Here is a 288,358-nt window from a genome sequence, read left to right as displayed (position 1 = left end):
GTGCCCCCAACAATAATACTGGGCATCCTGTACCAGTTAGACTATTCATTTTCATATTCCAGGCAACAAAAGGCCTCCATTTTTGTATTTAAATTAAGCAGCCAAGGAATTTCTAATGTAATCCACCAATACAGTGCTCCAGATGCCACGGGGCCTTGAGGCAGAGTTCCGGTCCATCTTACTGGCTGTACTGGACCAGCCTTGGATGTACATACTTTCCTTCCATCTCTTTGTGCTCACCGCTACTGAAATAACTGTTACTGCAAATATAGGGGTTTCTTTTCCTAACATTTCCGTAGGATCATGCCACAGGGGGGCCCACCTGCTGTTACGGGAGAGGGGATCCTTTGCAGCACATGATCCTCTCCAGTGCAGCTCCTCACAGCAGGGACTCCACGGCAGTTGGGGCAGGGCCCACGGGTTGGAGGGAGAGGCGCATGGGCTGGATGCACTCTGGGGCACAGTCCTTTTTTGCTTTAACTACCTGTTGATGCCCCCCCCCCCAACTGCTGCACAGCAAGGGTGGTCTGGCCACCTCCTCTGCAGTTCTTGGTGTGCCCTTCCTCCTGTAGAGCCCCAGGATCTGAGAGGTTGAGAGACCTTACGGCTGTGCACTCCAAACCCTCTGCTCCCTCCCACTACAGTGTAGTTTGTGGAAAGTTCACAGACTTCTCTTGTTCCTCTGGCCTCCTCCCGTGTGTTTCGCCACAGGCAGGGTGATCTGGACCTAAATGTTTTAGTCATCAACTGGGAGCAGCAAGCTTCAGTGGACTGAGAGTCAGGAGGCCTGGATTGAAATTCTGGCCTATTTGAAGTCAGTGGAAGTTTTGCCGTGGGGCCGAGGATTTCACCCATGGGTTTTCTTCCTGGCTCTGTGCTTCGTTCTCCCCAACTGTAAAGCAGCAACAATGTTCCTTAATCCTCCTTTGTAAAAGTACGTTAAGATCTATGGATGAAACGTACTCTAGGAGAATTAAGCATTAAATTCCTGCAGCGGTGAATCCTTTGACCTCAACATCGAACCTGTTTGAATTTTTTTCCAGCAGACTTTGTTCTGCAGAGATCTTTGGCACCACACATTAATGATTAATGGAGACCTCTCACATGTTTGAGAGAGGTTTGGAGCAAACTGATCTAGTGACCATTGGGAACTGCTGCAGAGCTGCCTTTGATTTCGAAGAACCCTGCTAAAGCAATAATACGTGGTGTGAGTAGCTGTTTTGCCCGGCTCCAGGATCTATTCTGCACTGATTATGGAGGGAGCTTTAGTCTAGAATCTCTGGATGTAATTTTATTTATATTTTTCACCCATGTTGGATTAGATGGCAAGTGTCAGGGGTTTTGTGTGGCTGGAGCTGCATATGTACTATACACTGAACCACACTAGCTAATGCTGCACTTGGAAGTAAATGAAGCTCTGGTGAGTGCTGTACCCCCAGCCACTGAAATGGCAAGTGGGCAACAAAGCCAAGTGAAGGACTTCCTTCTGCCTTTTACCTAGGGTGACCAGATGTCCATATTTTATAGGGACAGTCCTGATTTTTGGGTCTCTCTCTTATATAGGCTCCTATCCCCCTCCCGCAACCCAATTTTTCACACTTGCTGTCTGGTCACCCTACTTTCACCTGCTAGTGGCTTGCCAAACATGCGGTTTTGCTTTCAGATAATAGTAGTACCTAGCTCTTACACAGTGCTTTTCATTCTCAAGGGAGATATCACAACAATATAACACCAGAGTGAGAGGAGAATCAGGCCAGGAGGGGTAATATGACCTGCCCAAGGCAAATCAGCAATTCAGCTGTGAAGTTGGGATTAGAATGCAGGATTTGCTGACTCCCAACCATTAGCCCATCTTGCCTCTCACTACAAGGATTTCATTTTGGCTTTGCAGTAAGTAGTAAGAAGGTGGTTTTCATTTAATTTCTATTCCATTTCTTCCTATTCAGGGCTCACTTCACAACCCTCTGCCCACCAGGCAAGGAGTTGTGTGTCAGACAAGCAGGTTTCCCTAGAACACGCCCCTTTATTGGTCAGAGAACCATAGCAGAATGAAAAACAGGATCACTAAGTTGTTAGCATCACAAGTGGCCTTTTTATTTATTACCTGCCAGACTAAAACAACATGCGAGCACCCTGTACATCTGGAAGGAGAACAAACCATGTGACTAGATACCAGAGGCTGTCATCTTGTCTGCAGAGAAACAAAAGCTCCAGGAAGCCAGGGCTGTCAGGAGCTACGGTGAATGGGCAGCAGGAAGGGACAGCTGTTGCAGGGAGCAGTCTTGCAACTGTCATCCCCTTGTTCTCTTACCTCATTCCACCCCTTCTCTATCAGATCTCCCTCTACTTTTTCCCTCCTTGTCATTGACCAGCTGTAACGGGTTGTGCTCACAACAGTGGTGCGTCCTGCTTGTTGCTCCAGGAATTAGCTCTGTCCATCAGCAGGGCACCCTCCTCTTGTGGTGTCTCACTCTCCATCACTGCTTCTCCACCATCTCCACTGTCTGTAGGGACCCACGCCCGGACTGCAGCATCCACAGCCCTCCGACTGTGCCCCAACTCCATTGTCTCCCCCTTTCCAGGGGAACTGGCAGTCCTTCACCCGGCCTCTCACCGCAGAGGCCAACTGCAGCCCCTAGTCCAGCCCCTCGCTCGGGGCATACTGCAGTCCTTTGGCTGACCACTTCCCTTGGCGGCCAGTGGGGCAAAGGGGGGCACCCAGGCCCGCTCGCTACTCTGGGCCCCGACCCAAGGACCCTGTAGCTGGCAGCTGCTCACTGCCTCTCCTTCCTCTCTGCCACTACCTGCTTTCCCTGGGCCACTTCCAGTAGCCCCAGCACCTACCCAGCCCCTGTATCAAGGCCTCAGTCTGGAGCTCTGCTTGCTCCTCTACCCCCTGCTACTTCTCTCTATAGGCAGCTAGTGCTTCTCCCTCAAACTCCAGGGAGAGACTACCCTCCTCTCTGCCCTGCAGCCCTTCTTATAGGGCCCAGGCTGGCCCTGACTGGCTGCTACTAAGCCTTCCTCCAGTTGGCTGGATTCTGTGCAGCCGCTCCAAGGGCTGCTATTAACCCTTTGCCAGCCAGTGAGGGGCAGCTGCCCCATCACACCAGCCCTGAGGAATGTTCACGTGAATATCCTGTGTCATTTACTGTTCCTTTCAAATGAGTGGGAAGCACTGTCTTGAACTAGGATCAACTAGAAGCTTCACGCCATTAATTAGACATACTTCTGCTTTTTGTTTCATTTTTTCCTTCCCCAGAAAGCTGATTTGAAATAATCAGCCAATTTCCCACACCACTAGAGGTGTAATTATTTGTGACCATTTCACAGAGAGTAGAACATGTCAAAAAATGATTAAGTCAAACATCCGTCCTTGGCACCATTCAGTTGTTCTGCTGGTTGTTCTCCACTGAACTCTGGACAATAATCAGTTTAGAGATGAGGATATATCCCCTATAAAAACAGGCTGAGGCTGATTCCATAATTTTTTCCCTTAAGAAAAAACTCCTTGCTTCGAAATTCCCATCTCCCCCAGAAAGAACAGAAAAGAAATCTCTGTGTATAGCCACACCTATAATTAATGTGCATGCACACACACATATCTGAGAGACATAGGTGAAGGTGAGAGCTATATGGGAAATTGCAGAAACATGTGATTAATTAATTTTTCTGCACCTTTGACTATCACCTGCACGCTGCCCTAATCCATCTCTGCTAGGACTACACTTTGGGATGGCCTGCATAACTAGTTGTTTTGCCATTGCTGAGCAAGGTGTCCATCACACCTTCCTGTCCCACCATACTGTCATATGCTCGAGAACAGAGGTGGGCAAACTACAGCCCGTGGGACTGTCCTGCCTGCCCCTGAGCTCCCCCGGCTGGGGAGGCTAGCCCCCGGCCCCTCCCCCATTGCACCACTGCCGTGCCATGATGCCAGAGCTCTGGCCTGCTGCTCCTGCCAGGCAGTGTGGGCAGCGTGGCTGACTCCGTCGGGGCTGCGAGCTCCTGCTGCTCTGAGCAGCATGGTAAGGGGGTGGGCAGCAGGGGGGGTTGGATAAGGGGCAGGGGGTCCCAGGGGGGCAGTCAGGGGACAGGGAGCAGGGGGCGGTTGGATGGGGCAGAGGTTGGGGGGGCAGTCAGGGGATGGGGAACAGGGGGGGTTGGATAGGCTTGGGAGTCCCAGGAGGGCTGTCAGGGGGTGTGGACAGGGGTCAGGGCAGTCAGAGGACGGGGAACAGGGGGGTTTGGATAGGGGGTGGTGTCCTGGGGGGCCTATCAGGGGGCAGGGGTGTGAATAGGGGTCGGGGCAATCAGGGGACAGGGAGAAGGGGGGGTTGGATGGGGGGTTGGATAGGGGTTAGGGTCTCAGGGAGCATTTAGGGGTGGGGGTCCCAGGAGGGGGCGGTGAGGGGACAAGGAACAGGGGGGTTGGATGGGTTGGGGCTTCTGAGGGGAGCAGTCAGGGGGCAGGAAGTGGGAGGGGGCTGATTGGGGGTGGGGGCCAGGCTGTTTGTGGGGGCACAGCCTTCCCTACCCAGCCCTCCATACAGTTTCGCAACCCCGATGTGACCCTCGGGCCAAAAAGTTTGCCCACCCCTGCTCTAGAAGCATGAAGGTAGAGGGGGCAAGATTTAGAGAGCCAATAGGGGTCCATGCTCTCTGTTCAAAAGGCTTCCTCTTCCCCAGTGTGCAGGAAGGTTTGGACGGTGGGGAGGAGCCAGAGGCTCTGTGCATGGACCCATCACCCATGCCGACAATGCAGCCTTGAGGTTGCAGTAGGGCAGGGATAGTCTTTTATTTTTTGTCAAGGTCCAAATTTCTTGGTCAAGGTCCAGAGTCCAGAGAAAATAATAATAAAAAAATGATGATACTAAATACATAAATGAAAAGATTTTAGGGGTCCATTCAAAAGCATCTGGCGGTCCGGATTCGGCCCACAGTCCACCTATTGACTACCCCTGCAGCAGGGAATGCATTGTGGGGCTGCAGCTGCTCTGTTGCGTGGGCTGCATTTTTCCCCTCCTGCTGAGCCAATGGACCTCACCTGGTGCACAGCCCAGTCACTCAGGACGTCTGGATTTAAAATTGGCCCCCTATTTCTGTCAGCTGGGTAGAAGATCAGCCCCCTAAGTAAATCATATGTAACACCATTTAGACAGGCTGATGAGACATCTCAGAGATTCACATGGCAAGTGCACTGTGATGGCGTCTACAGGTCCCCCACTGAACCAGGGCAGCGGGTAGAGCAATTCTGGGCTAGGGAGGCCCCACTCCTTAACAAGGGCAGGGCATGTTCCCAGGAGAGGCACAGTCAGAAGGACAATGGTAGCCCAGGGAGAGGGAATAAGCCGCGTGTAGCACTGGGAAGCCAGGCTGATGCTGAGCAGGGAGAGGCAACCACGTAGTGAAGGCTGCTCTAGCAGCAGGGACTTAGGTCCTGCCCACCCTCCCTTTGGGAGCTGAAAGCCCTCAGAGAGATTGATTGACTGAACTAGACACTGAGTGACCAAGGAAACTGGTGACCATGCCCCAGACTCAGGAGCTCCAGATTGGCAGGAAGTGACCCGGGGATAACATAATTTGGGGTTGCTCAGTAACCGGGCTGGACACTTTGAGACACCTTTAGGGCCGTGGGTTGGGGTCTGGTGGAGTGGGTGGGCCTGGATCATCTTGCCTTCCCTCCCTTTCACCCCTAGCTTGTTTGCTGCCCCAGAGCTCATCAGTACAATCAGCGCATGGGAGTGGGATTGAGACTGCAGCTGGGGCTCCCTCCCTCTAGGAGGACTAGACTGGCAGAACCTGAAAGGCCATGAGCTGTTCACTAGTCCAGCTGGTCTCCAGACCTTCCCACTACATGCACACTGCTATAAACACTGTTTATTTGCTACTCTCTCCACTAACCAAATGTTGGTTTCACTGGCATGACACATGTGACCTACCGGTCAGCGTGTTATACATTGCATGCAGAGACGAACATACAGTATGTCCCTGAAACATTGTCCCTTGTGTACTATGGGGAAGAGAAGCCTTGCCTTGCTTTACAGCTCTATTCCAAACCAGGAGCTCTTGGAGCTCTTTTATTCTTTCCCCAAGGGCCTCATCTAACTCTTGTCAATAGAAATATTCATATGGATTTAAAAAGGAGTTGGATCAGGCACCAACGTTTCCTTTTTTCAGTCAGAGGCTGAAGAAGTAAAGAGCCCACTACCTGCAGCAGCAGCAATGAATCCTGAGATTATCTCAGGTCAAAGGGATGGGTTATGTCAGAACAAGGGGATGCGTTTTTACTTCTTTAAACATGGCCCTTCTTTGTACTGTAAGGAGCGATGTGTGTATGTCCTGCTTACTGCAGTTTTCAGGGGAGGGAGCCTGCTTTTAGTGTTTTTGCACTGTCAGCAACCCACATGGCTTCAAATTCCTTGAATGGACTCTTTGCAAAGAATAACTGCTCATGAGTTAGTGGGTCAAAGTTTTATTTTTATTGCTGATACAGTTCCTAGTTTGTTAAATATATAGTGCTCATGAATCATTAAAGCAGAAGTAGCAAGCATCATTGTGCAGGCATGTTAATAAAACACTTATAGAAAAAGTGGCAGATGCAATAAATAAGCCCATATTTCTTCCTCCTGAGGTTACCTATACTACAGCAGAAAAAAAGAGATGAAAAACACCCAAGCAGCAAACCTGGCTTTAACAATAAAAAAATGCACTGGGAAGTGCAAGGTGAGCACTCTTGTAACAGCTGAGTGGTGAATGCTTGAACTGTCCTGCCTGATTATGGATTATCTATTAAATGTTTATAATGTCGTCACAACCAGAGGTCCTAATCAAAGTCTCAGGACCCGACTGGAATCAGCACTGTACAAACACATGCAGAGATGTGGTCCCTGAAGAGTTTACAATCCAAGGCCCCAAACCTGCAAACACTTGCACAGGTCATTGATGTCAGCTTGGACCAACTCGCATGTACAAACACTGTCAGGATCAGAGCTAGAATGACCTACGGAGAGACTACACTCAAGACATAGACAATTTTCACACACATGTGTAACTTAAAAATTGCTAGAAACAGATGATATTTTAGCGATCCCCAGCAGCCATTGGCCTACTTCCAATGGGCATTGCACCACAGATGGGAAAGGGATGGTTTTGTGATGAAATCAGGATTGTTAAAGCAGCCTGGTGGACACATGCTTCAGAGTGCTCCTTACTGCTACCCCAAAAGAGATAAGTGTATGACTCCCCGGGTCCTGCTGCCAATCACAGCATATGCTCGGGGGAGCACCCAGCCTGTCTTCACCACCAAACCAGCTGACTACATGCCCTTGGGTCAGTTAGGACCAAACATGATGGCAAGGAGTTACAAAGGGATCTCACAAAACTGGGTGGGCCTCAAAACAGCAGGTGAAATTCAGTGTTGATAAGTGCAAAGTAATGCATTTTGGGAAAAATAGTCCCAACTATACATACTAAATAATTAGGTCTAAATTAGCTGTTACCACTCAAGAAAGAGATCTTGGAGGCAACGTGGATAGTTCTCCGCTCAATGTGCAGCAGTTGTCACAAAAGCTAACAATGTTAGGAACCATTAGGAAAGAGAGAGCTAATAAGACAAAAAAGGTCATAATACCACTATGTAAATCCATGGTATGCCCACACCTCGAATACGGCATGCAATTCTGGTCACCTATCTCAAAAAAGATATAGTCAAATTGGAAAAGGTACAGAGAAGGGCAATAAACATGATTAGGGAACAGATTCCATATAAGGAGATTAAAAAGACTAGGACTGTTCAGCTGGGAAAAGAGACGACTAAGGGGGGATACACTAGAGGTCTGTAAAATCATGACTGGCTTGGAGAAAGTGAATGAGGAAGTGTTATTTATCCCGTCACATAACACACAAACAAGGGGTCACCCAATGAAAGTAATAGGCAGCAGGTTTAAAGCAAACATAAGCAAGCACTTTGTCATACAACGCAGCCAACTCGTGGAACTCGTCACCAGGGGATGTTGTGAAGACCAAAAGTATAACTGGGTTCAAAAAAGAATTAGATAAGTGCATGGAAGATAGATCCATCCATGGCTATTAGCCAAGATGGTCAGGGGGCAACCCCATGTTCTGGGTGTACCTAAAAATCAGACTGTCAGACGCTGGGACTGGAGGACAGGATGGATCACTCGATAATTGCCCTGTTCTATTCCTTTCCCCTGAATCACCTGGCATTGGCCACTGTCAGAAGACAGGACACTGAGCTAGATGGACCATTGGTCTGACACAGTATGGCCATTCTTAGTTCTTAATATAGTGCTGGCGTGTGTTAGCTGGCCTCCCACCCAGTGCATTAAGGCTACATCTACACTCCAAAAATAAACCTGCAACAGTGAGTCTCTGAACCTGGGTCTACTGACTTGGACTCATGTTCCTGCTTGGGTTGAAGCTCAGGCTCCGAAACCCAACCCTCTCATTGGGTTTCAACGCCATAGGACGAGCCCCTCAAACTTTGTGGACTTGGGCTCTAGACTTGCTGATTTTTTGTTGCTGTTGTTTTTGTGTTACAATGCAAACATATCCTTAGAGAGCTAGGAGTATATCCTGGCCTGGTTAAGGATCAGGGCCCCGATTCAGCAGAGCTTATAAACACAATTGTCATCCCTCTTCGACAAAGCACCAAAGCATGTGCATAAAATTAAGCATGTGCTTAAGCACTTTACTGAACTGGAACGTATTACCAGCTCAGGGCCAAAGCACCCACCTACCCAACACAACAGGATTTTATCCACAATAATTTTTTTTAATTCAGTAGCTGCTTTGCCTTTGAATAAGAAGCAGAAACTTGTTCCCCTTGCATCTGCAAACTATTACAAACCACACTACGTCACTAGGAGCCTCTCCTCAGAGGACATTGAGTTGTATCCACTAAAACCCTAATGTGTTCAGCTCATCCATCTGCTGAAACACAATTTCTTAGTGGCAGAAACTTATCTCCTAACCTAACTAACTAACATTAGAAAGTCATTAAAGCTGTTACACTTCTGCACCATTTTAGCTTTCTTTAAGCAGCAGAATATGCATTTATTCATTAATTTATTATTATTATTTATGAATTTATTCATTCATTAATTCCACATCCCAGCCCTAGAGAATCAGCTTTTCAGTCTCTCATGAATGCTCCCTTTTATTTGTGTTAAGTGAAGAAGAGCCACTGCTCATAACCATAGGTTCTGATGAGCCTCTGTTCATGGGATGAGTTTTATTGTTCCACTGCCAGGCAGCTGAATGCTTTTCCAGGACAATTCTTTTATTTTAAAGCTATAAAATGAGAGATTCAATCTGAGATCACATTTTTATGAAAACGTCCCACAAACATGAATTCATAGATATTACGGTCAGAAAGGACCCTTACGATCATCTAGTCTGACCTCCTGCACAACGCAGGCCACAGAATCTCACCCACCCACTCCTGCGAAAAACCTCTCACCTATGTCTGAGCTATTGAAGTCCTCAAATCGTGGTTTAAAGACTTCAAGGGGCAGAGAATCCTCCAGCAAGTGACCCATGCCCCATGCTACAGAGGAAGGCGAAAAACCTCCAGGGCCTCTTCCAATCTGCCCTGGAGGAAAATTCCTTCCTGACCCCAAATATGGCTATCAGCTAAACCCTGAGCATATGGGCAAGATTCACCAGCCAGATACCCAGGGAAGAATTTTCTGTAGTAACTCAGATCCCACCCCATCTAACATCCCATCACAGGCCATTGGGCCTATTTACCAGGAATATTTAAAGATCAATTAATTGCCAAAATCATGTTATCCCATCATACCATCTCCTCCATAAACTTATCGAGTCTAATCTTAAAGCCAGATAGATCTTTTGCCCCCACTGCTTCTCTTGGAAGGCTGTTCCAAAACTGCACTCCTATGATGGTTAGAAACCTTCGTCTAATTTCAAGTCTAAACTTACGTATTACTAGATTGTTCCATGCCACAGATTTAATCAGCTCCTCTCTCCCGCCCTTGCAGTGCTTAATGTATTTAGGATTCCACTGGGGCATGGCCTGAGCAATAGATGATGTGCAGTTGTGCCGCCCCAGGTACAAAGCAAAGACCAGATTGTGATGCTCTGGTTCCCGGTTCCCACCTTGCTCTGGGGGGCAATGGGAAATACTGTGCTTCAGCCCCTATACCTGGCAGGTTGGTTCAGCTGCACAGGCTGGCATGTTGAGGGAGGTAGAGCCAAGGTAGCAGTCCCACAGAGGCTACTCTCCAACCCCTTGTGCTGTTACCCACAATACAGGTAGCCAAGGCAAGGAAGTTAGATAGTCCCTTATGCAGATGTGTAAGGCAGCTCATAACCAAACCCTTATTTGGATGGAGGGTGAGGGGAAAAGGCCATACAGGGATTCTCTATGTTTTGAATCGGATTACCCTTTAAGGTATTTACCATCCTGATTTTACAGAGGTGATTCTTTTACTTTTTCTTCAATTAAAATTCTTCTTTTAAGAACCTGATTGCTTTTTCATTGTTCTTAAGATCCAAGGGTTTGGGTCTGTGTTCACCTATGCAAATTGGTGAGGATTTTTATCAAGCCTTCCCCAGGAAAGGGGGTGGAGGGCTTGGGGGGATTTTGGGGGAGGAAGACGTTTCCAAGTGGGCTCTTTCCCTGTTATATTTGTTAGACGCTTGGTGGTGGCAGCAATAAGGTCCAGGAACAAAAGGTAAAATAGTTTGTACCTTGGGGAAGTTTTAACCAAAGCTGGTAAAAATAAGCTTAGGGGGTTTTTCATGCAGGTCCCCACATCTGTACCCTAGAGTTCAGAGTGCGGAAGGAAACTTGACAGTTGTGTAGGCTGAGACTTTTCAAAAATAGTTACTTAAAGTTTGGCTTCTAAATCCATTGCTAAGCACCTAATCAGGGGCCTAATTTTGCAGCAGTGCTGAGCGCCCAACATCAGCTCAGTGGCTGGACGTGGGAGAAGAGCTTGTCTACTGCTGCTGCATGAAGTAATTCCCTCAGGGTCGAGGCTGTGCTCTGACCTCTCCCCTCCTTGGCAGGACATTGCTGTCCAGGAATGTTGGGGAAGACACCAGGGAATGTGGGCAGGTCACCCAGCACCCACTGGAAACCTCCTTGTGACCTTGTGGGAACATCTACACTTGAATTTTTAATTGCAACTTAACATGTTAACTAACACGGTTGTAAATTCTAGCATAGACAGGACACAAATGTTTGTTGTTGGTCATGTTTATCTTCAGCTTAGGTTTAGACTCAACTGGGAATAAAAGTTTGTGGCCTGGAACAAACATTTGTCTAATATCTACCATAGAACTGACAATGGTGTTAGTTAATACTAAGATGTGATGTTCCATTAAAGGTATTGCTGCCATTTTCATGTGGATTTATTATGGTTTGCATTCTTAAATATTTGTGATCTTAGAGGTATAGTCTAGGTGAGCTCTATACATTGAAAAACAGAAATATCTCACACATGTATTGAATAGAATCATAGACTTTAAGGTCAGAAGGGACCATTATGATCATCTAGTCTGACCTTCTGCACAACGCAGGTCATGGAATCTCACCCACCAACTCCTGTAACAAACCCCTAACTTATGTCTGAGCTCCTGAAGTCCTCAAATCGTGGTTTAAAGACTTCAAGGGAGCATTTTGAACAGTAGTGGTAAGTCCCTGACACTTGATGCCTAAAAGTGACGTTTGTCCAGTTCATTGTTTCCTTTGCTTCATTTCTATTCCACTTGTTAAATCTGATAGAGAATGTTTTTGTTTTTTTAATTTGTAGCTGGTGCTTGGATTCATCTAGGACTGAAAGAACAGCATAGGCCTATTTATGATGGATCTCAGCCTTTTGGTTAAATATACATACAGGATGTATTCCTCAGCTATCAGATGTTAAATAGATACTAAAGATCTAGTAGGTATCTTCCACCTCTAACTTCTGTTCACTCTGCTTTCATATCACTTGTGAGTCTCCTACTCTCCAGTGTAGCTGTTCATTTTAGCGAGGTTTTAATGTTATGTCCATCACTGTGATATCTGAATGCCTGCCACAATGGAGGAGATTGTGACTGCCACTAACCGTGTTCTCAAGAACATACAACCTTCACCCTTGGACACGATTTGTGGGGAAATTTTTGTGCTCTGCCTTATAGCCTGTGCAGCAGGCAATGGGGTTGCACAGGTGTAAGCTGAGATAGAATTTGGTCCATGCTTTCTCTAATTTCAGAATATATTGTTCTGCCCCAGCCAGAGGCCTGTTTTAAGTCAGCCACAGTGCATCCTCTCCTATAAACAAATCATCTTAAATGGAGGTCTGCATGGCTTGTCAAGGGGAATGTTAGTAGTAATAGAACTGAATGAATAAAAAGTGGGAAAACTTGATTTGCCCTTTTGTAATGTTTTTTCTTTTTCTTCTTGAGGAAAATGGAGCATGGGGGTGACCAGCCACTTGTAGTCAAACGTGCACAACTCTGCTTTTTAGCCATAAATCACATTATTCTCCAGTGGAGAACATGCATTAAATCTACTTTTCTACTCATCTCAGTGCTTAGATGTTTAATGAAGCCCTGAGAAAGTTGGTGTTTCCCTGTACTGCGGCTTTATGGGGTACAAACAGAACCTCCAACTCTTCTTTCCCATTAATATTATGAGAGTTCTACATATGCCATGACAGAATAAATGCCAAACTACAGGAACCATTTACTCCCCAGGGGGAAGTGCAGCTACTTCCGGCAGTGTTAGAACAGGGCTAAAAGCAACCAGAAAGATGAGAAAGAGCTTCCAGCAATGCAGAGAAGAAACAATCTACAGAAGATTAGTAATGCCAGGCAAGCAAGGGGTTTTGGAGTCTAGCCACATGATAGTGCTTGGATTGGGGACTGGGTACCAAAGCAACCAAACATCACAAAGAGAGTACCAGTAGGCAGGCAGGGCCCAGGCGCTATTGCAGGGGACTATATGAATTGGCTGACTGCTCCAACAATTCCTAGAGATGGAAGGCAAAGGCATAGCCATGAAATCTTTGGAAATTCTCCATGCAGCAGCGAAGGTTGGTCAGACACAAACAGTAGGAACTGGCTGCAAAACCAACTCTTCTAGGACTAACAGACTAAGCCGAGGAGCTAGAGAAGACCGAGCCTCTGCTCAGTACGCTTTCATGAGGCTCTTATAACTGCTGAGCTCCTTCAGTAAAATCTGGTTTTAACCCATTTCCATGTACTCTCTTTTCACACAGAGTTCACATCCTGACAAAAATGTCAGTAAACGAAGAGCCTCCCCCTGTATGTTACAGCAAGTGCCAATGTGACAAGGAATGATACACTTCAAGAGAAATAGTCTTATTCTATTGCATTTATTACCTTATGATACAAACCCAGTGCTTTCCTTCAGTAACTTCCCTGTGGCAGGCTTTGACATGTCCCCTGTGCTTTAACACAAAATATGAACTTTTATATTTTAAAATTAAGCTGCTGGCTTGTTCACTTTCAAAAGCAACCCTCAGAGTGCAAATACATGGACACTTACCACAGCCTTGAAGAGAAAAGCAGCAGCAGCAGAGGAGGTACTGAATCTGCCTTTCCACTCATCTTAGCACTTAGATATTTAAGGAAGACCTGAAAGGGTGGGATTTCCCTGTACTGCTGCTTCCTGCCATAAGAACATAGCTGCCTACACTCCCCTGCGCACCCTCCCAAATTCCTGTTCTTTCATAAATGATCTGGAAAGGGGGGGCAAACAGTGAGGTGGCAAAATTGCAGACAGAAAACTACTCAAGATAGTTAAGTCCCAGGCAGACTGTGAAGAGCTACAAAAGGATCTCTCAAAAGTGGGTGACTGGACAACAAAACGGCAGATGACATTCAATGTTGATAAATGCAAAGTAATGCACATTGGAAAACATAATCCCAACTATACATATAAAATGATGGGGTCTAAATTAGCTGTTACCACTCAAGAAAGAGATCTTAGAGCCATTGTGGATAGTTCTCTGAAAACATTCACTCAATGTGCTGCGGCAGTCAAAAAAGCTAACAGAACGTTGGGAATTATTAAGAAAGGGATAGATAATAAGACATAAAATATCATATTGCCTCTATATAAATCCACAGTACACCCACATCTCAAATACTGTGTGAAGATGTGGTCGCCCTATCTCAAAAAAGATATATTGGAATTGGAAAAGGTTCAGAAAAGGGCAACAAAAAAGATTAGCGGTATGGAACGGCTTCTGTATGAGGAGAGATAAATAAGACTGGGACTTGTCAGCTTGGCAAAGAGAGAATTAAGGGGGGATATGATTGAGATCTATAAAATCATGACTGGTGTAGAGCAAGTAAATAAGGAAGTGTTATTTACTCCTTCTCATAACACAAGAACTAGGGGTCACCAAATGAAATTAATAGGCAGCAAGTTTAAAACAAACAAAAGGAAGTATTTCTTCACACAACGCACAGTCAACCTGTGGAACTCTTTGCCAGAGGATGTTGTGAAGGCCAAGACTATAACAGGGTTCAAAAAAACCCCAAAAAACCTAGTTAAATGCATGGAGGATAGGTCTGTCAGTGGCTATTAGCCAGGATGGGCAGGGATGGTGTCCCTAGCCTCTGTTTGCCAGAAGCTGGGAATGGGTGACAGGGGATGGATCACTTGATGATTACCTGTTCTGTTCATTCCCTCTGGGGCATCTGACATTGGAATGGGAAGACAGGATACTAGGCTAGATGGACCTTTGGTCTGACCCAGTATGGCCATTCTTATGTAAACCACGAAGAGGCTCACTCACATCCCCACATCCTGCTTTTTGCTGAAGGACCCTGACATGATCCTTGTGGGGCTTGAACAGTAACGTCAGATGAAGCTGGACCACTCAAGCTGCACCTTCCCCTCTGTTGAAATTAATGGGAAGACAAGCTGTAGAATCCATATCTTTCCCCACTCCTCCCAACTACTCACACACCCCTACATCCAAGGAAGGGAGAGCTGCTGCTCAGGATACAGCTTTCCATGTGAACACTAGTCTGGTCATCCATGGATCTCGACTGAGTCCTCCAGCCAAAGGAGAGAATTAAGCTTATGCTCAAATAAATTTGTTAGTCTCTAGTGCCACAAGTACTCCTCTTCTTTTTAAGGAACAGATATTCCTATAAGAGCAAAAAAGCTTGAAAGAAAAGTGAAATGCAAGGTGATGGGTTTGGGCTTTTTTCCATCATAAAAGAGTGTGATGGCAAAACCACCATCACCTTTAAAGTCTCATACTGCATTAGATTAGGAGAAGCAGTTGCTAATATGGGCCCTGATTCAGCAAAGCCTTGAGCATGTGCTAAAGCCTTATTGAAGTGAATGGGATTTAAGCATGTGAATCAGGGCTATAGCAAAAAGCTGCTTCTGCCTAATACTGTTTCAGCAAGTTAAGTTAGGGCAGCTCAGAACTGGAGAAACTTTGGTTTTATTTTTTTAAATGAGTAAAAGATATTTGCTCAACTGGTTTTTAAAAATGGATAACAGCCAGTTCTCCTGCCTTCCCCAGCTTCTTGGGTAAAGAGTCAGACATGTTTAGAGGGTGCATCTGCCAACAGGTCCAGGCTTACAATTTGATCATTAGAGAAGTGAAATAGAAAACTCAAGTGGTCATGTGCCGCTTTCAGGCTAGGATTTCCAAAGAGGGCTAAAGGAGTTAGGCACCAGCTCCCACAGACTTCCAAACTGGGCACCTAATTGCCCTGAGCACATTTGGGGGGGGGGGAAGCCTTACCCTTAATGCTGCCTTTTTTCTTCATTATTTTTCTGTGCCAGGCTCTCAGCCCATCCATCTCCAAAGCAGGATTTCCTTCTCACAACCTATGCTGTAATTAAGAGTTTTTCTGCCCCTTACCTGTTTGTACTTTTTCTTTTACCCTAATCTGACCCCCTTCCCCAGCACTGAGTGAGATGTGACACTGCAAAGAAATCTCACAAACCAGTACTGAATGCAAATGGAGAAGTTAATATCATCATTCAGAGTGAGTCACTCAAAATTTAGGTTATACTGACCTCTAGGGGACTACAATAAAAAGCCAAAAATATAAAGACCTGAATTTCCATTTACACTAAGGTCCCTTCACAACACTGTGTGACAATGTAAAGGGGCCTGAAAGTAAACGTAGTGTAATTATACTTGCTTTCAGACCCCTTTACACTGCCACAGCTCTGTAAAGGGACCTGAGGTCCAAATTGTTCCCATTCCCTGGTTTCTTTATAACTTTGATACCTTAAGAAAAGCACACACAACTATGCACCTGTGTGTTTAAAATAAAGATATACATTTGCAAGTTATGTAGTATTTGTCAATTGCTGGGGCCAAGTGACAAACGTACGAGCAAAATCTTTCTCTGATGCAGGAGGTGAAATATGAAGACTTACAGGACAAGAGCGTTTGTTGTTGTGGGCTTTTTAAAAGGGTGTATGGATCTGCTTAGATGGCATGCTTTTATGAGGTTTCCTTTTGCTGCAATTGTGGTTGATGATGGAGGTGGGGCGAGCAGGGGCGAGTTTTGCAATTTGTAGGCTACCGCTGGCACAAACTCTAAAGGAATTTTCCTCACCACAAAGCTAAATTTATCACGTCACTGGAATAGCCTTGGCTCTCTTTTACTGACATGGAAGAGGGAGTGTCCCAGACAGTTGTGCTGAAGCCCTGTGCCTCCTGAAGAGCTGTCTGAAACTCAGAGAGACAAGGTGGTTGAGGTAGTATCTTTTATTGGACCAACTTCTGTGGATGAGAGAGACAAGCCTTTGAGTTTACACTAAGCTCTTCTTCAGGTCTGGGATCCAATCTCCTGCCTGATCCACAAAGGGTGGACACCTTGCCCCCAATGGGAATGGTTCAGGATTCTCCACTGAGCATCCAATGACATTTCCCTCTTAAATGGTGTCCCCTGTTGAAGGGAACAATTCCAGCCACGGAACTTATCAAAACAATATGTAGAGTGTTAAAGTTAAATGCCTGTTCTTCCACAGACAGAAAGTTATTTCAACAGAGTGAATGACGGTGGATTCGCTAGACTGGCACAGTAGTCTTCCAAACAAATCTGGGTATAGTACGCCGATTTCACAGTTGCATTTAAAAGTGCAGTGTACAGGCATATCAATGGACAAGTATTGCCATTTTCATTTTAGACAGAATGGATAACTTCCTAATTTCCACAAGACAGAGGACTTGTTAGGTGCTCAACCAAAGCCTGCAGGGCAACAGCAACTCATATTAGGACAGCGAAACTACTGCCTCATGTTGTCAATGTTAAGATTTGCTATTGATCCGTTCAGCTGAAAACAGCTGGTAGTCCTGAATTCTGCCCTCCCAAGGCACAGCTTGATCTGTAGGGTTTAGAACTAAATCTCACACAGTGCCTTACATTTACAAACATTGTATCTGTTCCACCACACACCGATGCTGCACAGAAAATATTAAGCTCGAACCCAGCCCCTTCCCCCTCTCACAGCATGTTCTTTGAGTTGTATACTCTGTCCTGGAACCACTTTCTAGCATTATTTCACTCACAGAGAAAAGAATCCAGAAGTCATCAAAGTTTGGTAAGCTCTTTAATGGCAAGCTACATTGTTGGATTTGATGCCTAGGTGTCGGGGGAGAAAAAGTAGGAATGGAAGAATAGACAGGGTTCCATTAAAAGTTCACACCTTTTAAAGCATTTAACAAAAGGGCAACATCTTTTGGCAACCCATTTCACAGCTTTGTAGTCACAAACAGAGACAAATCTTCCAGCAAGAAAATGAGAAAAACCACATTAAAAACAGTTTTGCATGGCAAATGGCTCGTTACTTCTGCTTGATATGTTGCTGGCTGGATTGAGCCCAACATTGGTAGAGTAAAACTTGACAACAAAAATTGATTTAGACCGAACTCCAGCTCTGACATTTATTTCCCTACTCCCTAAAGACGAAAGTAGACATCCTTTACATGCAATGTTACCACACATCTTTGTCTACATAAATAACAGTATGTCAGTACAGAAAGGGAATTTCAAAAGCTCAAAGTATGTTACATGAAACCGCTGTAGCTTTTCTGTGGTCAGTACTGGCTAGCTCAAAGAATTTTTTCTACAGACAAATGAACACCACTTGTGATACTCTATACGTTCCTGCTTACAACTGAGCTCTGATTGGTGAAGCAATGTTACATGGCTTTATTTAAACTTGAGCTTGTAATAATGGAGCTGTGCCTTTATGCATAATACCCTTTAGAAATAATAAAACAGGTGATGTTAAAAAATCCCAACTTAATGCATTTGACCGACAATTTAGCACACTGAACTTGTCATTGTAGGTAGGGCTCTTAAACAAATCTCCTCCTACAGAGTGCAATGTGCATCTGCCATGGATATCAGATCCCAACAATGCAATTTAGTAAATTTCAGACAAAGTCTGATTAAAATCCTAAAAGGGGCAGTTTCAGGTTTCAGAGAGGACTCGATATTTAGGCATTGAGGAACTCTAGGGAGAATGATCTGTCTCATTGTGTGTTTTTATTGTAATAACCCCCTTTGGAAATTTAGGTCCCAATCTTACACCTTCACTCCCAATGACTTCAGGGAATCCACCCACACAGAGCCTGTTAGGATTTAACAACTTCACTTCTCTCAGTCACTCCTGCCTAGTAATCAGGGACCATGGTTTTCCAGCTGGGAACTCATATTGCAGAAGTGGGTTGGAAGAGAAGGGCTTTGCCAGATTTAAAAACCAAACAATAAAATGTCCCCCTTTGTTCAGCACAATTCAGAACAGAGTACACAGACACTGGATACAATGTGCCTGCTTCCTTAGCCACTCAATCTTCAGAGCTGGACCCCCAGGCTGAGCTGGATTTTCAAGTGACTAGTGATTTCAGATGCCTTTGTTTTTGGGTGCCCAAGATGACACATCTTGAAGGGACATGATTTTGAGAGGTTGGGTGTTTACCATTTCTTGGAAATCAAGCCTCATTAAGATGTCTCAGTCCGGACACCCAAAATCACTAGTCACTTATGATCAAACCTTGACCAGTGTGCTTCAGTCTTGGGTCCTGGTACAACATTACTAAAAGTACTCTTTATTGAGAGAAACTGGACAGCTATTCAATGTTTATGTGAAACAACAGCCATCTGCAAACTATTTTGACTGTAATGAACCCTTGGGATGGCTTTTCACAGCTTACTAAGAAGTAACCACAGCTGGGGCTGGAAATGCCACAAGCCACTTTGCTGCAGAACACCTTCCCCACTCCTGCTCCCCTGACTCAAGCAGCATGTCCTGCAACACAGGGTGAAATCGCAATAGTATGTGCGCAGGCCACTGATAAAGGAAATCTAGCTACAATTACTTTCAGCAAAAACTGCATTTTATGAGCTTACAAATTTCAAAGGCACAGAGCTACCCAAGGGGGGAGTGGGGTGGGGAGGGGACTGACTAGCTGAGAAATAATATGGGATAGGGCTCGCGATTTGGACAGGACGGTCCTGAGAGATTCAAGTTACTGATTATGACCATATGAGGTGGGGTTGTTAGTCCCCACATCTGTGTTCGTGAACACAGAACTGCAGAATTTAGTTTGTCTCTAAAATGAGTTGCCTGTATCCAGATCAAGCTCTTTGGGGTCTTTTTGCTCTGTGTTTGGACAGCTCCTAGCAAAATGGGGTCCTGGCCCATGGCTGGAGCTCCTATGCTACCACAATACAAATAATAAATAACAATGCCAGGAAAAAAGGTTTCTGAGGCCTGGTCTACACTTAAGATTTAGGTCAACATAGCTATAGCGCTCAGGGATGTGAAAACCCCACACCTCTGAGCCCAGGTCAGCATAGCTATGAACCCCCCATTAGAATGCTTCGGTCCACCTACCTACCGCCACTCGGGGAGGTGGACTTCCTACAGTGATGGAAAAAGCCTATCCACCAACATAGGAAGCACCTACACTATCATGCTATGGTGGCATAGCTACTATAGCACATCTGTGTCACTACCGTGCCTGCAGTGTTGACATGCCCAAAGTTAATCTTTTCTCCATCCTCCCCTTGTCACCCCCACATGTTTATCAATCATTATGCTAATTTTAACCTACACAGAACTACAACCCTGACTTTGAGACCTTATAGGAACATGTCGCAGTTTCTCTATGGACTACATGGGACCCGGAAGCAGACTGCTTGGAGCTAGGTCTAAGATTTCTCAGCAATCCTGGCATTTTCCTGAAAGACGCCATTTTACTCTCTTGCCTTGCACCACCCTCACCCCACCAAAACATAAGTTGTAATATTTATAAAACGTATTCATTTTTTCCTGATGTTCCACCTATTTCTGAATCTCCCCAAACAGCACTCTGCTCATTGCAAAAGTGCAACCTGGATTCCAAAGCGCCCGGTCTGAGAGTCTGATACATTAATATTTAGTTAGAAAATCAAATCTACACATGGAAAAAAGGACTGGTTTTGCCCATTCTTTTTTACTGTCTTTTCACCAACATTCTGCTTTGAGGCCGGGCAATAATAAAATACTTATCAGCTTTCATCCCTAGATCGGAAAAGCACTTGATATGGGTGAGTAAATGTGACTATCACCCTCACTTTACAGATTGGGAAACTGAAGTACAAGAGATTTTTCAAAGGAAAATATCGGAGTTAGGCACCCATTTCCCAACGAATTTCACCAGGATCTGGATGCATAACTCTCGCAGGCTCCCCTGAAAACCCCAGTGACTCACCTAAAGTCAAGAGTGAATCAGTGGCAAGCTGATAAGAAACACCAGATTCCCTGACTCAGGCTCCCTCCCTGCAAGCACTTACCCACTGGGATCTCAGAAGGGCTATCCACCAGGCCATGCCTCCTCCTTTAAATTACTGGGTAAGTGGCTAATAATTCCAACTCAGACAAGGGAAGTGAGAAGGAAAAAAATAATAATAAAAAGTTTGGAACCCTTGTGGTTCCACTAGATAATTCAGCATTTCTTGGATTGTTTGATAAATAAGAAACAATACCATAACACCACAGAAATGGATACGGTCAAAGTCTAAGAAACCAATATTTTTTGATAAAATACATTCTATATTAATGCTCATTTAACATTTAATACACATGTAAATTTATATTTTATCCTCTCTATATAAAATTCCAGTTTATTTTAAATGGTGCATGGTAGTAGCCTGACCTAGCAGTGCCTCAACATGCTCAGTTCCCAGCAAAATCAATGGGAGACAAGGGGGTTCAGCACTTTGCAGGACTAGGCCCTTTCAGGAGCCTGATCTTCAGTCCTTATTTGGGCAAAACTCTTGCTGGCTTCAATGGGAGTTTAATGGGAGTGAAAGCTACAGGCTAGGACCCTAGGCAAGTTGCAGAAATCACTCACATGGCATATGATGTTCAAAATAAAAACAAATCAATGAATACAGGAAATAATATATCTATCTTTATAATTTACAGCTTCATGTTTGCTTATAACCATATTAATGATCAACTGCTCATTTGCAGATCAGAGTCAATCAAAATGCAGGCAAAGGTGGCAAAGTGCAGAATACATCACAACTCCATTGTATGTAGTTCACAAGGGCTGGATCCTCCAGCCTTCACTCACTCAAGTAACTCTTACTCGCAGAAACAGTCCCATTGTAGTCAAACGGCCCGATTCTCATTTGCATTAAGGCTCCTGCAAATTACATCTATACCCATGTTAGAGCAGTGCGAAGGGGCCTTAGTGTAAGGGAGAACCAGAAGCTGTGTGCACAGTCATTTGCACCTGTGCAAAATCGGTCTAAATGGTTAGCAAATCAGAATGGCAGTATTTTATACCCACCTTGTATAGGTGCAAACAATGCATTGCTTTAGGTTTTACGCAGAGGAAAATCAGCCCCAAAAGGTCTATTTGTATGAGCTGGAATCAAAGGATCAGTGCCTAAGGAAGTAACCCCCAAAAGGCTCCTCTGAAGGATGCCCCTGTGTAAAGTTATGACAAGTCTCTTTTAGATGGAAAGGAAAGAAAAACTTGGGTACTTAAAGCAAGGATGGAAACCACCGGTATTACACTTTATTTTGGTAAGCAAAAAGCCTATTACTGCTGTACAGTGTTATACAATGAACTGGCACAGTTCTCACACCACTAGTCCATAGAAAATGTGTTGCGACTATCATATTTATGCCTGCATGCCAAGAGAATGTACAAAGTTTCATTAAGTTTGGTTTCTTGTCTATTTAGTGATATTCTTAAACTCAGACTTTTACAGTGTTGCAGACACTTCTGTGCATATTCAAATACCATTTTCCATCCTGGTTACAGAAAGTTTTGCCTCTGTTAGAAAATTAAGCTTTATGCATCCCCTAAGCCTTCACCAGACACACAAATCACCAAGAAAATTAACTCTTTAACTAGCCTTTAAAACAATTTCCTTTACAAACATATCCAGTAGGAGATACTGCTAATAACAGGGTTTTTAAAAGGGTGTCAGTTGTTTCTGAGAGTTGTCCAAGCATTTTCTCTTCACTAAGTGTTAATTTTTATAAAGCTAATGCTGCATTAAAGGGCTCTGAAGTTTGAGACCTACATTTTGTGTTTTTAAAAAAGTTGTCTAAAAACAGTCAATTAGAAATACTTTCTTCGATAGTGGAAAACTGCTGTACGAGAATGGAATCCCTTCTTTTCTTACATTTTCAGAATAAAAGGTGAGTAAATAAAGAGGCTGTGTGTCTTCACCATCTGATACTCACTTGGGAGTCATTTACACCTGGGAAAATGAGCTGTAAAATACTATGGGTCTTACTTTAATTTATACTAAAACCCCTTTCCACCACTCTGGTGGACAGGTCATCAGCTGATGGAAACTGTCATCATTCCATTGGCAATTGACACCAGCCGAGGACCCACCCTAGACAATGTAAAGGGACCTTAAAGTGGGCATAAATTACATCTGTGCTCCCTTCAAGACCTTTTTACACAGCGAGAACAATGTAAAGGGACCTCAGTGAGAATAAGAATCAGGCCCTACCATTCTGGTTTGGTAGCATTTTACACCCACTTTGACAAGTATGCTACACGAGGTACAAGACACTGAAGAACAAAGCCCAGTGTGAAGAAGGATTCCATTATAATTTAAAGAGCCAGGTGCTGGTTTACACCCTTAGGGCTTCAAAGTTAAGTTGCACTTTAATTCAGGATGCTGCAAGATTTGAATAAAGTTGTTGTTTTATTAAAGCCAGTGAAGCTAAAGGTTGATTTTCGTGCAGGAGGAGAATACGCAATGGAAATTTTTAAATTCATTTAATTTCTATTAAAACAGCATTTGGCTTTGGAACAGATGGCATCAAAGTACCAATGTGTATCACGACGTGCACTGATCACACAAACGTCCTAATTATGCCCAGTGATTAACCCAGCACCTGTACATTCAGGTGGTGTTAAGAAACACTAAAATGTGCTGCACAAGCATTTATCTGAATTTTGTCCCTCCTAAGTAATTATTTTTGTTCAATCTTTATCTGCACTTCTGCAATATTAACCACTATGAAACTAGTGCTTTACAGGCATAATCTCTCACAGTCTGATATTCTGGTTGGTAGTACAGCAAACAAATATATAATAAAAATAAAAAATAATTGTTGAATTAAAACTAAAAGTGCAGATTGCATTTATTCTCTGCATTCATTTTCCTCCATAGGGTCATATGTGAGTACTTCACACACTATCCAACAGTTCCTACATTCAAAGTACTCTACATTCATGTCAGTGAATGTTATTCTCAAACATGAGTCAAAGAGACAGTCAGCAACAAAACTAGTTCTAAATTAATGATGGCAGAATGCTACCAAGACAACTCCATAGAAACCCCACTGAAACAGGAGTGAAATTCAGGTCACTTCTTAGCAAAGCTCATCACAGAGATATTTATATTTTTATTATTTTTTTTAAACTTTGATTCTGGGAGCCACATTTCCCATGTGATGCGCTAATTCAAAAATGCTAATGCAGGAGCACATGACCCCACCTAGTACCAAGGGATTAAAATCTTTTAATTCCTCAGATAATTACTGCTGGCTGACACCCATTTGTTGGTGATCGGCTTCTGGTTCCTCCTCTTCCACGTCTGCGTTATACTCTTCAAATGCATCATCATCGACATCTGGAAGCCCCAGTAACTATTTTAAAGAAGAGAAAATGGGAAAGTGTAACAATCAATGGCAAAGATCCAACTGATGCCATGTTGCCAATTCTTGCAATTTTACCATGTGTCTTGCCCCGATATTTGGCTTTTTTCTGAAAGCCCCTGAGTCACAAGGTTATGAGAGAATCTCTGCTTTCTTTCTTTTTTTAAAGTAAATTTCCAGTCCTCATGGTTGCATAGAAAAGCTTCATGTGAACCAAGTGCACCCTAAAGGCTCAGAAACCAGCAGACAAATAAAAGTATCCACAAATATTGTGTTGGGGGGGGGGGTTAGGAGGAGAGACACCTTATGATCTTTATGCCAGTCATGATTTTTGAGGCCTGAAATGCATGATTTTTGAATGCTTACAGTTGGCAATACAACTGATGCTCTAAATTCAAAAGATCCCTGTGTAGTATACTTAAGCTCTAGTTAACTCAGTTTAAAATTCTCCATTTGCATTGCATTCAATAACCCTACAAGACGATCACACTTATTCCTTTTGCACCAAAAAGGAAACCATTCTATCCAACACACACAGGAATGACGAGAGTGCAGCTTGCTGAGTTAGATGGGGTAGCCATAGGTGCTAAAGCCCTAAAAAGACCAGAAGATCCCAGCATGCAATTGCTTCATCTTGAACTATTCACCCTCTCAATCAAGCTGGAGCATTTTATGCTGAATTCAGTAGTCTTACCAGGAGATAGCTGCATATTAAAATCAACGTTGGCCACAATCCTCTCAAATTTCTACAAATTAGATTTAGGCTCCTGACAAAGTACCAATTAGGACTGTCAAGCGATTAAAAAAAATCAATCATGATTAATACCGTTTAAATTTTTTGATGTTTTCTACATTTTCAAATATATTGGGACTGAGTGGACTTGTAGGATCTAAAGTTTTACATTGTTTTGTTTTTGAGTGCAGTTATATAACAAAAAACCTGCATTTGTAAGTTATACTTTCATGATCAAGAGACTGCACTACAGTACTTGCATGAGGTGAACTGAAAAATACTATTCTTTTATTTTTACAGTACAAATATTTGTAATAAAAAATAATATAAAGTGAGCACTGTACACTTTGTATTCTGTGTTGTAATTAAAATAGATATATTTGAAAATACAGAAAACATCAAAAATATTTAATACATTTCAATTGGTATTCTATTGTTTAACAGTACGATTAATTGCAATTCATTTTTTTAACCGCAATTAATTTTTTTGAGTTAATCGCGTGAGTTAACTGCAATTAATTGACAGCCCTAGTACCAATACATCTCTCATCTGGGCAAAGTTTAGATGCCTCAGCTCTATAATGTTTCAGATCACTGTAATAGCAACTGTTTGTTTTAGAAGGTGGAGAAACTATTTGAACTTTCCCCTCTTCCTTCAAAAAGAGATTGGCAAGCCAATGAAATTCAGGAATACATAAGCATATCCCACTCAAAACAGTACATCTGCTTTGAAAATCTCATACCAGACCCCTCACAAAACTTACATAAACAGCTACTAATATCTGCAAAGCAAAATCATATGCTAAGCCTTATTGGTAATACTCGGTATTTAGCCTGCTAGGACTGAAAGAGCAACCACAGACTCACGCTGCACCTTCCTTAGAGAGGGATTCAGCTGTTGTCTCACAGAAGGGACAAAAACAACTGTCTCCACCAGGAGAGGGAAATTTTTATACAGGGATATGAAAATTACAAGGCCAACTTTTAAAAATGTGCATTAGTTTATTATATTTTTGCATTAAAAACTATTCAATGGACAAAAGGACAATATCCAGCTGTGGCCTTTGGGCCCGGTGAAGCTCATGGTTTTTGGGCCCACCATCCCTTGATCTGCAGGAAAATTAATCACATAAATGAGAATCTTAACCTTCATTTTGGGGGTGAGAGGAGTTTCTAGCTCTTTGCCTGCAAAATCAGCATAAGAAGGGTAATGAGATATAAACATATCATGAGGGTCAAAAAGGACAAACAACAGGGAGAGAGTCTGGGGACCTACAGATCACACACACACGCTGTACTAGTTATGTAAAATTAATCAGTTAACTGAGGAGTCTACTCCAAAGAAGCATCTTGCTAGTCCTCTCTGAAATCCTTAGGGGATTAAATCCATGGACATTAGGTACCTAAATGCCTCTAAGGATCTGGGCCTAAGTGGTTTAGGAGCCTAATTGCCATTTTCAAATGTGACTTGGATAGTTAGGTGCCAAAGTCCCTTTACGTTCAATGGGAGCTACACGTCTACATCACATAGCGCCTTTGGAAAATTTTATCCTTTGTTATTATTTATACTGCAGTAGCAACCAAAGGGCCCAATCAGGATCTGGGCCCAAAGCACTAGGCAACATATAAGCATTTAGGAAGACCCAGTCCCTGCCTTAGAGTGTTTACAAAGAAACAGAAGGAGAGTGGGGCAAAGTGATCAGGCTCATGGCAGCCACAGCACATTAGCGTCGTGTCATTTTTCTTTTAAATACATCAGTTTAATATATCTGTCTTATTTATATTATAAAAATCTTGGTTTTAGTGTGTTGGGGGGGAATTGTGGGTTGAAGTGGGGGAAGAAGAGAAGGCTCGAACAAGAGAGGGGAATGGATAAAAGGAGAGAGAAAATGAGGAGGCGAGCAGCAGAACAGGATAGAAGAGAGAGGAGGAAAAATGGAGGAGGGACAGAAGCCTAATGGGCATGGAGAGCTAGGCCAGCCAGCTGAAGGAGTGCACCAGGAAGAGATGGGCTGGATGAAGGAAGACCAACAAGCAATCACAATACAGCAAATGATGAGAAAACAATCCAGAGTCTACTTATTCATTCAGTCCATGCTATTCATCTATCAGGGATTTTGGGGTGCAGTGGGTCGATCTCTGAGCCTTACATAAGATTGAAGGCCATGAGCATATTTTACATAGAAAATGTCCTACTTGTATTTAGTCTTTCATACTGAAATTACCACACATTGTTGGAGGACTCGAATTTGCAGAAAGATGTTGCTGGTACATCTACCCAAAGAAAAGTAACAGCCATTTGTATTTAGGGTATATGATTCAGTTGTAAATAAATGCTTTGGGTAGGGACTACGTTCCTGGGATTTTTTTTTTATCTTGTATATTTTAACTAGTGCAAAGTGTCTTGTACACTCATGGTGGTATCTAAATAATCCACTAGTTTGTAAACAGCAGACGTGGGGGAAGGTGATAATGTATTTAATCAAAATCTAACAAACAAATATTAAAATATGTCTATATATGGCTTAAGAAATACAAATGATTCTACTCTGAAAATAATGTGGATGCATTAATTCTTTCACATCAGGAATCAATGGTCAGACAAAAAGATAGGTGCTTAGAACTACCAGCATAGATACTTCAGGAACTAGTATTAGTATTCAGGAACTAAAACGGCATAGTAGAAACAGGTGTGTTTGAGGAGATGAGACAAGAATGCAGAACACCAAAAAAGCGACGAGTTTTGTGGGGATTTTATTATTTATTTGATTTTTTGCTAGGAAGAGTCTAAAGAAACTCAATTTAGTCTATCCAGGAGAAAGTTAACAGGTGACTTGATCACAGTCTATAAGTATATGGGGAAGAGATTTCTGGTAATTTGATCTAGCAAAAAAGGCATAATAAGATCCAATGGTTGGAAACTGAAATTAGACTAATTCAGACTAGGAATAAGGAGAAAGTTTTTCATCTCACACATGTATTGAATAGCTGAGAACATAAAATTGAAGGGAGCATTTTGAACAGTAGTGATCAGTCAGTAACTTATTTCCAGTGGCTAATTATCTAGGGATGTGGTCGATTTTCAGCCACATGAAGTCTTTAAATCAAGATTGGGTATCTTTTTTTAAAGATACACTGTAGCTAAACCAGAATTTATGGTCTTGATGCAGGAATTACTCTGTGAAATCCTACAGCTTGTGTTACATAGGAGGTCAGACTAGATTATCACAATGGTCTTTTCTGGCCTTAGAATCTATTACCTTTCATTTCTTCAGTTTAAGAGTGGCTTAATTTGGTTTATTTTAAACCAATTCCTAATAGACTTAAGCTAAACTTAAATAAACCTGATTTAAACAGAAACAAGAATGTCCAAACTGGGGTTTGCATAAACTGGGGTTTGCATCAGTTTAATTTGGTTTGAAACCACTCCTTTAGTTAAACCACTGGAACTTTCTTATGTAGACAAGGCCTTAAACTACATTGAGGGAAGGAAAATCTCTCTCAAGGGCTGGACATTGTTCTGGGAAGTGTATTTTTATATATTTACCATAATTAGAGTAGCTGCATAGATGGATCAAATTTCCAGTCCCTTCTAAGAAAAGTGTGCATCGGCTTTATTCACCTCCACTCTCTAGATGGATTTTTTTAAACTAAGTTATTTCATTTTTTAAACTAAGTTATTTCACAGTTGCCAGTGAAATTGGCAGTTGGCCTTTTAAGGCTGCAACACAGAGTAAATGAGGCCCAGTATTTCATAGGCACACTCCTGGCCACTTGCCTTTTGTATTAAACTCTTTGGATAAAGTTTAGTCCTCATGATCAGCTGGTCAAAATATCATCAAAAAAAGTTAGAAAAATTGTCTAAAAATTTTTCATCAAATGTTCAAAAACATAACCAACTTCGCTTACTGACATGATCTAAGCAGACATAGTGAAAGCACATGACTCTGCCAATAAACCCCTACTCCTCTTTACGACACTCCAGTTATTCCAGGCCTAGGTCACTCGAGAGAAGAGGCTGACAATATGCTGTATTATGTGGTGGTTTAGCAAGACAAATGTCTAGTCGGGACTATGCTGAGACCACCAAATTCTCCTCAGTTTTACAACAGCCACGTTTTAATATAGGTCTCTGGCAGCAGATGGCTAGTACAGTAACATGAGGCATCTTAACCCTATACATCTCGGCGCTATATAAGGACTGATGAGCAAAATATAACAAAACAAAAACAAACAAAAAAGTTAAACTATTACTATTCCACTCACTTGCTGAGATGCTATCCTGAGCTATCTCAAATATCAGGTGACCTCAAGGTTAAATATGAACTTAGTTTGAAACAAAAAACTGTATTTTCCTCCACCTCCCCAAACTGTATTTGCTTTATACAGATCCTTGAAAAACTCCCAAATTCCAGTGCCAGGAAATGATTCTGCCACCAAGTCCTACATAGCTTTGTAGCACATGGGACCCCAGTAACGAGCGAGTGCAGAAATAACAAGGAATCGGTCAACGCTACGCTCAGCTGATGCGGCAACTCATCGTGTCGGACACCATCAGGTGGTCAAGGGACATCTACATAGAACACACCACTGGACATCAGCAATACCAGGAGGGATGAGCTGGAGTGCTGATGAGAAGTGCAGTCAGGAAAGTAACAAATACTTTCCTCATGTATTGTATTTTCTAAATGGACATCCTACCCTAATTCTCAATTACTGAGGGACTATCTCCACTCATTGATATATTTTGCTTTCCACAACCAAATCTCTGTACAACTTTTCATGAGTGATGTACCCGAGTATTCGGATTCTAATATCTAAACTGTATTGTTAAATCTATTCACCTAAATGTGGGTTATTACTGATTATGTACTCTATGTATCATATGACTTTTAAAAACTAACTTTATATTGTGGATAATCTAAGCACTATACCCAAATGTACAGACATTTCCCCCAACCTATGTACTATATAATTTTTTTAACATTAGCTTTAATAAAATTTTTAATTCCATTCTTCATATTCAGTGCTGGACCATGTACAATTCATCATCAGGGTGGGGTGCCAGCTTGACTGGCTGAGACATCAATTTGCTTCCCACCACAGCAGGGAATCTCAATTTGTCAAATGAGAAGCTAGAAATAAAAAGGCATCTGATTTACAAGAACAAGTTCCCTATACTCACTGTTAGCTTGTTTGAGCTACTTGACTGGACAAATAAGTCATTGTGAAAAATCTGTCTTGTTCTCAATGACACATTTTATTAAAATCACAACTATAGTAAATATATAGAAGTAAAACATGCACTTACAGGCCTGAAAGATTTGAAGACTTTTTCCAGTATTTCATGGAGGGTCTTTTTACCACAGGAAGAGATGTAGTCCTGTGCCAACTGCAGGAAAGGTAAGCAGTCCTCACTTTCACTCCACACATGCTAAAAGACAATAGCAATGAAAGAAAGAACAGGAGTTAATAGGAATTCATATGGACTTTTTCTTATGATTTTATAAGGTGATATGGTTTAAAGATGTACTGGACTGCAATTTAAATTTGTACTAGGGATACGGATATTACATTACTTCAGGAACTGGGTATGGTCCCACATTTTTAAAGCAGCCTCCAGAGATACAACTTGGTTGCATTAGCACAATATACCAGGAGATAGAGAAAACGATGAAGGCTTGAAAATAAATTAGAAAATACACCGTTCATGATTGAACCAGGGTGGGGAATCAGAATGTCCCAAATACACATTGCCTTGTGTATATCATTTTACAAGTAAAGGTGCTTTTGTTTAATATCAGCCCTGCAAACTCAGCCTGGGATCTGAAAGTAAAGATGAGGTTTTTCCTTCTTATGCATCATCCGCAGTAATAATGCCCCCAGGTTGTTTGACCCTGTAAATGGAATTTGGTAAACAACTCTGCTGATGATGCACAAGAAGAAATGACCCACCTTGATTATCATACACATTGTAAGGAGAGTGATCACTTTAGATAAGCTATTACCAACAGGAGAGGGGGGTGGGGGGACAGAAAACCTTTTGTAGTGATAAACAACCATTTTTTCATGGTCTGTGTGTATAAAAACATCTTCTGTATTTTCCACAGTATGCATCCGATGAAGTGAGCTGTAGCTCACAAAAGCTTATGCTCAAATAAATTGGTTAGTCTCTAAGGTGCCACAAGTACTCCTTTTCTTTTTGCGAATACAGACTAACATGGCTGTTACTCTGAAACCAATCTTGAGTATGTCCATGGAGTACTCTGACCTGCCCCACAGCCTGGTTCTATGAAACTCCAGGCCTTCAACCTTTCCTGTAACCCCTGCATATTCTGCCAATACAATGTTGTTTGAAAAAGACTGCATGCAAGTGCTGATGAAAGCCTTAAAAAAGGGACATGACTTGCATTGAAGTGCTGGGTGAAAACACTGTTCACAGGATGCTTTCTGAATGCCTCTCTCACTGAGATTCCAATGACAGAAGCATAACGCTACAGGGAAAGCTAGATGCTACATCTTCCCTTACTTTCCCCCCAAAGTACTGGGCATCTAATGTATCTGTTAGTACATGAACAGTAGGCTACACTTAATAAGGGCACAGTAGAAACTCTGAAATTAAACTAATATTAAGGAAAGAGTAAGAATCAAAAAAATGTCTCAACACATAACATGCAAACTTATTTCCTAGTCAGCAGAAATTAGCCGACATGAATTAAGTTCTACATTTCTCCAATTAAGAGATTGCAAAGCATCAGCTAAGCTACCTCTTTAAAAAGAAAAATTGTAACTCCTTTGTACTAACCTCACTTGACCTACATTTTCTTTGATGCCTGTTACAGTTTACAAAAGTAGTGTGTGTTTCTGAAGTGAAATTTCTGCCAATATATTTCTGCCAATACATGCAAAAATGGCCCCTTCCTACTGAGCAGATTTGATTCTGGTATTTGTCCAGAGTCATACCTGCCCATTTTAGTGACAAAAATATGTTTTTACAGGGAAATGTAATCCCGTGTAACCTCACAACGCTATTTTTTTACAGTCAGAGTCCCACCACATTTTAAACTCCACTGTGAATTTATCAGCATTTGCTCAAAATAAACTGGTCTTGTGTACGAGAGATAACTCAAGCAAATTACTCATCAGAAAATCTTTTAGTCTTCAAAGAGGGATTTTTTTTACATAGTGTAAAGCAATAAGCAATTAAGGCTTCCAGCAATTTCCACATATGCGGGAGATTTAAAATTTTGGTTGTAGCAACAAATGTATTATGGAAGGTCGTAAGTGTCATCAGTAAGCATCTCATGTGGGAAAGGCTTGCTTTCCTCTACCAAAAGAAAACATGAAAGTATTATCATGATATCTTTAATAAAGCTGCACCTACAGTCTTTTCTGCAAGTTCAGTACTGATGCATGAAGCAACTTAAGGATTTGAATCTAAACAGTCTGATTCACATGTCTCCAAAAGACCCAGTAAAAGGAATTTTTGTCTTTCACAATAAGATAAATGAAAATTGATGATTCAGCTCTTGCTTTGGAAGTTATAGCAGGACTTAAAAACTGCACACACTGAGGATGCTTTTGTTGAGAAACCCACTAAATATCTGCAATCTCTTTGCAGTAGGGAAAACAGCCTGCTGGTAAGCTGGGGTAAGAGAGTTTAATTGTGGCAGAGCAATAAGGAAAAGGTAAACCTCATCCTCCAGATAAGTTGTTTTCAGGCTAGACCTATTTTGCTCCTGGTTGCTTTGTGTTAACACAAAAGCACACAGCTACTAATTTCAACCTCAGCTGACCCAGGATCAAGGTTGAAATATTTAATTCAGCATCTGTACATATCTTTGGAATCTTTGGAAAGCAAGGCTGAAGCAGTTCATTGTATAGCGCTTGAAGATTTTTCCATTCAGTCTTTAGCTGGTTCGGCAATATTAAACGATATTTATGGATCATTTTTTTCAAAATCTACCTGTTGAGCATGCTAGTAAAGTATTTTATCTTTACTGAGGTAATTTTGGTGATGAAGAGTATTCAGACTAGCTGATTCTATACTAACATATATTAGAGGAAATGCTGTAATAAGGTAACGCAAAATTGGTACTTGTAGTATCATTTAGTATGAACACTAGAAATGACAAAGTGACAACAGAGAATACATAATATAAAGAATAATTTATTCCACCCTCACCCATACTGGGTAAGGTTATATAGCAAATCCAGCGAAGTATTTGGGGGCCACTATAACCTACAAAAGCAGAGATTAAGGCCCAGATGTTAAAGGTACTTAAGCACCTAAAGTACAGATAGATGCCAAGTGGAGTTAGGCACCTCAAGTGCTTTTGAAGATCCCACGAGGTGCCTATCTGCATTGTAAGGCGCCTAAATACTTCTTAAAATCTAGCCGTAAGAGATCTTCTCATGTAATTAAAACTATGCAATACTGGAGTTCTCAAATATTTTCATAGTGTGAACGTAAGTGATCTCTTTCCTGCCATCCATCTCCACCCTCTAACAAACAGAGGCTAGACACACCATTCCTTACCCATCCTGGCTAATAGCCATTAATGGACTTAACCTCCATGAATTTATCTAGTTCTCTTTTAAACCCTGTTTTCGTCCTAGCCTTCACAGCCTCCTCAGGCAAGGAGTTCCACAGGTTGACTGTGCACTGTGTGAAGAACTTCCTTTTATTTGTTTTAAACCTGCTGCCCATTAATTTCATTTGGTGGCCCCTAGTTCTTATGTTATGGGAACAAGTAAATAACTTTTCCTTATTCACTTTCTCCACACCACTCATGATTTTATATACCTCTATCATATCCCCCCTTAGTCTCCTCTTTTCCAAGCTGAAAAGTCCCAGCCTCTTTAATCTCTCCTCATATGGGACCTATTCCAAACCCCTAATCATTTTAGTTGCCCTTTTCTGAACCTTTTCTAATGCCGGTGAACCACATCTTAACAGAGATCGCTTTATGGACCACATCCTTTGCATTCACAAATCACACAACATTCCCCTGGCAACTACAGCAATTGCTTAAGTGGAAAAGTAATATTAGGAAAGTATTTAATGTATTTTTACCTTCTTTTAATGTAATTCAGCAGTTGCAAACTAGGAGGAATCACCTATACCCATTGACTAGCCAGTTCTCTCTAGACTGCTAGCAAGTGCTTTGTGGGCCAAAGTTTGGGGAATTTCTGATTTAACACGATAAAAAAATTATTCTCCCTGTCTATTTCTCAACTACCCCCTGCTCTTACTTGTCTTCCTCTTCCTTCTGTCACACTCCTCTAATTAATCATTTCATCCTTCAAAGTTCATGATTTATCACATACATCTCTGGCACCCCCTATATCAGTGGCACCCAAACTTTCCACAGTCATGCCCCTCCCTTACCCCATCCTCATCCCCCCACCTTGGGAGCCGGACTCCCGGGGGGGAGGAGGGGGGAGAGAATACAGACAGGGCTAAGGAGGACAAGGCTGGGGTCACAGCTGGGACTGGGTTTGCGGCCAGGGCTGGAAATAGAGCCACGGCCAGGGGCTGAGGGCGGGAGCAGAACCACAGCTGTGTCCGCGGACAGGTGTGGCTCCGCTCCCTGCCCCAGGCTGGCAACGGAGCTTCGGCTGTAGGTGGGGCAGGAAGCAGGTCTGCAGCAGGGCCTGCAGCTGGGTGCGGAGCCTCGGCCAAAGCTGGGGACGGGTCCTGGAGCCCGGGTCGCGGCTGGAGCAGAGCTTGGGGAAGGGTGGTGCTCCCTCCTGACCCAAGTGGGGGCTGGCCCAGACCCCGCCCCCCCATACATTCCTCTGCACCCCCCAAGGGGGGCACGCCCGACAGTTTGGGGACCTCTATGTACTCTGTTGAAGTCTCTTCCTTATTCTGAAATGAACATGTAAAGAAAGGTGATGAAAACACTATGGGCCTGATTCTCATTTATACTCTGCAAGTGCAGATCTGATTTGTTACTCATGTTAGCTAAATTAAAGCTAGCATGGGTACGCCTACCTATGCTACAATCCCACCTTCACTTAAAGTGAAGGGGTCAGAGGGCATGTCTGCACAACACTCTGACAGTGTAAAGAGGCCTCAAAGCATGTAACCACACCATTCTGGCAGTGAAAATGGGCCTGAAAGTTGACGTAAATTAAAGTCAGACCCATTCATGTGGCCAAAGACATAGGAAGGGTCCGTAGTGCAAATGAGAATCAGGCCCCATGTTTTTATTGTTTTCTTAAAATGAACTTTAATACACAGTTCCACATATAATGAAAACTGTCTTTGGAACATTTAAAAAAAAAAAAAGAGTCTGCAAAAATGAGTCTGTCAGGCTAGTGTAATTAATATGGTGAACAGATCATTATTAGTTCTAAGCTGTTATACTAAAGAGACATCATCAACTGAGGAAAAATCATTCCTGTCTTTTCTGTAAGAGGACTAATGCTAAAAGTACCTCCTGAGGGGACGACAGCTGAAAGAGATTGGAGAGACATAGTTCTCAGTTTTTCTGATAGCTTTGGGTTTGGGGATGGAGCCTTTCAAACAGAAAAACTGGGAAGAAAAAAGAAAATGTGGTTGTAAAACCACAAAAATTGGCAGGATAGTGCAGGGGCAGGAGTAGGATCTGAAACTACTTACACTTTTGTAGTTTGTTTTTTAATTGACTAGATTTCAACTAATGTTGATTATATAACAATATAATACAACACACAAATAAAAAACACATGAGCTTTCTCTGTGATGTAGGATATCATTAGAATCCCTGGACAGAATTATAGTCTTAGCCCAGATCTTGCAATTGGATCTACATGATAGCCAAAAGTGCTACTGACTTCAGTAGGGGTTGGCATGGCCACAGGCACTCACCTGCAGGTGTCCAGTTGAAGGATGTGGCCATTTAGGGCTGGTCCTACAGGGAGCTGTACACGTGCATAGGTGTTTGCAGCATTGGAGTGTCAGGATCCAGTCCTGCAATGGGCAAAAGGGCCTCCACAAACTGGCAGAACCCTGACTTTTGTTATACAGTAGCTGGTGGATACATTAGTCCTTCAGTTAAACTCTACATTGTCTCCTGATTTATAATTCTGCAACACCAGCTGCATAATCTGATAAATAAGCATCTTCCGACTGGGTTTTGTGCTCTTTGGGGAAGTCACTTACCTGCACTCTGTCTCCATTTACCCAGCTGTAAAATAGGTACTTATTGCACCTATCTATCAGAGATTTTATGAGGGAAAACTTGCTAACATTTGCACAGCAGATTGAGGGATGTAAGGTGCTATGAATTAATATGCTATGGCATTTCTTCAATAAAGCTAGAAGCCATTTTAAAAATAAAACATTCTCTTAAGAGTACTGAACTAGAGCTGTACAATTTATAAACCCTGCAGTAAGGGTCAGGTTTTTCCATTCAACACTAAGATGTTGGAGTCTGTGGGGGGGGACACTCTTTCCATCCTGAAGCCATTTTTGTTACCATCATTGTAGGAACTTGCTGCTGAACTCCAGAGCAGGCCAGGATGCGCAGGCAACTGAGGCTGCTGGGGAAGGGGGAAAAGGAAAGGCCAACACCTGCCTCCCATCACACTATAAGCAAGATGGGAGTGGGGAAGGGTGTTTAGGGAACAGTTTCCTGGAGGATCAAGGGTGACTAAGAGTAAATTCACACACCCCTAACCCCAGAGAGGGGATGGGACGCAGGGGGAGGGAGCCCTGTCATTCTGACTCCATTTTATTCTCCACAGTCTCCATTTGCTGCAACAGCAAAGCAGCCCCCCAACCACAGCCTAGGGGGTCAGCGCACTTAGTGGTACGCAAGCCACAAGCAAACCACAGCGCCGGAGCAAGAGGGGGGCCTCAGGCTCCTCCCCATCCTTCGGGGCCCGCATCCTCACCCAACCCCCAACTCCTCCAGCTCCACAGGGTGGGGCTGGGGGGTGCTGCGAAGGGCCTCGCGGCTCCTTGCCCTACCCGGGGCGGGGGCCTCCTCCATAGGGTGGTGGCTGCTTCCCCACCCCCCGGCAGCTCAGCCCGCCAATGACCACCCACCACCAGACTCCATTTTGCAGCTTTTTGCTACGGGCTGGGAATTTTCTCCCCCCGACCCCAGCCAAGGACTCTGCCAGCCCCGCCGCCCTCCCCGGGCTTTGCCTGCAGCCCAGTCCCCGACCCGGCAGCTGCGGCCGGAGCCCCCCGCCTGCCCGCCCCGCAGGGAGGCCTGGAGCCCGCCCACTGCGCCCCAGCCGCAGGGCAACCGGGCTGCGCCCAGCCCCACACAGCGCGGGGAGGCGGCGCCGGCGGGGCGGGGCGGCGGGTCACTCCCTCTCAAGCAGGCCGGCTGCCCGGGGGAGGGGGGGACCCAGGCGCTCCCCGCGGGGTCCCACCCAAGCAGGCGGGCCGGGGGGAGACGGGGGATAAGGAGCGAGCAGCAGTACAGCCCCTCCCCACCCCCACTCCAGCTACTTACAAAATTGTCCCCGCAGCCGCTGTCCGGACACAGCACGTAGAAGGAGACGCCGGGGTCGGCGTAGAAATCCATCCTCCGCTCCGTCTCCTCGGTGGCGATGAGCTCGAAGGGGGTGTTGGAGCACCACTTCTCCGCCACGTCCGCCAGCTGCTGGAAAGCCATGCTCGCTCCCTGCAGCCGCCGCGCTCCCCACGCGCCCTCGGGGCCTGGCTCCGTCCCGCCCTCCCGCGAGCAAACGGGTGCGGGGAGAGGTCCGGGCTGAGGAGGTCCCGATCCACTTCAGCACCGCGGGCTGCGGTTCCCACTCAGCATTATTTGCTAACTTACATGTATTGTTTACATGCCGTGCGTACAAGGCGCCCTCCTCCTCCTCCTCTTCCTCCTGCTGCTGCTGCTCCCTGTGCAGCCTGACATTGGCTAAGCGCGGCTGCGTTGTGTGTCTTGTGTGCAGGTCATTTGCGGGTGTGGGTAAAAGCTGGATGTGGCCGGCTCCTCCTGGATTCGGCCACAGCCAGGCAATTTTTGGACCCAAGCGCCCCCCATGCCACTGACTGTGTAGAGAACGACAAAGACCAGTTTCTCCGAGGGCATCAAAAAATTCCAGACCCGGGAGCATCCTGGCTGCGACAAACCATATTTGCCTGCTGGATCCAGCCAGTTTTTGAACCAGACTCCCAAATTCCACTGCATAAATAGAGACTAGATGCTCTGATCCACCTAAAAACTCCAGACCCAGATGCATAGCAGTGCCGCATAAAGCTGGACTCAGCATCTGAATCTTGCTGGATCCAGCCAATTTTTGCTACCAACTCCCCAAATTCCACTGTCTAAACAGAGACCACATCTTACCGCTTTTGCTCCACAAAGAAAAATCTAGAAACCAAAATTTCTTTGTGTAATGATGCTGCAGGCACTGAGACTCATTGTGTGTTCTGTGTTGGCTCCTGCCAAGTTTAGGCCCCCAAACCACAAATTCCATTGTCTAAATAGACAACAATGTTACTACTCCTAATACTCTAGTAAAGCTTGAACCTTCATGCATCCTAGCTCCACAGTATTGCAAGCACTTGGATTCAACATACAGAGCATGACAGATTTTGAACCCAGGACCCCAAGTTATACTGTCAAAAGAATCAGCACGCATTGCCACACTAGTAAAAGCAAAACCGATGTATTCTGCCACAAAAACAGCTCTCTACCACTTGGACCAAGCTGTATTTTTGGCCACAACCTCCCAAATTCCAATGCCTAAGTAGAGAACATATGTGGATGTTCCTACTGCACCTAAAAATTCCAGACCCAGACATACCCTGTGTAAAACACATAACCCCATATCCAACACCTTGACCAGATTTTGGCCTTGAACTCATAAATTCTGAATAAGCTTAACTCAGAACCCTGTTGCTGCTCTGACTCTGCGAGACTAATCTGGGCTTTGATACATCCTTGTACAACATATAACCTGCACCTAAAACCTGCAAGATCCCACTAACATTTTACCTAAATCAACAGCTTCTACCATCTAAACAGAATAAGAGTAGGCACTTCTTTTCTACCCGAAAAATCTGAATCCTGCTATCTCTTAGTTGCAACAGCACTTCAAAAATATGTATTAGAATCCTTCCAGATCCTGCCAATTTTTGGCCCCACGCATCAAAAATTTACTTGCTAAAGAGACATAAATTCCACTAACTGGGGCCTGATACAACCTGAAAAATCCAAACATGAATCTGTATCCAGCAAGATCTAGCCCGTTTTTTCCATTAGATTTTCAGAGCTTCACCTTTTATATAGAAAACAAATGTAGGGATCGTTTTACACTAAAAAAATCTGTATCCATTCTACTCTATTTCAGTGAAGCCACAATAATCCAGATGTGTCATCTTTCTAAATACAGACATATTTCCACCAATAACACTGTAATTCTACTATCTGTATAGGCAATAAATGGGACTGATGTACCGGAATATGATGGGCTGTGTTAGGTTCAGATTATATGTGGTTTAGCTGACCAACTAGTAGCATAAAGAAGTGAAAAGCTTGCTTTTTGGTTACAGATCCCAGAAACTAAGCTTTCAAATACTGGCTTATATAATTTGGATCCCTATCATGAATATCCCATTTCTGCTTTTTGTTTGTTTCACTGTGGCTACTATCTGTTGCTTGGTACAGTCAAACGCAAAATCAGTTTCTAGACAATGTCAGCTAATTGGTATTTTTTGTGGATCAACATGTTAAGTTTATATAAAAGCTTTAGGTTCACACAAACCTGTTGGTGATCTGGAAAAGAGTCCTGTATGCACTGTTGAAATAATGTATTCAATACATTATAATCTTCAATCAAAAGTATTAATTGGCTGACACTTAATCATGCCTTTGCTGCCAACGTAATTGATGAAATACTGAGCAGAAAACGAAGGTGAAGGTTGAGGAGGTATGAGCAAGGAAGCAATTGTTGTGGAGCGAAGTAGAGGCATAAACTGGAAACATATTGTTACCGTGTTTGGAGCTTTCGCAATCTACACCACAGAGGAGAGGAAGAAAGGTGCAACATCTATCTACAATTAACTACTCTAGATGATATATTACCAAAACAAACAAACAAACAAACAAACAACTCCTCCATTAAAATATCAGGAAGGTTGCCAAGTCAAGCACTGGTATGTTAAGAAATGCCATAGTTTAGGTTGCCTGTGCCACCTTAATTTAGCGCAAATGTACGTATATATGATGATACAATTACATGATCACAGATTATTTTGTCCACAGGACCCCTGTCCCATTCACTGCATGGAATAGATGGTGCTGTGAAAATGAATCAGGGTTATGTAGTGACGGCGGTTGTTGTCTGTAGGACCCCTGCCTCATTTTTCTGCAGGAGTTGGAAGGTGTGTAGTGAATGAATCTGGGCATTGCAGGAAGAGAAAACTGATCTCATGGGTAGGACAGTTGAATGCTGCCCTTGATAAATTGATTCTGTTCCTGCCTCTGCCACAGAGTTCCTGTGTGATGCCAGGCAAGTCAACTACACCAAAGGTTTCACAATTTGCCATAATCTATGTATTCCTCATTTTCTGGGTGCATCAGGCGTAGTAGCTACAATGCTGCAAGTGATGCCGTCGCACTAGGGCCCATGAAGTTATGGGGGCCCAACCAGCAGAGGCCGCTCTACCTTAGGCACCACTGTAGTTACGCCACAGTCTATCTATTGGCAGACAGGGCTCTGAGGAGAAGGAATGGGGCTCCAGCCCCAGGGGGTTGAGGGGGCTGAGGGGAGAAGGTAGCAGGGAGGCTGAATGGGGAGCAAGTCCCCAGCCCCAGGGGATGCAGGAGGCCAGGGGAAGGATGGGGATCGGGTGGAGGTGGAAGAGATTGGGGAAGGGTTGCAGGGGCTGGATGGGGAGCGGCCCCTCGTGACAGAAATGCCTGGGAGGAAATTAATGATTTTGTATTCAGTGCAGGTGTGAGGCAAATAAGGCCTGGGTGACACACTGAATATGGAGAATAAAAAGAAATATTGAATAGCTACCCATTCATGGAATGAAGCAGGAGGCCTGTTGAAAAACAAACATATTAATAATACTCATATCTGGTCTTACAAAGCACTTTTCACCATTAGATCTCAAAGTGCTTCACCATCTTTAATGTATTTATCCCTACAACAGCCCTATGAGGCAGTGCCGTTATCCAGTGATGAGCTGCCAAAATCTTAACAACGGGTTCCCTCCTCATCCCACGAGGGGGTCGTTGCCCATCCCTGCCCCCAGGGACTCCTGCCACATCCAACCCCCTCGCGTTCCTTGATGCCCCCCCGGACCCCTGCCCCATCCACCCCCCTCCCCTGTCCCCTGGCTGCCCCCAGAACCATGCAGGAGGGTCTCAGCAGGTGCCCACCCCGCCCCGCCCCTAAGAGCCAGAGGCACCTGCCGGCGGGCAAGGTGGGGAGTCCCGGAGGTGCTTACCTGGGGTGGCTCCCAGGAAGCATCCGGCAGGTCCCTCTGGTTCCTAGGGGTGGGGGAACGTAGCTGGGGGGGAGCAGCTGATCACATCAAAAGTGGCACCTTAGGCGTTGACTCCCTGGGTGCCCACGGGGAAAATTTGGTGGGTGCAGAGCACCCACCGGCAGCTCCCCACCCCGCGCTCGGCCCCAGCTCACCTCACCTCACCTCCGCTCTGCCTCTGCCCTTGAACGCACCGCCCCGCTCTGCTTCTCCGCCCCGCCCCCGGCTTCCCGCGAATCAGCTGTTCGGCAGGAAGCCGGGGAGGGCTGAGAAGCAGGCGGCGACTTCCCGTTCAGGCTGAAGGTGGCAGAGGTGAGCTGAGGCGGGGAGCGGTTCCCCTGCACGCCTCCTACCCCGGGTTACCCACTGCGGCGTGGGCGGCCCTCCCTGCGCCCCCCCGTCCCAGCTCACTTCCGCCTCCCTGGGCCTGAGCGGGAAGCTGCTCTGCACCCACCAAATTTTCCCCTTGGGTGCTCCAGGGCTGGAGCACCCATGGAGTTGGCACCTAAGGTGCCACTTTTGGCAGGTTAAATTTAGAAGCCCTTTTAGAACCGATTGTCCCTCACGGAACAACCGGTTCTAAAAGGGCTTCTAAATTTAACAACCAGTTCTAGCGAACCGGCTCCAGCTCACCACTGCCGTTATCCCCATGTGATCGGGCATATAGGCCCCACATGGATGAGGAAGGGGTCAGAGAGGCCCCAGCGGCAGGGCTTGCTCCACCTCTCCATCCTGTCAATCATGCCTTGATAGGGAGGAGGGCTTTAAAAGGGAGGAAACTGCAGGAAGCAAGGCACCGGACTGTAGGAGTGACTCCTGATGCTCCAGAGTGAACTCCTAGGCAGGAGACCTTCACCCTAACCCTGAGGAGCCTATAGCAGACTCCCAGGGTAAGGCAGACAGGCTGAGCCTGTCACAGAGACCTAGCCACAGCTATTTCCCTAAACCCATTACCTTGGGACTAGATTGTTGGCAGCACTGTAGAGTCACCCCTCCTTTCTTCTGGGATCTCAGGGAGAGAGTATCTCGAAGGCATGGGTGGTCTGTGACTTCCATTTTGATCCCCCAACCGGAGAGATTTTTAAGGAGGCCAACAAAGGGCAGAACCCACCTACCCCTGCCACGAATATTAGGGAAGAGAGGCAGGTGCTGCGACCACCCCAGTGCAGATAACTGGGCACGGTCAGGTTCACCCACCCCTGAGGGAGGAACCACCAAGGACTATGTTACACCTCATTTGACAAATAGGGAATTGAGGTGCACAGAGAGGCTAAGTGACGTGCCCAACGTCTCGCAAGAAATGTGTGGCAGAACAGGGACTTGAAGCTGTCTCCCAAATCCTGGGCTAGAGCCTAACCACTGGACCATCCTTCCTTTGTGTAATTAAAGATTGTATCTTAACGAATACTAACAAGAGGGGCCAAATTAAGGTTGCACAGTCAGCTTTAATTCTGGCATTTTCTATTTTTGGAGGGCTTGATTTTGCAATCTGAACAGTCTTTTAATGTAGCTTTTCTATATAATTAGTACAAAAATAAGATATAAATAATACAGAAATTCCTCCGTCAGCCTGACATAGTCAGTTAGCAAGTTACACATTGGCAGCATGGCAGAGAAGGGTCTTCAGGGAGGACTGGAATGAGGGATGGGGAGGAGCTTTGCAGATGAACCTAGGATGGGCATTCCAAGCATAAGGGACAGCATCCAACCAAGCTATGTCCAAATCCTGCCATTTCTTCCTTCTCACCATGTCTAAGATCCAGCCTTTTCTCTGCCCCTACCAGAGAGGTAAACTTAGCAGCATTTAGTGAAGATGTGGCTGAGTGAGCAGCCATTCTGGTGCATGCAGCATTCTCGCGTGGCTGAGGTCACTCACAATGAAAGCTGCTGGGCTTGGCACGCCCTCTCCTGGATCACCAATAAGGGCTTGCTCTGTCTTGTGTGCATTGTTTGTTGTGCCTGCAGGTGGATTGCTAGGTGCTACTGACTGACTGGGCCCTGGTTCCTGGCAACACCGAGCAGCTAAGGCTGAGTCTCAGGCTGTGGCAGTTTAAAATAAATGAGAGTTCAAGCAAGCAGCTTAACACTTATGATTTCTGTATAATTTCAAAGCACTGTGAGAACCGCTAATGAATCCTTACAACCCCCTCTGAACCATGTATTGTTATCTCCATTTAATAGGTAGGGAATCTGAGACAGGTTTTGAATGAGATTTTTAAATGTCTCATTGCTGCACATGCAGCCAAAACCTTATCACATCCTGCATTAGTAGCCATTTAAATCAGACTGTAAATTTTCTGAGGAAGGAATCTTTGTCCTTTATATGCGCATATTTTCAAAACTAACAAGCAGCAATCCAAAATGAAGAAGTCCCTCACTCCAAATGAGCGAGACTTGGTTGGTCTCAGTTGCTCGCAGAGATTATTTTCATGAGTGTGTTTGTGGCACAGCCAGACTTCTCAGGATCAAAGGATTGCAACATTCTGAGATGGATAGGATGCCCACTGAAAATCTGGGCAGCAGCCTTTGGATTTTTGCCTTTGAGAAAACAAACAGAAAAGGACAGTTCTGAGGAAGAAACAATTAACGCTTGTTTGAGTAGACAAGTAGATGGTCAGTGGAGATGAACTCTGTCTAAGCCTTTTCAACATATTGTGTAAATCACTGATCATGATTTTGTTAATGGTACACTTTGAAAGCTCCAAACAGTGAAGGCTGAATCTGGGGAAGAGGGAGTGTCTCTGGGAAGTGGGTGAAGGAATGAAGAAAAAGCTGACCTTGTCTGCTACACCAAATGAGGGATACAAAGGGGAAGATACAATCTGGGTTCCTCATGGGGATACATTTATTTTTCAATCCACCAGTAGGACACAATAGCATAAATGCCTTTTATCATTCAGACTGTGACAGTTGCCTTTCCAATGTATTCAGGATAAATTTGCCAAATAATTTTAAAAGGACAGTGGTATCTACAGTGATCGACAATAAAAAGGTGACATTTACCCTTTGAGTATTTTATATAATCTTATGGTATGACCATAAGATTACATAAAAAGGTAACTATCAATATTGTCAAGGTGACCACTGATATTGTACAGGTTTTGCATCATCCCAGATATAAAGGGCCACACATGGGAGGAAATACCAGCCACGTACACCTTCTGGCAGATAATCCAATTTACTAGCATTTGCATGGCATTGATGAAAAAGTACTCAGCTACTGTGGTGATGAATGCAGTCTCAAAAGCTAGAAAGCTAGGTTGGGAACCAGTAGGGTGACCAGATGTCCCAATTTTATAGGGAGAGTCCTGATATTTTGGGCTTTGTCTTATGTAGGTGCCTATTAACGCCTCCACCCCCCGGTCCCAATTTTTTACACTTGCTATCTGGCTCACCCTAGGAACCAGAGACTGTTCTAGTCTTCTGCTGAGAGGAGGGAAAAACAGGACGATGAATGCTCCTGTGTAAATATATCCCACAATTCCTATGCTGTCCTGGAGATATTAGTTGACTCAATATGTATCATGCAAATGCTGTCTGCACTGCAATCCTGGAGCATGGTGGAATGACAAAAGGGTGCAGAACACCAGAGTGAGGTAGAATGTCTGAAAGATTTCTGGAATACTGTCAAATTGCTGGACAAGAACAGGAGACAGTTTGCCTGCTGTATTTGCGCTCTTTTGAATACTGAGCTAATGTTTTCTGCTATATTGTCCAGAGGACTTAATATCTGACAAATCCAGTCCAGGCACATGCCGCCTTCAGGGTTTTTATTTATTTATTTAAGAGCCCTCTTTGGTCTGTTTGATGAATTGCCAAGTAATTCACACTAATTTGCTTGATTGGCTGTCAGAACAAAATTGTCCTCCCATGGTCCCCATTATGCACACTTTCTTCAGGTCTAAATAGAGAAAGAACATTAGTATAAACTTCAGTACATTATTAGAGATATATCCCTGCTGTGCCTGATTGTTGTATCACATAGGACCAGATCCCCAGGTGCCTTTGGATGCCACGTGGATCGGGATTTGAAATCAATGGTCAGAGGAGCCTGAATACCTTTGAGGATCAGGGCCATAGTGCTTAGTGAACCATACGCTATCAGGGCAGTTTGGCCCATTAATGATGGAGTGGTAGCCTTGGCTCTCTGCATATGCCTATGAACCCTTTTCGATCTTAACAAAGATGCAGTAGAAGCCTGATTGTATTGAAGCCAATGCCAAAATGCTCATAACCCTTGTCTAGCACAGCCATTCTCAACCTGTGGGTCATCAAGTGATAGCCATAAGTCACACCCATCAGCTGAGAGCTGCAAAATCCCTGACTCACTGGCATACCTTCATCCAACATTTTGGACAAACCATCCTGTTTGGAAACATGACTGTCTAAGGTTTGAGTCTAGGTCATTAGTAAGTATCCTTTTAATTTCTTATCACTTGACTGGTTAGAATACTCAATTTCTCAGAATGCACAGAAAGTGAGTTGTAGTGGATCCTTTTTAATACTGAGTCTGTTATTTTTCTACCAGTTGTCAAGGCAGACGGAGAAGATGCAAGAGCAAGGAAGCTGCAAAATGATGCCAGCTGAGAGGAAGACATTGTTGGGGAGAGGAGGGAAGGGAACATGGCTTAGAAACATCTTTTTTCTCAGCTCTATTTTTAGATCTAGGCTTTTTTCATCTTTTTCCTAGATTAAAATCTAAACACAATAAACCTACTGCTGCTGCTCCTAGCTTTGAAGTCAATGGCAAAAAACCCACTGAGTTGCAGAATCTTACAAAATTTAAGGCTGGAAGGGACCTTGAGAGGTTCTCTCGTCCATCTCCCAAACTGAGGCAGGATTAAGTATACCTAGATGATCCCGAATAAGTGTTTGTCTGACCTGTTCTTAAAACTCTCCAATGAGGCAGATTGATTTTAGTGGTGAAGGATCATGCACATACTGAAGTGAAGATAACTTAATCAGGGTCTGACAAATCTTCTTCCCTGGTGAGAATTATTTTCTGCAGCATTTAAGCTTTCATTTTGATTGTGAAGATCACCTGCTAAATGTGACTGGAGTGTAACTCGATGCAGTGTTATCTTCCTGGCTCTGAAGACAGGCAGTTCCAGCGTCTCTGCGGCTGCTCACAACTTTGCTCAGCAGCAGCATCTTTCTTTACTTCCTGGCCTGGAGTATTAGGTCATGTTTCTGTGTACTGTTAAATAGCAGCACATGCCACTCCAAGCTGCGTTCAAATGGTGGATGTTTTGTATTTAAGTGCTGACAGTATGCTAGTGTTTGTGAGCAGGGTGTTGAAATACAATGGTGATGTTTGACTATGCAGCAAAGTTAGGAGGCACAACAGACTATATTCTTCTCTGGTGTAAACTGCAGTGGAGTGACACCAGGTATGAATATAACTCAGTCTGTTTTATATAATGAGGATCCCTTCATTCACCCACTCTCTTAACTTTTCTCTCAAAGCCCATCCCTGCAGTTTGCATCCTACCTCATGAAGATGAAAAACACAGTGCACTAGTGAATCATTTTAAAACAATGGAGTAGTCAATTTGATTTTTCTTGGACCATTCGGAAGTGGGGATGATGTAAAATTGTTTTGTATTTGGTATCCATTTGAAAATGGAACATTTCTGGTCCTACCTTCACCATGGCTATAAGCTGGACCTCCTGATCATAGAAATGACAAGTTGTGAACTTTACCTAGATTATTAGGAGCTGATGTAATTAGGGAGGTAGTTTTCCCTAGATTTGCATTAAGTCTTGGATTTAATCTAGGATCACAGTCATGAAGCACTGTGATCTCTGCAGATCACTAAATGGAATTTTCTGTATTTTTTCAATTTTCTATCATTTTATTATATTAAAATAAGAACATAGGCTCGCTGACTGTCTATCCCTATTTCTCAGATGAGTAGCTCCACTAGTATAAAAGATATTTTCATAATAATTCCAAATCAGATGATGGCTTCAAGTGCCAGAATTTTTAATGACTTACTATTTTCAAAATATGTAAATTGACTCATCACCCATCTTCCCTTTAGATATGTAAATTTATTGAAAAAGATGCCACTTCTCCTTCTTGAGATACAGACAAGCCTGATACTTAGTTTTATGTGCACAAAATCTGGTTTTCCAGTACTGGTGATTTTAAACGCATTGTTTTATTTTCCTTACTGTGGCTGAGAGAAGCACTGGACAAATGATTATGTGCATGGCAATACAGGAAGTTACACTGGTATAGTTAAATTGCTATAGTTATATGGCTGTAACTCTCCATGTGGGATCAGAGTGCCTTTTTCTGGTTTATCTTATGTTGGTTTGGAAGTGGTGTAAGCTAAACTGGAGAAAGCCACTCTTATTCCATAATCAGAGCATCCATGTATATCATTATAACTCTAGTGGTTTAATAATACCAGTATAGCTTCTTGTGTAGGTGACAAGCCCTACATTTATTGAGGATGGTGTGGGGCATTAAGGTCTATCACAGGACTACATCAGGAGATCTATTCCTGGCTCTGCTGGCTTCCTCTGTGACCTGGCCAAGTCACTTAACTTGCCTTTGCCTACTTCACAGGGATGCTCACTAAAATCTATAACATCTGTGAAATTCTCTCCTGGAAGATGTAGAAAGTGTCAACTATTTTCTTGTGTGTTATTGTTAAGCATAAATACTACAAAGAGACTGCAGCATCAAGGTTTAATATTATGTTTCTGGGATAGAGTAAATCACTTTTCTTAAATTTTTTTTATCCCAGAATATGGATATTATTTGTATGGTTATGGGGCCATTCCACATAACATACATACTTGTCATACTTTGAACTCTGGTTCTGGTTAACTGGGAAGCAGGTGTTAATTTAATGACTCAACTGTTCACCAAACATGGTATCTTGGCTGAGTGCTACATTATGGGACTGATCCTCCTCTTGTTTACACTGATGTTAGTTCTCTTTGTCAGTGTGTAACCTTTGGGTGAGCTAGAGATCACTTCATTGCCCTTCTCCAGTGCCTAAAAAACCCCGCAACTCCCACAGAAAAGTAGCTGGAGACCCAGAGTCGAGTCTCTAAAGATTTTCAGCAAGGATTGCACAAGGTCAGCCTCCCCACATTCAAGTCCCCAAAGGAACTAAAGAAATTAAACAACTTTATAAAATCTTATGAAAAACAAATAATCTAATTTTTACTGCATAACATGACTCGTTTATAATCTAAAGACATTATCTACACAGTTATACATAAAGAAAAATTAAAATCTGAACAGTTTAGTCCCCACAGAAGCACAGTGAGGAGAAACTGAGAATTCCCAAAAGCTTAGGCTGAGTTCCCCTAGGTCTCGGAGTCTTTGATTCCCAAATCTATACAGTCTACTGAGTCTAAAATAACATCTTGCCTCCACTTGCTTATAGGAATCTTCAGCTGGAATCCATGCAGTCTCTTCCTCTGCTGAAATCACCGTTAGCCAGTCAGCTAACTGATTAACCACTCACTCAGTTAAGTGTATAGATTTAAAAAAAAAACAACCCACCCAGTTACAAAAAATACAAAACTGAGAATAGTAAAATATAAATGACCCTTTCCCTATTACTACATTTAAAGAAAAGTTGGTGAATCGCACGAGTTGAGACAATTTAAAACAGTCTGGCCAAAATCAAAACAACATTCAAAGCATACAATTAAAATAGAAGAAATTATTTTCCCCTCCCAATTTCCCCTTGCTATAATTAACATTGTTAATCCTCTAACAGGGAAGCCTGGGCAATGTCACTAACCTGCTGCAAAATACATCACTGTTTGAGAAAACAGCCTGCTTTCTGCTCCTGGGCTCAGCTTCTCCCAACTCTAACTAGGCATGGCCCCCTGCAAAGCAGCTGCCCCTGCCCTGACTGCTTGCCCTCATGGAGTCTGACCCCAGCAACAGGGGAACCTATTGGACAATACCCAAAACTACCGCATCCAATTCCGGAAGCTTCTGGAAGATTCAGCCTAGCAACAATGACCCAGACACAACTCACTCCTACCTCCCCTGGATGGGTCTCTCTGGAGATACCTCCCTATTAGGCACATGGGTTACAAATAGATTTACTCTTACTATATATACTAGCATGGGAGAAGAATCATTAGCTGGTATAATGTACTTTCCTCGCTTGCAAAAGACTGCACAGACTTATTCTGTAACAAGATGGGGCAACTGCAAGGCTGGCTTTCAGTGTCGGACAGTTGTGAAGTCACAGAGAACCCTTCACTTGTAGGGCTCATAATCTGTCCGCATCCTTTTCCAAGCATGCTTTTCTGATCTGCCTCCCCATGCAATCCACCATTCCACTTCAAAAAAGGAACAAAGGGACATTCTAGCGTCACAGCAATCAGTGCCCTTCCATGTCCCGTTGCTCTCCCCCACCAGACAAGCCCCAGATCCCTTGCCCAGTTACTAAATTGTCCTGTCCCTACATGTACTGTCTACATAGTCTCCTGCCAACTGTTTTATTTCACCCAGGGCCTTACAAAACCTGGGGCTTGCTCTTGGTAGAACATAAACATCTAACACTTGTTTGGAGCATGGGAATAAAAATCATGTTGTTCAATGTAACAGATGCTCAGTTATTTTTGCTAGTGATTGTAACGTCTGGCAGCCAACAAGATGTTAGTTAGGACTTAAGGAAGTAGCAGACCTAAGGAGAAAGAGGCTTCCCTCCAGGTTACCAGAGTATAGTGGAAGAGCGTATAGGGTGGCTAGTGCTGTGAAGTTAAAAACCCGTTTGCATATTGGAGCTAAGACTTTGTATGGAGAATTTTATATATAGAACCAGGACCCTGTTTGTCTGTCCCATGGCTCTTTGCATTGGGGTCTAGAATATAGCTGAGCTGGCAATAATTTAAGCAAAAATTTTCATGCAAGTCTATGCAAAACTTTCAACCAATTTAGCATATTTCACACTGCCCTAAATTGTCTATTTTTGCAAAGGTTATGGGAGATTGACAATTATTCATAGCAAAACCTGTGAAAACTAAAAAAATCTACCTGTGTGAATTTTAGCAGAGGTACCCTCCAACAGACACAAAATTTTCAGGACCTACATGCCTTAGGAGCCTGTTTTATTTTCAAAAGTCACTCAGCGACCTCAGAGCCTAAATCTCACTGACAGTTAATGGGACTTAGGCTCCTAAATGGTTGAGTAACTTTTAAAATGGGACTTGGGTTCCTAAATCACATAGGTGCTTTGGAAAATTTTACCAATAGCAATGAGAGATGAAGCCTAAAGCTAGAAGACAGGGAGCCCTGAATTCTACTCCAACAACTGCTACTAACTGCCATTAAAACTTTGCAGTTACATGGCACTATTAAACAACAGGCTGTTAACAGGAAAATATTGTTATTCGTATTTTACAGATGGAGAAATTGAGAGTCAAAAGCTAGTCACTTGGTAACATTTTCAAAAACACCTCAGTGACTTAGGAGACTACACCTCATTTTTAGACTTTATTTAGGAAGTTACAGGCTTCACTGAAAGAAAATGAGACTTGGGCCTTGTGTACCTGGTAAAGTGTTTTCAACATTTTTTGTTGTTGCTATCACTATACAGATCAAATGAAACAAAAAGAGCATAGCTACATTGCTTTGCCTAAAGCAGCTTAAACTACTTCCCCTGTGAATCATAGCATCCAGGCAGCGCTGCTCTTTTTCAGAATAAGCACACAGCATTTTGGGCAGGGATCCCAAAGTGCAATGTTCTGCTAGGCTCAATGTGTTATAGGCTGTTTATCGCAGTGGATTGCGGGACACTTAGTGGAACTGAGTGGAATTCTGGGACTTGAGGTCAAACTCATGATTCTGTCCACAATATTCCACAATTGATTGGGGTTTTGCCGGCCAGTACATTTTCAAACTGTTTCAGGATCAAATTTTCAAACTGCTGTCAGGTAGCATGGAGGAAAAACTATTGCAAGCACTTTCACCTTCTGCCTTTATCCACTCAGCAAGTTGGTGACAGGACCAAACTAAAACCTACATCTCACCCCTCTACTCCAGGGCCGCGGACACCCTCTCATTCAAATCCCCAGAGCCACAAGATAGTGCCAGCAACGATGAATGCCTTGTCTAGCCCAGGATTTAAAGGTGTGACGTTAGCTCAAGCTATAAGAGTCGCTAGCTCAGTCAATTTAACACCTTCTGAAACTCTAGCCAAGAAAAAGGAGTTGTACTTTAGAATGTGATAAACTGGTCAAGTTAACTAGGGGAAATTTTGGCTGTAGTTCAAATCTAACATCACACTTTTAAATCCTAGGGCTCGTCTACGCTTAACACGCTACAGCAGTTCAGCTGCGCTGTAGCACTTCATTGTAGACATTACCTATGCCAACAGGAGGATTGTTCCCTACAGTATACACTCCAGTGCTTTGTCCAAGCTAAACTGAAAAGGCCCAAGCAATTGGGTTTCCAATGACTCCCTTAAGGCACTACTTCATAATCCAGCATTTCACTCAAAAAGATTTTGCCGATGTTCAGCCTCAAATATTCCCCTTGATAATCCATCCGTCACTGCACTACCCAAGTGCAATTTTAACAAGTCACGATTTCTCATTGAGAATTGAACCTGGGATTTCCATTGCCAATAGCCACTTGAGCTAAAGGAATGGCTGCATTATCTGGTAGATGTAGTAGACTAATTTCCTCTGTGGACCGGCTACTAGAGGGGGATACGTAACACAGTGAACAGGCTACATAATGAAGTATGAAGAGCTGCTGTAAATAAAAATATCCTTCACTCCAAATAACTCCAAGTGACACTTCCATTAGTTTCCCAGTTTAAAAGAATACACACACACACACATTTGGATTGCTAAACTTCATTTTTTATTTAAATAAACTGAATTTGAAAGAGAAAAAATGATATAGCTTTACACTGCAAATTATTTTTTTACATAACTGTAAACACGCACACGTTTAGCCTATAATAAATCAAACTATGCAAAATAAACTTGAGGCACAGTACTCTCCAAATAGTTATATGTAATTCAATTTTGTATTATTCCCGAGTACCCATTTCTCTGACCCTAGAGAAAAAGACACAAGTGAGAATGTTTTCCTATCAGCCTTTCCTCTTAAACCAATTGGTTAAGTCTGGTTTCTGAGAACATGGGATGTTCCAATTTGTTTTGCTGGAACATCAAGGAATACAGCATGGGTACACAAGAAGCCTTAAAACCTTTTGAGGGAGTGGGATACAAGTGTGGCCCATGCTGACCTTTCAGGTATGTATGTTTTAGGTCCTCCGGCTTGATGAGTGCTGACTCAGTACTGTTAGTGTACCCAGAATCCCAGACATGATCATAGGCAATGCCTGGTATATTCCTTTTTATGTTGTCTTATCCCCTTTTAAATTGCATATACTCGCTGAATAATCAAAACACTTCCTAATAATTTTAGAGGGCACAATGCAGCCACTGAATAACTTATAATGCATTGTTGAAGTAATTAGATACTTCACTGCTTATCTAACACGTAAGTTAAGGGAAATTCAGGATGATATTTTGGAAGCAACATTACTACTAATTAGGTTGCAAACACACATTCAGTTGAATAGCTGCTATGCCAATTGTTAAGACCAAAGCTTTTACAGCTTGCTAGAAGAGAGCACCTGTATTCCCTTTGCTCACAGAGAAAAATCAAATCATTTTGGTTATAAACCAACTGTATTTCTTAATTATGTGTTAAAATATGTATACATATTCTTTTAGAACCAAATATTTTTAAAAACATATGTATAAGAAAGATGCCTCTTTAAATATATATCGAATGCAGGAAAATAATCTGGGTTTTATCACCTTCCTTCAAAATCCCCCTAGCACCCTCCAATGCATTTTTTTAAAAAAGAAAAAAAAACCCACTAACAAACAGGGAAACAAACACACAAATGATGGTAGACTATCAGTGATAGACAAAAGCCAGGAAAGTAAACATTTAGCTTTGTATTTCCTGGTTTACATTAGAAGTATACTGCCATTTGTCTTACGCCATGTGGGTAACAGCTGAAATTGAACCCTGTGCAGAGTGGGCAGCACGAACCTCATGCACCACTTAAGTCCCATGTACGCACAAAATGAAACAAACAAAAAACGTACAGGGGTAAATGTTTCTTGCTCTGAAGAATGACAGGGCCAGTTGTCCCTCATGAGATCCACGCCAAGGAACAACCCGGGGAAAACTCCATGTAGGGAACCTTGGAGAAGGTGGGCTGCTTCCAGCTGCATCTGATAACTGTTATTGATCTATTTGATGTAATCACCTTGTAGCAATGGGCTGTAGCCCTGCAGTTGCAAATATCTTTTCTCCAGTTCCAAATGGAGTATTTTGGAGTGGATATTCTATATTTAAACCATTTTCGTTAGAGACTGAATACCAGAACTAAATGGGACTGTGTGATGTATTAGAGAAAGTTGTCCTGGTTCTTATTTACATAGGTAGGTACTTTTGTTACTTAAAACATCTAAGAACATTACTCTGAGAGAATACCTGTCTCCAGTGCCCATTATTACACATACGTAGTGTGTATACATGCATGACTGTGGTTTGTTTCTGAAGGTAATTTGAACAATTTCTAGTATTGTTTCCTTTAATAATGGAGGCAGCAACTGAAGTTTTATTTAAAATTTTTCTGTGAGGCATTTGTGCAACAGGGTAGTGATTGAAGAGGCAATTTTATAACTTCTTTTACAACTGTTTAAAACACTCCCACATCACGGTTAGCCATAAATAGCAATAAAAAGGCATTAGAAAAGCCCCAAACTGAAGAAGACAGTTTAGTGATGAAATTTAGTTTACACTCCAGCTCCCACACGGGTTTTTTAATGAACTGTTGGCTCACGTCTGTCCTAAACACACATTTTTCCTTAATGTACTACGGCACTGAACGTCTCCGATGAGCAAGAAACATCTAGAGAATATGCATTATGCTTTACAGATCAACAACAGTCAGGAACACAGACTGGCTTATCCACTGTACATATCTATTTAAAACTTTAAAAGACTAAGAATATACATAAAATATACGCTTAATACACAAAGTAAAATCCTCCTCAGCTTCTGTTTAGGATAACAATTGATATTCCATAGGGTTACACATTGCTTCTATTAAAATTCCACGCATGGAGATATTCCTGTGCCAATTTCCTCATCAGCACTGGGCTCACTGAAAAGTAAATTAGTTCTTCATATATATGCAGCAGAAAAAGAGAAACCTCAGCCCTAGTCATCACTGTCACTTCCAGACTCACTCAACTGCAAGTCATTTCCTATTGGGGAAAAAAAAAACAAGAACACCAGGCCAGACGTTAATTCATACTTTGATGATATTCAAATTTAAGAATTATTGTATTTAAACTGGAGATTTAAATAAGAATTACCCAGAAATGAACATGAACAGCATCTCAGCAGTTTGTCAGATATAATCATTCTCCATATTCAAGAACATTAAAATCTGCAGGAGTTTATTTAAGGCCCAAGCCAGGCAAAGTTGAGTCTCCTTGGCTCCACAACCACAAAGGCTACTACTCCTTGTTCACAAAGAAGCATTCCCCTTCTCAGCAGCTGTGGAATTAATTCCACACCCTCCACCCAGCCAAACTGCCATATATGACTTTTGGGCAGGACACTAGGGAAGTCCCTGGCTCCATCTACGCTATTAAAATAACCATTTTTTAAAGATAGTAGTGAAGATGAGGCTGTTCCATGGGGAAGTTCTATGGCCTGTGTCATACAGGAGGTCAGGCTACATGATCACAGTGGTCCCTTCTAGCCTGTGGATAAATCAGGAAAGAATATTCAAGTGCCAGCAGCTCAGGAGTATTGGGCTGAACTTATCTGATAGCTCTGCTTCAGAAGTCAGTGAGGAAGGGGAAACCAAGGGGCTCTGAGGCTCAAAGACAGGTCAGAAGCAGGGAGGCCCAGAGCCCTATCCTGTCCTCATAGTATATAGCAAAGGTCCCCAAACTGTGGGGTGCACTCTCCTAGGGGGGTGCAGAGGAATGTTCGGGGGGAGGGAAGGGAGGCACAGCAGTTACTGGACCAGCCCCCATGGAGGGTAGGGAAGGAGCGCCTCCCAGCTCTGCCCCCAGCCACAGCTCTGGCCCTGCCACCAGGCCCTTGCTGCAGCTCCAATCCTGACTGCAACCCCTGGCCTTGACCACAGCTCCAGGCCGTGGCTCCTGGCCCCCTGGCTGTGGCTCCCAACTACAGCTCCGGCCCCCCTCCCAGCCGTGGTTCCTGGGGGGCGCAGACAGGTTCCATTACAGGCAAAGGGGGCATGATGAAAAAAGTTTGGGGACCACTGCTATATAGCAATGTCTGCTGCCTCTCTTGCAGCATTCTGGTGAACATGAGAATGAGAATGGTCCTCTTCATTCTTGGGCAATGTACATACTTTCTTTTAAGCTGGCCTATAACACGTGCCCCATCTTCTTCCACATTCCTGCCCTCAAATGCAGGTCCATTGCAAGGGAGCCATTTAAAAAAAAAAAAAAAAAAAAAAAAAAAGACAGTGGCTGTTTCTTTTCCTTTTTAACATTTTTGGGGGGTTTCCATGCGATGGCAGGCCTTCCCCTGTAGAGGTGGTCTTCATGTTACAGAAATATCAATAGTTTATCCATGGACACATGTTGGATCAAATCTTTGAAATTCAAGCACATTCCAAGCATGGCAAATCTGACCTCCTAAATAAAGGCCTATCCAAAGCCCACTAAGTCAGTGAATAGACTCTACTGACTTTAGTGGGCTTTGGATCTGGCCTTGAGTGAAGGTCTAAATACTAATTAGCAAAACTCACATTTCTCTTTACATACTGGACTAATCAAGGAGGATTAGATAAACCAGATTTTCAATGGACATTCTACACTGCACTGACAATATTTGAGAGCCCATATATGTGAACATGTAAACCTCACAAAGGCACCCAATTCCCTATTTGCAGAGCACCAAGAGATGTACAGTAACTCCTCGCTTAACATTGTAGTTATGTTCCTGAAAAATACGACTTTAAGCGAAACAATGTTAAGCGAATCCAATTTCCCCATAAGAATTAATGTAAATGCAGGGGGTTAGGTTCCAGGGAAATTTTTCTCACCAGACAAAAAACTACATTATATATATATACACATACACACACAGCATAAGTTTTAAACAAACAATTTAATGCTGTACACAGCAATGATGATTGTGAAGCTTGGTTGAGGTGGTGAAGTCAAAGGGTGGGATATTTCCCAGGGGATGCCTTACTGCTAAATGATGAACTAGCATTCAGCTGAGCCCTCAAGGGTTAACACGTTGTTAATCTAGCCTCACTCTACAAGGCAGCACAAATGGAGGGAGGGGAGACAGCAAGGGAGAGAGAGAGAGAGATGCACATTGCCCCTTTAAGTACGCTGACACCATTCTAAGTACATTGCCTTTAAAAAGATCAGGAAGTTGAGATGGCAGCTGTGGCCAGCAAGCTCTCTCCGTCCTGAGCCCTGTTGTCCTGTCCCAACCCTGCTCTATATGGAGAAGGGACACGCAGGGAGCAGGAGTACGGGGGAGGGAGACACCCCGATATTAGCCCCTCTCTTCCCCCCTCCCCTACACAGCAAGCAGGAGGCTCCCAGGAGCAGCTCCAAGGCAGAGAGCAGGAGCAGCACATGGCAGTGGGGGGAGGGACAGCTGAACTGCCGGCAATGGATAGCCTGATGGGCGGCTGCTGCACAGGGATCTTAGGGGAGCAGGGAGCTGATAGGGGGGCTGCCGGTCCACTGTGGGTCCAAGCCCCCACCAGTTAGCTGCAACGGGCTGCTCTTCCTGCAAGCAGTGGACAAAGCAGGCGGCTGCCAAACAACGTTATAAGGGAGCATTGCACAACTTTAAACAAGCATGTTCCCTAATTGATCAGCAACGTAACAACGTTAACCAGGACGATTTTAAGTGAGGAGTTACTGTACTCACAAACACCTCAGGCAGAATTAAGAATGCCATGTGAAAACCAAGACCCACCTTACTGGAAATCTATTAAGATTTCCCCACCACAAGGATAAATCCCTTAAACAAATGTAACTGTCCACTATTCTTTATAGAATAGGCTGGGAGGAGCTAGGAAGTCAAACAACCCTCTGGCCTCTTCACCACCCCAAAATTTAACGTCCCCACTGCTCCTGTCCAAATAGGGACAGAAGGAGAAAATGAAGCACCTCCCCAGTAACTAGTTTCAACTACCTTTTAGTTACCAAAACCCATCAACCCCACCTCACACCTTTCTGGGTGCCCCAGCTGGATCTTGATAGTTTTTTTTTTCAGTACAATAACCTGTAGCTCATAGAAATATAGGCATAGCATAAAAAACTGAATTCAATATAAAATTAAATAATACAAGCAACCCTATGCTGATGGCATGGTTCATTTTCATATTTAATTCACCGAAACCCTCCATGTTTGAATTTACCTGAATTTGCTGCAGAAACCATGGACACTTAGCACACATCACACATTTTAGGTCCAATTTGTCATGGAGCATATGGAGGAACCACAGAGGGGACATAGCAATGTGACTAGCCATAATCTCCTCACCCTTGCCCATCTCCTATGGTAGACAGGAGCGGGTCTCTCTACGGTTCCTCCACATCCTCACATTCTTTATGCGTTTAAACTGGCAGTGAAAGATGGGTGGGATAGCTATGAGCATGGCTGGTACAGTAACACAGGAGGGGAAAACATTTGAGAGGGTGTGATGCATAATTTAGCTGCACCTCTGACCCTTTCTCTGACCTCTCTGAATGCACCCTCCTTAGATGCTGGCCTCGTACCTTCACCTCTCTCAGGGAAGAATCCCATGATTCTCCTACCCTTAGACTTGGAGTCAGAATATAGAGACCAGCCAGCAGGTAACAGCCTGCGTGTGGCAGGGGACATCCTGCCTGCCTGCCTCCCTCCACACCGATGGTCCCCAAGGACTCACAAGGGAACAGTGAGCTAGCGAGGGACACTGGTGTAAGATGTTTGTTGTTTTGTATGATCTGTATTCTCCTGTGTGGTGTATGATGAAGTAAAAGAGCACAACGCTCTGTGTAAGGTGTGGGTGTTACAGGCTTCGCAACTGCCGCATGCCCCTGAGAAAGTTAAACTGTAACCAGAAGCTTCACACCTCTTGGAGTTCTGGGAGAGGGGTATGTTGGAACAACCGGGTTATCTCGGGGGTCAGTGCTGGGCCTGGGAGCCTAGAACAGATGGGCATAGGAGCTCCATTTTGGAGAAGGGGCAGAAGACAGAGTCACTGCCCAGGAAATGTGCCAGAAAGGCCCAGGGAGGAAACAGTGCTGTAGCCTGCTGAGGTTCTAGAAGCTTAAACCATCCAGGGACACAGAAGGTTGCAGTCCCAGTGAGTGGTCACAAGAGGGTGCTCACTAGGTCCTGTGACACCTTCCTGCTTGTTTAACAGCCCTGTTCTTAAACTAAACCAACCTAGTAAGGATAGTCAGCATCCCAATAACCCAAAATAGCCATGCAGTAATTATTCCAATAACCAGGTCACATGCAATATTCATCTGTTATTACACGTTAGCTCCACATCCTTCATACGTCTATATCAACTTCTAAGTAACTCTCTCACAAACACAGCAACTTCCCTAAGGGGTTTACTATATATACACCCAATCCCACATTTTCAAAAGTTCAGATTTTTTTTTGTTAATTTAAAAAACAATTCTTCCCTTCCCCCAAGTGTATCCTACTCCTCCCTGATGGGGCTTTGCTGCCCAGTCACACTGAGGACCAGCTTCAAAACCCACTGAAGCTGATGGGAGTCTTTTGGGTTTTGGCTCAAGCCTTTGATGCCTAAGTTGCCTCTATATCTTCAAATAAATGAGAGGTTTTTGTTATAAGGTCTCCCTTTCACATATTTCAACCTGCACGCGTGCTACTGCTTGGGATAACTATTTGGTAAACTATATTCTACAGTGGTATCTAAATCTGCTTAGAAAATCTATGCCTTTTGGTGGCATCACACAGGTTCCCACAGCGACAACACACAAAACTTTACTTACTGAGAGTGTTCATTAGCTGATTGCTTCCTTGTGGCCTGCTGGTACCATTAGCAACAGCATTTCTGTTGTTGTACTGCTGGTGTGATGGCTGAGAGGGGGAAATGCGTGCAGCCTCTTCCCCGTCACTGCTAGAGCTTTCATCATCACTCCCAGAAGAGCTCTCAGAGTCCGATGAGCTGCTACCACTGCTGCTACTCATCTGTTCAATAATTTCAACCTCTGCTCTTAGCTCTGGAATAAGATGACATTTGTTGGGTCAAAACATTTACAGGCCTCTGTGAATTTCAGGAAGGGAATGTTAAAATGCAACAGTTTTGTCAAGTATAATTTACCAAGCACAATGAACAAGTCTAAATAATTCAAATCAAAAGGAGAGAGAGGAGAAGGGAAAACAAAAGATACACACAACTGTGCCTAAGTGCTGCAGCTGAGTCTAGAGAAGAGGTTATAATCACTGGTTCTCTAAACTTCATTTATTTCACTACCTCTTATATGTTTTCTATTTTTAAAACCATTCCTTACTGTATTATTCATTTACTGAGTGCTCATTGTGCCAGGCACTTACAGATAAAACAGGCATAGAATGCAAATGTTTTGGGGGGGAGGGTGTAACACTTGACACAATGGGTAAAAATTTCAAAAGTACCCAATGACTTAGGAGCCTAAGTTCCATTGAAAAACCTGTGGGATTTAGGCTCATTTGAAAATGGTATCAGATGCAACAAGTGATAGTTACAATTAGAAGAGAAGGGGACTACAACAATAAAGTTATGAAGTTCTTTAGATTTGCCATGCAGACTTCTTCGTGTTGCCAATGGTAATATGAAAGTTATATCAGCAAGAGTTTGGAATAGTCACATTACTTACCAGTGATTTAGATAAGTCATCCCAAATCACACCATTGTTGTGTATTTTGAATATTCCATGTTACTAAAAACCTATTTTGAAGGATTTTTTGAACATTTCATGGGGACTACAACTTGTATCCCTCCACCAATAACATTAAGCATCTAGTTACCATAAGTCCAAAGGTATAGGGATCAGAGGGAGAGAAATAATAAAGCTAGCATTATTTATATTATGAAAGCACTCAAAATCTTCAGAGTTCAAGCCTCATTGTGCTGGACATTGTACATACACAACCTAAGAAATGAGTTCCTGTCTTAAAGAACTTACAGTCTAATAGAAAGAGTGGGAAAAAGCAGGTACTATCACCATTTTACAGATGGGGACCTAAGGGACAGAAAAATTTAAATGACTTGCCCAAGGTTACATAGGAATACTGTAGCAGAAACAGAGTTTTTTGAACCCAAATTTCCTGAGTCCTACTCTAGTGTTTGAATCACAAGACCATCCTTTTTGTGTAAAGTATTTCCAAAATGACCTGGAACAGAACTTTTCTATACATAAAAATGCCATGATGTTAAAGTTCATGATCTCGAACATTTCAGGATTAAGGCTAAATACTGTATCTGATTGGAAAGGAGAGGGTTCCAGATGCCCGATGATACAACAGCCCTCCAGGGTCAGGAAATAAGACTAAAGAACCCTGCTAAGCTCTCAGCCTCCACTGTATTTTGGCAATGATGTTGGATCATATTAAAGAAGTTCTGTATTAAAATCACAAATGAGTTTGATTCCCCATAGTTTAAATTCCAGGGTATTACTAATTAAGAGGTCTCTTGGGTTTTGGTACTGTTTCTCTCCCTCTATGTGTGAAACTTGCAAGCTGCTAATTGTGTTAGTACATTCTAAGACAGAATCTGTTCTCAAAGCAATTCACAGAGACTCAAAGCAATACTCTAACAACAGACACAGCACCCAGAGACTCCCCGCCCTTTTGTTGTATTAACAACTGTGATTAAAATAGAGATAGAGGATGGATGTGGATGGATGCTTGGTGTGGATAAGAACTGAATGATCAGGGAGGTGCCAGCCTAAGAATCCAGTGTCCATCGGCTGAAGAAGGCGTCAAGTGGAAATAACCAGAGGACCCCGGAGGGCAGACTGGAATCCACCCAACAGCCTCAAGAATGGGAGAACCAAAGAACAAGATAACATCTAGCAGCACGGAGCCGTCAGGAATGTGCTATCTGCTGATTGATTCAGCAACAGCATGATGAAGCAATTCCCATAGACTGGCATAGGAAGAAATTCCTATAAAAATAGACTCTAAAAAAGTGAGAACTTTGGGGTCTGATTCTGCAAACCAACTTCCAGGAGCATCAGATGAGCATCTGACAAGGCCCTGCTCCCTCCTCATGTCCAGGCCACCTGGCCAGTGGCTTGGCATGAGCAACTCTAAGGCTGGTAACTATGATAACAACTTTGCAGAACCTGTGTGTGTGTGTGTGTGTATGAATGAATGACTGTGTGAATAAATATGAGATTGAATGGAATGTTATAGCTGTAACTAACTGCTTACTATGATTCTTTCTGTATTCACAATAAATGTGGTATTTTGCCTTTTTCCCTTTAATAAGATCCTGCTGGTTTTTAATTTATTGGTACAACAATGAAATCCATTGGGTAATTATGCACTGGCTTAAAGTTTCCTTTTATCAATTTTAAATTTGCTACCTTTCAATTTCTAAGTCAGCTACATTCAACTGGAATTAAGGAAAACAATATTATACCTATACAATGGACCAATAGACTGTCTAAATCAAATTGTATTTCTTGAGGAAGTAAGGTTGTTTTTGCAATTTGGCTGCTGAAGCAAAACATACTGGGTATGTTACCTACAGTTCATCTGTTTGCAAGTCAGCCGTTTCTGTTCAATCTTTTAGATTTAAAAAAAAAAAATCTATCTGCTTCTGTTGGATTTACATGACTGGGTCAATGGCAGGGAATAATGTATCTTTCAAAAATGATGTTTTTCTCTCTCTTATTCTCCTCCCCACTTAGTCTTGCAGCTTTTAGAATGTTATTTCATGCTGGAGTCTGAGCCCTGGTCTACACTACGAGTTTAGGTTGAATTTAGCAGTGTTAGGTAGATTTAACCCTGCTCCTGTCCACACGATGAAGCCATTTTTGTCAACTTAAAGGGCTCTTAAAATCGATTTCTGTACTCCTCCCTGGCGAGAAGATTAGCACTAAAATCGACCTCCCTGGGTCGAATTTGGGGTAGTGTGGAAGCAATTCGACAGTATTGGCCTCCGGGAGGTATCCCAGAGTGCTCCATTGTGACTACTCTGGACGGCACTTTCAACTCAGATGCACTAGTCAGGTAGACAGGAAAAGCCCCGGGAACTATTGAATTTCACATCCTGTTTGGCCAGCGTGGCGAGCTGATCAGCACAGGTGACCATGCAGTCCCAGAATCGCAAAAGAGCTCCAGCATGGACCGAACGGGAGATACTGAATCTGATCGCTGTATAGGGAGAAGAATCCATGCAGGCAGAACTCCATTCCAAAAGACGAAATACCAATGTATTTGCCAAAATCTCCAAGGGCATGATGGACAGAGGCTACAACAGGGACACACAGCAGTGCCGCGTGAAAACTAAGGCGCTCAGGCAAGCCTTCCAAAAAACCAAAGAGGCAAACGGTTGCTCCGGGTCAGAGCCCCATACATGCCACTTCTATGATGAGCTGCATGCAATTCTAGGGGGGGACCCTACCACTACCCACCATTGTCCGTGGACACCTGCAAAGGGGGAGTCTCACGCAACAGGGATTTGGATTTTGTGGATGAGGAAGATGAGGACGAGGAGGAGGAGGATAGCGCACAGTGGCAAGCAGAGAATCCCTTTTCTCTGGCAGCCAGGAACTGTTCATCACCCTGGAGCCAATACCCTCCCAAGGCGGGCTCCCGGACCATGAAGCCGGAGAAGGCATCTCTGGCGAGTGTACCTTTGTAAATATAATACAGAGTTTAAAAGCAAGCGTGTTTAATGATTAATTTGCCCTGAAGACTTTGGATGCATTCGCAGCCAGTACAGCTACTGGAAAAGTCTGTTAATGTGTCTGGGGATGGAGCGGAAATCCTCCAGGGACATCTCCATGAAGCTCTCCTGGAGGTACTCTAAAAGCCTTTGCAGAAGGTTTCTGGGGAGGGCTGCCTTATTCCGTCCTCCATGGTAGGACACTTTTACCACGCCAAGCCAATAGCAAGTAGTCTGGAATCATTGCAACACAGAGCATGGCAGCGAATGGGCCTGGGCTTTGGTGGCATTCAAGCAACATTCGGTCTTTATCTCTCTGTGTTAGCCTCAGGAGAGAGGTATCATTCATGTCTACCTGGTTGAAATACGGGAAATTTGTTTAAGGGGACATTCAGAGGTGCCCGTTCCTGCTGGGCTGTTTGCCTTTGGCTGAAAAGAAATCATCCCCGCTGTTAGCCACGCGGCTGGGGGAGGCCCATTCATGCTGAGCTGTTCGCGTCTGGCTGACAGGGATCTTTCCTGATACTAGCCACACGGTGGGGGGAGGGGTGAAGCAATCATCCCAGGGAATTGGGCGGCGGTGGTGGGGGGTTGTGCTGCACATTCACCCTAAAACTACAGCCCCTCCTTTTAAATGGCCAACCTAATGGGCTTTGCTTGGTGTGGGAAAGGAGGGCGCTGCTGTTTGAAACCATTCCCACATGTTATGAAGGTTGAAGAAGCCGAAACCCTTTGGCTTACCATGGCTGCCTGCAAGCCGAATTCTGTTGCCCAGCTGTGCATGTGTGATGTCTCACACCAAATCGGCAGGCACTCAATATAAGAGGCAAATTGCGACCTTATACCGACAGCACATGTGCTATGTATGTGAATCACTTGATTCACTGTGAAAGAGCCTCCCCTTTGTTCTCTAAAATGTATCTTTTTAAATACTACTCCCCCTTTTTTTCCTTCCGCAGCTGCAAATGTTTCTATGCTCCCCCTATCATCTCCATCCCAGAGGCTAACGCAGATTAGAAGGCGAAAAAAAACACACTCGTGATGACATGTTCTCAGAGCTCATGCAGTCCTCCCGCTATGATAGAGCTCAGCAGAATGCGTGGAGTACAGCGTTAAATGAACGGGATGAGAGGAGGCAGAAGAGGATGAGAGGAGGCAGGATGTAATGCTGAGGCTAATGGGGGAGCAAAGTGAAATGCTCAGGATTCTGGTGGATCTGATGGGGGAAAGGCAGCAAGAGCACAGACCGCCACTACAGCCCCTGTATAACCGCCTGCCGTCCTCCCCAAGTTCCATATCCTCCTCACCCAGACGCCCACGAATGCAGGTGTGGAGGCTCCTGGCACCCAACCACTCCATCCCACCCCAGAGGATTGCCCAAGCAACAGAAGGCTGGCATTCAATAAGTTTTGAACTGTAGTGTGGCCTTGTCCTTCCCTCCTCCTCCACCCCTCCCAGGCTACCTTGCAAGTTATCCCCCTATTTGTGTAACGAATTAATAAAGAATGCATGATTTTGAAACAATAGTGACTTTATTGCCTCTGCAAGCTGTGATCGAAGGGGGGAGGGTGGTTAGCTTACAGAGAAGTAGAGTCAACCAAGCGGGCGGGTTTTCATCAAGGAGAAACAAACAGAACTGTCACATCGTAGCCTGGCCAGTCATGAAACTGGTTTTCAAAGCTTCTCTGATGTGCAGCGCGCCCAGCTGTGCTCTTTTAATCGCCCTGGTGTCTGGTTGTGCGAAATCATCCGCCAGGCGATTTGCCTCAACCTCCCACCCTGCCATAAAAGTCTCCCCCTTACTCTCACAAATATTATTGAGCACACAGCAAGCAGCAATTACAATTGGAATATTGGTTTCGCTGAGGTCTAACCGAGTTAGTAAACTGCGTCAGCGAGCCTTTAAACATCCAAATGCACATTCTACCACCATTCTGCACTTGCTCAGCCTATAGTTGAACTGCTCCTTACTATTGTCCAGGGTGCCTGTGTACAGCTTCATGAGCCATGGCATTAAGGGGTAGGTTGGGTCCCCAAGGATAACTATAGGCATTTCAACATCCCCAATGGTAATTTTCTGGTCTGGGAAGTAAGTCCCTTCCTGCAGCTGTTCAAACAGACCAGAGTTCCTGAAGATGCGAGCGTTATGCACCTTTCCTGGCCATCCCACCTTGATGTTGGTGAAACATCCCTTGTGATCCACCAGTGCTTGCAGCACCATTGAAAAGTACCCATTGCGGTTTACGTACTGGCTGCCAAGGTGGTCCGGTCCCAAGATAGGGATACGCGTTCCGTCTATCAGCCCACGACAGTTAGGGAATCCCATTGCAGCAAAGCCATCCACTATGACCTGCACATTTCCCAGAGTCACTACCCTTGATAGCAGCAGCTCAGTGATTGTGTTGGATACTTGGATCACAAAAGCCCCCACAGTAGATTTGCCCACTCCAAATTGATTCCCGTCTGACTGGTAGCTGTCTGGGGTTGCAAGCTTCTGGAGGGCTATCACCACTCGCTTCTGAACTGTGAGGGCTGCTCTCATCTTGGTATTCCTACGCTTCAGGGCAGGGGAAAGCAAGTCACAAAGTTCCATGAAAGTGGCCTTACGCATGCGAAAATTTCGCAGCCACTGGGAATCATCCCATACCTGCAACACTATGCGGTCCTACCAGTCTGTGCTTGTTTCCCGGGCCCAGAATCCGTATTCCCCAGCATGAACCTGCCCCAATGATGTCCAAATTGCCAGGGCCCGTGCTTTGAGAGAAGTCTGTGTCCATGTCCTCATCACTCTCGTCATCGCGCTGCCGTCTCCTCCTCGCCTGGTTTTGCAGGTTCTGCACAAACCGCAGGATAACGTGCAAGGTGTTTACAATGCTCACAACTGCAGCAGTGATCTGAACGGGCTCCATGCTTGCAGTGCTATGGCATCTGTGCGGGCAATCCAGGAAAAAGGGCGCGAAATGATTGTCTGCCATTGCTTTCACGGAGGGAGGGAGAAAGGGACGGGTGACTGACGACATGTACACAAAACCACCCGTGACAATGTTTTTGCCCCATCAGGCACTGGGAGCTCAACCCAGAATTCCAATGGGCAGCGGAGACTGCGGGAACTGTGGGATAGCTACCCACAGTGCACCGCTCCGAATGTCAACGCTAGCCACGGTACTGTGGATGAACTCCGCTGACTTAATGCGCTTAGTGGGGACACACACAATTGACTATATAAAACCACTTCTGAAAAATCGACTTCTATAAAATCGACCTAATTTTGTAGTGTAGACATATCCTGAAAAACGGACAAGGAGCACTCCCATGTCTCGGTTCTCAATTTATTCCCGAACTGCGTGTTTCTAGAATCCCATAACAACTTTCAGGTTTAGAGGATCTCTCAAGGTCTAAACTTAAGCAACTTGGGGAAACTAAGTACAATGGAAAATGGAAATCCCACAGATGTGAATATCTTTTGCCCTAGCTTGATTCGGTAAATTTTCCACATGCCTCAAGTGATACTTTGGATCAAGGGAGCTGATAATTATAACTACTCACTGAGCACTAAAAATGTACATGGTGCAAATTCTGACAGTCCATGCCTCAAAGAGCTGAGAATCTGATGGACAGAAAAGATGCACTGAGAGATCTAGAGGAAGGGGGTTCCACCCATTTCCTTGTTTATAAGCCTTGTGGAAGACACAAGTCATATGTGGAGGATATGAATGAGAAGTTGGGATGACCTGGCACACTGAGACTGGGAGGGCCCTCCAACATAGGAGTGTGGTGCTCTTCTCAGGGCAGCACAGAACCATAAGCCACTGTTACCCTCTGCCTTAGCAAGAGAGAGCTTTGCTGAAGATTAGACTCCGTGTGAGCTCCCTGACACACCAGTTTGTCTGCTTCGCCAGCAAATTAATTGAGATTCTGCCAGTCTTAACCTTGTCTTGCAGGTAACAAATCAGTGAATCCCTGTTCCTGAGTTCTCCAGAGACGTCTCTCTGTAGCGTCCAGTCCCTCTGACTGGATACTCTCGGAAATTGTTAAGTTTGCTATCTCGAAAGAGACAGTATGCACAACAGCTTGTTAGGTTAGCTGAGGATTCACTCTATACTTCAATAGAACAGCACTGAGATGGTTTACAGTAAAACTAAGAATAAGTTTATGAACAAAGAACAGGCACTTAAGTGATACTAAGCAGAGATAATAGAAAATGGTTACAAACAAAATAAAACATACTTTCTAGTACCTAAAATTTAATTCTAGCTAGTTATGCCTTTGCCTAAACAGCTTTCTCACTCACAGCATCTCCAGTCCTTCCTGGCAGGAGCTCCAATGTTTACAGAATCAGAGCTTGTTGTCCCCTTTGTTCCCTAAGAGATGGATAAAAAAGGGGTTCTCTCCCCTTCTTTTTCTAGTCTAGTAAGCCTTTGAAATATATTCTTTGAAAATTAAACCCAGACACAGTTCCTGTCCTCTGCTGGTGTGTAGATGCCATGCTGTCTTCCTCATCCTCCAATCAATTTGTTTTTTTGATTGGCTTAATCAGTTTGTTTACCATTGATGTAAATGTACTCTGGCCTCACCTTGCTCAATTTACATCAGAGACCCAGGCAAACTGGCAAAATAACATTCCTTTGTCTACAAAAAACTTGTTTATCTGCTCTACTCAGATTGCTTAGTCTGAACATATTTCAGGAACATATTTCCAGCACAGACATAATTCTTTATACACTAACCATACATACATCATGCAATAATATTAATGACCACTGCGTCAAGAGTTTTTACATATATCTTACAAGATATCGTTGGCTAAATATTCTGACAACAGCATGGTGGGTGGCATAAAGGGGCTCTTAGGGACAGAAGGAGGCAGATTGGAAGATGGTGTGAAGATGACGAAGGGAGAAGAAGACAGTAATGAAAGAGGAGTAGAGTGCTAAAAAATAATGTTTTACATTGAAATTCAGCAAATTTGATTTACAAGTCCACAAGAGACAACAAAAATGCAATTATGTCATCTTTAGAGTTATTTTTCAAAGTACAACTGCACTTTAGAGCACATTTTAAGCACTAAATTTATAGTTTTCCAGCAACATTGGAAAACTTATACTTTTTCCAGATACTGTATACCTACATTATGTCAACATTACTAAAAATGCATCTGTTGTGATTAAGCATGCTATATAAATACGTCAACAATTTTTTCCTGCACCATACCACAATATGATCATTCATTCTCATTGCACAGTGACATGTGATAAGGTGCAAATAAGTATTCATAATGCATGAAATCCTCGCCTGCACTCTGACCCGTTGATGCTGTGTAAAAGGGCTGCAGGGGCATAAAGAGCGACAATCCTCTGCCATAACTAGTAGGTAAAGGATTCCCCTGCTGTTAGCACCACAAAGTCAGCTCTAAAGATGCCTCCCGAAGACCCTCACACATGTCACAGAGGGACAGGCATGTCAAGTGTGGGGCCACAGTATGCTGTGAAAATTCTGGGCAGCACAGCAGCCCACGGGGTAGCCTGTGGTGGTTGCTGGAACTTAGAGAGGACCCCAGAGCTGTGTTAGTAACACCAGAGGCATCCCAGCCCCTGGAGCATCTTAGGATCAGGAGGGTGCAAAGATGGCTTAAAGCCACTTTAGATCCAGCCCCCTATGACAATATGGTCTTAATATACAACATATGCCTAGAAAGTACCTGGCTTTTCAGTAAAATATAAATTTAAAAAAAAAAAAGTTCATCGCTTCAACTGCATTGTCCACAATACACCCATGGAGTGCAACATCCGATTTGGGCAGAGATTCTGTGCATCAATCCCCAATAGGCCTAACTTTTGGGCACAGATACAGAAACACTGAGATTAGGAGCCTGATGCTGCTGCTTAAGTAGGAGATTTATTTAATTTAGGCACTCAATCCTTCTTTCCCTCCCAAGATACCTGCATAATAAATATAGCAACTACATGGCAGTGTGGTCCATATTGTGCAAATTTGATCCCTGTCCAATTACTTGATGGATCTCAGACCTGAAGCCTTTCTGCTGGATGAGATAGCCAGCCAAATCCTGTTCCATCCAACTGTGATGATGTGTATCTTTTGAGTTAATGTTATTTTTATGGAGAAAGAGTCTGAGATTAAATTATCAGCAAAGAAGGGATGCTCACATGCAGAGAGATGGGGGCAGTTTAGATGACTACGTTGACAGAAGAAAATAGGTAATTCACTAAGAATCCTTAAAATGAGATACACAGACTATAAACCAGCAGTCATGTACCAGCTTTTAATGCTTTAAAGTTCTTATGTATCTTTGTAAATGAATAATTATATAACAGTAGATTAAAAAAAAATAACCCCTTCTTTACCTCTCTTAATGTCATCCAGCTGAGGTTCAGGTGAAGGGTTGTCTTTCAAAGGGGAGGTTTTGGGCCCAGCTGCTGGCTTGGATGGGGCTTTGAACTGTGAGGAAGGCTGGGAGGCTCGGGCAGCCTGCTGTTCTATCCGAGCCTGGATCTTACTGCTGCCCTCAGCCCTGAAACAAAATAAAAAAACAGTCAGTGGTGCCATAGAGCTGTGTTCCTTTGTTCCAGTAAGATCCGTATTAATATATATTTAATACATTTAGACTGAATACAAATTTACTTTGCATCCTGTAGAGCTATACGGTGAATTATGGATTTTAAATACAATACAGCTAACAACCTACACTGCTTTGGCAAATAAGCATCACCACTGACTTCCATGGGAAGCATGCCATAAAGTGACTGTAGAGTGAGGTCCTTACTAACTGTGCTCCAGATCCATGTGAGGCGTAGCAATATCTTGTTCTCTATTCAAATAGCAGTAAAGGTTTTTCATTTTGCAAAGAACGCCTTCTTAATACAATCAGCAACTATAGTAAAATACATTTACATAGCACCTTTCATCCTGAATGATCCCAAAGCTCTTCACAAACATTTAGACGTGAAATACAGAGGGATCACTTCATTCATCATTGAAATGCAGCTAACTATTAGAAGATGCACAGCAAGACTACCCAGCATTTTATAACAGGAAGTATCCTCTTTGATTACATACAGTACATCATCAGATGAAAGTTACTATGTAAGAGCAGAGAATTGTTACCAATATTGATTTATGCTCTTGAAACTACAGAAGGAATCTATGTAATTACTCCACTTTGAATTTTAGATTAAAACCACTTCTCTTGCAAAGAGTGCCAAGGGATCTTTAAAGACCAAAGTGATCATGACAACAGTTTTACATCTCATCTGAATGACATGACCTCTAATAGCACAGTGCCTTGGAACATCATGTTCACGCACTTGTAGGGCACTGACTCAGAGGAAAGTGTGGCAACTATTGAATCACTACCCTCACGTACAACAGCCTGGATTTGTTCTTTGGAGATCTCCGATCTAGCTGCCAGCCTGGTCCCAGCCTGCATCACTATAAAGTTTTAGTGAGCTCTCAGTCAAAGTTTTTACAGCCGCAGTAATGCAGGTTATTTTAAATGTGTCGTTTCTAAAAAATGTTTAATAATGGCATGCTCTATAGAACTCAGCTAATATGCATTCCCCACTGCTAAAAGAACTTGATTCCGAGCCTTCAGGTACTTACATATTAGCACTACTCTGAAAAATATTTTATCTGAACACTTTCTAGAGTGTAATTTGTGTACTGAGGTATGGCTATCAGATCAGACAGAAGTTCTGATCTCAGCCTTTTTTAGGCAATTACCCACAATAATATTTATGTCTCCAGCATTCATTTTTTCAGAATCTTTGCCCATGAAGAGTTTGGACTTTTGCTCTGTTTTATATATTATCTCCTTGATGCAGCCATGTTCCCCCACTCTAATTATTACATGTAATTAGACTTCCGCAGGAAGTTTCTAGGTCCACTACTTGCAACTTCACCAGTCCACTTGACAGGTTATCACTTCCATCTTCTTCAGAAAGAAATTATTGAAAGCCATCCAATCTTTTGACCAGCTTCTAAATTCTTATACCATCAACACTGTTCAATCATGAGTTACAATTATCACCCTTCAAATGACGGAGAATCTACTAATTCTTTACTCTCTGCTACATACACACAGTGGAGATTTCCATATTTAGGCATGATAATTGGCCTCATAAAGTCCAGGAAACTCAGTAATTAAACATTACTGCTAATTCACAAAACTCACAGCCATAGCTAACGGTGACACTATTAACATGAATCTCTAGCAAGAATTCATCTTATTAACTGTATGTATCCCAGTTTTACCTTGTTTTCTTGACTTGAATGCTACTACTAAGTTTTTCCAGCACATATTCCCCAGTGTCATGATTGATAATAAGTACACAGTCCTTCTGATATGATCTTTTATTTCCTTTGAACACAGTCATTGGAGGAGTTGAGCCCTGGTGTCAAAGAAAAAAGCACACATTCATTTGCTTATGCCCACACTATACAAGCCATTTATACACAATAAGTCTAATGAATATATGCATGCTTCTGACTTAATATCAAGAAATTATCATTTACTTTGGATTGAAAGTGTTTGTTCATTTAAAGAAGGGATGAATACATTTATATGCATTACATCAGACTCTTCCTCATTCATTATTATACTTGTAATCATTTTATGCGGCTTTGCAGTGACAAACACATCTACCCTTCAGTTACGATCATTTACAGTTCTACTTTCCATCATGCTAACAACTGAATGTTATTAAAGTAGTTTGCCCTGACAAATATCAGAAACCTCCCTGATATTTCTACCAGCTCTGAAAATCCCGGGTTTGGATACTGAATATAAATCTAATTACGCATTCAGTGGAACTGTGACCTGATTAAATGTATGTGTACCCAATACATCATTTAAACTGCCTTTATATTTAATCCATCAAATAAAAAGCAACACCTCTGTTCTGTGTTATGAAGCAAATATCACATGCTATACATTAGCAACAACTGTCTTTAAAAAAAAAAAATACAGCTTGTTTGCTTGGCAGACCTATTGCGTGAAGACCTACATTCTGGAGCAATCTGGCGGTTTCTCTATGATACTAATTAACATTGGCTGAATCAAAAAATTGATTCACTTAGTGTAAGGGGTGTATAAAAGTATACTCTCTACTGTGAAACCTAGTCAGATTTTATACATACAATAGCAGTATAGTTATAGAGAAAGGCGAATGGTACTTATTTACAACTGAAGAAGAGAGTCCTGCTTCAGAGAACAGAAATCAATCTTTACATATGTTTTTGGGAAGCATCCTGAATTGAGGACAGTGTGCAAAGCACAAGCTTCCACCCCCACCCTTCTTCTAAAGAAAATATAATGTCTTCACACTTAACTCAAACTAAAATTTTAAATTCTCTGCACCATCAAAAATAGGGTATACATATAGTACACACATTGGTTATGGAACAGTACAGACTGCCTACATCTGGATTCTTCAGAGATGTCACAGTAAGACAGATTCCAATTTGGATAAGATCATACTATCATATAGTCAGGCCTTTGCAGATATTTACAATATTACTACACTTAGAAATTGAAAAGTAAAAAAGGATTGAAGAGAATACAAAATAAGATGAAAGTTAAGTTCTGATCATCCTTGACAGATAAAGAGAAGTTAGACAAACATATAAAGCACAAATATAATGGAAATTGTGCTAAGCTTCTATCCCACCGTCCCCTATTCTGCGGAAAGCCTGTAACTTAAAGAAGAGCATAATCTTTGCTGAGAAATAAAGAGAAGAAACTAAAGATCCAATGAAGCGCATCAACAGTCTCTCTCACATGCTTAAAATTAAGCAGGTATGTAAGAGTTTTGAGTGCCCAAATACCAAGCAACAGAAACCAAAAGGCTACTTTACAGACTATTCTGTTACAAAGACCAGAAAAAAACCCACTCAGTGAAAGAGCTAAAGTTTAACCAGATTGTGATGAAACCCATAACTAAAACAAGAGACAAAAAGAATTCCTCAACAACTATTTGACCATCAAATATTAAACCACTACATCCACAAAGCACCTGTAATCCCTGAAACTGTCCACATGCTGAAAGAGACCCAAAAAAAATCTCCTCCAAACAGTGGTACCCTCAGGGATAGCAAAATTTCAAATGAGAAATTGGAACCTGAACCCCATCCAATTGTTAGGCAGCTAGTGCAATTGTTTGTTGGAATAGGAGAAATAAAGCAGGATCCAGGAAATCAGTGAACCCTCTTATATTGAACAGAAGTACTTGTGGCACCTTAGAGACTAACAAATTTATTTGAGCGTAAGCTTTTGTGGGCTACATCCCACTTCATCAGATGCATAGAATGAAACATATAGTAAGAAGATATATATACATACAGAGAACATGAAGGTGGAACATGAGCTCATCTTAATTAATTAGCCTCTTAGAGTTGGTATGGCAACTTCCACCTTCATGTTCTCTGTATGTATATATATCTTCTTACTATATGTTCCATTCTATGCATCTGATGAAGTGGGCTGTAGCCCACGAAAGCTTACGCTCAAATAAATTTGTTAGTCTCTAAGGTGCCACAAGTACTCCTGTTCTTTTTGCAGATACAGACTAACACGGCTGCTACTCTGAAACCTCTTATATTGTTTTATCAACATTTCAAGAAGGGGAAGCTTTGAGATCATATATCTCATCCCTTTTCAGAGAACTGTCCATTTAACCAGATTGAAAGCCGCCACCATGCATATGTTGCTCCAAATCAATATTGACTGTGTTCAGTTTGGTAAACTAGAAAACCCTCTAGAATATAGTAGAGACAGGTCAAGCTGAAAGATGTCCATTCTCATAAAATAGTACATTAAAAATAATCTTGTCAGAACAGGCATCTGGAAAGGGGATGCACTACAAACAATCTTATTCACCCACGTTCTTAGTCATTCACCTATGCTGGATTGGTAATTAGCATTAGCTTCAGCTAATATACAAAACCAGTTCCAGAACACAGGTGCAGTTTTTGTTTTGTTTCAACTCTTTATTATCAAAACAGAAATATATACAATCATTTGACCATATTCTTTACTGTCACTTGTCCATCATCCTTGCACAATAAATCTTTACTATATAAATTGTGGCGGGATTAGATTTAACCGCATTGCAACTGACTAGGAATCCTGTGCTAGCTTCTGCAAACATGGGGTGCAGGAGGTTGTTGATATAGCTTTCAGCAACAGAAAGACCTGTATCAAAGGCCTACTTTCAGTCTTCTGAAAATTGGATCTTGACCTGAGTCAAGGATAATCAGATATCTATGCATAAAATGAGGAACTAAAAACTGATGGAAATCAGGTGGGGCCCCAGTTAGGATTAAAAATCTTCTTGTACTTCAAAGAGTACTAAGAAGGATTAATTGTAAGCAAAGTAGATTGGACGTTTACAGAAATAACACTTTATAGAGATTCCATTTTACAGCCCTCTCCCAGAATGATATACTGAAATGCTAGTAGAAAGACAGTGCAAAAGCTGCTCAAACAGTGGACTCATTTGTTTTAGCTTTGTGATCAAAGGTGAAGAGGATAGATTTAAGTCCATTTACATTAGAATGTACCTGACTAGCTGACACTAAAACCACATGATGAGAATTTGCTACAAAGGCAAAAGGTAAATTTGCATCATAATGCAAAGTCAACTTACTGGAATATGTGGCAGTGTAATTGTTACTTCATCTCCTTTACCAACCTGGAGCTCCCCCTCACAAGATGTGTCTATAGATGCTGGCTTAAAATCATCTGAAGAGGAAAATAAGTGGTAGTAAATACATTTCACATCTAAATTGTTTCTAGAGTCTCCATGATTTCTCTTCTGAGCTAACTCATCTCCTGCTTTATTCCTGATTAGAAGGAATGTAAAACATGGGCTAATGCTACTATTTAAAGAAGAGCTGGACTAATGCATAGGCACAACACATCTAATTATGTGGATACCAGCTCCTTAAATCATGTGATTACCTCATATTTTAATCTTTCAATTTTTTTAAAAAGTAAGTTTCTAGCCATTCTGGTCAAGGAAAAGCTTCAACATATGACCCAGGTATAACCAATGCAGTGACATTTGAGTCTGAAGACAGTCTGAAACAAGCAGCCAACACAGCATGTGAGTGCGGGTCACTTGCCAGGATTATCCAGGTATATTCTCACATACTCATTTCCCTGCCTTTTGCGGGGGCCTTGGGCACTGGTGCATCTCGGTCCCTCCTCTTCTCTGCCTGTGGCACATAACAGTCTAGTCTCCTGTGTGGCACTACTACTTTTGTCTAATTTCAGTTGTTGGGTTTAGTCAGTGGGTGTTGGTTGCCTGTGATACACAGGAGTCAGACTAGATGACCTGGTGATCCCTTCTGGCCTTAAACTCTATGACTTTAAGTGGTGAACTGCTCCAAGTATCTCAACAGATTGTTAAATGTAAGACTGAGTGGTTTGTGGGGGGACCTGCCATCATGACCTCAGAACTCTCTGTCTGACAGAAGCAGAAGAATACAGTGGGCCCAGCTCAGCTACCCATGCAGATACACCCTTGCTGTGATAAGTTTTGGTCAGAGCCCCTAGGCTTCTACCTCTACTTCTCCAAGTGGGAGAAGGGAGCAGAGAAAAGGCCTACATGCTATTGCCCCTACCTGTATGGGAGAGGGGCCCCCTCTCCAAGCCATTCCAGATAGAGGGTGGGAGCATGACAGAGGAATGGAATTGTAGGGGCAGATCCACAGGAGCCCTTGTGTCAGTCAGAATATGCCTGAGGCAATTTAAACCCCTAAGATAGCTCATGAAAGTTTATGCTGAAATAAATTTGTTAGTCTCTAAGATGCCACAAGTACTCCTTTTCTTTTTGCGAATACAGACTAACACGGCTGCTACTCTGAAACCAATTACTAGCTATTGTTTCCCTAAATGTATCCGTGTGGACTTGCTGGGTTGAGTAACAGGCAGCTGCAGAAGGTTTCCCTAATCTAGTTTAGCAGCCAAAAGGGAGCAGGCCTCTTAGCCCCCCCTCATTTCTCATTAATTGCTATGTGTGCATGTATCATAAATAATTTTGTGTTTGTTTTGAGTCTGACATTTTACCAGAGCCTCCTCATTTACAAGTCTGGCATACCTCTCTCTTACATATACATACAGGAATGGTAGGAGCTGGGGTGACTGACAAAGGATTTCAATACTAGGCTTCTTTCCTAGGGTCAGTGGCAGACGAAGATACACCATGCAAAACATTCTGCCTCAAACCTGCAGCAGATACTATTTATTTTCAGGTGGACCTTCCTGCCCACATGGAAGGCTGGGGCCTTTAGCAACCACAGTATAAGAGGAAAAAATAGCAAAAGTGGCTTTCCCACCCCGTGCAGTGAAGCTTGAAGGGCTGTCAGAAAACTCATCTCCCAGAACTGCCAAATACCACTCATCCGGAGCCAGACTCCCACCTGGAGGGAATGGGGGAGGTCATGTCATGCTCTTTACAGTGTACTGAAGGATTTTGATGGACATTTCAATAAATCTTAAGAAACTGTGTGTGTATGATCGCCCTTATTCAGACTTTCTCAGGTGAAGCCAGAGCCCTGCATCTTTCACAGTATAAAGTTTAAACTATGTCATCTGATATGACACTCAGAAAGAGATTCACTTCCCTGTCCCCACCCGCCCATAATTTTTTACAATTACTTTCAAACTAGCCTCACTTTAATTTCCTTCCCCCATCTAAATTTGCAATTGAAAGTTGCTGCTCTCCACATAACCAGGTAAGAGCCTAGGAAGGAGGAACTGGGGAGGAATGGGCAGAGTAGATGGCGAGCTGGTAAGGGGCGTGTGCAGCAGTTGGGGTGGTAGGAGACATTGGACAGTTAGGGGCTAGGGCTCAGAGGCAGGAAGGGCAGGTGAGAGGAGGAAGATATGGGGGAAGGGAGTGGGGGATCCCAGCGCACGGAGTGTAATGAGGGTTCCCGGAAAAGGGGACAGGGTTGGACTCCTCCTCTCTCCCTCTGAGGCGGGTGCAGCACGGGGGGGAGGGGTCCCCGGGCTTGGGGGGAGAGGCAGGAAGTGCGGGGGCCAGGGTGTCCTTCGGTAGAGGAGTAAAGGGCTAGGCCAGGGGGTCCCCAAGCGGTGCAGGGGGAACAGGATCCCGGGCAGGGCAGGGGGTCCCAGGGGCAGGAGTATCCCCGGGAGCAGGGGGGACGGGGGCAGGGCGGGGGGTAGCCGCGGGGGCAGGTGCAGGGTGGGGGCAGGATCCCGGGCAGGGCGGGGGGTAGCCCCAGGGGCGGGGTGGGGGGCAGGATCCCGGGCAGGGCGGGGGTAGCCCCGGGAGCAGGGGCAGGGGCCCGGGGCGGCTGGCTCACAGCGGATGGTGTGGAAGGAGGCCTTGGGGCGCCGCTCAAAGCTCTCCCCCAGCTGCAGCCCGTGCTCCTCCTTGTCCAGCAGCGGGTTCGCCGAGCCGTTCATGCCCCTGCCCGCGCCGGACCCGGACTCAGCAGCACCCGGCAGCGGCGGATCCCCCGCCCCGCTCCCTTCCGGGGCAGCGTGTCACCGGGAAAGCCGCCCGGCTGCAGGGCGCGCCCCGCGCGGGTAGGCCCAAGGGGGGCGGGATGGGGGGTGTCTGGGGGGGTGTCTGGTACGGGGAGCAGACTGGGGATGTCTCGGGGGGAGGAGGTGTTGGAGAGCAGGACAGGGGTGTCTGACACGGGGAACAGAGGGATGTGTGGGAGGGGAGGGTGGGACAGAGGGAAGGGCTGTCTGGGGGGCGTGGGGGGCAGGCTGGGGGTCTCTGACACAGGGCAGCCCTGTGCGTGCAGGATCAAGTTCTCCCTGAGCGCTGAGGAGCTGTGTGGCCCATGAGGTCTCTTTAACACTGGTCACGTCCACACCGAGGAGAGGCATCATGTTTGTAAACATGTTAACTCATGGGACGATAAACTTAACTTCGTACCTAGCAGAGATGGGGACAAGTTTAAAAACAAAATAACTTTAAGACCAGCTAACGTGTCTTTACGTGTGATTGTCCATGTTCAGACTAAACTCAAAATCATGTATAACACCTTGTTGGTTAATATTTTTCTCGGGTAGATATCGCCAATGAAAATGATCAATTTGGGGGTGTTTTTGGTTTGTCTTGTTAAAAAATGTACTGTATCTGCTTCTGTTTATTGTCTGACAGAGCACATTGTAAAGCCTATTAGTTTACTCTGACTTTTTTGAATCGGTGGGCCGAGTTGTGAGGTTTTTGTTCTTGCAGGGTTTGGGACTCTTGTTACTCTAACTTTGTCATAGATTTTTAAGACCAGAGGGGATCATATAGTCTGACATCCTGTATAACTGACCAAATAATTTTGACCTTGTTTTAGCTTGATTCTGTATACATCTTTAAGCTTTGTATTTGTGAATGTGTAATGTCATGACTGCACTATATAAATAAAATATAACATTTTTGCTTTGGTGAGGCATTGTTGATTTTTACCTGAAAATGGGGATGCTGTCTTCACCCTTTGTCTTATGTTTTTGAATGTCAGAGGTCAGTAGCTCACTTTTTTTTTGTAAAATAACACAAAGGCTCCAGTCCAATCTGTGCTTACACCAGCATGGAATCCCACTGGAGTCATTGGGGACATGAATTGGTGCAGGGTTCCTTTCAAGTGGATCAGGTTGCAGGATCAGGCCCATAGTGTGGGGACAAGGTGATAGTCAGTTTTTGTGGCTTCTGTATGATGTATAAGAGGACCAGAAGTGTGTCTTATTGACTGTTTTTGTTTTTAACCTTAGAAATCTTCGGAAAGTCAAGTCTGATCTTGCCTGGTTTTGCTGGAGGACTTTCGTGGAGGTTTCAGAGAAGTAGGTTTGGTGCTTTCTAAGCCTGGCGCTTAGAGCGGGTTACAAAAAGTCCCTAAGAAGTGCAAGCTATAACCCTTTTCTCGTTATTTCTTATGTTTCTAGGGCCTTGATTGTCTTATCTGAAATCAGAGATGGAAATATACACCTGAGGAAAAACCACTTTAAATCTGCTTTGTCTGTATTCATATGGATGAATCCAGGATGTTCCAAGGAAACACATTTGATAATTACTTGAATTCAGTCGCCCCAATTTGTGAAGATGATGCTTTCCAAAAGAAAGGGCACAATGCAAGGACCCTTAGCCCTGAAGAAGCTGAGAAACTGGCAAGAGATCAAGTCTTGGTGTCTGACTTCAAAAAACTGAAACTGGAGAAAGAGGCACAGAAGAACTGGGATCTGTTTTACAAAAGAAACAGCACAAACTTCTTTAAAGACAGGCATTGGACAACTAGAGAGTTTGAAGATTTAAAAGCATGCCGGGAGGTGAGCCATTACATTAGTTCTACAAAGTAAAGGAGAAAATATTGCTAATTATTTTCAAATGATTTAATAGTTCTCCAAATAAGATATATCAGTGACAGATCACTGTTGTATGTCAAGTGTGCAGTGTTGTGTAGTTGATAGCTTCCATTACTTTTAAGATAAAATATTTGAAACTTTTTTTGATTGGACTTTTCATCCTATTCTCTCCTCACTATCTCTGTTAGTAGGCTCCATCGGGACCCATCTGAAAGTTTCAAAAGTTGAAATCTCTTATGAAGTCTTTGAATAATAGTGGATGATTGACCTATATTTTGCATTCAGACCCACTCTCTAGAACAGTGGTGCCCAAACTTTTCCTGTCGTGCCTCCCACTTACCAGTAATGGAATTTGTCCATGTCCCCCCCTCCATTACTGCACAATTGGCTCAGCAAAGGAGCTGGGGCCTGAACGGGAAAGGAAGAGGATCTGGGGCTAGAGGCAAAGCTGGCCTGGGGTTGGAGAGGGAATCAAACAGAGCTGGGCCAGGGGTGTGGCTATGTCTGGGGTGGGGCCATGGCTGCAGATGGAGCCAGAAGCAGAGCTGTGGCTGGGGCAGGGTCGGAGAGGAGCTGGGGGCTGAATGGCGCTCCCTCTCCAATCCGCATGGGGGCTGGCCTGGTCCTTTCTCTCTGCACCCCCTAGAGGGGCGCGCCCCACAGTTTGGGGACCACTGCTCTAGAATATTTGCTCTGTGTCCTAAATTATATCTGAGTTCCTCTCTTTCTTCCAATTTTCAGACACAAGTTGCAAAGCTTTTGAGCATCCTGTTATAAAGTCACCTATCTAGAATAGCCAATGCATTAAAATATACATTTTAAAAACACATTCAAATGTATTTGTTGTTCACGCTATTTAATAAAAGGGCCAAGGCAAAGAGGATAGCATAATTTGATCGTTGCTGAAATGAGTAGATCACAAATGAGATTTTAGTAGTTTTTAAAGAGAAACTTAATGTAATATAAATTAAAGTCTATACTTCACAATGTCAAATTGCCAGCGGAAGGATACTTCCGATTTTAAACTGATAATTGAAACTCTAATCCTAACTTTAAAATGTGAAAAGCAGTATCTTTGTACTATGAGGATCAAACACAAGTGATGTGCCTTATGCTTGGCCTCTTTCTCCCATATAGTTTGAAGATCAGAAACTGACCATTCTTGAAGCAGGCTGTGGGGTTGGAAATTGCTTGTTTCCACTTTTAGAAGAGGACTTGAATATCTTTGCTTATGCCTGTGATTTCTCTCCAAGAGCTGTTGAATATATAAAGGTTGGTGTGATATTTGTCTGTATTTTTAGTGCTTCTTTAGAAACTTGTGCTCTTCAGAGTCCAGATTATCTAGCTTTGTTTTCTTCTATAAGGATGGTAAACTGTCCTGTATGGAAGAGGAGAGAAACTGATATACAGTATTGAAGCTTAATTTACAAGAAATTGAATCATCACTGAGGACCTGATTTTCTAGTATTAAATCATATTACTGTAATAGTAAGTGTGAATGTTGTACTTAGATATTTCCTAAAAGTTAAGTTTGGTCAATGAGAATAATAGACTGATTCAGCAAAGAAAGTCCTTTCCCCTCCCCCCCCCCCCAATGTATTTATGTCCTGGCAAACAACACAATACAACACAAATTTGATTTGGGACATAAACTCAGCTGTGACATCCTTTGCAAGGAACGAGGAGGGACAACCAGAGTGATCTTGAAAACAAAAACAGAGAGGATCTTTTCAAGAAAATTTGAAGACCTATTATAAACAGATAGCATGTTTATACTCATTAATTTATTTTTATACAATACATTACACCCTCGCTAGAATGCCTAACAAACCTTTGGCTATAATGAACCCAGTCCCTGGATCCTACCTCCAGCCCCGGGACCGCTGGTGTAATTGTGTTATTTTGACAAAATATGCAGAATTTTAAAATAGTGTGCAGAATTTTTAATTTTTGGCATAGAATTTTTAATTTTTTGGAACAGAGTTCCCTCAGAAATAGTGACACAGCACTCCAGTGACACTGTAGTGCTTAGTGAAGACGCTACCTATGGCAACAGGAGAGCTTCTCCCATCAGCTTAGGTACTCCACCTTCCCGAGAGTTGGTCGATATGTTGATAGGAGAAGCCTTCCTGTCAACGTAGCACTGTCTACACTGGGGGTAGGTTAGTATAACTCCATCACTCAAGGGTGTGGATGTTCCACATCCCTGAGCCAACAAAGTTATACCAACATCATTTCCTAGTGTAGACCATAGTGTGACTATGGACTTGAGTAAACAGAAAGCTTGGAGTGAATGCACTTTTGTAGTTCTGTTTCCTTTTGTTGTGCTCCCAGTTTAAAAAAAATTAAAATCACAAAATACAATTTTGTCTTTTATAATTTTATAGCGAATGCTGTTACTTTTCAACTAAAGCAACATCTTTTCACTCCATAGAAGAACGCTTTATATAATATTGAGAGATGTAAAGTATTCCAATGTGATCTGACCAAAGATGACCTTCTGGAAAACATACCAGCAGATTCTGTGGATGTTGTCACATTAATATTTGTGCTTTCTGCCATTCACCCTGACAAGATGCACCTTGCCTTGCAAAATATTTATAAGGTAAATGTGTAAGTATAACTTAACAGTTTTGGGTGGGGGAGGAGGTTTGGTCTTTTTTGACTCAAGAATACGATTCCACTCTGAAAAGAAACTATGTGAAAATGACAGGTTTCAGAGTAACAGCGGCGTTAGTCTGTACTCACAAAAAGAAAAGGAGTACTTGTGGCACCTTAGAGACTAACCAATTTATTTGAGCATAAGCTTTCGTGAGCTACAGTAACTCACGAAAGCTTATGCTCAAATAAATTGGTTAGTCTCTAAGGTGCCACAAGTACTCCTTTTCTTTATGTGAAAATGGCACCTCTTTAGTTAGTACTTTACTCCCTAAATGAATTCAGTCACATTTGCTTACTATGGGGACTAAAATAAGTTTTGACTACATTTTTCTTCTGTTAGTTCTGAGTGAGTGACCTGGATTCTCCTGTGGCTTGTGCATCATCAACATATCTAAATTCATGTTACAAAATTTTTCATGTTGATAATATGACATCTAAATTGCTGTAGGACTGGCTGTTAGAAGAAAAATCTTTTTTGCAAGTAACCTAAGCAGATTTGCTATATGGTCCTTGAGACGCAGCACATGGAACCACATGATGCCATTTTTACAGCATGACTTTTTGCCTTTTTAAGAAATACCCATTAAGAAAATGCTATTATGACTTGTTTTTATAAAAAGGAAATCAGCTGATTGGCTGAAAGTCAGATCAGAGATAAACAATGCTTTCTCTAGGTTCCCAGCATTATTTTCTCTTGGTTTTTGTTACCATTTTTATCTATACCGAGCACCTTAACACACTAAAACAAAATGCAGCGTTGTCAGTTGTTTTTAATGAGAACTAAGTACCATTATTTTTCCTTTATCTGAATTTAAAGTTTCTATAGTAGTGTGTTATGTTGATAGTGACTAAGGCCCTGATCCTGATGATAACACTAACATATGTGCTTAACTTTACACACGGTGAGTAGTCCCATTGAAATCAGTGGGACTACATAGAGTATACAGAGTTAAGCATGTACATAAGTCTGTGTGGGACTGGGGTCTTAGGCTTCAAACAAGAAGTAGAGGAGGAGCATTAGCGTCTCCTCCTGTGAAGTGTTGAGATTTTTCAACTCTGATTGAGGGTTGAAACTCGGCATCCTGCAGGAGCAGGCACTAAAATGAAGAGCTGATAAATGCACAACTACTTTGAGATAACTGTTGTCCAAAAATAATTGGCTACTGATTGGGAAGAAAGGTTCAAACTTACATTATTTTTATTTGCAGTTCGTATTTGGATTTTTATATTATAGGATATTTACTGTATCACATCAGCTATACTCTGACTAATAAAGGTTAGGTTTTGATATACTTCAGAGTTTTCTAAAATAGAGATTTATTTCTTAGCTCAAATGGGACAGAGGCTAATTACTGTTTTCTTTGTGAAGATGGCTTAGCTTATTTAATCCATTTGTTCACTTCTGCAGAAATTTACAAGCCACAAATGTTCGCTCTCCTTTAAATAATTTTGTTATGTCCACTTTACTGATATATCTGAATTTTATCTGACAGATATTAAAACCAGGCAAATGTGTCTTATTTCGAGACTACGGGCTCCATGATCATGCAATGCTTAGGTTTAAATCTGGCAGCAAACTTGGAGAAAACTTTTATGTTAGACAAGATGGGACAAGATCATATTTCTTTACTGATGGTAAGATATTTAATAGAAACTTTTTTCTCTGCAAGTTTTTTGTTTAAACTTGCTTCAGTGAATCGCTGCTATGCCTTTAAGGGTTGCTTGTTACATATATGAACTATGAAACCTTGGTGTAATTTGTTTTCCAGCTGTATATGTTTGTTTTATAAAAGTGGCAGGACTGAAGGAGCAATTTGATCTGTTGATAGAACTACCTATATGTACCATCATGATGAGGCCACAGCATTATAGGTTTAGAACTTGTTAGCTGCAGTGGCCTCATTCAGATCAATACTCTGAAAGAAAGAGAAAAATGCTTCGGAAAAGATTTGGTCTCCTACATCGCTAAGCAACTAAGGGATGCAGTTATCCCATAATAGTTTTATTGCAATGTTCTTACATGTATGAAGCCTGATTTAAAACCCATTGAAGTCAGTGGGCTTTGAAGCAAAGGTATGACTGGAATGAAGGAAAGCTTCTACAAGCTTTCGTTGAGGTAACACTGTGCTAATAATTTGACTAGTTGTGACTGCTGTCTCTTCTGGTAGATTATTTCCAAGTTCAGCCAGCTCTACATTTTAGTAAAGATAACTTTTAAAAGCATTTCAGTATCATCATCTTATGACGTTAACAATACTTACAGTAGCACCTCAGAGTTATGAACACCTCAGGAGTGGAGGTCGTTCGTAACTCTGAACAGAACGTTATGGTTCTTTCAAAAGTTTACAACTGAACATTGACTTAATACAGCTCTGAAACTTTATTAACCAGAAGAAAAATACTGCTTTTTTTTTTTAGTGGTTTGTGTGTACCACAGTACTGTACTGTATTTGCTTCTTTTTTTGGTCTCTGCTGCTGCCTGATGGTATAGTTCTGGTTCCAAATGAGGTGTGTGGTTGGCTGGTCAGTTCGTAATTCTGGTGTTCGTAACTCCTGAGGTTCTACTGTATAAAGTCTTTCATTGAGGGATCTCAAAATGCTTTACAAAAGAAGGTAAATGTCCCAACTTTATGGATAGGAAAACTGAAGCACAGAGAAATTAAGCATTTTGCCCAAAGTCTTGCAAAACTGGGATTGTAACTCTGGTCTCTTGACTCCCAGTTTTGCTCACTGAACACTAGAGAACAAATACTTCCCTGTATTAATTATGGGGCTACGTGAAAGAAAAAAAGTCTTTGATTTTGCTTTAAAGAAGAAAAAAAAAAAACATTGAAAGTCTTTTGGAGCCCAATTTGGAGCCAAGTAAATAATTTTTATATTTTATGACGTAGTCGATTGCCTAGTTGCTGCTCATATTTAAAAATAAAAGCTAATTCCATTGATCATTTTTGAGATGCTTCTGTTCTTTAAAGGATATTAATTAAATTTAAGATAAATAATGCAAGCAGCTATGCAACTTAACCCAAGCATTCCTAGGGTCATTTTTGTTCATCAAATAGCTTGTTTAGTTCCACTTATACTGGTAATTGTAGCAAACTGAGCTCTGCTGTTGGAGGGAGGGACTGGGGGACCCAGCCTAGAAATGGAAATTTGAATTCAATCCCTTGTTAGGTATTTGGAGAATGAGATATCACAGTTGAGTGTTTTGGATGGGAATTCTTAGTGAGGTTTTTTTTCCTTGAATTTTGAAGATTCTGTTATTACCTGCTGTCTCATTTTCTTGTGGTGATATGAAAACAACCTGTATATTGTGCGATAGTAGCGAATGACTCTTAAAATATCATTCACCAGTGTCAGTTCTCTCCAAAATGGTCTGTTGAGTTTAACTGTGATCTAACAAATTTGTTTTTCCAGGAGTTTGATAGGCAAAACATATTGTCTAGTGCAGCAAAATGTGCTTTGTGACTACTTGGTGGTGGTTCATGGAGGAGCTTGCCAGTCAGGAGGTGCTAGCGTTCCTCCTTATTTTCAGCGGAGAGAAATTTAAACAGATGAAAGAGAGAGGCGAAAGGAGGAGCAAATGCAGATAGTGATTGTTCCTTTTTGAAAGGGTTAGATGTCTGGCTCAGACAGGATTATCAGTTTCTCACCTTCTCAGAGAACTAATTTTTTCACTCCCCCAAATTATTTTTAATTAGTAGAGGAGTGAGTGTGTAGATCTTACTCATAGCCTGATTTCATTACAGTGAAGTTGTCCTAGGGTGGCAGTATCCAGGGTGACCTTACAGCAAATGTGAAAAATTGGGACAGAGGGTTGGGGGTAATAGGAGCCTATATAAGAAAAAGACCCCAAAATTGGGACTATCCCTATAAAACTGGGACATCTGGTTACCCTAGCAGTATCTATTATTTATATTTCAGTAGCTTGTATTTCTTGCACTGTACAAACGACAATGAGCAACAATTTCTGCTATGGAGAGTTTACAATCTAATTAGGTAGAACAGATAAAGAAAGGTGTGAGGGTAAACACAGGAGAAATGGCTCACCCAAGATCACACAGCAGGTCAGCGGCAGAGCCAGGTCTTCTGACTTCCAGTCCAATGTCCTGTCTCCTAGGCCTCGCTCGCTCCTCCAGGGAAAGAAATACTTCACTAAGGTTTCTTCCTATGTGTATACGGAAAGTAAGTTTGAACTGTAGAGGCGTAGTATCAACATTTCCAGTGTGCCACCTTACTTTTTTTTTCTGTTTAACTACAATGTGGGAACTTGGCATATTTGCCCCTCTGTAGAGAGCAAGGCCAATCCACCACTGAAATCTTCTAAGTGGGGTTGAAGCGGGACTTAAGATGATGCATTGGCTTTGTGCTGGCCCGCTACACAATGTGAAAATAATTTCATAGTGATTCAGAAGAGGAATGGGAAAACTTTCAATTTAAAAGGATAAATGTACACAATTTGGGAAACAGATTGTGTTACCAGTTTAAAGCCCCAGTCCTGCAAGCTGCTCTGCATGAAAGCAGAGCCTCATAGGCTTCAGTGAAGCTCAGTGCAAGTGTCGGTGTCTGTCTGCACAGAGCAACTTGCAAGTTTGAACCCTTTGTGACTTTCATGAAAGTGGATGTAATTAAGTAGTTAAAAACAAATGCTTGTAAAAATGCTCACTAGTGCTTAAAAACAGTCTAAACTAATTTTTAGTAACACCACCTTTCATCTTTCTCCCTTGTAGAGTTCTTGTCTCATCTCTTTAAGGCTGTAGGATATGAGCAAGTGGTCAATGAGTATGTGCTGCGAGAAACTGTGAATAGGAAAGAAGGCCTGCGTGTTCCAAGGGTTTTTCTTCAGAGCAAATTTCGAAAGCCTCTAAGTGAAGCATGAGTATTTGCTAATGAACCACAGAAATGCTTGTTTAAATAGGGTGGTGAGGGGGGGAAATCTAGTGTGGTGTTTTTCCTTGGCTGTACAGTCCTGGAGTCTGCTAAACCAGAATGACAGAATCATGTTTCCCAAAACCTTCTGTTGTTTTTGATCCTTGGGTATAGAAGATGAGAGTGACTATTAGAATACAATTTTAAGATAGGATAAATGTACATGTATACAATCAACCTCTTTGAGTGCCTAAATCTCCCCTTTTTAAAGTAAATTCTGTGCACCATTGTGTGCTCTTGTGTGATTTTAATATAAAAATGTGTAAATAAGACAGTCTGTTTTTAAATAATTCTCCAAGCATTTTGCATAGGATTGTAATTTTCATTAAGGAAAGTATGTTGTTGAGCATAAACAGGCTAAATGTTAATTATAAGCCAATGTTTCCACTAGTTGCAAGAATGGATTAGTGTTGTGTCCCCTTCTCTTTCATATTAAAACTATTTTATATTTCTGCTAATGAACACTTTTTGTTTGATATTCATTTTTATAATAAGGCCTAAACAGACTTCAGTGAGAAACTGCAGAACTGGAATTAATTCGCAAACTTGACACCATCAGATTGGGCCTGAATAAAGACTGGGAGTGGCTGGGTCAGTACAGAAAATAATTTTCCCTCTGTTGATACTCACACCTTCTTCTCAACTGTTGTGAATGGGCCACATCTACTGTGATTGAATTGGCCTTGTTAGCAGTACAAAAAGTAATTTCCCCTCTGTTGAGAAATGGGCTACACCCCCTAATTGAATTGGCCTCGAGAGCACTGACCCTCCACTTGGTAAGGCAACTCCCATCTTTTCATGTGCTGTGTATTTATACTTGCCTACTGTATTTTTCACTCCATGCATCTGATGAAGTGGGTTATAGCCCACAAAAGCTTATGCCTAAATATATTGGTTAGTCTCTAAGGTGCCATAAGGACTCCTCGTTTGTTTGTTTTTTTTTAAGTTGTAGGGGTTTATTCTCCTTTCAGCGCATATAGGGCGTCTACACCTAATTTATATCCGGTGTTAAGAAGAGAAATGGACAGACTCCATGTGTGAGAAGTTAGCCAAAATACTGTTGTTATGAAAATAATCATCTGTAGCAATTTGAACTATTTCTTAAGACATCTATTAATCATTTATAAGCTATTTCTGAATGGAACCTTAGTTTAAAGCGTGATCACTATTTTTATATATGCTTCCTCTTTCTTCCAGCAAAGAGAGACTTCCTGGAACTTAAGGGGGAACACAAAACCATTGCCTCTGTAAAACATGTGACCTGACACAGACCATTGTCTTGTTTGTTTGTTTGTTTGTTTGTTTGGCTACATCTTACAATGACAAGTTAGAAATATCAGGAAGAAACACTACTTCTAATTTATGTCCATTTCTTTTACAGGTGTCTGTTTCTTTCCTGCTTCCACCCCAAAAATTAGTAAAGCTATAGACCTCTGACCCACTAACAAAGCAATTGAGCCTCAAGGCCCCATCAGTTGATGGCCTGGTGAGGCTGTTAGTTAGTGAGACCATCAGTGCTGCTTTGATATGAGTGCAGTGTGAGCGTTTATGTCCATTTCTCAAAAAGTTTCAAGGGTGACTGATATGACCCCCCCACCACCTTTTCCCTTTTCAGAGAGGCTGAGGCCAATGCTGTCCTGTTAAGAACAATGGATGCTTTTTGCAGACAAGCACTTGGCTATTACATAATGTTAGGGAATGGCTAAGAAGAATGAAGGGGGGGGAGACCTCTGGGCTTTTTCCCTTCACATACCCTGGCCTAATCTTTGTGAGTTAAAGAGCCAAGAATCACATGCCTCAGTTGCTTTAAAAGGCATTTTGAATGTCACAGGACTTCTGAGTCTTGAAAGGGAATCTGGAGTCTCTTCTCTGAGCAGTGTTGAAAGAGATATTGACCCTTCACCACCCCAGAATTCAATCGCTGCTGGCAGGGAAAGCCAGGAAGTTGATATCTTGCCCAGTGAGATGACTGGATGACTGGTGTAACCCAGAAGGTTACAAAGTCCTCTGAATGGTACCCTAGTCCCCAAGTGATGTCTAGGTCCCCTAGACAATCCATGTTGCAAAAGGATAATCTCCTTTCCCTGAGGTTTACACAAGACTGTAACCAATGCCTGATTCACACTGCTCTGAAATTTAATATTGTTTGAGGTATCCATTCAATGCTGTCCTTGGGTGAACCAGTGTGGCAGTTTTGTCATCATCCTGTTCTCCAAATGGTTGAAAGGAAGGAGAAGCTGATCTTAGCCCATAGCACATCCCAAAATCAGGGTGGGTTTGTTCTATGAATTCCATTAGCATTGTGGTTCTGTTCCTCCCAGAGGGAGGAGGTATTTACCTACTCTAGCCCTTGCTTGCTGTAGCATGGGTCATCTACCTTTCATGTAATTAGGGAGGAGAGGAGAAATGCCTGCCAGTTATTTCATGGTGACCAGGCTTGCAGTGGGGATTGGAGCACACAGGGAGGGTGGAGTAGTGTACAGTGGAAGAAGCCTAACCTTTCCCACCTACAGACAGCAGGGAGAAACCTTGAGGTCCCCCTGACCCCATCTGGTGATGAATGGGACAAAGAAAGAGGGGAAAAGTCCAACTCTGCAAAAAGGAGGAAAGTGGAAATGCCCCCTGCAGGTGCTGGAGGTGGGGATAAGCATGCTTTCCTCAGTTAAAGACAATGGGTGTGGGTAGTAAACCACTGCCTTCCTCTCCCCCGAGAAGAGATATGTAGGTAGAGAGCCCCTTTTGTTGGAGCTTATTTGAAATGGATGATCACAGGGCCTTGCTTATGGGCCTCCATACTTCTGGACCAGCATCTAGAATTCTGGATATTTCTTTGAACCCAAAACCATTAGAAGTCTTCATATTTAAATTATAATAATAATAATAACCTACCTTAACTGCAGCTCACACATTAGAATCCTGTCTTCTTTGAAGAATTGTCCCTGGGGAGGGGAGAAAGGAATGAGGGTAAGGTGTGTAACAGGATTTTAAAATCTATCTCCATAGTATCCTAGTCACCTATCATGCTGAGAAATTGCTATGCAGCACTTTTAATGAGCATGTGTTGTTCATCTTGCTACTCGAGTTCTTGTCAGTCAAGCAGGGCTGCTGTTTAGTTGACCTGATTATGTGGAGATGACTTCCTTCCTGTCCCCATTAAGCTCAACGGGCTGCTTGATCTAGTTTGCTTAAACTTGTCCAGTGAGGTGCTCCTGGCTAGATCTGTTTCAGGCAAAATTTAAAACAGAAAACAATTAGAAAAATAACCATTCGAAGGAGAAAACAGGCCCATAATAGCAGGCTTTGTGTTAACCTTGGGAACTAAAAGACTGTTGATAGGTTGGGTTCCCTTGTGCTGTCCTGTGATTCTGCAAACACAGTGGTACTTTCGTGTTCAGCAATTATCAGTGTGCTCAACCCCCTACTGAATGTGCACAGCTTGAATGGAAACAACATAAAAGCTATTGATATTGGCCTGAAAATGTAATTAACTCAGTGTTCTACATCTACAAATGTCAGTAAACCATATGCCAACGTGTGGGAAAAGATGCAGGCTTGGTTTCACCATGAAATCAGGGAAATGATTAGACCTGACAACCTTTTTCTGTTGTTTGGAATGTTAAGTTCATGCATTTGAACATATTGGAGATATGGGATACCACCAACAAAGTATTTTACTGCAAGAGTTATTCCTGATGTGTACCTGAAAGTTTGCAAGAAAATAAATAACGAGGAAAAAAAATTAATTTACCACAGATATTTGGACTTCTGTAAGAACCCAGTAAGAGATAGTATTTTTTGGACGCTGGATAACATGCAACTAAAATGAATTGTTCTTCTATGTAGTGAATCTTCTGAAGGAAGCCATGTAGGTTCCAAAACAAGACTGGCTTAAAAAATGCTGCAGACACGGATAATTATACCATTTTATGTGCAAATGATGGTCCGTGATACCGCTGCTAATATGTGCAAGACATTTTGGAAAGCAGAATTTTCCATTGTTGACTGGTTTTCCTTCGTTCAGTGCAGTTGCGCATACACGATGGGTTTTCCAGCAAATGAGTTGTCTGATTATGCTTGTTGTTAGGAAGAATAATTGTGAGCAATTTCAAGCACTTTAGTGCAATGACTTCACAGTTACATATTCTGCAAAAAGATCTGGGCCTCTCAGAGGTGCAGTTGATTCAAGGCGTAAGTACATGTTGGCTCTCTCCATTTCTACTGTTAGCACATTTATTAGAACAAAGGCAGGCAATGAGTCTGGGCTGTACAGAGGCACAGAGACTGTATTTTGCAAAGATAAAGTAACTAGCCTAGTCAGTGGCTTTTAGCAGAAAATGTTTTCTTGGTTGCATTTAAAACAGATTGGACGACAGCATAATAGTTTCAACTTACATAGACTTTCTGGTGTTATATTTGTATAAATTGTTAGTACCAAATAGGTTGGTATTTTTAGTAACATCAATGAAGTGGCAAATGTAATACTTTTATCTTTCATTTATGTATCTATCCATTATTTGGCTTCAGCCAAATAACCTTCCACTTATTTGGTATTCATTTGTGCACTAACTTTCAACTCTCAGTACACCCTGTATGGTAAATGGTCAGCCTGGTATGGTTCTCATGAAAGGACTGAGTAGGCCTATGCAACATGGGCTGGCAAGCCTGGAGCTAAAATAGCCCTGATTACAGGATGAGTCACACCTGGATTGAATCAGGTGCTTTCAGGCTAAGAAGAGCAGGAAGTTGCAGTAAAAGGGGGCAGCCTGGGGGTACTGCAACTGTGTCTGTAGATGCTGTAGGGAGCAAGAAGGCTTCTGTAGGGCCCTGATTCAGCAGGGCAAAAACAGAAGTAGCAGGAGAGTGGGAGAAAGCTCTCCAGGCAGGGAGGCCTGGGAGAGGCTGTAAAGGCCAGCTGGGATGAAGACTGTGTGAGTTTGTGCTTTGTGTTGTTTTGGGATTAATCTGGAGAGAGAGAGAGAGACACTGAATTAGAGTTGGGGGCCTAGAGGGACAGTTTGTAAAAGAGGACTAAAGAAACATGATTCTTTGTGGGGCTTGTTTGAATGACCTATGAACTCTTAAAGGGCCCTGAAGAGTGGGAGAAACAGAGCAGGGCACTCCAGAGTGACCTGTGGCCATGAGGAGGCACTCAGGAGGTGGCTGCGCAATATTAGTCTGTAATAGCTCACAAAAATAAACATCTCCATATATTTGGCCCTACCCTACCTATGATGTAGCTTTTCCAAATACTGTAGTAGAAAATACACTGCCTTTGTGAGAGACATGAGCTCTCTGCTTCTGCAGAAGTGTAGTGAGCAAGCACTCCAACACAGCCTTGGCAACAGAGATGATCAGTCTTAATTAAGAATTGGCCGCTGAGAGGAGCGATCTGGGAAGATGACCTGGATACCAGAAGGAGTCTGTTTGGTGAACAGCTAGTGAAGGAAGGGTCCTTGGGAGGCATACTTAGCTCTTTAAAAGAGGTGTAATTCACAATAACACAGGTGTTTGGGGTTGGCAGAAGGAGAGCTCGTTCACTTGCCCTCTGCAGCCTAATCTCTTAGGGATATTCATGGACTGGTCGAAGGATTAGAGGCGTTTAACTACAGTCTGCCGAGTGTCCCAAGTCTCAGTGCATGCAGAATTTTATTTTCTTGTAGTCAGCCTCTGGACTTCAATTTGTGTATGGTGTTTGGTTGCAAAGAAGAGCTGCTGGTGTTCTCGGCTGTATAAAAGAGCTGTGGTGCCGTGTGTGTGTGTGTGTGTGTGTGTGTGTATATATATATATATATATATATATATATACACATATGGGACTGTAGTGCAACTGAAGTAAAAAAAAAAAACAGTAACTTCTGAGGTTTTTATTGAAATCTTAACTTCAAGCTGGTGCTCTGGGAAAATAATTTAATCTGAAGATTTATGATGATGTCACACTTAGTGGGAGCTTGATTCTTTTTCATGTCACCAGACTTGTAGCAGCTACAAAAAACCTACACTGTTAAAAACTGTTTAGAAGAAAATAATGTAAAGCTTTTAAATAAAAACTTGGTTCCTCTCTGCACCAATACAACAAATAAACCTGTTAATGCCTCTAATAGTGAAATGATGCTGGTCAGAAAGGGGAAATGCTTTTGAGAATTAGCTGAGACATTGTCTAGAAATACAGTCCCCATTTGTCAGAGTGGTGCAAAGCCTTGAGGTCCTGTTTGACTGTTCACTAAGCTTGGATGACCGTGTAGGATCAGTATCAAAAAATTCCTGCTTTCATCCCCAGCTTTCTAGGATGATTCATCTTTTCCTCCTGGACAATGCCCTCTCTGCAGTGATCCAGGCATTTGTCATGTCAAGGCTGGATTACTGTACTTCACTGTATTTGAAGGTGAATGTGAAGACCTCCACAAAATACAGCCGCCCACCTCCTTCAACAGTCTAGGCCAAGGGGTTGGCAACCTTCGGCACGTGGCCCATCAGGGTAATCCGCTGGTGGGCCGCAAGACATTTTGTTTACGTTGACCATCCATAGGCACGGCCCCCTGCAGCTCCCGGTGGCCGCGGTTTGCTGTTTCCGGACAATGGAAACTGTGGGAAGCCACCTGGGACGTGCTGGCCACCGCTTCCCGCAGCTCCCATTGGCCGCTGGGAGCGGCAGGGGGCCATGCCTACAGACAGTCAACATAAACAAAATGTGTCACGGCCCGCCCTGCGGATTACCCTGATGGGCCGTGTGCCGAAGGTTGCCGACCCCTGGTCTAGGCCATTCTGAACATGGGCCTGATGTGTTCACATCCCTCCACTGGCTCCCACTGAGCTTCTAATACCAGTTTAAGGGTTTGGTCCTAAACTTCAAAGCAATTAATGGATCAAGCTGCCCCCCCCCCCCCCCAGCTACATTTAAAGACTGAATTTTTAACTATGAACCACTCAGACAGTTGCACTCCTCCGGGATAGTGAAGATCACTGGATGAAGTGGACCAGGATGAAGCATTCGAGAGCTGAGGACAAAGCACTCTTGATTCAGGGGATCCAATTTCTGGGAGAAACTTCCAGCAGAGATTAGGTGGATCCAGAATCCTGACTGTCTTTAGGAAATGCTGCAAAACCTTCCTCATAAAAAAGGCCTTTCCAGTCTAAGGGCACTCACAACATTGACACTCCTTGAGCCCCAGCCCCCCACCATCTAAAAGGGGGGGAAAAAATCAAAGCTCCTCTCCCAAATGGGTGGTTTTGTTTTTGTTTTTTTTTTGTTTTAAATCCTAAAAATGGAGAAGTGCCAAAGCCTCCATTAAGTCAATTAAGAACTTTGTTCTTGCTATTGGTTTTATGTGGAAGGTACTCATACTATGGTGATGGGCAGCGGAATAAAAATCTGAGAGACTGATACTACTGATGAAGTCTCTGGAACTGAGGTAAAAGGGGCTTAAACCCCACAACTATAAGGATGGCATCTTCCAAAGATCTTGAAAAATCCCCTTCCTTTACTTTAATGTTTATTATGGTGGTATGTAGAGACGCCAGCCAAGCGGGACTCCATTGTTTTATGTGCTATACAAACACACAGTGTAAGACAGTTCCTCCCATAAAGCTCTTACAGTTTAAATGCAAAAAACTGATAAAGGGTGGGAGAAAAGTAATATTATCCCCATTTTACAGATGGGGGAATTGAGACACAAATTAAATAACTTGTCCTAATTATCAAGTGGTTGGTAGCAGCAGTGGTACTCAAATCCTGATCTGAGTTCCTATCCAATGCCTTAATCACAAGGCACTTCCTCTTGTCACTGAGCATGTCCTCTGCTACAGTGAAAAGGAAGCACTGGTGAAGAGAAATATGGCTAATACATTTGTTACCAGTAAGATGCAAGAGACCTGGGTTCTAGCCCCACCTCTGCTACTGGCCTGCTGGATGACTTTTTGGTCAGGTCATTTAATCCCTCTGTGCCTCAGTTTTCTATCTATAAAATGGGGATAGTGATACTTGCTTCCTTTGTGAAGTGCATTGAGATCTATGGATGAAAACTGCTATGTGAGAGCTAGATGGTTATTTATGAAGTGATGTAATCTTTTTCCTGAAATTGCTACTGCCACAGCTGTAAATTTTTTTTTTTAAGTTTAGTGTGTTGAAAAAGCAAATGAAAAGCTAGATCAATAAGGAAATAGGCAATCTGAGTGTGTGACAAATTTTTTCTAGGTCCAGAAAGCAAAAAAACAAACCCAAAATGATTTTGAGGGACCTGATTCTGATCCTGCCTCTGTTGAAGTGAATGGTAACATTTCAATTGACTTAACTGAGAGCAAGGACAGCCCCCAGCTTGCAGCTTTTACGCAAAGCTCAGGCATCAGCTTTGGTTACCAGTATACAGTACATTGAAGTATGAATTGGCTCATAGCTATGACAGTTCTGACATATCCCTCCTTTGCTGATCCTCAGAGGTTGGGGATGAAGGGAAAGGAGGCACTGCTCATGTCATCAACCCCAATCATTCAAACTAGTGAATCAGACCTCTCCAAATCATGTGTTTTTTAAAAATAATACATTTTGGGGGTTTTATGTGCCTTCTGCATTTTGAGCCCTTGGAGTTTATAAGCTCTTCTCTATAACCATGAGCGCTAAAAATGTTTTTCTTTAAATGGAAACCAAGATTCTCATAATCACATGACTCCAGAAGCTGGGGCTTGAAGAAAAGTACCAAATATGATGATTGGCAACCCTGAACTGCTCCTAAGCCCAGTCCCACCCATCATTGCAGCTCAGTGACTCTGATCCTCACAGCATCAGTAGGGAAAAGTGGATAGGATTACAGGATAATGGCTTATCCTGTAATTGCTGCAGCCTGGCAGTTTGCTGGCTTCATAGCATAAACCTTTTGGCAATACTGTGTTTTTTAGTACAACCCTATTTTATACTATTGTTTAAAGTCCAGCCACAAAAGAGCTATTTATCTATACAATACGAATCCAGGATTGTCACTCTGTTGCCTAGAATGTCTGTATAGTCAGTACAAAGTGATGGAAACAGCTATATGCATGATTGAGAGCTCTTTTTGTTTAGAATATCACCAGGTTCAAACATTTCAGTTTTGAAGTTCTCTGCTTTTTTGATTTTATGAATTACACTTGTACGGGTACAGTAAGGCATGTGTCTATGCCATGCTAGGAGTCCTAGACCTTTGTGACATCAGAGGCAACTCAACCACTCGCCACCTTCATGCTACAGATAACTTGCATGCAACACTTTCATTGGTTGTATGAGAGAGACTGCACAAAGGGTGGATTACTTGGCCAGCTGCCATACCCATGCGACAGCACAGGCTTTCAGCTGTTAGTTTAAAAATAATAAACCTTTAAAAAATGTTTCTGTTCATTTTATTATGTCAGAAATATCTTCACTTAACACACAATATATTTTGTATTAGGATACCTTGCAGTGGAGAGAACAAAACACTAAATCACTGGCCCCCTAGGTGGCTATGTAAAATTATGCCCCAAGGCTGGCTTCAATACAAAGATGTGAAATCAAACTATTTGACAAGTCTCTAACTGGCCCACTGGGAAGGCAGCTCATTTTCACATTTTTTGTTCTCAATACCCAGAGATGCAGAGTCCATCAGCATGGTTGCTTACCTGTGCAAAAATAAAATTAGAGGAAAGGAAGAGTTACATTAAAAGGAAGTTGACTTGAAAGAGAAAGGAATAGGTGTTTGACATTTTGCTCACAAGGTGGCAGTAGATACTTATCAGTGCTACCTTCCTTTTAAAGCTTAACAGTAAACCTCCACGTAATTTTTTCCCCATGGTTAGCTTAATGATTTATACACGGGTGGGCCTATGGCCTTTCTCATGTGCCATTAAACCTTTGTTTCCTTTTTAAATAGCTCTTGGATCTTGAAGAAAGAAGGGAAAATTAGGAGTTACTTCAAGAAGGGGGCCAGCTGCTTGCATGCTAATTAGGGGGAACATCTTAGCATGATGCAAAGGCAGGATAAGGTGAAATTCCTATTACTGTGAATGGCAGCTGTGCTGCTAATTGTTTCCTGTAGCTGTGAGGCAGTAATATGTTGCACTGACAATTAGCAGTTTAATGTTCTCTCATTTGATTTTTATTAAATTGTTACCCTAGAAACTGCACTACCGTAAGATACTTTGTCTCTAAGCTTCACAACACATTGCTTAACACCTCCCTCCTCTCCAAAAACACAGGTACATTTTAAAAACGAATTGTTCCATTTTCTTCATACTCGTTGTGTTTTATAGATGAGGTGCTCTTCCATCAGTCGGTCACTCAGCCAGAGCTACAAAGGATGTGCACTATTGGATATGCTGTATCTTGTATGTTAATTACACTGAGCACAGCTGTAGTTCAGTTTGCGATTTTATGACTTCCTGTACTATACTAACGCCCATCTTGTCGCCTTTAACAAACCCTCCTCACTTCAGTGGAAGGAGGAGGAAGAGGAGGGTAAAATGGCTTTTACCTATAGGTAGCTTGCAGTATTATTAAATACTGTGGTGTTAGCATAAACCTTTCATAGCAGCTTTAATAGTGACATATGAAGTTGGCTCAGCAGCGTCTTAGGCAAGAATTCTTTCTAGTTTTTAATATTGTAAACTTTCCATTACTGCACTGGCAGGTGACTAGATTTGTAGTAGTGGTGCCTTCCAATCTTCTTTCTCACCATTTTCCCCCTTCTAGCATTTAGGGCTAGATTGTGTCCTGGCCTTTTGCGGCCACCTAGGCCGAGGGTGAGGATTCCCCCTCATCCCTTTTCCATCAGAGGGCTTGGGGGGAAAGGCTGTTTGGATTGAAATGCAGTGCCCAGGAGAGCATGGAAGCTGAGCTCCAGGTGCTTCCCTCAGCAGTGACTGAGTGACACATAGGTGGGGAGTAGACGGAGCCATTGCTCCTTTTCCCCCTCCCCCACCTATGCATGGGTGAATGGAGCTGACTGGCTGTGCAAGGGGCAGAATGCTGTACCCTATACAGCAGTGTCACAAAGCATTCCCTTCTCCGTCCTATGCAACCTCTCTGAAGCACAGTGCCTCTTGGTAGTCCCCTGGGGCAGTCTGTCTACATACTACTCCTTCCATCCGGCTGTGTGCTAGAAGCACTATCTAGCCATCAACTTATTCACCAAGGGTGGTATCTTACGAAGTGCAGAGTGCCATCAGCTCCCACTGAAGTTAGTGGCACCTTACAGGACTGGGCCTTTACACAGCACATTTCTGTAGTACCATTTGAAGAAGAGTATACTGGCTAGGGAGAAGTGTGAGTGCATTTACAGGGGTTTGTTTTAACATTCTGTTGTTAGCACTCTGGGGCATAGTGAAAATCTCCTTGCTCCCCAGACTACTGTGATTCAGTGTTGATTTCCTTTCTGTGGTTAAAGTAGTCAGGCAGCCACTTCCTCATGTATCCACCACAGCCATCTCACTAACTTGTTTATTCTGAAACAGCTGTGGTCAAAATTAAATACATCACTTAAAAACGCTCCCATCTGAATACAAGATGGGCTGAGGGAGGGAAAGCAGGAGCTCCTATGATAGCACCAGCCCTGAAATCAAGAGTCTGTTCCTAGCAGTGGGGCAAGGGGTGAGTGTGACAGACTATACCCTTATGTTCAGCACTTTTACAAAATTAAAATAAATTTTGTGTAAAGTATGCCTTGTGAGGTATCATTTGAAAACTCATAATTCACTGATCATTATTGTCCTGATACATACAACATTGCCAAGCATTTTAAGTTTATACGATTCTACTGTATGATGTTACTAAGATACATTCCACATCTGGGCAAGCAGCCCAAATCAGTTCCTCAGGGACAAAAGGCTAGTCAGCACCTCAGCCAAGTGTCAGCATAATCAAATGAACCTGGTTAAGCAGCCATTATTTGGCAGCAAGAAGGGTGTGCATGAGAAATTTACATCTCTGCAGACAGACTTGCTGTCACCTGAACCCCAGCTGGAGATGATTCTCAGAGAAAAGAAATGCTATAAGAAGGAAGAACAGAGGACACAAATCATCTCTCTCCTCTCATCTTTACTTACAGCATCAACAATGTTTGAAAGACAAAAGGGGCATTATTGAACTGGGGAAGTGGTCCTTGCTGAAAGATCCAGCCAGACTGCTGTAAATATGTGATGAGAGAAATCTTTGCTTTGCAGTCACTTAACTTTATCCTCATGCACAATTATTTCAAATTTGATGACCATCTATACCTCCAGACCAGTGGCACTGCTATAGGCACCCACATGGCCCCACAATGTGCCAACATTTTTATGGCTGACCTGGAACAACACTTCCTCAGCTCTCGTCCACTCACGCCCCTTCTCTACCTACACTACATTGATTACCTCTTCTTCATGTGGATCCATGGGAAGGAAACCCTGGAAGAATTTCACCACAATTTCAACAGTTTCCACCCCATCATCAACCTCAGCCTGGTCCAATCTACATGGGAGGTCCATTTCCTAGACACCATGGTGCAAATAAGTGATGGTCACGTTAACACCATCCTATACCAAAGACCCACTGATTGCTGTGCCTACCTTCATGCCTCCAGCTTCCATTCCGGACACACCACACGATCCATTGTCTACAGCCAAGCGCTGAGGTACAACCGCATTTGCTCCAACCCCTCAGACAGAGACCAACACCTACAAGATCTTCCCCAAGCATTCTCAAAACTACAATACCTGCACGAGGAAATAAGGAAACTGATCAACAGAGCCAGACATGTACCCAGAAGCCTCCTGCTGCAAGACAAACCCAAGAAAGAAACCAACAAAACCCCCCTGGCCATCACATATAGTCCTCAGCTAAAACCTCTCCAACACATCATCAGTGATCTACAACTCATCCTGGACAACGATCCCTCACTTTCACAGGCCTTGGAAGGCAGGTCAGTCCTCACCCACAGACAACCCGCCAACTTGAAGCATATTCTCACCAGCAACTACACACCGCACCATAGTAACTCTAACTCAGGAACCAATCCATGCAACAAACCTTGATGCCAACTCTGCCCACATATCTACACCAGTGACACCATCACAGGACCTAACCAGATCAGCCACACCACCACCGGTTCATTCACCTGCACGTCCACCAATGTAATATACACCATCGTGTGCCAGCAATGCCCCTCTGCTATGTACATCTGCCAAACTGGACAGTCCCTACAAAAAAGGATAAATGGACACAAATCAGATATTAGGAATGGCAATATACAAAAACCTGTAGGAGAATACTTCAATCTCCCTGGACACACAATAGCAAATTTAAAGGTAACCATCCTGCAGCAAAATAACTTCAGGACCAGACTTCAAAGAGAAACTGCCGAGCTTCAGTTCACTTGCAAATTTGACACCATCAGCTCAGGATTAAACAAAGACTGTGAATGGTAGCCAACTACAAAAGCAGTTTGTCCTCCCTTTGTGTTCACACCTCAGCTGCCAGAAGAGGGCCTCATCCTCCCTGATTGAACTAACCTCATTATCCCTAGCCTGATTCTTGCTTGCATATTTTTACCTGCCTCTGGAAATTTCCACTACATGCATCTGATGAAGTGGGTATTCACCCATGAAAGCTTATGCTCCTATACATCTGTTAGTCTATAAGGTGCCACAGGACTCTTTGCTGCTTTTACAGATCCAGAGTAACATGGCTACCATTCTGATACCTGATAAGTTAGGTATTAGTTTGCATTTTACCTTTTTATTTCTTTGTAACCAATTCTTTTAGGCCCGATTACTTGTAATCACTTATAATCTATCTTTCTGTGGTTTAATAAACTTGTTTTATCTAAACCAGTGTTTGTTTGCATTGAAGTGATGGGAGACCTCTATTTGAGATAACAGGGTTTGTGCATATCATTTTCTATTCATGAAATGACAGACTTTCTATGAGCTTGTACTGCACAGCAGGAAAGAGCTGGGCAGTACAAGACGCACATTTCTGGGGACAAACTAGACTGAGAAATTGCTGGTGTCACTCTGCAATATAATTCAGGAGAGACACGCTAGAGCACGCATCGTTCAGCTGGGAGTGATTTGCATGCTAGTGAACAGGCCAGACATAGCTGCTCACGCAGCAAAGCAGTGTAAAAAGCACCCTAGGTGGAGAATGGAAGGGACACAGCTGTTCTACAGTCCAGATTGTACCCTGGGGAATGTCCCAGTGGCACAGCGAGCAGGCTATATGTGCAGCTAGTTGTTTTGAATGAAGGTTATACTGTCAGCACTGGTATAGTGATTTTAAGTGAGTCTCAAGTGTGGTGGCTGGAAACAGTTTAAAAAAAGGGTTAGTTTGTTTTCTGTTTGCTTATTTCAGGTAAGGGAAATAGAAACAGCAAAGCAGTGTAAAAGGCACCCCAAGTTGGAGAATTAAGGGGACACAACTATTCAACAGTCCTGATTGTACCCTGAGGAATATCACAGTGAGCTCTAGCCTAGACTCCTGGTTCCTGTATCCATAGATGAGCTGGAGGGGACATCAAGTTTCAAATATGTCCACTTCTCTACCTGGAGCCTCCTGCATCCCTTCAGATCCCCTGGGTATCAACAGACTGTATGCTACAATTTGGACTAGATATTCTTTTGTCTGCCAATTGACTTTTTTGCTTCAACTTCCTCCTGTCACCCACTCCCCAAATCCTGCCTGATGCCAGCCTTGCTGTCCCTTCTCTGTGCTGCACTGTATCCTTTCATCCTCTTCCTCTTTCCTAGTACCAGTGGGAGAAAAAGCCTTCACGTAAAGGAGAGGAGGCCAGCCTTCAAGAGTGTTCACCAGCAGCGGCTTGTGTTGTGTCTACCCAGCACTGTCACCACCACCCCTTAGGCCCCATGAAATGAGGATAGTCTGCTCCGTAATAACACAAACAACATCAACTAGACTTTTCCCAGTCACCACCTTGCTCGCCATTCCCTTGTATGTTCTATTCCTTTCCCCATTCCTTACATTGTTTTGGTTTTTGTTTTGTTAGGCTGCAAACTGTTTGGGTCAGAGATCTTGTTTACCACTATGTTTACACAGCACTTAATCCAATGGAGCCCTGCTTTACACGGGGTTTGTTGGTGCTACTGCAGCTTGAATGATAAATAAGAGTGGAAGAAATTAAAGAGGATCAATTCTATGGACAAATGTTCTGGCAAAACGCTGCCTTCACTGTTCCAAGTTCCAACTGTGCTGAAGTCTCATTTGCAAAGAGGAGGTGGAGGAGGAAATGACTTCACCAAACAGTGTTAATTGCTGCTCATTATATCTTTCTTCAACATGTGTTTGATTTTAGTTCTTTATTTTTAGTTTAATTAAATTTAGTTTAATTTTAATCCTTTCTGTATTAAGCACAAACATTGCCAGTAGGAGTTTTCTTACATTAGCAGTAACAATGAGAACCCTGTGTGGATACAAAATTTGTATCTGCAGCCGATCCGCAAACATGACCTGTGGATAGCTGCATCTGCAGCTATCCACAGATTTGCAGGGCTCTAGCAGCAACTTCCACTGGCTCTCCATTAAGCTGGGTATCAACTTCAAGCAGTCTGTTCTTACATTCCAGACCCTATGTCACCTAGCCCCAACATACTGCTTTAATCTGGACTTCCGACCCACCACCCTCTCTTCAGGCATTTAAACCAGTCTCAATGTGCTCTTAGGCCCTGGTCTTCTAATGAACTCTGTTAATGAATCCCTGGGTCCATATGGACACCCACTGACTTTAATGGGGCTGCACATGGATAAAGAGGGCTGCCTACACAGTTCACTGTAGGATTGTGTCTTAGTTTCCTTCAACCATTGATGCCCTCATCCCTTCTTCGACGTTATTCCTTGTGCATGGAATATCCGCTGAAAACCTAATTCACTTCTCATAGGAGGCATGGCAGGAGTGAGGTTTTAGGAGGGATTTGAATTAGGAACAGAAAGTGGCTTGGTGACTAGTTAATTAAAACACATACATAGAACCATCAATATGCGTCTATTATGTGGCTATTGAATGACAACAGGATCTTATTGAAAGCTTTCTCCTGTCTCTCTCCTTCTGAACACATAGGAAGATACAGTCTCTGCCCTTATCCTTTTTTGGTTTTGACTGTTGGATCTTGTCTGTATTTACCATGTATACTCAGGAGGGAAGGGGGTGGTGTTTTCACTTGTTTCGAGGTGTGCCACCTTGCACACGTTTATGTGCTCAAAGCTATTAACAGTAAGAGAACGTCAGAGTGTACAGCAGAGTCAAGACAATATAAGTCACACCAATAACTATGGTTCAAGGAATTTTCAAGCACTCAGATATAACCAGTGTAAGTTCCACAAGCCAGATAGCTCCTGCTCATGTAACTTAGAAATGCTGCTGTGAACCATGGCACTGTTAAATTCTTTGATCAAAATATTGGGGGAATTATTAAATGGCAGCTCGTGAGTAGGGGTCTGCTTCGGAACAGGGCTGCTACGGGGGGGAACAGCAGGGACAGGCATGCAAGGCCTAAGGGCAGGTGTGAGCTGCCCTGCCGATACACTGAATGCAAGCAGCAGCAGGCAGACCTAGTCCCTCCCCAAACGCAGCACAAGGAGCCTGAATGAAGCCTACAGGTGCCCCTTGGACAACCTGACATTCTGAGGGGGAGGGGAGTAAAAAAAAAAAGGGGGGGGGGTGGAAAAAAACAAAGGGCTAGTGACAAAGGGGAGGTGGGGGAGGAGCAGAGATAAGTTAGAAACAATGAGCTATGGACTAACATGAGGTGGTTACTGTTAAGGTACGTCTATGCTGCATGCTTTTTTTGGCAGCATTTGGAGTATGTACTTGAGTAGTCCCCCTAGCATGGATATAAATAGCAGTGTAGACAGTGAGGCATGGCTTAGGTGAGAAAAGACATGCCTGAAGGGCATATGTACCCAGATATCTACACGCTTTCTACTCACCCAAGCAGCGTGTCCTCCTCTTAAACTGCTACTTCTATCAGTCTAGTGCCCTGCTGCAGGAAAAGAGTCTGAAAGGCTCCAATGGTGGGAGGCAGAAGGGAAAAGCTCCAGCAGAGGAAAGGCTCCGTCAGGTCCCTGCCTCCGGAAAAGGCAGTGGAACATGCTGGCAGGCTCTCCCCACCACTGAGCCTTTCCCTGCTGTGTTCCCTCCTGCCAGAGCCTTTCACCAACAGCTGTAGCTACACAGCACAATGGGGACACAATTTGCTTTTCACTCCTCTTTACACACACTCTACACACCACTGCAAGAGGGGTGCAGTGTAGATGTAGCCTTAGTCTTTGACAAATGCGGCTGTCACAGGCAGGCTTTTTCTCATCCCAGACCAAGTAAATGCTAGCTATGTCTTTGCTGTGGAATGAGGTGTAGCCCTGCTGCTCCTGCTTCTTTTTTAAATATATCTATGAACATTAATCTTTCTTCAAATCCTTTTTTAAACACAACTATACCAACAAAGTTAGACGAGGAAAGGTACAACAATGTGGGGTGGTTTTTTTGTTCTTTCTTTCAATCTCATGATTTTTAAACCCATCTCATGACTTTGTGACGCCTGACTCATGATTATTGAATGCTTGCAGTTGCTAGTACAGCACAGAGTCAGGGAAAAAAAAAACACATACAGTCCCTCTAGATCAGTGCTTTTCAACCTTTCTTTTTTTTTTTCCATTTGTGGACCCCTACAAAATTTCAAATGGAGATGTGGACCCCTTTGGAAATCTTAGACATAGTCTGCAGAACCCCAGGGGTTCACGGACCACAGGTTAAAAACCACTGTCCTATGGTAACAACAACCTTTTGCGGATCCCTTAGATGTAATCTGTGGACGCCCAGTGGTCCGCAGACCATCAGGTTGAAAACCACTGTTCTAGATGGACAAAGGGCAGGTATATAAGTCAAAATTATGGTTGGTTGTTTGTAGAAACTAACTTTGAATTTCCTGATTTACAAGCAATTTTTTGTTCATTTTTTAACTACAACATTCTAATGAGCTTCTTGTTTAAGGTATATTTATTTCTAACTTTAACTCTAGCAATGATTGTTTTGTTAAGGAATTATATACAATACATATAACTGGGGGGGGTCACACACTTTGTCCCTGGGTAGGCTGAGCTTACTCCACACTCCAGGAGCTCTTTCCAGTCCTCTGTTTTCTCCCACAAACTCTGCATGCTACCCTCCCATCCCTCTCCTTTTCAGACAGTCCCTGCAATTCCCCCTGGCAGGGGTTCTGTGTGTCCACCATTCCAGGGACATAATGAATATATTCTGGCTCTGACACTGCAAACACTTATACATATGCTTCATGCACGCAAGTGTTTGAAGGATTGGGCTCGGAGGTGATGGGCATGCTAGAAACACCTACAATAGATCTCTATCCTTCAGGGAAACAAATTGGGTCTGTAGTTTCTAAAGATAGAGGTGAGATATGTGATGGATGAAAGCAATTTAGAGACATTCTAAGTCTTTGTTGTAATTTGTGCCTAATTTGTTTTACACTGAGACAGACATTAGGCTCGGTAGTACGTTTTTAAAAAATGGGTGCTTTAAGGCTCAAATGTTAGTTCTTTCAGAGTGGTTTATTTTCCCCCTTGATGTGCACCTGCAACTTTCATTGCTGTTTAATGAGAGTTGAGAGTATACATGGAAAGGAAAATATATTGTAATCTGCCATTTTAATAATTAGGAAAATATTGAATGTATGGACCCTGTCTGAAAATTATGGTTTGGTACAAAAGTATTTCAGTGCTTTTAACAATTTATTCCACTTTAATGAGTTCTTAACACAGTAAATTATACTCCTAGAGTAAATCACATCTCTGGATGTGTGGATATGTAAACATTGTATTAGATATGTAAACATTTTAAGTTAAAAGAACTTCTGTTAGCTATACCTGAACATGACAAATGATAGACGATTTCTTAGTCCAAAAACTTAAGTCTGCCTTTCTTTTGACTAATAACTGTTCTTGGTCATGAAAACAGGCTGTAAATATATAACAAAGATTGCCTCTTGCATAACAAGATAATATACTCTGATCAGCAGTCCAAATTTCAAAAGCTTTTTAAAAGGGTATTTATCGTTAAACTTTATTTAGTCTATGCTATTGTACTTTTAATAAGGCTTAACTTTAAGTAGAAAGAAGTCTTCTGTACTTTACAGTTTTAACATTCATAATGAATATCTAATTAAAGTTCTGTTTAATTTTAAAAGCATGGATTTGCTTTTCACTCTCTAAAATTACCATAAAAATCAGAAAATAAATTAGTCACACATCCCTCTTCAGAGATCCCATCAAAGCATAATTATAGTAATTTTAAAAATTAAATCCTCAGAGTGAAGTCCAAAGTATCTGCTCGTACCAGCATAGATAGGAGAAGTTTATTTTTGAAGAGACACGATCCAACTGTGCACACTTGGGTACCAATTAGGGACAAATCTTCAGTACAAAAGTAACAAGGAAGAGTGGGTGGAGGGTCATTGGAACAGGATCTAAAATAATAATCTCTTTTCTAACCATGTTCGTATAGCAGCATGAATCACACAATAATGACATGACCTCTCACATACACATTTTTGGGATATGGAAGATTCATATAAAAACAAGCCACCATCAAAACCATGCCAGGCATTTTAACACCTCTGAGTGCTATAAGAGTGCACCCTCCTCTAGCAGAAATCTGAAGCCCAAACTACCCGGAGTTTTTATACTGATTTAAGTAATGGGTTAGGGGTGTAATTTTCTACTGAAATAGTTAAATCAATACAACCCCTAGTGTGGGCACAGTTTTACTGGCATAAAAATGCTTAAAATGGTATATCTTATTCCCCTTCCCTTACAAGAATAAGCTATGCTGGTTGAGCACCTTTATACGGTGTAACTTTGTCCACACTGGGGGTGTGGGGTGCTTACTGCAACTATACCTGTATCATTGACGTAATACGACTTTTGTATGCAGACAAGCCCCGTGTGGGCCCTATGCTGATAATGTAACATTATTCTTGGTTTAACTGGGCATGGCAACAAGGGTTGTGTGAGGTTAGCACCCTCCCTTTGCTCAGGTCACCCAAACTAGGTCAACATGGGAGGAGTTAACTCCATTCCAAAAGATGCGGCACTGACTGCTCGACCTCTGTTCCCCAAGGTATATGCCTGAGCAAGGCACGTGGGTTCAGATCCTCGGATAATGTGAACTAGCATAACTCCATTGACTTAACTGGAACTGTGCTAATTTACAGGAGCAAAGAATCTGGCTCATTGTGTCTAGGCATTCCAACTAAGGTGATGCATGTGCATCCAGACCCCACTAGTATGTAAAGAGCAACAATTTTGTCCTTTAACCTTCTGTGCATGTAATGCTCCAGTGGTGGGGAAAGCTGTAAAAGCGTCTTTCCTGATCTCAGCCATGCCGGCATTTACTCAGAGGTGTGACAGGCTGCCATTTTCTAGTTTGTGTGAAAGGTGATCCTTAAAACCTCAGCCTTGCCAGCTTATTTGCTGAGTTCAGGTGTATATTTATGCTGCTTTTCCTAGCAGGTGTCCTGGCAATTCAGTGCAGAATGTGCTTGGGGACACGATGATAATTGGACCATTCAAAAGTAAAATAAGATTAATGAGTTGCTATTATTGGTGTTGCTATAATTTAGAGTGCATACTTGGTGTTCTTGATTCACAGATTTAACTGAAATGTTAGTGTTTTGTATGAGAGAGAGTCAATGCCCAGAGCTTTCTTAAATGTTCCAAAAAGTAATGCACAAACACATCTAAACAATAAAAGGTTTTGCTTTGTGAAATAACTGTTGGGTTATTTTAATAGTTTAAAATAAAATGTGTAATAATAATCACCACAGTTAGATTCTGGACACCTAAGCAACGGAATGTAGAGGTTGGTAGATGATTTCTCAGATGATTTATTTAAGGTTGGATAAAACTTATTAACTTAATTGGTGCTAGTGTGACTTCAGGGTGGCATTTCCTATGTGTTACCTAAAAGTGTTTAGGAACTAATTTGATATTCACTGTGATCTTGAACTGACAATTCTTTGGTATCTAGATGCAAGGCAGAGTCTGCAAGTGATATACATGGAATCCTACATTAATTTAACATTTTAAGTTTCATTAATTAGAGTTGTTGCAATCTCCCGTTATTCTGAATTTAGTGGTAGTGTCAATCACCTAATTCCATTCATCCAGTTTATACTGAAAATCTTTCTGTTATGAAGAACTGGTTCTAGATTGTTTGGCTCTCATGCATGTGACCATAAACCTGGGGCACAACCTTCCCTTTCAGAAATGCAAGCTAATTATAGAGCTGCTGCAAAATAATAAGTAACTCAAGTGAAAAGAAAATGGTAATTACACAGTAATTCACATGCCTGCTGCTGTGTTATCTCTTGATAAGCGTAATTGCTCTGTGTCGACCCTGCATACAGTCTGTATAAGCATGTTTGATGAATATGTATGTATTCCTGTAAGGGCTCTCCACTGCATGCTATTTTCTGCCAACGTAAATGGTTGCTGACACAGCATCATGTCTCCAGTTGTTCCTTGATCCAGCCTTCACGAGGTTTGTGTTAATATCCCTTCCTTATTAAAGTTAATGTCACTGCGGATTGCCACCTTCAACAATTTCCACATCCTAGGCACAAAGGAGATTGTAATCCTCCAGAGGGAGGAAATAGACAGCATTAAAGCTGCTCTCTTTCTGAAGATTAGCATGTTCTCTGAAGGAATCATCCCTGTGAAGGGGGTGGTCATCTCTTACCTTCCAGACTGTAGCGTCCCTGGCTTGCTTCATGCCCCTCAGCTCTCTCCAAAATGACTGCTTCAGAAAATCATCTTCTCTCCCGCTGCTGTGCTTCTGGCATTCCTACCTGTGTGTTTCTTTTCCAACTCACTCAGCATCACTTGCACCGTGGGAGGACTAATTACAAGAGGGCTTGCCATCTCCAGTGATGCTATATCAGTGGAGACTGACATGGAGGCAGATGATATGGCTGCTAGACTTGCTCAGAGCAAGTGTAATCGACATGATGGTGTGATTGCCTATGCCCCTTTGACAGCAATTTTGTGTGTGGATGTATGATGTGCAACACGTATGGGGTCCACATGCGGTTTAGCATGAAAAATCTCTACTGTAGACATGGTCAGGTAGCAAGAGGGTAGTTCAGTGTTAAGACAGCCAGGAGGTTACCACATTGTCAAAATGTCTTGTGATGTGGATAGTTTCCTAAGCAGCAGCTGGACTGAGACCACCATACAGCCATCAGATTATAACAACCTTCAGCCACCACCAACCTGCCCTGGAAACCTACCTCTATCTCCAACCTTTATCACAATATCAGACTGTATGGATCAAGAAGCGAGGATCTATTGTAATTGTCCTGACAAGAAAGCACCTAAAAATTGTCACCAATCATCTCCCTTGGTAGACTCAACGTTTGAATAGTTCATTTACAAAGGTTTTAGAGTAGCAGCCGTGTTAGTCTGTATTCGCAAAAAGAAAAGTACTCCTTTTCTTTTTACAAACAAAGTTCTTAGAACTTCAAACGAACACAGCAACTGACCCTGCCAGAAAATCTTGAGACACAGAACGAATTTCACATTCATATACCCAGACTGCTTTAGGCACCCATTGTGCCTGCAGTCTTAGGAGCAAACATTACTAAAGGATTTATGCATTATGAGAAAGCTACGCTGTGCCCCTGAAGTGGCAGATCAGAAATCTCACCTATTAGGAAATAAAGTTTCCTGTAATCATCAGTCACTTCCAAGAAGCTGGAACAAACCTCTGAAAGAAATAAGAAATGGAGGTGGATTAGAAAGAGAAGCAGAGGAAGGGTAGAGGACAAAGATGGCTCTCAGGCAACATTTAGGTGGGGAAATGCACTTCTAACCCTAAAAAAAGAACAGGAGTACTCGTGGCACCTTAGAGACTTAGCTCACGAAACTTATGCTCAAATAAATTTGTTAGTCTCTAAGGTGCCACAAGTACTCCTGTTCTTTTTGTGGATACAGACTAACACGGCTGCTACTCTGACTCCTAACCCTGAAATTATCTGTGTACACATGCATATTAATTAAGGGTGCTCTGTAAAGCTCCCCTCAGTCCTCTCTAGCAGCCACAGAGCTGTTCAATGAAGTGCTGAAACAGTCCCTGATCTCCTGCTGCTGCTTGGGGTGGTTACTGACACCTCCCCGCCCTCAGAATATGCACTACACATTGTGAGGAAATTGCCTGCCTGTATAATTCAACTAGAAAATGGAAGCATTGTAGAGGTAGATTAATTGGCTGTGAATGGCACAAATAATTAGGGTGATGGGAAAGTTCTTTGGATAAAGAAATTAGGAAGGGGCTCCTTTATAGGTATGCAAGACAATGTCCCATTTGAGTCCTGTATCACATGCCCCTTCCCCCCTGCCGAGGTTTAAACCTGCTTTTGCTGAGATAACACAAGGAGCTGGGGTCACAAGGTCGGTGGCCCACATGGTAGGGTGAGGTGGCCTAAAACTGCCATGTTTTCCTCTATGCTGGAGAGTACAGTATGCCAAGGTGAGGGCCATGATCTGAGATGGAAAATCAGGAGGTCCACTGACTGAAAGCATCCCTCACGATCCCCTGATCTACCTTAGCTGGTGGGATTTCTATGGAGCAAATGGATTTTAAAGTTGCCCTCACTTTGGAGGAACTTCAAGGGAGAAGAGGTGGTAATACCACATTTTACCCTCCTTAAGGATAAATCATCCCCCTGGGACACGGGGCTAGGCTGGCCCAGTGAGTACAATGTACACCTCCCTGCACCAGCAAGAATTAATCTGGTCCATAGCATCTAAACCAGTCAAGAAATGACTCAAAAATGGGAATTAAAATACTACGGCTAGACTAGCTGACTCACGTACAGCCTTAATCAAACACTTTGTCGAACTATTGCTAATGGTACAGGGCATATAAACATGAAACTTTTCTCTTTTTACAGCAAGTTGTCACTGTAGTGTTGTTTTTATCTATAGAAATATTGTTATGGAAATCTTAGTGTGATTTTTAAAGGCTAAGAACTAGCACCATTGCTATTAACTAGGTACTACCAATAAAAAGTATTCAGCAAGAGATATTGCCTGGTGTAGACTTGAAGGACTGTTTGTTTGTTTTTTTTAAAGGTTTGTGATTGTGTAATACAAGGTTGGGCTGTTTGAGGACATTAATTCCCAAAATAAAGGACTTTTGGTGAGTGAGAAGAGTGGGGGATGAAAGGAGGATGCCCCATCCATCGGGGAGAGTGGTGTTAAGTGGCTAGACCAGAGTATAAGGCAGAGGTGGGCAAACTACGGCCCATGGGACCGTCCTGCCCAGCCCCTGAGCTCCCGGCCAGGGAGGCTAGCCCCCGGCCCCTCCCCTGCAGCCACGCTGGCAGCACGGCTTGCACCCGCTCACCTCCCAGGCTTTCCAATAAGCCTGTCCTGCCGCTCTGAGTGGCATGGTAAGGGGGCGGGGGGGGGGGTTGGATCAGGGGCAGGAGGTCCTGGGGGGCAGTCAGGGGACAGGGGGTGGTTGGATGGGGTGGAGGTTTGGGGGGAGGAGACAGGGAGCAGAGGGGGTTGGATAGGGGGTGGGGTCCTGGGGGGGGAAGTCGGGGGACAAGGAGTGGGGGTGTGTGCGTGTGGATATGGGTCAGGGGCCCCGGGGGCCCTGTCAGGGACGGGGGTGTGGATATGGGTCGGGGCAGTCAGGGGACAGGGAGCGGGGGGGTTGGATAGGGGATGGGGGGTCCTGGGAGGGGACGGTCAGGGGACAAGGAGCGGGGGGGGTGGGGTTGGATGGGTCGGGAGTTCTGAGGGGGGGAGGGGGAGGGGGCGGGGGCCAGGCTGTTTGCGGAGGCACAGCCTTCTCTACCCAGCCCTCCATACCGTTTCGCAACCCCGATGTGGCCCTCGGGCCAAAAAGTTTGCCCACCCCTGGTATAAGGAATGACTCCTGAGTTCTGTCCTCAGCTCTGCTACTGAGTTTCTGCAGTCATCTAATCTCTTTGTGCTTCAGCTGACCCATTTCCAAAATGGGGACAATAATATATCTTTGTTCTCTGTTCTAATCTAGCACAAGGCTTCTCAATGTCCCTTTAATGTTGCCACTGTTAGTATGTGAACTTTCTCCTCTGCAGCTCCTGCCATCTGGAACAGCCTTACTCCAGGGATGCATTAAAACGAACTAGTCCTTAGATCCAACAAAAATTTGCCTTTCCTCAAATTTTCAGTTGTATCCCCAAATTAGTACTTTCTTCACCCAGAACCTACTAACCTTTCTTTGTCTCCTATCCTTGAGTCCTTTGTCCCTCCCCTTTGGCTTCTCTACTGTCCTCTCCAGTCACCTGTCACTATGGGGAGCCATTAGGGGCCCTATCTCCCTATTCCTCACAGGATCCCAAACAGCTTCTCAGCAGTGTTCAGGGGTTATTTTTTCTATCCTTTTTATAAGCCTGCTCTTTGGGCTTCCTTCTGGTAGGCAATATTGAGCTGCGTGTTCCGTCTCTCCCTTTCTGACTGCTTCCTCACTCTTCGCTCAAGCCTCAGCCAGCAACCTTAGCTATCCCTCTGCAAAGCTGGGATTCTAGAGTGTAAAGGGAGGAGGAAGAGACAAAGGGCTGGATGAGTCGGGGGAGGTGCTGAGGGACTGGAAGGGCATTGCTGAAGTGTGGGGGATGAAGGTCAAAATGGAGTCTGGTGTGTACACTTTGGGTGCAGGGCTGAAAGGCTAGAGGTGCATCAGGCAGAAGAGCTGATGGGTTCTCTGTGGAGGATGGGTGGTGGAAGGGCTGCTGGGTGCTTTGTGTCGTGTGTGTGTGTGTGTGTGTGTGTGTGTAGATGAGCGGCACCTAGAAGAAATGTAGGCTCAAGAGGAGAAGACCCCATGGAGGAGAACTGAGAGAAACTCCTACTCGGCAGCAGGATGAAAGAGTGAGAGATCCCTGGGGAGTAGAGTGGGAAGGATGAGAGGTGGGAGACCCACAGGAAGGAGTATAAGGAAGAGAGACTGGAGTAGGAGAAAGAGACTGGGTAAAAGGCATCCCAGGCTGAGAAGGAGGAGGGTGGCTGAGACCTGGAAAATGAGGAGATGGTGGGACTCCAGTGGAGAGAGCTCTAAAGGGGCCTGGAAGAGAACTGGGTAGCAAGCAATGGAGATGAGGAAGGGATGGGGGGAGAGGGTAGAGTGGGAGAATAGAAGAGCTAATGGGGTGTGGGAGGCGACAGTACAAGGAAGTACAAAAACCAAGGCAGATAATGTTCTTCCTTATAGGGTTATGAAGGTTAGATGCCAAAACACTGCAAACCGCCCCCCCCCCCCATGTGTTTGATTTTATATAACAGGCAGCATTAGGGAATGTGATTCTGTTAAACTGAGGGTGGAATGGTGGCTCTCGTTACTAATGGGAGGTGACCATGGGAGTGTCCCTAAATACGGTAGGTTTTTTTTTTTCTGACTGCTGTTTCCAGATATATCTGATGGGAGATCTGCAATGACACTCAGAGGGGGCCCTTTGAGTTTGGTGGATGGTTGTCAATATCTAAGAGACCCTAACTTGCCGAACTGGCAAGCTGTGCTAATACAGAAATCTAGATAAATACCAGGCGAGTTTGGTTTTTGGCACAAGGGATACGGGCCCTATTCTGCCTGGCCCTGCACTGGAAGGAGGAGGACACAAGGAGCTCTCCCTATCTCTTGTCCTCCTGCCCAGGGACCAGCCAAATATGGTCAGGAAGCAGAAGCATTGTGCAAAAACCTTTATAATGCCTCTGCACCAAGGCTTGACTAGCTAAGAGACTGCCTCCACCTCCGGGCCTCCTTGCTGCTTCCTTGTTAACTGCCAGCCTGGCTGAGTGCTTTGGAGGCAGCTGTTCCTGTGTGTTTGCCATTCCACATTTTGTTTGTCCCTGGGCGTAGATATGTGGATCCACCCTTTTTCTTCATCTTTATGTTGTGCTCATCACAACAATGGTATCTGTCCCCTAATCTGTGCTTGCCTCTCTGTATCTTGCCTGTTTTGAAAGCTATTTTGAAAACATGTCTTTCTCAGTGTCTTTCTATGCTCTTTTATATTTTAACTATCTGACTTCATTGTTTAACCCTGTAAATCATTTAGGGGTCCTGAAGGTAGGAACAATGCTGTAAAACAAAGTACAAACCACACTGGGTTATTCTATGACTTAATGAATTAATGTTGGCAAGTCCTTTTTGATTCTCAGATGGAGAAGCTACAGAGATGTGACAGGGTGGTGTTGGCAGCTGTAGAGTCCCTTTTGGGGGGCCAGCACCCTGGTCACTTAGAGCAGGCAAAGCAGTGGGTGTAGATAGAGTAGGAGGCAGTCAGGTAGTCTGGGTTTGGGTTTGGTATCTCTTACACCAGAAAGGAGACGGATGAGCTAATTAGCTCACCAGCAGGCTAGCTAGGAGGAGAAAACAAGCAGTATAAAAGGCTGAGCCAGGGAACCAGAGGGGGCCCCTTCTATCTGCTGCTACATTGTGTTGTACCTGAAGCATAAGGCACTAATAATCAAGACACTTGGTGAAGGTACCCAGGTAGAGGACATATGCTGTTTAAGCACCAGAAGGGCTTACTGGGTAGATTTCGAGGGCTGGAGAAGGAGCCCACTTACAAGAAGCACAAATTATCACCTCATGTTATGATCTTAACCTAAGTGATTGGTGAATTTCCTGTCTAGTAGGGCGGCCACTGAGTAAAGAGTGCAATCTGTTTGTCAAACAATTATTAAGCCCTTAAATTTCAAGCACTTGATTGTGTAGGGCCTTGCTTTCCTGGACCAACTTCATAGCATTTCTGCTCGTCTATGTAAAGAGGTAAGTTTGGAACACTGCAGCCAATCACTTCCAAGATATCAGGGGATGTTCTAGGCCTCAGTGGGCAGAACTCTACTGATTTTGGTGAAAATCGGAAAAGCCTGATTCAGAGGAGAACGAGGGCCTAGATGGCCTGGTGCTCCCAGCAGCTGCCTACACATAGCCCAGGCAACAGTGTAACTTGCAGTGTGGGGAAATAGACTCCAGGTGACAGACAAACCGAAATCAGGAGCATTAGCGGGAGAGGTTTTTAGGGGGAAGTGGGCATCTGGGTGGGAGGGGAAAAGTGGACTGGAAGGGGGAAGAAAGCAACAGGGAGCAGGGGGATGGGGCAGTGGTGATGGGAGAAGGAGAAAAAATAGCGGATGAAGGGCAGGTTAACAAGTAACTGGAAGGCAAAGGACAAAGCAGCTCTGTGCAGAGACGAGGGGGTGTCAGGAACCACCTGTGACCCTCAGCTCTGGTCCCCCCCCTTCTGGTCTTCGTTGCCTCCCCTGCCACCAAATTGCTGCAGGCAGAGGAATTTCTCTGGTGCCCTTGCTGCTGCCTGTACATCACAGACAACAGCTTCATGTGTAGCTCTCTCATTGAGTGCACAGCTCAGCCTACAGGAAGAGCAAAGCGTGATCCTCTACTTTTTAAACACTTTTTTAAAAACAAATTTCAAAGATTAAAAGTGAAATAACTGTAACCTCAGGTGGATACTGTGAGGGGAACTCACTGCTTTTATAAGGGGGTCCTTTTATGAACTAGATACTTTGGTTCCAATCCTGCAAACACTAAAGCCCATGTCTAACTTCACCCACTTGTCTAGTCTTATGGATGTGACTGAGGTGAATGAAGTTTTGCAAAGTCCTTAAGGATTTGCAGAATTGAGGCCTCTGAATGTTTAAGGTTGTTTACAGATGTTAATGTTTGCAGCTGAAAAGTGCTCCTTTCTGGTAAATTGGAAGAACTATTCTGTCCCTGAATCCAAGTAATATTAACTGAGGAGGTTTCAATAAAAAGGGCCTTATTTTTAGGATTGTTGAACATCCACAGCTCCCATTGAAGTCAGCTAGCTTTGTGGGTGCTCATTACTTCTTGAACATCAGGCCTGCCTATGCTTTGCTTTCTGGAATTTGTTGTTTGTAATTAAATGTGTGCAATCCCTCCCTTGCCCCCATTTTCCTGTCTCGGTATTATGTTCTATTAAGTGTCAAAAGGAGTTTGGATCAGGTGACCCATGAGTAGTGAAGGGAGGGGAAAGGGAGTTTTCTGTATTGAACTGCCGTGGTGTTTCTCTTGCTACTGAAACATCACTGAATTCTCAGACTGGGGAGGAAAGAAGGGCTGTTAGGACTCAGCTGCTCACACAGCAACACTGCTTTTAAGAGACATTGTTGGGGGCACATTAATACCTTTCGGTTTGATCTTCTATTGAAATTGGTGGGAGATTTGCTGTTGATCTGACAAGCAGTGGGACTGGGTGCTTAAGAAGTAGCCTCAGGATTCTGGATACACTTATAATTCACAATGTTTTTACTGTTTTCCCCCTACTCATATAATTAATAACAGGGAGGGGAATGGCCTGATTTCCCTGTGGCTACTAGCCAAGGCTGTTAAACAGGAGATCTGAAGAGTCCCTAAGCCTAGTCTCTCATTTCATGGATCCAACAGAGGCAGTGCATTCTACCCTTTGGGGGAGGGACAGAGAGAGAGTGCTTCACAGTTAGTGATCCCTGTGACAGAACTAGGACTCTTGGGTTAATGGTTTCCAAAGGGAAATTCCATACAGTCCTCCATGCCTAAGGATGGGACTTCAGAGTTCTTATTGTGGTTACTGGAACAGATGGATGTAATGTCTACACTACTCACTGAATCGGCGGGCAGCGATTGATCGAGCGGGGGTTGATTTATCGCATCTAGTCTAGATGCGATAAATCAATCCCCGAGCGCTCTCCCGTCGACTCCTGTACTCCACCGCCACAAGAGGCGCGGGCAGAGTTGCTGGGGAAGCGGCAGCAGTCCACTCACCGTAGTGAAGACACCGCGGTGAGTAGATCTAAGTACGTCGACTTCAGCTACATTATTCATGTAGCTGAAGTTGCGTAACTTAGATCAACCCCTTCCCCCCAAGTGTAGGTGTGCTCGAAACTAAAGGCCCACCTAAGGGAACTAGAGAGTGAAGAAGGAAAGTCCCTCTGAAGACCAACAAACAGGAATCAGGGGAAGTCCATAAAACTGTTAATTCAACAGTGTGAATCACCATATGCTAAAAATAACAGGTTTCAGAATGAGATAGTTAGCTAATGAGTTTACTCAAATTGTTGTCATCAAGGGCTTCATATTCAAGCAATAGGATTTGCCAACATATGTGGTGTTCTGGGGGGATTGCAAGCAACACTTCTTGTACCTGGTAGGTTGAAAGGGTAGCTCAGAGTTTGTTTCTGGACACACAAGAAGTTGTGCTATTTCTCTCTGGGTGTAATGTGCCTGGAAATGTGTCTACGGGCTATTAGATAATGGCTCAATCTAATTAGAAATTGCAGGAAAAAAGGAAAAAAAAAAATTTTTATACAGGTTGAAAAATGTTCCCCTGAAAGAGTAAGATAAACAATGATCCAATGTATGTGATTTCTAGTTCAGTCTAAAAGATGCATAAAAATGTAAGACACAGTTAAAGTCAGCCCAGTAAACAATTTGGCTAGTAATGCTAATTGTTCTCTTTTTAAATGAAGAATATTAAAGTTCTTGAACTTTAGTGCTAGAAAATAGTATATCTCTTTAAATCAGCCTATTTACATTGTAGCTCTGTGAAGCCCAGGTGGTGTATGGTTTTTAATCACCCTTAAATGTTACTTGTTAAACAGAATTGGGTTTTTAATCACCCTTAAACGTTACTTGTTAAACAGAATTGAAACAAAGAGGCTTTTGGGGGAATATTTATTTTCTTATCTCACTCACTTTTTTTTTTTTTTTACTCTAATTAAAATGCAGTGGAGGTGGGGGAAATCCTGATATGATCTGTCTGTAGAATAAATGCTCATTCCCACCAATGAATGTGTATATGTTTTTTTCTGTGGACGGAGGGTGCTACTTATATGGGTGTGAGATTTCCTAGATTGGATTATAAATAAGAGTAATCTAGAGGACTCAAAGCTTCCTGAAGTGTAGCTCGCACAGTATAATTACATAAACCAGAAGTACTATAGGAATTTGACCACTTTAAAAAATGTGTTAATGTCATATATAAGCTTCCAAGGAACTTCACACGCTCCATCATTTTCATGCCTATGATTATGGGCAAGATCCTGCTTTGTGTTTAAAATATACTTCTATATATCATATAATATGCTTCCCTGGCTTCCAAAAGTATAACTGCTTTGAAAGTTAGTTAATAGAGCAACAACTCCACTGCAGTTTAAAAGAAAGGTATCATGTTTGTTTTACTAGGGCAATTCTGTGGTCCAAATTCAAATTTGGTGTAACTGCACAAAAATTCATTGAGTTACCCCACGGGGATGACTTTTGCTCCACAGGTTTATCTAGAGGATTTTATCCCCACATATCTGCGTATTTAAGAATGAATGGGTCCAAATTCTACTTTCTCAAATGTCTATTTTTCTTAAAAAATTGTACTGTTTGTCTTTCCAGTATTTGGTTCAATGGTAAGAGTTATTTTAAAACTGAATTGTACAGTAATGCTATTCGAATATTCTAAAACATTTAATATATATTGTTTGAAAATGCTTTGGGCTGATGTGAATAATCAGCAGGAGCCATAGCATTTTTCAAAACAAAGATATTATTTTCATGCAAATTTCCCTTCAGGAAGAGAAACAGGATTCTATAAGCAGAATTGTCTCTAAATCAGTTTTTCCAAGGTTTTCCATCAACTGCAAATGGGTCTTTAGTAACCAAATATTCATTAATCAGTCCAGAAAATGCCTGTATAATACTAGTGTCTATATACATTCAGGGGCTGTGATGCATCTTTGTTTTGTGTGCTAATTTCATTTCTCAAGTATTTGAGTTGAATTGAGCTCTCAGAAGAAGCATGAACAAAGATATCAATGTGCGCGTAGATTTTTTTTTTAAATATGTAATTTACCACCTGCAAAATCTGTACAAAATCCACTGCTATACATACAACACTACAACAATCACTCAATTTGAACGTAAAAAGCCAAAAATTAAGCACAAGTCATTATTGTGTTTCACTGAGATGTTTCAGGCAGGCTTGGATTAACCAGTGAGCACTGTTCGATGGGGAGAAAAAAACAAAAAGACTATGATTAGTGCTATGACTCCATGCACAGGTTGCAATGCCAGTCACTCAAAATTGGCTTGGCCATGTTCCGTCTATCCCCCTTTCTCCCCCCCCCCCCCACTCTGTATTGTGATGGAGGATTGTCAGGACAAACCTGGGGGGAAAGAACTGGAGCCAGGCTGGAAGGGCATCTGGCCTGTGAAGATGGTTATTAGAACCACATTTGAGAACTTGCACTAAGAAACTGGCTACATGTATTAAGCTTAGTTTGTGTGCTCTGTTTTATTTTCTTAGTAATCTGCCTTGTTCTGTCTGCTACTTAACTACTTAAAATACACCTGTTTATAGTTTAATAAATTTATTTCTGGTTTACAGTATAACCCACTTTATGTGAGTTCTAACTGGGGGGTGAGAGGCTGTGCATACCCTCCTCCACATTGAGGGAAGAGGTGAATTCCATATAATTTTGTGACTGTACTCCAAGGGGGGTGGACATCTGGATGCTGTGGCAAGCCCCTTAAGCTGAGCCTCCTCAGAGCAGATCTCTGTCTCTCTGTGCAGCTGGGTGTGGCCCTGCCTGTGTGCTTGGCTGGAAAAGGCTAGCCCAGCAAGACCAGGTAAAATAGTCTGCCTCAGTGGCATCCCAGCACATCAGGTGACATCCCAGGACGTCCAACCTGTCACAGGCATCACATACTTAAATCAATAACAAGCATAATTTAGTAATGAAGAGGCAACTTATCTTTCCCATTGTATTTTTTTTTCTTTGTATTCTGTTTAGGATTCTGTGCCGTGGGCAGATGACAGGAGCAGAGACCTCACTCAAATGGCCTAAAATCTGTCTGAGAGAGGAGAATGAAGACTAAGCAGTGACTTTCCTCCATCCTTAACCCTGTAGAAGCCTGCCCTTACATATGAAATCTAAGTGGTCGGAGCTATGTGAGTTGTGGGTGCGGGTGGCAAAGCTGAGGAAGATCCATGTTACATAGCAACAGTTTCCAGAAAACCCATGGGAAAATGGTAGTGGGAATTCTGGGCTTGTCAGCATTAACTCTCTGTTTCTGCTCTGGGCTTTGAGACAGTGGGCCAGCATGGCTTCACAGGGAGCCCGGTTGCCATGGGAATGAGAGGGCTCCATGACTGTCATGAAGGATATCTGACACAGATGTCCTGAAATCTGTGGGGTTTTTCTCTGTAGATTTCCTTAATTTGCTTCAGTAGGAGTTGTAGGTGCTCAGCACTTCTTAGGATCAGGCCACTGCTTTTCTTTAATGAAAGAGTTTTTAAAAAAATATTCTGCCACAGCCTTGTGTGGTGTAAAGCTGTCTTAGCAACCTCAAACAGTCCAACTATGATTTGTAGCTGTGTTCTCTTTCTGCTTTTATGTCCTCCTCATTGTTTTAGGCCGTTGGTGTCACTTCAAAGGTGTATGGTATTTTAAAATAAAAAATGTTTACACCTGGTCCCTCCTTTTTTTTGCTGCATTGTTGTATAAAAGAAGGCTTGAGCATTATTTGTAATTTATCTACTTTTTCACCTTATAAATCTCTGGAATATTATTTTTTATCTTTCCTTGATTTGGTGGAAGAGCAGAGAACAGGAGCGGGAGCTTCCTCAGCCCTCAGTTGTAGGAATGGTGAATCTCTGGCAAAGAAAGTGCTTTCACAAAGGGCCACCCGTTTTTGAAAAGACTCTTGCAGGTTGTAAGACAAATAGGAAATTAAATAATTATTTACCTTAAGTTTGGTTAAGGAAATATGTATGCGTGTGTAAAGAAAGGTCCTTATTAGCAAGCAGAAGGAAGGCCTTGAAAATAATAAGGGTCACATACAGCGCTATAGGGTCACAGCTGCACTACTGCAGTGCTTTAGTGAAGATGCTACTATGCTGGCCAGAGAGCTTTTGTTAGTTAATCCACCTCCCAGAGAGGCAGTAGCGATGTTGGTGGGAGAAGCTCTCCTGTCAACACAGTACTATGTATGGGGGGGCGGCTAGGTCACTATAGCTCCATCACTCAGGAGTGTGGATTTTTCACACCCCGAGCTATGTAGTTATACCAATATAGGTCTGTTGTGTAGACCTGGCCTAAGTTATAGGGCCAGAAGGAACAGTGTAGGGAGGATGTCTGGCTCAAAGAATAACTATTGAGATAAGGGGAAGTTTCTAAAAAGAAGATCTCTGATTGATAAGGATGACAGCAGATGGTTTTAAATTCATTCCTCCAGGGAAAAAAGGGGTTAACTCTGGAGCTAATACTTCTAGCCAGAGGGTGAGTGGTCCCCAGGGAGAACCTCCTTGCTCATCTAAAGGAGGACTGTTTTTTTTAAAATCTATCACAAAACAAGGGAAAAGGGCACAACAAACCTTTTCCTGTACCACATCACCTTAAATGATCAGAGATGGCGTTGTCAGGTGTCCAGTTTTCGAGCAGAACGCCTGGTTGAAAAGGGACCCGGGTGGCACAACGGCCTGGGCTGCTAAAAGTCCAGTTGGCCGTAGTGCCAGCGGAGCAGGGAGGCTCCGTGCCCGGCTCTGTGCGGCTCCCGGGAAGTGGCTATCATGTCCCTCCGGCTCCTAGGCTCTACGTGCTGTCCCTGCCTACAGGTGCTGCCCCAAGTGCTTGCTCCGCAGTTCCCATGGGCCATGGCTCCTGGCCTATGGGAGCTGCGGGGGCGGTGCCTGCAGCCATAGGCGCCAACTTCTCCTGGCACCGGTGGGTGCTCACGCCCCCCCATCCCTGCCCCGAGTCCACCCCCGCCCCGCCCCATCCCCATTCCAACCCCCTCCCCATCCCCGCCCCAACTCCGCCCCCTCCCTGCCCCTATTGGACTCCTTCCCCCCTCCCTCCCACAGCTTGTTATGCTGCAAAACAGCTGTTTTGTGGTGGCAAGCCCTGGGAGAAGAAGTGGGGGAAGGTGCACTCAGGGGAGGAGGTGGAGGCGAGCTGAGGTGAGAGGGTGGGGAGCTGCAATGGGTGCAGAACACCCACCAATTTTTCCCCCTGGGTGCTCCAGCCCTGGAGCACCCATGGAGTCAGCGCCTATGCCTGCAGCCTGGGGCAGTGTGTAGAACCCCCTGGCCCTCCCCTCCACTTAGGAGCCAGAGCGACATGTTCCCACTTCTCAGGAGCTACCTGAGGTCAGTGCTACCTAGAGCCCGCACCCCCTCCCGTGCCCCTGCCCCAGCTCAGAACCGCCTCCTGCACCCAAAACTCCCTCGAGGAGCTTGCACCCCTTCCTCAGCCTGCTCCCATACTCTGAACCCTCCGCTCTAGCCCAGAGCCTGCTCCTGCACCCCAAATCCTTCATTCCCATCCTGGTGAAGATGAGCAAGTGTGTGGGTGTGGGGGGGCTTTGGAGAAGGGGCAGGGCAAGGGTGTTCCCTTTTCTGCAATTAGAAAATTGGCAACCTTAAGCAGAGACCAAGAATCTCCCTTGTGTGGACAGAAGGCAAAATGGGCGTGGGAGCTTTGATTTTACTTCTCCTATCTTCAGTTTTTGAGGATAAGAGGAACAAGAGCCAGCATTCCTACTACAGCCTCCCATTACTGTTCCTGTTCTAAGGCGAGAGGGGTTAACTCTACTACCTTCTCACTGGGGTTGAGGTATCCTGTAATAAACCCAGGACTCACAGAGTACCAAATCAAATGTCAAACAGAGCTCTACACTATGTATGCTTTGCTTTTGCTACATTAGCCAGTAGCCTTTTTTTTTTTTAAACACACCACCCAGGGTTCTCGGACGACGTTCGTTTTTGCTGCTATAATGAAGACAAGCATTGGTTTGTTTTTTTTGGGCGGAGTTTATTTGTTTGCTGCATGCACTAGATCCAAAATTTGTTGGCTCAGCTGACGCATGCCAGAAACCTCGTTTGAACTGAATTTTCAAGGCTTCTGACAGTGCTTTGCAAAAACATTTCAAGCCGTGGAACCTCACCAGCAAACACCTGGGGGGGGGGGGGGGGGAGCCCTGTGACGAGCTAGCCCGGCCCTGCACCTGAAGCCCCTAAGCGTTGTTTGCGGTACCGCAGTTGTGGGGCGCTGATTGTGATGGCACAAAGGTCCATTTGCAAGCGAGGCCTGGCGAAACAATTAAGGTCCTGTTTTCCCAAGGGGTTTCCTCAATTAAAAACCAAAACCCCGAGGGCCAAACGAGGCAGGCACCACTGTTTCTCAGGAGCCTGGTTTTCAAAGTTTTCCACAAGGCAGCAGCTGCCCTTTAGGCCAGGGGCAGGAGTGGGTGAGAATAAGTCGCGGCTTCTTTTGGACTGGCTCCTGCGGGGGGGGGCTGCTCGTCCCCGCTCGCTCCCTCCCGGTGACACCTGCCAGGGGCTGGCTCTCTTATCGACGCTGGGCAGAGCCAGGCCCCCGTGGCGAGGACAGCGGCCCTCTGGCAGCCTTCCCTGCCGAGCCAGCAGCGCGGCGCTTTGCAGAACACCCCGGCCGTTTGCCCCCGTTCCCCACGTGAGAAGCAGCCGCACAAAGCAGAAGCGAGAACGCAGCAGGCAGCTGCCCGGGGCGGGCAAGAACACGCGGGGCCGGGATTTTCGGGGGGGCGGCGCTTGTCACCGTGGGGGTAGGCAGGCTGCTTTCGCCCGCTGATTTGGCGGCCGGGCCGGGGGGATGGGCCGAGGCCGGCGGGCGGGGGAGAGGCGGCGCCCGGCTGACAGCGAGCGAGGAGCGAGCTAGCGGCAGGCAGGGGGCGGATTTCCTCCGCGCGGCCGGCGACACCTCCCCGGGGCCCCTTTCCCCGCGCGGCCGCGGGCAGCTGCAGGCGGCGGAGGCAGGTCCGAGCCCGGCCCCATGGAGTCCGCGGGCCGGAGGAGCCGGCCCGAGGAGGCGGATTTCCCCGAGGAGGAGGAAGAGGTGGACCCCAGGATCCAGGTGAGGCAGGAGGGCGAGCCCCGGGGATGCTGCGGGGCGGCGGGAGCCGGTGCCGGGGGCTGGCTCAGCCCCGAGCCCGCACGCTTTGGGCGGCCGATGCCTAGCCCCTGCGCCCGGAGCCATGGGCCGCATCGTTGGGGTGGAACGGTCCTGCACGGAGCTGCGATCGGGGGAGGGGATTCTGGTTTTGGGGGGAGGAGGTCCCTGCTTTTGCTCCCCAGCCCTGCACAGGTGTCCCCTAGATCTCCTCCGTTTTACCCCCTTACTATTCCGCCCCCCCCCCCCGATGGGGCGTGCAGCCGCTCTGCATCTGCCCGCTGAGCTCATTAGGTTTCTGCTGGGGTATTTCTGCGGATGGGTGGAGAGGCTGCTGGAGCACCGGCTGCCTGCCTGCTCCCCTTCGAGAGAGGGGGTTTAAAAGATCCCCCTCGTCCCCCCCCCCTTTTGTGTGCGCTGGAAACAAGCCAGCCACCCCACCCCGGATAGGCAGCATTAGGGGTAGGGGTGTGTGTGTGGGTGGGTGGGGGTGTTTCTGAGCCTTCTGGGACTTAAAGCAACCTGCCCCCTTTGCAAACCCAAGGGGAAACCTCCTGTGATATTGAGCACAGGCTGCAAGAATACCTGAAGAGCGGTTTCTGCAGTGTGTGTGTGTGTGTGTGTGTGTGTCTGTCTGCACACAGACAAGACAATGCGACTGTGATTTCTTCAGTACCTTTCGTACAGGGCGTTTTTCAAAGCGCTGTGCAATAGTTAGAAGACCAGAGCTGAATCATTTGTAGCTTGGGTGTTCAGTAAGATTGGGCTTGGAGGTGGGAAAGAAACATGTTTGAAGCTGAGACCTGAAATAAGGTAGTTGGAGGGGGTCATGGTCTCTCTTAGCTTGGTGCCTGCAGCTGAGCAAGGGCATTTGTGAAGTTGAATTAGTATGATTTAAGCTGTTCATGCTAGTTGCTTAAGATTATTCTATTTTCCATTAAAATGTTCTCTGTCATGATTCTCTTCCCTTCTTTTAAATTAAAATTCTGACTTTTGCATTTTTTGTTGTGATTTAAAAAAAAAATCAATCCTTTCTTGTAAACCTAGAGTGAGGGTATAAAACTCTTAATAATAAAGGTGGGATTTTAATTAAAAAGGAAAACACAGGCTTGAAATACAAAATGTTACTTTCCTTTTACCTGTGTTTTTAAAATGCTCCTGGATCTTTTTTTTTTTTTGAACAAAGTTCCCCATCTTCCTCCCATCCCACCTCAAATTCATGCCCTGACCAACTGCTTGGTGGAAAGATCCGTGTGGCCATAATCCTGCAAAGACCTACACGCAGGCTTAATTTTATGCACTGAGTATTCCCTTGGGATTACTGGCTGTGTATAAAGTTAAGCACATGTAGAAATCTTTGCAGGATCGGGCCTCTACCTGTCATAACTCTTGTCTTCTGTATCTCTTTGCCAGAGCTGTACAGATTTGTGGCAACATTTTCAGATGTGGGTGCCTAAAGATAAGTCTGATCCTGCAAAATTTAAGCAATGTTTAAGTGGCCTGATTTTTCAGAGACTGAGGTGCACTAGCTCCCAATGACTAAAATTTTGTCCTTGGGTTCTTTTTTATTTGGAATATGGCTCTATTTAGCTAAACAATGCTGGGACTTCGATTGCATGCTGTTAATGAAATTGTGGTGGTGTTTTTTTTTTTTTTTGTGGTCATCTGGTTAAATAAATGTCTGTTGCTTTAACATTTGTGGGGCAAAACCTTCTTATCTAGATAACAAAACAGTAATTTGAAATATGTATGAAAACCAGCTATTAGAAAAAAAAATAAAAAATTGTCTTTAAAATCCTAAAAGTCTGAAATCAAATCTGACTTCTGTGGGTAACAAAGCTATATTGTTGGAACTAATATCTTTTCATTAAAAGAAAAGGAGTACTTGTGGCACCTCAGAGACTAACAAATTTATTTGAGCATAAGCTTTCGGTAGCTCACGAGCTGTAGCTCACGAAAGCTTATGCTCAAATAAATTTGTTAGTCTCTGAGGTGCCACAAGTCCTCCTTTTCTTTTTGTGAATACAGACTAACACGGCTGCTACTCTGAAACCTGTCATCTTTTCATTGTGACCAGATTAATTAATGTAATTTGGTGGACAGTCACTCAATAGTTGATCAAGTCATGATGGGGGTCTTTTTGTACAATTCAACATTGAGGGCCAAATTCTGATACTTCTGTTGCAGAAAGAGGGTATTGGTGTAACTGCTTCTAATGTATTGCAAGAGGAGTCCCTTTTTATACTTACTGTCTTTGCATGTGCCTGTTTTTGTTACAGTATTAACACTATCTTCTAATCCTTGTCTTTGTGCCTTTGTCTGTGTTTATACCTCCTTCCCTACCACCGTGAAGACAAATGGCCTTGTCTTAAAAACTGTCTTACTAGGAACTCGCTGACATTAGCCACGTTCTTTTAAGATACAGATTGTATGTCATATTTATTAATACTAAATAAGAATAACCCAAAGCAAGAACTGTACTTCATTAAAACTAGAATATGAGCAAAGTTTCTCCGCTTGTTTTTCTCTTTCCTGAGTAGCTGAATGCTGAGACTAGGTGGTAAACTCACAGACTTTTAAGGCCAAGAAGGGACCATTGTGATAATCTAGTCTGATGTCAGGCACATTGCAAACCACAGAATCTCACCCACCCACTCCTATAATAGACCCATAACCTCTGGCTGAGTTCCTCCAAATGTCTCAAATCTCTGTTTTCGTTTAACATTCCAGCCAGAGCCCTAATGTGCTTGCTTTGGGGGATGCCAGATGACACGTAATAGAACCTTTCCTTCTCCGTCATGTTGGTGTCTGATTTCTCAGTGCATGCCTGTGTTTTTGCTCTTTTCTAGGGGGAACTGGAAAAGTTAAATCAATCCACAGATGACATCAATCGAAGAGAAACTGAACTTGAGGTACAGAGCTACTTCTCATACTGTCCTTTTGTGTAAACAGGCTTCTGTGAGAAACATCTTTATTTTAATGGGTACGGGATTGTCCAATGCTCAGTGATAATTTGACACCAGGTACCTGATGAATGACTCTGAAACAGTAGATATCTGGGTTTGAGCTGAAATGGGTCAATTGTAAAGGGATGCTGTGAGATTAAAAAACACATTTAAAAAGAGAATTTTTTAGTTTAGATGATTGAAGTTGACCATGGTTTAAAAATAATTTCACTGTTTTCTGTATTTTACTTTTTGTTTTTCATTAATGTTAGTCAGTGAAAATACACTCATTAGTTAGCCCTTCATAGTGAAAGTCTCGCCATTTTTTTTCACTAGTCAATTTCACTTATGTCCTCACTTTCTGGCTCTCAAGTGGGAGAAAGTTTCTATGTTTGGGTTGCAAATATTGCAAAAAAAAAAAGGTTTTAAATCCAAATAAAACGTCTTAATGGATTTTTAAATCCCTAGTACTAGGTTCTGTACAACTTTTTAAAAACTAGAATTTAATTTTTGTACCTAAACTACCTGCCACTTTCTTTTATTAGCCACAGATGAAAACGAAAGCCTGCAACAGCATAAGATGGCTGTGCAGATGGAAGAAAATCAACATAAAATAAGTGATGCAAAAGGATCACTTAATTATATTTCACTATATTATGTAAATCTGTTTAATTCTGGATGTTACTTTTCACTTTAATTTTGTAAATGATTATTACATTTTAAAAATACAACTTCAAGTACCCTATCCTGTAAATTAAAAATCGTAACATTAAAAAAAAGGACTGCCCCAGAATATGTCTCTTTTCGCCGTCAAAGGTGTGGGCCGAGACAGATATATTTTGGGGGATATCTTTTGCTTTCTGTTGTGACTTCTTCTTAATTTATGGGATAGGTGTCCAGAGCACTCTATGGGTACCTCTAGTTGTACGTCATTTGAATTTTAAAATACAAGATTACAGTGAAATGTAACATTCAGTGTTGAGTCGACTTGCAAAGTTCTATAGTAAATAAGTGATCCTTTCACATCAAACACTTATGCTTTTGTCCTCTATCTGCACAACTATCTTACATTTTTCAGGCTTTCATTTCCTGTCTGTGGCTATTAAGTCTGTAAATCATGAAGAATGTATTGGTGAATACAATTATCAGTGGTACAGAGAGCTACTCATGTCATGCAGAATGATTAATTCTGCAGTTGAAATATACTTTTAAGTAGCTCTGCAGCTTGATTTTAAATTTCACAAGTAAGCTTTTAATCCAGTATATAAATAGTCAGTTCACCCGAACAGCCACCAGTTAAATGGTCTCGAGTAGTACTGGCTATTAGCAAATTTTTGCAGTCTCCTTATTTCATGCTGAGGCACTGAAATTGAATGACAGCATTACTGTGAATGGTGGTTTGATTTCATTAGATATGTGGTACCCTGTGCTGACACCATATTATACCACAGGTGGAATAGTAGTATTGAACCACAACCTGTAAACGCTTATACATGTGATAGTCCCACTGACTTCGGTGGGACTACTCACCTGGCTAAGTTATTCATGCGCATAAGTGTATTCACAACCTAGAAACTTGCTGCTACTGTGCTTAATCTGGTTGAGCTATGCTTGTAGCAGACTTGCTGAACTCTAAAGCTTAAATTCATCCCTGGTCTACTGACACTGTTGGAATTAAATAAGAGAGACATTTTAACATAAGGGTTAACACAATTTCTGCCCCTTCCCCTTATTTATTATAAGACATATTCAATTTCAAACATCATAGGAAACAGTTGTCATAGGCTTTCTGCCTTGAGTAGACACTCGCTCAGGGTTATGTCTGTAATGCTTATTGCAAGTAGTGTTTGATTGCATTCTTATTGACATCATGTCTCTGTGAAAGTTTCTCCTTCAACAAAAATCCTTCTTACATTGCGGCCAGTATATGTAATATTAGGCAATCAAGTAATCTTTGATCCCAGAATTCTCATTTTTCTTGAGCTGTTTAAACTTGACAGTTGACTGTCACAAGCAAGTAATCGCTGACATTTTATGTGCACGATGACAAAATTGGTCCATGTAAGATATATTTATATTATTTAGAACTCCTAAAAAATTATACTTAGAAAATCCTAATATCCGCACTAAACAACAGGAAAAAAAATCTACAGAGTTGCCTTGTAGGTATAAATCCGCGGTGAACTCTGGGGAAGAGAGATGATCCCAGTCCGAAATTTGAGAGTGTCATTCTATTTCAAGGACCCTTCAAGAGAGGGTGGAACTGCATTTGGAGCTTTTGTTTGTTACCAGAGGGGGAGAGAATACCCATTCAAAAGGTATCTGTTGCTGCTTCTTCCTAGCTTGGGATAGCAGTTTCTGCTGCTGTTGTAGAAATGACCTGGTTAAATATTTAGATGACAAGAGAAAGATGACAGAATGTTTCTGCTTAAACAGACAGTGGAATTATATTTATCCTAGTCCTCCTTTCATTTTTCAAAATTTGCCAGCTACTGCCCTAACAACTTCAGTGGAAGTGAACATAGACCCTTATCTCCCTTGAAAACAATGGGTCTCAGCACAGATGCAGGAGTCTGTGCAAGCAGATCTCACTGCAGGTTTGGAGCCTTAGTTTGTTCTCCTTACTAGCTGGAGTCTTGCATGTTTCCTTCAGTATTCAACCCTTGCAGCACTGACCTTTCCCAGACTATCAGCCAAAAGAAGGGGCATACTTAAATATACTTGCAGTTTCCAAGGGGCAACAGGTTTTTCCACAGTTACTGCTGTACTTGGGAATGCTCCCTCTTTCCTGAGCTGTTTTGGAGAGGGGAGGGAGATGGAGACCCAAAGAAACTTACTCTTGGCACTAACCCGCCATTATGAGGTTGAGTGTTGATTTATGAATATTGCTCCCGTCCCAGGTCACTGAAACATCTTTATGGTCCTGGTGCTCTTACTGATAAGATCTGCACCATTCTGTATCTTGTAAAATCAGCTATTATGGAAATAGTGGTTTTGACTGGTTTTGACTTAAAATGTGCAACAGTGTACGACTTCATATACGCAGAAAAGATTGAGCCCTAAGCATCTGAGGCAAACCTCAGGATGAAGGGAATTTCACGCTGAAATATTAACCGACTGGATGCCCACTTGACGTTCTTTCTGACCATTTTGTTTTATGTATTTACTTTCATATCAGTTTCCTTTGGTATATTTAAATCCTGATCCTGTAAGTGGGCCTATGTAGGTGGACCCATATGCCAATGCAGAGCTGCACTGATGTTGGTGGGACTCCACGGGTTTAAGGGATCGCCTTCAGAGAACAGGCTGCAAGACGAGTACCAAAGTGACTGTGTGGCAAGACTGGATCCTTATTTGAGGCATATCATTTTGGACTGTGTAGGTTAGTTCTTGTTAGTCCAGTCATTGCTGATGGGTTACTTAACTTACATCAAGGAAGTGAAGTGAGTCTTGTAAGTCGCATAATTCTCAGTGTTAAGTATTCCAGAAATAGTCAGGAGAAGCAATTTGCTAGAACATGCCTTTTTTTAAAGGCCTACAGAAAAATGTGGTGGTATGTGTTGTGTGGCTTGATTCGCTATTGATGTGCAGGAAGGATGGCTTTGTGGGTGAGTCAGTGGTTGGGATCTTATGAATTCTGGGTTCTATAACTGGTTCTGCCACAGACTTTCTGTGTGACCTTGAGCAAATAAGTTAAGCCCTGATTATCCCCCTCTCCCCCAATGTGTAGCGAACACATCCAGTTCTCATGGACTGTAAAGGAGGTTACGGATGCTGACTACCTCTGAAAATCAGGCATTAATCTTTGTGCCTCTGGTCCTTATCTGTAAAATGGCAATAATACTTCTCCTTTACCTCACAGGAGTGTTCTGGGGGTAAACTCACTGATGTTTGTAAGGTGCTGAGAAACGATGTTGATGGAAGGGATGGACCCACAAGTACTCAGCTGCTTGATGTGGAGACAGTGCTGTTCGTTCCAGAGAGCCAGTAAGAGGAACAGCCTGTCTATTATTTTAGCAGCTGAGCCCCACTTCAGTTCTTATCCAATAAAGTAATTGCATAACAAACAAAGCAAGCAAGGGATAGGATTTAGAAGGGTGTGGGTGTAAATGCTGTGAAGTCATTTTCAGTGGCTTTATCAGTTCTGTGAGATGGTGAATAAGTATACCGTTTGCCCTCTCAACCACCCCCATTTAAACCCTGGGGAAATACCTTGACCTGATCATGGCTCCTGATAAAGTGCATTCAGGATTTTTTTTTAGTCTTATAAAGGGCACCAGGCTGCTGATAGTTACATGCTGGATTAATTAATGTACCACCTATTAATGAATCTGTGATTAGGCTTGTTTTAAAATCTATACCTCTGCTCTCACACAGTGGAACGCTGAATGTTACTGATGCAGCAAAGGATTATGGGGATCCTGAAAGTGATTTAACACTTGGCTTCTCTAATATTTTTGTTAATATTTGAAACCTCCGTGAAGAGGCAGGGGAGCCTGCTGTAAATATCTGAAAGTGGTGATAGGAATATAAATCAGACAAAGACAAGTTAGAGCACTGCCTTATTACTTTGGCGGCTTTCTTCCTGGGTCTTAGAAACGCGGTGTCCTCCTGTCCCCAAAATCAGAATCATAAACTATTTTAATGAATGCGTGTATTCCATAGTATGGAACACATTCACTACGTAAAAGGATGCCCTTGATAAACTCTGAAAAGTACGATGCTGATATGAAAGACTCAGCTGACCCACAGGCGGCACTGCACCAGCACCATGACCTAAATACAACAGTCCGAACTGTGTCTTGCGTTTGTAGCATGATCTCTTCCACTGCCGTAGCTAAAGCCTTGCCAGCTTCTCTTAAATTCTGTGTAGGGGATTAATGCTTCATGAAAATATGGGATTAATAGTGCTGCATTCAGCCATGCACACTACAAGCAGGCACTGTGCAGGCTCTTCTACCCAAGATTGTCAATGTCCTCTAATCCTTCCTGGCCTGCAAGACCCCTTGCTATTTTTAGTCCTGGGCTTCTCTAGAGAGACTGCCAATCATCCTGAATTGTAGGTTGCCTTTGTGCTGGTCACAGTTAGAGAGCTAGGATGCACATCATCAAAATTGCTTTTCACTTGTGCATTTGAACTCCTCTGCAAAGATGAAAGGCTAATGCACTAAACTCTCTGTGCCTTGGAGGAAAAATCTTTGGTCAGTAATTTTATTATAAAATTCTTTTTCTCCTCATTTGTCAACTTGTTTTTGGGGTAAGGGTTTCGATTCTTCAGGTGGGAACTTGCTGTACAAGATTTTAGGCTAGGATCACTGCACCCCCTCCAAATTTTAGAAAAATTGCTTATCAGCTGTGGCTGGTTTGATTAATGTGCAGAGCATGTATGTGCCTGCTGTAAGAGCTCATATCTTCAGAGACAGTATCATTTTTATCAGTGCTTATATGCAGCATTTTCACAAGAACCTAGAAAATGGCTCAGTTGAGAGCGCAGTGTTTGTGACTTGTATCCCCTGTTTGCTAGCTCTTTGGTGAGCATGAGGTGTGGTGAGATAGCTGCAGAATAGAATTTGTGAAAAGTTCACCTGTTCAAAAATATGGAGTAGATGGAAATGGGGAGGGGTGTGCGTGCACCTTCTAACTTCAGCCCCCTCAAGCTCTTTCTGATATTCCATTTGTTAGCAGTGGAAATGGGCAGCAGGCATCTGCATATGGACTTCTCTTTGCCTTCCATTTCTGACTGTACAAGTAAAGAGTGATTTCTTTCTGACTACCCCTTCTGGAAAGAACCACGGCCCAAGAGAGCCAGATGGTTTTTCAGCCTGACCCACCCCCGCTAAAGCAGAAGTGGGCTGCTGGCATGGAGAGTTAATAAAAAAAGAGTGCTTAGAAAGACCACCCAATTTCTCCTTTTTTATAAAACTAAACTTCAGCTTGGCAGTGGGCCCTGCCTGCAATGCTTTGTGGGGCTGGAGGCTACAGGGGATGCCCCAAATACCTATTTTCTAGCTGGCAAAGGAATAGATCACTGGGTGAGTCAGGTGACATTTTCATCTCATTTAAAAAAATTAAGTATTAAGGGTTGATTGTTTTTCTTTTGAAAGGCTGGCAGTTGTATTCTCTCTACATGATCTAGTAAAATACAAACCAGACAGCGAGGACCTTGATAAACAATTTGCTGTTCTGAGTTTTCAAAGGCCAGATTTTCAGTGTTAGGAATACACAAATGTTTGTGCGTCTAATGCAGATGTGCAGATACCAGGTGGGCATGCAAATTGGGTACACCTGGAATTTGTGGGCATAAGTTAGGTAGATATTTGTATGTTCCTAACCTTGAAGGGATAATCTTAAATATCATAGCAGCATTAGATATCTGTAGTATGGGAAAACAGAATGAATATTTCCCCTGGCCCTTGGAAAGTTACTGACTGCAAGATACGTTCAGGGTTAGGGTTACTTTACAGCCGTGTAAGAAATTCCTTCCTACTGGATAATGGGTTGTCAAGAGGATACTAGTTTCTGCAGGAGTTGTGAAGAGGATATTGTAGCCTCAGCATCTGAAGTCCAGATGAAACTCTGAGCAATGAGTGAGTGAGCTGAGCCCCTTCCTCTCCCTCAACTGCAAAGCTGTAGCAAATTGCATTCCACAGAGCTTTGAATTTTAAACTGCTTTTAAACACTGCATTTAAAAATACACTCTACCTGAAGGGCAGGAACCGAAGTTTGTCTGTCTTCCGGAATCTAACTCCAAACCTCGCTTGTTGGCATTTGCATCAGAAAGGAACAAAAGCATATTTAATCCTCTTAACAGCTACTACGTAAGGGCAAAATAGTATTTTATTTTGGGGAGGGGTCAAGTGGGGAGCCTTCTGTATGAACAGTCTGTTGTCAGATATGGTCCTCTATTGTAGTTCAAAAACAACAAGGAGTCCTTGTGGCACCTTAGAGACTAACAAATGTATTTGGGCATAAGCTTTCGTGGGCTAAAACCCACTTCATCAGATGCATGGAGTGAAAAATACAGTAAGCAGTATAAATATTACAGCACATGAAAAGATGGAGTTGCCTTACCAAGTTGGCGGTCAGTGCTAATGAGGCCAATTCAATTAAGGTGGAAGTGGCCTATTCTCAACCGTTGACAAGAAGGGGTGAATATCAAGAGAGGGAAAAGTACTTTTGTAGTGCTGATGAGGCCAATGCAATCAAGGTGGACGTCGCTCATTTCCAACAGTTGACAAGAAGGTGTGAGTATCGGCGAGGGAAAATTACTTTTTGTAGTGACCCATCCATTCACCCATTGTAGTTCAGTAGCAGAACACTGCTCAAAAGAAACAGTTATTGGAACAGTCTGCTTTTCAAAAAGGTCTATTCCAACAGCAGCATGTGTTGGGTAGAAGACTGGCATGCTCCCCAAAGCTACACTTCTAGAATCTCTCTATTGGGCAAGAGGTAGAGGGGAGGGAGCTAAGGAATTCTTAGTGGGGAACTGCTAGGACAGTAAATATTCCCTTTGTGTTGAAAAGTAAACTCCAGTTGTCCTCATCTGATCCGTATTGGTGCGGCACTTGCCAGTTTTAGTTCCACGTGTTCTGTAATGCAGTGGCTCTCAACCTTTCCAGATTACTGTACCTGGCTTTCAGGAGTCGGATTTGTCTTGAGTACCCCCAAGTTTCACCTCACTTAAAAATTATTTGCTTACAAAATCAGACATAAAAATACAAAAGTGTCACAGCACACTGTTACTGAAGCATAGCTTACTTTCTCATCAAAAACAATGAGGAGTCCTTGTGGCACCTTAGAGACAATATTTATATTCCAAAGGTGCCACAAGGACTCTTCGTTGTTTTTGCTGATACAGACTAACACGGCTACCACTCTGAAACCTGTTACTTTCTCATGTTTACCATATAATTATAAAATAAATCAATTGGAATATAAATATTGTACTTACATTTCAGTGTATAGTATATAGAGCAGTATTAAACAAGTAATTATCTGAATGAAATTTTAGTTTATACTGACTTTACTAGTGCTTTTTATGTCGCCTATTGTAAAACTAGGCAACTATCTAGATGATGAACCACTGCTGTAATTCTAGCTATTAAGTGCTCCAAGTGTGAAGAGCTAGGTTTTGACCCTTTCCTTCTCCTCTTTCCACCATAATGCATACAGAAGCAAGACACCTTGATTTCTGTTGAAACTTCAGGAAAAACTTCTTACAGTCTCAATTGAAAAAAGGAGAGAGAGAATGAAATGTTACACAGTTACTTAAAAATCACACTCTTATCTGAAATATTGTTATCCTGCTATCCTTACAAGGAACGTTGAAGGATAGTAGGATAACATATGGCAGACTCTCTTGCCAAAAGAGACTGGAGGAAAAAGTCTGCTTTGCTCGGCTTGTTTACTTTGGCATTTGAGCAAACTCTGTACAGTTAGCTTTACTGTTCTCCATTCTGTGTAGTTTGCCCTGTTTTATGTGCCGGGCATAACATACCAATAGGAGAGGGGAAAAACATAGTTGTAAAACCACAAAAAATTGTCAGTGTGACTCATGAGCAGGGATAGTACCTGAAACGGCAGAGAAACTACTTTGAATACTACTTTTAACTGATCAGATTTCAAGTTGATGAAATATTTTAATTATTTTTACAAGGAACCGAAAGACCGAATATAGATGGGGAGAAAGAACTTAATCTCTGTGGGCTTGGTCTGAGCAGCCTTGCAGCACTCACAGCTCTGTGACTGCTTTGCCGTGTGCCCCGTGCTGAAGCATTACAGGTTTTTCACTTCCTTTCCCCAGCAAAAATAGGCTAGGGCATTAGATAGAAGCAGAAGAGATATCTTGCGGTTAAACAAGATAAATGCAAAACGTGTACACCTACAGGACAGTGATGGGAGCTGGTCATGGAGAGCAGAGCAATATATAATTTGGAGGTGCAGATGAAGAAGAGTCCTCCCAGTGCATGTGATAGGCCTGTCTGGTATATCTGTCTCAGGTATTTATATGGCCCCCTTGACCATAGTAACTGAGCACCTCAGAATCTTTACTGTATTTATCCTCACAACACCTGTGGGGTAGAGGGGGGGAGTGCTATGATCCCCACTGGAAAGAGAGGGAACTAAGGCAGAGAGGAACTAAGTGATTTACCCACGGGCACATGGGAAGTCTGTGGCAGAGCAGAGACTTGAGCCTGGGTGTCTCAGGTCCCAGGCTAATGCCTCAAGTGCTGGATCATCTTTCCTGTGCAATGGAGCGGAGGGCTTGGAATGCCCATCCGTTCACATAAGTTCTCCGGATGTTGAGCAAACACTCCAAGTGTCACAGCACTTCTGAGCAAGCCTGGTCAGTGCTTCTGCCCACTCCAGCTCAATTCAAACTGTGGCAGAGCTGGTGCCAGTGGGAAGTGCAGCTGTTGCAGCTGCACTAGTTCAATTGGTCCGTCAGCACAGTTGGATGGTACTCCTCTATGCCCTTCACAGGCAGTTCTGACAGAAGGGGATGGAGCCTGTGCTGTCATTGTATGTCCCTGCTCTGGGGAGCTGAGCCTGGAACTTTGGGCAGGTGATACAGCAGCTGTTGAGGGAGTGGAATCAGTTTAGGTTAACTGGCTAGTGTGGACGCACTGAACTGCCGGGACAAACAGTGCTACAGTTGCTTAGCTGAAACATTTAACATGGAAGTGCCTCTCGTGTTGACAGAGCTAATGAAAAGTGAAAGTAGAGTGTGGGAATGAAATGGAGGGGTGGTAACCTCTCTGGGAGCTACTGGTGCTTTGGGTTTTGCAACCACCACCATTTTGGTGCGATCTAACACAAAATGCCCAGCTTGAGAAATGATTAGAAACCTTTGCTAATGATCAAGGCACTTAAAAGATGAGAGTCTGCTGATTATTTTTATCATTCAGAAGAAAGTTGAACATGCAGAATTAGAATCTTCTGTTTCTGATTAACAGAAACTTGAGGACATATTCTGGTTAAAATGGGCTGTCTGATAAACCATGGGGTTTAAAAACCATTATCACTTGACATAGATACCACCAACTTTCTCTTATTGATCAAAATTTCATTTGGGGTCCTCATTGTGGGTGTCTTTGTAAAACAAGTTTCAGAGTAACAGCCGTGTTAGTCTGTATTCACAAAAAGAAAAGGAGTACTTGTGGCATCTTAGAGACTAACCAATTTATTTGAGCATAAGCTTTCGTGAGCTATAGCTCACTTCATCGGATGCATCCGATGAAGTGAGCTGTAGCTCATGAAAGCTTATGCTCAAATAAATTGGTTAGTCTCTGTACTCCTTTTCTTTTTAAAACAAGACCCCAATCCTCAGAATACTTGATCATGTGTGTATTTTACCTATTGACTTGAATGGGACTATTCACAGGGGTTAAGCTAAGCATGTGCTTAAGTGTTTGCAAGATCTATGCCTAAGGTGCCAATTAGAGAGGCTCTTGTTACAGCACAGTAATTAGGAGGTGCTTCGTTGGTTACAGATCTGTGGCTTCTCACCAGATTTGCTCTTGGTTTGACAGTTCCATGCTGTTTTTTATTCTATGTGGCGATAGTCGCATTCCCTTCCCTAAGGGATGAGAGAACATATAATTAGAACATGAATAAAACTGTGGAAGGTCTCAATGTACAAATTAGTCATTATAAGAAGTTGCTGTTGACAGTTTTCTTCCCTCCAAGAGTGTTTTTTATGGACCTAAGAATGAGGCTGTTTGAACTAGATGCTGTGAGGGTCTCTTCACATGCTTTAAGGACTTCTCACATTTTAACACACAGCTTTCCCCGCCCCCATCTGAAAATCTGGGGAAAGTGAAAATAAACCCAACTAACTGTCACTTAGAAATGAGTTTTTAATGGTAGGTTTCCCAGCAGGGCAAGAACATTCTCTTTCCCCACCCCCTCTAAATATGCTTTGCTATTTAAAAGTAATTTTTGTGCAATGAATTCATCATATCTGCTAAAGCAATTTAATTTCCCCCATTTGTGAAGCTCACATTTTGAGTAGTGAACCATATAAAATCCATTAGTCTAATTAGAAATGCTGTAATTTAACTCTTCTGATTCAGAAGCTTGCTTATTTCATACACATATTGTCTGACCATTATCTCATGATGCAGTTTGATACTAACACTTTTCCCCTAGAAAAGAGACTTAAGCTAGATCAGAGTTATAAAATAGAATGGAACTGTTAAAATACTAAATTAACTTTGGCTGCTGCCACATTAGCCATATAAATATTATTTTAAAGTAGATCAGAATACTTTAAGATGCCAAAACTGTTAACATGGGGACAAAAAATTATGCTATTGATCCTGTTAGGATTTTAGATAACACTGAAAATCAACCATAATTGGGTGTACTAAAGATGCATTTTAATAGTTTGTTTTGAATCTTTCCCTTCTGCCTCTATAAATGTCAAGTGTTAGCCTGCTATCTTTTTTTTTTTTAAATCTTGGCAATGAATATATAACTTTGTATTCTAGAAATCTTAGAAAAAAAGGAAACAGGATCTGAATTAGACAGAGCTCCAAGCCAGCTGCTCTCAGTTAATCAAAATGTCACTCCAGCAGTGTGCCTAAATCCTTCTTTCTAATTAGAATTGCAAGGTTTGTCATGAGCTCACATGGTCCTTGCTCTTGGTCCCTTTAAATATAGAGCCAGATTCCAATTTCAGTTACATCTGTCACTCTGGAATAACTCAGAGTTATGCTGGATGCTGAAATCAGAATCAGGTCCATTCTGTTTAAAAAATAAAAAAATAAGAGGTCATTAGAATCATTCTTCTGTTCAACTTATCTAATTATAAAGAGGGCTAAATCAGTTTGAGAATGACAGGAGAAGTTCTGGCTTTCTTAAATATAAAAGAATAACGGTCAAATAGGAAGCAACCATCTTCGCTAACTGATGCAATAGAACTGAAAAGGTTGGCTTTCATGGCAGAAAACTGAATTGAAAACTCTACAGAGATGTTTCCAGGAGGGTGTGTTTTAAATCAACTTTTTTTTGTCTGAAAATTAGCATATAGGCTCTTTAAATGTTTCTGGTGTTCTCTCCTGGAGAAAGCAGGTCCTTGGAATCCTAGTTTCCATTGTAAAATGGTGCCCCTGCTGTGAAATACCATGAAGGGCCTTCAGTTTCTGCTGCAGTTAATGACAGTTGAGAGATCTCAGCACAACCTGGGATTGGGCCATGAGATGGCAGAACCCACTGTGACCCAGTTCCAACTTACAGAGCAGAGATGCTCAAAGAAGGGACCAGAATTCAGAAAACTGCTTTGAAAGTCTCTTTAAATTCCTTAGTAAACATGTAGATGTCTAAGTTATCATAATTATTTCCAAGAGATGTCTGTATTCTTTCCAGAGGACACTTCAACAGGAAAAATCCAAATCTCTCTGATCTAGTGCAGTAATGTGAATTGCTCTCTAGTATTAGAACAGGGATTCTCAGACCTCAGTGGTTCAGGAGCCAAATTAGCGATCATCATTACCCAAAAGAGCCACAGTAGTGTGACTTCGTTTCATTTACTTACTTACATATGTGTATATATAATTAATCTCATAGCAAAATGACCGACCAAATATTATTATTTTAGCAACTACAATTGGTTAATAACATAGTAAAAGCATCCTGATTGGTTAATAATTAAATCACTCAGTATTTTAATATCTTGTGCTGCAGAGAGCCTCAGGAGACGCATTAAAGAGACACTTGCTGCTCGCGAGCCTCAGTCTGAGTATCATCGTATTAGAAAATCACCCAACAGGCCAGGTGTATCTTTGTCCTTTACCTCCCTCTGAGCTTGGTGCACTGCTGCTCTTCCTCTCCCCTCCTTGACATTTCTCAACCACTGGCCTATTAGGAAATCCTTTCTGGCTTATGCTGTCCTGACGTTTTTATATATGCTACTTTCTGAAGATATGTTCTGACATCCAGAATGGAAATATTAGCTTTTAGGAGCATTCTAGGGTACTGGATATTCTTATGACAGAACAGTTCTAGCTTAATACTAATGACAGCCACTATCCTAATGTTCTTGGCTGTTCTTTGACTCCTAATCAACATCTCCACACTAGGAACAACAGACCAAGAAAAGTAAAATTATACAAACGCTCTAATTTTTCTTCTGTCTTTTCTTCCCCTCTTGTAGGATGCACGTCAAAAATTCCGCTCTGTGCTGGTGGAAGCTACGGTGAAACTAGATGAACTAGTAAAGAAGATTGGAAAAGCTGTGGAAGACTCTAAACCTTACTGGGAGGCCCGGAGGGTAGCCAGACAGGTGAGAACTCTCTCTTTTAAGCTTATGCTCGTAATTGGATCATGGTGGGACACACGCTGGAAAGTACACACTGGATGCATCACATGTACTATTAATAGCACCCTAAGTGTAGGCATTTGGCTGATGCTTTGATAGATGTCTGGGGTTGCATGCTTGCCATATGAATTGATGGTGAAATCTGTTCTCACCCCCCATAATAACTGTGTATGCACTCTAGACCGAAAACAACCACATAGGCATACGCTATCAATAGTAAAAGGCTTGTGCTAGAGAATAGAACTAATAGTGGCCTTTCAGACAGTAAAAGACTTACTCAGCTTCCTTCCTCTCAGCAGTTATAATTGCTCTAAAACCAGTTATAGAGCTTGAATTTCTGTCTCTTGATTCTCTCTCTCAAAGCTTTAATGCTAAGTACTAAAATTGAAGGGTATTGGAATTTGTTCAACCCCACTCCTCCTCCCCCACAACCAAGAGAATTCTGCTCTGATTTTCCCTCGTAAGTATAAACACACAATATTACTCTGAAATGGGTGAATATTCAGGGATGTCTGAACTCTCCTGTCTGACATGAATTATGGCACTTGTGTGACAGCTGTGGGCAATATCATCCAAACTTGGGTGTTTAAAGTTACGCACCTGAATCTGTTAACTGATTGGAGAAGCCCAGTTGCCTGGGGCAGGTGAGTGGGCTGAGTTGGACTGGGGTGCAGGGTGGCTGGAGCTGCTGGCTGTAAAGGGGAGTGAGAGCTCCTGGAAGCACAGAGGTGACTTCTTTTTCTGAAGATAGGAAGTGCATGTGCAATATTTGTGCAATACATATATTTTTATATCAAGCATGTTTTTATAGTTCTACAAAAATGACTGCGTAAAACCAAGGGACTTAAGACTTTGTAAGTTACTCCCTTAGAAGTCGATGATAGATGTGGGTGCTTTGTACTACTGAAAATTGGACCACTTTGTTAGGTACGTAACTTCAGGCACTAGGTTACAAAAATGTCCACTGTGACCGGAACTTGGCAGCTACTGCTGAGTCCCTGCAAATGACATTTTATCTCTACGTCATTGGTTCCCAGGCTTTTTACTAAGGTGACCCACCCCCTGGATTTTGTCTCTTTTTGTGATCCGTCATTATATGCATGCGCTCTCTGCCCCAGCACTGCAACCCTAATCCTGGCCCAATGCAGAGAGGAGGCATGATGGTGGTGCAGGGGTTTGGAGAGTGAATTCACCCTGTGGCGGCTGCATCTGTCCTGTAGGGCTGGCCTGGCTGCCAGCTCCAGGCATTGCGATCCCATGTGCCAGGTTGCGGTGTCTGGAGTGGGGAGCTGGGCCCCATCCCACAGGACAGGGTGAGTGTAAGACATTCTCGCCCTCCAAACCACTCCCCCTGCCCCACCCTGGCCTCCTGTCTGCACCAGGCCAGAAGTATATGTTACTTACACCAGGTGATGTGTTGATCCGGCCCTGGAAATGGTGACTCATCTAGAACCTTCCCGCAACCTGTGGTGGGTTGAGACCCACCATTTAGGAAACACTGCTCTGCCTATTTGCTGTCGGTAAAAGCCCTTTAGATATGCTAGCTAGAGCATCTTATGAAAGGAGAGGCTTGCACTCTGTTAAAGATCTTATTTCCAAAACACACATGTAACCATTGCATTTTAAAAAATGTGGATAACACTGAATTTTTTATAGGTTTGCAATATTAATACGCCAGTAATGACAGATTCATTAGTAGAGATTACCATATTTATTCAGTTCATTCTGTTAGGCTTAAGTAAAATGCTATCCTCTTCAGACTTGCCTGCTCACTCAGACTAATACTGTTCTGTGTTATTTAGATTGTTTGATATGGTCTCCTTTTTGGAGGCTTATCTTCTAGCTATTTATAGCCTGCTTCCCAACAAAAAAACTTATGGTTATTTGCATGCTAAGGTCTTGTAACCTAACAGCTTTAGGGTCCAGGGGAATACTGTTCAAGAAATGTAATAAAACAGAGAGAGCCATAAGATTACAAAGCATGTTATCAGAAATCATTCTCTGCCCCAGGTAGTTTATGATCTGAATTTTATTAAGTTTGTGTAACAAAATATAATTTTAAAAAAGGCTATAGGGAAAATGATTCAGACTGGGGGAAGATATCATGAAACATTGGGTGACTTCCTTCGCACCGGGATATTGATCCATTTCAGTCATCCAGGGATCTTTTTAAACTTTGATTCCCAGAGGTGTAGAGGAGTGATGAGAACTAAAGTAACAAAACGATTCCTTTCCAGAGCACCTCCCCCTTACTTGTCTAATTACCTTTATACATTAATAACTATATAACATATGAATTATCTTCATTCATCCAAACACCATAGAATCATATAGTTCCCTCCCAACTTGAGCACAAGGCTGTCCACAGCTGAAATAGTTAAGCTGAAAATACTTGCTCCCTCTTCAGAGTGGGCGTGGAGAGAGGGAAGTGGTTTTTTAATTCTTGAAGGCAAGTAAAAATCGGATCTATAAATTTGTGTCTTCTGGGAACAAAGATCTGACTTTCTGTTGACATTCCGACTGGCTGAAATGCCCAATTGTCCCAAGTAATTTGGATTCAGAATGCTACATGATTGCCACCCCCTCATCTGAGTTGTCTGACGCAAGCTGTGTTGAGTCATGATGAGATGGTTGGCTTCGGTAGTGCACTGACATGATTCTCCTGTGAAAACATTGGTAGTGCCTTTATTAAGGCGAAGCCAATCACAATGGAGTAAGGCAAGGGTTCTGACATGAAGCATAAAAACACAAATGAAATCAGGCTTCCAATTAAGGATGAATTTACTGTTCCTCACGGCAGCCTGAGAACCCTGAGACCTCCTGTCCCTACCCCATCTTGTGCAATTCTGCACTGACAGGAAAATGTCAAGAACTGAAGACTAATGAATCTCCTAAGTAAGAATCCTGTAATGTTTTGTCTGTCTGGTATATTTCAGGAGAAAGTCAGCTTTGGCTGTCTGAGACAAAGCACTAGTACAGTGTAATGATGATCACTTGGGGCTAGGAGTTGGGTTTTCTGCACTTCCAATCCACTGAGTGGAACTGGGACACACATTATTGACACCCAAAGCATTAACGTTAAATTCGTGATGGGGCCAAAGTGATCCTGCAAACTGAGGACCTGAACACCTTGGGGGGAATTTGAAGGTCTGTGGCAGGGATGATTTGCTATTTTGTATATTGTCCTACAGGCACACTAACTACTACAATATATCTTAGTGAGGTGTCTTTGGAGAGGAAAATGTACTGGCTGGGAAGCTGAGCATATAAAAGGGATTAGCACTTTTCTTCTGGCTTCAGATGAGAGGTTGGCTAAAATAGCAGCCCAGCATTTGCCCTGCCTTAACCAGGAGCACCGAGATTAGATGATTTAGCTACATCATGGGCTAGCAAGTCAACGTTGTCCTTGCAACTCATCACACTTTTTTCCTACGAGTGCTTCTTGTTTGTGTGAAATCTGTTGTTCCTAGCCTGCTGCCATAGATAATTGGTCTGAGAATGAGACTTCTTCTAATTGCAAATGGAATGGAGAAATGGATGGAGGAGAAGAAATCACAAGAATACATTAATGGTGAAATCACTGGGACAGGGCCTGATGCTGTAGAGAGTTTAGGAAGAGTTGAAGCTGCTTAGCACCTCTCAAGATTGGGCCCAGAGTGGTCCACTGTACGAGGATTTTCTGCGAGTCTTGATTCATCAGCTGGCTGGGAATTTGGGAATGGTGTATTGCCACCATAGATGTTGCTGTCAGTCACTGGGGAACAACACGCTGTACAAAAGCAAGCATGGTCACCCTAGTACCTGTGAAGCACAGGCTGTGAATCAGAGAGAGGTTTGATTTCCAACTGTTATGTGGCCTTGAGCATATTAAAATGGTGATGCCAGCTTCAGTGGGTTGCTAAAGCTTAATTTATTAATGTATGTAGAAGTGCTTTGATGCCCTTGGCTGGAAGATGATATAGAAGAGTAAAGTATTCTTCATGAGATCCTCACTGATTGCCAAGCTAGGAACCAGTGACTCGAGAAGGCAATAATGGGCTGCTCCACTTCTGACTGGAAAAAAATGTTAAAAAAAAGCAAGCTGACTTAGTGAAACTAACCAGAATAATAGAGAATATAACCCCTGGTAGTGTCACCCCTGATGGTAATGGGAGCTACAGTACAGTACTTTTGATACCTCCTCATTCCCTGATTCTTCAGATTCAGGGTGGGGGAAGAGGTGAACGCTGTGGCAGCTCTAGCATTGAGCTTGGTCTGGAGAAGCATTATTCTTTGTGCCAGGTTGCAGTTTGTTCTCTGCGCAGCTTCCACAGAGGACCATCAGAAAACTTGTTGCTGGCAAAAAGAGGTGAAAGACATGTGCCAAGTCATATCTATGTATCTCTCTCACTACGGTACCTTTCAGAAATGTTGGGAGAAAGATTCATTGAAAGGAATGCATGTTTGTTTCCTCTTAGGTCTTGCACTTCTTCTCTGGCCCGGCTCTACAACCAATTCTCTTGTAATATTTTTGGCTTATGTTCTTATGTAACATCTCTTTGTTGCAAACTAGACCCTATGTGCATTAGAAACGATATATACAGGGATCACTTCACCACAAAATGCAACCGTATTTGGAATATAAAATCTTGTTGCTTTTGTCTGTTTAGAAGGCAAAGAGCTACGGACCATTCATATTGACTCGCAAACTTTTCTTGGTTAAAGGTGGAGGGAGAGGAATTTGAGAAGCAAAAATTACATGTCAGCAAAACTGTGACAAGCTTGTATTTATATTTGGCAGCCTGCCATGGAGTTAGTGAAAAGCAAAACTACTGGCACAGGTGCAGTAGACAAACTAACTGACCTCTTCTGGTTGAAAGAGTGTGTGTTTAACCATTTAGCGTCTGCAAAAGAAGGAAATTGGATACAGTGAATCTTTAAATGTCTTGAATTTTTGCAAATCCTTTCAATTTAAAAAAAAAAATGACCCACAGCTTTCTACAGCCAAAACCCATGATGCAGCAGTATCCTTGTAAGATATAGTGTGTTTGGATAATTACTGTAACTTCTTAAATGGGGGATAACTGCATTCATCTTAGATGCAATATTGCTGCTAGCAAACTGCAGTTCTGCTTATATTCACAACTGTTTAGCTCATGAATAAAATGGGTGCAAATAGCATGACAAGGCCTGTGAGAACTAACATTGGAACAGAATTAACAGCACCTCCTCTAACGAGGATGACTAAAGCCTAACGCTTGTGAAGTGATTGTGAACAGCTTGAGAGCACTTCCTTGGATATTCTTTGTAAATGTTCTGTTCAGTAAAAGCGACTCTGTGACCTTTTTTGTTTTTTGGCAAGCTATGAGAACAATCCACAACCTGTGTACTGGGTCGCTTGGTCTATAGTGTGGCTGTAATAAGGGTTTCATATAGGAGCGAACACTTGAAGGGAGACTGTAGAGTGGGAGCTGCTCTTGCAGACCTGTATTGAATGCTACAGACTTTCCTGCTAAGAAGTGGAAATAAATAGCTTAAGTCTGCTGTAGACGACTGCTATAGGAAGGCAGGCATAATGGTTTGAAAAGCTATTTCCTCATCACCTGTGCAGAGGAGCCACTTAGTGGCTAAGAAGTGGCTTAGATCTAAAGTGGATCTCAGAAGTGCATTGTGACAGGGGTAATAGTAGTATATGTTCCTTTTTAAAGAAGTCCTGCAAAGTGGAGAGTCCTTTCTAAAATGCTGGCTTCCTGTAACTGGGGAGCCCATATTGAGGGGGAGTGAGAAATCAGAATTAGGGGAAGGTTAAAAGAACCCCACCACACTTGGCAGCTGTGAAGGGCAGTCGGAGCAATTCTTGAGGCAGAACAGAACCATCCCAGAAAGTGGTGGCTGAAACAGCTCTGAAGGAAAAGGAGGCTTACCTCATAGCCTACTTCCAAGCCTCTCTGTCCTATCTGGGAATGAAGGGGAGTCTGGCAACCTAAGGGAGTTGCTAGTGAGGGGAAGAGTGCACGGAGAACCATTCAGCTGGATCTGCGTATAGTGTCAAGGTTTCTGGAGTTAGTGTGGGTTGTGACTGATTCTTAAATTGGGCCTTTATTTCAGCTCTTTCTCTCCCACACCCTCCCCGTATTTTATTCCCTGTGGACCTGCTCTGAAGGGCAATGTTTTTCTCTCGTGACTACTTCATGTTCATTATGAAGCGCGTCATTAAATCTTGATGCTCACCTCCTGCCACCCCCATGGGGAATCAAGGGCAGGGTGACGTCAGTCTTCCTGTGAAACACGGAGTTCCCTTGGCATGACCGTGAGGGAACCTTCAGCACAGATTTGTCTTCCTTCATGTTTGTGAGACTCAGTGCGGTGTGTACTCTGGCTGTATGACCAGGCACCAATTCAGCTCAAAGCCCAGGATGAATTATGGCAAGAAGGGGAGTTTGACATTATAGCACTGTTTAGGGAGGGAAGTCACTCCTTGCTTTTCCGCTAAGGAATAGAGTAACTAGAGAAGCAGTGTTTATTTCCAAAGCAGGATGCCCTCTGGGTTAGGGAAAGGAAATCTTTTGCCACACTCTAAATTTGATGGAGTGCCTTTTGTGCTGCCATAGAGCTATCAGATCAACATCAGTTAATCACTATATAGTTTACTCTGAATACAGGAACCAGTCAAGTTTGTGTGATAGTTCCCATCCTGCTTTCAAGCACATCAGGCAAGACACGTCACAGTCTTTGGTCTGATCATTCCTGGATAACGTTCTGTTTTGCTGCTGCTTCAGGGCACAGATATATGTGTGACCAGGGAAAAGGGAGGTCATGGAGACTTTATTTGGTCAGACAATTAGGCTTTGGGTGACTGACTTTATTTTTCTTTAGGCCTTGATTTAACATTTATTCATTGGGTTTGTCAGCTGGCTGAGTAGAGGAATATTAGATGTTTTGGACAACCTGTTCTAAACCAGCGGGAAGACAATGGATGCTTCCCAGTGAGACTTGAAAAGTCACCACTGGAGATCAGATTGGTGAATTAAAGATCCTGAATATATTCCTCTTCCCATTAGGCTGTTAATATTGAGTAGGAGGCTGCTCTGACAAGCGAGTGTGGGTTTTATTTATTCTTAACATAGAGGCCATGCAAAGAGTGGCCCAGGATAGAAAGAGGTGGCAGAGGCTAGTTTGTGCCCTATACGTTTGGTGGATCCGGAAGGGTTGAGATTTGGATATTGAGTAGTTTAGCTGCAGAAATAAAAGAACCACTATTTCAAGGAAGATAACTTGCCATAACATCATGGGAAAGAAGATAAATGTCACTGGCAGGACTGTGGAAGACCTGTCCGTACTTCTTCCCTCCCTCCCTATCTCATCTTTGCTTAAGTTTTGATTAGGTAAAGAGTGTTCTGGGCTGGTATGACACTCTGGGTTGCAGTCCAGACCAGTGACAGGCTGTGTCACCACCTGTCTGCAATCTTGGGTGTCTCACAATGCCTAGCTGATGTTACTCCCAGCCTGGGCCTCTCACAAACAACCAGAAAGCATGCAGGTCACGCTCTGAGTGTCTGTATCACTCCAGTCCTGGTCCGGCAACTCTGGCTCCAGCAGCCTGTCAGCTGCGTAGCAGCCACACACACAGCAGGGTGACCCCCACATGCTCCCAGGTCTGGATTTTCCCCCCAAACATGTGTTCTGCGCTGCCCAGCCCTCTCCTGGACAGTTTGGAATTTAAAGGTCCCTTGCCACTGTTAAGGGGGTTAGTATCCAACAGTTTGCTGTTTTTATTGGAGTTACCCAACAGTTCACTTTAGACACAATACTGGATTAGTTTTGATTAAAGAATAAAACAAGCTAATTTAACTACAAAGAGAGAGGTTTTAAATGGGTACAGGTACAAGGTATACTAGTCAGAAATGGTTAAAAGAGAAATAAAGATAAAACACTTTCTAGTAACTAAAACGTAACAAACTAGGCTTGGTTCAAGGTTGAAATCTTACCATAGGTTCCCAGCAACATGGCTGACCAAATTCTCCAGTCAGGATCGGTCCTCAAAGTTCAAAGGGCTGGTTCCTTTGTCATCTTAGGTAAAAAAGAGTGAGAGAGAGAGATAGGGAGAGAAAGAGAAAAGGTTTCTGGGGGTGTGTTTGCCCCTCACTTTTATAGTCCAGTCACCTGAGGGTGGATTAGTTACCCTTAAATAAAAGTCCTTCCCACTGAGAGGATGGAGGCCTGGAGACTCACGGTGAAAGAGGTTCCATATTGATGTTTGTTAAAATGCTAATTGATCTGCAAAGAATGGCTGCTCGACTGGTGATGGCCAGCCACCTTTGACACCTCACTAGAGGCATCAGGTTGTCTTTTGTCTTTGAGAAACAGGTGTGCCCTCCTCCCCAGACTTGTCTGGTAAGAACACTTCAGTCATAATTTCAGTTTATGTTCATAACTCTTAATATGCATTGTGTCCATACATTTTACCATATTATTGACCAGCCAGTTTTTAGTTTTCAAATGATACCTCAGAAGGCATATTTTGTACAAGGATCACTAAAATAGCGTGTAGGGTGGAATATAGGGGGGTAGTCAATCGCAGCAGCTACTTCTTCTTCTTCTTTTTTTTTTTTTTTTTTTTGAAGATTTGTTGCTGCAAACAATTTAAAATCCATCCTTACGTAAGCTTCTCGCAACTGCTGCTATCCAGGCTCTTTACTACTGGCAGGTCTGCTTGTATTCCTGACCACTTTTGGCCCCCTTAAGCATCTTTTATGGTCTGTAAGTACCAACCACCTTCTTTGTAGTGGAGTAGAATTGGCTGAGCTTTGCCTTCAGAGCACACCCTTGCTGCTCCTTACCCAACCAAAGGATTGGGTCACTGTTGGTTGGTGTGAGGCTTTCCAAGGACAGAGCACATGTCCTCAACAGCCCATTGTAGTTGAGACTGGAAACCCAAAGTCTTCATGTTTCATGCATTTTCTTTTTGCTTGTGTTAGTATCTCTGTAAGGAAGTGTTTACAGATCCTTAATGTCAACCCTCTGAGAACCTGCTGCTGCTTTGATGATTAAATAAGATGTGATTATAGTGTGCAGCCTGGTTCGCTGAACACTTATTATTTCAAGTAATTATAAAGAGAAATGTGCAATGGCAGTCCGCTTAAATCTTGCAGCATCTGTTTTTAGGACTTCAGTAGGGAAGGCTGCTGTCAGATGCAAAGAAACATGTTGGCAGGCTCCTGTGAACTTTACAACCAATTGCAAAATATAACTTTAGACTTACAGTATGTGCCATAGCGATTTTGTTGTGCAGGGTCTTATAATCTAGATGAAGAACTCCATATTTCATCCTGGCATTCTAGCTCTCTTCTTGACAACAAGGATTACTTATACAACTGGCCAAGTTACTGTAAACCCCCCTAACAGATGGTGCTGGCTGCACAAGAAGGCTGTCTGTACAGTATTAGTGAGTACAGCATGGCAGCCTTTGGTGCCATAGGCGTGCTAAATAAGGGGAGTAACTGCAGTCTGACTTGCAACCTGGGACAACCCCTCTAACAAGTGAGGATTGGATGTGTGATGCGTTTTCTGGGGTCTCCATATATGCCTTATTCAAATGCATCACAAAGAGCATAATTTATTAGACAATGGAGTGGGGAGAATGAAGCCTCAATTTTATCAAGCAATCTCTAATAGCTTTTGAATGGCTAAGAGCATGATGGAGGGGAATAGGCTTGATGGCTTATCACCCACCAGAGTAGGACTCGGGAACTTAAAGCCTTCATGGGAACATCTGAAATTAGAGAGCTTCCAATGATGTCTGTGCATAAATGCTGTCATAGGAGAAGGGGCCTCCAGTTTATAGAGTCCCCTTCTTGTCAGTCGTATTGCAGTGCCATATGATTGATGCAGGCCTCCTCTGTAACTTGACTGAATTCTTTAAATACTCTGTTTTTGTCCAGATTAAAATTTTTTTTCTTTAAGAGGCCATGGAAGATCGTATCTCTTGAATGCAGGAAAGCAACTGCATACGTAATGTGAGCAGAGGTGGTAGGCAGAATTAGATGCCACACTGGGTTAGTGTGTGAGCCTTGTTATTTCTGGAAATGTAGCTTCAGATTTGGGCTAGGTGATGAGCTGTAACAATTCAGCCTCCAGAAGAAGGAAAAAACCAAGATATTTAATCAAAAGCAGGAGTCCGATAACAAAGTAGGGACACCTGATCATTGTATTCCACAGGCATTTCCATTATTTATGGTGCAGGGAGGAAATAGTTTGTGCCCAAGATGTTGGATGTCTTACGGTTGGACTGAAATGACTTTTTTAAAAAGTACTTAAACCTGTCTTTGAAATGTCAAGTTTAACCTCTGTGCAGTGTAATAGCTCCTTATGTCAGCTTCAAAGATACTGAGATGTTTCAAACTCTTGATAGAAATAGTAGAGATGTTCTGACAGTAATGCAGAGAATAATTGTAGACTTTTATGTAGCTCAGTAGAGATTCTCGTAAATCTGCCATTAGGGGACAGGCTTTGAATTTTATAAGCGATTGATTTGCGTGTGTGTGGAGCTGGGTCGTTCTACGTTTGAGATGACTCATCCCAGTCCCTCTAATCTGACTCCTTTTTTCGTTTTTGTTTTTGTGTTTTTATTTTTGAGGGGGAGAGGATAATTGAGGAGAGAGGTTTTTTTAAAAATTTATTTATTTTTTTTTAAGCACGCATTGTTTTTTTCAAAGAGGTGAATGAGACTCATGAAAACGGTGTGGCTAAATCCTATGTAGGTCTTTGAAATCTAGGGAACAGTGTCCTTTTTAAAGCATTAACCCATTCATTTCTTGATTTTATTTTTCTGCTAAGCATTGAATTTAGGGGATGAAATTGGGCCCAGTTCTCCCACATTCTGTGCTCTCCCCAAACACTCAAGTGGATTCCTCTTTGCAGCCCTTTACTCTATAAAGGTATTGATCTTGCCCTCCAGGCATTCCATAATCCCCATAGTTCCCTGGACAGTTTCGCTTTTCTTCCATTTGAGCCTATCTTAGAGCCCTGTGGCAGAGACGACAAGTTTGAAGAGTCACATGTTTCTGGAGACTCTCAAATTTCTAGGTAGGGGTTCAGTATCTTCAGATCCCCTCTGCTCAGTAGACCATGGACCAGTAGACTTTCAACAGAGGGTAAAATAAATATCTCCCCTTCTCTCTAATTAACTATTATTTCTATTGTTTAATTTTCCCGGGGCTAAGGATGTCTTGGCATACTCATCAGATGCAACTTTCCTTTCTTGCTGTGCAAAGGTTTCTCCACGGCTTCCCAGCAAATTCAGTAACCCAAAAGATTCTGTAGATCTGGAGTTGTGCTTAGGCCCATTTTTAGATGGTTGGAAACTATGATGACTGGGACCATATAATCCTTTCTTTTCCTTTTAGTTGTTTCTTGTGCTCTCTGGAATGTTTGAGTGTATGAAGGATGCTGTAGAAAAGTAACATTACCATCTTATTTGAACAACATTTGACTTCAGTGTGAAGTATGACAACACATCCACGTGGAAACAGTCTTTAGACTGGAGAATGACTATCTAGTAAAATCGAACACTTCTTACATTCAGCTACAGTAAAGTCAAGAGTGGGGAAACCAGGTCCAAAATAACAGACATTGATTGGCTGCTATATTCAGTCAATAATTCTGGTAGCTAGAAAGAGCACTTGTTTGCTCAGGACTCATTGGCTGTCAAATAGGTAAACCCACCCCAGTAATGATTAAGAAGGGCTCATCATGGTGAAGATGTAGCGACTGCTTTCACTGGTCAATGAGTGTGCACAAGGGCTAAAAGCCTTGGATAGTGCTAAAAATAGTTCAAAAACAGTTTGGGAGTGATCTTGCTCCAAGTTGCAAATAATTAAATATGGCAACTCTGGTGATGATATAACAGAGTACCTAATGTTCTTTCTTGTACTTAGTATCTTAACCAAATGAGTAATTACTTACGTAAGAGGAGATAGCCTAAATGGAAGTATATGAAACTTCCTATTTGTCTCTCAAAAATCTAGCTGGGAGCCAGTTAATTATTTTTGAGTAGTAAGCAAGTACTGGCTAGTAGCAAGACAAATTTTAAACACTTGTTTAAAGATTAGCAGGCCTGAAATACATGGGTTTCACGTTAATAAACCAAATAGCTTAGAGCAGTGACCTTGGGCTATAACATGTGGTTTCCCAGTTCCTTACTTAAATAGTTACATTCTCTTTGTTTCAGTCAAGGGATTTTTATAAAAAGGAATTGTGTATGCCATTTACAGTGGAACCTCAGAGTTACAAACACCTCGGGAATGGAGGTTGTTCATAACTCTGAAATGCTCGTAACTCTGAACAAAACGTTATGGTTGTTCTTTCAAAAGTTTGCAGTTGAACATTGACTTAGTATAGCTCTGAAACTTTACTATGCAGAAGAAAAATTTTGCTTTCCCTTTATTTTTTTTAGTAGTGTACATTTTACATAGTAATGTGCTCTATTTGGTTTCTTTTGTCTCTACTGCTGCCTGATTATGTACTTCTGGTTCCAAATGAGGAGTGTGGTTGACTGGTCAGTTCGTAACTCTGGTGTTCAAAACTCTGAGGTTCTGCTGTAGTTGGGACACACTGTAAGGTCCAAAGTAAAATGACTGTTTGGCAGATAGTGCTATAAGGACCTACGCAGTGTACAGGTTGACTACACTGTACTTTTGTACTTTTCCTTAATTTTAATACACATATTAAGTTCTCTGCAGCATCTGAATTTGCAGATTGATTTTTCCTCACTGATACCCAAACTTGCATCCTCCCTACTGGAAGCTGCTTTAAAAGCATTTTAAAATAACTGCTCTGCATTGACCGTAATGGAACCCTTGCCTGTTGCTATATTAGGTCCTAGTCCTGCAAGCACTTATGCACACAAGTTACTTGAATGAGTCCCCTTACAGTTACAATATGTGTAAGTGTGCACAGGTTCAGGTCCTTGGTGAATAAAATGGGCCAAGGAGGAGAAATTCTGTTGCGATACAAGCAGATTTATCCCACTCGCAGCCCTTTCTGTGCCTGTTCTTGGCAACTCTTGAGTTCTGCCATTACCCACATATAGTTGGAGATCATAGCTGTTGCAGTGTATTCTTAGTTGTCAGTTAACCTTGAAGGAATGCTGAAGCTGGGCTGCATTATGGCTTTGTATAAACGAATTGGTTTGCTTGCTTGTGTAACTTGGTAGACCAAAAAAAAAAAAGTGTGTATGAAAAGAAAGAAAGAAGAATGAATATGCTGGCTTTGTTTTAATATTCTTAATCTCTGTTTTTTGTGTTGGTGGGAGTTGATGCAATATCAGCATCATTGTATGAATTAGATCAGCTGCCTTTTGTGACGCTAATGGGGCATTTGGCTCCAGTGGTACAGAAGCCACTTAGCAAGTGGGATGAACACGGTCCAATAACTGCATCCTCCAGTATAAATATTTTGGAGATGCCTTTAATTTGGAAGAGAATTGGCAAAGGGGGAGGGCACAACACACAGACCTTTAATACAGGAGAAGAAGTTTAAAAAAAAAAGTGGGATGGTAGTGGGGGAAGAATTTACTAACATACACAAAAGGACAAGACTACGAATAATGACCTCGACCTCCATCTTGAACATTCAAGGTATGGTGGTAGAGTGAAGAAAATTCTCCATTGAGGTTTGGCAGTGGCTTCCAGGCGAAGCTGTGAGGCATAAAAGCTAGATGGCTTCAAGAGAGGATTGTATTTCGTACTGAAAGAAATAGATAGAGCAACCTGTACTTTTGCTTGGGGAAGGACTAGATGATTTCATTGGCCCTAAAATGCACCTGTGATGAATGGAGGTCTCCACAGATAGAGCATTTTCTCAGTGCTGAGCCAATTTTATTTTAAACATATAATGAAAGGAGGTATGAATGATTGCAGGACCATTAAACGTTAAATGTGTTGCACAGGGCTTTAGGAGCTCAACTTCTATTAAAGTCAGTGGGAGAATTGGGCAGCTAAAACCCTTGATTCTGGGCTTCAGAAAGCTTATTCCATAACATTACTTTATTGGATTAGCCAGGTGAAATTCTTAGAGCCCTTTATCTCGCACATGGCCGCCTTGAAAGTGAAAACCTTTTTTCCCAGCACCCAGGGTCGGCTGTCAGCCAACTCTTTATGGAGAACTTCTGACCTTCAGTTGCAGTGACCTCTTTACCAGGACAGACCAAACTGATTGGAAGAACAAGTAGTTACGACTTCCCAGTAAGCCACAGAGGATATTTTTGGGACTGAGATTTATGCTCCTCTAATGTGTTTTATCAAAGGCTCAGACCAAACCTTGTTTAAAGATCATCTGAAGATTTTGCTATATCCACTAGATACCAAAGGCAGAGAGCTAGTTGCTTAATTTAAAATATTACATTCCCACAGGGGTTTAGGATTTGTAAAATGCATTTATTCACTCGGAGTGAGCAGCTGGAGTTTTTTAGCTGTTGCGAGCCTGCCTGTCAAACTGCCTTAACAGTGAACTGGCACTGGGCTGGCAAAAACATCGCTTATCCACTAATCTTGGCACAAAGCACAATGTGTTCATGATGTGCAGTTTTACCAGAAATTAAATGCTCTCTAATGTTTTAGGGCTCTGGCAGCTAAGAAGACCTGTTAAAGGACCGTAGGTTGTAAGCTGACTGAAAGCAGCAAGGGGGTTGGTTGGATAGATCTGTGTGCATAGCAGTGTGCCAAGTCTGCTCAGGGCTGGTAGTGGTGAGGGTAAAAACACATCCTTACTGTTATGGCTTCTGATTTTTCTAGGCTAATAGAGAAGCTCCAGCATGAATATATTTATCCACCATCAGTGTGCGGTAAAACACATTTCTGAAGTGTGATAGAACAGGGAAGAAGTCGAAAGAGCTTGCTAGCATTTCAGAAGCTTTTGAGGGGAACTGAATGTGGTTTTTGCCTTTTGAAACTTTTGTTTAAGTTAGGTGATACTTTTTTCCCCTCGGGAGGCCTTGTTTCTGTAACTACAAAAACAAGCGTGAAGTCTGATACATCTGGTGCTGAGAACAAGCTGCAAACAGCTCTTTCAAAAGATTGCTGTTCTGCTTATTTCATATTCTAAAGCAGAGATTAGCAGTCTTTTCCCAAGTGACCACCTTTTTCTGCCTGCAACACCAAAACCATCTATTTCCCCCCCACGTGACCGTATATTCCAGAATCCTTTGCACTGTTTCAGGTCCAAACCCCTTTCCAAATGTTAGAGAGACAAGGTGCAGGGCCATCCCTACCCATACGCAAAGTATGCAGCTGCGTAGGGCACCAGGAAATTTGGGGCACCACATTTCCTGGTGCCCTGCGCAGTTGTGTGCTGCTCCACTCCCTGCCCTGTCTCTTTCCCCATGGCCCCTGCTCTGCCCCAGCCCTGCCCCTGCTCCCCTGAGGACTGCAGCAGGGCTGGGCCTGCACTCAACGGTGGTGGGAAGTGTAGCGACCCGGCCCCAGCCGCACCACCAATGAGTGCTGGGGGGAGGTTCCCCCCTCAAGCCAGCCCCCCCCCCCCAAAAAGAGGCCTGGGCACCCCCCCTTGGGTGGGCTGCGTAGGGCCCCAGAATAGCTGGGGACGGCCCTGATACGGTGAGTGAGGTAATATATTTTATTGGACCAACTTCTGTTGGTGAGAGAGCAAGCTTTTGAGCTACACAGAGCTCTTCCTCAGGTCTGTGAAAATGTAAACTCGTCATTTTTAGGGTGTTGTCATATCTGGTGTGACAAAGTTCCTGCTCTGCCTTGGTGGGTCTTGCGCTTATTGGCGGATTTGCTCGCCTTGGAGCTTCACGGCAGCCCTCAGCTTGGCCGTTTTTCTGAATTCACAGTCCAGGTCGACTCCTCCTGTGTCTGACTGGGAGTTGAGAGGTTTGGGGGGAACCCGGGCCCGCCCTCTACTCCGGGTTCCAGCCCAGGGCCCTGTGGACTGCATCTGTCTAGAGTGCCTCCTGGAACAGCTGTGCGACAGTTACAACTCCCTGGGCTACTTCCCCATGGCCTCCTCCCAACACCTTCTTTATCCTCACCGTAGGACCTTCCTCCTGGTGTCTGATAATGCTTGTACACCTCAGTCCCCCAGCAGTCTGCATTCTCGCTCCTAGCGCCTCTTGCTCCCAGCTCCTCACACGCACACCACAAACTGAAGTGAGCTCCTTTTTAAACCCAGGTGCCCTGATTAGCCTGCCTTAATTGATTCTAGCAGCTTCTTGATTGGCTGCAGGTGTTCTAATCTGCCTGTCTTAATTGTCTCCAGAAGGTTCCTGATTGTTCTGGAACATCTGCCTTCTGTTACTCTCCTATAGCCATCTACCCCAACCCTGTCACACTGGTCAAAGCTGAGATTCAGTAGATTGGTTAATTTCATTTAAAAACTATTGAAGTGTAACTGAAAATTTCATCTTCCCCAGTGCTGTATGCTAAAGGAATCTAATGCATTTGCTTATAATTGAAAGGTTTTCTTCCCAGGCAAAAGAGCTGGAAACCTTTTTTTCATTTAAAGAACAAAACAAAAAAATTTAGAATATAAAAGGCTATGACCTTCAGTTAAACAACAAAACTCACACCCTAAAAGGAACTTCTAATGTGTTATACTAAATGGATGTTCATAGATAAGTGGTATGATATTGAAAGTAGTCCTAACACTTCAATTATGAGCTTCTGACAAACACCTCTAATCTTAAAAACAACCTAAAGATCAAAAAAATCCAGATAGCTGAGTTGATTCAGGGATAACCATAAAAAAATGAGGAGTATTCATTTTAAAAATATGGAAATTACCAGTAACTTGAAACTAGGTTTTTTAAAACGATTGTTTCCTATAATTTATCTTCTTAAAACCAACCATCTCTCTCCAACAAACATTTAACACAAGTCATTGGTGCCAAAATATAATAGTACAGGCTGATGAACATTAGACTTTATAATCCCTGTTGTCTGGTAACTGCAGTTCATAGGAATATGCAGCGATTGTGGCAGTATTTATATTTGATTGGCTGCCGTGCCACCCAATTTTTCTTCCTGGTCCAGCCGCACGGGCAAATGGTTGCTGATACCACATTGGCTGCGGGTTTTTGGAAGACTGATGTGTAGTGTGTTTCAGCCATGAAAACCAGATGGTTCAACACTGAGAACCTGGATTTGAACACTCCCCAGTCTAAAGACAATTTTGACTGGGAATACAATATGGTCACTTGAGCCCCGTTCTTTTAAAAAGATTAATTTGTAAAACCAGCAGCTTTTTGAAATTTCTAAGTAAATGTCCAACCCTCAAAAGTCAGATAAAGGTATCACAGGACAAATTTATTGTATTAACTTGTATTTTCATTAGTTGGAAGTATTGTAACTTAATATCTTGGTAGGATACTTGTATGGGTGGAGTGCTTAAATGAATCCTCTTGCTCATGGAGCTAGAATTTAGGTCATTATAAAACCAGTTATTTCATAGCTCTCATCCAGACTTTTAAATACTACTACTTCAAACACAGCTGTTGACAAGAGGATCCCTAGGTTTGAACGACTGACCCAGGACTGGAGACTGAACCAAATCAGCATATCCACTGAACATTGGTCTACACAGTATAAAGTACTGCACTTAACAACTGTTTGGCTACCTCCATTCTTCCCTCTCCCCTATGCGTCAGACCTGGGACCTGCAGTGCCTTCTCTACCCCTGTCAGAACAGAGTGGAAGAGAATATGTAGAACTGGGTTACAGCTCTCTTCCCTGGAAATCTGTGCATCGTGCTGTGTAATAACGTAACCGCTCAGAAATGCTCTTCTGCTTGGTTAATACTGCAGTGACTAAAAAAGTGGTATTGACTTAGATTCTGCGTTCACAAAATGTTGTTCCCCATTGCATTCTTGTGAAATTCAACGCCAAGTTGGCTATGAAGAGCAGAGATATTAGGAGTTTTTGTCTTGCTGCCTCCTGTTTCTTCCTGATGGATTAAAGCTGTTCCACACAGTATTTCTCCATCTGTCATCCAGATGCTTATTATGCAGAACTCTGATCTCCTGCATTTTGGATTTATTGGATGTGAACAGCATGGTAATGCTTTACAAAGGACATGTGTGGATATGAACTAGCAGTGACCCAGGCAAGGAAATATGTATTTGCTGCCAAACAAAAGGGTGGGAAATCAAAACACCCGAGTGTTTTTGTCCTTAAAATCCTGGTCTTAGCTATTTTTAAGTACTGTCACACTTAAGTGTTCGTTGATGCCTAATTGCAGTGTCTGTTTTCTAGGCACAACTGGAAGCTCAGAAAGCAACCCAGGATTTCCAGAGAGCTACTGAGGTGCTGCGTGCTGCCAAGGAGACCATTTCACTCGCTGAACAGAGGCTGCTGGAGGATGACAAGCGTCAGTTTGACTCTGCCTGGCAAGAGATGCTCAATCATGCCACCCAAAGGGTGAGATCAATAAGGAGCTGCTTGCTTCAAGTCCCTTGCTCAGTTTGAGTTAGCTTTGTTGCATGCCACAAGGCCTAAATTCTTTTTGATTTGCGTGAGGGATGATGCAGAAGGGCGGTAATTCCACCGGCAAATGAATAGAAATAGATTGTGAATCAGGTACTTGGGGCACTGTTAAAGATGAAATAGGACAGGGCTTCCTGTGAGATGGTGAAGAAGGCAGCTTGTCCATTTCCAGGGAGGGTTAAGGGGAGCCACTTTGGATAAGCTAAGAGCTGCTCTCTCCGTGATTGGAGGGCATGGAGAGGATGAACACAGTGGAGTCTGCATAGGTTATTCTTTTTACCATGCCTGTCACTATGGTACGTGAGCCCCTGGGCCAGCAGCTCCCTTACCCGATTGTATGGTGAGGAAGAGGAATAGGAATAGGAATGCTGAGTCAGACATGCAGGTGAAGTTGAGTGGGAGGGAACCAGAATGGGGAGCCTCTGCAAAGGAAGCGGGGAGGAAGCAACTCCAGCAGGTCTCAAGACCCAGAGGCCTCTTAGGGTATGTCTGCACTGCAAATAAAGACCCAAGGCTGGCCCATGCCAACTGACTGGGCTGCGGAGACAGCAGGAGGGTCAGTGCCCGAGGAAGGCCCCTTCCACTGAGGCATCCATGGGGAAATGGAGAATAAAATAAGACTAGTATTTTGAGGACCAAGGCTGCTGTTTTAAGTGCCGTGAGCCCCTCAAATGTAAAGAGTGCAGGGTAGAACTGCACTGAGACATCAAAAGCCTGCATGTGGGAGTAGGACCCTGGATTCCATTCAATAGACATGAGTTCTCTCCCTGGCTCTGCTGCTGGCCTGCTGAGTGACCTGGCCATGTCAATTCACATCTCCAGGCCTCTGCTTCCTCTATCTGTAAAATAGGGATCATGACACTGACCTCCTTTGTAAAGTGCTTTGAAATCTAGAGACGGCAAGTATTGCATAAAAGCTAGGTGGTGGCAGTAACACTTGTGTTAGAGAAATTCTTACTAACTTTTTTATGGTTTCTTCCCACTTTCTTTCCTAAAACAATGCAAAAATGGCTTTGGCTTTTTTTTTTTTTTTTTTTTTTTAAAAAGAACATAGAAGAACCAAACCAAACTTAAAACCTCTCTTTCCAAGCCTCTCCAGATGTGCCAGGAAAGCTTAACCCACTCTTCCAAGCTGGCTGAAGCAATAGTGTAACATTATCTTAGTGCTGAAATCCTAATCCCTTTGTGGAAACTGTATTTGATTATAAGACAACATAGTCTTCATGTATAAATTGTATACAACAGCGCTGCCAGATGGTTCATGGTACCAAAAGGGCAGCAGGTGTGCTGTGTGAAATGGGAAACCTAGTATATGAAAACTGAACACTGCTGATGTCGTTGTCACCACTGTCGTGTGTTTAAGGTTTCTATACTTCAAAATTGCATGACGAGACTAGCCCCACCCCTTCATTGTGATTGCCCAGAGCGATCAGCTGTAGCCCTTATTTGAAGTGAGAAAAGTCTACTAACACACGAACATTTTTCTTTCTTGAATTCTGAGGATGAAAACTGGATGCCTCTGCAGGTTTGCTAGACAACATTTCACTGCTAATCTGCCACTTAAAGTCCAGTTAAGCTTGGTAGTGACCAGTTACTAGTGTGAGCTGTGCAGCTTACCTCCCAAACAGAGAGTGCTACAATGGGCACCCTTGCTGGTGGTTTCCCTGTGGAGTACCAAGCAATGAATGAATATTCAGACTCAACTACTGTCTTAGCTCTGCAGGGGGTCACTCTAAGTCAGGGTTGAGGTACTCTGGTGAGTCAGTACGGGGAAAAGTCGGCTGCTGCCTTTGCTGTGGAAAACCAGAAAACTTCCATCTCCAGGGCTGGCAGTCCGACACCTTCCACAAGCACAACTTTCTGGATGGGGGAGAAGTGTGTCTTGTTCGTCAAAAGAATGCGAAGGAAAAGCTCCAAAAAGAGATGAGACATGAGCATTTTTGTTTAGAAGCTCCGTGAGGGAGAGTGATGCATGTTTTGTTTTCCAGAGAAGGACCTTCAGTTAATGCTGACGAAGTCTAGAGAGATGATGACTAATACTAAATCAGAAAGGATGCTTAGGGTTGTTGTGGGCCGGGTGGGGGAAGACGCACCATTATTTACATTGAGAATCTTTTTGAAATCTCTCTCTCCTGTAGATGGCCTCTATGAAAAATTTTCTCTAAACCCTTAATGCTGCCCCAGAGAGAATCTAGGGATGAAAATACAATTGAGCAATGGAAGCCCAGAGCCTTAGTGTGTGAGATGGCGGCTGTTCTGTAGCTGAGCCCAGCATTCTTCAGTAAAACAATCTTGGGAGCAATGCCATTCTGTCGGGACGCCTCATTGCATGACTTTTTGCATGATATCTGGACCTGTCAGGATGACTGACTTATAATGAAACCTCTCCAATGACTAGAGTAAAATAGGAAATAGACCCTAGTGTGTTGGCTGTGATGTTAAAACATCTAGTGACAAAACATCCTATAGGAACATATACATTAATGGAGAACTTCCTTATTGGAAAGAGTCCCATCTTACTCATCCCTTCTGGCTGTTGACCGAACAGTCTGGGTAAAGTTCATTCTCAAATAGTTTCTAAAAGAAACTAAATATCAGTATCTTAGAAGTGGTGGTGTAATCAGTGCTGATTCATGGAATATACACCTTACTATTTCCAGTTGTAGTCTGCATCATGTTGACACCAGAACTGCAACTGCTTCTGCAATAGGATTTTAGTCACATGACTTCCACTGATTTTTTTTTTTTTTTATAGGGTGTTTCATGGCTCTTCAAGCCATATCAGTTAGTCTGTGTTTAGGGGCTAGCGCTGCAGGGAGTCTCCCCTTCAGCAATGGAACTGGTTCTACTGTGCAAGGGGAAGGCAGGATTTGAATGGTGTGTGCTGAGGTGGGCACCCCCTACATGTCACAGAGCCCTACAGAAGGTCTTCCAATGCATCTCTGCACAGGGTCATGTAAGGGCTTGTACACATAAGAGGCATGGAAGGCTACTTCGATCATTGGGCTCAATGGTCACTCTGTCATTTGGATGTGGGAGGATTCCTCCTTCTTCCCTGGTACCGGACCCAGCTAGGTGATGCCACGAGGAGTTTGGGAACATATGAATTTTTGTGGCTGGGGAGAGGGGGAACAAACTACAAAGCTATGAATCTGGGGTTGGAGTAGGAAGCCAACAACAAAAATAAGCTTCAAATGAACTAGTTCACCTGTGATGGCTGCTTCATATACAGAACTCCTCTGATGGAAAATTACAGCACTTCAATTGCACTGCGCACTCTTTGTTAGTAAATGACAAATGTGGGGTACAAAGTAGACTTCCACAGTTATTGGCGCAGCAACGGATCACATGCAGAATAGCATCTATCTATAAATGTCAAAGTGGGCTACAAACTCGTTTGTTTGAAATCGCCCGGCAAGGGTAAAGGAAGGTCTCATAGATATTAAGGTCAGAAGCGACCATTATGATCATCTAGTCTGACCTCCTGCACAATGCAGGTCATACTCTTTCTTCATATACAGGGAGGGCAGGTATTTTTGGACTGGCTAAAATTTGTCTGACGTGGTACAAAACTGAGCCCAAAAATAACTAGGTAACTGAAGGGCGATAGAAGCAAAGATTATGAAGCAAACAGATAGATGAAAGAACCGGTGTAGGATAAGTGGCTCTATTATACACAGATGCTGTGGAAATGCTGCAAGATTACCCCAGCTGCTTTTGGGTTGATGGGTGTGGACAGAGTCTGAGGCTTCAGAATATCAAACTGGGCTTGTAATTTGCAGATTCTCTCTGGGAAGAAATGGTGATGGGTCTGGGCGATTGTGACTGCCCCTGATTTGTTCAGGGATTGAAAAGCTGCTAATGTCCATATTTTTAACAGGTCAGTCTATAACAGGGTATACACAAGACCTTTAGAACCAACAATATAGAAAATTAAACTAATAAAACCTGGAGGGCCACTGAAACGATATTGCCTATCCTAAAGGGATGGAAGAATAAAATATAGCAGGTATTTTTATTCAGGGGAGCAACCAGGACTGGTATGAACAGCTGCAGGGAGGGTTGAAGAGGGCTGTGCCTTGAACTTTGACTCCTATTTTCATAGGCGCCTAAAGGAATTAGGCACCTAAATCCCATTGAATTTAAATAGAGACTGCCTCACTCGGTCTGTATAATCCCCTGTACCTTCATGCTTTAGAACTCCATCAAACATATACATATGGTGTCCGGGACACTCATATGCAGCATGATCAAGTGACTAGGAAGCAGGGAGTCAAATTTAGGGTCCCATTCCTGGCCCCAATCTGCTGTGTGACTTTGGGTGAGTCATTTAATCTCTCCGTGCCTCCATTTCCCCACCTGTAAAATGGGGATAATGACACTCTTTCCTCTGAAAAGTGCTATCAAAAAGTGCTTCATCTTAATGGTGACTTAGCTATTCTCAGTTAATGAGGTAGACCCAATGTTTTGGCCTCTGTTTAGGGAGGTTTCTGGGAAGAGGACGGGTGTGGGTTTGTCTCCTTCTATAGCAGAGCTTAAGAAACCAACTTCACTATTTTCCAGTTTTAGACACACAGGTGTGTACAAAGAGGCTTCCATAGGGGTCGAAAGATAAATGGTTTTAGAGGGATGAAGGGGGAATAATGGCATTAATGCTTTGGCAGAAGATCAGTGTGATGCACAAATATATATGCATAAGGGTGATATCTGGAGTCTGAGATTAGTTGCATTAAAAAGGAATGTCCTACACACATTTCCTTCATGTATGCAATTTATCTTTCAAAAAACAAATGACATGCAACATGGCTTTGGTTTATCCCCTAATTCCTTTTCATCTCACCCTTCAGTTGCTCAGAAATATATGGGGCATTCAGAAAAATGTTTTAGTCATCTTGCATTGCCTCTCTTACCACCTTGTTTCTAACATTTCCCTCCAACCAATACGCTCACTGATTGCTTTTGAAAAAAGAGAATAAACGTGGCACCTGACTGATTTCTCTGACAACTCTTGGTGTCCATACAGATTCATTGGAGTTTCCTGCTTTTTCTCTTTTTGACTGCATCATTGTTTCTCTCTTGAGGTTCTGACGAGGGTACATTCTTCACTTAGGCTTGTCCTGATTACTTGGGAGAAAACAAAGCAATTCACAGAAACCTGCTCTCCAAGAAAATATATTTTATATTATGTCCCCTTCGATAGAATACCTGGCTGATGGTCTTGGATTTTGTCTTTTATCTAGCTGCTTACTGGTTGCTGTCCATGCTGTGATAAATTCTACCTGACACTGTTGATGATCTAGTAACTAACTGCATTAATGGGATAGTCTAGACCTCACCAAGGAACAAGCAGGTGGGCTAGCCAATATAAAGCTGATCTTTTTGTGCCAAGCTGCTCTATGAATACGTTTTTAACTTTTAATAGCATCAACTTCTTTCATAAAAGACCTAAAGAGAGGCTATAACACAATAATGAGAGGCTGTGATCACCTCCAGAAAGCTCTCATCTGACCAGCATTCTTAACCATGCCCTATGTGAACCCTCTCGAGCAGCATTCTTAATGCCTGGGCATAGAGGTGGAGGTGTGGGGAGACTGGTAATAGACTCTTAAATAACTGGGTTGCAGGCTGGTTAGTGGTCGATGTGAAAAGAGTTGGCTGTCTCATTTCTACATCAAATGCCTAAGCGCATGTTAGTTGGCTGTTCTGGAGATGTCACGGATTTAGCTATCCTATTGCTCGTAGAGTTGTTCCTTAGCTGGGCTATGGGGGGAAGATTTTGGAGCCACGGTCCTGTACCTGTTTTTTGGGGGGAGAGAGAGGACTTACGTTTTCTGGGCTGTCAGTCTGGCACATTGTCTTTGTTTATTTAGTTGTGCAATGTGGGAATTAGGGAAGTAAGGAAGGTTGGGTTTTTTTGATATCCGAAATTATAATATTAAATAAATAATATTAAAAGATTAAATAAACAACCACTCTCACAGTTGGCCTCTTTTACAAAGTGTTTAAAAAAAAAAAAAAAAAGGTCTCCAGTAAGACCTTGAATGTTTTTGGTTGTTCATAATTTAGTCTATCTGCTCACCTCACAAAAGGCTTTTGTATTTTGAAGAGGCCTAGGCGATCTAGTATGTTGGTGTTTGCAGCATTCATCATGCCATGAGTCAGGATGTGTGATTCAGGATGTCTAAGCCAGCAGTGGTATCAAGCCAAAACTCTTCCTGGAAAGAATCATTTTGGCATTCAACTGAGAAGTGACAATAACCGGAAACGAGCAGCTCCATCTCTGCAGAGCTTCCAGCAGGGTTAAATTCATACGTACCAAGTTTCTAATGTGCCATTCCAGGCCCGGCCTTCATTCCACCCCGTTCTCCAATACCCTACCCCTGTCTTGCCTCTTCCCACCATATTCCACCCCCTCACCCGATCGTGCCTGGCCGTTGCTCCTCCCCCCCAGGGCCTCCTACATGCTACGTATTGCGGCGGGCAGGATGCACTGGAGGGGGAGGCACTGATCGGGGCTGCCAGTGGGCAGGAGGTACTGGAGGGGGGAGGCGCTGATAGGGGGGCTGCTGGTGGGTGCTAAGCACTACTATTTTTTTTTTTTTTTTTTTTTGGGAGCACCCCCGGAGTCTGCACCTATGGCTAAATTTCTTTGCCATGCCCAAGGAGGGCAAACCCACTTCCTTGCCATCCCAGAAGAATGCCGATCTTAAATCTGACACTTCCTTGCCAAAACCAGGCTTGTCTACCTCAGTGATTTTCATCCTGTAGTCCACAGACCCCTGGGGGTCTGCTGACTGTCTAAGATTTTTCAAAGGAGTCTGCACCTCCATCTGAAATTTTGTAGTGGTCCACAAATGAAAAAAGGTTTATAACCATTGGTCTAATGCAGTCCTCTAGGAAAGGTCAAAGCATCATTCTAGCTTTCTAACTGCTGCACAAGCTGAGTAGCAGCAAAGAGATCAACTAACGTGTTGGATGTAGAGCAGAATCTATCTTGAATATTTTATAATTTTGACCTTTCCTCCAAAGGAAAGAGTCTTATTTATATATGTAGGCAGCTGAGGGGCACTGGAGCTGAATATACATTCTTGGATCTAGTCAGAGCCTATGAAAACTATTCTTTCTAGGTTAGAGGGTTCTATAATAAAATGCATATTTATTTTGTTGCAAAATATGTAGTGCCGATAAGGGGAATGTGGCCTTAAATGAAACTTCTCGCTATTACAATAATTGAAATTGGTAGACACCAAAGTTTAATTTCATCATTGTTCAGTCTTTCATGTAAGCATTGAAAGGGGGAAAGTGCAGGTTTACTCTGAACGCAATGGAAAGCAAAGGTCAGTTGTGTACTTCAGGTTAGCACCATCCCTTTGCGTGTGTTGAATATCACTAACTGTTTGGTTTGGCTTCCAAGAGTTACTGCTCATTTGATTGCAGGAGAACACAGCAATGCTGATGAGACTAATACTATTTGAAAACAAAATTATTTGCAATTGGTTGTCTTTTCTGAAATAAGAGCCTACTACTTTGGTCTGAGGTAGACTGCCCCTTCTGGCATGTGTTGGAATAGCTCAAATAATGGAATATACTTTGAGCTATTTACATTGGAGTTGGGGGGTAAATTGGTTTGCATTCTGAATTCTTGGAAAAGGAATATCACAGAAAACAGGGTCCCATCACTTTCTGTAACAATGCTGGCCTGTGAGAGAGCCTGCATATATCACCTATGCAATGGAAACCTTCATGTCTTGTCAAAATGTTGGGGGAGAGAGAGAGAGTAATGATTACTTTAGTTTATCCTCTGGCTGGACCCTGTTATGCGGTTCACTCCACTGTTATGTTTTCTGCCTGGTATTACAGAAAAATGGATGTCCTAATTTGCCAGGTGGCTCTTCAAATTTGCAAAGCAAAAATATCGCTGATAGCATTTCTGGCATCGTAAACGAAGCAGGACACTCACTGGAGCAGATGAGGAGGATATTTACAGCAATTAAAACAAAATTTACACAAATTAAAGTACTGAGGCAGTGAGCATTATTTATGAATGTTCAAATGTTTGCTTGACTTGTGCCCGAGCCATGAAGCTGTGTGTGTTGGACTGGAAGTGTTCATGGAAAGCATGATACACTTAACCTTTGGGCCAGTCATATATATGCATCTCTGCCTGCCTAGTCCGTGTGGCAGCATTCGTGATGGCTCATCCTCCCAGCCAGAAGAAGAATGTTCTGTAAAGGAAATAGCTCGCTTGTGGAAGAGAATGGGGAAATAACAGGGATGATATGGCAGCTCAGAATGGAGCTGTGCTAGTGGATCTTGATCATCTCACGGGGGTTGCAGGGGTACTGAGCTCTCACGTTTGAGGCTGCTTATACCAAAGCTCCCCCAGAATGCACGAAGCGGCAGTATGCTCCTTGTATCATTAATATTTTATTTGCCAACCAGACATGCTGCTGTTTCTTCCAAGAAAGATTTTTCTAAGTAGGTTAATTGAAAGAAGATGTCTCTTCTCTTCTGTTTCTCCCCTCCACCTGGCTACACTCTGAGAGTTTCAGAGAGGTTATGGAAATGGTGTTAATTAAAATTATATGAAACTGATGAGCATGTGACATGCCTGCTACAACTTAAAGCATTTGTTTCCTCTCTTGCAGGTCATGGAGGCGGAGCAGACGAAAACAAGAAGTGAGCTGGTGCACAAGGAAACGGCAGCCAAATACAATGCTGCCATGGGCCGGATGAAACAGCTAGAGAAGAAACTGAAAAGGGCCATCAATAAATCCAAGTATGTGTTTTAGCTGGTGGTGTGTTTACATGCTAAGCCTACTTGCATGGGGTGCTTCACACACGTGGCTTCCAGGACTCCGTCCGTGCTGAACCTGCCAGGGGGCTGCACAGATATTGTAACTGTCTGATTTGCAGTCCAGCCCATGCGGTAACAGAACTTTACACTGGCTAAGAAAGCAGCAAGGCTATTGACTAAAAACTTCAAAGGTGTGAGACTACCTCAGAGCTGCTTATCATAGATCAGATTTGTTCGCTTTCCGGAGCCTTCTTGGCAAGCTACGCGAGAGCTATTCTCATGGAAAGGCACACGCTTCAGAGGGTATAGCTAAGAAGCGTATGTGATAAATGATAAAATGTGTTTGGTGTGTGGTTCTCCTCTGCTGCATAGAAGTCTATGCAAATGTGATGGTTGTCAAGAAAAGCTGCCTTTTGTAATACTTGCTCACTGTCCGTGAAAAAGCTTTAGGTAATCTCCAACTAATATTTTTAATTTTAATAATTAATTTCCATTTTCTGCAGCTTGACTAAACAATGATCATTTATTTAGTGTTTAATCCCTCAGTCTAAAAATTACTTTATCAATGTCTGTTACTATTTTGCTTGATACATATAGAAGTATTAGTGCTTTCCCAGGAAACTCTATCTCACGGGTTCTATCTCACATGTTGTTGCCACAGTGTAGCCTGCAGCCATTCCACCTTGTGCTGTGCGTTTCTATGATAAGATAAGCAGGGTGCCAGTATTGGATGGGAAACCTCCATAGGTGCTGAAATAAATATTCTGCAGTTCAGTAGATGGCACTCTTTCCTCTAGATCAGAGTGCTGGTAGGGGCATTAAGTTACCAAAAGAGCCTTTATTTGAATGGGATAGAAAGCGAAGGTCCTGACAACTTACCATTCAGGTCGTATGGACCTTTTCATAAGAATAAGGGTGTTCATTCTGGCGCCCTGACCAGCTGTTACCTTGGGTACATTCTGCTACCCTCGATTCACCTTGCAGTGTCAAATGGATATAGCTTCCTCACTTCCTGCCCCAAACTGTGTAAGGATGCTGTGTCCTGTAACACTTCACTTCAGAGCTTTCTGTGCCAGTGGTGAGTGGAATGACCATACTACATGCCTTGCCACTTTACAAAGCAGTTCCAAAGCTTATGCTCAAATAAATTGGTTAGTCTCTAAGGTGCCACAAGTCCTCCTTTTCTTAAGGCTGAATTAGTTAACACTGCAAAACTTTTCAGAACATCAAACTTTTCATTTTCTCATGTGAGCTTCGTAATGTAAACAGAAGACAATCCCACCAATTTTTATGGGGAATAGGAATATGTCTAGTCTCTTCCCATGAGTTCAGGTAGAGGGGATGTAAAAAACAAACTGCTTCCCCAAGAACATATTAATATTCTTTATCTGAAAAATGGAAACAAAAATTCCTGCATCTCGGGGATGTTGAGGCTGCGCTAATGACTCTTCAAAGTGCTCAGATGGTAAACACCAAAAAACCCCCTACATATAAAATCTTATAAGTAAGGCTATGTTTTAGTCATGGGTATTTTTAGTAAAAGTCAGGGACAGGTCATGAGCAGTCAACAAAAATTCATGGCCCGTGGCCGGTCCATGACTTTTACTAAAAATATCAGTGAATAAAACTTATGGGGGGGAGGGCTGCCTGGGGGCCCCGTGGGTGCTGGGGGAGGGCGGCCTGGCTTCTTGGACGGGTGGCGGCGCATGGCCTGGGACCCCTGCTGGGGTGGGGGGGCTTGGTGGGGCTGGCTGGCAGGCTCCCTACCTGGCTCTGCACCTCCCCTCCTCCCCCCAGCAGGAGGTTGGGGCATGGGTGAAGCGGGCTGTGGGCGGTGCTTACCTGGGGGCTCCCGAGAAGCGGCAACACCCCCCTTGCTCAGCTGCTAGGCTACACTAAGAGATGGTGAGATGCCGCAAGGAATGAGATCAGGAGCCAAACTTGGTTGCTCTGCTCCCATGCAGTAGAGAGGGCAGTGGGACTTGCCTGGCTTTCATGGTTTAGCCTAAAACTAGGGTGGAACCCAGGGCCTCAGGAGAAACCTTCACTTTGAACCAGAGTTGTGTATAGATCCCATATAATGCGTTTGAATTTCAGAGTAGGTTAATCGCGTTTTGTAAGGATAAGTTACGTGAGGAGGCTAAATGGAAAGAGGATAATGAATTCTTAATTTTTCGAGCCAGATTGTGAATCTCTCCTTCCAATGGTGGGCAGTTACTGCCATATGAATAGTCCTTAATGGGCCCACCAGTGGAGTAGTGACTTACCTGAGGGTGTAGAGTTGCAGTGCAGCCCTAGATGTTTTTGTTAATGCAGTAAAGAGATGCGTGTTTCACGTGTTACAATAATGGAGCAAGGGCTGTTGAGTTACAGATAGCTGTAGTGCACAGTGGGCTGTACGGGACCGAAAGAGTGTGCGATGCAGCTAAACAAAGAATTGGTGACAAATCTAGAATTTGGCTGTTATGTGCAGGCCAGGTTTTATTAGATGAGCTCAAATTATGGGTCAGGGTTAACAATCTCTATGTGTCTGGTATTTGAAAGCTGGATTCTGGCACCCTTATATTCAGTAACATGTTGCTCCCCAAGAAACTTCAGTGGGACTGTTTGCAGAGTGAGGTGCTACTCAGTGGTATTTGGCATCTCAGAGTCTAGCTCATAGTATGGAAATACAGGGTAGTGGTTGAAGTCTTCATTGTATGTGAGGACTTCTCTGACTGTTCAACTGCCTGGCCATGACTAGGATAGCTCCTGAAATGTGCAAGTACTTGGAAGGTCTGTCTCAGTTGAATAAATGATTTTATTATTGCCCCGTGTAGCATCAAATTGATGACTCTAGCTTCAAAGCTTTGGAATAGAACTTGCATTCTTGGCTCTAAACTGTGCCTTTTGTATACTTGATATCTGATGATGCTATAAATAAAGCAGGAAACAGCTCAAGTGTAGCATCTTTCTGTTTTGTGACTGAGCAAGGACAAAACCTTGGAGTGTCGTGCAGCTGGAGGGAAAAATGTGCAGATGTTCATCTGAATCCTTCCTGTAGTCTGGAGAGAGACCGGCATTTTACTTCCAGCATTCTAAAAAAACACACACCAAAGATCTGTGTATATGCTCCAAGAATTGTGTTTTTTGAAAGGGGGCGCATTCTACCCATTTTTAGAAGGTTAAGACCCTGATTCTAGAAGGTGCTTAAGCATTTACCTAACTTGAAAGCACACTGCTACAGTGGGACTATTTGTGCTTACAGTTGGGCATGTGCTTAAGTACTTAGCAGAACCAAAGCCTAAAAGATTTGTATTCTGTCAGCTCAAGTAATCTGTATTGTTCAAGAGTATAACTTTTAGAACAGGGGTCTTGTTAAAAAAAAAAAAAAATTGCAGCATGCAAACATAGGTGTTTACATTTTAGATAGGCAACCCCTGAGGATTAAATTGCTGGCATAAGACATAACTGCTTTAATGCCTTGGGCCAGAGCCTCTCTCATACTCCAATCCCCTGGTGTTATCCCAGCAATTGTAACAAATTATTCTTTGTTTTTCCACAGGCCTTATTTTGAACTGAAGGCGAAGTACTATGTACAGCTAGAGGTATGTATCTAATTCAGATCTAGTAATGACTGCTTGCAGTAAAAATTTTAAATACAATGCAACGGGCTGCTATAATCACTCTGCATTTCTGTACAAAGTACATTCCATTCCAAATGCTTCATGTTGAGGAATATGCTAAGCCTATTTTAAAAATAAAAGGCCAAAAAAGACTGTTTCCACTTGTGAAGTAGGCGGGCCCCAAAACCCCATTAGAGCCCTGCTACTTATTGCTGGAACTGAGCGAATAACTTGACCAATTTTGCCTCTTTCAGCAGAATCTGAAGTGTGTGAATTTCATTTACTCTCTGGTTTACAGTTCAAGTTGTTTCTTAAGTGTTTGAAATCACACAATACTATTTCTCCTCTGTGATCGGATGAGAGTTCTTACCATCAAGTTTCCAGTAGCAAATCTGCAGAAAGCAAACTTAAGTAAGCTTTCTGTCAGTGCTCAGGTACGAGCTTAAAATTTGTGCTAGGATAATGAGCTAAAGAGGGTGCAAACACATACACAGTGAATTGGTTGGGAAAAGTAGAATATTCACAGAAAAAGGTGGGCAGTATTCACTGTTCTCCAGGAAGTGTCCTGGGAGCTGTGATCTGTGGCTAGAGTAGCAGTTTATTTCTACTGATGGTAGTAAGAAGGACAGAAGTGCGTCATGTGTGTGCATGGAGGCAATGGAGGACGATGGAGGGATTGCTGAGTACCTGTGGGGCAGGCAGGGGAGGGAAACAGCTACATTAGCAATATTTCTACCTGGCATAACAACCAGCTGTTCAGGCACCAGTCTGTAAATGGACCACTGGATCCCATGTGTTTCTAAGCCAACTGAGTCTGGTAGAGTCTAGTCTCTGTTTTCTAGCTCTGGGACCCTTGAGCAGACCCAGACTCAGACCTCATCTGGGGCCCATCCAGCTCCTCTAAACCCTGAAATCAGCATCTGAGCTCTCCGAGGTGCCCACTCCCTTGCCTCCTCATCACTTACACATGCTCACCCAGAGCTCCATCTAGGCAGTGAGCCCGAATGTAACCCCTTCTGGGACAGGGTGACAGGAAAGCAAGGGACACCGGCTCAGTAAAGGAATTTTTGTTAACCACAGAGACTTGACTCTTGCAGTACTGGAGCGCGCTTCCTCCCCTAGTCTGAGCTCACCCTTCCCGTAAGCCTGTGGCTTGTCAGCAGTTCAGGCTGGGCAGAATCCCTCCTGTCCCCTCTCTCCTGCACATCGTCCTTATGTGTAGTGATGGTCCCCCCTGCCGCCCGGGACCCCGCTCCCTATCCAACCCCCCCTGCTCCCTGTCTCCTGACCCTCCGCCCCGTCCAACTGCCCCCTGTCCCCTGACTGCCCCCCTGGACCTCCTGCCCTCCCCCCGTCCCCTTACCCGGCCGCTCAGAGCGGCAGGACAGGCTCATTGGAAAGCCTGGGAGGTGGGCGGGCGCAAGCTGCGCTGCCTGCGTGGCAGCGTGACTATGGGGGAGGGGGAGCAGCAGGGGAGGGGCCGGGGGCGAGTGAGCCTCCCCGGCCGGGAGCTCAGGGGTTGGGTAGGACGGTCCCGTGGGCCGCCGTTTGCCCACCCCTCCTCTAGGCTGTGTATTCACAGACCGATCGCATGCTTTTCTACAGAGCCCTCTAGCCTGCAAGCAGGAGCAGGAACCCCCTGAAAATTAAAGTGACAGCTTGTAATTTTTACCCAGGTTTTGAAATGCCACCAGGCAGCTGTCAAAAATGCAGTACAGTAGGTTGCCCTCAGGCAAGTTGTCTTGTGTTCAACATACAATACAAAATGGAGTTCATAAATTGATACTGTCATATCCCATCCTGTCACAAGATTTCTTTCATGTTTGCTCTTTGTTGTACTCCTTAACACCAGTCTTCTCTCCTAGCTATGGAGTGGGGATTGTGCCTGAAGGGGGGAAAAGGGGGCAGTTAAAGCTGCACACTACAATATTCAAGGCTTTGAAGCTTGCTGCAGCCTGGGTCTGAATGCATGTGTGCAGTTTTAATGACCAGGAAGTGATGGGTTAGTTTTGTTTCTGCCCGGAAAACCTCCTGCATCTGTTTGGAGCCAAGTGAGCAGTTCAGCCTTTCCTATTCCCTGATCCTGTAGGGGGAGAGGCAAGGACTGTTAGCATTCATGCTGTCAGCTAGTGAATTGCTGAGGGGCTATGCGATAGCTCTGCTCAGGCACATTCAGATTCAGGCATTTATTCCAACATGTGGCAATAATGCCTCAAATTGCTCCAGAGCCCAGTCTAGATGATCAGGAACTGGAGAACTGTCCCAGGTAGTTTTCTGCTAGTTGTGCATGTCCATTCACGTCAATAAATGGTCAGAATAAACATAGTCTATTATTAAGCACTTTCATTAGCTCTTCATCTTAACATGGATCACCCTGTCCTCAGCTAATAGAGGTTAATGCGCCGCTCTTGGCTATGTGACACACAGAGAATCCTTTCCAATGCACTGGAGTGTTCATTCAAACTGGAACACCGCAACTGTTTGCTTTTTCCCCATGTATCCCCTCACAACTTCCCTAGCTTGTTGCATAATCGGGGTACTTTTCAACTAAAAACCCCTCTCATCATCTGTGCACCAAAATTATTAGTTACATTTTAACCTATGTACTCAAATTATTTAATACCTAGCTCTAATATACCACTTTTCATTGGTAGATCTCAAAGCACTTTACAAAGGATCCCCATTGTGCCCATTTTACACATGAGGAACTGAGGCACAGAGCAGTGACATGAATTCTCCAAGGTCACCCAGCAGGCAGTGGCTGAGCCAGGAATAGAAGTCTCCTGCATCCCAGTCCAGTGCTCTATCAACTAGGCCATGTTGCCTGCTTAGCTGGGGAAATGAAGCCCCCTTGTCTCTCCTTATATAATGAGAATTTGTTTGAAATCCGCAATAGTTTAAAGAAACCCCATCTGCCTTCCTCCTTAGCAATTCAAGAAGACTGTGGATGACCTGCAGGCAAAGCTGGCCCTAGCTAAGGGAGAGTACAAAACAGCCTTGAAAAACCTGGAGATGATCTCAGACGAGATCCACGAGAGAAGACGGTCTTCTGCCATGGGACCCCGGGGGTGTGGTGTGGGTGCGGAAGGCAGTAACACCTCGTTGGAAGATCTTTCAGCATGTAAACTGGAGTCAGACTCCATCTCTAGTAAGTATAAAGTTGTGTGTTCAGAAATTCCCATGGGTAGGTGTCGTATGTGGCAGTGGAGGGTTGAAATGAAGGACCTTGTTTGTATCCTACAGCTGGCAGGGGTGGCAGGTTTGTATAATTTTTGGTGGTGCCCAGAACCTGCCCCTGCCCAAACTCCGCCTCCCACCTGCCCAAAGCTCTGGGAGGGAGTTTGGGTGGGGGAGGAGGTCTGGGGTGCAGGCCCTAGGCTGGGGCAGGGGATTGGGGTGCAGGATGCAGGTTCTGAGTGGGAGTTTGGGGATGGGAGGGGGTGCAGGGGTGAGGGCTGTGGGATGTGGGGTGAGAGCTGTGGGGTGTGGGAGGGGCTCAAGGTGAGAGTAGGAGTGTGGGGGGTGAGGGCTCTGTCTGGGGCTGGGGGGTTTGTGGTGTGGAGAGGCTCAGGGCTAAAGCAGGGGTTGGAGTGCAGGGGGATGAGGGCTCTGGCTGGGACTGGGGATAAGGTGTTTGGGGTATATGAGGGGCTCAGGGCTAGGGTTGAGGGTGTGTGGGGGGGTGTGAAAGCTCTGGCTGGGGGTGTGGGCTCTGGGGTGGGGCAGGGCTGGAGAAGAGGAGATTGGGGTGCAGGCAGGCTGCTTTGGGACAGGGGCCAGAGAGGAGGACTCCCCGCAGCCTTTCCCTGCCAGCAGCAGCGACCTCTGGGGGAGGAGCCCCCCTTTCCCGCCCCCCGAGCAGCACACCCCCACCACTGTCACTGCACCTGCTCCTAGGGCCCCTCTCAGGTCAGGAATCTCCCTCGCCTCCCCCGTGGTGGGTGCCTGGGCGTGCTGCGAGCGCCTCCTCCCGTCCTGCTGCCCCTCACTGTAGCCTCACTGGGGGTGAGGGATGGAGCTTCCTCTTTGCCCAGCATGGGGCAGGAGCGATGACTGCGGGCTGGGGGGGGCGGGGGGGGCTGTGCTGGTGGAGGGTCCCGCCGGAAAAGGGAAGGGTCTGAGGTGGAAGGGCAAGCTCAGTTAGTCTGCCCTGGCAGTCGAGATGGGGGGCACTAGGACCCTGCAGCAGCAGTTGCTGCAGGGAGGCAGCATGGAGCTGCTCGGAAGAGGCAGCCAGGGATGCTCTGCCCCCGCAGCAAGTGGGGGCTGGGGGACAGTTGGGGGAGGTGGTGGCAGGTGGGCTGGGGGGACACCCGGCCCCAAATATTGGTGGGGCCAGGCCCCTGGGCTCTGAATATTGCTGGTGCCAAGGCACCACATGGAGATATAACTCCCCGCCCCTGATCAGCTGGTGATTAGTCAGATACTTTACAACTTCAGTTAACTCCGTTGCACCTTCTGTTAACCCCACAATTTACCATGCACTTGAGAATTCCCTTCTCAGGGGAAATGGAGAACAATGGAAACTCTCTATTTTCTCCTAGCATCACAACTGTTGCAAACCACAGTGATGCATGCAAGAAACAGAATGAATACACTTCAAAGCATATAAATACAGGGGCACAACTGACAACGTGTATGCCGTAACTCTAGGGCCTGATATACCATTACAAAACGGTGTGCAGAACTGTTTCTGTTGGTGTGGTATTTTTATTTTTTATTTATTTATTTATTGTACTGAAATACACCAGTACAACCCCTCTTTGGATGCAGTTATGCCAGTATTCTGGGTTACTGATACCAATGCATCCATACTGGGGGGCATTGTGCTGCTTTAACATCACTGGTACATCTATATAGTAAACTATTGTGGTATAGTTAAAGCAGTACAACTCTTGTCTTTAGGCCTTGTCTACACAAGCTGCTTTCATTATGTGGGCTCCTTTGATATGTTGCCATGTAAATAGTGCAGCCATAAGAACATAAGAATGGACATACTGGGTCAGACCAAAGGTCCATCCAGCCCAGTATCCTGTCTGCCGACAGCGGCCAATACCAGGTGCCCCAGAGGGAGTGAACCTCACAGGCAATGATCAAGTGATCTCTTTCCTGCCATTCATCTTCACCCTCTGACAAACAGAGGCTAGGGACACCATTCCTTACCCATCCTGACTAATAGCCATTAATGGACTTAACCTCCATGAATGTATCTAGTTCTCTTTTAAACCCTGTTATAGTCCTAGCCTTCACAACCTCCTCAGGTCAGGAGTTCCACAGGTTGACTGTGTGCTGTGTGAAGAAGAACTTCCTTTTATTTGGTACTTTGAATAAGGGAAGCAAAGAAATAGGAACATATTAGCTCAGTGTGCTGCATGTCAGGTCTGGAGATGCATCTTCTTTGAGAGACAAACAGCAGTAAGATTGCGCAGCAGGCCCAGATAGTCACCCTGTTTAGTGGAGATGATTTTGAGCTGCAAAGATTGGAACAGTCCCCAAATTCTGGGTAGCCTTGGATCTGGGTTTCTGATTCAGGCCCCTCTCTACTAGGAAGAGTGAGCTGCTAAAGAGGAGAGACTAAAATAGCTTGAGACTGAAAAGAGGCTTCCTTTTCTGTTGCCCCCAGTTATAGTTTTCTGCTCCAAAAATGATCCCTTCTGTAAATCCAATCCCACAGCTCCCTTCTCTCTGTATCTCCGCTTTTGTCTGCAGGAAAAAACCCTGTCAAAGTGCTGCTGATCACAGCACTTGTTCATAACTACATAACCAAGTCACATCTCCTCCCTGCAGCCCTAATACGCTGCCCTCATGGATATAAGCCAGCCATTAGGGCTTCTTGAAATTTTGAGGCAGGTCCCCCAAAAGTATTACTGGGCTTGTCTCTTTAGACAGTCTGTCCTCCCTGAATATAAGTACAAGCTGGTATATGCCATTATCACCCACCACCTTGGCATTATTAGATTTAGTTTTCTTCAATATTGTATTGTCTGTTAGTTGATGCTTACATCTCATTCATGGAGTGCACGCTTCTGGTGGCCAGGGATGTAAAGGAGCTAAAAATGCACGCAGTGTCCAATTTGCTGCCCACACTTCCCAAGATCAGATGCATTAGGACAACTACTCCACAACTCATTCTGTGTAGAGGGATATATCGGGCCTGGTTCTGATCTCACACCAATCTTATTACCATATAATGGTGAATACATATTGATGATTAAACCCTTCCCCCGATTTAAATTAAAAAGTCAGATTTTTAAAATTTTTTTGTTTTTATGTGAAAGTATGGCAATCTGTGTTAGGCCTATACTTATAATATGTTAAAATCATTTAAATTAAATATAAACAATAATATTATGCAGTTTGCTGCCAAGTTTTAAAGAAAATCAAACAACTGAACTGGTGGAAGCCACTGGCTAAGCACATGGAACCAGAGTTTGTTGAAGTGCTAAGCCAGCTTTTGACAGTGCAGTAGTCTCTTCTGCAGGTGCAGAGTGTGTTTTTTTTTTTTAATTTTTTTTATTTATTTCAATTTATTCAACTAGTTCAGTTCAGTGACTAGTACAGAAACCAATTGGGAGTTGAAAAAGCAGGAAAGCGTGTTTCCCTCTGCCAATCTATGAATAAAAAGTAGGTGTGAAAGAATGAGATCTACTAGTTCTAAAATCTTGAAGGACATGGTGAACAGCAACCATCACTTCAGTTCTCTGACTACAGATCATATTGCCTTTGTTTAATACATCCATTTTAAATGCAAATAATGTTTTAATAAACTTCTTATGTATCCAGTACACAAATAAAATTAACTAACCTAAACAATTAAAATGCTGTTTTATACATTGATTTCCAATTTCCATCCAGATAGAGATTGACACAAATCACAAGGAAAGAAAATTAATACTTTACTTTCTAACGCACTAAAATGGTGAATGATGCACTTATTCTGTAGCTGATAACTCTGAATAAATGTATATTAAGCTATATAATTGCATACCTAAATGTGCATAGACATTTTGCTCACCAGGAGGATAGACTAAGTACCAAATTTAGCATAAAGGCTATATTTAGTTGCAAATCAACATGTTTTAACTAATGAGAATCAGCTTTTCTTTAGGAAGACCACTATGAAGAACAAATGCAAAACAAGATTTAAATTTGGGTTTTCTGCTTGGTGATTAAAATCAGTGATTTAAATTGCTTTGACTTAAATCAGTCCACCCTGGACCAAATAGTTCCACTTCAGTGGAGTTACTCCTGACTCTCACTGGAGAGAGAGAATCCAGAATCAGGGCCTGACTGTGGATTAAAGACCTGCCAGTCCAATAAGAACATTACACCCAGAAAATTTAATTTATTGCCCATCATAATGGGTGATACCTTTCTACCCAAGACTGTTTATTTCTTGAATACAGAACAAAATTCTGTCTGCTGGGCTTAGGTGAAACTTGTAAGCAGCATACACTGATCTTTGTTGGCAATAGTAGATACTGTTCAGTTTCTTTCTTGGTACAACTTGTCTTTGGTAATTAAATATGAACTGTAATTTTCTTTAGTTGTATTTGTTCTAGACTAGCAGATTAGTGCTACTTACGAAGCAGATCATTTCTGCAAATAGGAACTACTTTGTGTAGCCACTGTTGCTCATCCCCTGCAAAATTATCTGGCACTGCCCCACATGTATTGATAAAACATGGGGAGTGGGAAGAACCAGTTGTTATGTACCAATTTTATGTCTGGAGGAGCTGGAACTCTGCTGTGCAGTCTTGGACTTAATGTTTAAAAATATCAGGAGGTGGCTGCTGTAATTATCCATCTATCATCTGCTGAAGCATTCTTAGGTCACTTCTGTAACATCTAGTACATGGAGGCTGGAGATCCTTGAAACAACAAAGTTGATGCGTGTTTCTTTGTTTGTACCCTTTATGTTTATAAATAATGAGCCAAGAGCCAGAGGTTTATAAGAAAATAGAAAAGATGCCTTGAATTTTTTCTTCGAATTTTTTCCTTGTTAACACTGTTATTGTGCTTTGTGTTCTTTTAACTGGGTTCTGAGTGAACTTTGCTTTCAATAGCAAGAACTGCAAGAAGTGTAACTGAAGATAACTTCCAGTCATTATAAATTCCGTGTTGTGTGGCTTGTTCAGCCCTGCATGGTTCTGTCAGAGGCATCAGTCCTGCCAAGGCTTATGCACATGAGTGACCCCTTTAATCGCAATGGGACTACTTGTGTCTGGGACAGCTTGGAAAAGAGACGACTAAGGGGGATATGATTGAAGACTATAAAATCATGACCGGTGTAGAGAAGGTAGACAGGGAAGTGTTATTTACTCCTCCTCCTAACACAAGAACTAGGGGTCACCAAATGAAATTAATAGGCAGCAGGTTTAAAACAAAAGGAAGTATTTTTTTCACAAAATGCACAGTCAACCTTGCCAGAGGATGTTGTGAAGGCCAAGACTATAGGGTTCAAAAAATAACTAAATAAATTCATGGAGGATAGGTCCATCAGTGGCTATTAGCCAGGATGGGCAGGGATGGTGTCCCTAACCTCTGTTTGCCAGAAGCTGGGAATGGGCGATAGGGGATGGATCACTTAGTGATTACCTGTTCTGTTCATTCCCTCTGGGACACCTGGCATTGGCCACCGTCAGAAGACAGGATACTGGGCTAGATGGACCTTTGATCTGATCCAGTATGGCTATTCTTATGTGTGCATAAGCCTTTGGCAACATGGGTCCTAATCCTGCAGTGACCAAAGACTGGAAACTTTAGCTTTAACAAGACCTACTGCACTTGTAATGCACAAAATGGAACATTACTGATTTATTCTTCCCCCACACTCAGCGAGGAGTCTGTGGCTTACTCCATCCTGTGCTCTTGACATGGTTAATGCTAATTGTAATTTTGCACGCAAAATGAGCGAGGAGACAGATTTTGTGTTGCTTAGTGATCCCTGTGCCGAGGGAGATTCTAGTGCAGTGGCTCCCAATGTATTTACCATTGTGGGCAACCAATGCTACCTGTATTGCCCTGAGGATGTCACATGGGCTGCAGCTGTGTGCTGATTGGGCTGCGGGTTGAGAACCGCTGTTCTAGTGAGTCCTGTTGGATTTTAGCTGCATAAGCAGTAAGATAACATGCAGTAGCTGAGCTCCCACCTTCTGCCACATCTGGCTTTAAAATATTACTACAGATAAATATTGACAGGCCCCAGTCAGGTATCCCATTGTGATGGGTACAGTACACTTATTACAGAGAGAGTCACTGTCCCGAACTGCTTTGTCTGGCTTACAACAGACTATAATAGGTGGACAAGACATACAAGTGGGAGGCATAGTACAGATAGGCTTGTTTTTTATCTCAACACAATGAGGAGTAATAGTAGTTGTCGCTACAGTATTGGATGGCACATCATGTTAGCTTGTTTCTCCCAAAAGCTTCTCAAGCAATGGGAATCTTTCTCCCCTCACCCAAGGCCTGCTAATGAGATGCAATGTTAATATACTGCAGAGAAATAGTTAAACTCTACGTGTATGTGCAGCCCTTAAGATAGCAATGTACATCCTGCTGATGGACAAGCTGCTTTGTGGAAATGGGAAGGCTAACTGGAATTCCCCCCCAAACATTACAGTGGCTTCTGAAGTGTTTGAGGATGACAACTGCAGCAGCTTTGTGTCTGAAGAAGATTCTGAGGCCCAGTCAGTGTCCAGTTTCAGTTCTGGTCCTACAAGTCCCTATGAGATGCCCACTCAGTTTCCTCCAGCAACGCGACCTGTAAGCCTGGACCTGCCCAGTCCTGTCTCCCTGTCCGAATTTGGGATGATGTTTCCTGTTCTAGGCCCTCGAAGTGAATGCAGTGGGGCATCATCGCCTGAATGTGAAGTTGAAAGAGGTAAGTAGAGCTGGGTTAGCCCAGGACCAATTTATTATGCAGCTTTATAATGGAGCAGAAGAACTTGCTCAGCTCCTGCAGGGATGCTGTGCTGATTGGGTTCAGACACACTGTCTGCTCTCTGGGCGGGGCCAGAGCGCTAGTTTCATCCCACAGTATTACTGCCCTTTTAAAAACATCGTTATTTATTCCCGAAAATGAGAGGTTCCCCAGTTTCACTCCTGCCTGACCCCATGTTCTATACAGCAACGATGTTAGCGGCGTAGCAGTAACTAACTGATCCATCAGTTGTTGCCTTCCACTATTTGGATTCTGATATTACATTATTTGAAGGATAAGTGCTGAGCTGTTTTGTTTTGTTTTTTTTTTTTTTGGAGGTGGGAGGAAGTAATGATGTAATCCTGCTGCCCAGTTCTGATCAAATAAGGTGCCAAAGGAGAAACAGAGCTTAGAGGATTAATCGCTCTCCTACTGAAGTCTGTCAGTCATTGCATTTGGTGATTCAGGGCACAAGACAAAACTCAGCTTGGAAGGCCAACATCCATTATTTAAGGCCTTTGTCTACACTAAAGGGAAAAGTCAATCTAAGCTATGCAATTTGAGTTACGTGAACAGCGTAACTCAAATCGACGTATCTTAGATTTACTTACCGCAGGGTCCACACTAGGCGACGTCGACGGGAGATGCTCTCCTGTCGATTTCCCTATACTCTTCTTGACCAGGAGTCGAAGGGAGAGTGATCAGCGGTCGATTTAGCAGGTCTTCACTAGACCCGCTAAATCGATTGCCAATGCATTGATTGCTGCAGTGTCAATCCTCCAGTAAGTGTAGACGAGCCCTAAGTATATTACACTTTGTCCTAGGTCAGTGGCGCTCAAACTTCTTTTACTGGTGACCCCTTTCACATAGCAAGTCTCTGAGTGTGACCCCCCCCCCTATAAACACTTTTTGATATATTTAACACCATTATAAATGCTGGAGGCAAAGCGGGATTTGGGGTGGAGGTTGACAGCTTGCGACCCCCCCATGTAATAGCCTTGCGACCCCTTGAGGGGTCCTGAGCCCCAGTTTGGGAAGCCCTGTCCTAGGTTCTTAGATACTTTGGTGAAGGAAGTTGTACGAGTGCCCACTTGACCCATATAGCATTCTAAGACTTAAGGTTTAATAACATTTTAATTGTGTCTTTGCAGGGGAAAGGGCAGAAGGGGCTGAGAACAAGATCAGCAACAAAGTGAACAAGAATAGGAGCAGCAGTGGCAACTCCACTGAAGGTCTGGCTTTGGATAACCGAATGAAGCAGCTTTCGCTCCAGTGCATGAAAGTCAAAGAGGGGATCATTGCAGACAGAAAAGCTGTACAAATTGGCTGAGTCCTCCTGCTGCTCTGGTTAATGGGAGTATAAATATACATGAACTTCAAAATGTCTGAAGAACATTGTGCCAATAACTATTTAATATATGCCAAATCTTAAGCGTTTACTCTACAAATTTAAAACTGCACTAAAGAAGTTTGATGTTGAGGGCTGAAGTTTTTTTCAGTAAAATCTTTGTAGGACAGACAAGTTGTCAAATGTGTAAGTTGTGCTTGCTGTATTTCACAGCCTTTGTAAACTGTTTTGTAGCAGCCTGGCTGAAGCAATAACTAGCATTATTCCTGTATAAACACATGCCTGTAAGGGTGTGAAATCCAAGCCAAACACTTGTGGTGAGCAGTTTGGCTTCAGTTTTGTAGAATGAGATGCACTTTAGATACAGTGGATCTCTGAAGTGTAATTGGCATATCCTTTAAACAACCGTATTTGTCTGTATTATTCTGAAACTGTAGAAGTATTTTGTATACAAGGAAGCTGTTGCATGTGTGGGTCTAGAAGTCTTCGGTCTGCCTCCAGTGCTCATGAGGAAGCTAGTCATGACCTAAAGTATTGGCCCGAGAGGGTGGCATTATTACTCAATAGTTGCGTGCTCCTTCTAACCTCCTACTTTTCAGGTGGGGAGCAGGGTGACTTTGAGGGTGAATTCAGTGCCAAAATGACAGATTTAACTTGTTTCTAAGAATTTGAGTATCATTTTTCAGCACCTGAAGTGTTGTTACTGTAAAATGAGATGAATTGATGTGTGCCAGAGAGAAGTCGTATTAGATCTTGACCTACCAAATAGTAGAAGCTTGTCCTTAAGATACGCATGAAGAAAAGGAGTTGCTAATGTGGATTGATGACGTGTTAATTTCTCTGTAGGTTGTAATGTGGGGTTTTAGAATTAAGGGACTTATAATTTTAGTATCCCCTAGAGAAACTGTTCACTAAAAATAGAAAGAGAATGGGGGCATGTTTTGGCAGCAGCTGTTAGGCAGTAGTGGTGTCTAGTAGTTATGCTAATAAGTGGTAGCAAAAATCCTAGGACAACTCAGTTTTGGTGGCTGAACATTTCTGAAAGCATCCTACTATATCTAAAGTATTCAATTTTTTGTTAATTGGATGGGAATTTAGCATCACCCAAAATATTTTCTATTCCTTGTTTTGTAGTCCTGGTGTATTTTGTCCCAGCCCCTCAGCTTGTGTATCTATTCTCAAAGTAAATGTAAAATTCTTCACACTACAGTAAACATTTTGGTTTTCCACATTTTATTTTGTGTTGTACAGTTTCAGTGTATTTGAAGTACTAAATATTTCAGTAGCTGTTCTAAACGTAGTTCCATAGTAAAATCAGAATCTGATATTTAAACCTCTTTGACTAAAATGTGCACGTAGTCCACATTCACTCAATGAAATCATCATCTCTCACGATTCCAATGCCAAATGCACTGGCAATTAGTGAAATGAAAACAGAGGCTTAATGCAGTTCCAGAATCAGTGTATTGGAGAATACCCAAATCAGGACAGTACATTTTCAAACAAGACCTAACACTAGGAATACCCTGCAGTATGTGGACAGGTATTGTCCCATTACAGCTTTGTAACTAGATTTATATGCATGACTCATTTGGTATTATGAATTTCCTATGACCAAAGATTAGTCAACTTTGTATACAGTGTTGCCTTTTTTGAAAGATCACTTATACGATGTATAAGTCCTTCCCCCGCTGCATACTAACAGTTCCGTGCTTCATTTCACTATGGAAAGCTGTAACAAAGCAAGGCAAAGTCATGGAGAAGGGAGCCTGTCCTCAGAATTAATGGAGATTCAGTGTGTTACACCTACCCATCATTTGCAGAGATGGGCTCAATGATCTGGAACTTGCAGAACAAAGGTTTAACCCTTAGATCACTAGCCTCTTTGAGCTAGACAAATACTTAAGAAGACATGTTTATATCTCCAGTTTACGAAGTAACAAATACTTTGGGAAACATGGACAGACTGTAGCTTAAATAAAATACGGAAGTGTCTCAATAAAACTGCATAATTTTCATGTTGTCACCTAATCTTTGTAGCTAAACCAATTGTCTATTCTGCCTCTATTAGGTAAACAACCAAGCAATTAAGTGCTGAGTACCTACTTTTGCAGACATGCCAACTCTCAAATGCACTTCCTTGTTTCCTTCTTCCCTTGGCATCAAATCCTTCCTACTATTAAAAGGTAAGTTACTAATTAAAGATCCAAAACACCTGCACTCTTGGAAAGTTTCTCATTTGTGCTGCACAGGACACCAAAACAGAAAGTTTTCCTTGTTACCCAGTGTACCTTCATGAAACTTCTAGGCAGATTCCAGTAGGGTGAGACATTACTAGCAGAAAGTATGTTGGGGGGTGATGTGGCCCAAGAAATTAGCAGCTGGTACCCTGCAAACCTACAGCAGAAGGGCAAACTAAGTTTTAAAGAGTAAATATGTGGAAGGGCCTCTTCCTCTGGATACCTCGGCATTCAGCAGCTAACTCCACAATTGAAGTGTGTGTGCATAGCTCGCTTTGCTGTGTTCAGGCAGGCTTTGGGGAGCACAGACATTAGTAGAAATGAAAATGCAGTTTCATAAATAATTGCTCTGACCATTTTATTGTTAAAGTTTTTATAAATGCCAATTCTGTATATCAAATACATAACGACAAATGGATATGAACAGAACATTACCATGGAATACCAAAGGCGCAAGTTCTGTCAAGTTACGTTTCGTTAGACTGCTCAAAACATCCTTTAATATTACACTAGCTGGCAGTGTGGTGTTGAAAGTATAAAAATAAGCCTTTGACATTTAAAGCATGTGTGGTAACAAGTTAGCAGCCTTGAAGTGAGATGCAATGTAAACAGCTTTACCAAAGAGTGGTGAATTGATGGCTTCTCACCTTTTAAGCTTCTTCATACTTTCGGTAATATGCACTGAAAACTGGTACTCAGTGTATTTTTTTTTTTTAATCTTAAAATTTTTCAGAGGCTGTTCTAATGTGTTTCTGAAACTCTTCTGTATGCGGCATGTTCACCTTCAGGTACAGAAGCCTTAGGTATTTCTGCTGTACAAAATATGCATATACACAATCTCGTCAGACTGCGTAAAAATGTTAATTTCAAACATTTTGCTATGTGTAGGAGAGGTCTAACTTCTAATGGAGCCTCTCAGCTTTACTGTGTTTTAGAACCACATGGATGCTGCTAGTACGGTCCCTGAAAGGTAGCTACATGCATTAAGTCCGTCTTTCTGAACTCAGACGGATTAAGCAAGGATGATTAACCTAACAGCTTTTTAAAAACAGAAGGCCCAATTCTGGACCCTACGGAGGTAAAGCATGATGTCCTCAGCAGCTCTGAGGTAGGATTCACTAGCAAACTATGTAGAGTCTACAGTGTCTAAATTGAAGGGGAAAGTGCAGAACATGCCAAAAATCCTTTTTGAAGGATACTGAAAACAGCTCTTTATAAAGTATCCTTCCTCCCACTATGTGCAACCCAGTAAACAGAGTTATTCCTCCTCTTAGAGGATCAAAGTAAGTATTCCTTTTCTTTAAAAAGACATTTCTAGGGCATTCGGTTTGCATCTGGTGACTTATGCTCCTTGTACACACAATTCCTTAGCTGTAGCACCTTTGTCATGTACTAGAGCAGTGCTACTCAAAGTGGTGGTCTGCAGACCGGTGCCGGTCCGCGAGCCAGCGGCTGCCAGTCTGCGCACACATTGGAAAAAAAAATCGCCGGTCCCCCACATCAGATAGCTAGCTGGTGATTGAAACTACTCTAGTACAGTGCTTCTCAAGCTAAGTGCAGTACATACTAATGTGAATCTTTATAGTTCTATGCTTTAAAACAAGTTTGAGTTGATACAGTTGCATGCAGAAGGAAAGTAGAACTCTCATATTTGACTGTTTGTTTGTAATTCGCTATTTTGCTATATTTCCATGTGCAAATTCCAGCCCAGACTATCTGATCCATCATTGTGTAGTAAGAAACTGACTGCAAGCAACTTGTTACAGACATCTGTATATCCCTTTAAGTCAGTCTCCCATCTCTTCTATAAGTGCTAGAATGGAGCATTCCAGAAGGATTACCTCAACATCTACAAATATTTTTAATACTAATGATCAGAATCTCTGAATGACTGGGGGGGGGAAGATTTAGCTGAGCAGTTTTGTTTTCCTGGCTGTGCAATAAAGTCATTTCCCAATAACCTGTTTACATCTGAAATCTCTCTAGAACTAGATTAAAAGATGCAATAGGCTGATTGCTTTTATTAGTAGTTGGGTAATCTGCTTTTCCTCGTTTGAAGAGACCGCAAGTCCTTCTGACATAAAGCTAAGGCTAGCATACACAAAGCCAGCGCATGCATCTATGCTACTGTCTGAGGTTCTGTGACTGAAAATTTCTTGGTGCTAGGGTGCTCCGTGCCCCAGAGAAGTAGCATGATGTAAAATGGTTCTAAATGGTCAGAGAGCCCCAAGACTGCAATATTTTGAGAGGGTTTTAGAATATAACTGACTTTCATATTCTGCATACCTAGCCTTAAATATTAATGGGGATCTGGATAGTCAAATTGTAATGCTTTGTTTTTGTAGCACTGGCACACTGTAGGCATTTACAGCCTATCTACCCTTTTGTATTCTCTGAGTAGCATATATTGCCCTGGCATTAGGGACAGTTATCAGCTTGTAATCCATGTAGAGATGGAAGATTTTGTTCCTTTATTTAATCTATACTAAATTTGGTGAACTAGTACATGGAAGCTGAAACTCAAGCTTGTTCATGTCAAATTACTGATGTAAAAGCCATTGAATTAGCTTGATGGTGATCAGAGGGAAAAATTGACTGCCTGTATAGTATCAACCAAAAGAGGATGATGTAACAAGTGATTTGGGCAAATCGATTTACTATTTTGCTGACAGGGAATTAAGAAAAATTTCACAACCTGCCTGCATGCCTTGCACAGAGTTTTGAAGGGGTAGGACTAGTAATTTAAAAAAATATTGGCCAACATTTGTTTTTTAAAGTGCAAACAGCAGCAGGTGGAGCAACACCCACAATTCAGGCCCCTTAACTGTTCCTGGCCTGTAAATCAAGGGTGGGCAAACTTTTTGGCCTGAGGGCCATGTCTGGGTATGGAAATTGTATGGCAGGCTATGAATGCTCATGAAATTGAGGGTTGGTGTGGGAAGGGGCTCTGGACTGGGGAAGGGGGTGTGGGTGAGGGCTCTGGGGTGGGGCTGGGACCAAGCAGCTCAGAGGGAGGTTGGGGGTGCAGGCTCTGGGCAGTGCTTACCTCAAGCAGCTCCCAGAAGCAGCAGCATGTCCTCCTTCCAGCTCCTACCCTGAGGGACGGCCAGGTGGGTCTGCGTACCGCCCCTGTGGTTCCCGGCCACTGGAAGCTGTAGGGGCAGCACTTGGAGCAGGGGCAACATGCAAAGCCATTGCTTCCGGGAGCTGCACAAGTCCCAGACCCTGCTCCCCAGCAGGAGCATGAGGGCCAGATTAAAATGTCTGGATGTGGCCCCTGGGCTGTAGTTTGCCTGCCTCTGCTGTAAATGGAGTAAGTGACCTAAACTGTAGCTGCAGTCCTTTGCATATATGAAGTTGTATGTGCACAAGAAGGGCTGAAACCTTACCCTACAACCTGTTTTAAATGGGACATTCAGCTTTGCATCTAAAGAGCTGGCAGAGTCCATCTTGCAGAGCTCATAAAGATCAACTTCCTGCAGTTGAACATAATTTAGGCTACTTCCTCACACTCTCTCCCCCCTCTCCCCACCATCTGCAACTGGACAGCTCTTAAATCAATGGTTCTGTCCTACAGTACAACTTTTTATCTTACAACTTCCTTGCCAAGAAGATAAGCAGTGACTTAGTTACTGGCATGGATGCAGTGTGATGTAATGCCTAACCCAGATAGTCTTTCAGAAAACTGCAATTAAAAGGCACATCTTAATGTTTTTTCCCAAAACTACTTTCTCCTCAAAGCTGCTGTCTAACCAGAGGAGAACAAACAAAGTGTCCCTGGGCTATTAAGGTGCTAGATGCATTTGCAGCAGCAAACTTTAATGGGGGAGAATCTTACTGCTTAATCTCCCCAAACTCATGCACTGGTGCTGTCTTGGGGAAAAACAACCCAAAGTTGCTGGTGGGTTTGATTGGTTGTTTTGAGTCTTGCTCCCCACAATGTCAATGTTTTACCATTGATTCCAGCAGAAGTATGGTCAAAGGCTGTAGCTAGGATTGCCAGTTTCAGCTGGATGTATTTCTGGAGGTTTCATCACATGACAACCTTTAATTAAAGATTAATTCCTGGACAGTTGGTACCCCTAGCTGCAGATTTAGGGTCTCTTGGCTGGTTACAGCTTAAGAAGGTTCCTTCTCTAACTGAATGCTGTCTTAAGCAGCCTTCTGTCTGTGGTGCTGTAATGCCAGTGCTGCAGATGTGTGGTTTATTATAGAGAAGGGAGTAGCCTCTTATCTCTCCCATCATAACTCCACACGGCCCTGCTCATGCAGAAGGGATAGTTAAATAGCTAGTATTTAAATGACAACTTTTTGTTAAAGCTGATCGACAGCTCCTCTGGCTAACCCATTCAACCGCTGAAGCCGAATACGGGAGCGTTGTATTGCTTGTACAGTGTGCTCCCTGTTCATGGCTCTTATCAGAGCACAACTTGACTTTCTCCCCCTAAAACCCTCCGAGTAAGGGGCAGTGTAAACAACTGTGCTTTTTAAACATCCAGAACAGCACCCGCTGCCTTTTACTTCATTATTCCTGTGGGCTCTAAATCAGTGGTTCTCAAACGTTTGTACTAGTGCCCCCTTTCACATAGCAAGCCTGTGTGTGTGACACCCCCCCCCCCCTTTTAAAGTAAAAACACTTTAACACCATTATAAATGCTGGAGGCAAAGCGGGGTTTGGGGTGGAGGCTGACAGCTCATGACCCCCCATGTAATAGCCTCATGCCCCCCAAGGGGTCCCAACCCCCAGTTTGAGAACCCCTGCTCTAAACGCACACAGACCCCTTCCTTTTTCTCTACAATGTTTACTGTAAAAGTTAAGCAATGATTGTTAGAACTAAGCTACCCTGTGTGGGGGGAGAGGAAAGACTTCAAAACTTGATGAGGTATAAGGCGCCAAACTGCAGTAAGCTAAGGCCTGCTATTGATTAATAAGATTTACATTCAAACATTTCACGCAAAAATTTACCATCAATGGTTCTGAAGCGTTCTCTCACCCTAATGGCTGCACAGCAAAAAGCATGAGTAAACTCTGAAGTGGCTAATGCAGTGAGATTGGTGGCCCAAGCCCTGGGCTATTACTTTTTCCAGGTAGAGTGCAGTTTTATGCATCTTGTGTCAATGGTTGGGGGATATATTTCCCCAGTGTTTTCAGGAGATGGCATTGCTCTAGCTCTTGACTTCTTCCCTAGAGACTAATGTAGAGACTTGCCACCTCATTGCAGTTGTGATGTCTTAAGAGGGGTAGCGCTATTAAAGTCCAAGAAGAAAGGACCCTCTTGCTGAGGCAGGAACGTGCTGGGAATAATATTGTAAACTCCAGCTGGTACATTCTCCACCTCCATGTAGCAAAATCCACATCTGATTAAAAAAATACAATGCCAGCTTAATAAGGTGTATTTAAGGGAGAAAGGAAAAGTGTATCGATAATCAAATGAGCATTACCTGTAGTCACCACTGCTCTTCTTCTGAAAGCCAGAGGGACCAGGATCTCCTACTGTAGAGACTGTGACAAGTTCAAACCCCACACTGTACTGCCTACATGTAAAGACAGGTTTCATTACCCTTACTTTAAATGTCAAATAGAAGATTTACCAAATTAAACTTGAGCTATAACTGGAAGACAACTGCAAGCAACTAGCACATCTGCAAGTTATTTCTGTTCTTAATTAGAGCATTATTTTTGCCACTTAAGTACACTTGTCAGCACTTGCATTCAGAAACTCAGACACAAATTTAATATTTGGCTGCAAAAAAGCTTTCCGTCCAAGAACTGAAATAGGTGGGAGATGCCAGTTGGGCTGCACACATCCACTACACGAAGGGGGTTATGCTTGTGTTTGTATAGATCAGTGCATGTGCTGAATGAATAGCCGAGACCACAGAACAAATTAAGTTACATGTGTCCAGATTTCATTGACTTCCATGGAATTTTCCCCAAGCTGCATCTCTGTAACTGAGGACAAGTTGGCTCTACATATCAGAGGAGGTGCATGCCTCTTCCCCTTCAACCTGGAATCCAAATCTCAAGGAGCAGGGGTGCCATAAGGAAAGTGCCAAGTTACTGCTGCAGCAGGCTAGTGACAGGTAACTAACCTAGTCTTGCCTACATGAAACTGCTTCTACAGATCCTCATTTTTGGAGAGAGCAAGTGTTGCTTATGTACCTTGAAGCAACATGAATGAGTGCTTTGCCAAAACTAACACCTACCTACCTGCCTCCTCCTTATAATACTGTTCAGTGACCAGACACGGACCCTCTAGTGTCAGTTAGAACCATGCATAGGTGCCTGCTACTGGGGCTCTGCTAGAAAGTGACAGTGGGGGCCAGGAGGCTTGCCACTCACTGCTTCACCTGTTACTGAGTGAAGACATGAACACCGTCTTTCTGATGGGAGAGGTCCTAACATGACCATGAAGAGTCACTGGAATTGCATTGGTTGTAAGGGTTGTAGCCTCAGTGTCTATATTATAATCTGCCTTCCCAAATTCCTCCTACAGTTTTAACGGCAGAAGTTGTTCTCAGGAAGTAGATGCAATATGGGGGATGCACAATTACCACGTGCTACCTCAGAGCGGAGTGCATTTCAGTGATGGGCAAACGCCCCGTGTAGCTTTCAGGATGAATGGTGCTCTAGTGCTATACACATGCCTCCCTCAATGCATGCAGCTCAATGGTGGTGACAGTGTGGACTGGCACAGCCTTAGAGCACAAACAGAACGTGAGCTGTAGCCTGCCATCCCGAGAGAGCACATCTTCTGTCACACCTGCAAGGGTAAGGGGAAGTCCTCCTGCATGTTGACTACTGCAGGGGTGAAAGGGCCACAGGCATGGCTAGCCATCCTAAGGGCCATGCCAGGGCAAGGAAGGCCCCCTGTGCCATGCAAGGCCCAGCTGTGGTCTGACCCCTAACCAGCAGATAGAAAGGGGATTCTGGCATATGGGGAGAATTCAAGAGGGAAAGATGAGTTATCCTTAACAGAAAAAATGATTCACTGTTTAACAGCTGGGTGGAGAGTGGAAGCTGCTTGAGAAATATGAGAATGAGGGGGAAACCCAGTAATAAGGATTGGTTCAGCTGGAAATTAAGTGGCCTTTAAAGCTAAAGTTTGTTCTGACAGGTTAAGTAAAAAAAAAAAAAAAAAGCAGCTTACACTTGATCTGTATCTCATGTTCTAACTGTACTGATACACAGCATTTATTCTTCACAAACCTTGGTCCTCTTAGTTCAATTAGCAGTGGCCCAGTCTTCTCCAGCTGAAATTGGTAAATGGGGTTGTTTTTGTAGGAATCTCTGAAGTTTCCACAGCCTCCAGCACTATGACCTTTCCACTGACCATTAACCTGAGAACAAAACAAAACAGATGGTGCCTTTTTATTTCTGGCAGATCTTGCTTTCTCTCTCTAGTTTCAATACAGAGAAATAAAAAAGTGAAGTCCTGGATTCTTCTCACTTCAGTTGACTACTTGTGTAACTCCATTAATTTCAATAGTTACTCCTGATTTATAGCAGCATAGATAAGATCAGAATTATTTTCAGTGTTTAGAAAAAAAAAATCAATTTTTTTTTACATAGTGCCTTCCACTTCAACAAATATTAAAGCTATTTAGATCAAAGCCTCAGACCCCTTCTCATTTGGATTAAACAATTCAGTATCTATATTTTCCTTGATCATATTCAGGCCACTACCTTCTAGTCCTAACAACCCAAAAAGAGCAAGAGTTTCTGGATATAGATAAAAAATGAAGCTCACAAGTTATTCCAATCACACTACTGTAGAGGATTCACAATACAGACATTCTAAGTCAAAAAATACATTTGTGTTTCATCAAGAGGCTCATTTTGCATGGAAAATACCAAACAAAATAATCTGAAATTAACTAATACAAAATTATATAAAACAACCCCAGAGACAGAATTCCACACGCCTATAGCAGATTAACAAGCAGCACTGATTTATGGAAGAAAATCCAATTTCTTACCCGTCTGGAGGTGGTGTATGGGGTAGGGATCTTGGTAAAGGTAAACTTGCACACTGAATACACCTAGATTGTGGAAGAAGAATTCAGTCACACAAACCAACCAAGCACACACAGTGTGAAGCCATGACCGAATATCATTATGGGGAAAAAGTGGCTTTATGTGCACAGCAACTTTGGAGATTTCGAGTCCCCATCTGTCTCTGATAGGTAAAAGATGCAGACGGACATCAGCTATAGCGGTCAATATATAGTGGTCTACACAAATAGAGAGAACATTCCCTATTCCTCTTCCTTATACTGGGGAAAAAAACAGATCCTTCGAACCTTACTAATGGTTGGAGGGCACAGAGTATAACCGGAATCATGGGCACCCGTACTCCTTCCCTTTCAACTATTAAGCCCTAGTCCCTTCACCAAAGCAAACTGAACACCTATAGTGGTGCTTTAATATGCTCTCTGATACTTAGCACAGTATAGCACAATGCATGCTCCCCTAAAGCTCCAGCTAGCCACTCCATGTGTTTAGTGTGCAGAGCAGAGGGACACCAAGCAGATGATGTATGGACAGGAAAAGGCTGGTGACATTAAATGAGAACCAGAAACACTTTCTGCCCAGTGAGTACTGGGAAGCAGCAGATACCACCCAGAATAACATGCCTGTCAAAGTTTGTGTATTTGAAATGTAAAGTCACCATAGGGTGACTTGGGCTACAGTGCTTGGGCTCCAACCATTATCCTCCACTGCCCTCCCTTCCCCCAGAATGCTTTTGGGTGGGGATTGAGATTAATATTTGAGTAGTGAAATAAAGGGCAGTTGTTTGCTCTGAACTATGTCCTCCTCACAATTCTTTTGTTGAGAACGCAGCTCATTTCTCATTGTTTGTGAGCAATCAAGTCATTTTAAATGCAGAGCTCAACACAGGTGCAAAACAGCAGCAGTGGAGTCCTCCGCTTCCACCAGTGCTTGTCAAAGCGGCCTGCAGTGAAGTCCAGTAGGCCAGAGGTGCACTGGGGCAAGCACGACTGAACTGCATCCAATGCCGTGTCACGTTTCTATAGTGTAAAGAATGTAGGGGGAGAGGGTATGAATGGTCTTATTTTCTGTAGTGGCAAAGGAAATGCGAACACATTATCATGGGATTTGTCAGTTACATGATGACCTTTCATTCTGATTACTATGTATGTGAGGATTTAGGGAAAAAAATACTTTAAACCATCTTTACTGAAATATGAAGTGGATGAAGGCTGGATAGTGCAATGATGAGCTAGTGCTAAAGCATCTGGAAGCAGATGTTCAGTTTTAGCTGAGGGAAATAAAACAAATCCTTTCATCTTTTTAACCTAGTCCTATTATAAAATTAGGATCAAGAGAGGTTCTGGACTGTGGTAATGTAACAAAGCACTGCATGCAAGAACTGACTCTATATTGCCCTCACTAGATGGAGATCCATATATGGGTATGTCTACACAGCAGCTGGAGGTATAATTCCCAGCTCAGGAAGACATACACACTACAGCTCAGCTAACATGTTAAAAATAGCAGCGTGGCCAGAGAGGTTGGCAGTGGCCCAGGTTAGCCACCTGCATATAGTCCCACCTGACCCCGGGTATGTTCGCAGGCAGCTAGCCTGAGTTGCTGCCTGTGCCATCATGGCCACTCTGCTATTTTTAGCACCTTACCTCAAGCTGAGCTAGTGTGTGTCTGTCTGAGCTGGGAATCTCACCTCCTAGCTGCTCTACAGACATGCACTAAAGCACTTACCTACACAGTGCTTCCCTTTCTCCAGTGCGTCCTATCCATGATTCACATCTTCCCCCGAGCCCTTCCAAAAACACAACTATATTCATCTAAAAATAAATACTTTGAAATATAGGGCAATCAACTTAAAAATGGTCCCCAGGATCACCAGACACTTCCCATCACTCTTACCAATGGGGAGGATTTTCTCTTTGCTATGTTTTCCCACTGAATTCAAATACTCCACTTATAATACGATTGTAGTTTCTCTATAGTACATACCCTCAGAGTATAGTGGATTGTGTTCTGTTTCTCATACTGGGACACCACCAGTGTAAACGTATGGGACCCTGGAGATGTCAGCGCTATCTTGGTCAGATAGTGGGGACTGTTGATACGAATCCCATCAATATATGGGGCAGGATCAGCTGGAAAGAAAGAGATGCATGTTTCCTCACCACCAAAAAAACCCCAGCACTGGTGAAAATCTCTATCCATTCTGTCTCATCACTGGGCTTTATGCTAGGAAAGTCATTCTGCTGGCACCAAGCTGGTGACACAAGAATACAAGCTACATTCAGACTAGCTAATGGTAAAAATAATATCTTCAACTTTCACTAATGAAACACTCAAAAGGCTTTCAAGAGCAACTCCAACCAGTGTTTGGGAATTGGGTATGATATGGCATCCACTCATTGTGCCATAGATGCCTTTTCAGGATGCACTGGGAAATGCAACCTAATGCCCTTTTCTTGCATCATAGGCCTCATCCAACTTCCAGTGACTTCAATGGGAGTGGATCAGGCCCAATATCTCTACTCTAGAGAGAGTTCTACTGTGATTTTAAGTAGACATTTTAAATAAGACCCAGAATCTTAAATTAAAATATATTTGAGGGGAAGAGACCCTCTCAAACTTTTTCCTGTGATGAATTCCTTATGGAGGCTCCCTGCTGGGATGGCAAGACAAGTTCAGGAATAAAAAGACAGGATCTGGGCTGTGGACGTGTCCAAAGGTTTTAAGGGTGAAGCTTCCTAACATGCTACATTTTCTCTTTTTCCCCCTACCCCCACTCTCCTAGAAGAGAGGACACAGTACATTTCTAACTTTGCAACTGTAGACTGCATTCCACTATCAACCCACATAGCTGCAGTCTAAACGTTTGCTTTACTATAGCTACATAATACAGTGACATAATCTGACAGATAATGCTTAAGAACCTTTCAGGAATATTCAGCCTCTTACAGGGACCTTGGTTTTTTTCAGGATTGTTTCTGTTCCACTGAAAATCACTGGGAATCTAGTCACTGACTTCAATAGGTCCAGGATCAGGCCCTTCATTCTCTTGACAAGGGACTCTGTTCTTTTTAACGGGGGGAGTGGGGGGGGGGGGAAGGGATTAACAGAAAACAAATTGAAGCTTAGCATTGGGAAATCCACCTCTCCATGCCAAAGGATTAAACTGTATTTTAACAGATGGGTGAAATAATATTGCAGCTTTACAAATCTGTTGCAATTCCCAGTTCAGCGGAAAGAGTGTTTTAAAGCAGTTTGATGAATCTGTCAGTTTGAAAGCTCCATTAAAAAAAAACTGGGCCATAAAACAAAAACTGGATAGATCATGTGTTGAAAGTAAGAGGTCAAACAGCCTCTTTGGAAGATCGCTCGTAGATCTTTCAGACACAGATGAAACCTTCAGTTCCTCCACTGTACAAATGCACTGACACTCGGTGAGAATATTTTTGGTCTAACGCGCCATGCAAGTGCTGCTGCTAGTGCTAGTCACACCAGAAGCATGTCTCTGATACAGCAGGAAGGAACACAAACAGTTTTAATGAGATCAGCTCTTGCAAAAATGGATGACTATCTGCCTAGGTCCCAAAGGGCCTTCACTGCAGGAACACAGCCTGGAATCAAAGAGGAACTCATTGGCAGAGTTCACTGAACAAGTTGGCAGATGATGGGCTCAGCCCTTATTAACAACTGCTGCAATAAAACCAAAAAAGGTAGTGTATAAGTATAATTAACCTTTCCCCTAAAGGGCACGAAGAGCCACCAGCAACCCAACCTCAAACCCAGTTTTACGCAGGGAGCTGCCTGGCTGTAACCAACAATGGGCTTAGTCCTGATTGCCTTGGACTGTTTTCACTGCAACAAGAGGTGAGGTTTGTACATTGAGATCACTAGCTTGAGGTCCGTGGAGATGAGGCACAGGTAGTTTCTACCTTGAAGTAGCAAATCAAGATCAACTTTATACCCTCCCACCTGGGTTTGACCTTGACTTGCCATATCAAGGTGAAAACTACCTGTGCCTCATCGGCTCTAGGATTTTAGTTAGCTATCTTGATACAGAAACCCCACCTATTACTGCAATGAAGACAAAGCCTTACAAATAGTCCCATTGACTTCAACGCAAGCAGGATTTAGCCCATAGTGACCAGGGCCAAGGCATTCAATTTTGGGGGGGTAAAGTTAGGCAATGAAAATCGATAGTTAAACACTTCACCCTTAACTCAGTAAAGCACTGAAACATGTGCCTATCTCTAAGTACATCCTTAGGCGTAGATTTAAGTGCTTTGCTGATTTAAATAAAAGGCATTTATCAGCCGGTGCTGAGCACCCACAGCTTCCACTCAATGCAAATAGCCATAAAAAAAAGTTCTACTTTTTGCAGTTTTTTATTCCACAAAAGTAGGGAATGATTGTGCCTTTAGATAATCAGGAGCACACTGTCACCTCCCTTTTAACATTCCCTACCCTCTGTCTGTGCAGGCACAGCAGCTGGTTTTACAAGAGAAATAGATATAAGAACGGTGCCTGTTTAAGAGGCAATGGATTTCTGTATATCTGAGGGCAGGACTGAGCCCCTTAGATCTCTCCACAATGGAAGTAGGCCAAAGTACACATTGAGACTTTATTGGTTGGTCAATCAGAGCTGCAACTGACCACACTGAAGTCTGAGTCCTCCCTCCCTCCTTCAGACTTGGGGTTTCCCATTCATGAATGGCTCTAACCAGCTTCTTAAAAAAATTAGCAAGTCTTCATCCACTCGTGAGCATCAGTTTGACATCTAAAAAACACACGTACCTGGATAGTAAACTTTTTTCCCATCAGTCTTGTACACGACCATTGTGATGAATTCCCGATTGCGCGCGAAGTCATCCTAAAAAGATATTATTAAAATGAGTAGAACACAGATCCAAAACTACTACTAATGCATTGTGTAATTCAAATTCATATTCCATTGCTGCTTTTTTATTAACAACGTAGCTTGATTTGGCATTTATATTTACTGAGGTGCCTATTCCAGCTCCCACGGAAGCCAGTAAAGAATCTGCCAAGGACTTCACTAAGAACTGATCAGGCCTCTAGCATATTGCTCTTAGGCCTGATTAGGGATGGATTTACTAATGATGGAAAAAATCCTTCTATAGCTGTAACACATGTGTACACTACAGTGCGACAGCTTGGAGGAGGAGAAGTAATTTCACGACAAGTTTATTTAAAATATATGAATAAAAAAAACTGTTAGAGAGATTACATACATCTTACCATAATGAACTAATTAAACACCATGATTAGGGCAGAACAGAAGCTGTATGACATACACTTATGTACCATGATCTGAATTCCCCACTACTTCTGCAGTTGAAAAAGACAGTGAGGTTCACTAGGATCTAGAGAATCAGACAGAAAATCTTTTACCCAGATCTGACTATATTCTCAATTATAATAAATCTGCAGGAAAAATAGTATTATATCAATCAGAAGAATAATTTAATACCTTGTCTGTAATGTGTCTGCTGAGCAGAACCCAGACAGCAGCTCCACCTTGTGGACATTGTACTTCCAGTCTGTACTGTGGATTATTAGCCAGGCTGTAAGCATCTTTCACTGGGCCTTGTTTTGCATCCCAAGTACTAAAAGTAATAAGAAGTTGATGAATAAGATACTAATTCATATTTCTACAAGTAACTGCAAATCCTGCACAGAAGTGATAGTTTTCCTTGAGTAGTAAGTAACAAAAGCTAAATGATTTCCCACTGAAACCTACATAACTTCTAGCCATAAGCATGACAATGGTTACAAAGCACAGCTGTGTGAGAAACACTATCCCTAACACTTTCTTTTACAGATGGCTGTACTGCAGTACAAACGCTGAATCGGAACAGCGCTGTGAATAAGACGACCATGCACAACACACTATAAAAGCTAAAACCATGATTTATTCACACCCACGGGGTAATGAGTTATTGCCATGTATGGCATAAAAGCTGGCATGTGGAAGGGAACCTGTGCTTTCTGTAATTGTAGGACTGTTTAAAAGCTATTAAAATATGGTTAGATCCAAAACCTACACACATTGGTCTCTTCCCCTTTTATACACAGAGGGGGCTTTTCAGTTTTAATTAGCAGCTCCACCTTTGGACCAGCAGCAGCTTGAATCATAATTTCAAAGCTTTCACACCACCTTGTGTGTTGCCTGGAGGAGGATGCTTGATGTGAAAAACAACAGAAGGGGATTAATGCTTCACTAAAAAGCCTAGAACACTGTGCGGATGAACATGGGGATACAGGCTCTTTTCTTGTCTAGAATTTTCCATTTTACTCAGATGTGATCCATGGAATGCTGCATTATAAAGTAGCAAGTCCCAATTATTACTGTTACACCTTTATGGTAATGGCCACTATGTGCCAGGTGCTTTCCTGACAGAGGAGGAACAGTCCCCGACAATAGAAGGACAGCCAGACACTTGGGAAATTGGAAACAATGTTTTCCTTTCTTTTTTACTTAATATACACATTAAAGAGTCTTGCTGTAGGCAGCACAGTAGAAGTGGGTCTTCAAGACTGAATTAAATGTGGATACAGCAAGAGCCTTTGCAAAAGTTGTACCATGCACAGCGAGTGGCACAGAAGGCGGCATGAAGAGGTTTGTGTAAATCTGATACATGGGCCAACAGGGTGAGAACACTGGCAAAAGTGGAGGTGACAACACAAAGTGAGAGGAGTTCAGAGCAGTGAGGAGTGACAGAGTTACACACAGCTTAGAAGGGAGTGACAGGAAGCCAGAATTTGATGTGACAGAGGATGGGGAGCCAGTGGAGGGATTTAGCCGGGGGGTGAGGTGATCAAATCAATGGACAAAGAAGATGACTTATGACAGTGAATGCTGAAATGCAGAGTTATGGCTAAGGTCATGGGACGACTCCATCCCAAGTTAATAATTCCAGTGATTTTTTAAAAGTGCAAATATTCTTAATTTATCTGGGAGAGACTGCATTCATTGCACAAGCTACATACTTTTACTTATCCCATGTTCCTGGGATGTTAGTAACTGCCCTATTCTTCAAGCACCCTCAGCAGACTACATTAACTCCTCGCTTAATGTTCTATTTATGTTCTTGAAAAATGCTACTTTAATCGAAATGATGTGAAGTGAATCCAATTTCTCCATAAGAGTTAATGTAAATGGGGTGGGTAAGTTCCAGGCAAATTTTTTTAGCCGGACAAAAGATATACACACTGTAAGTTTTAAACAATTTAATATCCTACATAGCAAGGATGATTGTGAAGCTTGGTTGAGGTGGTGAAGTCAGAGGGTGGGATATTTCCCAGGGGATGCCTGTTAAATGATGAACTAGCACTCGGCTGAGCCCTCAAGGGTTAACACATTGTTGTTAATTTGGCCTCACACTCTACAAGGCAGCACGAATGGAGGGAGGGGAGACAGCATGGGGGGGAGGGGGAGGAGAAAAGAGAGAGAGAGAGTGTGAGTGTGGACAGACAGACGTGTGTTGCCCCTTTAAGGATGCTGACGCCATTCTAAGTACACTGCCTTTTTAAGTAGATTAGCAAGTTGAAACAGCAGCTGCTGCCAGCAAGCTCCCTCCGTCCTGAGCCCTGTCATGTTGTGCCGCCCGCCCCCCCCCCCCCGGTGGAGATGGGGTCAGGGGGAGGGGGACACCCTGACATTAGCACCCCTCTTTCCGCCCCCTGCACAGCAAGCAGGAGGCTCCCAGGAGCAGCTCCAAGGCAGAGGACAGGCGCAGGACATGGCAGTGGGGGGAGGGACAGCTGAACTGCCGGCAATGGATAGTCTGATGGGCAGCTGCTGCACAGAGAACTTAGGGGAACTGATAGGGGGGCTGCCGGTCCACCCTGGTTCCAAGCCCCCACCAGCTAGCTGCAACGGGCTGCTCTTTTTGCAAGCCGTGGACAAAGCAGGCGGCTGCCACACAACGTTATAATGGAGCATTGCACAACTTTAAACGAGCATGTCCTCTAATTGATCAGCAACGTAACAACAAAACAACATTAACTGGAATGACATTAAGTGAGGGGTTACTGTATTCAGGGAAAACGTGGATGGAAGATGCAGAAGGCTACAGCAAGTCCAACTGCTCAGCAGTTGGTACTGAGGTCAGTGGAGTTACACTGCATTTATGTGAGTGCAATGAAGAACAGAATCTGGACCATGGTTTTTAAAGTGGGACGTCAGGCTCTGAATGAAGAGACTGGTCTCCAGCCAATGCTCATAAATCGGGCACTGATGAGGAGAAAGGAGAGAAGGAAAATGCCACATCAATATTGTTGATTTAAACTTCAAATTAATATTTACTAAAATATATACATATATTTGACTATGTTGTAGATCTTAACATTTCAATCTTTTCTGTTGGACCAACCTGTGAATACATGTTGATTCTTTAAAAAGACTTGGGTTCCAGCTCAAATAAATAACATCATAATACTGGCAAAGATCCTCCCAGGCAATCCAGAAAATCCCTATAAAGGAAACACATTTTTCATTGTTTGCTTGTAAAATATCTTTGCTCTACGCATTTTGCAGGACCCTAATTAAACACAAGCTCCAAGGTTTGTATAAAATTCATTCTCGTAAACCTGAATACAAATGTCCATGCTGTTCACCTTCCCTATCTAAAAACAACCTCCAAAACACGCCAGTTTGGTAAACCAAGAGAGACTGAAGTTGACCTCTGAGTCACCATCTGGTCACTGTCTCTGCTGATCGGTTAGGCTGCCTTTGCTTTTCCTCAGCAGAAAGAATATTTTGCATTTTTAAGTGATGAGCAAAAGCTGTAATCCTTGTGCCCTCCTAAGAGTAGCAATGTTAATCACTTCTGTGCTGCCCCCTACTTTCTTAGGATTCTGAAAAATTAGATACAATTAATAGGTAACCTCCAGTTTAGGCCATCTAGCTCACTGTTTTCTACCTATTTAACTGAAGGTCCATCAGAGAGGGAACATCACTTGTCCAGCAGAACAAGCTCTTACTCTGAAAGGAAAGTACGCATGGCATTGTTTGAGATCTTTCCCTAGCATTCCACTTAACATCCATTTGGGTGCGCTCTAGCACACTGGAATTTGCTTTATCTTTACAATATTCACCTGCAATAATTATCCTCTCCCCAGCGTACCCAACTGCAACCACAGCCAAAGCTACTACTACTAAAATCCTGCTCCTTGAACTCTCCATATGATCACAGCACTGTAACACAAGCTGCTAATACAGATGTATTTCAGACTTACAGTACAAAGAACATCCAGTCATTGGAACTGTACATTTTGATACCAAGACTAGTCAGATACCAATCCAATCATAAAAGGTAACATCTTTACAAATGTACTTCAGAACCAAGGGATTTAAATCCAAGTACTGTCAAGTGAAGCCAGAGTCAGGATGGAATTATTTTCTGCTAATAAATAACGTTTTTCCACCTAGCTATTTACACCACATTCATCAACATGGAATCTCAGTGCCTGTGTGTCCATCATTTTGTAAACAATATGACACCAGACCAAAAAAAGGTTAATTAATTACAGTGGGGAGACAAGAGACAACTGTTAGCAAAAAGGAAAAAAAAAAAAACTACATTGTATTTCCAAAGTGGAGCAGCTATTGTAGCGTTTGGGAACTGGCTGATCGAGTGGCAGCATTTTGCCTTGCCACATGGAAAGCCCATGCTGATTTCCTTGATACAGTGCATTGGTTCTTCCTGGGGGAAGATGGAGCAACAAGACAGGCCTGGTATTGCTCAAGCAATCTCTCTACGTAATTATGTAGTAGTCCTCTTGGGCTCAAAGAAATCTCAGCCACTTATAGTCATCCAGTCAACAAGTGCATGCAACTAGAGACTTGTGTACATTAAAGTGTAGCACAGGGAGAAAATTTTGAAGTCTCCAGTACAGACATCATGGATCTCTTCGGTGTAAGGAAATAAAACATTCCTTACAAGGAGCATATGAACGTGTGTTTCTGAATGCAAGGAAAACAGCTAATGAAGTACTGAAGAGTCCACTCGTGTACTAGTAAACGGTATTATGAGGTTTCTCAGTATGTGTTCTGAAGTATTAAGGATGGCCAAAACCACATGATTAAAAAAAGGAAAATAGAAGCGAATACTTAAATTTAAAATATATGAAATGACCCACTCTACTTGAAATCTAGCCAATTTTGAAACATAAGTTTAAAGTAATATCAGGTACTTCTTCCCTGCCTTTGCCATTTTTTGGTTACTTTAGTCTTGTTTACTGTCCTCCCCCTATTGCTGTGTGAATGACCCACAACAACAAGGAAACTGACCCCCCTCCACATACTTACTCTCAATTACTCAAATTGACATAAGATCTTTTTTCCTAATCTTTTAGTGATAGTATCTTCAAATGTTACTTGTAACAAAAGTAAACAAAAAAAAACCCCAGTCAAAGAGAAGTATGATTCTTTTTGACTTGACACCATCCTTTTAATTCATTTTACCATTGTCTATTTTTTGAGCTGTTCTTGGATCAAAGTTTAAGTATTTTTGTAGGCCTGGGGTCCAATTTTTCACATCATTTTCACTGTATCTTCCTTTCCAGCGTAAGTGACTCCAGGGATTTTTCAACTGGAGGAATCGAAGCCCCTAGAGAAACAGTAAATTAAAAAAATCATCTGGTTATCTTGTCAAGATAAGAGTGAACATATTGTTAATCTTACCTACTAGGTACACAAAATAACACTGTATTTCCTTAAGTGTTTAGTAAGTTTTTTGGAATAACTTGATAAAGCTCTTGAGCAAGATAAAGATTTCAAGCCCCTTCTTTGAGCAAAACTCCACTGTCACTGGACAGTCATGTTTAAATCCACCATCTATTACAATTGATGACAGGTAAGTAAAAAGCACCCAGTACAAAGCTTCTTGTTTTACTGGATACCTTATATTCTCTAATATCCAAAACAGCATATGCATGGGTTGGAACTAAACCCCATTTCTCTCCTTCCTCTTCAGACATCACTCCAGTTGCTGTTGTGATAAGGACATCGCCTTTGTGAAATCTGGGGGGGAAATTAAGGAAGCTTAGTTTAGGTTATTAGCACATGTAAAATGATCAGTGTAATAATATTATATTTATTGAACACTAAACTCTCTTCTTCCAAATTGTCGTATTGTTAAGACCCAACTTTGCAAACCTGGAGTGTAAGTAATCTTTTCTGAAGGAGACAGAAATTATTTGTACAAGCTCAATAAAAGAAGGTATAATCGTTACTTTTCAATATTTAAGATCAGGCTCTAGTAGGAAAATTACTGTTGTCATAAAAACAACGTGTCAGATTCAGTCTTACACTGACAATGTCACTTATTAAAGATACTCACTCAGTGAAATAAATCTTCTACCTAACACATTGTATGATCCTTTGATGCTAGTCAATTGCTATATACATCAAACTGAAATTCATATGTCTCTGCACTTATGATCTTGGGGGCAAATTTTCTAAGAACCAGAGGGTGAAAAGTACATGCTTCCATATTCCTACATCAGTTTGTGGTGCACAAATGCTGATTTAATGTTAGTGTAGGTATGTAGTGTCTGAGAATTTAGCCCCCCATGCCTAAATACAGAGAAACAGATCGTAAGAGTGACTGTCAACATACCAGAAGGTCACAAATCTACTGAAGAAAATGTGAGGTTTTGTGTCAGGTGTAGTGTTTGCTTGTTTTAATGCTTTGGCCAAGCTGAGATCCTTTCCCATCATGTTGATGCTCTGCCTTTCTTGACAATGAGGAGAAAGTGGTTGGCTAAATTTTCTTAATTTGGGGAGAGGGAAAAAGGAACAACGCCTGCAGCTGGAAAACATAACTAGGCCACACTTATCACAACAGTAGGATTGATATACTAAGTCCCGGGTTAGTATCATGGTCCTGACAGGTAAAAAGCACCTCTGTGCTCCTCCACAGGAGATCTATTGCTTGGGCACAGTTAGTAAGGACTCTGGTGGCACCGTTAGAGCAACCTCACCACACCTGTTTCCACTTTGAAGTCAGCTTCATGCTGCATAGCTGGGAAATCCATCCTCCTTTCTCTGGCTCCTGCTTCCTCCTGAATCTAGCCCATGGGAGGATTCTAACTTCCACTCCCCATTTCTCCAGATCTGCCTCCTCCCTCCCACCGCACCATTGGCAGGGAAGAGGGACTATTCTTTTTTTAAAGTTATAGTTCTGCTAGAGATGGGGATCCCGTTCTCCATCTATTAACAGAGCCCCCTTGTTTCTCCATTAGCCTCTGATGTCAAAGCCATTAATAACTCTATTCCTCTAGCGGATTTCAAAGGAGAGCACAGAGAGGGGCTACGAGGATCATATGTGGTAGGACTACAATGCTTGTGTTGAGCCAGTGACAAAGACCATCACATTTTTAGTCACTTTCATATCATTAACACATCTGTTTCACTGAAAGCATCTTCTGTCACCAAGGAAGAATAAACGTCTACCTCTGATAAAGCATTCTGAAAGAACTGTCCTTATTGAAAGCCTGATTGTCTGAGTGCATAGCAATCCTCTCTGGTATCCAGCCAGTCAGTGCATGGAGATCAATGTTCTGAAATGCAAGCATATTTGGTCATAAAAGACACATTAAGCTACCTTTAAGTGTATTTTAAAATGCCTTATATAAAATTAGTGTATATTGTACACACAGAGCTATTTTGCACCAATCTCATAACACTTATGAGAGCAATTTTTCATTAGACTAGGCTGTGCTTAAGCATAAAAAATGATTCTCTCGAACAAGTGGCTTGATAATCCAGAACTGTTCACTGGTATCTTTTTAAAGTACAATTATTAGCGTTTCAAGCTTATGGTTTCAAATGCCCAGCACTTTCAGAGTGAGGTCCCAAAACAAGCCTCTGTCGAAGGTGCACTTTGTGGCAAGACTCAATAGTTTAGCTTTTACTCTAGCTTGTCTCTGTGACATTGCACTCTATATGCTTTTATGAAAATATGCTAATGATTGTGAATATAATGTAACTGGAATATACTCATGCAAAAGGTCTCTTGTAAGGGATCATTACAAAGCTTATAATCTACTGGGTCATCCTATTTGTATAAAGGTATCATTCTTGTATCTGAAACTACAAATATAAAATATAACTCTAAGGTCCTATTGTAATTATGCAAAGTGTGGGCCATTAATGGTGGTTTTGAATCTTGATGGCTCCCATTAACCAGGACAATTGACTATAGATGGCTCTGTTTACTTGCAAGCCTTCCTGTGAGTCAGGCCGGGAAGAATGAAGGCTTGGGGTCTCACCGGACATGTGACCACGTCAGCTGGTACTGGAATCCATCTTAAACCTGGTGCTTTTACATTTAGAAGGAGGGGTGGGGACCCAGAGAGACAAAAGATTCCCTCCTTGTGCCAAAGCTATAAAAGTGGGTGGAACAGAACAAAGGGTGCTGCAGTCATGAGAAATCCCCTACCTGCCACATGAGCTGGAACAAGGACTGTACCAGGGGAAAGGATTAGGCCCAGATTGGAAAGGAGTCTAGTCTGTCAAACAAGCTTATCGGAACATCTCTGAGGGTGAGATTTACCTGTATTCAGTTTCTTAAATATATTAGGCTTAGACTTGCATGTTTTTGTTTTATTTTGCTTGGTAACTTACTTTTTGTTTGTTATTACTTGAAAGCACTTAAATCCTACTTGTTATACTTAATAAAATCACTTTTGTTTATTAATTAACCCAGAGTAAGCAATTAATTCCTGGGGGAGCAAACAGCTGTGAATATCTGTCAGTATTATAGAGAGCGGACAATTTATGAGCGTTTACACTGTATAAGCTTTATACAGAGTAAAACTGATTTATTTGGGGTTTGGATCCCACTGGGAGCTAGGTGTCTGGGTGCTAGAGACAGGAGCACTTAAGCTGTTTTCAGTTAAGTCTGCAGCTTTGGGGCGCGTGGTTCAGACCCTGAGTCTGTGGTGGAGCAGACTGGTGTGTCTGGCTCAACAAGGCAGGGTTCTGATGTCCCAGGCTGCCAGGTAAGATGGGCTCAGAGGTAGTCTCAGCACATCAGGTGGCAATCCCAAAGGGGTTTCTGTGACCCAACCCACAGTCTCCAAGACACAACTAGCTTTACATGGTGAAAAGGCCTGCACAATAAAAGCAATTTCAATTTAACTAGCAGTAGTGCACTTTCCAAGCATAATACAGGGCTTCACTCCCCAAAAAATACTTAAAACAAAAAAGGTCTTTTTTCCTATTCCCTCCCAAATAAGCAGGACTATGAAAGCGCAAAGAAATGCCTCCCAACTTGTCTGAGGACAGTACTGACAGATAGGCCTTGGAGAGCAACACATCCGGTGCAGGCATTGGGAAATGCTTCTCTGATTATGCAAAGGAGGAGACATATTGTCAAGAGCCGGAGTTTCTATGTTTAATTGAAACAAATGCTAGAAGTCAAGTTGTTCCTGGTCATTGACAACTTCCCTATTCTCTGAAATTGTGTGTCATGGTAGTGACTTGAACAAACTTAGAAAAATCTACACTATTGTTACTCTCTATACAAGACCAAACTCAACGAGAAATTCCCCGATAACCAACCCAAAAGATCAAAAGAAGATGAGCAACCAAAATAAAAAGCAATGAAGTCTGGTTTTCACGACATCATCAAGCTGTGAACCTTGGTATGAACTGAGAAATATGCTGTGAGAGTTCAAATGTTAGGAAGCATTTCTTCATGTGATTAGAGACCAGTCTGGCTGGCTCAGCAAAATAGGTCCAGTTCTCATTGCAAGTGTTTTGCTTCTCAGATTAAACTTGAGCATTATATAAATGTTGCGGTTGCTAAAGAAACTACTATATGAATACCAAGTTACATAACTATGTATGTTAGTATTATTTGATAGAATAGTAACTTATACATGTGCCCATTCCCACCATGTGCATAAGAGCCATAAAAGGATTGATGTGCTCCTCCCCTAGCCAATCTCTCACCTTAATAAGGGAGAATGTCTCCTTTACTTATTATACAAATGGCATTAGAGACCAAAAGGGTTATTAGTGTAAGGCATAAAACTATGGTTTTATGGAACATACAAGAGCCCTAATGAAACTTCTCAAAATAAACACATGTACTTTGCAGGTGTGGGGCCTATTTTTGAAAAGACTTATCCCTGTGTAACTGTACCCACAAGCAGTCTCACTGAAATCCAGTTCCCCGTTTTTGATGGGACTATTCCTCCTGAGTACAGTTAAGTACGTGTGTAAGCATTTGCAAGATCGGGGCCATGGTCTCTAATGTATGTGATCTGGGAGGAGATGCTAAAAACAACTTAATTTATATTTACTAAAATCATCAAAATAACTTTTAAAATCTATATATAAAAATAAACCCAGACAGCAGCATACAAAAAGAAAAGTAATTACTTTCCTCAGACAATTCATTTAGATCTCTTCACTATTCATTCAAAGGAAAGCTATGTGCTATGGGATGATCTACATGGACATTTTTGCCTCTTGCAAAGAATAATCTGGTACTCACAGAATTGGATCCAGGAAAATCATATCCACCCATAACTTTCATGTAAGCTTTTTCTATCAGGGACACCCACAATTCACTTCTATTGTTGGAATAAGAGCAGAGGAGTTCTCCACTGTGATCTACAGGTAACTGGTCATCTATTATCACCTGAGCAAAAGAAGCGAACAGAAATCATCATAAAGGTGATAATTCAAACAAAACTTTTCTTAACAGACGAAAATCCTCAGAAGCTCATTCTATTTCATATAGCTGCTTTCAGACTGAGGAAACTAAACATCATTCCCTGACTTAAAAAAACAACAATTAATTCATAACAGCAGTGTAGCCTAGTGGACAAAGCACTGAACTGGGACTCGGGAGACCTGGATCCTAGTCTGAGCTCTGCCACTAGCAGGCTGGGTGACCGTGGACAAGGCACTTCACTCTGTGCCTCAGTTTCTCTATCTGTAAGATGGGGATAATAGTATTGACCAACTTTGAAAAGCACTTTGAGATCTACTGATGAAAAGGTCTATACATGAGCTAGGTATTATTATTAAATGTATAGAAAAGTCTAACAAAACCCCCTCACCCAGTCAATCAGAAATATGAATAGTTATTTGTCCAAAGGGAAGAGGTCCTCAGACTTCATCACTTCTGCTATCTCCAGTTCCTTCATTCCCGATTGTTTGTAGTTTTGCCTTTTCTTGAAAGAAGCAGCCACATGGTGGTGGTTTTGAAATGATTAAAATCTCTTGTTTTAAATTAGGCAGAACGGTGTGTGAGTTTTTACTCCAAAAAGGGTCTGGAATTGCTTCACAAAGAAAATATCTCAGCTTCATCATGACACTAATCTGCCATTGGTATAGACCATTAATGAAGCACATACTTATGGCCCAACCCCACAAACTTGCACGTGCATAACCTTACTCTCCTGAGTGGCCCCAGTGACTTCAATGGGACCCATTCATGTGAGTAAGGATACTTACATGCATGTGTTACCCTAGGAGCACCCAATGCTAACTGGCAAGAGGCTCCCTGCTATGTAAAACTCAGCTGGCTTAGCCTGCTCAACACAGCTCACACACTATAGTTGGCATGATATTTAAGAAGTATCATGTAATATATCACTGGAAAACTAATAACTCACTGACCCTTAATATTCTTGCGTGATGGATGGTTAACCTACAAACACATATACCGAGGTGCTGGAAATGCGTAACTAAAATGTGTTTAAACCAGGCACGCTAGGGAAAGATGATAAGCAGTTTTTTCCAGACAAAGGAAAGGGGATGCCACCTCAAGCCAGGTGTGGCCAAGGACAGTGGGCTATTCATTTGTATTGGAGATTGCAGAAAGATCATTTGCACTGTAAAAATCACAAGCAGAGGGTGAAGTCAGCACGGTGTCTATGCCAGAAAGCATGGCGTCTACACTCAGCAAGGGAAAGCAACTTTACCTGGGGATACACTTAAGAATACATTTCAAAGGTTTACTGAACCCATAATCTATCCTTCATCTAAGGAGGCAAAGAAACCAAGTAATCTGACCTCCATATGCTGGATCCAGGCTAAAGGACAGGCCAGGCATGCTGGAAAAACAGTGGTGAGACAAAACTTCTTTGAACCAAAGATTCTAGTTTGTTGAGTTTCAGTCTGAGGTGTATTTTTACTTGTTTGTTTGAAACTATTTCTATCCTTATTGCTTATACTTGGCATAATTTAAAACAAATGGAGATAGGAATAAACTTGTTTTACTTGTACCACAAACCAACTCAGTGCTTTGATTGAAGTGGAGAGTTTGTCAACCCCAGTGAATAAGCTGCTGAGTACTGTCTCTTTAAAGGAGCAGCAAATGTGATAATGTCTTGTGGTGCCACAGTAAGAGGGGCTGAGCACTACAGAGAAAGATGTTTTTGGGGAGAACTTGGATTTGCAAGGGTGTTGATGTCACCCTCCAAGGAATAACCAGGCTGGTGAAACTCAGGGTAAGGCTACTGTGCTACAAAGCACACACCAGCAGCACCCAGGGTTAAAAGGCAGGTGGTGGCAAAACCCCTTACTGCTCTGCATTGAACCCCAGAGTGTCACAGCATCTTTAGAGGGTCAAGCACCTATACTACATTACACATTATTATGTAACCAGAATGAAATATAGCAAGGTGTTATAATTGCATATGCTTTCCAACAAATGTATATCTAGAATTCTTACTGAGAAATAAAACACACCTTCACAATGAAACGGAATGAACTTTCAAGGTAGTTAGCTTATCCAATAATCATACTACACTCTTTAAAGCTAATTACCTTTCTAGGGACACCATTGATATGAAGTTTTACCATGTACTTTCCACATGGATTGTACTCTGGTTCTCCTTTTTTATTCTGAGGGTAAATTATGCTATTAGAAAAAGAAAAAGAAAAATTATAAAGTATCTCTGAACAATGTGTTGTATGTATACATACTGTATGATGTTTAAAAAAGCATTACATCAATTTGATCTATTTTTGGAATTTAAAAATGCATGCCACCATCTCAAATTACTAGAATTTCTGTGTAAATCACAGCATGAGAAATTTAACTAAATTTTCTTGTTTTAATTTATATTTCGAACAAGATCTGTATACCTCATTCTTTCTGCAGTCACTCAGTCAGTCAGTCATTCATTGATAATCGAATAAAATAAATGCATGCAACTGTATATTTTACCATTCAAGCAATGTTGTACATCTTTCTGAATACATACAATATTTGTATGCATTGCAAATCAAAGACCATGAGTGAAGAAGTTAAGGTTTTAAGAAACCATTGCCCAAAGGATAAGGCAATAAAAAGACAAATGGCAGTGGTTTGGGAAAAAAACTGCTAAAAAACTAATTTTGATTAAAACAAAACCTCTTGGGTCCTGATCCCACAATGGGCTCCATGTGACAGACTGCTAAACGCATGTGGAGTTCATCATGGGATCAAGACTTTAGTTGATAACATCTCAATTCTACTTAACATCAATGCTGAAGCAAGAGGTAAAAATGTGGCACGTATTGTACAGCAGTTGGCATAGTAAAGAGTGAAAACAAGCGAACGAAGTATGATTAAGGAAGATAAAAGTGAAATAAAAAATCCTCCCAAATGGCCAAATTTTTCAAGTGTGGGTGTCTAAAGTTAAGATCCAAAAACCATATTCAGCATGTACCAAAAGGTGGTTTCATTTTCAGAAGTGCTGAGCAGCAAAAATTCCAGTGACATCAACAGGAACAGCAGGTGCTCTGCACCTTTGAAAATAGGCTCCTAAATTCCTATTTGGGCACCCGAACAAAAATGTCCCTAACTTAGTCAGGTAAGCTTGAACATTTTGAACCAAATGTCTACATTTTGACTTTCTACAAAATGTAATATCTCAGGTTTATGTATGTTTATAAGCAAGCTTAACATAAACTTATGTTAAATCATCACATCCATAATATAGCCTTCTATCTGTTACAGCCAATGTTAAAAAGAGACAGGCTTTAAACATGTTGCATAACTGACAAGATTTTAGACAGGAACAGCCATTTACCTTGTAATCAACTTTTTGTTGTACCGTCTCTCGTATGCTGCGCTGATAGCTAGTGATGCCACAAAAGAACAATCCGATACTATTGTCTAGGAGCAAAAAAGACACTACTGAAGGTTAAACAGTTAAAGTTCAATTAGAAGTGCTTCCAACAAATAAAAGGATTTCTGAACCAAGAAAGGCAAAGGTGTTGGATCATATTAAAGAAGTTCTGTATTAAAATCACAAATGAGTTCGATTCCCCATAGTTTAAATTCCAGGGTATTACTAATTAAGAGGCCTCTTGGTTTTTGGTACTGTTTCTCTCCCTCTGTGTGTGAAACTTGCAAGCTGCTAATTGCGTTAGTACATTCTAACACAGAGTCTGTTCTCAAAGCAATTTGCACAGAGAGAGACTCAAAGCAATACTCTGTAACAAAAGAAACAGCACACAGAGACTCCCCGCCCTTTTGTTGTATTAACACTTGTGATTAAAATAGAGATAGAGGATGTATGTGGATGGATGCTTGGTGTGGATAATAAATGAATGATCAGGAGGTGCCAGCCTAAGAATCCAGTGTCCATTGGCTGAAGAAGGCGTCAAGTGGAAATAACCAGAGGACCCCCGGAGGGCAGACTGGAATCCATCCAACAGCCTCAAGAATGGGAGAACCAAAGAACAAGATAACATCTAGCAGCACGGAGCCGTCAGGAATGTGCCATCTGCTGATTGATTCAGCAACAGCATGATGAAGCAATTCCCATAGACTGGCATAGGAAGAAATTCCTATAAAAATGGACTCTAGAAAGTGAGAACTTTGGGGTCTGATTCTGCAAACCAACTTCCAGGAGCATCAGATGAGCATCTGACAAGGCCCTGCTCCCTCCTCATGTCCAGGCCACCTGGCCAGTGGCTTGGCATGAGCAACTCTAAGGCTGGTAACTATGATAACAACCTTGCAGAACCTGTGTGTGTGTGTTTGTAGGAATGAATGTGTGAATAAATATGACATTGAATGGAATGTTATAGCTATAACTGCTTACTATGATTCTTTCTGTATTCACAATAGATGTGGCATTTTGCCTTTTTCTCTTTAATAAGATCCTGCTGGTTTTTATTTTATTGGTATAACAAAGGTACTCCCAAAGGGTTGGGAAACCTAAGTTTCCTCAAAACTAAAACCTGATAAACTGAGACAGAAGTAAGGAATTAACCAAATGAGGACCAGAGACAGATGATTCCTAAATGTCCACAGTGTGAACAATGGGAAAATCTCTCACTGATTTCAGAGGACTCTGGATCAGGCCCTATGTGGCTTAATATTGGGACAGATTTTATATAGTTTTGCCACCGAAACCCTCCACCACTCTCGGTGGTCTGACTTCTGTTTTCGTTTAAGTGGCCTAAATTTAAATTTACCTGCACAGAATTTGGTTAATCATTTGTCAGGACCAATTAGTTTTGTCTGACTTCAGATTGCAAATGGAGCAATGACACAGCTATTCGGATTGGTAGAGCAAAAATTGTGAATTACGAAACTCCACCAACCTCAGTGTAAAGTTATATCTTTGGTAGACAAGAAAAATAACTTAAATTGCCACTAATTTTCCTAGCAAGGGTTAAAAAAACCAAACACATCAAATTAAACACACGGTTTAATATTACATATGTTTTAATAAGCAAGTGTGTAATATGCTACTGTTAGGAAACAAAAGGGCAAACCTTACTCCTACTAGTCTTAAACCCATGGAAGCAAGTGGAGATGGAAAGAGATTAAAGCTAGCTGAATGGTGAGCCCTGCCATCTTGTGGCTGGTTGCAGGATAGAACAGTTTAGGTCAGGCTAGACAGTGCAAGCTCTGAAATTCATCTTACTGCTGCTCAAAAAACCCATTGTATGTGCCCCCCCTCGTGGATGGTGCCATACACAGATTTTTATTTTCACTGTTAACATGTCAGAAGCTAGAGTGCTCTGTCCCTTGTCCAGTTTTACCTCGTGCGTCCCACAGTTAACAGATCAATGACTCTTGATTCTTAGAGGTCTGAAGAAGGCAGATACCATGTGTGTCTATAATGGGCTGCTCACTGGAATACATGGCTGCCCAATGTAGTTTAAACTAGATTCCTTTGGATATGGAGATCTGAGGTGTACAATTAGGTAGTCCATTCCTACCTATATTTTCCCTCTGTTTATTCTTACACTCATAAGTAAATAAAGTAAGGCTGTCAAACAATTTTAAAAAATTACAATTAATCATGAGATACAAAAACAGTCTTGATCAATCATCGTTTCAGTCGCATTGTTCAGTTCACCTCATATGAGTACTATAGTGCCATCTCTACCGTGAAAGTACAATAACAAATGTAGATTTTTTTCCCTATAACAGCTCTCAAAAAACAATACAATGTAAAACTTTAGAGCCTACAAATCGAAGCATGAAGGGGCATATGAATGCCTTGCAACGCCGGCTACAATAGTGCCATGTGAACATCTGTTCTCACTTTCAGGTGACATTGTAAATAGGAAGTGGGCAGCATTATCTCCTGCAAATGTAAACAAACTTATTTGTCTTAGCGATTGGTTGAACAAGAAATAGGACTGAGTGGACTTGTATGAGGTGAATTGAAAAATACTATTTCTTTTATCTTTTTTACAGTGCAAATATTTGTAATCAAAATAACAAAGTGAGTACTGTACACTTTGTATTGTGTTGCAATTGAAATCAACATTTTTGAGAATGTAGAAAAAACATCCAAAAATACTTATAATTTTAAATTGGTATTCTATTATTGTTTAACAGTGCAATTAATGACTAATGTTATCTAGTTAATTTGTTTTCCGTTAAGCGCATGCATTAACTATAATTAATTGACAGCCGTAACAAAGTCAAATGATCCACAGTGAAAACAAATGTAGGTCTTAGAAGAGGGCAAAGCAAAGTTCTCCTACTTGCTAGGTTTTAATGAGCACCCCATTACTTTAAAAGACCCCGAACTCATTCTGCAATTATCAGAATAGCTGGTGTAAATTTCATTTTAGAAACAACTTACCTGCTTTATGCTGAAACTTGACACAGTATAGATCATTGTAGGGTTATTTGTTAGGTCATCTGGCCGCACCCACTTGGAAAACATTGCCTTTTGTTTGGGTGACAATGGTAACTTGCCACATTTATCTCTGGATTTAAAAATAATAATAAAAAAATAATTAAAATCAACCAAAGACAGAATCAGAAACAACTTTCCATGGTTTATCCCATTTTACAGCAGTCACAGACATTACTCAACGAGGTCCATCACTCAATTGGGGGGGGGGGGGGGGGGAGAGACAGAAAATGTGGAAATGCCAAATGCCTTTTTTGTTTCAGTTTTCACGAAAAAGATGAGTAGTGATTGGACATCTAACATAGTGAATGCCATTGAAAGTAGGGTCTGAGGCTAAAATAGGGAAAGAACAAGTTCAAAATTACTTAGACAAGTTAAAAGTTTTCAAGTCAGCAGGGCCTGATGACATCTGCCTAAGGCCTTGTCTACACTACAAAGTTTTTCCGGCAAAAGCTGCCTTTTGCCGAACAAAACAGGGGAGGTGTACACACTGCAAAGCTACTTTTGGCAGCAAAACTCTTCTGTTTTGCCTACAAAATAAAACCACCTCAACGAGAGGCATAAAGCTTTTGTGGCAAAGTTAAAGCGTCAAAGCGTCAGCATAGACATTGCTGTTTGTTTTGTCGACATAACTGATTTCCATCAGCATCCTGCAATGCCCGCCATGACTGCTCTGCTCAGTGTTTTGATCTCTGCTGCCCTGCAGGTATGTGCCCCTCCCCTTTCAAAGCTCCCAGAAGTATCTGACAGATGAGCATGCTACTATGCTCCAGCAACAAAGGGTTAATGTGGAATGCCCCTGCAGGAAGAACACAGGGGCAGGCAGCCGGGAGTGAGGGGGACTACTGTTGTGCTGCTTTGACATTCCTCAGCACGGAGAGCTCAGAGAGCTGCTTAGGATGCTGTTCCTTGCAGCTGAGGCGGCTGTGGGAGAACTCTGAGGGAATCACAGAACCGCAGGCAGGCAGGCAGAGCAGGCTGCTGCTGCCGAGGGGTGGGAGAGACTGCTGTGCTGATGAGAGCCAGGGAGCTTTTCCACAATTTCAGCCCGTGCACATTTCCAACACACCTCTGAACAACATACTAATCCATACAGACCTTCCTACCAGCGCTAAAAAAAGGAGGATTCTAGGTGGACCCCTCCTGAAGGTCGAAACAACAGACTGGACTTCAACATAGAATGCTTCCGCCGACGTGCACAGGCTGAAATTGTGGAAAAGCAGCATCACTTGCCCCATAACCTCAGCCGTGCAGAACACAATGCCATCCACAGCCTCAGAAACAACTCTGACAGCATAATCAAAAAGGCTGACAAAGGAGGTGCTGTTGTCATCATGAATAGGTCGGAATATGAACAAGAGGCTGCTCGGCAGCTCTCCAACACCACTTTCTACAAGCCATTACCCTCTGATCCCACTGAGAGTTACCAAAAGAAACTACAGCATTTGCTCAAGAAACTCCCTGAAAAAGCACAAGAACAAATCCGCACAGACACACCCCTGGAACCCCGACCTGGGTATTCTATCTGCTACCCAAGATCCATAAACCTGGAAATCCTGGGCGCCCCATCATCTCAGGCATTGGCACCCTGACAGCAGGATTGTCTGGCTATGTAGACTCCCTCCTCAGGCCCTACGCTACCAGCACTCCCAGCTATCTTCGAGACACCACTGACTTCCTGAGGAAACGACAATCCATTGGTGATCTTCCTGAAAACACCATCCTGGCCACTATGGATGTAGAAGCCCTGTACACCAACATTCCACACAAAGATGGACTACAAGCCGTCAGGAACACTATCCCCGATAATGTCACAGCAAACCTGGTGGCTGAACTTTGTGACTTTGTCCTTACCCATAACTATTTTACATTTGGGGACAATGTATACCTTCAAATCAGTGGCACTGCTATGGGTACCCGCATGGCCCCACAGTATGCCAACATTTTTATGGCTGACTTAGAACAACGCTTCCTTAGCTCTCGTCCCCTAATGCCCCTACTCTACTTGCGCTACATTGATGACATCGTCATCATCTGGACCCATGGAAAAGAAGCCCTTGAGGAATTCCACCATGATTTCAACAATTTCCATCCCACCATCAACCTCAGCCTGGACCAGTCCACACAAGAGATCCACTTCCTGGACACTACAGTACTAATAAGCGATGGTCATATAAACACCACCTTATACCGGAAACCTACTGACCGCTATTCCTACCTACATGCCTCCAGCTTTCACCCAGACCACACCACACGATCCATTGTCTACAGCCAAGCTCTACCATACAAGCGCATTTGCTCCAACCCCTCAGACAGAGACAAACACCTACAAGATCTCTACCAAGCATTCTTATAACTATAATACCCACCTGCTGAAGTGAAGAAACAGACTGACAGAGCCAGAAGAGTACCCAGAAGTCACCTAAGGACAGGCCCAACAAAGAAAACAACAGAACGCCACTAGCCGTCACCTTCAGCCCCCAACTAAAACCTCTCCAATGCATCATCAAGGATCTACAACCTATCCTGAAGGATGACCCATCACTCTCACAGATCTTGGGAGACAGGCCAGTCCTCGCTTACAGACAGCCCCCCAGCCTGAAGCAAATACTCACCAGCAACCACACACCACACAACAGAACCACTAACCCAGGAACCTATCCTTGCAACGAAGCCCATTGACAACTGTGCCCACATATCTATTCAGGGGACACCATCATAGGGCCTAATCACATCAGCCACACTATCAGAGGCTCGTTCACCTGCACATCTACCAATGTGATATATGCCATCATGTGCCAGCAATGCCCCTCTGCCATGTACATTGGTCAAACTGATCAGTCTCTACGTAAAAGAATAAATGGACACAAATCAGATGTCAAGAATTATAACATTCATAAACCAGTCGGAGAACACGTCAATCTCTCTGGTCACTCGATTTCTGATCTAAAAGTGACTATTCTTCAACAAAAAAACTTCGAAAACAGACTCCAAGTAGAGACTGCTGAATTGGAATTAATTTGCAAATTGGATACAATTAACTTAGGCTTGAATAGAGACTGGGAGTGGTTGAGTCATTATACAAAGTAAAACTATTTCCCCTTGTTTATTCCTCCCCCTCCCCCCACTGTTCCTCAGACGTTCTTGTTAACTCCTGGAAATGTGCTGGAAATGGCCCACCTTGATTATCACTTCAAAAGGTTTTCTATCCCCCCACCCCACTCTCTTGCTGGTAATAGCTCATCTTAAGTGATCACTCTCCTTACAATGTGTATGGTAAACATCCATTTTTGCATGGTCTGTGTGTACATAAATCTCCTCACTGTATTTTCCACTGAATGCATCCGATGAAGTGAGCTGTAGCTCACGAAAGCTTATGCTCAAATAAATTGGTTAGTCTCTAAGGTGCCACGAGTACTCCTTTTCTTTTTGCAAATACAGACTAACACGGCTGCTACTCTGAAACCTGTCAGCAAGACAGGAGAAGTAATTCTTCCATTCTACTCCAAGCTGATAAGGCCCCGCCTGGAATAGTGTGCTCTGTTCTGGTCATCACATTTCAGGAAAGATGTGGATTAATTGGAGAAAATCCAGAGGAAAGCAACACCACAACACTAAAATTCTAGAAAACATCACCTGTTAGGAAATACTGAAATAACTGGGTTTGTTTAGCCTGGAGAAGAGAAGACTGAGGTGGGACATGATAACAGTTTTCAAGTACATAAAAAGTTGTTAAAAGGTGGAGGGTGAAAAATTGTTCTCCTTAACCTGAGGACAGAAGCAGCAGCAATGGGCTTAAATTGCAGAAAGGAAGGTTTAGGTTGGACGTTAGGAAAAACTTCCTACCTGTAAGGGTAGTTAAGCACTGGAACAAATTGCCTAGGGAGGTTCTGGAAACTCCATCATTGGAGATTTTTAAGAAAAGGTTACTCCTGTCAGGAATGGTCTAGTTATTATGTAGTCCTGACTTGAGTGTAGGAGTCTGGACTAGATGATCTACTGAGGTTCCTTCCAGTCCTACACTTCTATAATTCTATGACATATGTACAACTATAAAGTAGTTTAAGTTAATAGCCTTGCAAAGCTAATAATTATTTGGGACATATCATAAGTAAAATATAAAATACTAAATGTTGACATTTCCCCCCATATGAAACCAAACAGGAGAGGGGAATTCCAGTAGACATCTTTAACAAAGATCAATTTTTTTATTTATTTTTTTTAAATCACTGGTGTTGGATCAGCACTTGGAGGAGTTTACTCAATGCTGGAAAGTGCTGAGCTATTTCACTCAGGGCCTGGCAGGTCTCAGGATACTGGACTGTAATTCATAATTTCCCATCTCCCTCATATTGTCATTGAACTTTACATTTATAAATCTTCCCAACAGTTTCACATAACTGAACTAAAAGCAGTGTCTGTCCCCAGTGCAGTCCCCTCTTCCAAGGAAGTCACCTGAGTCCCAGGTTGCTGCTCTCCTAATATCACCTAGCTCTTATACAACCAACTTCATCAATAGATCCCAAAGTGCTTTACAAATAGGTCAGTATCACTATCCCCATTTTACAGGTGGAGAAACAGAGGCATAGAGAGGTGAAGTGGCTTGCCCAACGTCATCCAGAATGCTAGCTGCAGAACCAAGAATAGAAGCCAGGCCTCCCACGTCCCAGTTCAGTGCTCTATCCACTAAACCAGGGGTTCTCAACCTTTTTCTTTCTGAGCCCCCCTCCCCAACATGCTATAAAATCTCCACGGCCCACCTGTGCCACAATAAGCTGTGTGTATAAAAGCCAGGGCTGGCACTGGGGGATAGCAAGCAGGGCAATTGCCTGGGGCCCCATGCCACAGCCCCATACGATGGGGCTTCGGCTTTCTGCCTTGGGCCCAAATGAGTCAAATGCTGAAACTGCTTGGTGGAACCCCTGAAACCTACTTACGGCCCCTTGGGGGCCTCGGAACCCCTGGTTGAGAACCACTGCACTAAACCACACTTCCATTTCCACTATGAAGAGATACTAAAGCTGCCCTCTGAAATTATGTGGTGAAGGTGTCAGGCTTACACCCCCCCCCCCCCCACCCTCCTCCCACCCGCACCCCCGAAGTCCAAAGATTTCTAACAAACTGGAAGTGCAACTGAATAAGACAAGGCGAAAAAACACAGCACAGTAGGATCAGCATGCATTGAGCAACACCAGGTTCAGAGAGTACAAAGGAGGGCCGGGATTTTCCATTAGCAGGTGGTTTTGGGTTTTCACTTTGAGACAATTTGTTTAATGGGGCCTGATTTTCAGAGGCTGGGAGTTCAGCACTTTCTTGAAGTCAGGCTTCATTAAAGTGTCAAGTGGGGCATCCAGAGTTTGAGGCACCCAACATCCACAGTCACTTATGAAAATCATGGCTGAGTTTTAAGCAGGAGTTGCATGCAACTCCTCAGTTTTCGCTGTTACCATTCTCTTCTACTGTCAGACTAACTTGGTGCAAATGGCACATTCCACTGGCTGGCAACAGTTAGAGGCTGAGTACAGCCGTACTTGAACAATTTGGATTTTTAAGAAAGGAAATGCAATGAAGACATAGGAAAAATTTGAGAGAAAACAAGCGCAAAAATAACTGGAGTAACTGATGCTCACTTACGAAAATGGCACTGGAAAGGCAAAACGCTCCCTCAGGTCAACACTCATGAACGGGACATACTCAATACCATTTATCTTTGATGTCTTTCTGCACATCATAAAAGGAGAACATGATTGTAAGTGTCAAAGTGGGAACCATAATGTTCAAAGCTATTTGCTTTTTACCAACTTCCAGAGCACAACACCCAGGAAATAACAATGAAGGAACGAAAAAACAGAAGCCAAGAAATGGTGCACTTGAGGACTGTGGCATTCTGCCTCAAATAGGCAATAACTACAAGTTCCACATTTCTAAAGCTGGAGTACTTGCTGGACTGGGCATCAATCCTGCAAAGATATGCACAAAAGCAGACCAATGGTCCTCTGTAGACGCACAACAGTCTGCTGCCTGCACATCAATCTGTAGCATTGAGGTCCAAAGCCTTAAAATACATTTGTTTAAATATACTTTCAACGATGTCTTTAAATTTCTATTTTCACAAAGTTATAACTATATCGAAATAGACACTAACAACTGATATGGCACTTTTAAAAGAGATTAACTGATCAAAAGTGGATGAATATGAAAAAAATAGTCAAATAGTAAAGGTACAAATGATAACACTAGATGTATTTATTAGTGTATTTGTAAAGAGATAGTCAAGTGCACACAGGGCTATAGATAGGGGCAATTTTAGATCAGGAAGAATAAAGAAATATGTACAAGTCAGATGTGACCGTAACAAGTTTCAGTGACAACTGCTGAACAATAGGTAGTCAAAACAACAACGTTTTCAAAAACAAAAGAAATACAGGATTTAAAGCAATGAAAAAGTTCTCTTTGAAGCTTTAGAAAGGTTTACATTTCACAAATATCAGTTAAGATAAAAAAAGCAAACTTGTTTTTAAAACGAAACTGGTTCATACAACTGTCAAACTTTTCCTGCGCAAACATATTTATATTGTTAGGGCCTGATCGAAGCCCACTGAAGCCAATGGAAAGACTCTCATTGACTTCAGTGGGCTTTGGATCAGGCCTTAAGTTTTTAGGCACAGAGCTGGGCACTACTAACCTCCACTGAAATCTTACATTCCGGTATCTGTCTGAAAATGAAAGCAGAGTGCATCTGTCCAGACAGCGCCCTTTGGAAGGATTTTTCTACACTGCACTGCCCCACAGTTTGGACTATGGGGATGTGAATAGCAGTATGCACCAAAGTGCTGCACCGCAATTCCCCCGTGAGGACGCTGCGGGTGTGAACTAAAAAGTTCCTGGTTCACATTAACGTAGTCCTCTTTGAAGAGGACTACATTAAACACAAATTAAGAACCTTTTAGTTTGCATGTGCAGCACTCACACAGGCGAGTTACAGTGCAGCGCTGTAGTCACACCCCTGCAGGCCAAACTGTGGGTCACTGTAGACATAACTTAAGATGCATTTGATGGAGTTTTCAATACTTGTAATTTGAACTCAGGATATTATATATTAATTGTTGAACACCAAAGCATGTACAATTTATGTGTCTGATCTTACTCCCATTAAAGTTAACGCAAGAAGGAGTGGGCCTAAGTAAAGGCCCAATCTTGCAAGAGGATAGGCACCCTTAATTCCCGCTGAAGTCAATTTTACTCGAGAGAACTCTGTAAATATTACAGGGATCTCTGCAGCTCACAGGGTCAGGCCCCTAGATTATACACTCATTCAGGTAGGAAATGTGTGGCGTCTATGTTCTGTACTGCACTAAAGAAATAATGAATACACAGAGATAACAGAGAAAATACTTCATCAACTAGAAGAATTGAATTCTCTATCAAATACACCTTACAAAGAATGCTGTCTGACAAGGAGCCATCTGCGTTCACTCACAAAGAGATTATTTTTTGGAACGTGTTAGCTTTCAATACAGTTGAATCTCAGTGTTATGAGCTGACCAGTCAACCACACCCCTCATTTCAAACTGGAAGTATGCAATTAGGCAGCAGCAGAGACCAAAAAAAAAGAAAAAAAATGCAAGCAGTACAGTACTGTGTAAAACGTCAATTACTAAAAATATGAAGGGAAAGCAGCATTTTTCTTCCGCATAATACAGCTTTGAAACTTTACTAAGTCAATGTTCAGTTGTAAACTTTTGAAAGAACAACTATAACATTTTGTTTAGAGTTACGAACAACCTCCATTCCCGAGGCGTTCATAACTCTTGAAGTTCTACTGTACTGTGGTAATGAGTGCTACAGAAATATTTCTCCCACCTCCTTAAAAAGCAACCAACAAAACCAAACCAGAAACACCCAGCCCTCCTTCCCCTCTCAAAACCCAATCATGTCTCTATCTAGCACTTTGCACTAGATTTACATGAATAATAAAATTTAAGAAAATTGGACACTATCTTACCTGAGCACTTCAATCTCCTCTGCAGTGTATCTCTGACCTTGAGGTTCACTAGCTTGCACCGTTCTGACTGTCTGTGGCTTATCATTCAAGGAAAAATCTGGTCCCAAAGGAAAGAACATTCTGACTGGCTGATTCGGTTTAGCTGCCGTTTGTCTGTCTTTCTGAGACGACTTTGACGTAGATTCTTTCAGTGCCTCCGCTCTAAAACAAATATTCTATGTTTGTTTACAGCAACAAAAAAATGTATGGTTTAATTATTAATTTGCTTGTTCATGCCTCCATATAATTAACATCAGATAGAGAGACAAACAAAACCACCTATTTTGCTCTTGCTAAGGAAGTCACTTCACGTAGATGTGAAATGCATACTCAGGAAGTTCCTGATGCCAGCATCTCTCTCTACTTTCTCCTGTAGTAAGAATGGCAAAAATACACCAAAAGTAATTAGCATATAAAACAATTTAGTCATAATTCATTTTCAAGTTTCTGTCACTTTTAAAATTATGCTAGTTGGAGGATTTATGTGAAAATGTACGTATGTTTTGGAACTTAAACACAAAAATCAAAATCCATTTGGATGTTCACTATTCATGTGGATATGAAGAGATTTAATTTATCATGCTGAGAGGGACAAGGGTGTTGAAATAACATCTGCCAGAACTCAACACACTACAGACGATATTTTAATGTCAATTGTTGATTTATGCGGAATTACTCTGCATTTATACCTGTGTAACTGAGACTGGAATCTAGCCCACTAAATCTACTATCTATCTATCTATCTATATATATACACACACATATATATACACACACACACAAATATATGTACAGATTAAACTAAAGTGTTCAATTTTCCCCTGCATTAAAGCTCCACTCAGTGCAGGGGGGGGGGGGGGGCTGGCTCAGTGCTGGCTCGACCCCAGCATTAGTTAGAGTAGCCAAGGGGCTGCTCTAATTTACGCTGCGGGAGATCTAAGGGACCTAGTGTCAGCCGAGAACTGACATTATGAAACTCCATTCCATTCTTAGCCTGTCCTCTCCCTACCCCAGCATATCACCATACCCCAGTAGACACAGGAACTGATTCTGTCAGCTTTATGCCAGTGGGGCGCTCTCCTCCAAAAGAAGAGCTCTCCATGGGCCGTTTCAAGCTAGAATCCATCCCCTTTGTGCTACCTGAGCAACACAAAATGGACAGAGTGGACCAGAGAATCCAGCTCAAAGTATGCACTGTAACCCAATACCAATGGTTTGCATGAGTATTTTGTAAGTACTCACCTATCCAGTGCTTGTCTAGCCAGCTGTTTGAGTTTTGATTGAAGAATTGCATCTGAAGTTTCATTAGCCTTAAGAGAAAAAATAAAATAGCAGGCATTGTAAACCTCACCTGTCAATTTAATTCCAGATGTGCAAGTCATACTGCCAAATACCCACTAGTTATTTTTCCCCTGTAGATTTTAACCTCAGAATTCCTCCAAATTTGTCTTTTTGGAAATCAGTCAATACTTCCTACAGAGATTAAAAAAAAAGAAAAAGAAAAAAGCAACTCTACATACTAAGATAAATAAACCTGCTTCTCTCATTGTCTCAGAGTGGGTGTGCACCATTTGTTAGAATGCAAGGTACTGTTTTAAATTTTTCAGCATGGGAAGCACTAAATTCACATAGAATGCTGGGGGAAAATAAATCAAGTTAAAATCTACAAGGGAAAAAACGCAACTATTAAAGATGTTACGTTAAAACACCATTGAACTTGAGTGTGTCCCTTCAAGTTTTCCAACTGACTCCTCCCCCCTCCCCCCCCCACAAATCAGAGAAACTTATGATAAAAGAAATCAGAAGACTTTCTTCCATTTTTTAAAAACTCTTCAGCTTACAAGTTAAAGTCTCATTTCCAGTTTTTTGTGGCTGGAAGGGGCTTGGGAACAGAGCCAGTGGAGGTTGAGGGTGGGAAGTGACCATGGGAGAAGTAAGAAATGGAATATTCAGGCTAGAACAGATAACTGCTCTCTGCATACTGCCTGGGTAGAAGAACAGACTGGTCTCTCCACCTGGATATGGTAGGCAGAAAGCCCTACAGCTAAGGAACTAGATAGAACCATTGTAGCCAAGAGTGTGAACGGACGGTTTGTTTGGACTTTCTTTTACCTTGGAGGGGGAGAGGAACCTTCTTGCACTGCCTGCAGTGCCAAAAGCATAAAACTATCACCTTGCTAAAGCAACAGATTACCCAAGGTGAAGGGAAAGTCAGACACCAGCTGCATCTAATGAGGGACCCAAGTGAGAAGAATGGTTAAAAAGTGATATTAATTGTATGCACAATATTTAATCTAAAGATATGTGGCAACATATGGTAACAACAGAGAGTAGGAGACAACAAAATGATATATGATGAATACCCACATAGGCAGAAAGAGCTCAGGGCCAACAAATCAAAGGGAAAAAACATTTAGTCTTTGATTAGACCCTGATCCTGCAAAACCAAACGCAAGTGCTTAACTTCATAGCTTGTGCAGTCCCTTTGACTTCTGCGGTACTATTTACCTAAGTGAAGTCAGGCATATGCATAAGTATTTGCAGGATTCAGACCAAAACGTTTAAACGTTTTATGTAAATATTATCTTGAGAAATAGTAATGTTACCCTCCCAATATATCACGTCACAAAAAATGGGCAGAAGAAGATAATCAGACTTGGTGGAGTTACATCATGATGGTGAGCTCTTCCTCTAATGAGTTAGTTTTGGCTACTGGACTTAGTATGAAAAAAGCAGTACCTGTAATATTATTTAGTTACATTTAAATACTAAAAGTAATTAGGCAATTACTTATTTCTATTTTAATTGGGATTAATTTGTACAGTGTTAATGTCTTAAAAGAAGATTAGTGAAAATCTGTAGGAACACTTAAATTATGTTAAGTGTTACTTAAAAAAAAAAAAAAAAAAAGCATTTGCCTTTAATATATTTAAAAAAAAAAAGTCTCCAGTGACACATTAAAGGACCTTCTTCTTGGGAGAATTACACTTTAAACTGTTTTAGCTTTCTACTGGCTACAGACTATAGATTCCAAAAGAATATTCCAGCAAATTTATAGGGTTTATATACATTTTAAAGAGAATTTAGGAAAAAAACCCCACATATCAATTTTACACTGTTGAAGAACAGTGCAGGATCAAGTGATTGTAGCCAATGTATGCAAAGTATTTTTCAATGGGATGTAGAGAATAGAAGGCAAATAAAACACCAAAAAACAAAACAAAAATCAAAATACAGGTACTACATTTTTAAGCCAGCCTCTAAAGATCAGTCACCTGTGTAAATGGAAGAATTTCTTACCAACACATAATTCCACCAAGTTAACTTGTAGCATAACATACTGTTTTCAAACAGAGTTCCACTGCTTCGGAGTACAATTCTATAGCTTCTTCTGCATTGCCTTTGTCATCTTCATCGAAAGCCTGTGTAACCAGGAAATGGGCACGCTCCAGGTCCAATTGCTGTTTTGACTTCAAGGGGTCGGTGTTCTGTGATTGAACTACATTTTTAAAAAATACAGCATTTAGCTAGCTGGGATGGTTGTTTGGGTGGAAAAATCTTTATTACAATAGGTAAGCAAGAACACAACAGTCACACAGCTTATGTCTGCTCACAGGCCAGAAACCAACACCACTTTTAAACATCCTGTCAGATTCTAAGCTAAAAAGACACAATACAATAAAGGAATAACATAGGAACTAGAGACATGGTGGGTCAGGGTACTGTGATTTTGAAATAAGAATATGAATATAGTTAACTTTAATACTATACATGCTATAATTGTTTTCTATAAAATATGGTGAGATCCTGTACTTCTGGCGGAAAAAACTCCTGTTGAGATAAATGAACTTGGTACGACTCAGTGGGGGTTATGTGTGTTGTAGGCCCAAGCACCAATACTGCAATGAAATCACAAGTGGACCCGTGACCACGCAGCGTTCCACATAGGAGAAGGAGTCCACCTGCATAGATTTCAGTACAGAAATGGGGCCTAAATGCATGTGTTATTTGCCCTGGGCTTTTTTTTTTTTTTTTTTTTTTTGCACACGCACGTGCTATGGCTAAACCATTTTCTCAAATTTACCATAACAGAAGTGCTCCACTTCCTTATGTAAGAATATTTCGAAGAAAAGTCGATTCGTGTTAATATGAAATAATTGCCCCCACATAAGCTTCACTTGCGATGCATCTTAGCACTCAGCTTACTCATGTGTTGGGGGGTTCTGGATATTGGATGAAATATGGTAATTCAGTTTTATGGTTGACAGGACCGTACCTCTTCCTACTCCGTGAATTTAATCTAACATATATAATTAGAAAGCTCTTCACCAACCTGCTGAATACAGAGCTTGAACTCTCTCCAAGTACTCATTTATCTTCTCTTGAATATTTTCCAAGTTTGAGCCTGCCATTCCAGCATAAATCAAGGCTTGGGCAGCTTCCTGGGGGAAAAGTTAACATGCAATAAATCTGCCTGCTGTAGGAATAAGTCCTTCCTGCAATATTGGGTTATGAACTTGCAATGAGCGCCATGCAGGTGAGCCCCTGGGCCTGCAAAGCGCCTCAATGACTTCAAGGAGGATCTGCCTGCACAGAACTTGTTTCAAGTCACAACTGAGGTCTCTGTTGCTTTTCCTTCCACTTAATATTTTAGCAAATGGAGTGACCTGCAAAATTAAAATGAGCTTCCTGAGAGTGTATAAAACCATCTCTTAGAACTTGTCTATAGTAGATCAGTGCCCTGGCTTAACTAAATAGATTTAAAAAAAAATCATCAACCTAACTGTACCAGTGCAAACCTCTAATGTAGCCACACTTAAATCAGTTAAACCTTTAGCCCAAGTCACTAAAGCCCAGATCCTCAAAAGTTATTTAGGTGCCTTGCTTCCACTGAAGTCAGTCTCCCCGCATTTTTAAAAAGAGCTTGTTGCCCATTCAATATTCAATTATCTGCACTCATTATTTAATGACTCAGATATCTTTATATAATTGTAGACTCAGAAAATGGAAAAAAAAGACAGGTGCATAATTGAAGTTGTTTTTTTCCTATATTTATCAATTTACTTCTGACTGGAAAACAAAGAACTTCAGTCTGAAAGAGAAGTAAATCAAATATACAAGAATCTTAAAGTAAGACATACATTAGAAAAACAAAACATCTCAATCATGACTCTACTAATTTTGCTGGCAGAACGCTACCAAATCTTCATGTACAATAAAATTAACAGTCCACCACTCTAGAATGCTCCTGGAGCCTCATCCTCCAGTTTTTGTATGCACATAACATGAACTTGTGTCAATGGATGTTTTGAACAAGAAAGGACTGTACAGCTCAAATCTGGATGCACAGTACTTAAGGATTTTCATATCCTACAATACCAGTCTCATTTCAAGTGTACTTACAATGCTATCAGCTAAAGAAAGCTGTACATCCATTCACCATGTTTTTGTGAAAAAAAAACCACAGAGTTTGTAAAGAATTTGCAAGTACTGTGCAAAGCATATAGTACAAATTCGCACTTTAAGTTAGCCATGCTTTTCGTTTAGCAGCATAGCAAACACAGGCCTCAATTCTGCAAGCTGCTCCATGCAGTTGTACCAGATATGAATGAGGCTCCACATAGGCACAGCTGTCTTGGGGCCTGATCTTCCAAGTTCTCCTTGTGCAAACCTCATTATACTTATATTGTCACCAATTGTAGAGAATCTAAATATCTAACCTAAGGCCTATAGAGCTTGAATTAAGATCTACTAACATGGAATGATTACAGTAGGGCTCCAAACAATGTACAGTAACTCCTCACTTAAAGTCGTCCCGGTTAACATTGTTTCGTTGCTGATCAATTAGAGAACATGCTCGTTTAAAGTTGCACAATGCTCCCTTATAACGTTGTTTGGCAGCTGCCTGCTTTCTCCACAGCTTGCAGGAAGAGCGGCCTGTTGGAGCTAACTGGTGGGGGCTTGGAACCAGGGTGGACCGGCAGCCCCCCCATCAGCTCCCCGAAGTTTCCTGTGCGGCAGTCACCCAGCAGACTATCAATTGCCGGCAGTTCAGCTGTCCCTCTCCCCACTGCCTTGGAGTTGCTACCCGGAGCCTCCTGCCTGCTGTGCGGTGGGAGGGGGAGAAGAGTGAGGGGGAAAGAAGGGGGCTAATGTCAGGGTGTCCCCCTCCCCCTTACTCACCCCATCTCCACAGAGCGGGCGGTGGGGAGAATGACACAGATGGAGGGAGCTTGCTGGCAGCAGCTGCTGTCTCAACTTGCTGATCTACTTAAAAAGGTAATGTACTCAGAGTGGGTCAGTGTACTTAAAGGGGCAATGCACCTCTCTCTCTCTCACACACACACAGAGGGTGTCTCTGTCTGCCATGCTGTCTCCCCTCCTCAATTTGTGCTGCCTTGTGGTGTGAGGCTACATTAACAACAATGTGTTAACCCTTGAGGGCTCAGCCGAGTGCTAGTTCATCATTTAGCAGTAAGGCACCCCCTGGGAAATATCCCACCCTCTGACTTCAACACCTCAACCAAGCTTCATAATCATCATTGCTGTGTACAGTATTAAATTGTTTGTTTAAAACTTATACTGTGTGTGTGTAAATATAGTCTTTTGTCTGGTGAAAAATATTTTTCTGGAACCTAACCCCACATTTACGTTAATTCTTATGGGGAAATTGGATTCGCTTAACATCGTTTCACTTAGTGTCGCACTTTTCACGAACATAACTACAACATTAAGCGAGGAGTTACTGTAGTCTGCCTTAGTGGATCTGATTGAAGTACATGCACCTAATTCTCCCACAAGACAGTAGTCCCGGACAGCGAAAAACAAAAACAAAACACCACTTGGAACAAAGGTCAAAATAAATGTACAAGAAAATTAGCTAATAATAATCAGACCATCACTTCTGATTAGGCAAAAGTCTTCAAAAGATAAGACTGATAAGCACCATTACAGCACAAAGGTAGCTGTTCAAAAGATGAACATCCAAAGCTACTCTACTATAATTGTAGAAGGGTCATGCTGTCAGAGTTACTACTGCTAGTCAATAAAAAATCTAGACAGAAAACAATCAGTATGGCATAGTCAGTCTTTAAAAGTTTATTTCCTACTGATAGGACAAGAGTGCACCAAATAAAACAAAAAAAAAATAGAGTGGATACTCTGCAGATACCATAAAGTTGATGTATTACACCTGAACTGGACTAGAACTTCCAACTCAACATAATCAAAATAATTTAGAGGAAGTGTTGTGTAGCAGCTGTGGCCAGAGACTGGAAGTCAGGATTTTATTCTGAGTGCCACGAATGTGAGGTGAGAATGTGAGGTCATGAAACCTCTCCATGCTAACCTCACACAGCTATACAGTTGGTATTAAAACAGAGACCTCAGAGTGCAGTTAGGTATGTAAAATGCTGTTAGATTAACTAACCCCCTGGGTGGGCGAGGATCCCCACTGCGTGTGGGACACAGATGTGGACAACGTGTGCGGGCGGGGGGGCATCCATGCAGCAAATGGGAACACCCGGGGCAGATACATGAAATTGGGGAGGTAGGGAGCTCACGGGGGGGGGGGAGGGGGGAGAGCAAACCTGGCTGAGCGATGGGGGGAGGGCGGGGGTCCCGGGACACGGGCGCGGCGAACCCGGCTGCATAAGTATAAGCCAAGAATCATTATATGGAAATACACAAGTAGTATGTAGTTTGAAATCATCCCATTAATAACCTTTTGCATTGGGGCTTCGCCCCTTCGGTTACTCATCTTGTCATAAATGATACAGTTAAGGCTGATTGCTGCTGTGTACAGTACTTAAGAGCCCAAATTTGTTCACTTGCAGTTTTCTAGCATACTTTGTTCTTAGATCTCGGATGTTAAAGAGATAAATCTTCCCACTTCACTATTGACCAAATGCAAAAATGTCTCCAGGGGCTAGCAGTGAAATGCACCACAAAAATGGAAAAAGAACATTGTATTTCTCTTCCTTTTGCAATGAAATCACATTAAGGTTTCTGAGGTGCAATAACGAGGTTACATTTCTGTGTGCTGGAACTCCATCCACTCCCATTTGTGCTCAAATAAATTTGTTAGTCTCTAAGGTGCTACAAGTACTCCTTTCCCATTTGTAAGTAGCTTCCTGATGGCAAGTCCAACCAGTTTTAAAACACACAGGTAGTTTTAGTTTCCGCAGTCTAAAAATAACCTAGGGAATTTCTGAACTTGTATTTAAGGACACAGGTTAGCCAGATGCAACATCATCCTCTCACGCCAAATGTGTTTTTCTAAATCACCTCTGATGGGGCAAATGTCTCAAAGTAATGGTAAAGCCCCCCAATCCACAGGGACAAAAAATGGGCAGTGATGAGATCAACTGCATGATGAGATCCACTGCATGCATAGCCACTCAGGTCCCTTTTCTTCGAAGATGGGCTACAAGCATTTAATACTCACTGCTCTGAGGAAGACTGTCTGACTGAAGGGAGAGGAGACAAACAGCCATGGGATCTGATAATATATCTTCCCCCAAGCCACCACTTTACACCCTGGCCTGCACTCAAGGAGGAGAACTCCGCTTATCAAACCCCCCCCCCCCCATCTCCCCTTCCATGCCCGCTTGGCAGCTGTGACTGGTCAGTGTCAAAAGCCCAGGCGATCTTCCAGTCCCCGCACAGTCCAGTTCTAGGACTAACCCCCTCGGTGAGCGAGGACCCTCACGGCGTGTGGGACACAGATGCGGACAGTGTGCGCGGGCGGGGGGGCATCCATGCAGTAGACAGGATCACCCGGGGCAGATACATAAAATCGGGGAGGTAGGGAGCTCCCGGAAGGGCGGGGGTCCCGGGGCGGGGAGGGGAACCCGGGACGGGGCGAACCCGGCTGCAGCGGCGGAGGGGGTCCCGGGGCGGGGCGAACCCGGCTGCAGCGGCGGGGGAAGGGAAGGGGAGGGGAGGGGGTCCCGGGGCGGGGCGAACCCGGCTGCAGCGGCGAGGGGAGGGGAGGGGAGGGGGTCCCGGGGCGGGGCGAACCCGGCTGCAGCGGCGGGGGGAGGGGAGGGGAGGGGGTCCCGGGGCGGGGCGAACCCGGCTGCAGCGGCGGGGGGAGGGGAGGGGAGGGGGTCCCGGGGCGGGGCGAACCCGGCTGCAGCGGCGGGGGGGAGGGGACGGGGTCCCGGGGCGGGGCGAACCCGGCTGCAGCGGCGGGGGGGGAGGGGAGAGGACGGGGTCCCGGGGCGGGGCGAACCCGGCTGCAGCGGCGGGGGGAGGGGACGGGGTCCCGGGGCGGGGCGAACCCGGCTGCAGCGGCGGGGGGAGGGGTCCCGGCACCTTGTAGTAAAAGGCCGCCTCCTGGTAGCGCCCGCCCTGGTCTCTCTGCACCGCCAGCTGGGCGAACTTCACCGCGTCCAGCTCTAGCGCCGCCGCGTCCATGGCCAGGCCAAACCCGACCCGACCGGACCCACGTTTGGTCCCTTCTTCCGCTTCCTCCCTGCGCCAGCTCCCGCCTCGGCACCTGCGCCCCCGCCCCCGCCCCCGCCCCCGCTCGCGTGCAACCTGCGCATGCGCCCACAGGCGGTTTCGGTTTCTCCGGAAGGAAGGTAACTGGTGCGCGTGCCGGGAGGAGGGAGGCCGGGCGCGCGCGCCTCCCCCCACACCCCGCCATGGCCGGTCTCGTGCGCGGGCTGCCGTCCACGTGCGCGGCTCGGGCGCTGCCCTGCTGCTGGGGGACGCTCGGTCAGCTGCCGGCGGGGCTAGGGCGGCAAAGCCCTGGCTGCAGGTTACCGGCTGGACTGGAGCGGTCCTCGCGAGGCGGCGTCCTTGGTGCCCCGGCCGTTAGCGAGACCCCCGAGTTTATGCTCTTTTCTGTTTTGCTCTGTAGAAAGCAGCTTCCAATGTTAAGAGGATGCCTTTTTGCTTTTAATCACTTCTTTTGCTTCCTTGTTTAGCCACCATCACACTTTTTTGGTCCTCTTGTGTTTTTTAATTTGGGGAATACATTTAATTTGAGCCTTTCTTTTGGTGTTTTTAAAAAGTTTCCATGCAGCTTGCAGGCATTTCCCTCTTGTGACTGGCCCTTTTAACTTCTGTTTAACTAGCTTCCTTATTTTTGTGTAGTTTCCATTTCGGAGGTTAAATGCTACTGTGTTGGGTGATCATGCACTAAGCAGAGCACTGTTTTTACAAGCGGATCCAGCTGAAAAAGCTAAATTTAGTGCTGATATTCTTGGTTGCTATATGAATTTTATTGCTTTTGTCATGTTGGTAATCATATAAAACAGTCACTTTAATCAACATTAGGATTGCAATTTTATGTGTTGCCCTTTTCATTTAATTAATTTTTTTCATACAACATTTGCTGTAAAAAATTATTTGAATGTGTATGATGGGTGATGTTTGGAAGGTCTATGCAAGTATTTGGAATTGCATGCAGGTACTAGATTAGCGATTGCTAATGAAATGATGGTACATGGCATAAAATAATTTCCAGAACTATGATTTCCTATTGCTGACTCAGCACTGAGGCAAAACATTATGGCAAATAAACATCTATTTAAACAGTAAGACGTCAAACCTGTTTCAGCTTTGAATCACAATGGCTGTTTCTATTCTGCAAATGATTGCTGTAGACAGTAATCAATATGTTTAATGTATTTTGGTCAACTGGAAGAAGAACTATTCTCTGTGTCTTTGTTGATCTGTGGCATTCAGGCTGCCTCACTACAGCCCTGACCAAATTTACTCCTGGGGTAATTCTGGGCCACTGTGCATGCACAGAATTTATGTCCCCTACAGATTTCTTTGCTTCCCTGCAGAAAGGGAAAGCAAAGGGAAGCCACAAGAGTGTCATGTGACCCTCCCCAACAGTATCTTTCAGCTGCCCTCTCTTTCAGTATCTTTCCAGGCCAGAGAGTGGGGTGGGGCAGGGCAGGGGGTCAGGACTGGTGAAAACTGGGCTGATGGCTCTTAAGCTGTGCTGGGATCAGCTGCTAGTCACAGCTGGGCTGGAGAGGACAGGACTTCCTCTTCCCCTGCATGGCATCTAGGGCCAAGTCAGACCCGCCCCCAGATTTCTCCCCTGGCTGCAGGAAACTGCAAATTTTCCCCTGCCTGCTTCCTGCACCCATTGCTCTTCAGGGGGAGGGAGTCCTGTACTGGGAGCTGCTCCTCAATCCGTCCAACCCCCGTGCATCCAGACCACCTCATACACAGACCCTCCTACCGAGTCTCACCCCCTGCACTCAGAACCCCTCCTGATGAACCCCATGTACTGATGAGCCACCTGAACCCGGATCCCCACCCCACCAAGCCCCAACCAGTTGTACTTGGATCCCAACCACACTGAGCCCCACTCCCCCAGCATCTGGACCGCCTATTGAGCCCCCCACACCCAGACCCCCCTGTTGCGGTCCAAATACAAGACAGAACAAGGCTTTAAGCAAGCAAGCAGGCTGGTCTGCCGACGGGCTGGTCCCCTGTCAGCTTTCCACCCTCTCTTTTATTTCTCTCCCTCCTGCTGCGCATTACATACTCCAACAGATAAAAGGAATACACTGGCTTTGTTTAATATTCTTATTTACCAATTTCTATCTACCGCATTCCTTGCTCTCGGGCCTTGAGTCCAGTCCTGGGAGGCTTCCCACAGTTCATGTCATCTGGACGAGACTCCAAGGTTCATGCCCTTGAGAGGAGCCGTGTGTGCACTGCTCCTACACAACACTCCGGGTGTGCCCTGAATGTTGCCAAGTGCATGAACCCTGCATGAATGCTACATCCCCTCCTTTTTTGTTTATTTGTGCTCGGCCATTTCATGGTAGCCATCAATTTGCTTTTGCAAACCAATTAACTCCCGGACAGACAAGGTCATAACCCGTGGAGCCTGCCAGGGCGGGTCTCGACAAAGCCTTAACAAAAAGGAAATACATTGCACACAGCAACAGCAAAAAATAAGCCCAAGAAGGTAAAGTGTAATTGGCCGGGCCCCAATTAGCCATGCTAGAGTACTGGGAAGAGAGGTTCGTGTAAGCAGCGAGCATCATCTCATTGCCTATTTCCTCAGGGTGATGACATACTGGAATAAGGCACGTACCTAACAATTCTTCAGCTGCTACAAAATCAGATAAACAAAAGTGGGTAACATTTGCTATTGAAGTCAATCTTTCCCATAGGTTATATGTCATTCAGGCCCGTAACGGAGGAGGCGCTCCCGAGTCAACCCCTACAGGAAATAGCAGGCACATAAGGCACACAATCAATACAGAATTAGCAGTGATTTGGGCAAGAATGGCCACAAACAGAGTCTCAGGAGTCTCTGGCTGTTGGTTTGCTGCCAGTCTTCGTTGAGCCGTGGCGACCAATGCTTTCACTGCTCCCCATGTCACGGGCTGGCTTGGGACGCTACGTCTCCTCCGTCTCCGTCCTGCCATTGTCGACCCGGGAGGCACCGCGTTCTCCTCCAAGGTCAGCTGAAACTCCGGTATGGGGTTCGACAGCCCCTGGTGCCACGCCATGCTGTTTCAGTGCCGGTCGCACACACCGGCTGGAACCCACAACGGTCCTGCAGGGAGAGACACAGCAGCATATCCCCGACCCCAAGTAATTAAAGGTACTGGGCCCAACCACTGCGGATCGGGCAGCTGATGGTAATAGACACGCGGTCTTTCCAGTACCTCGGACTTATGAAAATGCCAATCCACGGGGGTCTGCTGATCTGTATTCAGTGTTAAATTATTTAAAGTAAACAAAAGGACATGCAATTGTTGCTGAATGTCTCCTAAGGTTCGAAGACGCAGCTCCCCTTGTTTTAATTGTTTATCAAGCAAGGCTTTTAGCGTGCGATTTGCACGTTCAACAATGGCTTGGCCTGTGGAATTATAAGGGATCCCGTGTTTGAGACGGACGTCCCATTGGGCACAAAAGGTGGAGAGGGCTGTGGAGCAATAGGCTGGGGCATTATCCATTTTTATCTGGCTCGGGCGACCCATAACAGCAAAACAGGCTAGCAAATGGTGAATAACTTTGGGAGTGGCTTCCCCACGCTGTGGGGTCGCCCAGAGGAATCCCGAATAGGTATCAATGGAAACATGTAAAAATGAATAGGGGCGGAATTGTGGCACGTGAGTGACATCCATTTGCCACAGCTGATTCGCTGCGGTACCTCTGGGGTTAACGGCATAAGGAAAGGTAGGGGCAGCAGCGGCACAGTGGGGGCAGGAACGAACAATAGAACGTGCATGATCAGCAGGAATGTGAAATTGGCGGGCCAAAACAGAGGCAGACTGAAGAAAAAAGGAATGGCTTTCAATGGGGTCAGAAAAAAGGGAATTTACCTGACCACGTAACGCGCGATCAGCGCGTGCATTGCCTTCAATGAGTAGCCCAGACAGAGGGGTATGACTGCGAATATGAGCAACAAAATAAGGGAAATTACAAGTGGTGATGAGACACTGTAAGGACAAAAACAGGCGAAGAAGGTCCGCATCGACGTGAGGGGTAATGAGGGCAAGGGGTAAATGATCAATTACCTGATAAACATAATGCGTGTCCACGATTAAATTAAAGGGACAATCAGCAAAAAGTTGAAAGGCCAAAATAACAGCAGCCAGTTCTGAGCGCTGCGCAGATCGCTGAGGCAGCGTAAAACGAGAATGCCAACGAGGGGGGTCACCTAATTGATAGGTGACAACACCGCGATGTAGAGAGCCATCAGTAAAAAGAGTGATAGCTGAAACAATAGGTCGAGAGCGGCTAAGACGATGTACGATTTAGTGGCACCTTTTGAGTAATCACCAACCGAGGATCTTTTGGGGGATTATAAGAGATCTCTCCCACATAATCACAAAGAGCAACCTGCCAGGCCAAGGAAGTGTGATACAAGGAATCAAATTCACTACGTGACAAGGGGAACACAATGGCAACTAAATCAGTGCCTGTGAGTTGCACTGCACGGTGGCGGGCTTTACGAACAAGGTCGGACAGGGCATCTAAATAAGGAATAATGTTCCGAGGAGGAGTGGAAGACAAATATATCCACTCTGATAGAGACGGCTGTGTCTGTACGAGGTACAAACAGAGCTGCAGTGGGCGTATGAGGGGTGGCAAGAAGAACCAACCGCAGGGGACGGACCTCAGTGAGTCTATCCACGAACTGCTGACTCAATACTGCATTGATCTGTCGAATGCAGGCAATGTGCTCCTCAGTGATGGCAATAACTGCGCCCAGTGCCCGAGCTCCACGTAGGAGCTCAAACAACGGCTGCAGCATCGATGTGGGGAGACGGAAGTAGGGTCGAATCCAATTTAAATGACCCAAAATTTGTTGTAATTTAACAAGGGTTAGGGGTTGGGGTAGGACCACTTCCGGGCGAACAGGGGCCGCGTAGGTTTGTAAAACCTTATGCCCGAGATATTGGTAGGGATAAGAGAGTTGAATTTTTTCTGGTGCCACTAACAGGCCATTTTGGCCAAGAATCTGAGACAAATATTCAAGCTGTTGTGCCGTGACCTGGGGACCGCTAAGCAAAATATCATCCATATAATGGTAGACCTTTAGTGTGGGGTATCGGGCACGAAAAGGGGCGGGGGCCCGATCCACAAAAAGTTGACACAAGGTTGGACTATTTTGCATTCCCTGGGGCAAGACGTTCCACTGATACCTTTGAGAGGGTCGCTGATTATTATATTCTGGCACTGTAAACGCGAATTTTTTGCGATCTTGTGGACAAAGGGGGATTGTGAAAAAAACAATCTTTTTTAAATCTAACACACAAAGCTGATCGGTTTGAGGAATTAAATTCGGGTTTGGCAACCCAAACTGCAAGGGGCCCATGGGTTGGATGCGTTTATTTATTTCCCTTAAATCGTGTAACAGCCTCCATGCACCAGATTTTTTCTTAATAACGAACACCGGGGTGTTCCAAGGACTAGTGGAGCTCTCCAAGCGCTGTGCATGCAAATGTTGTTGCACAAGTGAATGAAGCGCTTTCAGCTTTTCTAGGGGGAGGGGCCACTGGTCAATCCATACGGGCTCTAAGGATTGCCATACCAATGGTAATGCGGAGGGCAAGGTGGGTGGGGGAGGGTTTTGGGCCATTATATATTAATATCGAGGGTGGTGTCCAGCTTTACAAGTAAGTCACGGCCCCAAATATTGAGGTGGACAGGGAGCACAAAAGGGCGGATCGTAGCAAGGACATGGCCTCCTGGTTTAGAGACCGTGACCCGAGACAAACTTTGGCGCCCGGGTTTGCTACCCCCGATCCCCCACAACTCTTTAGAAGGAACTGTTGGCCAACTGACCGGCCAGTCCTGATCACGAATCACCGTAACATCAGCTCCAGTGTCCACCAGCCCTGAAAAGGAAAATTATTTAAAAGAAGTGTTAACTGAGGTTTCGAGGGGCGGAGCGACATTGTTAGAGCAACAAATTGAGAGGACGTGTCGTGAGGCGGCGACTGAGACAGCGTCGATCCAAAGCCGCCTCCACCCCGGGCTCGATCCTCTGCGGCTGGCACCTGATAGGGGACTAAAATCAATTGTGCAATTGACCGTCCACACGGGAGCGACTGCGGAAGATGGGTCCACACCTGAACCTTAATAACGCCGGTGTAATCGGCGTCAATGACCCCTGGGATGACAAAAAAACCCTGTTTCCCAGCATGTGAGCAAGGGAGAACCAGACCCACAAATCCGGCAGGGAGAGGTCCCGTCACCTGTGTAGGTATGGTGCAAACCTCCCCCGGCAACTGAAAATCAGCGTCCTCCTGCATAATCAAATCAAGCCCTGCACTTCCGGCAGTCGCCGCCCTCATGGAGTCTATGGTTTTTAAGGCAGAGGAACAGTTGTCTGAATGGGGAACACCCCCGTTTGGCCCTGGGTTCAGGGGGGACCCGTCGTGCGGTTTCCCGACCCGCTACGACACTGATTAGCCCAGTGATAGCCCTTCCGACACTTGGGGCACTTCTTTGAGGGGCGGGCGGGCGCCGTCGATGAGCGGCACTCCCGCTGAAAGTGACCCTCCTTACCACAGCGGTAACAACGCTTCCCCTCCTTCCCGCTTTTCCGCAGGGCGGCGGCCATAACCCCAGCTTTATGTGCTTGTGTGCCGATGTTTTGGCACGCCCGCAGCATGTCCGACAGCTCTAGAATACCAGCAGCTTGTGCCTCCTGGAGAGCATGGCGGCAATCCTCGTTCGCATTTTCAACCGCCATTTTTAACAGAATCTCCTGAGCTGCCGCAGGGTTATCCACCTGTTGGAGGATAGCCTCCTGCAATCTGTTGGTAAAATCCATAAAGGACTCTGATGCACCCTGATGGATACTGGCAAAGCTTTTGGTAGGCTTGCCTGAATCCGGGACCTTCCGGAAAGCATGCTGGGCGCAGGCAGAAATAATGGGGAAGACAGCCTGCTGGAGTTGAGACTGCATCTGAACGGTAGCAAACGGGCCCTCCCCTGCTAACTGCTCATAAGTGACACCTTGCGCTATATATACCTGGGCTTGGCGTTCCGCCATCTGCCGATACTCACTAAGCCAAATAACATACTGACTGGGCGTCAGCATCATGCGCAACAGCGCCTTCCAATCTTCAGGGACCAGGGTGTACCGAGAACCTAGCCCTTCAAGGAGACCACGTACATACGTGCTAGTGAGGCCGAACTCGCGAATCGCTTTCTTTACCTCTCTGATCACTGAGTAAGGCAAACTGACCCAGTTTGCAAGCTGGTTGCCCTGGCCATCATCCTGCCAGGTCACCGGGCAAACTGAGACCAAATCAGCTAATTCCTCTGCTGTAAGATCTGGGCGAGTCTTCGCTGCGTGAACCATTTGTTGCACCAGCGAAAGCCCCTGAGCAGACGCGGATGACCCCCCGGGGGTCCCCGGAGCATGGGGCCCATGGGGGGACGGCGACCACTCACCGGCTCCAGAGGGGAAGACAAAGGAGGCGGCAGTAATTAAGGCACTGGGGGCGAAGCAGGGGGAGCGATGGCTGCAGGAGCGGACAGGGGTGGCAAGATCGGCAGCCCCTCTATTGGCGTGGGAGAGGATCTTTCCGAGGCGACACGCTGTGTCGCATCACCAGGAGGGGGGATGGCTGCAGGAGCGGACGGGAGTGGCGAGATCACCAGCCTCTCTATTGGCGCGAGGGAGGGCCTTTCCGAGGCGACACGCTGTATCGCGTCGCGGCAGAGGTGCCAGGCATGTAAAGCCTGCACGGGCGCCCGAGGCTCTTTGTGCAATGTCTGGCCCAACCGCTCCCAGTCCGCTAGCTTAAGGGTTCCGGCTTCAGGGTACCACGGGCATTGGGCACTCACCTCCTGTAGCAGGAGAGTGAGTTCTCGAGTGGGGCAATCATGCTGAGCCTTATGCAGCAAATACTGTAGCTCATTGCGGTGTTGCACTTACAAAGCAGAGAGGGAGCTTCCCATACTTACCAGGACGAAAAATACTCACCGGGATCTGCGAAGCGGATGAGTGATGCGTCTGAAACCCTTGCCGGGCGAGGTGAGTGCTGAGGGCCCCACGATTGGGCGCCAGTTGTTGCGGTCCAAATACAAGATAGAACAAGGCTTTAAGCAAGCAAGCAGACTGGTCTGCCGACGGGCTGGTCCCCTGTCAGCTTTCCACCCTCTCTTTTATTTCTCTCCCTCCTCCTGCGCATTACATACTCCAACAGATAAAAGGAATACACTGGCTTTGTTTAATATTCTTATTTACCAATTTCTATCTACCGCATTCCTTGCTCTCGGGCCTTGAGCCCAGTCCTGGGAGGCTTCCCACAGTTCATGTCATCTGGGCGAGATTCCAAGGTTCATGCCCTTGAGAGGAGCCGTGTGTGCACTGCTCCTACACAACACTCCGGGTGTGCCCTGAATGTTGCCAAGTGCATGAACCCTGCATGAATGCTACACCCCCCTGTCGAGCTCTATCCCCCCTCTTCACCCCCCAACCACCTTCACCTGGACCCCCCTGCAGAGTCCCATTACTGTTGCACCCAGAACCTCCAACAAGCCCCTATGCATCCAGATCCCCCCCTGTGCCTGGATCCCCAACTGAGCCACCCATAACCAGATTGCCCCACATTAGATTGAGAACCGTCTCAATCCCCAGCTGGATCCCCCCACATTAAGCCCCTCCACACTTGGATTCTGCTTTGCTGAGCCTGCCTGCCCGCACAGAAGGGAGTGTTTCTGGGGCAGGCCTGGCCCTCGTGCTGTGTCAGGGTTGGATGCAGCCTCCCCACCGAGTCCATGTTCTGGGGGGGCGGTGAGGGGGAGAAAGGTTGATCTCCCACCTGCATGCAGCCAGTGGCCTGTGCTCCCCACTGCCATGCTAGAGCCTCCATCTTTATTTATTGACAAATAAAATTTGCAGAATTTTAAAATATTGTGCACCGAATTTTTATATTTTTAGCACCAAATTCCCTCGGGAGTAATTAATAGACACATGAATGTGTCTGGATCATCACTGAACTGGAACCCTTTTTGTAAGCAAGTGAAATAATATCCTACTTTACACAATTTTCACACCATCAGATTAATGCTTTGAAACATCCAAGTGACATCCCACACACATGTAGATGGTGTGAGTATAGTATGTTTCTGTTTAAACTATTACTGACCTCTCCAGGTTTTTTGTGAGTAATACCTTTCAAACCTAATTATGCACTGAATCAAAGTTCTTTTAGGGAAGAATTATTGATGGGTCTAGCATATATTTTGAATAACATGTTGCTATTGTATAGATTTGTCTATTGTCCCAATTGGTTTTGAACTATATACCATAAGTATGTTGTTATTTCTGGAGTCTGTACTGGAGTTGGAATCTTGAGTTTCAATTATGGTCAAAGCCTATTTGGTGAGTGGAAGTGTATACTCTGAACTATTAATGTTTTTCTTCTTATCCACCAGCCAGTATAAACAATTTTGGAGCAGTTATCTATAAAGTTCATTATCCTGTAAGAAGTTGTTTTCTTTGCAGTAAATAGTTCCTATTTAACAAGATTGGGGTTAATCTGAGCCTGCATTTTATTAAAATTTCCAGGAACGAAGAAACATGGACTGAAAATAGTGCAGCCTCCATCAATTTATTTTGATAATTTTGAATCACATTCAGTTGGTATTACTGGATAATTCAATTACTGGCTGAAGAATACTAACATTCCCCAAATTAAAAAACAGTAAGAGAATCAAAAAAGAGCCACCGTGGCTAAACAACAAAATAAAAGAAGCAGCAGGAGGCAAAAAGGTATCCTTTAAAAAGTGGAAGTTAAATCCTAGCGAGGAAAATAGAAAGGAGCATAAACACTGGCAAATGAAGTATTAAAATACAATTAGGAAGGCCAAAAAAAGAATCTGAGGAACAGTTAGCCAAAGACTCAAAAAGTAATAGCAATTTTTTTTTAAACTACATTGGAAGCAGGAAGCCTGCTAAACAACCAGTGGGGCCACTGGACGATTGAGGTGCTAAAGGAGCACTCAAGGACGATAAGGCCACTGCAGAGAAACTAAATGAATTCTTTGCATCGGTCTTCACGGCTCAGGATGTGAGGGAGATTCCCAAGCCTGAGCCATTCTTTTTAGATGACAGATCTGAGGAACAGATTGAGGTATCATTAGAGGAGGTTTTGGAACAAATTGATAAATTAAACAGCAATAAGTCACCAGGACCAGATGGGATTCACCCAAGAGTTCTGAAGGAACTCAGATGTGAAATCGCAGAACTACTAACTGTAATCTGTAACCTATCATTTAAATCTGCTTCTGTACCTGTCAAGGCTGAATCCCCACTCTGTCACTCCGAGTGCAGAAATGGGGGCCCGAAAGGATTTTAAAAATTAATACTTGCCACTGCAGGTTTGTATTACATTTCCAAGGTTACAGCTTTTCTCTGACGTTGGCTTGGTAAACACTGCAACCACCCAAATGCAAACAAAAACCCCCTTTGAACCCAGGAAGGAGCACTTGGGAATTCCTCCCTGTGGGGTACCCTCAAGCCCTTTCACGCCCCCTCCAGGGAAGAGGTGAGAAAGAAAACAAAGGAAATTAGCTGTGGCTACTAGCTAATCAAACAACATGCACAAACCTCTTAGGACACCAAAAATCCAATCCTGTTTTTAAAAAAGGTAAATTTTATTAAAAACAAAAAGGAAAAAATTACATCTGGAACTTAGGCTTTTGCTAGATTTTAAAAAAGCAATTCCAAAAATCAAGCACCCAAAATAGCTTTCTTGGGGGTTCAGCTTAAAGGTTACAAGCAAACAAAAGCATCTGGGGTTAGCACAGTGGAGATCCACAAGCCAAAATAAAAAATAAAGCTGATTGTGTCTAACTAAACATTCCCTATCCAAATAATTTCTTCTAGGTATGGAAGATGAATTTTCATACCTGGTTCAAGCCTTACACAGCATTGCTGCTCCGTCCCTGCAGCCCAGAGAACAACAGACAAAGGGAAAGTTTCTTTCCCAATTTAAAAAAGTTCTACCTTCCCACTGGCTCTTTTGGTCAGGTGTCCACTCCTTTTCTTTTACCTGTGGGCTTGTTTACCCTTTACAGGTAAAGCAAGCAGAGAACAGACCAAGAGGGATTTTACAGCTAACTGGCTGGCTGGGTATACATCAAAGGGAGCTACTCCCCCCCCCGCTTCATGTATCACAGTACCAGATGACTGGAGGATAGGTAATGTGATGCCAATTTTTAAAAAGGGCTCCAGAGATGATCCCGGCAATTACAGGCCTGTAAGCCTGACTTCAGTACCAGGCAAACTGGTTGAAACTATAATAAAGAACAATATTGTCAGACACATAGATGAACATAATTTGTTGAGGAAGAGTCAACATGGTTTTAGTAAAGGGAAATCATGCCTCCCCAATCTACTAGAATTCTTTGAGGGGGTCAACAAGCATGTGGACCAAGGGGATCCAGTGGGAATAGTGTACTTAGATTTTCAGAAAGCCTTTGACAAGGTCCCTCACCAAAGGCTCTTATGCAAAGTAAGCTGCCACGGGATAAGAGGGAAGGTCCTTTCATGGATTGGTAACTGGTTAAAAGGTAGGAAACAAAGGGTAGGTATAAATGATCAGTTTTCAGAATGGAGAGAGGTAAATAGTGGTGTCCTCCAGGGCTCTGTTCTTGGACCAGTCCTATTCAACATATTCATAAATGATTGGGAAAAAGGGGTCAGCCAAGAGGTGGCAAAATTTGCAGATGATACAAAATTACTAAAGATAGTTAAGACTCAGGCAGACTGCGAAGAGCTACAAAAGGTGATTGGGCAACAAAATGGCAGATGATAAATGCAAAGCAGAATCCCAACTATACATATAAAATGATGGGATAAAATTAGCTGTTACCACTCAAGAAAGAGATCTTGGAGTCATTGTGGATAGTTCTCTGAAAACATCCACTCAATGTGTAGCAGCAGTAAAAAAACAAACAAACAGAATGTTGGGAATAATTAAGAAAGGGATAGATAAGAGGACAGAAAATACCATGTTGCCTCTATATAAATCCATGCTATGTCCACATCTTGAATACAGTGTGTAGATGTGGTCACCCCATCTCAAAAACGATATACTGGAAAAGTTTCAGAAAAGGGCAACAAAAATGATTAGGGGTACGGAATGGCTTCCGTATGAGGAGAGATTGATAAGACTGGGACTTTTCAGTTTGGAAAAGAGACAGCTAAGGGGAGATATGATTGAGGTCTATAAAATCATGACCGGTGTAGAGAAAGTAGACAGGGAAGTGTTATTTACTACGTCTCATAACACAAGAACTAGGGGTCACCAAATGAAATTAAGAGGCAGCAGGTTTAAAACAAATAAAAGGAAGTATTTCTTCACACAACACGCAGTCAACCTGTGGAACTCCTTGCCAGAGGTTGTTATGAAGGCCAAGACCATAACAGGGTTCAAAAAAGAACTAGAAAAATTCATGGAGGATAGGTCTGTCAATGGCTATTAGCCAGGATGGGCAGGAATGGTGTTCTTAGCCTCTGTTTGCCAGAAGCTGGGAATGAGTGACAGGGGATGGATCACTTGATGATTACCTGTTCTGTTCATTCCCTCTGGGGCACCTGGCACTGGCCACTGTTAGAAGACAGGATACTGGGCTAGATGGACTTTTGGTCTGACCCAGTAGGGCCATTCTTACATTCTCATGTTCTTAACATTTAATAAGGGAAAGCCCACACCGAATATGATCAAAGAAGAAAAAATCAAAGGAAGGGTCTGTAACAATAAAATGTCTAAAATTATAAACTTTGGATTAATCAGACAATGCTGACAACTGTGTGCTTTGCAAACTGTAGATTACTCCTCAGGTGGTCATCTGGCTAACGCATTTGGTTACTGGACAAGACAAGTACTAAGTGGAAGGCACTATTTTAGGAATTACATACAGCTACATAATTTGAGTGGCCGCCATCATCGGTGTCTAGGCGTGATACACAGTTAAGAGTTGAAATATCCTTCTGCAATTTTGCATCAGGGCTCATATACTCGTTCTGTGGAGAACTTAATGGTTCTAAACCTCAGAATGTTGGTCAGATCCTCTACCCAGACCTGGAGTCCCTCTGCTTGGCTGCTTATATTGTGACACCTCCTAGGTCTCAACAATAAGAATGAAATCTTGGCCCTACTAAAGTCAGTGGTAAAAACTCCAAATGACTTCAACAGTGTCGGCATTTTACCCTGAATGTTCAGCATTCCTTTTACAGTCTCATAAGGTCCCAACAGAGAAAGCTTATGCCTTAAAATGGAGAAGGTCCTCTGTATGAGATTTTACAAGTATCTGGTTCCTCTCTGTACTATGTTCCATAACATTTTGGATCATCTTCACCTGGAAAGGACAGCATTGGTCCTGATTTTGATCAGGATACACTTGCTCCCCTCCCCCAATTCCTTCTTAAAATGGTCACTGTATTTAAACTAATCCAAGACCGTGAACTTCATGGACCCTTTTCAAAACCTAATAATTCATCTGGGGAAGCTGACCTAGTGTTAAGGGGTGTGAGGTTTTCATAATTCTTTAACAAGTTCCCAGCCCTGGAGTGCTGGAAAGGGAGGTGGCATGGCCCCAGCCCGCCTCACCCCAGAGTGCCATGAGGGCCGGCAGTGCAGCCCCAACCCCCCTAGCCCTGGAGCACCAGGAAGGCGGGTGATGCAGCCCCAGTCCCCCCAACCCCAGAGCACTGGGAGGGTGGGCGGTGTGGCCCCAATACCAGAGTGCCAGAAGGGCAGGCGGTGTGGCCCCAGAGTGCTGGGAGGGTGGGCAGCCTGGCCCCAGCCCACCCCAGTCCCAGAGTGCCATGAGGATGGACAGTGCAGCCCCAGTCTCCCCAGCCCTGGAGCACCAAGAGGGTGGGCCGTGCGGCCCCAGTTCCCTCAGCCTCAGAGCACCAGGAGGGCAGGCAGTGTGGCCCCAGCCTTCCCCGCCCCAGAGCACTAGAAGGGCCCAAGCTGGGGCCACAGCACAGAGGAAGCTGCAGAGCGGAAAGCAGAAGGGGGGAGAGCCTGGGGGTGGAGTGTGGGTGGGGCCATACCTGGCTGTTTGGGGAAGTACAGCCTCCCCCAGCCTATGATAGCTGCCGCCCATGCTTCCCCTGCATCAAGCTCACCTGTGCTTAACTGTCGTGACTGGCTGGACTGCACTGGAGTAAAAAACATGTTCTGGCTCACTCTCCCCCTGGATCCCCTGGTCACCTGTCCCCATAATCCTCCTTTTCCTCATCCACCTCCTTCTCCTCCTTGCTTTTCACAGTGGGGGCCTAAGACTGGGCTCTTCCAAAGTATCCACAGGGCTCTTGGGGGGGAGGCATTATGGGCAATGTTCCCTCTAATTTTTGACAGGCTGTGTGTGCAAAAAATTTCTTCCCAGCACTAGGTCGATGAAAGAATTCTTCCATTGACCTAGCTACTTTCTGTCGGGGAGGTGGTTTAAGGGTCCAGGCTGGGACTTTCAGTGAGGGTATGACGGAGTCCCTATTCTGTTGCCCTCAGCCCAGGAGAAGTGCAATGTACTGCTGAGCCCTGTGAGAGTGAAGACAGGATATTGCTGTGCAAGGGTGCCTCTGATTGAACAGCGAAAGACTGAGCATGATGTTGCTGGATATCTGTTCAGGTTTTGTTGAACTGAGTTGTTATATCCTAGAGCTTGGGATGAGATGTTTGACTTGCACACGCAACTAGAACAGTTTTGAGACCTCAAGACTAGGGAAAATTAAGGCCTCCACAGGATCTGATGCAAGATATAAGGCCCTGTTACAAAGGTCCACAAAAATACATCTGTTAACTTTCCTCTAGGTCTCAGTGAGTATTGTCTTGTCTTTCCGTTCCTTGGGGTGGTTCCTTGAAACTGTGAATCAGGCTCACCTCTTGCTCTATCTGGGCATACAGGAAACTCCTTCTTTCAAAGTTGGATATAGGGGCTGTATCTGTGGCTTAGTGGTCAGTCTCTGTCTGGTATAAGGGATATTGGAGTTCTTAGTCACACAAACTTAATTCCTGTGGTCAGTATACACTGGAAATACTGAAGAGACATCACATTCCCCTCTGGAGGGAGGCAGTGCTTTACATATCTCAACTATCTCCAGAAGAATGAATGGCAGTTATGTTTTCAGAATGATTTTGAGCCAGAAGGAAGACATAGGGCCTTCTTGGGAAACTGGGGATAAACTGTATGGGAGGGTGGTGGTGAAATGCGGGGAATCTTGCATTAGGCACTTGGGGGAGAAGAGGAATTGAGCAACTTTATTTATTTGGTGGGTAAGACATCTAGGTTGTGGAGGAAAAACACTGCTTCCTTCCTGCCTCTTGAGGGTGAGAATAAGAGTTACTAAATTTACCTTGTACTACTTCATAACGGTGTTGAAGCTTGCTAGAGTAGTATTCTCCTCTATGTGCAAACTGGCTAGAAATAGAGAACCCTCACATTAATTCCTCTTCTAGGGCTCCCAGTTTCCAAGTTAAGTGGAAAACCTACATTGAAGAAGTGCAGGCTTTTTCAAGCATACCCCTGGACATTGGAATTTTCATTAAAAAGAAATAGGTGTTTCAACCCAGACCTGTAAGGAATTGTCACTGCCTGCCCTGCCACTCTGGGCGCCTTAGGTGCTGTGGTGCTGTGGCTCACAGCCCTGACACCAACAGCCCACCTACAAGCATGTAGGTCAGAGCCTGGCTTTCACAGCCCATTTATGTTTTGCAGTGTGGCCTCAATGCCCCCCTTAGTCTTGAATTTCCCCCAATCCATCAGCCTCTGTAGAGTCTAGCTCTTTCTCGTGGAACACTCTCAGAAGTCAATTGCTCCTTTTAAGAGTCAATACCCTTGTTGGGTTATGTCCATTTTGTATGCTTTGTATAATTTCAGGAACCCATATTGGTTCCCAAAGTGGAGTTTGTGCCCATTTGGCTCAGCTGATCACAATTTTCCCACCTTTTATTTCTCCTCAGAAGTGGTAAACAACTTCTGAATAGAACTGGTTTTTACCGCCTTCTCCATGGGGTTTCCCGGAAGGGGTTTTCTGCTCCTTCTACAGGGTTTCCTGGGAAAGGTTAAATAAATCTGCCCAAGCAATGCTCCCGGGCTGTCCTTCTGAGTGACAGTAAGGGACTGTTGTGGGTCTGACTTGCACTTACCTACCCATCCTAGTGGTAGGGAGGCTAAGGTTTTCTTTTCACAGCTCTGCTTCCGCTTGGACATGCATTTACCATCATCTGCAAGGAGAAGAGAAGGCAGACAGCCACATCCCATTTACCATCATCCATCTCCAGCTGCTGTCCCCTGATGTACCATCTACTCTTCAGACCCAGAGGAACATCAAGGGACTCCCTGGAGCTCCTCTCTGATAGCTTTCAACTAGCTGGAGGATTGAGGTCCCAGTCAACAATTGAAGCTTAAGCTATAGAAGGAGGTGTCTATTAAGGGGTTTACTTACCGATTTATGGGGTTTATTTTGGGAATCACTGTATTGCATAATTTTGACTGTTTACTCCCTCCTTTCCTTTGCCCTATCCATTGTACACAAATTCTTCAATACACTTTGTTTTTCACCTTATCCCAACTGACTCCTCGTTATTTGAGATGGGAGGGACCCTCTACGGGAAAATTACACCTACCAGTTGACAGTTGCTGGACAGGGAGGGTCGAATCTAAGGAAACAGGAAGCATAGGCCCACATATATTTCTTTGCCTTTCTGTCCTTTCTTCTAACACTCCGCAGTTCATTAATTTAACTGGTGTTTGATAAACACCCTTATTTCAATCACAGCACTGAGTTGGTTTTATAGGAAAGTAAAACCAGTTTATTAAACAAAGTCATAAATTGAAAAGATATCAAGTATAAGGAATAAAGACAAAGGGTTCCAAACAAACAAAAGTAAAAGTATGCTGCTAAGACTAAAACTGAATTTCAGCAAGTTACAATCTTTACCTATGCAGGTTATTCACCTTTAAACTCAGTTCCCAGAGATTTCAACCCCCCTAGCTGAAGGGTCTAGAATTCTGTGATTTCAAGAGCTCCGACCCCTTGAGTCCCCCAAATGAAGGACAACTCACTTATATCACCCCAAAGTTCCTTGTCTCTGTTTCAAGAGCCAAGAAGGCTTCTTGCTGTTCTTCCCTTCCTGTGGACTTGATCTCCCTGCTGACTCATGTGAAAATGGAGCTTCCATTGTTTTGATTCCACACTGTTTAATTTACATTGGAGACAGGTAAATAGCTGCCTTCCCTCCTGTCAGGGAGAGTGTGACGTTCCCCTCTGGTGTTATCTGGACTGGTGATCTGCTAGGTCTCTCCAATCCTTGACTGGGAGCCAGCCTTGCTCTGCTCTGAGAACCCCCCACTCCTGGGCTGTTCTTGCACAGCCTCTGGCATGTAATCTGCTCCCAGCAAGCAAATAACACTAGCCCATATCTCCAGTCCCAAAAACAACCCTAGGAACCTCTGTCTTGCAGTGTCCAGTTAAGCTTGCAGCGTCCAGTGGGCATATGTAAGTTCGCCAATTTAACAAAGAAATTGATACGTAGCAGGCTTGTTATCCCAAGGGGAGCCGCTGACACACTTCAGACCAAACGCATTGCTTCAGGTAGAACAAACAAACAGATTTATTAGCTATAAAGATAGATTTTAAGTGATTATAAGTTAAAGCATAACAAGTCAGATTTGGTCAAATGAAATAAAAGCAAAATGCATTCGAAGCTGATCTTAACACTTTCAATGTCCTTAAACTTAGATGCTTCTCACCACAGGCTGGCAGGTTACTTTTCAATCAGGCTCTCCCCTTTGATCAGCGTTTCAGTAGCGTGGTGGTGGTGGTGTCTGTAGATGTAGGTAGAAGAGAGAGAGCATGGCAAAATGTCTCTCCCTTTAATCATGTCCTTTCTTTCCTCTTGGCTTTGCCCCCCCACCTTCAGAGTCAGGTGAGCATTACCTCATCACAGTCCCAAACTGACCAAAGGAACGGGGTGACTCCCTTGAGGGTCTAACAGATTATTTTGTTGCTGCCTAAGCCAGTGTCCATTGTTCTTGTGAGGCTGGGCTGGGTTTGTCCCATCCATGCCCTGACGAGATGTGAACTGCCTCTCAGTTCTTGGAGTGTTTTTGCATGGGCTTGCTTTAAGCCATGAGGATACATTTTCAGCCTCATAACTATATACATGAAATTATAACCTATAACTTTACTATTACATTACTGTAACAATTACTATAACATCACTATAACAACCATGGTCCGTGCATTATAAGCCTTCCGAAGACACCCAACATGACAAACTTTGCCTTGGATACCACACAATCCTTTTAAAAAGATGAACATGGGGGTGTAGGGTGTTCCCTTGAGGTACAGAGCGTCACAGAGAGAACCTGTTTCTCCCAGCGTTTAGTCACTGACTTTAAAGCATAATATCAGTGAGTACCTATAATTCCTCATATAGTGTTAATGCATACATTTCACAACAGTATTAAACACCAATATGTCAGAATTTTATGAAAAACCTTATCTGATAGACTTCTATAATACAGTAATATTGTATAATATCAGTTGATATAATGGTTTATCATCTGAGGTTCAGCCACCCCACCCCTCTCCTTTATCTAAAATGCATTCCAATGTGTCTCCACATTTACCTTTTAGGAATCTTAGTCAATAAAAACAACGAGGAGTCCAGTGGCACCTTAAAGACTAACAGATTTATTTGGGCATAAGCTTCAGTTGCATGGAGTGAAAATTACAGATACAGGCATAAATATATATTGGCACTTGAAGAGAAGGGAGTTACCTTAAAAGTGGAGAAGCAATGTAGAAGGCCGATTCAGTCAGGGGGGATGTGGTCCACTCCCAATAATTGTTGAGGAGGTGTCAATGCCAATAGAGGGAAAACTGCTTTTGTAGTGAGCCAGCCATTCCCAGTCCCTATTCAAGCCCAAATTGATGGTGTTAAGTTTGCAAATGAATTGTAGTTCTGCAGTTTCTCTTTGTCTGTTTTTGAAGGTTTTTTCTGTTGAAGAATGGCTACTTTTAAATCTGTTGTTGAGTGTCTTAGCCCCTTGCCAAGAAAAGCGTGGGATCCACCATACTAACATCAGCCATTTTGTCACACGTGGTGTTACGGGTGGGATTTCTGCGCTGTGTACATAACCCAGGGTAGGTCACGACCACCCTGCCCCAAGATGGAGGACATGGTCAAAGCACTGGTGCAAGCCGCTGCTGCCCTGCAGGAATGGGAGGAAAAACCCAACCTGGGAAAGAATGTCCTCGCACACGTGGCCCAGATGAGAGAACGAATAGCCCAAGTGACGCCCATAGTACGAAAGTATTTGGAGAAAGCACAAGAGAACCAGCGAACCTACTACCCCCATAGGGGAAAAACACAGAAATTTCAACCAGGAGAACGGGTGCTGGTGTTGGTACCAACAACAGAAAGCAAGCTCCTGGCCAGCTGGTATGGACCCTACGAGATCATGGGAGCTGTTGGGGAGGTGAATTAAAAGGTGAAGCAGCCAGACCACCAAAGGCCAGAGCAGATCTATCACATCAACTTACTGAAACCATGGCTTGATTGGGAGGCATGCCTGGCCATCCTGCCAGCTCCACCCCAGGCAGATGGCCCACAAGGACAGGTAAAAGGATATCCCTTGAATTAGCCCCAGAACAAAGAACAGAGGTCATCGAAATGATCCAGTGAAACCAAGACGTGTTCTCCACACAACCAGGCCATAAGACGCTGATCCAACACCACATCATCACCTGTCCCGGAACAAGGGTGACGATAAAACCATATCGCATACCAGAGGCAAAAAGACAAGAAAGTAGGGCAGAAGTAAGGAAGATGCTGGAACTTGGGATGGTTGAGGAATCCCACAGCAAGTGGTCCAGCCCTATTGTCTTGGTCCCCAAGCCTGACAGCACTCTGAGGTTTTGTAGGGGCGCGTGCAAGAATTGAAATTTTAACTGCTTTTGCAGGGCCACATTCTGTGCCCCTGCCTCAGCTCTGGGGGCCATGCCCCTGCTTGCCCCGCCTTGTGAAAGCTCCTGAGTGTGTGTATACTATATATAACAAAATACTGTGGCAGATTGATAGAGGTGCACATACATTACACTGTTATATAATTGATAAATAGTAATAATTAACCTTATATATGGTGTGACAAAGTTCCTCCTCTGCCTTGGTGGGTCCTGCGCTTATTGGCAGATTTGCTCGCCTCAGAGGTTCACGGCAGCCCTCAGTTTGGCCACTTTCATGGCTCAAATCTGCCGTTAACTCAGTTAGCCTCATCACTGTCCAGCATGGGGAACAGGAAGAAGAACAATCCCCGCAGTCTCTGTTGATCCACCTAGTGGATCGGGGAACAGGCCAGAGACCTTCCCCTCTGGTGGAACCCACAGTCCAGGTCAACTCCTCCGGTATCAAGTAGGGGGTTGGGGGGAACCCAGGCCCGCCCTCTACTCTGGGTTCCAGACCAGGGCCCTGTGGATTGCAGCTGTCTACAGTGGCTCCTCTAACAGCTGCGTGACCGCTACAACTCCCTGGGCTACTTCCCCCTGGCCTCCTCCCAACATCTTTTTTTATTCTCACCGGAGGACCTTCCTCCTGACGTCTGATAATGCTTGGACTTCTCAGTCTTCCAGTAGTATGCCTTCTCACTCTCAGCTTCTTGCACCTCTTGCTCCCACCTCCTCGCACGCACACCACAAACTGAAGTGAGCTCCTTTTTAAACCCAGGTGCCCTGATTAGCCTGCCTGTCTTAATTGATTTTAGCAGCTTCTTGATTGGCTGCAGGTGTTCTAATCAGCCTGTCTGCCTTAACTGTTTCCAGAAAGTTCCTGATTGTTCTGGAACCTTCCCTGTTATCTTACCCAGGGAAAAGGGACCTACTTAACCTGGAGCTAATATATCTGCCTTCTATCACTCTCCTGTAGCCATCTGGCCTGACCCTGTCACAATCGTCAGAGCATCAGTTTAACAATTTATCATACTTCTGATTTTGAAGCAAGAGAAGAATTGGAGCTGTGTGCTCATTATTATTGTTAGCAGTAGTCTTGTCCTTTTATCATGCTATGAGCAGGGAAAAGGTGAGTATAGTGGAAAGTGAGAAGTTACGCGCAATTCAATCGGTGGCTCAAGAGCTCTTTGCAACCACAGGTGAGTAGAGGACCAGCAGTGAGGTGCTCAAGGAGTAATTTCTTTTCTGCACAATACCATTTTGCTTTCAGTTCTTTTTTTTAATACAATAGTCAAATAAATAAAGTGACTACTGATCAGATCTGGCCCAGTTGTATCTTGAGAGTCAGTCAACTCAAACTGCCACAGGACGCTGCCAGAATTGACACACAAGGTCGAAACTTGGTTGTTGATGAGACCTCCTGAGACAATGATCGAAAGTTGACCTTTTATGTGATAAACATGATCCCATAAAAGTCATGTGATTTCAGTTAAGAGTGTGGACTTAATACCTCACATAACCCTGCAAAGACTTTTCCTCTAAATTTTTTGCACATCAGTTAGAATTAGGGAAAAACTGGATTCTATCCAAGGCTCTAACACACCCAGTGTGGTGGTGGGTGAATCACTTGAACCAGAATTCTCAAGGGTGGACATTAATGATGTGTTCCTCTCTTTCTGGGCACTGAGCTAGAAACACGTAAAGCCTGATTTTTCAGAGGTGCTAAGCATCTGTCCCTCCCATTGTCTTACACTGGAAAATTATAGTTTGTGACTTGCCCAACATTGCACATGAAGTCTGTAGCAGAGCCAGAGACAGGTTTTCCTGAGTCCCAGTTCAGTGCCTTAACACTACCATTCTTTTTCTTGTAGCCCTCTCACTCACTTGCACACATACCTTACAATTTCTGCACTGAGTGATGCAGGGTCCAACAGCTTATATTGGCTTAAAAGGAGGTGTGTGTGTGTGGGGGGGCATGACTTGGACCTGTTCTGGGCACCACCAAAAATTATATAAACCTGCCATCCCTGGTCATAGTGACATAGATGGGGCTACTTGCCTGAGCTAAGTAAGCAGGCTGTGACCCCTTATATCACTTATTACATAGTGTTCTAAAAATTAACTTTCATTTTAGTTACTCTGTGGTAGTTTCTGAAGAAATAGTTCTTTTTGGCCTCATTTGCTGGAAAGGAGAAATGTCAGTGGGGATTTCATAGCTTTAGCATTCTGACTTTTTATATTTCTCTAAAAATAACATATGATTTCTGTATCCTGTTATGAATTTCTTAGGAAATTGTGTAAACTTGTAAAGAGAAGGGCTGGAATCCAATTACACAAAGGTAATGAAGAAAGTCTTAGGAAACAAAAACAACGAGGAGTCCTTGTGGCACCTTAGAGACTAACACATTTATTTGGGCATAAGCTTTCATGGGCTAAAACCCACTTCATCAGATGCATGGAGTGGAAAATACAGTGGAGAGGCATAAATACACAGCATATGAAAAGATGGGAGTTGCCTTACTAAGTTGGGGGTCAGTGCTAATGAGCCAATTCAATTAATGTGGAAGTGGGCTATTCTCAACAGTTGACAAGGGGTGGAAATCACTTTTGTACTGCTAATGAGGCCAAAGTAATCAAGGTGGCCCATTTCAAACAGTTAACAAGAAGGTGTGAGTATCAGCAGGGGAAATTAGTTTTTGTAGTTAAAACAGTAGTTTTAACAAATGCATGCAGAAAAAACCAAGCAATAACTGCAGCATTTGGTTTTAGAGTAAATCAGGAGATAAGTAGTTGAGTGATACATGGAAAGGTTCTACCTTAAATATATCCAAATCCAGGTTTATGCTATATCAGTGTTGGCCTAAAATAGACTGTAGGAATAATAATAGTATCCCCAAGTTTTTATGTAGCACTTAAGGAAGTATGCTTGAAGTTCTAAAGTATGACCCCTTTTCCCCTTTCCACCCCTATTACAATTAAAAATTAGTTTGTATTATTCTGAATTTTTGGAAGCAATAATGTTTCCAGATTTTTTGGCCAGCAATTTCTCTATCCACTACCTTCAGATCTTTATGTAAATATGTACGACCACCATATACCACCATTCTCTCAGCACCAAACTGCTCCTCACCCAACCCTAATTATCCTCTTCAATTGTTACTGACAGGTGACACTCACAGAACAAATTCAGACCTGCTTTACTCTCACTCTGTATCATAAGCCTTTTGTGTATCCGTAACAGAAACCTTTGTCTTTCTTTTCTACTGTTTCTACAAATAGGAGCTATTTTGTTATGTAGTTAAACAGGTGGAAGGGGTCTCAGGCTAAAAATGTCATCTCTAAATGTAGTGGGCCATATTTATCCAGGACATAACTGAAGCACATGGAGGTATGTCTGGATGAATTTGGCCCACTATATTTTGGTTCTGCCTTGTATTTGTAATACACAGTTTGTAAGGCGATTAGATATCAAATGTGTCTGGGACAGAGATTATCAAACCAAATTGAGACTGAGCATGACACTGTATCAGGTGTAGTGTGTTTACCTGTGAAAACACTCAAGGGTCTGTTTCCCCACTAGCAATGAATTATTCCATCCTACTCATGCTATCCCTTGCTATGGCCTCTGCTGCAGCTGTTATAGAAACCTAGTTACAGAATAAGCCTCTGTTTTGCTTTGAATATTTGTCCGTGTGGATCCTACTGGAGATGCACATGTGCCACATCTGTGCAAAATTACTCTTTGGAATAGCCATATCTATTAAGGCCACTCATGTGGCCTGTGCCACCTCATGTTCCTGCGTGAAGGCATCAAGAGCGGAGCAGCCACAACCCTCCTTCCTTTCTCTCTTACCCCCTGTGGCTGTGAGAGAGAATCCAGCAGTGTCTGACCTGCAGTTTCTTGAAGAATTTATTCTCCTCTAAAAAGATCTTTGATCCAGTTGGACTTAATAAAGATACTGACTAATTCAACAAATCCCCTATATAGTGGAGTCTGGTGCTTCATGCCAACTGCCATGTCTAATGGTGGACTCTAAACCATCCAGATTTAAACCTTGTCCATCTTGTGGCAGACTCACCCCCCGCAGTTGGGCACAGCAGGCAGAAGAGACAGCTGAATGAGAGTTGCATTGCAGATGAATGCTCAGTTTCTTGCTGCTTTTCCTCCAGGAACTGTAAGTCCAGAGACTCATCTCAAGCTGCATAAGACCAGTCTGTGAGGGTCACCTAAGTCCTGGAGGAACTGGCAGCTGCCAAACTGGAGAGACCCCTCAAGCAGGCATCCCACACGTGGGTCCAGCCACGAGAAGTCAAAAAGGGCACGGAAGACACTGATAGTGGCAGCCCCAGTATCCATAGCCTTGGCACTGGCAACCTCAGCTTTGACCCCAAAGACGACAGACCTGGTGCTGAAGACAGAGCACAAGCAAAAACTTGCAGGCACAGATGTTTGAACCCACAAGGGTCCCACGATATATACTGGCTGAAAACGTCTGTATCTCCACACCAAGACCGCAGCTGGCACCAGCTCCCTCAGCACTGAGGTTGTGCTACCCTAGAGAATCACCATTGAAGAAATATACTCTTCTTTGCCCTCACCGAGACACTTGTTGTCACCAACATCAAGCCAAGATTCATCCACCTTTGGTCAGGAGGGAACATCACTGGAGGCTTCCTGTTCAGGATCTCATCACAGGCAAGGCTCAAGTGACAGTGGGCTGGCCAATACCCATAGTACATGTCACTGTTGGCCCTCTTGGCCATACTGGGGACCACCATCACACATGCCTCATGGAAGAGGAAGAAATCTCGCTCCTCTAGCAGCATTGCTAGCCAGGCCTTCCATGGCAGACCCAGGATCGGGTCTCTGCAAATAGATTGAGGCAACACTGGAGGAACCTCAGCAACCTCCTCGTCAGCTGACAGTCTTAATCTTCATCAGATGATGCAGTGGCACTGGCACCTGATAACTTAAGTGTTCCAAGACCTTTTGACCCAGCTCACTGAGACCATGGACACTGGTGAACCAGGAGAAGTCCCATGAGCTCGTCAATATCCTGAGGTCATCAACCCCAGATAGGGCTGCCCAAAAAGGCAATCTAGGACTGCATCAAAAAGGGTATACTCAAGCCAGTTAAGGGACTTTGGCAAAGCACAGCCACTCTTCCTCATCCTCAGCTCTCATCCAAGAGGTTTGGAAAAAAGGCCCTGTTTGCAAAAATATAATTTTTTTCATATGGGAGAGAGTGGCTGCCTTTCTACCAAAACTCCCACAGGATAGTAGAGAGGAACTGAGAGATGTCATAAAGGGGGCCAATGGTCAGAAAAACTCCTTTTACAGGTGGCCATGGATGCACTGGATGTGGTTGCCATGTGGCTGGCCACAGCCATCATCATGAGACAGGCCTTCTGGCTTCAAGCGCTGGAATCCCTAGAAAAGAGCAACATGCTATAGAGGACCTGCCATTGGGAGAGCTAGAGCTCTTCAGCAGCCAAACAGATGAAGCGCTCCTCTCTCAAAGATTCTAAGGTCACACAGCAATCACGAAGGATTTACACACCATGGCCCTACCCATACAAATACCAGCCCCAACAGAAGAAGAGAGCTCCCTTCTAGCACCAGATTCAACAACTGGAGCACTCTCTCAGAAGAAAACCCAGTACTCCAGGAAGTGACAATCTTCCTCCTCTGTTGCAAAAATGGCACCCTCTCAGAGGCAGCAGGTTTGATGGGAATGTTGGGAGCCACACCAGAGCAAACCCAGGGCTTCCCAACATCTTTTGGAAGCTGCCTTGCACTCTTTCATTGGGCTTGGTCTACAATCACAACCAACAAATGGGCACTGTACATACCCCAAGGCTACCCCAATCCATTTCTGCTCCTTTCCCCTTATCCAGCTTCTCCCTTTCCCATTCCTCTTCATAGACCCTTCTTACAAGAGCTACTGCCAACATAAGTAGCCTCATTGCTTTATCTAGGAGCCATAGAAAATTACTGGAGGAGTACAAAATAAACTCACTAGCAAACCGTTTGGTGTGGAGATAAAACAGCTGCTGTGGTCAGAAACTTAAAAGCCTGGAAGTGATTGTACTCTAAGCGTTAAATTGAGAACTTCTGCCTGTGCAGGGGAGTTGGGGAACACTGTTTCCTTCAACATCATAGCTTATGGGAAGCTTATCATCCCCCAGTTCCTATTCCTGAAGTTGATACTTCATTGGCTGCCCTAGCAAAAGCTGCTGCATATAAATGAGCAATGTGTGAGAGGGCACTTTCATATCAGGAAAAGAAAGCTCAGTATCAGGTAACAAAAAGCAGAACTACTGGTGCAATGGGTCACTTGTCACTGTAAGTCCATAGCTCTTGAGCCTTCAAAGGCTATTTTATATCGGTTCTTCTATCGTGCTCATTGCTATAGTATCTAAGTGCCTTCCAGTAGTGTTTAGCACAACTTGACTAACATCTGTGCCATGTTGTTTGTTTTCTCATTCTCTCCTCAGGGGTAGAAGTGTGTGCAGGGAGTGTCTTGTTTTGGTAGAGTTTGGTTTGTTTGTTTTAACATACATGTTGCTGTGTGTTTGTTAGAGAAGGCAAGGGCAAAGATAAGGGTCTTGTGCTTGGAGCAGAAGTGGTGAGATCTGTGAGGTCCTTAGTCCCTGTGAGAGTTCATTCCACTGTCTCAGACCAGCCACTGAGAAAGTTCTGTCTCCTACACGGATGAGCTTTACCCACAATCCACTTTAGATAACTAAAGTGTAAGAGAGGTAGTTTTGCAGAATGAAAGTTAAATTTTGTCCTGTTTTATCTGTGTAGTACACATTGGTTTGAAATTTGGTGGTTTAGCTTTATCTGCATAAAAACTAAGAAAACATGGGAAAGTACATAAAACATGCACAAACAAGGTAGATGAACAAAATGTCATCCAAAAACCCCTCAAGTCTGTTTAGCCTTATCTATAAAGCAAATTGAGCATTTGTGTTGAGTTGTGCAATTCTTAGAATTAATATAAACTTCGAGATATTTTCTCTTGTTCAAGTAATTGTGAGTGGTTTGAGCTATTGGACTAATGGTGGTCACCATTAAACTCATGAATTCCCATTCCAATCAGTGTATTTGCATGGGTGTAAATGAGGACAGAATTTGGCCTTGGAAAGTAAAGATATATGACATATGTAAAACCTGTTGCCAAGTGAGGTTTAGGATTCTGTTGTATTAATGGCATCAGAGAGCATCAATTTTGAAAATTACACAGCTCCACCCAGGTGTGTGTGTTACTTTGGAAGCCTAAATAGACTTTTATTTAAATATTTTCTTAGGTGCTGTTTGTCTGAACTTCGGAAGTGAGTGCCTTTGATAGCTTCACCCCTCCATGCAGAAGGGAAGGTAGGAGTGTCTCAGAGTTGCTACACAAGAGGAACCACCTGTATTCTGAAGTGGCCCCAGTGCCCTCTACCATTTACCTCCCATACATAAAGAGAGATCATTGACTTCAGCAGGCTGTGGATTAGGTTCCTATAGCAGTTCGGAGATCCTCATACAGCCTGCCCACCTCCAGTATTACCAATTCTAGCTATATTTTGAGAGTCTCTCAATATTTGGGTTGGCTAATGGTTCTGATGAATTTCTAATTTACAGAATTGCCAGCCTTCATGGGTCAAAAGTCATGAGTCAAGCTCCAAAAATCGTGAGGTTCTTTTTTAACTGTGTGTGTTGGCTTTCTAATACTGGAACAGTGGGAGTGAACTTTTCTCCACAATCATGAGGGCTAGAAACGCAGCTTTATTTTTTAAAGTGAGATTCTCGTGCAATCATTTGATCACTTGATTAAAGCAGCTGGGACTTTAAGTCAAACAATAAATATTGTGAGACACACATTAATACAGCATTGCCAACTCTTGTGATTTCACCATCAGTAATATGATTTTTGGCTGTTTCTGGAGCCAGTCTCAATATGATAGGAGAAGGAGCAGCTCTCATGGAGTTTCCAGCTGGCTCAGGGGTAAAATCCCCTCTGATTGGCCTCCCTCCCCCAATCGGGGCTAGCACAGGAGTCTGGCAGAGCTGTCTTCCCTACCCTGGAGAGTAGATAGGAGATTTTTGGGGAGGGAAGCAGAAGAGGGAGCAGCTGATGATATTCTCATTGGGGTGGCCTGGGAGGAGGAGGGAACTGCTGGAGGTGCCCACCCTCCCCCCAGGATTGGGAAGCAGAGAAGGGGACTCTGCAGCAGCTGGGGGGACCCTGCAGCAGCAGCACCTTCTGCCTTGGAGAGAGACACGATGAACCACCAGAGGTACACTGGGCGGGGCAAGGGGCAGATGTGGAGTTGGGGACCTAAAGTTGATGTAGGGGTTGCGGGGAGTATAATTAGTTGAAGGATGGACAGATGTGGGGCAGGGAACAGAGAAGAAAAATCAATGAGAACGTTAGTTTTGTGGGAAGAAACTAGAATCTCCACACCATCAGGCAGCAGCCAAAGCTTCGCATCAGAGGCCAAAATCAGCTTATGTGCTACGTTTGGGAGAGTTGGGATCACTAACAGTCTCACACAGTGATTCGCAAGTCAAAAGACAGACCAAACAACACAACTTAACCTTTAAAAGAAGTCATGATTTTGGGCCTTGTTTAGAGTTGCCAACCCTCCAAGACTGTCCTGGAGTCTCCCAGAATTAAAGATTAATCATGTGATGAAACCTCCAGGAATACATCCAGCCAAAATTGGCAACCCTAGCCTTGTTGGAAATACTTTTCCTAATAATTTTATTAAGATTTACCATGACGTCAGATTCCACACACACACATGGTGTTGGTTACATCCAAAATATCAGCTTAAGTATTTACCATAGCAACAATACAGTTATAAGCACTGGCCAACATACTTACAACAGGATCAGGAGGTACCTTCCCATCATGGCATGACTCTAGAGCAGGTAAGAAAAGGCCTGACAAAGAATGGCTAGGATACCTTCCATTTAACACACTATAACAAACAAGTGATGTCACTGCTGGTTATTGGACCTTATTTAAAGTCGGTGGAATCACTTTAGGGCTGCACTCTGCTCTCTTCAAGGTTTGTTTGTTTTTCTTACCTCACTTTGCCATATTTTCCCCTAACTACTAAGCTAAGCATTTCTCGAAAATAAATTAAACAAACAAACATATAACCACTTATTTACTGCACTTGGTACCCAATTAACCATGTTTTCTTTATTTGTATTACTTCAGCTCAAACCTTAAATAAGCTAATGCTGTGTTTCCAAAGAGTCACTATATGTTTAACACAAATAACCCTCCTTTCTCTTGATTTTCTTTTTGCTCACATACTTTTGGCCTATTGCTCATGCTAATATCCAAACTCAATTTAAAAACATCGTTCACTCAGGCCTAACATGGGTCTATATTCCTACAGGCCCAGCTGATGCTATTTTGGAGTCTAATTCCTGACTTTTTGATCTTTTGGGGTTGGCAATACTGATAACATCATTCAAGTTAGCAACAGTGGATTTCCCCCTTCAGACCAGTGACATTTTGTCCTAACTCAAAATGGCCACCAACTCCAATTGCTATCAGTAGGACTGACTGCCCTCAGCATGGTGGCTGCCACTTCCCTATAGCCTTTACACATCAAAGCGACGCTGCCCCCATTAAAGATGGCCACCATCTCTGATTGTTTCCAAGGGGATTGAAGCCAGGTTTCCCTCAGGGAAGTCATGGTGACTCCTTAGTCACCATGTGGGGACCAGGCAGGGGACAAGAGAACATGAAGGATCTGGGTGAGTGGGTGAGTGTTAGGAAACTGAGGAGTCTGAGGGAGCAAGAGTAAGGCTAAGGAGATGCAGGAATATGTGGAGACTGAGGGAGTGCAGAGGGGTGTAGAGAGCAGGCAGCAGATTGAAAGTGGGTTCAAGGCAGTGGGGAGGCAGGAGGCAGATTGTGGGGGACCCAGCAGAGGCAGCATGGGGTCAGACTAAGAGGTGCAGAGGTATGTGGGGACAGGAGGAGCCTGAAGTGGGTGCAGGAGAAAGTGGCATGGCGGAGAAGGAGAATATGATGGGTAGGAGACCGAGAGGGGGAAGAGAAGGAATTAGTAGGTGTAGGTGGTGGACAGGAGACTGGGGGATGCATGAAAGGGGAGCATGAGTGATGTGGCTGGCTATCTTGTCTAGTTAAGGAGCGAGACCGGCCTCCCAGCTGTATCGTATTTCATTGTAATTTTCGCCATGGGGCATTTAAGGCTCATGGTTGTGCTGTTACATGCAGGCTAATGGTGTTCTTCAGTCTGTAGCAGCTGGGGCTGGTACAGCAGTCAGCAGAAGCCAGTGAGAGAACAAGAGGAGACACCACCAAGCAGCACGCGTCCTTGGGGGGGGGTGGTGGTGAAATCACCACAGAGGACACAGGTACATGCTGGCAGCACCTCTTCTCCTTGGGCGTGTCAGAGGAGCCGCTGCGAGCCATTATCTGCTGCCAACCTGTAGCCGGAGGAACGGCAGAGCTGGGGAGCACTCTGCGGAGCTGCCCTCCACAACCACTGTCACTGCCTGAGGCAAGCCCACAGGCTGAGAGGAGGAGTGAGGAAGCCTGAAGAGGAACTGAGCTACCACTGCCTTTACTGTTGCTGCTGCTCCCTGAAGAATTTGCTGGCTAGTTAGATAGTTTCCTGGCTCTTTTGGGGTCGGATATGGAGAGCAAAAGTAAGGGAGTGGGGGAGAACAGGAGGCAACAACAGGCAGCAAGAGGAACAAAGGGGAAAATAGGACTGGGGAGAGGAGGTGGGAGGGCAAAGGATACTGTTTGAGAGAAGGACATGGGTAGTGCAAAGGGGCTCTTTGCTTGTGAATTGTGCCGTAACTGATGGATTACAATGATTCTTAAGTATAAAACCTGTTTTGGGGGGGGATGTATTTTCACTGTTTGAGTCCAAATAAGCCGGTTTTGCAATTTAGTTCAGCAATGAGAAAAGATCCCTAAAATCAGGTTTTATGACTAAAAGCCATTATAATCCATCACTTGCGGCACAGCGGGTAAAAAAGCCCAGGTGTTCCACATGTTGGTCATTTGTCATGTATTTTGATGAGATTGGATTGAATCTGTAATGCCCTATGCCATACCCTGGAAGCTGCTTTTTTGAATAAATCCCTGATATCAGCTTACTTACTTGTCTTCTGCCTCTTTTGCAAAAAGTAGAGTGCAGAATGGGCAATTGCATAACCTCCTGGGCAGTATACTAGTCCTGGTTACTAGATTGAAGATTTGTATAGGGGAATATCAGAAATGCCAGTTAATAGAGCTTTCTGGTTGATAAAGTGTCAGTTAACAAAGGTTTTACTGTATATGGCTTTTAAGCATTTTTTTTCAATGTGTATTGATTTAAATTTTCACAGTTGCAGAAAATTAGGAGGGAGGGTCAGACAATGGGAGGGGTCAGACAATTATTTAATGACAGTACATGCTGAAAAAATTAAAGCTTTATAATCGTTAAAATGCAATTTTTCAACACCATATGTCAAAATATACAAAGTAAATAACCTTAAATCAAACTCTGCGAAGTTCTCAAGCAGCATTTCTTTCTTTGCCTATCTGTGCATTTTGATTATTATCAGTGGAAATATTTTTTGTGGGTTTGTGTGTGTGCGTGTGCGATAAAATCAATGTTGAACAACAGTTACCAATTAAAAAATCTCCTCTTTCCAAGCCTACTCATCAGCTTGGGCACGTTCACTTTCAAATAAATGTCTAGTTTTGGCTTTTGTTATCCACTGTTGTTAACTAGTGTGTCATACTCTTCATCATAGATCTCCTCCTCCTCCTCCTAAATTCCAGCTTAGGTTTGGGGCAGCAGAAGTATGTTGTAGCAGGGCAGCGTAGCTTACACTGCTGCTTCCCTTAGTGAACTTGCTCTGTGAATAAATGACTTCAGTCTCCCAGGGCTGCCAATTCCATACCTTTCAATAGCACTCAATTTAAAAATGCCATGTATGGCATGCAACTGTAAGGTACACTGCATTATCTATCTACCCACTTTTTAAATGGCCATTTCCTCACTCTCTATATGTGGGAAACTTTCTCTTTAAAATTATTATTACTAGAATATACAGTAGTTCATGGCTGTCAGTTTCCGAGGAATTTCTGTGGTCCAGCAGGAGGTATTGTTGTTTATATAACTTACAAATAAAAGTTGGAAGAAAGGAGGAAAGTGCTTTCCAGCTAATTATCTCTTTGTGAGCAGTCAAAAAAATTAGTGAGTCAGTTGGGGCAGAAAATTCACTTGGCACATCATTAAGCCTGTGTTTCTGCATCTTTGCAGCATTACTCCCTAAAGAGGGATGAGGGTCACCTCATTATCCTGGCAGTAAAAAGAACTTGTGAAAAGAAGCATCGGAAGGGATTAATATAGATAAATTAAGAAAACATCAGCACCCTTTCTAAAAGCTGCTGAGAAAAAAAAACCTTGCCCAAGGCTGCTACCCAGCCCTCAGCTGCAGAATTTACAGGAATGACTGATGCTCAAAGTGAAAATCAGGTTAGTAAGAAACCCAGGAGAGTGACGAAGCCCTGAGCTTCACCCTCACAGCTGCTGTTGGCAGTGAACTCAGCACTGAAGACCAACCTTCTTCACTGTGTGAGAGACGGGGAGAGATTATTTCTGGTGGTTTGGAAGCCTTTGAAAGATACATATTTTAATTGTCATCACGGGAGGGCTTTTTTGGCAAACTACTGATAGAGTTGCTTTTAAAAGGGGTTCAGTCTTTCCTGAGCCACTTTGGAGGGTCTAAAGTTTTGAGCTGATAAACATCTTCCCTTTATGTGGTAAGTATCACAAGCTGTGTTCTGCATTACCAAGGAAAGCTACAAAATTACATTTCACTCTGTGGCAAGTTTTGCATTTAAATATACTGTTAGTCTGAAATTTTCACTCTGAAGTTTTGGTAATATACAGATTTTTCTCTAAAATCTCTTGAACTTTGATTTGTATATAGATCTATCAGTATAATCTTTTTCTCTCTCCCCCCCTTATTTATATCATTATATATAGGCAATGTGTGTACACATATTTAAGTTTAACTTTTTAATTCTGAATTTCCTGAGTATGCAATGCTTGTTTTTAAGATAATTATGATGTTCTTGTAATGTTTTAGACTCTTAAATTACTGATACATTTGCCCAACCCTAATGCCAGATAAATGTTTTACTTTTTTTGTTCACAAATATAGTAAAGGGGAAGGATGCTCCAGTGGCTAGGGCACTAGCTTAGGATGTAGGAGATCCTGCTTCTATTCGCTTCTCTGCCATGGACCTCCTTTGTGACCTTGGGCAAGTCATTTAGCCCCTCTGTCGCTCACATCCCCATCTGTAAAACTGGAATGATAAGACTTCTTCATAGGGGTGTTGTGGGGATAAATACATTCAAGACAGTGATGTGCTTTGAGCTTCACAGATAAGAAGTGCTATATAAGAACTAGGCATTATTATTAACACTCCATAAGGCATCCATTTCTTTCTCCATCAGATACCAATAAGCCATATGTACCCCCTTAGTCATACTCGCACTCTTAACACAATAATCAACTTCAGTGATGGTAAGGTGGAATGATGTTACATGTATATGGACTGTATGAAAGTCAGATGTGCCAGTTTCTTGATACAAAAGTGTATAAGGTCGAAACTAAGATTTTTGAAACTAAGAGCACAGGTTTGCTAAAATTGGGGTACATATGGCTTTTCAGTATCTGCTAGAGATGGAAGTGAAAGAGTTATTGATAATGTTGGAGGGTATGAGAAAGTGGCAATGAATGCCAGAGGCTTTTCCCTTCATATCTTATATCAATGTTTTTAAAATTTTGGGTGAGTATGATATGTCCTGCTGCCATCTTAACTATGATGAAAGTTTCTGCTTGTGTTAATGTATTGTATATAAAGCTATACATATACACACTGTACTTTTTGTATATTAAAAGATGCTGGTTTGCAAATGAAGGTGTTACATTCTTTGAAAATCTAATATCCCCAAGATAATTTCATTCTTATTCTGATCTGGATATTTCACAAAACTCCAGCATTTCTTATTTTTTAGTATTTTACTTTTACAAATCAACTTAACATATAGATTATGAAGAATTCCCTAGGTTTGTCTTATTTATAATCACATATTTTTTTCCATTTATGCTCTCATTTGAAGATATTGAGGCATGGTAGTAATTTATATTTGATAAATTATTCCACTAGAACAGTGGTGGACAACCTGCGGCCTGCAGGCCGCATGCGGCCCATCAGGGTAATCCGCTGGTGGGCCATGAGACAATTTGTGTACATCGACTGTCCGCAGGCACGGCTGCCCGCAGCTCCCAGTGGCCGCAGTTCACCATTCCCGGCCAATGGGAACTGCAGGCAGCCATGCCTGCAGACGGTCGATGTAAACAAACTGTCTCACATCCCGTCAGCGGATTACCCTGATGGGCCATGTGTGGGCCACAGGTTGCCCACCACTGCACTAGAAATATATGCATCTAAAGGAAGGTTTTTTTTAACCTCATCTAGTAAATGGATATTTTAGCCTGATGACTTTAAAGGCAGGAATTACTAGGTTCCTCAAAACTGCAAGAAGACTTACTACTAAAAAGTGACAAGTGTGTTTCACTTTTCAGGTCTTGCTAGGTCAGTGGTTCTCAACCTTTCCAGACTACCGTACCCCTTTCAGGAGTCTGATTTGTTTTGCATACTCCACGTTTCACCTCACTTTAAAACTACTTGCTTACAAATCAGACATAAAAATACAAAGGTGCCTCAGCACACTATTATTGAAATTTTAGTTTGTACTGACTTTGCTAGTGTTTATGTAGCCTGTTGTAAAACTAGGCAAATATCTACATGGGTTGATGTACCTCCTGGAAGACCTCTGTGTACCCCCAGGGGTTGATAACCACTGTGCTAGGTGATCCCAAAATTGCCGTGTTTACAAAGAGCTAGACTTTGTCCAGGACTGCATAACCACTCAGGGGAACACGATCTCCCTTCTGCCTCTGTCTAGATCTGGGCATGGAAGGGGAAAGCGATAATGTGCCTGGCTTGTTCTCCCAGAGTGAGAGACTTTCTGTAGAGAGCAGAAAGAAAAACAGGTATGTTGGTGTTCTAGGCCAGGAGTATAATTTACCAGTGATTGTAGCTGAGTAGTAAAAAGCAGAATCCCCAATAATATTGTTCCAGCATTTTGAAATAGTATTGAATGTTTGCTATAACATTACATTGCCATCATCATTCAGTATAAAATGTAGTATTAGAAATTAATGATCAGCCCCCTTTCCTCCATTGCATTATCCCCCCTTCCCACTACCCACCAGAAGCTCCTCCTTGGGTGTATTGCAAAGAATGGGCTCTGCAGGGACTCACGGAGAGGGAGGTCCCATTTAGGAGAAGGAGGGGCCCATATTAGTGGAGGCGTTGAATACTTTTAAAGAAAATGCAAGTGTTTCCCAGAGGGGCAATTTCCTTCCGTCACCTTCCATGCCTCCTCCACCCAGAGGCTTTTACTGCTCCAACTCCCCTTCCTGGAAACTTTTTCTAACCCTGCCCTTCCATTGTTTTCCTGTTGAAAAAGCCTGCCATTACGTCTGCCCCAAAACCTAGGTCACCGAAGGCAGGCCCCAGGCAAGGTGTACTATGACTGTGACACTGCATTGTTTGCACATTCCTAAGAGGAACAGTTCTGCTCTCCTCCTGTGCAACTGCCTTCCCAGTAGGTATTTAGGATTATAGTAACAGTTGCTTGAAACAGCATTTACTTCCACTTCCTGCTTGAACCCCTGTGGTGAAGGGTTTGTTGGTTAGTTGGCATGTTTATGTTTTGTTTCTTGTAGAGATGGGCATGCCTGGCTGATGGCAGCTTGGTTCCTGCAGAAGGAACGTTGCCATGGGGTAGAGGGCTGTCAGAGGAGAGGCACCAAGAAGCCACCCCTTTGTGGGATGGGAAGCTTACTCTTCCCTGTAGTTCAGCAGACTCTCTGGGGCTGAGAGGCAGCACCCTTCCCTTCTTGGTGGCTCTACCGATCCCTCCAACTGAGGGGACAATTCAAAGGTAATCCCCTGAAGTTGAAGTTGAAATTTTTTGGCCCCCTCTCTCCTGTCACATGAGTATTTCTGGGGAGTGTACACTTTGGCTCTTTGAGTGTCGATTTTCTGATGTGAAAGATACAAGTAAAGCCCTTGTCCTTACAGCATTATCATTCTATCGGTTGGCTGTCCCTTTTACCTGTGAATTTTACTTAATTTCCCCTGCTTCTCCTTGTGGAAACCATCAACAACCAGCAGAGTTATGTTGTGGGGAGCCGAGCTTAGCACTCTCTAATCAAGATTGCTGCAGCACATTGGCTACTCCCATTATGGGGTAGAATATCTCTTTTGCCTGATGGCACCTTAGAGACTAACCAATTTATCTGAGCATAAGCTTTCGTGAGCTACAGCTCACTTCATTGGATGCATTCAGTGGAAAATACAGCTCACGAAAGCTTATGCTCAAATAAATTGGTTAGTCTCTAAGGTGCCACTAGTACTCCTTTTCTTTTTGCCAATATAGACTAACACAGCTGCTACTCTGAAACCTTTTGCCTGATGTGATCTTAAATTAAACTATTTTCCCTGATTCTTGTTTACAGTGTCACCTGAAAGTGAGAACAGGTGTTCTCATGGTATTGTTGTAGCTGGCATACCAAGATATTTACGTGCCAGATGGGCTAAAGATTAGGAAGACCAGACAGCAAATGTGAAAAATCGGGACGCCGGGGGGGGGGGGAATAGGAGCCTATATAAGAAAAAGACCCAAAAATCGGGACTGTCCCTATAAAATTGGGACATCTGATCACCCTACTAAAGATTCATATGTCCCTTCATGCTTCACACCATTCCAGGGGACAGGCACCCATGCTGATGATGGGTTCTGCTCGATAACAATCCAAAGCAGTGCAGGCCAATGCATGTTCATTTTCATTATCTGAGTCAGATGCCACCAGCAGAAGGTTGATTTTTTTTTTTTTTTGGTGGTGGTGGTTCGGGTTCTGTAGTTTCTGCATTGGAGTGTTGCTTTTAAAACTTTTGAAAGGATGCTCCACACCCCATCCCTCTCAGATTTTGGAAGGCACTTCAGATTCTTAAACCTTGGGTAGAGTGCTATAGCTACCTTAAGAAATCTCACATTGGTACCTTCTTTGCGTTTTGTCAAATCTGCAGCGAAAGTGTTCTTAAAATGAACAACATGTGCTGGGTCATCATCTGAGACTGCCCTAACATGAAATATATGGCAGAATAGGGGCAAAACAGAGCAAGGGACATACAATTCTTCCCCAAGGAGTTCAGTCACAAATTTAATTAATGCATTATTTTTTTTAAACGAGCGTCATCAGCACGGAAACATGTCCTCTGAAATGGTGGCCAAAGCATGAAGGGGCACATGAATGTTTAGCATATCTGGCACATAAATACCTTGTAATGCCAGCTACAAAAGTGCCATGCAAATGCCCGTTCTCACTTTCTGGTGACATTGTAAATAAGAAGAGGGCAGCATTATCTCCTGTAAATGTAAACAAACTTGTTTGTCTGAGCAATTGGCTGAACAAGAAGTAGGACTGAGTGAACTTGTAGGCTCTGAAGTTTTACTTTGTTTTGTTTTTCAGTACAATTATGTAACAAAAATAATCTACAATTGTAAATTGCACTTTCATGACAAAGAGATTGCACTACAGTATTTATATGAGGTGAATTAAAAATACTATTTCTTTTGTTTATAATTTTTAGAGTGCAAATATTTATAATAAAAATAATATACACTTTATTTCAATTACAACACAGAATACAGTATATGAAAATGTAGAAAAACATCCAAAATATTTAACACATTTCAATTGGTATTCTATTGCTTAACAGTGCGATTAAAACTGCGATTAATCTTTTAAATCATTATTAATTTTTTTTAAGTTAATCGTGTGAGTTAACTGCGATTAATCGACAGCCCTAAATGTAATACAATGAAACCGACCCTGAATTTGTAAAATGTCTCACAAATCGCAAGATTGAAAAAAAGTTATATCTAGCTTGCCTCCTATCCTAAAGCCTTTTCTTCTTATAAATGCAATTGGACAGTATTTGCATGTACCGTGAAAATTTATATTGTCTGTCAAGCAATAGATTCTGTCTGCTTTCCAAAAGATTAGTATTCCATTCGCTATATTTTCTACAGCCAAATATAGTTTTCAAGCCACTGATAGTGTGTAATCGAACTACATTTTTTTCAGCTGTTTCTTGCGATTGTGCTGATTATTTAAAGAAAGATAACAAAGTCAGAAAACAAAGTGTGGAATCTAAACTATGCTGGATAGTGTAATTTTGATTGACCTTCATAGAAATTGGCTTTGTCACACAGATTCCAAAAATTCCAAACATGAATTCATCTCTACGATACTGATGCAGAGCCCTGCATCAGGGACTAAGAAGGGAGGCAATGTGATTCCTCTTCCCTGGGGCTTCAAAGAGCTGGTTAGTTCCCCAATACAATTTAGGGAAGCCCTTAACATTGGCTTAACTTGAACCCAGCTGGCCATGGTCCGTATGAGTTTTCTGGCAGCTAGGAAACAGCTGTCAATAAGACTGCTTCTGCCACACCTCCAACCCCCCTGAAAATGCCCTGGTACACTCCCGATGCTGGGGATTTACGTAACAGGGATGGGGGCATGCAGAGCTTGCTGAACCAACTCTACGACTGTCAGAGAGCTCCTTGAACACAGGATATTCTTTGAGGGACGTTACAGATGTTTTGCTTAGAGGTGTGGCCACAGGAGCAACTGTTCATTCTGTCATTGCCTCAGCCTGTTGGCCATTTGGCAGGGCTCCTTCTGCTTGTACTGCCCTGCTCCTCATCTTGAGGCTGCCTGCTGGGTCCCATTCTCCACTGGGCCGGAAGGACGAGGATTTGTGTTAAGGCTGTTAAGTGTATGGCAGTTGCAGGTATAGATCAGAGTGGAGTTTTTTGAGTGTGCATACACCCATAAGGCAATTTTCCTTTACAGATCAGTTTATTTTATGGACTCAGTTCTGATTTTAAAGATGCAAGGTCACACATCACTGACCGAAGGGCCAACCTTATGTGGCTTGTTCCGCTCCCTCCACTATCCTCCACCGGAGTGGAGGACCTTGAAGGGTGCAGACTGATGTTCGATTCCAGTGCTTGTGGAAAGGAGGTGGGGGCTGCAGATCGTCCATGCAAGGAATCTGCACCAACTGCATGCCCCAGCACCCCAGGAGCTCCCTGCATCACAAGGCAGAGAGCGTCTTTGCTAGGGATGGTGGTTCCAAAATAAAGCAGATTCACTGAGTAATATTGCCTGTGAGAGTGGCTGCAACTGGTGTACAGGTGATGTAGCTTTTAGTCAGCAGTAGTTGCTGCAAAGTGGTTAATAACCAATCTATGATCTGGGCAGAGGATTCCATCTCCCATATGCTTCCTCTAGAGGGTAGTCCATTTACTCCTAACTGTGCAGTGGGTCCAGGATTTGGAGTTCTGTGCAGATTGTCATAGTAAGTGTAGCCACAGCCCTTACAAAGCAGACATTGGTTAATAAAGGAATAAACTATAAACGAAACAAGCTGGCTTCCATCTGTTGTGGGACCAGAGACTGCACCTTTGCTGGGACTTTCAGTATAGCACAGAGACATCTAGTGGCCAAATGACATACTTACAAGTAAATATCTTTAATTTAGGCTTGAATAGAGACTGGGAGTGGATGGGTCATTACACAAAGTAAAACTATTCCCCCCCCACCCCCGACTGTTCCTCAGACGTTCTTGTCAACTGCTGGAAATGGCCCACCTTGATTATCACTACAAAAGGTTCTCCCCCCCCGTCCCCCCGCTCTCCTGCTGGTAATAGCTCACCTTAAGCGATCACTCTCGTTACAGTGTGTATGGTAACACCCATTGTTTCATGTTCTCTATGTATATAAATCTCCCCACTGTATTTTCCACTGCATGCATCCGATGAAGTGAGCTGTAGCTCACGAAAGCTTATGCTCAAATAAATTGTTTAGTCTCTAAGGTGCCACAAGTCTTCCTTTTCTTTTGCGAATACGGACTAACACGGCTGCTACTCTGAAACCTATCTTGACACAGTTAGTACTTCCATAGACAAGTAACTCAGCAACAAGTTGTTACGGACTCACAGGACTCATGCTCTCTCTCGGCTCCCTGGGAGGAACCCCCTTCAGTGCGAGAGTCCTTCTCAGGAGCCCACTCTCTCTCGGGGGTTAAGCTGTAGGCTCCACTGCCTCCTGGGACCGCACCACTCTGAGCCTTCAGCATGCCTGTCTCTCGCTGTGAGCCCCCTCAGGGAGTCCACTCGACCTGGACCCCCAGGGCCACCACATCCAGAGGGGATAATGCAACCCCGATCTCTAGACTGCAGCGACTCAGCCAGTGTAAAATGGAAGGGTTTATTGAGCGCCTGTAAAAAGCATAAGAGGCTCTCAGGGCTCTCGGGCCTAACATCCCTCAGCAAAGTACATCTAGGTTTCGTGTCACAATGGAATGCAGAGAGCCATTTCATTGTACAGCTACCACTATAAATCTCTATTCTCATTTAAGCTGTATTTTATTTATTTAAATATTATGTTTTAATAGCTATACTCAAGGGGCACATAAAAACAGCCGTAAAACATGAACTCTTAGGAGTTTCTTTATATTAAACCTGAAATGCAGAGAAACATGTAGTTGGAAGGAACAGTGGTAGCATTTTAAACTGCCTTTCATCATTGCAGAGAGCCTCATGTGCAATAATAGTCATAATCTGTAGTGATCTTTAGTGTTGCAGTGGTATTCAATTACATTATAAGGCAATGTCCAAATCTTGGCAGGCCAGCAGGTTCTCTCTAGAGCCAAAAGGCTCTTCAGGGTTTGCTTTCTAGTAAAAATACAGCAATTACTGATTTCTTTATGATGGGGGAGAGAGACAGGGAGTAGTTGCAGGAGACAGGAGCCTACTTAGTACTCCTTGATTGAGGGGAGCTGGGAGGAAAATGGGAGCAGTAGAGGCCCAGGGAAGTAGGATATGAACCCCCCCGCCCCAGAGCCTGTCTTGTCCCTGCCTCCTCCTGCCTGTGCTCAGCTTCTGCTCCCAGCTGGGGGCTCTGCTGTAAGGTTGGCCCCATGACTCATCGCTGACTCTGGGTCTACCCTGTGCTCCTGGGCTCTTCGACCCCCGTGCTTCCCTGCTCAGCCCTGGCTGCAGTGTGCCTTGCTGAGCCATCTCTTAGCACCCCCAGTCTGCCATGCTAGGGCTTGGCACTTGCCGGCTCAGAGGATGCTCTGGAGCTGGGGAGGGAAAGGGGCCAGAGCCATAAATGAAGGTTTTTTGTTTGGCCCACCGGACACCAGCTGTTCCTTCCTGCTCCTCACTGGTGGCTCTGCTCTAAGGGCAGCTCCATGACCCGGCTCAAGCGCGCCCCGGGCTTCCAGCAGCAGTGTCCTTGCATTTCCCTGCTAGGCGGCCCCTTTCCCTCCCAGGCTGCAGTGTCCTCCAAACCAGCAGGTGCTGGGCCCGGGCAGGGCACTTGGAGGCAGGTCAGCATGGGGAAACTGCAGCTGGGACTGAGCAGCGGCTGGAGCTGCTGGGAGCCCGCTGTCCAGGGCAGAGCTGGAGCCAGGTATTGGGGAAGTCCTTACAGTAGAGCTCACAGCAGGGAGCGGGCTGGAACAGCTGATGCCCAGTGGGCCAGACGGAAGGCCCTCAGGGGCCAGACCTGGGCCCCAGGCAGGCCACTGATTGAAGAACACTGCAGTATTTCCTAATGACCCTCATCAAGGGTTAGGGCCCCATTGTACTAGGCACTGTCCCTCCCCCAGAGAGGTTGCAATCTAGCAGTTAGAAAGTACGGGGCAGGAGAATAAACTAACAAATGGGAGGGCAGTGAGAGAAGGAAAAACTAACAGTAGAACCAGGGCCAATGGGAGCTGCGGAGTCGGCGCTCGAGGCGGGGGCAGCACAAGGAGCTTCCCTGATCACCCCGAGCCGAGCGACCGTGGGGGCATGCTGGCCACTTCCAGGAACTGCAGGGAGCCATGGCAGGCAGGGAGCCTGCCTTAGCCCTGCTGCACCACTGACTGGACTATTACGCTGACCAGAGCCGCCAGGGTCCCCTTTTGACTGGGTGTTCCAGTCGAAAACCAGCTGCCTGGCACCCCTAAGCCAGGCACATTTGCATAACTCAGTGTGGTCTCAGTAACAGCTGGCTGCCAGCCTAATCAGTCCCAGGTGGCAATGGTTTGTAGGCTTGTATCTTTTAAAAGTAGGTTTCAAGGAAGAATCTCAGTGAGAATAAGGTGATGGCTTGTGAATGTTGTCAGAAGGTTCTTCTGCAGCATGTGGGGTGGCATGGGAAAAAGCAGGAAGGTGCTTCTGAGACAAGCAGATAAATGGATGCTCAAGGTTGTAACTGGCAGAGCGAAGGTGAGGGTCAGGCCCATAATAAGAAACTAGATTTGAAAGGTAAGGGGCTGCTGATTCAGTGGAGAAGGGTGTGACTGTGCCCCCCATAAGGCTTTATGGAAATATGCTTATGAATATATATATGACATAACTGGAATATGTTTTATGCTACCTATGACAGGTAACATATATCTGTAAAGGTTATGATCTACTGAATCTATTAATCCTATTTGTATGCATGTATCATTTTTGTATTCGAAGTTATGAATATTGGCTGTATACTGGCTTGATTTGTAGCCTTTGTAAAGCATTTGGTCAGCTTCTTGAGAAAAGAATGTCTGAATTAAGTGCCCAATCAAGAACCACTTAAGCCAACAATGAACTTGAAGACGCCAATCCACATCTGAGCTTTCCCAGGAATGTGGCTTGGCTGGTAAGAAACTGAGTCCTGCATGGACATGTGACTTGCCCATGGGACTCCAAAACTCCATCTTGGAGCTGAACTTTGCATAGGAGAGAGGAGGGGGTCTCCACCCACAAGAGAAAGTCTATTTAAGCCCGTGGGAGACCTCCTCCATTTTGTCTTCAGCTGGCTAAAAAGAGAGCCTCTCCACCCCCAAGGATACTTGAAAGAAACTGGAACAAAGGACAGCAACTACAGGGGGTGTGAGTGATTGCTGACCCAGACTAGAAGGAGACTAGTCTGTAAAGGGAAGCTTACTGGGTGAGGTTTTTGTCTATATTCAGTTTTCTTAGACATAGACTTGAGTGTTCTATTTTATTTTGTTTGGTAATTCACTTTGTTCTGCTTGTTACTACTTCGAACCACTTAAATCCCACTTTCTGTATTTAATAAAATCACTTTTTACTTATTAATTAACCTAGAATATGTATTAATACCTGGGGCGGGGGGGGGGGGAACAGCTGTGCATATCTCTCTATCAGTGTTATAGAGGGCCAACAATTTATGAGTTTACCCTGTATAAGCTTAAAACAGGGTAAAACAGATTTATTTGGGGTTTGGATCCCACTGGGAGTTGGGCATCTGAGTGTTAAAGACAGGAACTCTTTTTAAGTTGCTTTCTGTTAAGTCTGCAGCTTTGGGGCACATGGTTCAGACCCTGGGTCTGTGTTGGAGTAGACTGGCATGGCTGGCTCAGCAAGGCAGGGTGCTGGAGTCCCAAACTGGCAGGGAAAGCAGGGGCAGAAGTAGTTTTGGCACATCAGATGGCAGCCCCAAGGGTGTTTAAGGGGAAGCCAGTGGAGGGGTACAAAGGGGAAATGATGTCATCAAAATCACCTTGGAAACATTTTAAATAGCTATGAAGTGGGAAGGTTGGAGGCATCAGTGCCACACAGGTGAGATTACAATAATTAATGTCTGATTTCATGGATAAAGAAGAAGACAATGAACCCTCTACCATTTTCCTGTTTCTTTATCTGGAGTGCTTTAGATTCTTATAACAGTATATTGGGATTGGACTACATCTTTCCCAACCCTATAAGTTTCCTTATACTAGTGTATTATGCAGTCATGTTCCAAGGTCCTTTTGATATTTGATATATGGGATTTTTATTTTATTCTTCCAGCATGAAAGCTTGGAACATTCATTCATAATATGAAGATGCTGCTGACTTTGTTTCTCTTCCTTATTGGGAGTCAAACTTCAGTAACTCAGACACCTGGTATGTCAGTATCCTTTGTATTCTGTTGTATTATGTGATTTTTTTTAAAAAAAACCCACCAATATTTAGTCCCCAATTTTCCCAATTGTGAAGCCTGAGACTCTTGAGTCAGGATCTCTATACCTTATGAGACTTTGTATAATAGACTGAAACTGTGTTTGGATAATGGAGATGGACATTAGATTTACATATTAGGTTGATCAGTGCTCTTGTAAACCTTGACAGACTTACATAGATTAAGGCCAAATTCAGAGGTGAAAATGCAGATAGTGTATAAATGAAGCCCACACTTGTAATTTAATTATTTTCAAGTGGGTACCTGAGATTTAATAACTCAGCATGTGCAAAAGGAGGATCCATTCCTGCACCCTACTCACATGAGTTCTGTTGGGGTCACTGGGATTCTACATGTAACGTTCTGCAGAACTGGGTCTTTGGTATAAATCCCAGGCACAGTGAGAGCTAAATTGTGGCATTGCATGTGTTGTAAGCTGTGAGTTGATGGTGACCCCTCCCAAACAAGGCATACAGGTTACATCAGTGGCTTTGCTTCATGGAGTTCCCCTTCTGGAGATCTGTAGAGTGGCAACATGGAGCTCTATGCACACTTTTACTAGGCGTTATGCCCTTGAATCAGTCTAGTCAGCATATGTATCCTTTCAGATTGCAGGATCACGCTGCCAAACACATCAGGGTTCCCTGCACCTTCCTCATTGAGTACTGCTTGTGAGTCACCTTGAATTGAATACACATAGGGACCGTCATTTGAAGAAGAAATTCTGGTTACTTACCTTACAGTAACTGGTGTTCTTCACGATGTGTGGTCCTGATCTGTATTCCACTACCCACCCTCCTTCCACTCTGCTTCTGATCCCTTCCTTGGGTTATTCATGGAACTGGAGGAGGTGGTCAGTCCATGTGGTCCCTTATGCCCTCGACTTGGAGCACAAGGAGGAGATGGGCACTGATGCAGCCCAAGAGACACTGCTGTTGAAAAATCTTCTGGTCTTAGGCACGTGGAGTGCATGCGCACCTCGAGTGGCGTACAGATAGGGATCACATAACTTGAAGAACTCCAGTTATCATAAGGTAAGTAATCAGCATTTCTCAGACATTGTTACTTTACATTGAGGTTACAGCCACTTTGCACCATGATCACCTCACTCTCTGGCAGATTTTCTGCCGCTGTGGAACTCCACCTGGGTTTGTGTCATTGTATAAATACTGGTTGACTCTGGGCCCTAATTACATGTCTATCTGCTTTGGTGCTTCTCTCAGTGTTTCTCTTTACATTTTGTTCTCGCACTAATGCTGTATACAATTTCTTTTTCCGTGTAGGATCTGTGGTCACAGAGGAAGCTGATATTTATGTGCTCATTGATGGCTCAACAAGCATTCTTCCTAATGACTTTGGAGACATCAAAAATTTTTTGAAGGAAGTGGTTAAGATGTTTAACATAGGGCCGAATAAAGTTCGCTTTGGAGCCGTGCAGTACTCACATGTCAAAAGACTGGAGTTTGAACTTGATGAATACAACAAAACAAACGATTTAGAGACGGCCATTGACAACATTAGGCAAATTGACGGGAATACCTATATTGGAGAAGCTTTGACTTTCATGCAGCCACTGTTCAAAAAGGCAAGGGAGCAGAGAGCCGGCAGGGTGCCTTGTCACCTCATCGTCCTAACAGATGGGGAGTCACATGACAGTGTGAAGGAGCCTGCTGAGAGCCTGAGGAATGAGAAGGTTAATATTTATGCCATTGGTGTAAAAGATGCAAATGAAGCACAGCTACATGAGATTGCAGGGTCAGAGAGCAGGACTTTCTTTGTGCAAGAGTTTGACTCTTTGAAAAACATAAAAAATGAAATTGTTCAAGTGATCCGTTCTGAAGAAGGTAAGGAAAATTTTGATTTTGCCCTTTGAACTCATAGTGCTAAATGAACATGGAGCCTCCTCTTATATAACAAACAATTTCAAATTCAAAACATGATAAGCATATAACTCCAGCCTGAATAACTGAAATGTATAAATATACTTTGAACTGAGATGGCTGTCCGCAAGCCAATTATAAATAATGCAGTTTTCTTTCTTTCTTAAATCTATTATGTGTATGTTCATCATATGCTTTAAAAAAGCAAGGGTATTTTTATTTGGTTTCAATCAGAGCATCAAAGCACTCCTTTTCCTTCCTCCTTTTTTCCCTCAGCTTTGTAACAAACAAGATGGCTTTTCAACTGAAGAGGGTAGTCCTACATCAAGTAATGTGTTTTCCAACTTGTCATGTTGTGTTGCTATTGCCCCAGTGTAAATACCTGTGTCATGAATTGTTCAGGTGCCCACAGAGCACTAACCCTACCATCAGTCTGCAGTCAGGCAAGATGACATTTAAGATCATTGTCTTTGTAAGACTGTAATGCTCAATAGCCTTCAACCCCACCACTACCCACCACACACACAAAGAGTAAGAGGAACACAAATGCAAGCTAAATTCTCTAGCAGTGAGCTATGTCAAGTTGGTGTTTGTGATTAACAGGTACATTATTAGAATGCTAGTGTCATATGCTTATACACAGCTGTAAACACCTGAATCTTTTGTGCCTCTATTGATTTGTGAACCACAGAATCTTTTTCTGTTTGGAAATGGAAGTGGCTCAGACAACAATATCTCTCCTGTGTGTGTAAATGCATGTACCTAGCAAACCTCTCCTTAGCAACCCTACTAAACTTATAGCAGTGCTGTCCAGTGTCATGCAACTCGGGTGGCACTCACACAAGCAGCAGCCCTGTCACACCTGTGCTCAGCCCATCCGGATCCTCATGCACCCAGTCAGGTTGCAGGGACAGCTCTGCAGTTGATTCTCCTGGAAGCTACTGTGACACTTGGGTGACCTCTCTGCCTCACTTCTAGCTGCTCCCTAGTAGATTCTAATGCATGGCAGCAACCGGAGGAGGGGGCAGTAACAGCATGTGAGAGAGGGCCCCAGGCTCCCCGACCCAGCTATTCTCCAGAGAGCACCCACCCATCCATTCACCTACCTCATTATTCCCCCATTTACCCAGCACAGCCAGAAATCTTAGCACCCACCCATCTATCCCAGACCATCCTACCCCAGTTAAGTCTATTTACTTATTTTTAATGTAAAGCCTGGGTTATACTAATATAAATGTTTTCTTCTATAGCCTGCAAAGAAACGACAGCTGACATCATGTTTCTAGTGGACAGTTCTGGAAGCATAGGACCAGAGAACTTTTTGAAAATGAAAAACTTTATGAGAGAACTGGTGAACAAATCTGACATCAGCGCAGACCGAGTGCAGGTTGGGGTCGTCCAGTTCAGTGGCACAAACAAGGAAGAGTTCCAGCTTGACCGATACTCTTCAAAAAGTGACATTTTCAGTGCTATTGATAGAATGTCTCTTATAGGGGAAAATACACTAACAGGAAGCGCATTGACATTTGTGGCTGATTATTTCAAGCCTCCCAAAGGTGCGCGTCCAGCTGTCAAAAAGATTCTTATCCTGATAACAGATGGGGAAGCGCAGGATGAAGTAAAAAGTCCAGCAAGAGACCTACGTGATCAAGGTGTTGTTATCTACTCTATTGGGGTGTTTAATGCAAATAAAAATCAGCTGGAAGAGATTAGTGGGAAGCGTGAGCTGGTTTTTTACGTCGAGAAGTTTGATATTCTGAAGCACATAGAAGATGAGATCATCTTTGGAATATGCAGGCCTCATGAGGGTAAATAAGTACTGCAGTTTTCAATAACTCATATCTATTCTGTGTAGGAATTTTGCTCTGTCCAAATAGTTGAGTATTGTAATAAAGTAAATAAACAGGCATGCTTTCTCCTTGCAATGCCATCTTCTCTTGCAGATGCCTACAGGGATGAGAAGCATGCGAGAAAATGAAGGTAGAATTTGGATCACAGTACCAGGAGGTCTGTCCTACTAGCTTTCAAAGATGCTATATTCTCTCAAACAAATAATATAAATTTCATAATATTTTAAAAGTACATGTATGCTAATGTGTGTAAGAAAAGACTAAGAATCTGATTCTCCCTTATATTAAGGCTCCTTTGTGGTGTTCTCGCAGTGTAAAACATCCTTCGGGACTGATTCTTGTTTACACTAATGGCCTAGTTCTGCCCTCATTTACAAAGGAGCAACTTCTATTGAAGTCACAGAAATTGTACACACGTAAATGAGGGCAGAAATGGGCCCTATAGGTTGTATTTCCCCGATAGACTTTAGTTGTACTCATTTACACAGGAACCATGAATGGCCTAGAAGATAGGTACACACACACACACACAGTCTGGCCCCTTTCCATGTTGCCAGCAATACAGCACCGGAAACTACTTTTGTTGGAACCGTATTTACAAGTTTCAGTGTGGGTTCCAGATGCGGTTCAAACCCAATGTAGCCAAGGCTTTTAAGAAAATGTGTTGACAGAAGCATTTAAATATGTTCAAAAGAGGCATAAAACAGTGTAAAGATAGATGAAAATGGTAGTGAGTACCACATGCTACTAATTTTTGGGGGGCCCAGTCCAGGACTGTGTGAAATGAACTCTCACAGAAACTAAGGACCGTCACAAACCTCTCCACCTTCCACTCCAAGTGCAAGGTGTTTTCCTTTGACCTGGCCTTCTCTAACATAAATATATGGGGAGTGGGGGTGACATTCAAAACAACTCACTAAACACACTTTTGCTCCTGGGGAGAAGATGAGAGGAAAAAACACACACTGCTTAATACATGGCTGGAAGGCACACAGGCATATTAAGGTGATGATTGCAGTATAAGAACCTATATAGACTAAAATAGAATGATAACCATCTGTGCAAACACTTCCCTGCAGAGGCTGCTATCCAAACACTGCACAGCTTGCTGGTGCATAAGAACCTGAAAAATGGAATAGCCCAGGGCCAGGTTATGCCTGGCCCCATACATGGTTGTGCAACAGGGCTGGGGAGAGCACAAGGAGTCTCCCTCCTCTTTGCACATTGCATGTTCCATTTCAGGGGCTTACAGGACTGAGATCTGGGTCTTTTTTGCACTCACTTATCCAATTGCACAAAACACATTTTTGCTGTTGTAAAGTGAGAACAGATCCAAACCTGCCACTGTGTTATGCCTTGAAAGGTGTATATTTTGTTCCATGTTTATGAGCTACAATGTCCTCCTTACGAAACTGTTAATCAGGTATTGACTTCCCATCTCCTTGTCATAAATGCTGATCTTTAGTTTAGGAGTAGTTTTAATGGGTTTCACAAGAGTCCCGTTCAGCCCTTTTTGGTCACTGCAACACAGGGCCTTGGGGGCTGTGCAGGGGTGGCAGGGCTTCAGTCTCCAAATTGAACATCTTTCTTACACACAGAAAAAAAATTGCAATAGATCCAAAGCACAAAATAAATTCTGCTATCATTGATGCCTGGTGGGTCTCCATGCATTTCAGTGTGGTTGCATAGATGCAAATGGCAGCAGAATTTGGCTCATTTCCATTAGTAAACAGTACATAAAACTGTGTGTGTGATGACTCTGTAGAACAAGGGTCACAGAAATTTGACTTAACTTCAACAATGAAAAACTTAAAATATGTTTTTGGGGAAAACAAAAGCTTTTAATTGGTGCTTGTATTCTATTAGAATACAGATTCATAGATTTTTAAGGCCGGAAGGCCATTACGATCATTACGATCATCTAGCCTGATCCTATTCGGTTGTGTTACTATTCATTTCTTTCCCCCGTCCCTCTGGATTTTAGATTAAGTTGAAACTATCAGTTATTTTAGGATTAGTGGTTAGGCTCTTCTATTGTGCACTGATGGATTTTCCCAAAACATGCCTAACATAGGATGTTCAGTTGTGTTACTGCCTCCAAAAAGTGATCCAAATTCACAAGCTTTGCTTGAATACAAAGGGACTAGTAAGAGAGATTCAGTAAGAGTCCGTACGTACTTATCTGTTTGGGTTTTTTTGTTTTGTCATTTGTTCTTTTACAGAATGCAAAAGGATAGAAAGATTAGATGTTGTGTTTGTGATAGATGGATCTGGGAGCATAAGTCCCTTACAATACCAAGCCATGAAAGACTTCATGATTGCCTTGGTGAAGAAATCTGATGTCGCTCCAGATAGAGTTCAGTTTGGAGCTGTAAAATATTCTGATGAACCGGAAACGTTTTTCTACCTTAATAAGTACACAGCAAAATCCGAGATTGTTGAGGCTATCCAGAATGACGTAACTAAAGGAGGTTCAACGTATACAGCCAAGGCAATTGGCTATTCGGAAGCTCTGTTTGCTCAGGAGCATGGCAGCCGCAAAAGCAAGGGAGTTCCACAGATTCTTATAGTGATAACAGACGGTGAGTCCCATGATAAAGCACAGCTCGGTGACACAGCCAAGAGATTAAGAGACAATGGAATTATTATCTATGCTGTTGGGATAGAAGGAGCAAAACTTGATGAGCTTTTGGCCATGACTGGATCAAAAGACAAATATTACTATGTGGATACATTTGAAGGACTCAAAAACACATCTATAGCAATATCAGAAAAAATATGTGATGATTCAAAACCAGGTAAGTGTTTGTTTTACTACTCTATACAGTTTAAACTTTCCTCATCATTTTATTTAAAAATTGGCAAAGATGGGGAGACACATCTCTAAAATTTCAAAGCAATGTGTATGGCTTCATTTGTTTATCTAGCTTCCTTATGGTATTCTTTTCTCTTTAGAAAGCCACCCTATAGGGAAAAAGGGAAGTTTCTTAAAGTTTACCCTTACTTGATGCTACAACTGAGGATTTTCATTGCTTAAATGGTTGATATTATTCTTAGTCTGTGCAGGTTCAGAACTTTCATAAAGATAAAATTAGGGTACTAACTTTTCACTTTAAAAGGCCTGAGTTCAGGTTTCAGTTTGATTAAACTAGTTGTTGTGGGGATAGGCAATTATCTACATCACAAAAGCATCACATGATTTTGCCTGGTTGATGAGCTCTGCTGAGGAAATAGGCAAGAACAAGCAGATGGGGACTATAGCAAGTGGCAATCAAAATGCAATGGCAATTATGAGGAAACTTACACCATGCAAACTGCACAGTGGCATCTTCTAGTCCAGTGGTGGGCAACCTGCAGCCTCTCAGGGTAATCCGCTGGCGGGCCACAAGACTGTGTGTTTACATTGACCGTCTGCAGGCATGGTTGCCCGCAGTGGCCGCGGTTCACCGTTCCCAGCCAATGGGAGCTGCAGGAACGGCGGCCAGCACGTCCCAGCGGCCTATGACTTCCCGCAGCTCCCATTGGCCGGGGACGGCGAACCACAGTCACTGGGAGCTGCAGATGGTCAATGCAAACAAACTGTCAGGCCGCAGGTTGCCCACCCCTGCTACACTTCCAAACCCCTGCGCTGTATTAAGAACACACATTTAAGTGACCAACTAGTCAGATTCATGTTCATTTGCCTGTCCATGCTCCCACAGGCCATAGGAGGGATCACAGAGATCTTTGCACCCCAAAGTAGTCACTTGCATCTTTGCAAAGAGACTGTAAAATGCTACTCCTACTAGTGAGGAAATCCAGTTTAGTAGTGTTTTATGCCCACTTTATGCTTGTGTACTGGAGTGTATAATGTGGAAGTCAGTGGAGAATCAGGCCCCACAATTTCTACTTTTCCTAATGCCCTTCTCTGTCCCTTGTTAAAACTCAGTACTTTAGGTGCACTTTCTAGGTTGCTGGTCTGTGCAGCTAGTTGAACGATTTGTTGCAAATAAATTGTCAAATTTGGTCCTTTTTAGTGTTTGAAACTGTTTGCAAATAAATCCTGATTTCTGGCACATACTCCTAAATGTTCACTGAATAGCCTCTGTCATAGGAACAGGGTGGCTGGTCCCATGTACTGGATAGCCTGGGGCTAAGCCAGCCCTGATTGCAGGATGAACCACACCTGGGTTGAATCAGGAGCTGGCAGGATAAAAAGAGCAGGAAGCTTCAGGGGGTGGGAGAGAGGGTTGCAATTAGGTCTATGGATTGCAGGGAGGGAAGCAAGAAGGTGTCTGTAAAGGTCCTGAGTCAACAGGGAAAAAAGCTGAAGTTGGAGGAAGGTCTCTAGGCAGTGAGGCCTGGGAGAGACCCTGAATAAGCAGGAGAGAGACTGTAAAGGCCAGCTGGGATGAAGACTGTGTGAATTTGTGTTTTGCATGTTAATCTGGAGAGAGACCTTGAACTGCTTGGGGCCTTCAGGACCAGTATGTGTCAGAGGACTCAATAAATGGGATGTCTGTGGTGGGATTCTTGGAACCACTTCTGAACTATGAGATTTAAAGGGCCATGGAAGATGGATAACAGAGTCAGGGTGCTGCAGAATGATCTCTGGCTGCAAGGGGTTGCCCAGGGGGCAGTGAGCAGGCCTGTGCTACAGTGACCCTATGGGCTTTTTGCTAACTGTTCACTTATTTTCTATTCATTATTTGCACCGTTAGCTAGCCAACATAAGTCACAGGATGATTCTGCTCCCTGATTGGATGAGTAAATTTTTTTTCCCCCACAGGTGAATAAAGAACAATAAGTAACAATGTATTTCTGGTATACATTTTCAGATGAGCATTCAGATTAAATTCACAGCACTCCTGTGACTCCCACAGTTTTCTCACTCGTCTGGCAGCTGTCGGACTATTTGCAAGTGATGAATAACATGATTCCATGGATACTATCAGTGTGAATGTATTTAGTCACAAGAATATTTACAAATTGCTGTTTGTATTATTTGACCAGTGCCCTGGGTCAGAGTGGACTGTAATCAACCTCCCCTCCTGGGGCTACTGGAGTGCTACTGTCCACCAAACTTCTTTAGATAGTCAGTAGCGTGACAGCTTTACTGCGCCTCAGAGGCAAGCACCATAGGGGCTAGGTCCTGTAGGGCTCCCAGGAAGCACTCGGAGGCATGCCTGTGTGAACGAATAGTTGACTACGGCTGGGAGGAAAGCTCATGCATTACAACGCCTTAGGCTAGATCTACACTGACAGTGGGGTGCAAAGTACATATGCTACATGCCCCTCTACCCCAGGTATAAAGACCACAAGACAGAGAGGCTCGGCTTAGGTAAAAAAAAAAGACATGCCAGAACCTTCGGGCATGTATCCTATATCTCTTACATGCCCAAGTCGTGCCTCAACTGTCTATGCTATTTTTAGCAGTATAGTGTCTCTCTTGCGAGAAAAGGCTCTAGCAAGCATCAGGCAGTGAGGAAAGGCTCTGGCAGCTCCCTGTTGCCCGAGTCTTTTCCCTGAGGTGTAGTTACCCAGTACAGTGTTGATGCAGCCTGCTTTTCACCGTGGTGTGTAGCTACACATATCCTACACACCGCCACCAGTGTAGACAAGGCTTTTGTCAGTTACAACAATGACAATTGTTAACTTGGCCATAAGGGGAAAGTTCAGTAAAGGGTAAGGGCTCCTGAAGCCTAGTAGTTGAGGTTCTTCTAGTGCATTCTGTTATTTGAGGACAATTGCAGAACACCTGCTGGAAATGTGTAAGGTCTGCAGTTCACTGGCTCATTCAGGGCGAGGGTGAGGGCGAGGGCGGGAGCACTTCCATGCTAGCATCCAGTTGTTGCACAGACTGCTTTCCCTGTTGTGAGAATTAGGCTGCCCCTGCATTGCCCCACATGCCCTGTTTTATGTATGCCTGTCCCTTTACAAATACCTTGTTCGGTTTCTGCTTCTGGAAACTCCTCCAAGCTCCCCTGTATTCAGCAATGTCCTTTGCCTGAATCTCTGCTCCTCCCGACAGGTTCTGTGTGAGCCTGTAACAGCCCATTGTTGCTCCAGTCTCAAAAACCTCACCCCATGGAGCTCTGCTCCCACCAGTGAGGAACAGAAATCCCCATCCCATGCCGGATCCAAGCAGGAGATGCCTGGGAATATGGGCTCACAGCCACATCTCTCTGACCACTTAGAAAAACAGCAGGAGGAGCTTTGGAGTGTTCTTAAAGCCCCAGCTCCAGAAACTTTTCTTGTTCCTCCAGCAGCAGAGCAGGGAACGGGGGGTGGGGAGGGGTGTTGGGGAGTGCCTTCACTCACCCCCAATCATGTTATCAGAATTTTTGTCCTCTAAAATACAAACTCTGATCTGCCTTTACAACTGATTTGCTGTTTGTCCTAATCTCCTTCCATCTCTCTTCAACTACCACACTCCTCCGGCTGTGGGATGTCAGCCAGCCTCCATCCCTCTTCTCTTTTTCCTTTGGAACTTTCCTCCTCTTCCCCTCCCCACTATCTTTCCCTCTCCACACTCCCTCATGCTCATTCTCTCCCCAAAGTGAGCTTAAAAAAAACCCAAATAGGATTATGATTATTTCCAAGTAATAAAAATATACATAAAGTGAATCAACAAGATGTGTGCAGAGCCCCCAAAGCAATCACACAGTCTTGTATTTGTAAGCCTTGTCCTGCTCTCACCTTCCCCACTTCCTTTGTGTTTGTCTGCACTTGTTTTGTCTTGTCTCTGTTTAGACTGAAACTCTTTGAGGCCAGGGAGCCTGGCTATTTGTCTGCGAAGAGCCCAGCGCATTAGGAGCACTATATAAATAATAAGCTAATTTTCCTTTTTTCCATTTCAGAGTGTGAAATTCAAGCAGACCTTGTTTTCTTGATTGATGGTTCCAATTCTATACGCCCAGATGACTTCACCAGGATGAAGAATTTCTTGAAAGATATAATAGATCAGATTGATTATGATCACAATGTTCAAATTGGCATTGCCCAGTACAGTGACAGGTATAAAAAAGAATTTGGCCTGGGTGCTTTTCAGAGCAAATCAGAACTGAACATTCAAATTCAGAACATTAAACAGATGACAGGAACTCACACTTTAATTGGAGCTGCACTTAGGAAGGTGAAGGAATTCTTTACACCAGGCGGCAGCAGAAGAGTAACAAGAAATGTCCGACCAGTTTTGCTGGTAGTCACTGACGGGAAGTCGTTTGATGATGTTGCTGAACCAGCAGAAGATCTGAGAAGGGAAGGTGTTCATATATATGCTATAGGAGTTGGGTATATTGATCACTCGCAGCTCATGCAAATAGCTGGTGTCTCAGAAAGGAAGTACACTGTTCACGATTTCAATGAGCTGAAGATTATTAAAAAAAGACTAGTTGATGACCTATGTAAACCTGATGTTCCTACAAGTATAAATGAATAAGGGGGAAATTCAGATTTCAATCCTGACTTCTTGTCTCTGTCCCACCTCTAGAGCTCTTTTTCTTCAAACTTGTATCGTTTTTGACCATCACTGGTCTAATAAAAGCCAGGTTTGAATTTTCTAGATGCAGGATTTATAAATTACTCTGGCTCAAAATTACTGATCGGAACATGCAGGGAAAATGCTTTGTTTACATACTCCTGTAACACACACATGGCTGCACCTGTTTTGCGCCTACTTGCAAAATAAACTAGGGGGTTGCACACTTTGTTGCTTCTGTAGGTCAAGCTCATTGCACACACTGGGGGCTCCTTGCATTCATCTGTTCCTTCTCACAAACTCTGTGTGCCCCTCTCCCATCCCCCTCTATTTCAGGGATTCAGTGCAACCTGATCCTCATGGCAGGAGCTCTGTGTCCCTCCCGTGCCCTGTCCCCCAACTTCCTCTTCTCCCCTCACTGTTCTT

General features: G+C 43.4%; 6 protein-coding genes and 1 long non-coding RNA gene across 11 annotated transcripts; 3 read left to right on the top strand and 4 right to left on the bottom strand.

The window, feature by feature from the left end:
* Positions 1-17,582: 17,582 nt before the first annotated feature.
* Positions 17,583-38,007, bottom strand: MTURN (maturin, neural progenitor differentiation regulator homolog). The gene is made up of 3 exons (XM_074945589.1): positions 37,370-38,007; positions 30,223-30,345; positions 17,583-24,169 (listed from the first exon to the last, which is right to left on the bottom strand). The coding sequence occupies exons 1-3, from the start codon at positions 37,529-37,531 to the stop codon at positions 24,059-24,061; spliced, it is 396 nt and encodes a 131-aa protein (XP_074801690.1). The 5' UTR covers positions 37,532-38,007; the 3' UTR covers positions 17,583-24,058.
* Positions 38,008-52,279: 14,272 nt separating this feature from the next.
* Positions 52,280-77,888, bottom strand: EAF1 (ELL associated factor 1). The gene is made up of 6 exons (XM_074945587.1): positions 77,664-77,888; positions 74,978-75,072; positions 71,586-71,722; positions 69,680-69,846; positions 59,431-59,661; positions 52,280-54,663 (listed from the first exon to the last, which is right to left on the bottom strand). Exons 1-6 carry the CDS (start codon positions 77,764-77,766, stop codon positions 54,617-54,619), a joined length of 780 nt encoding a protein of 259 aa, XP_074801688.1. The 5' UTR covers positions 77,767-77,888; the 3' UTR covers positions 52,280-54,616.
* On the top strand, positions 77,704-120,672 carry METTL6 (methyltransferase 6, tRNA N3-cytidine). 2 transcript variants are annotated; one of them, XM_074945586.1, is made up of 7 exons: positions 77,704-77,889; positions 79,081-79,149; positions 79,252-79,632; positions 80,806-80,940; positions 82,103-82,273; positions 83,823-83,964; positions 120,113-120,672. In XM_074945586.1, exons 3-7 carry the CDS (start codon positions 79,336-79,338, stop codon positions 120,133-120,135), a joined length of 768 nt encoding a protein of 255 aa, XP_074801687.1. In that variant the 5' UTR covers positions 77,704-77,889; positions 79,081-79,149; positions 79,252-79,335; the 3' UTR covers positions 120,136-120,672. The 2 variants fall into 2 exon arrangements, with proteins under 2 accessions (XP_074801687.1, XP_074801686.1); XM_074945585.1 differs by lacking the exon at positions 120,113-120,672 and adding an exon at positions 87,057-87,993 and having other exon boundaries at positions 77,705-77,889.
* Positions 80,700-109,130, bottom strand: LOC141982972 (uncharacterized). Of its 2 annotated transcripts, none has more exons than XR_012638258.1 (4): positions 108,996-109,130; positions 90,145-90,194; positions 86,377-86,494; positions 80,700-81,046 (listed from the first exon to the last, which is right to left on the bottom strand). It is a non-coding gene; the product is annotated as an uncharacterized LOC141982972 (long non-coding RNA). The 2 variants fall into 2 exon arrangements; XR_012638257.1 differs by lacking the exon at positions 108,996-109,130 and adding an exon at positions 104,174-104,325.
* Positions 120,673-123,986: 3,314 nt separating the features above from the next.
* On the top strand, positions 123,987-185,213 carry SH3BP5 (SH3 domain binding protein 5). The gene is made up of 9 exons (XM_074945584.1): positions 123,987-124,213; positions 127,099-127,161; positions 140,351-140,479; positions 158,764-158,928; positions 167,643-167,773; positions 171,336-171,378; positions 174,325-174,544; positions 181,022-181,282; positions 182,473-185,213. The coding sequence occupies exons 1-9, from the start codon at positions 124,133-124,135 to the stop codon at positions 182,649-182,651; spliced, it is 1,272 nt and encodes a 423-aa protein (XP_074801685.1). The 5' UTR covers positions 123,987-124,132; the 3' UTR covers positions 182,652-185,213.
* Positions 185,214-189,616: 4,403 nt separating this feature from the next.
* CAPN7 (calpain 7) lies at positions 189,617-232,592 on the bottom strand. 3 transcript variants are annotated; one of them, XM_074945581.1, is made up of 21 exons: positions 232,432-232,592; positions 227,447-227,555; positions 226,455-226,612; positions 224,356-224,423; positions 223,075-223,275; positions 220,704-220,790; positions 215,016-215,142; positions 211,989-212,074; positions 210,739-210,832; positions 208,454-208,600; positions 205,402-205,508; positions 203,847-203,967; positions 203,410-203,554; positions 201,317-201,416; positions 198,412-198,547; positions 197,715-197,790; positions 194,910-195,055; positions 192,890-192,952; positions 192,120-192,250; positions 190,352-190,444; positions 189,617-190,267 (listed from the first exon to the last, which is right to left on the bottom strand). In XM_074945581.1, the coding sequence occupies exons 1-21, from the start codon at positions 232,531-232,533 to the stop codon at positions 190,123-190,125; spliced, it is 2,442 nt and encodes an 813-aa protein (XP_074801682.1). In that variant the 5' UTR covers positions 232,534-232,592; the 3' UTR covers positions 189,617-190,122. The 3 variants fall into 3 exon arrangements, with proteins under 3 accessions (XP_074801682.1, XP_074801684.1, XP_074801683.1); XM_074945583.1 differs by lacking the exons at positions 194,910-195,055; positions 198,412-198,547; XM_074945582.1 differs by lacking the exons at positions 227,447-227,555; positions 232,432-232,592 and having other exon boundaries at positions 226,414-226,544.
* Positions 232,593-253,658: 21,066 nt separating this feature from the next.
* On the top strand, positions 253,659-288,106 carry LOC141981908 (collagen alpha-6(VI) chain-like). The gene is made up of 5 exons (XM_074943533.1): positions 253,659-253,743; positions 278,027-278,587; positions 279,874-280,431; positions 282,696-283,271; positions 287,313-288,106. Exons 1-5 carry the CDS (start codon positions 253,659-253,661, stop codon positions 287,891-287,893), a joined length of 2,361 nt encoding a protein of 786 aa, XP_074799634.1. The 3' UTR covers positions 287,894-288,106.
* The last annotated feature ends 252 nt before the right edge of the window (positions 288,107-288,358 follow it).

The sequence above is a fragment of the Natator depressus genome, chromosome 2 (assembly GCF_965152275.1).
Source record: "Natator depressus isolate rNatDep1 chromosome 2, rNatDep2.hap1, whole genome shotgun sequence".
Taxonomy (NCBI): domain Eukaryota; kingdom Metazoa; phylum Chordata; order Testudines; family Cheloniidae; genus Natator; species Natator depressus.
This window is presented reverse-complemented; position numbering and strand designations above follow the sequence as displayed.

What these genes read in the sequence shown, in the direction of transcription:
- MTURN (XM_074945589.1), bottom strand. Translation starts at nt 37,531, where the DNA reads ATGGCTTTCCAGCAGCTGGCGGACGTGGCGGAGAAGTGGTGCTCCAAC. An exon ending in GCGGCTGCGGGGACAATTTT is followed by an intron (nt 30,346 to 37,369) that starts GTAAGTAGCTGG and finishes ATTGTCTTTTAG; the next exon opens with CATGTGTGGAGTGAAAGTGA. An exon ending in TCTTCAAATCTTTCAGGCCT is followed by an intron (nt 24,170 to 30,222) that starts GTAAGTGCATGT and finishes TCTTTAAAATAG; the next exon opens with TTACTGGGGCTTCCAGATGT.
- EAF1 (XM_074945587.1), bottom strand. Translation starts at nt 77,766, where the DNA reads ATGAACGGCTCGGCGAACCCGCTGCTGGACAAGGAGGAGCACGGGCTG. An exon ending in CTCCTTCCACACCATCCGCT is followed by an intron (nt 75,073 to 77,663) that starts GTGAGCCAGCCG and finishes TTTCCTCTTCAG; the next exon opens with ATGATTTTAAGCCAGCATCT. An exon ending in TTACACTGCCACATATTCCA is followed by an intron (nt 71,723 to 74,977) that starts GTAAGTTGACTT and finishes CTTTGACACCAG; the next exon opens with GGCTCAACTCCTCCAATGAC.
- METTL6 (XM_074945585.1), top strand. Translation starts at nt 79,336, where the DNA reads ATGGATGAATCCAGGATGTTCCAAGGAAACACATTTGATAATTACTTG. An exon ending in GAGCTGTTGAATATATAAAG is followed by an intron (nt 80,941 to 82,102) that starts GTTGGTGTGATA and finishes TTCACTCCATAG; the next exon opens with AAGAACGCTTTATATAATAT. An exon ending in ATCATATTTCTTTACTGATG is followed by an intron (nt 83,965 to 87,056) that starts GTAAGATATTTA and finishes TCTCCCTTGTAG; the next exon opens with AGTTCTTGTCTCATCTCTTT.
- SH3BP5 (XM_074945584.1), top strand. Translation starts at nt 124,133, where the DNA reads ATGGAGTCCGCGGGCCGGAGGAGCCGGCCCGAGGAGGCGGATTTCCCC. An exon ending in TCAATCATGCCACCCAAAGG is followed by an intron (nt 158,929 to 167,642) that starts GTGAGATCAATA and finishes CCTCTCTTGCAG; the next exon opens with GTCATGGAGGCGGAGCAGAC. An exon ending in TGAATGTGAAGTTGAAAGAG is followed by an intron (nt 181,283 to 182,472) that starts GTAAGTAGAGCT and finishes GTGTCTTTGCAG; the next exon opens with GGGAAAGGGCAGAAGGGGCT.
- CAPN7 (XM_074945581.1), bottom strand. Translation starts at nt 232,533, where the DNA reads ATGGACGCGGCGGCGCTAGAGCTGGACGCGGTGAAGTTCGCCCAGCTG. An exon ending in CAAGTTTCAGCATAAAGCAG is followed by an intron (nt 212,075 to 215,015) that starts GTAAGTTGTTTC and finishes TTTTGCTCCTAG; the next exon opens with ACAATAGTATCGGATTGTTC. An exon ending in TCAATGGTGTCCCTAGAAAG is followed by an intron (nt 208,601 to 210,738) that starts GTAATTAGCTTT and finishes TCTTTTGCTCAG; the next exon opens with GTGATAATAGATGACCAGTT.
- LOC141981908 (XM_074943533.1), top strand. Translation starts at nt 253,659, where the DNA reads ATGAGCAGGGAAAAGGTGAGTATAGTGGAAAGTGAGAAGTTACGCGCA. An exon ending in AGTGATCCGTTCTGAAGAAG is followed by an intron (nt 278,588 to 279,873) that starts GTAAGGAAAATT and finishes TTTCTTCTATAG; the next exon opens with CCTGCAAAGAAACGACAGCT. An exon ending in AATATGCAGGCCTCATGAGG is followed by an intron (nt 280,432 to 282,695) that starts GTAAATAAGTAC and finishes GTTCTTTTACAG; the next exon opens with AATGCAAAAGGATAGAAAGA.